The 288,358-nt window shown below is 44.5% G+C and overlaps 6 protein-coding genes across 30 annotated transcripts in view; 1 reads left to right on the top strand and 5 right to left on the bottom strand.

The window, feature by feature from the left end:
- Positions 1 to 66,853: 66,853 nt before the first annotated feature.
- On the top strand, positions 66,854 to 79,542 carry PITX1 (paired like homeodomain 1). Its single transcript, XM_082379708.1, has 4 exons — positions 66,854 to 67,522; positions 73,188 to 73,424; positions 75,758 to 75,990; positions 78,018 to 79,542. The coding sequence occupies exons 2-4, from the start codon at positions 73,256 to 73,258 to the stop codon at positions 78,558 to 78,560; spliced, it is 945 nt and encodes a 314-aa protein (XP_082235834.1). The 5' UTR covers positions 66,854 to 67,522; positions 73,188 to 73,255; the 3' UTR covers positions 78,561 to 79,542.
- Positions 79,543 to 80,760: 1,218 nt separating this feature from the next.
- Positions 80,761 to 139,212, bottom strand: CATSPER3 (cation channel sperm associated 3). 3 transcript variants are annotated; one of them, XM_082381421.1, is made up of 9 exons: positions 137,853 to 139,212; positions 133,925 to 136,239; positions 132,106 to 132,259; positions 112,117 to 112,356; positions 98,383 to 98,565; positions 97,535 to 97,675; positions 97,050 to 97,169; positions 96,022 to 96,179; positions 80,761 to 95,176 (listed from the first exon to the last, which is right to left on the bottom strand). In XM_082381421.1, exons 2-9 carry the CDS (start codon positions 134,023 to 134,025, stop codon positions 95,071 to 95,073), a joined length of 1,203 nt encoding a protein of 400 aa, XP_082237547.1. In that variant the 5' UTR covers positions 134,026 to 136,239; positions 137,853 to 139,212; the 3' UTR covers positions 80,761 to 95,070. The 3 variants fall into 3 exon arrangements, 2 of the variants coding, with proteins under 2 accessions (XP_082237547.1, XP_082237546.1); XR_014241723.1 differs by lacking the exons at positions 133,925 to 136,239; positions 137,853 to 139,212 and having other exon boundaries at positions 93,696 to 93,716; positions 95,002 to 95,176; positions 112,117 to 112,324; positions 132,106 to 133,919; XM_082381420.1 differs by lacking the exons at positions 133,925 to 136,239; positions 137,853 to 139,212 and having other exon boundaries at positions 112,117 to 112,324; positions 132,106 to 133,919.
- Positions 139,213 to 139,311: 99 nt separating this feature from the next.
- Positions 139,312 to 188,375, bottom strand: PCBD2 (pterin-4 alpha-carbinolamine dehydratase 2). Of its 2 annotated transcripts, none has more exons than XM_082381425.1 (4): positions 187,037 to 188,375; positions 183,915 to 184,046; positions 140,755 to 140,835; positions 139,312 to 139,570 (listed from the first exon to the last, which is right to left on the bottom strand). In XM_082381425.1, exons 1-4 carry the CDS (start codon positions 187,085 to 187,087, stop codon positions 139,475 to 139,477), a joined length of 360 nt encoding a protein of 119 aa, XP_082237551.1. In that variant the 5' UTR covers positions 187,088 to 188,375; the 3' UTR covers positions 139,312 to 139,474. The 2 variants fall into 2 exon arrangements, with proteins under 2 accessions (XP_082237551.1, XP_082237550.1); XM_082381424.1 differs by lacking the exon at positions 187,037 to 188,375 and adding an exon at positions 186,816 to 187,030.
- Positions 188,376 to 190,490: 2,115 nt separating this feature from the next.
- On the bottom strand, positions 190,491 to 213,122 carry TXNDC15 (thioredoxin domain containing 15). 2 transcript variants are annotated; one of them, XM_082381413.1, is made up of 5 exons: positions 212,633 to 213,122; positions 204,179 to 204,666; positions 194,985 to 195,148; positions 192,909 to 193,039; positions 190,491 to 191,231 (listed from the first exon to the last, which is right to left on the bottom strand). In XM_082381413.1, exons 1-5 carry the CDS (start codon positions 213,105 to 213,107, stop codon positions 191,035 to 191,037), a joined length of 1,455 nt encoding a protein of 484 aa, XP_082237539.1. In that variant the 5' UTR covers positions 213,108 to 213,122; the 3' UTR covers positions 190,491 to 191,034. The 2 variants fall into 2 exon arrangements, with proteins under 2 accessions (XP_082237539.1, XP_082237540.1); XM_082381414.1 differs by having other exon boundaries at positions 204,179 to 204,610; positions 212,590 to 212,805.
- Positions 213,123 to 234,316: 21,194 nt separating this feature from the next.
- On the bottom strand, positions 234,317 to 254,047 carry LOC309622809 (UPF0461 protein C5orf24). Of its 16 annotated transcripts, none has more exons than XR_014241143.1 (5): positions 244,693 to 245,038; positions 236,661 to 238,875; positions 236,033 to 236,078; positions 235,449 to 235,494; positions 234,317 to 234,530 (listed from the first exon to the last, which is right to left on the bottom strand). XR_014241143.1 is itself a non-coding variant. In XM_082379012.1 (4 exons), exons 2-3 carry the CDS (start codon positions 238,870 to 238,872, stop codon positions 236,694 to 236,696), a joined length of 468 nt encoding a protein of 155 aa, XP_082235138.1. In that variant the 5' UTR covers positions 238,873 to 238,875; positions 244,693 to 245,038; the 3' UTR covers positions 234,317 to 236,078; positions 236,661 to 236,693. The 16 variants fall into 16 exon arrangements, 7 of the variants coding, with proteins under 7 accessions (XP_082235138.1, XP_082235139.1, XP_082235140.1 ...); XR_014241145.1 differs by having other exon boundaries at positions 234,317 to 235,771; positions 236,661 to 236,734; positions 238,446 to 238,875; XR_014241146.1 differs by lacking the exon at positions 236,033 to 236,078 and having other exon boundaries at positions 236,661 to 236,734; positions 238,446 to 238,875.
- DDX46 (DEAD-box helicase 46) overlaps positions 245,790 to 288,358 on the bottom strand; it is a 63,874-nt gene continuing 21,305 nt past the window's right edge. For 2 of the 6 annotated variants that reach the window (XM_082378908.1, XM_082378910.1), the window contains 11 exons: positions 286,493 to 286,575; positions 280,410 to 280,574; positions 279,381 to 279,543; positions 269,891 to 270,084; positions 268,120 to 268,257; positions 267,656 to 267,805; positions 264,648 to 264,824; positions 262,268 to 262,486; positions 261,740 to 261,884; positions 255,315 to 255,388; positions 251,028 to 254,134 (listed from right to left, as the gene is read on the bottom strand). In XM_082378908.1, the coding sequence (XP_082235034.1) occupies positions 254,087 to 254,134; positions 255,315 to 255,388; positions 261,740 to 261,884; positions 262,268 to 262,486; positions 264,648 to 264,824; positions 267,656 to 267,805; positions 268,120 to 268,257; positions 269,891 to 270,084; positions 279,381 to 279,543; positions 280,410 to 280,574; positions 286,493 to 286,575 (1,556 nt within the window). In that variant the 3' untranslated portion in view covers positions 251,028 to 254,086. Of the gene's footprint in view, positions 246,814 to 246,905; positions 248,179 to 249,722; positions 249,841 to 251,027; positions 254,135 to 255,314; positions 255,389 to 261,739; positions 261,885 to 262,267; positions 262,487 to 264,647; positions 264,825 to 267,655; positions 267,806 to 268,119; positions 268,258 to 269,890; positions 270,085 to 279,380; positions 279,544 to 280,409; positions 280,575 to 286,492; positions 286,576 to 288,358 lie in introns of those variants that run through there. The other 4 variants (XR_014241127.1, XR_014241126.1, XR_014241128.1 and 1 more) reach the window with 4 other exon arrangements.

Here is a 288,358-nt window from a genome sequence, read left to right as displayed (position 1 = left end):
GCAAGGCCTCAGAGTTCCGGAACAGAGGAAAAGCAGATGAGAGAGAGAGGAAGCTAGAACAAACAAGAGGCACCATGAGAGCGGCCAGGTGCCAAGCTCCCCCAACCCCACCTACAAAAAGAAGAGCTTCGAGCACTTAGTTAGTGCCTACTGCATACCACGTGCTTTCCATGCTTCATCTCATTCCACCCCCTACGAGCCTCTGAGATAGGAACTATTATCATTCCCATTTGACAGAATCATTTGACAACTATGATTGCTCACCATGTGTCGGGCACTGGATGAGACAGCTGGGACTCAGAGAGAATCGGTGAGGTGCCCAAGGTCCCGCTTCAAGATGGAGAACAACCTCACATACCAATGGCATTTGTGGGAAGAACCCCACAAATATTCCACTTTTTCTTTCTGGCCTTGGCATGCCTCACCGCAGAGGCTGCCTTTTTGATGGCGTATTCTAGGAAGCACGGATTACGTACAAGGAAATCCAGCTGTCTGGCCTCAGCTGGCCTCCACGGCCAGCTGCGTCTGGGCCGGCAGCGGGGATGCTATCCTGCCACACAGCGCGGAGGGATCCACAGCAGGTCTCCCTGATGTGCAGCTGGGCCAGAAATGGTGGCACAGCCCCTGCAGGGCATTGCATATTAGGCACTGGCGGCTCCATAGGCCGGCTCATAGCCACAGCCTGGGGCCCTGTCAGCGGGCAAACCCAGCCCCAGCCCAGCATCCCTACAGGCTGAGGCAAGAGCAGCAAGCCCCGCCCCCTCAAAAATGGGAGCCTCCACACCCCTGCTCTGAAGGCCCTCCTCCTCCTCCTCCTGTCTATCCTCTCACCCTATCCCCAGGCAGCTCTGAGCCGTGGCCAGATGAAGCATCTTAGACCCTCTTCACAGAAGAGTCAACACCCAGAACAGCCGAGTGATGTGGACTCCCAAGTTTGGCAAGACCTCTAAGCCCAAACTTCTGCCACCACCAACACACAGCCCTTCCAAGAGTAAAAACGCTGACTTTGGAGTCAGAACGCCCGGGTGCAAATCCTGCTCTGACCTTAACCTCTCTGAGAGTCAGTTTCCTCACTTGTAAAATGAGGATACTAATGGGGCAGGTAGGGCTGAGTCAGCCAAACAGACTCAGAGAGGAGCTGACTGCAACAGGCGAGGAAGGAAATAGGGACTAAGCACGTGGAGGGTTGGACCTGCCAACGAGGCATGGTATTGGCACACACTCGGTGCCCCATCAGCATTGGTAGGTGTCTAAGAGAGGTCCCAAAGGGGTGAGGATGACGCCAGGGAACAGAAAGGTATGGGGCAGGCTACCAGCAAGCTTGAGCACCCACCCAAAACATGTGAGAGGACAGGGGAGCCACCAAACATGCAAAGAGCAACGTCCAGCCCTGTGGCACCCCCAGCTCAGTGGGGCCTCCCTGCCGCAGACAGTTGCCCAACCTGTCCCCGCAGGGCCTTGACTCCTACCCTGAGGTTTATTTCCAAAACCCCAAGGCATGATCTGGCTCCCAGTCAAGGAAGGCCCTTGACCTCTGCCCTCCTTGGCCAGTTCTGGCCTCCAGGCCATAGCACAGGTCCAGCAGGTGTCTCCACGTACCGGAGTCACCTCTGCCCAGCTCAAGGACAAACTCCTGCCGCCACCCTCGTGGGACACTTCTGTGCACTCCAGGCCCTGCTCTGGGGTCCCACAGCCTTGAGGCAGCGTGGGGAGTGGAGTGGAGGTGAGGACACGGTGGGGAACAGGGATCCCGCTGATCACGAGAACTCTTGGGGACCTGGGATCCTCAACATACACACCCAAGTAAGACTCCCACACCCCGGTCAGGAGTCAGGGTTAGGCCCCTCGAGGTGGCTCGACAGCCTGGGTCCACAGGGGTGTGACACTGGGGAACAACCCAGAGGAGATGAAAGCTACTTCTCCCTGCCTGTGAATCCTCTACCCGGCATGGTCCCGAGCTGAGCCATGCAGGAAATGCCACAGTCCTGTCCCAGGTTCAAGTTCAAAGTCCGGCACTTGCCAGCTGTCGGGGAAGCCCTGGGCCACAGCTTCCTCACCTGTGAAATTGGAGGGAGGGGTGCTCAGGGGAGTGAGGAGCTGAAGGGAGCTTCTGGTGGGGTCCCTTCTGCACTCGAGTCCTCTTACCGCCTAGAGACTTCCTGGGGGCAGAAATCCCCAGGACACCGAGTGTCACACCGAATGGTCCCAGAGCGAGGGCAGTTCCCCTTTGTAGGGTAAACAAGAGTCAAACCAAAGACCCTTATGGGATCCCTAACGGTGGGAGCCAAGTGCGGTGAGATTCCTGGGCAGGAAGGAGACCCATGGCTCCCTCTAGGATGAGGGCTGGGGTGGGGTGGGGAAGCATCTCTACCCTGTGCCCCCAAGACAGGTTCCCACTTTGACTAAATTCCCTTTGGGGAGGCAATGACCCCTCGCCCCTGGGTCACAGCAAACACAGCTGCACCAGCCAGGACCGACTTCCCCAGCCTGCAAAGCGGGGCCGACCTGCCACAGAGCAGGCGCGCTGCCCGCAGCTCCACTCGTGTGGGCACAGCTCCGCAGCTGGACGGCTTCTTGACAGTTATTGGCAGGGCCCCCGCTACCGGAGGATGAGCTGGGGGAGGGGAAGCAGGAAGAAAAGCTAATTTTGTTTCCCGGGGAGAACCGATTGCTGCTGACAGCTGTCCATAGGAAAGCGGAGGCACGTGCCCAAGTAATCTAAACTCGAGCGGCCCAGGTCTCCCCTCAACCCAGAAATGAGCTTGTTAGAAGAGCCTGGATCCCGGCCGTTTCCCTTGACAGCCTCCTTCCCCTAATACACGCAGCAAATTGGCAACCTGTCCTCAGGCATTTGCATCCCGCGTCCCTGGAGGGAGATATCTCTATTATTCTGTTTTGGATAAAGGAGGCCGTTTGAGATGACAGGTAGCAAACGCCTCTTTAATAAAGCACGCAAGCAAGCGGCCAAAGAGAGCCAGGCTGTGGAGAGGGACTTGACAAATAGGTAGATTTGCAACTCAGGAGCATTAGCAGGGCCAGCAGGAGCAGTGAGCAAGGGAATGTTGGGGCTGTGAGAGAAATCACCCCTTGTTATTCTGATTTAACCGTCTCACTGCTGGAGCCCCCGTCTGCCCTCTCCCAAAGGCAGACTCAGGAAACTACACGGTCTGGCCCAGGACTGCAAGCCGCAGCTTGGTTCTCTGAGCTCGTCACCAGCATCGTGGGTCAAAACTTCCCAATCAGTCTGCAAATCTTTCAAGAATGGTCCCTGCCCTTCCCTCATCTCCATCCCAGTCTGTGCTTTTTTTTTTTTTTTCAATAATCCCAATTTTAGGGGACTTCCCTGGTGGTTTAGTGGTTAAGACTCCGCACTTCCACTGCAGGGAGCGTGGGTTCAATCCCTGGTCAGGGAACTAAGATCCTGCATGCCCCGTGGCTCAGCCAAAAAAAAAAATAAGTATCCCGATTTAAAGAGAAATTAACATTTACTCAGCACTCACCATGTTTCTCCACCGTATTGCCCTAAGTCAGGGAAGCACGTTTGCCTCTTTCGTTTCATTTCCCTTGATGGAACTACTTACTCCATTGCACAAACAGCTTCGCCTCCACTTCTCCCTCCCTGGCCTCTAGCTTCTCCCCCAGCCTTAATCCAAGCCCCTAGCTTCTCCCCCTAGCCTTAATCCAATGGCGCTGGGTTTAAGAAGTTGGGTTCTATCCAGTGAGGAGCTGGCCAATGTATAACAGCCAGCTCTCCCAGAAAATAAGTAAATAAAAACCTGATTTGTAGTGTCTGTCAATTTCTATGGTGTAAATACTCACACTGGCCGATGTTAAGCTTCCAGCGGGATGTCACTGAACTCAGTTGGGCAGAAACAGGCCCAGCCGGCTGTGAGGCTTGTGCGAGCTGGCTCCAGCACCCCGCTGATGCGGCTCCCCCACAGGCTCAGCCCAAAGGAAACACTTGCAACCCTGAATTCGGTGAACACGCACGCGCACACGCACGCACACACACACACACACAGCCTCTTCCCCCAGCTCCAGTCATGCCACCCCTCTCACTGCTCCTGCCTGAGCGAAAAACAAGAAGGCTTTTCACCAGCGCCGCACCAAGGACTCTTCACCTCGGATGATTCAAATCACTGCTCCATCGCGTCAGAACACCTGTGTGATTGGGGCGCCTTTCATAACCACTCTGTGCCTTCGTTTCCACATCTATAAATAGGAATTGTAGCTCACGGGGAACGTGACGGTTAACTGAGGCAACGCGCGGTACAGTACCTGGCCCACGGCAGAGGCTCCGTGATGCTGGCGATCCTCCTCCCCATCGCCCACCAGACAAAGGCGTCTCTGATATAAACACAACGGGATGCTTCCTCTTCCTCACCCAGGGACTGGCCATGCTGCTCAGGGCTGCCTGCGCAGGACTGGGCGGTCGTCGGGTTCTTGGTGCAGTCGTGGTTGAGCCCAGAGTAGCGCCTTGAACTCCCACCTCTCTTCCTACCCCACCAGCTCTCCTGACGAGGCTCCAGCGTGGCTGCCCTCCACCTCCGTGGTGGCGGCACATTGGAATCACCTGCGGAGCTCGACCACCTATTGAAGCCAGGTCTCTTATCCACCCAAGATTCTGATTTAACAAATTCAGGGTGCTGACTCAGCATCAGAATTTTGTTAAATCTCTCCAGGTGATTCTCGTGTGCAGGCAAGACTGAGAACCACGTGAAGACTGATAAGCAGGGCTACTCAAAGTAGCAGCTGAGCACCAAGTGTGAGTGCTCAGCTTTTGTTCCAAGCAGGCTTGGCCTCAGAGCACATTTGAATGCATCCTTCCTGATGCCGGAAGTTCCCGGCCCAGAGAATTCCTGTGGTTGGAGTGACCCACAGAGACCATGTTACAGAAGGGATTCCAGCAACAAATGGGGCACAGGACTGGGCAGGCTGTAAGGGTTCCCTGACCTGGAATGCTGTGTCCCCCCGTGCCTGCCTCTAATGCCTGGACTCTTTCCTGCTCCAAGAACCAGCAAGGCTGTGGTCATGTGAAAAGCATTCTTGGGGGTTGTGTGTGCACAGCCAGCATGACTGTACACAGGGGCCTTGACCAAAAGCAGCACACACAATGTCTAGGTGGGTGGCCAAAACCCGAACTGCCCCCTGAAAAAAAAAAAAAAAGGGAGTGGAATTGCTGTTTCCCAACGTGTTTCTACAGAATGCTAGTTCTTTGGGCTATTCATCAGGATTAGGGACGGAGATGCTTAGATCAGATACATCTGAAGGAAGCTGGATTAGACAAAGCTAAATCCGTCTCTTTACTGTAGGACTTCTTGGAGTCTCGGTGGAATAATGAGCATAGGGCATCTCCAAGAGAAAAGAGGCAGTGCTTCCCAAACTTATTAGACCCTGGAAACTCTTCCCCATATAGTACCTCTCAGGACCAGCAATCCACAACACGTGTTTGGCAAAGGCTCAGGAAGACCCCATGCTAACAGGCCCCGCCATGACATCAGGCAGAAGGGAAGCCTGCCTGTCCCCGTCCTCACTAAAGGATGGTCACCAACAGGAGAAGCTGCTCTAGAAGCACAGGAGGAAGATCCTCAGCCCAGATTCACTCCAGATCCCACAAATAGGCTTGATGAGGCTTGGGCAAAAAGTGGATTATGTAAATACGTATTAGGGGACTTTTTAAACACAGGTTATTCACCCAATTAACTCTAATGGCCCCTCAGAGCTGAGAGTATTGTGTAAACACGTGGGGCTGAATGTGGCCTCAGCCCTAAGATTTCCTCAAAAGACGGGGTTTACGAGTCCCCCATAAGGGTTCCCTCTGGGCCCCAACTTGGCAGATAAGTTCATTGCCCGGAAGGGAATTCTTGCCCTAAATTTGAAAAGGGTAAGAGTAAAAAGAAGGATCCAGCCCCCTTTCGGCAAGTAGGGAACTCTCTGGGTACAGATTTTATATATATCTTCATTGGCCATAAGACATACATTATATGACACAGAACATCTGGTAGCCTCTGGTAGCCTAGCTCTTTCCCAATAATAGGAGAAATTGTAGATTTCTCTCCAGCAGCCACTTACATTCACATATTCTAAATGTTTCCCACTGGATACAACACAACCAGGAGGGCGGCCAAACCCAGGCCTGCCTCAGTGAGGCGATGGGAGACCCACCCCAGCTGGCCCTGCTGAGAGCAAGGAGGCCAGGCACACCAGCCCCAGCATGGAGCCCCCAGGAGGATCTGGGCCTCCTCCAGGAGATGAGGCCAGGGTCGACTCCCCAACATAGAGAGCCTTGGAGTCCAAGGGGATGTGTCCATGGTCAAGTCTGCTGACCGATGGTGGTTAGGGGCTAATTTTCTAATCCCAACCAGGAACAAGTCTTCTGAAATCTTCTGGGGCACTAAGGGGCCATGGGAGAGACCTAGAGTCTGAGGGCCCATCCCTGCTTCAGGGAGCTTACACATCTGGGGGGAAACAAGCTGAGGACTGATCTTCCCTTGGCCACCAACCTACTCTCCATACATACACACATCCGGTCAGAAGAGCCAGAAACGTGGGAGTCACTGTTTCCTCCCCTCCCTCGCTGCCCATGTCCTACCCAATGCCACACCTGCTAACCTGACCTCCAGAATATCTCCATGGCCACAGCCTCCACCCCACGAGCCACGTCTCTCCCTTGCCCATCCTCACTGGTCTCCCAGCTTCCTCTCTGGTCCTTCTCTGTCCATTTTTTGCTTTGGGGGATGCAAAAGTGACCAAGTCCCAGTTTGGCATAGAATCCTTCCTACTACTCTTAGGATAAATACCTCACACAGCTCATGACTAATTGGGTCCCACTCACCCTGTTGCCTCCCTCTGCCTAGAACTCTCTTCCCTCCTGTCTCCTCCAAGTTACCTCTCCCTTAGCCTCCAGCGTTCAGATCAAGTGTCGTTTCCCCCAGGAACTCAGTATGGGCTCTCACAACTCCTTGGTAGCAGATGACCAAACAAAAATTACTCCCAGTGCCCCGCACTTGGCCCACAGTGGTGTTCAGTAGCTATTTGTTGAATAAAAGGACTTTACTGAGACCAACAAGCAGGGGGACGAGGCATCTACAGGCCTAGCACTGAGAATGGTGGGAGAAGCAGGGAGAGAAGAAAGGGCAGGCACATGCTCCCTTGATTTAGCCCTCCCAGCAATGCTGTGAGGTCAGTGCTATTAAGCGTATAGTAAACAGGCCCAGGGAAGTAACATGCAGAGCCAGGAAGGTGAAGGCAGGATTTGAATCCACCTCTAGCTGACTCCAAAGCCCATGCTCTTTCCCCTACAGGCTTCTACTCAGGGCTCTGTTTAGGGTGCCCGGGGCTCATTCATACTGACGGTGGAGGAGGCCTGGAGGGTCCAAGCAGAGGAATCAGCATGAGCAGAGGCACGGTGGCGTGAGGCAGCCAGTGTGTCTGGGAATTGGGAGAGGGCAGCAGGGCTGAAGGAAGTTCTAGAGAGCATAGAACCAAGAGCCAGAGCAGTCTGCAGAGCTGGGTAAGGAGGCCACGACATGCCAGCCTGAGGAGCCTGGGTGTTATCCTGGATGACAGAGAGCATGACCTGAACTTCTCCCCCACGCAGGAGACAGTCACCAGCTGATTCAGCGTTGTAAGCAGGGGAGCCCCATTCAGACCTTTTATCAGATCAGCATCACATCATCAGGCCCAGCACAAAATGAATAAACAAATACATTACCGTTTTTGTTACAATACACTAATGAATGTATTATTGAATGAATAATACATTCATTCAATAATACATGAATGAATGAATGAATGAATGAATGAATGGCAAATACATTATACTTCTCTCTCAAAAAACGTGCTCTCAATTAGCAGTTAGTATCCCTTTAGGATCTGAGGGGAAATTTTCTCCTGCGCTCAGGACAGTCTTCTGAGAGCCCCCAGGACTGGCTAGGAGGAAGACTTGGGCCCAGAGAGAGTGTTTGAGAATGAACTACATCCCACCACCGCATTCCAAACTCCTCACCCCCCTGCGCTAGGAAGCTACCAGGTAGAGAGCAGTTAGGTTCTCCTGACTATGCTTCGTTTGAGGTGCACTCCCACACCCTCCCCTCTCACTTGCTGCCCAAATGCCCTTTTCCCACTTCACAGAAGACTAAAGCACTGCCAGACTTTTAACACCAGATCTGTATTATCACCCTAACCAGTAGATCTCAGCACGTCTCTTTGGTCCATCGTCACCACAGCTCTCTGTTGGATTACAACCTCCCGCAGGACTGAACAAGCCCGTTTCACGCCTTCGACTGGCAGCCAGCAAGTGCGGGTAAGTACCTAACACCCACTGAGGCCTGAAAGCATCTCCGTTTGTGTTTACATATTGGCTCATTCCCAATCCACCAGGCAACCAACATTTCCTGAGGGCCTACTATGTGCCAGACACTGATGAGAATACAAAATGGTGTGAAATACAAGATTACTGCCTCATTGGATCAACAAGATTTCATCTCATGAAAACTTATAACAACACAAGCTGTAAGGAAAAGTTCTAGAGAAACGGTGTCCCAGGGCAATTAGTGCTCCAGTACCATGTGAGTGACACAGAAGAACGCTATCAGCATTCAGAAGAGGGAGAGTGCCAGAACTCTGGATGAGGCTGGGGAGGGAAGACTTCACAGAAGAGCCAGAGAAAGATTTGAGCTGAGCCTTAAAGCCCAACCAGAGTTTTGATACGTGGATGAAAAGGAGACATCAGTACAGCTGGGCAGAGGGGCCAAGGCAAAAGCACTAAAGAGAGGACTGCCCAGGACTCTGATGGAGAATTGCACCCACAGACCCTGGACAAGGGACACTGTGATTTGGCCCAGACAGCACTGTGGGGACACAATCATTCCAAAGACTAACATCTCTGTGTACATGTTTGTATATGTGTGTGTGTGTGTGTGTGTGTGTGTGTGTGTGTGTGTGTGTGCCCATGCACACACTGCATCTCTGGCCAAGGTGATTATGCAGATCTGAAGCTGAGCCACTTCTCCCATGGGAAGCAGCCAGCAGGCAATACTTAGGGCATGGAAAGCACTACCAGGAGGTGCCAATCTCAACAGCGATGCTTACCAGGCTCTTGTACAACTCCCCTGGCGTCAGCCATGAAGACCATAGGATCAGGGAAGGCCTGACTGGGGCCCCCGCACACCACCCTACAGCACTTCTACAGGGTTTACCGAGGCCTATCTTCGGGGCCATCCCAGGGTTCCAGGAGGTGAGGCTGGGGTTTGACTTGACAGCTTCCTACCACTGTCCCTGAGAGCCAAGAGCTGTTCCAGCTGCAGTTCTTACTCACCAGGCCTCATCACAGGGTGTGGATTTCGGAATGTGCCCAAGATGCCCATGCAGGGGGACTTTGGGCAAGTTCTGTCCCTTCTCTGGGCATCAGCTTCTTGATCTAAACATGGCAGGGGTGGACTGTGTGACTTCTTAGGACCCCTCTAGTCTACAACTCTAAGATGCAAAGGAATCATGTAATTCCCCTCTGTTCAGCATTGCGCCGGAGTTCCCGTGGGCACCACTTGACCCACTTACTTCTACAAGGGAGACTGCCCGCCAGCTGTGTCTGCAGTGGAATCTTGTGTTTAACAGCTTGCAGGGGCGTGGGGCACGGGCACAGAGAATCCCATGACCATGCCAACAGGTCAGCTCTGTTATGACACTGGTTTGGGGATACAAGGTCAGTGAGCTGAGAGTCCCAGACCCGGCTCCCTCTAACCAGGCCTGGGTTTGGGACGAGCCTCCACTCCCCATGGCCTCCATTTTCAGTGATATGAAGTGAGGGCAGTGACCTTCCAGCTGCTATTCTCTAAGCTGCCTCTCCCACATGCCCCTAAGGGTGGGGAGTAGGGTCACCCGGGGCAGGACAGAGTGGTGGGAAGGGCCAGGCTTAGAGGCAAGCATTCCTCAGTCTGATTCCTAGCTGATCCACTTACTACCTTTTTGACCTTGTGTGGCTCATTTATCCTGCAAGCCTTGGCTACACTAGGAACATCGTACCTACACCCTGCAGGGTGTTGGGAAAGCTTGGAGATTAAGTATGTCAAGTACCTGAAACATAGCAGGAACTCAATGATTGGTAGTTATTATCAAAAGCACTTTTAAAACCAGGAATACAAGCAGACCAATGGAACAGGAGAAAACTCCATAAACAGACACAAGCACATATGGAAATTTAGTATATGATACAGGTAGTATTTCCACTTAGTGGAGTTGAAATGGATTATTTAGTAAATGGTGTCAGGACAACTGATTGCTAATTTTTGTTGGTGGCAAGGGAAGGCATAGTCAAATCCATACCTTTCTCCCTGAACTATTAACAAATTCTAGATGAAACAGAGATTCAGACGTAAATAATAAAATCTTATAAGTTCTAGAAGAAAACATGGGTGAATAGTTTTTAAATCTTGCAAGGGGGAGGGATGCCTTCTAAGCATGTTATGTGAAAAATTAAAAGTCATAAAGGAGAAAAGTTCAACCACATAAAAACCTAAAACTTCTAATTTAAAAAAAATGTATGGTTAAATAAGATGTTTTCAAGATATACAACAAACTTTTATGAACTGGTCTACTGAGTACCAGTTGCTGCATTTCTAACATTCAAAGAGCTCTCACCATTCAGTTCTTTAAAATGAGCCTCCAGTAGAAATATGAGCAAAGGACATGAATAAGCAATTTGTAAAAGAAGCCATAAAAGAGAATGAAATATTGCCATCTGCAGCAACATGGATGGACCTAGAGATTATCATACTAAGTGAAGTAAGTCAGACAAATAGTATATGATGTCACTTATGTGTGGAATCTAAAAATATAATACAAACCAACTTATTTACAAAACAGAAACAGACTCACAGACAGAGAAAACAAACTTATGGTTACCAAAGGGGAAAGGGGAGGGGGAGGGATAAATTAGGAGTATGAGATTCGCAGATACACACTACTATATATAAAATAGGGGCTTCCCTGGTGGCGCAGTGGTTGAGAGTCTGCCTGCCAATGCAGGGGACACGGGTTCGAGTCCTGGTCTGGGAAGATCCCACATGCCGCGGAGCAACTAGGCCCGTGAGCCACAATTACTGAGCCTGCGCGTCTGGAGCCTGTGCTCCGCAACAAGAGAGGCCGCGATAGTGAGAGGCCTGCACACCGCGATGAAGAGTGGCCCCCACTTGCCGCAACTAGAGAAAGCCCTTGCACAGAAACGGAGACCCAACACAGCCATAAATAAATAAATAAATAAATAAATAAAATTTTAAAAAAAAATCCATGGACTCCCATATGCGTATGTAATAATCCACGAGCTCATTCTATAAAATAGATAACCAGTAAGGATTTACTATATAGCACAGGGAACTATGTTCAATATCTTGTAATAACCTATAATGGAAAAGAATCTGAAGCTGTACACGTGAACTAACACAATATTGTAAATCAACTATAGCTAAATTTTAAAAAAAAAAGAAATTCAAAACAGCCACTAAGAATCAAATAAATGCAAATAGGCACAATGTATAATTTTTCTACTTCCATATAGGCAAAAAATGAAAACACGAACAAAACTGAGGTTGTCTGGGGTGTCGGGAAACACCTTCTCATGCAGTATGAGTGTCCTTTGAGAGGGACAATTTGGCATCATGTAACAACATAATAAATGTACATAGCCTTTGGCCCTACAAAGACATAGACCTACAAAGATGTTCCTTGAAGTTTGTTTATAATAAAGAAAAATTGGAAACAGCAACCTAAATATACATGAAGGGAAGACTAGCCACGTTAAGTTGTGATAGTCACAGAACACTCTGTAACTATGTAAACCAGCCAGAGAGCTGGAAAGCTCTAGGCTCCATCAGCAAATGTCACAAGAGTGGCAGCAAGATGCCATCTGGGAGGTGCGGATGCGGTTGAGCACGGCCCTTGGAAAACAATGGAATGGCTCCACCTTGCCCACTGTGTGAGGGACGGGGTGATATGGCTGGGGTTCTGAGGACCAATCCAGAGAAGAGGCTGCACACACCCAGAGGAGATGACCTTCATGCTCTGGGATGGAGGGCAGGGGGCTTGTGAATCACACCCTGGCCACCTCCCCTCCCCAGGGTGGGGAGGGGAGAGGGTGGCTATACTGTGATTTCCTCCAACATCTCGGGCAGGAAGGCCCCCCATGTTAACAGGTGGGCACGGAGGCCCCAGCATCTGGGTGGAGATATGATAGCTCAGGAGCCAGGCCAACCCCTGGGCAGAGTTTTCCGTCCAGGACCCACACGCTGGTCCCAACACATGCAGGGTCCACCTGCTAGATTGGCCACGCCTAAGATTTAGAGGCCTCCTCGGCCCAGGCTTCGGTTCAGAATCCACCCCCTATGTGCACATGGACATGGGTCACGAGGCATCAAAACTAAGGGCCCCATGCAGGTCAGGGAGAAGGCAGGCAAGAAGGCAGGCAAGAAGTACCCAGGGCATAGGAGAATCTGATAAGGCAATTTGAGAGATCAGATCAACTAGCCCAGAGGTTCTCAGGTCTTCCCTGAAGAAGGTCTTAGCATAGAGATCTCTGCTCAAACAAAGGTTAAAATGGAACCCCAGGTAGAAGAGACCCATGCCCACCCCCAAGGAGGCAGCTGCATGGGCAGGAAGGCTCAGGGGCCGAGGGCTGTGTGCCAGCTCTGTGCTTGCTCCTCTCTGAGAGGAGATGAGGAGGAGAGAGTCCTGCCCTCCAGAAGCACACGGCCAGGTGGGGAGAAGGGACTCCACAGAGGCAGGTCAGAGGGGCAGGCACTCACATCGGCCAGCTGAAGGTCAGAGTGGTGCCTGGGACAGGGGCTGCAGACAGTTCAGGAAGGTCTGAAGGTCCAATCTGGGAAACAGGTAAAGTCAACCTTGGAATCCAGGGAAGAAACACCCATAGGACAAGCCCAAAAAGAGGTCCCTGCCAAGAGGTGTCTGAGTCTGTTCTGGCCAGAACATGAGCGGTGATGGGAGAGAGTGTGTGAAACGGAGCAGGGACAGAACTGGGGAGCCGCCAAGAACTCAAGGAGATAATCATTTAGTAATTTTGCTCTGCCTGGTGAAAGCCAGGGCTGGAACACGGTGGGTCACTCAGCCCACGCTCCCGTGGCAGCCTCTGCACCCTCCAGCCTTCCCTCCCCAGGAGGCAGCACCAGGTAGGATCCTGTGGGGCTGGGCTCTCGGCAAACAGGAGGAAAGGAGGTCAACAGTCACAGGGCTCGCGCTTGGGGCCGTCCCCAGGCAGAGGAGGCTGAGGCTGCAGGAGCACCGTAAGACCTGGCCGCAGATGATGGGAAACCTCTGAAGAGCTTTACCCAGGCCTGGCCTGACGTTGACCAGGTGAGGCCAGAGGATGAGTTAGAGGAAGTGGAAGAGGCTTTACAGAGAGATCACAGGGGTAGAGGAGCCGTGGTGAGGCCAGACCCAGGCGGGGGCCGTGGCCATGGAGAGGAGATAAAGAATCAAGAAATATTTCAGAAGCAGAATGGGTGGCAGCAACCTCCACCCAGGCTGGAAACCTGGACATTTCTTGTCTCTTTCTCATGCCCTTGGCCTAATTAACCCCCATGAGGGTACTGTCCGTGGAAGAGGCAGCAGAGCTGGAAAGAGGGTGTGGACAAAGACCGTCAGCCTGAGTGTGGGGTTGGGGGGCACCAGCTACCTGGCAGGACACACACTGCAGTGGCTGGTCATGTCCTGGACTACGTCTTCCTCAATGCCACATCCCCTGCTGAGTGCCAAGCACGTGATGGCACACGGTAGGAGCTCAGCCTGACTCGTTCCTGTCAGGAGTGGTGGTCAGGGCAAAGATGGCATCTAGTGAGAGAACTGGGTGTCATCAGCAAACAACGGCAGTGCCTAAGCTTTCTGAGCACTGACCTGCTGTTGGGCAGTGTTCAAGGAGCTTTATAGAGATTAGCTCAGTCGGTCCTCATAACCACCCTAGAAGAAAGCACCATTATCATCCCCAGTTTACAGGTGAGGAAACTATGTCTCAGAGAAGTTGAGTGACTTGTTAAAGGTCACACAGCTTGGAAATTTTAGAGCCAGGACTGGCCCCAGGCAGACTGGTCCCTCTTAACCACAATGCTGTGAAAATAGGCCAAGAGGAAACAGGAGAGGGCACAGAGGGAGAAAAGAAAAGGACCAAGGACAGAGCCCAGGGCAATAGCCATGAACCAGGAGCAGCCAGAAGAGCAAAGCCACCAGCGAGGAGGAAAAAGGAGCAGGAGGAAGTCAGGAGCACTGCCTGGCAGGGTGAGCGCTCAGTAGGTGCTCGAGTGAGTCAATGAACTAATGAGTAAGTGATGGCTAAGGAATGGAGGTGATGCAGACACCAAGAAGCAGACAGTTGCAGGAAAGAGAGTGGGTGCCCCGCCGCAGAGAGGCCAGAAGGGCCCCAGATTTAAAATTGATGAGAAGCTGTCACCACAGCCTGTCCCAGCCCACAGGGCTTGGTGTTCAGTCTGGGGATGGCTGGGCCACAGAAGGCCTCAATCTGCTCTGCATGCCTGAAAAACAGTGCTTTCTCTCCCTGCATGGGGACTCTTGCTCTATGCCAAGTTCTTTCAAGTATGGAAAGGATTTGCTCCCCAAACAGTTCGCAGCTATTTCTAAAGCTCACCCTGAAAAATGTTGCCTATTTATAACCAGAAATCACTCCATAACCGAACTGGACAAAGAAGAGTGGCAATTCCATATTGTCTTTGATTTTGTTTTAAATAAGAACTCAGAATTGCGTCCTTGACCACATCCAAGTTACTCCTTTTCCCCATATATGGCCGGATCCACTGATTGCCAGGACAAGCCATGTTTTCCTTATTAAGCAATATACAAAGTTAGCAAACAGAGCCCGCTCACTGCCCCACATCCCAATCCCAACTGTCATCACTGGAGCAAGGGCCTGACCAGGCTGAGAGCATCAGGGGGTCCCAGCAGCAGCAGGCCACAGACCAGAACACTGGACTGGGGGTCGGGGAGCCGGTCCCAGTCTAGCCACCACTGACCCAGGCTCTGGGTATCAACAGCAGTAATGCCTACTGGGTGCCAAGCTCTGAAAAAAGTGATGCTGAATCCTGATAACAAAGCCTAAGGTGTGAGTATTATTATTCCATCATACAGAGGAGCGGAGTGAGGCATAGAGAGGCCACATGATCTGTTCAAGGTCATCCAGCTGGGATGGCAGAGGTGGAGAAGGACCCATTTCTGTCTGATTTCATAGCCCATTTTCCTTTCAGTTCCCCATGGGTCATCTCTCCTCTCTAGGCTTTGGTTTACCTCTCTGTACCTGAGATGGCTGATAAAATGATTTCTTAACCCCCTCCAACTCTCACATCAGCACTTGTTCTGTTACAGGGTATCAGAACCTTCCAACGTACCCTCTGGTCAGGGTCCGGAATAGACGAAGAGTAACGGGTGTGTGGAGCCACAGCCCCCTGCAGAGTCCTGAGGCAGCAGTGTAGAGCAGCATGGGACCTCTGCCGCCCATCTGGAACTGAGGACAGTCTCATTCCTCCCTGCTCAGTGCCTCTTGGTTCCCAGGATTTTCCCAGCCCTTCAAGGCCTCCCCCTCCAGGAGCCATTCTGCCCTGCAGAGCCCACAGCATGTCCACGGCCTGCTGTCTGGCCCTCACAAGCCTGCCTTTGACTCCCAGACCTCTGGAATTTGACACCTAGAACATACAGAGCTGAAGAAATGACTGTGGGATTGGATGGAGGGGTCTGAAAGCTCCATCCTCCCAAGTGGACGAATCCAGTGTGGCCCTGAAACAGAAGGGACTCATGCCCCACTAGGCATCTTTGGAAAGTGCAAGATTGGGGCTGCCTTCTCTGGGTCATGGCTCCTCCTCAGAACCTCCTGGGTGGACAACTGGTTAAACCTGTGGGCTGCGCCAGACCAGGTTTCTGGATGTGAATCTCTGGGGGTGGGCATCCAACCTGCATGCTTCACCAGCACCCCGGATTTTACGATGGCATCACTGTCGGAGGACAATGCCTGCTGGTTTCTCCCCTGCCCCTCCTACCTCACATCTTTGGTCCCACCTCCCGCCTCTTCCTCCCCTGTATACGTGAGCCCAAGACATGCAGCCCCCGTAAAATGTGGGGGTCCCCATAAAACACCACACAACTGTGACTTTTCCTTTATAAGTGGCATTTTTTTAGTGTTTTTCACATTAATCTGACAATAATAAACATAAGAATAAACCTGCACTTCAAGATGCTTTTCAAACTCCCAGGAACTACAGCATCTTAATCCACATGGGTTAAAAAGTTAAACTTTTTAGCTCCCACTTTCTTGGGGACCCACCTTCTTTACCTTGCCTTCTGGTTCTGCAGGGGTTACTATCAGTGGATCAGTTCAATGAATCAATTAAATATCAGTTAAGTGAATACACGAATGAATACCTAACCTTTAAGAAGCCAGTCTCAAGCAGTTGATCTGTTTCACATTGGTAAAATTTTTTAAAGATTAGCAAATGTTCTAAGAAATGACTGTTACTCTTGGATTGCAGAAGTGTTTTGTTTTGTTTTGTTTTAAAGATTTATTGATTGAGTGAGTGAGTGAGTGATTGCTATGTTGGGTCTTCGTTTCTGTGCGAGGGCTTTCTCTAGTTGCGGCAAGCGGGGGCCACTCTTCATCGCGGTGCGCGGGCCTCTCACTATCGTGGCCTCTCTTGTTGCGGAGCACAGGCTCCAGATGAGCAGGCTCAGTAATTGTGGCTCACGGGCCTAGTTGCTCTGCGGCATGTGGGATCTTTCCAGACCAGGGCTCGAACCCGTGTCCCCTGCATTGGCAGGCAGACTCTCAACCACTGCGCCACCAGGGAAGCCCCTTGCAGAAGTGTTTTAATCCATGACGACAGTTTGTCTTGTATCATAACCTGACATCCTTTTTCCAACCAGGCACTGACCAGGTGCAGTGGCTTTCTAAAGACACCTCATCTCACCCTGCAACCAGATACCCTTGACCCACTACAGTTCAAAACTATTTCATAGAGGTCAGCTCCCTGGATCCCGTCACCACTCAGATTACATCAGGCATCCTGTCCTTTCTTGTTTTGAGTTAGAACAAAGTGTTCATCATTTTAATTGGTAGGTATGTATTTTTTGTAAAAATTTCAAATGATACAAAAGTGTCTAAAGTAAAACAGGGAAGCCTGATCCCAGCCTGGGTAGATGGGGTGACACCCTCTCCTCTTCTCGGGAGACCCCATAGTCTGCAACACTCTGCTGGCTCCTTTGAAGTCACTGGGTACAGCTCCCACAATTTCATTCCATCTGTGATTCCTGAGACCCAGGCAGGGGTCACCAGGTGCTGGGGGCCCTCACTCTCCTCAACACCAAAACATCTCTGCCTGGCCCCCCACTGTCACTTCTCTCCACTCCAAACTATCTTCCCTATGGTGCCTGATCACCTTTCTTTAACTTTTTTATGTTGACTTATCAAAATTAGCAACACACCTCACTGCTCAATACCAGCAAGTGTTCTCCATCCCCAGAGGGAGTTCTTCCATTACCTCAAGATCCAGACCCTGACTACTTTTCCAGACATAGTCTCCTATCTCACTTCCATGCATCAGCTGAACACCTACACACCCTCTACACGCCCCTACTCTCCTGTCTTCTTAAATTTGCTCAAGGCTGTCCCACCTGGAAGTCTTCTCTACCCCAACTTCATGGGACCAAACCCCTTCCTCATATGCCATGACTCAACCCATAGGCTCCTTCCTCCATGAAGCCCTGCCCGATGCTCCCAGCTAGAATCCATGGTCAATTGCTCCCTTTCTGACCTGTATAATACCATGAGGAGCCATTCCTCCCATGTCTCCACTCCTCAGGTAGACCATGAACCTCACGGGGTCAGAGACCAGATCTTATGCCCTTGACTCCTCCGTAGACCCTGGCAGCAACAAGGACTTTAGCTGTCTGTTAGACTCACAAATAAACAAAGAACTAAAGGACATTGTGTGGACGGATGGAGCATGAAGTCACTTGAATTGCAAGATACATGCAGCTGAGGAACAGTACGAAAGATGCAAAATGTGCAGGTGCTAAAAATCACAATTCCAACGGAAGGTGGAAATGTTCAGGCTTTCAAGACATGTGCCCTGAGAAACAGCATCCTGGGCAAGGGCAGCAATCCGAGCAAAGTCGGAGGCAAGAAGTAGCAGAAAATGAAGGTGGGGAGCCAGGTCACATTCAGAGGGAACTAAGCTCAAGAAAGAAGTTTGAAGTCAGACTACTGACAGTTTAGAGCCATCAAATTGGATACTGGGGTGATGACTTATGGGTTGAGTTGGAAAAGAATACATCTCACCTTCTCACATTAGCTCAAGACTTTCTCTCTGCCTGAAATGACCTTCTCTACTTTATCTTCTCAGGATCAAACCTTCCCATCCTCTAGGTTCACAAGCCACCTTCTCCATGAGACCAGAGACTGAAAATCAAAACACAAAATCTCACCATCAGAAGAATCCAAATATCAGGAAAAGTGTCCGATAAGAAGGTTCTAATAGAGGTTCACTGGTTTTTCTCAGTATGGAAAGATAACATTACTCAACTTAATTCAACAATATTTGTCGACATGCAGCATGTGACAGATGCTGTTCCCCATAACCCCGGGATACAGAGTCTGGCCAAATGAACACATATTTACACTTACTAACACAGAGTGTGGGTGCACCATAAAATAAAGAGGGGAGTAAGAGAAGACTGCCTTATGAAATGACAGTCAAGGGCAAAAGGATTCAATTCACATTAATTTTATTTATTCATTTGAGAAACATACGAATAACCAATACATGCCAGGCATTAAATGCCCAGAAATTGGCCATGCAGAGAGGAGTGAGGTAGAGGGATGGGAACATTCTAGGTAAAAGAAACAGAATCTCCAAAGAGGTCAAAGATAAGAGTCACAGGATCAGGTCCAGCTGCCAAGGAGGTTCAGCCTGATCAGAGAAAGTGGAGATTTGTGAGAGATGATGAAGGCTTGAACTAGAGCAGTGGCAGTGGCTCAGGGGGGAGAGAAGTAGACACATTTGGGAGAAAGTATAGAGGCAGAGTCTGTAGACCTGGGTTATGGATGCAGAGAGAGGAAACCACAAGCATCCTAAGCAAACCTGACCCTGGGGCTAGATTTCCTGAGACAGCTGTGCTCATGCATCTGACTCCACTATGTACATGGCCAAGTCAGGGGCCCTGGCTGGTTGCCCAGGATAAGGCCACAGACCAAGATTATTGATCCCCCTACAGCTCCCCCTGTGGGCTGGGTCCTCACCATCAATGTGGACTCTCCAGCTGTCACTGCTGAAGATCAGGACAAAATGAGTCTAAAATCTTAGCCCAGAGTCCCATCCAAGAGACTCAATAGAACATGCTATCCTGGTATCACATGGCCAGTTTCTGTACCTCTGAATACCAAATGCATGCATTCCCTACCAAAAGCAGGAGCCAAGTCCAGACTGCCCACAGACTGGCAAGGACAAGGGGCTGGCAGTGGGGGATAGCTAAGTTGGAACATACCCTGTAGGGCCCAAGAACACCATCCATACCTAAATAGCTCAAATTGGGTTTGGCATGTACTGAATTTCAGTTTGTATGCCAAGGTTCTGGTCCCCCAGGGACACTGGTATAATTAGGCAACCCACGGGCTGGTGGTCAGAGCATAATCCCCAAGAAAATGAGTCTGTCACACAATCCGGTCAGGAGACAGAGTGTAGGGGCTGACACAACTCTTCTCCCATCAGCCAATGCCCAGAGCCTCCAGGATCAGCGGGCATCCATGAGGAGAGCCCAACCCCGCACGGCAAAATTCATCTTTCCGGGACAAGCTGCACTTTGCACCTTCTTGCTACTCCCTCCTCTGCCCCCAGCCCCCTTCACCCTAATTTGCATGCAAAAGCCCCCACTACACACAGGTACACACAGGCGCCCACACAGACGCATCCCAAGTAGACATCAGTGAGCTATGTCCACACCCTGGTCAGGACCACACTTTCCCCAGGCTGGGCTGGTCCAGGGCACCTTGAGAGCGACAGCTTAGGGGGCAGAACCAGAGGTGAGCAGACCCATGATGGTGGACCCCAGGCCGGTGACGCTCTCAGTTCTTTCCCCAGCCCAGAAGTCTCCACTAGCCCCAGACTCCTCCATCCAAAGGCCTACTGGGTGGCCCTGAGGAACCTCAAGCCCAGCTCACCCAAATGGAACTCAACATTTTCCCCTGCACACCTGCTCCTCCAGCAGGACTGCCCAGCTCCAGGGGTGGCTCCTCCTCACCCGTGTTGTCAAGCAAGAAGCTTGAGGGAGTCAAGCTCACGTCCCCTCCTTTTCCCTCCCCCTCAGCATCCACTCCATCAGCAAGTCGTGCTGATTCCGCCTCCAGTTCTGTCCCTCCCACCTGCTGCCACTGCCTACCGCCAGGATGACCACAGCAGCTTCCTACCTGGTCCCTCCCTCCAGACCCTTCTCCTTCCCCACAGCGGCCAGGGCGCTCTTCTTAAAGTGCAGATCTTCCCCTGTCAGGTCCGTAACCAAATGCCCGTGCAGGTAAAGCCCTCTGTGTGACTCACCGGTTCTCCCCCTGCCCACCTCTCCCAGCGCCCACCGCCACCCCTCTCCTGGGCCCTCCCTCGCACCGCCCCCCCCCCGGCGGTGCTGCCCTTCCATCCATTCAGCAGTGCGGACCACCCCTGCTCACCACACATTTGCACATGCCGTTCCCCCCACCTTGATCTCACTTCCTGGCCCCTCCGCTGGGCTTGCCATGAGGACTAGTTTGTGCAGGAAGCCTTCCCCGGCCAGCACTGCTCCATGCCAAGCCCTGTGCCCCCAACAGCCCTGAGGGTCCCACTTCCTTCTCTCCATCTCCTCCCTGCACCACCCAGCGCCAGAGGGAACATTCCATCACAGACAAGTCTACTGGACAGCGCTGCCCTGGACCATTAGCCCCACAAGGGCAGGGACGGAGTCTGTCCTGCCCCTCACTGCCACCCAGTGCCTGGAAGACAGTGGGAAGCTCCATGTGGGCTGAACAGGTGAGGGGGCGGCCGAGAGGGAAAGAAGCAGAGGCAGGCAAGTGGGCGAGGCCCATCTCCCGTGTGTAAGGGCTGCGCTTTAATGGACAAGGGCCTTCCACTTGGGGGCTGCCCATCGGGGGAAGACATCCCATCTAGAGAAGAACCACAGGGCTGGTACAGCAAAGGGAAGGCGTCCCCACCAGGGACAGGAATGCTCTTCAGCTGGCCCATCCCAGAGTACCAAGCACACAGTGCCCGTCTTCCCTCCCAGTCCAATCCAGGAGGGCAATCTCTCACATGGAGGGCAATCCCCTCCAAACCCTCCCAGTGAGAGGGAGGCTGCACCCACCCTACCCGGCCTTTCTCCCTGTCAGGCTAGGCAGGAGGGCCAGGCTCCGCCGCGGAGGGTCAATGCTTCGTGGCTAGACCCCCAACCCCGAGCCAGCCAGACCTGGCCTTCAGGCCTGCCCAGGGCTTCACACTCCGGATCTCTGGACTCCTCTTGCTCCCTGGGTTCCACTCAAATTCCTGAGGTCTGAATGTTCCTTGAGTCTGTCAGGACACAGGTCAGTGATGGGGAGCTGAGAGAGGAAACACAAGTCACAGACCCATCCTCCCCCCACCAGCCAGACTCCAGCGCCCTACTCCAGAGCTGCCACACCTGAGGGGTCCTCCGACGACCAGGGGCAGCCCCGCCCTGGCCCCGAGACCTGGGGTGGGCCGGAGGGGCACGGACAGCCCAACAGTCGAGGGGCAAGGTGCCAGCTCCAGTTACCACAGTGTCGTTAAAAGTCAACTGTCTCCCAGGGAGGTGGTTACACGGCTGTTTGCTTTATAATAATTTGTTAAACTGAACATTTTCTATATGTGTTGCATTTCACAATTTCTTAAAGGTTAAAAAAAGAAAAGAAAAGGTAACCGTCTTTGTGGAATGTAAACCCTGGCAAATGCCAAACCTCAGACCGGTGCCAGAATCACCACCCAGGACTTGGCTGCTCACCGGGCCCTGTGCAGAGCAGCCCCATGAGTCAAGCAGCCCAGAGGGTCACGCTGCCCCTGGGACCTGTCAGCGGCAGGCCTGTGCTGATGGGGGACAAGGCTGTGCCCATCTCCAATTAAGTGCTTTTGTGGGGGGGAGAGGGGAGAACCTGGGGAGGGCACACTGCTCTCTGGACCACCCCCCACCCCACCCACCAGCACTGTGCCTCTTCCCACCGCCACACAGCCTGCCGGTCTCTGGACCCCGGGAACCCACGACGTCCAGGTAGCAAAACTGGGGATGAACCGGGATCTGAGGACTTCCTTCAGAAGAGAAAATAAAACACCACACAGAAAGCAAGCAGTTCACACAATGGCCACGACACACAGAAAGGCTCAGCCTCACTCTTCAAAGAAATGCAAATCAAAGCAGCAATAAGATACCCTTTTCACCCAACCTATTGGCAACAGTTAAAGGGTGATAAGACAGGAGCAGGTAAAGAGGCAAGGAAAAAAGTCCCTCACTTACCTAGGAGCAGAGTATAAATTGCACATGCCTCTGGAGGGCAATCTGGCACTATCTGCCAGTATCTTATCAGTGCATGTCCATTTGGCAATTCATTTCAAGGAAATACCTAAGGAGACAAAAACACAGGCATGCAAAGATTTGGGTACACTGAAAATCAGAGCAGCTCTCTTTACAGTAACAAAAAATTGGAAACATTCTAACTGTCCATTAATAACGGCCTGGATTTATAAGTTATAGTATAACAGAACACGATGCAGCTTGGTAAAGAGAAAGCAGTAGCTCCTAATTTATGAGTGAAAGATGTCCAAGATCTAGTAAGGGGGGGAGGAAGGACGGGTTACAGAATAGTACAGTATAGCATGGTTTCACGTATATGTGAAGTGTGTGTGTGTGTTTATACATGTGAGTATTTTGGCATACACACGCGCATAATTCACAAAGGCAAAACTATTGGAAGGATAAATACTTGAGCAGCTATGGATGGAGAAGGCAGACTATGAGGGAGTTTCGGTGACTTTGGATTGCTTTAAATTTTTATAACAATTATGCATTATCAAAGAGGTAGTAACGATATCCCATTCCAATAAAGAACTACGTAAGAAAAAAACAGGCCTACACCCCCGTGGACAGGAAGAACAAGAGAAGAAACGACAGCAACAAAATTCTGGAAACTAGAAAGCAGATGGATGAGAGGAACTGACTTCACAGACCTAAGTAAACTAAATCCTACGTCAGCAGTGAAGAAAGCCAAAAAGCTAACTGATGTTCACTCTAGAATTATACAAAGCCTTAGGAATTAGAGGCACCAGGGGCCTGTGAAAGGTAAGGCTGAGTGCAGGACGGCTGGCTGAAAGCCCTTATAACCCGCTTTTGGGTGTACAGATCCCCTCTCCAACTCCCTGCAGCCAGGTTACTGCACTCTCCTTGCTGGCAGAAGATGGGGGGATTCTTTTCTGTGAAGGGTTTAGCACAGGGACTCTGGCTTAGGGACACCAAGCACGGGTGAGAGCAGGAATACCATACCAAAAACCGAGGAATTAAATGACAGTTTACACTCTGAATGCTGAGACCCCTTCCCTTCTTCCCCCATCAGATTCCCAGAATGCTGGGAGCCTGGCAGACATCCTCAAAGCTGCAGAATGGAGGTGGCTTCCCTGGGTCATCCCTCTAGCTCTAGAGAAAAGAGTCAGAAGTCCTACAAAAGGACTGTTGTTCTGTGAACAACACATGTACACAGCTTCCAACTCGCTTTTTAGTGAGTATGAGTGGACAGGCAAGGATTATGAGACATGAGAGGAAATTCTCTGCTATCAAAGATAGAGGACAGGGACTTCCCTGGTGGTGCAGTGGTTAAGAATCCGCCTGCCAATGCAGGGGACACCGGTTCGAGCCCTGGTCCAGGAAGATCCCACATGCCGCAGAGCAACTAAGCCCGTGAGCCACAACTACTGAGCCTGCACTCTAGAGTCCGCAAGCCACAACTACTGAGCCCACATGCCACAACTACTGAAGCCCACGCGCCTAGAGCCCGTGCTCTGCAACAAGAGAAGCCACCACAATGAGAAGCCCGTGCACTGCAACAAAGAGTAGCCCCCACTCGCTGCAACTAGAGAAAGCCCGTGCACAGCAACAAAGACCCAATGCAGCCATAAATAAATAAATAAATAAATTTATTTATTTAAATAAAAAAAGTTCCTAGAAGCTTCTAGAGAGGAAATAGCAACAGGTTTCACACGAAAGATGTGGAGCACCAAAATGGCATCAGAATTTTCAACAGCAACTTCAGAAGCTAAAAGGCAATGGGCAAAGCCTTCAGAATTCTTAAGGAAAATTATTTCCAAATTAGAGTTCTATACCCAGCCAAACTATCAAGCTAAGTGTGAAGGGAAAATAAAGAGTTTGTAACATGTACAAGGTTTAAAAAACCTTACCTCCACCACACACTTTATCAGGAAGCCACAGAGACTGTGCTCTGCCAAAGGCATGGGATACGAGAGACAGGAAATCCTACTTAGAAGAGAAGTGCAACCAATTCCCATGGTGATGGTGAAGGAAAAGCTCAGGATGTATACCAAACACAGAGGAGAGCCAGTCCAGACCACGGCAAGTCAGAAGGCTCCAGGGGAGACTTTCTCAGGGAGATGAACCTCGTAAAATACTCATGTGTCTGAATATACTAAGGAGATTTACATAACTAGGGTATAGTGTACAGACAAAATAGTGATGAATGCATAGAAAATTACACAAATAAAAACAACAATTTTTAATTGTGGTTAAACACAAAACATTGTGTAGCCAAAGGAAAATACTCATAGTTTCATATGACATAGGCCAAATAGTGTAAACACTGAATGCTGATCTATCAAACATACAATGTAACTCTCCTGGGAGCATGTGGGGCACTATAAGAGGACATGTGTGTAACACGTGAACAAGAAGTATAAATGCTCGCCTTCCACGGTGAGAAGTCAATAGACAAAGCTTAAAACTGAAAAAAGTTAAAGTAGCAATACAAACATGTTTGGTAGAGTTACAGAAGTCAATACCCAAAAAAATCAGATAAAAGGTTGAAATTGGCTGTCCCTAGGAAGTGGAAATGAGGATAGATGAGTATGTAGGGTAAGGGGAGCTTCTTTTTCATAACAAGTGTTGTGTAAGTATTTAATTCATGTTGAACTTCAGTAACAAATGAAAACTAAATTTAAAAAGCAAAAACAAATTCCACCACCACCACCAAAAAAGGAAAAGAAGGACAGAGAAAGCAGCGAGCTTGCCACTGTTGACAGCTCAGACGCCTAGCCATGCCAGGCTGTGGAACAAGTAGAGGGTAAAGAAGCAAGTCATGGGCAGTAGGACCCAGGAGACAGGGACTGAATTCCGAGTGGCTGGATCAGCAAAGGCTTCTGAAAAGCAGGTGATCAATCATTTCTAGTAGAGAGTTAACATGCTCCAGAATTTTTCTATTCATTTCAGAGACCATTCAAAATATTACACCATTTGCAACATTGTTTGAAAAAATGAAAAGTTGGAAACATCCCAGTGTTCATCAATAAAGGACTTAAATAAATTGTAAGCCATGCATACAGCGAAACACAAAACAGGTATGTGCAAGGAGGTGGAGCTTTGTGTGCAGATGATGTAGAAAGATGCCCAAGGTGTTACCAAATGAATGCAGAACAATATGTGTCATATGAGTCCATTCGTGTAAATAACAAGTATATATAATATATCCTAGAAAAAATGTTGAACTTTATTCAGCCAGCTACTGACAATGGTTGTTTCTGGGAGAGAGACCAAGGCAACTTACACTTTCTATATTACATTCATTTGTTCTTCAAGTATTTATTGAACACCTAAATATGTTATGTACTCTATTGTTTGGACTTTTTATACTGAGTATCAGCAGAAAAAAAACAAAGATTTAGAAATAAGAAAAAATAAATACTAAAATAATTCGAACTTGTTTTCATTTTTAGAAATAAAATATCATCCAGAGAATATAGGAGAGTGTGTGGCCCAGTCAACACGGGCTAGGGAGGGACCACTCCAGAAAGCTGGGAGCCTGTGAGTGGATCCCACTCCCTGCTTCCTGAGCTGGGAACCTTGGCCACAGTCGCTGGCAGGCTGTGCTGGCCCTGAAGTGTCTGTCCCGTTGGGAGCAGGACTCTATCTCCCTGGCACCACGTGACTGCACCCCAGAGGCCCACTTTGGAACGCTTGGCTGGGACCTGGAGAGGGACCTAGCTGGCCTGGACCTAGTGAGGCTGGGGTGATGGTCACCACTGCAGTTAAGTGGGGGAGTTCTGTCCCTTGCCTGGGACCTGTCCTTTGCAGCCTGCATGAGGCCCAAGCATCCTTCCGGTCTTGACTAACAGAGCTCCCCTGGTGGTGGGGTTCCAGACTCCTAATAGGCATAAGCTGGGGACCCACCGGTCCTCAGCAGCGTGCAGTGACCGAAGGAGCACAGGCTCTGGGCTCCGCTGCCAACTAGCTGTGTGACTCTGGGAAAGTCCGTGACCACTCTAAACCTCTGTGAACGAAGATAATAACGTCCTCATGGCAGGCCTTCCAGAAGGAGTCATTGGAATAAGCCATGTTAAGTAGCCAGCACAGTGCCCGGTGCCTGGTAGGCGCTCAGCAAAGCCCTATCCTGTTTTCAGAAAGGGGTCCTAAGACTTGCCCACCACAAGGTAGCTCATGTCCCCACCCCCCTTCAAAACGAGCCAAAGCTAAAGTGATCCTGGGGCCTCAGGCACCAGGGGAGGGGGGAGGCCGGGGAGGTGATTGGAGGAGCTGACAACTTGAAAGAATGACAACGTTGGGTAAAAACACAACACCAGAAGGCACCTCACCAGAAAGGCACAGGGCTGTTACCAGGACGACCTTCCAAAGGCAGAGGCAAACCACAGGCTTACATGTAGAAGTGGGGACCATTCCTTGGACTGCACAAGGTGACCCTTCCTGTCAGGAAGGCAGGACGAAGCATTCACAAGATGTTTGCTCCGCAACCCTGAGAGGTAGATATCATTATCCCCATTTTGCAGATAAGGAAACTGACGTTCAATGTACCCAAGCTACCCAGTTAGCAAATGAATTTAGCCTTTAAAAAAAAAAAAAAAGTTTGCTCTGAAGCACTATCTCCGCTATAAGGAGGACGTCATGCTAATAACGGAGGAATACAAATCAATGTATTAATATTAAATGCCTTCTTTTTTACCTAATAAATAGACATTTTTTAAATTGATAATCCACAGTTAGTGAAAGATGTTGGGAAACAGACATTCTTAGACTCTGCTGATAAGAGTGTAAACAGATAGAGCCTTTCTGGAAAATGATTAGCAATACATGTGACGATTTCAAACATGCGCATTGATTTAGCAACAGCTGTAAAAATTATAAATGGGCATAGCTCTCCAACGCAGCAATTCTACTTCTAGCATTTCTCCTACAGTTATACTTGCACAACTAAACCAAGACATAAGGATGTTCACTGAGGCATGCTCTGTAATAAAAAAAAAAAAAAGTCCATTGATAAGAGACTGATACAGCTATGCCATGAAGCTGCCGTGCTGATGTCATGCTGTGAAGTTGCCCAGGACACATTATTAAGTAGAACAATCACTGTTCATGCTGTTATAAAAGTAATTAATCAATTTATATTAAAAAGGATACCACATACACACACAAGGATACCTAGAAACTGTTAACAGTGGTTATTTTTAGAGAGCAGAGGTTGAGGGTCTTCAAGTTTTCACTCTATTCCTTCTTGCACTCTTTAAACTTTTCACTCATAAAAAAATAAATATAAATAAATAAATAAATAAAAATAAATAAAAGCACTCATATGATTTAACTCAGAAAACCCACTTCTAAGAATTTATCTCAACAACAAAAAAAATGTGCCTTGCGCTCAACAAATATTTGTTGAATAATAAATGTAAGCAGAGTCTTAACCATCCTTAGCCATAAGGATGTTCACTCATGTTGAGAACACAAACGTAAAAGCAGCCTATACATATCCATCCACAAAATACGGTTCCAACCAATGAGAGGATGGTCTGCAGCCCTAGAGAAGATGTTCAAGAATATCCAATGGCAGTCACAAACATTCACAATTAAATAAGAGGAAAATCCAGGTTACAAAATGTCATGTAGTTAGCACGATCTCATCTTATATACCAAGGTGGTGCGATCACTAAAAATTTTTCTCTCTCTGAATTTTCTAACTTTCCACAATAATCATATACTGCTTTTTAATAAGGAAAAAATCAGTTTTTTCTTACACATAAATGATAAATTTAGTACAAAGGCTTGGATGAGATGCTTGCCTCTGTATAAAACTAATGGTTTCCATAATCTCAGTAGTGATAAAAAGACTCAGTCATGGGACTTCCCTGGTGGTCCAGTGGTTAAGAATCAGCCTTCCAATGCAGGGGATGTGGGTTCAATCCCTGGTCAGGGAACTAAGATCCCACATGCTGCGGGGCAACTAAGCCTGTGAGCCACAACTACTGAGCTCGCGCCTCAACTAGAGCCCACATGCCGCAAACTACAGAGCCCACGCGCTCTGGAGCCCGCGCCACAACTAGAGAAGAGAAAACCCGCACGCCACAACTAGAGAGAAGCCCACGCACTGCAACGAAAGATCCCACGTGCCGCAACTAAGACCCGACACAGCCAAAAATAAAAAAATAAAAATAAATAAATAATACTGAATTTGCCTGTCTGTAAGATGCTTATTGTTATCTAACAAAAACCTGAGGCTCTATAAATCACTCAGTCTGCTTCTGAACTAAGACAGCTTAAGGAATTTCCTGAACAAGGTAAAATAAAGCAATAATATATCATGGATTTATTAAAAAAAAAAGACTCAGTTGTGGAATGCAGTCAGATTTGAATTACTATAAGCATGTTCCAAAGCACCAAGGGACGAGATGATGCCCTAGCTTTGACAAAAGGGCTTGCCCACACATGGATGTGTTCTCAAAATAACAGGTTCCGCATCTCAGGAGTCCCTCTCTCTCTGCCCCTGGGTCTCCAGGAGGCCAGTAGGGCAGAGGGCCACGTGCCAGGCCAGGAAGGTGGCAGCAGGGGCATGGCCCTGAAATGCCCTGGACCAGGATTCCAGGCCAGTCCTGCTCTGGCAGGCCGGGAGACCTTGCAAGGGTCACATCCCCTCTCCAACTCTGTTACCTTTACACGTGACAATAACTCCTGCCCTGCCTACCTTACAATAGGCAGATGGAAGGAGCATATGAGAGGCCTACTACGTGCCAGGCACTGGGGGAGTGTTGTGTGAGCGTGAGTTTATTCCCTGTGGATTCCACGCCCGACTCACGGAGCCAAGACAGACAGCTGGAGATGATCCCAGGAATGCACCGAGGTGGGTTTCCAGCCCAGCCCCACCCTGCACCCATCCCCCCACCACCACCTCTCAGAGCACGCAGCCACACACACCTGCTGTCCCCTCCCTGACACGTCTTTCAAGGAAGTCAGTGTCCCAGAGAAAAGCAAACCTCTTGGGTAGCTGCTGGAAGCAACAGTAGCCTTACTGTCCCAGTTATAAGAATCCCTTTGCAAAGAAAGTTTTGACAAAGAGAAAGGCAAAGAGAAAAGGGGGGTTATGACAACAGAAGGGCAGAGCAAACCATTTCAAGTCCTGACACAGGCAAACTGGTTCTTAAAGTCACCTGTCTCTAAACAGGAACGCAAGGCCCTGTCCTGTCACGCCACACAGCTGGGGCACTGTGCGTTGCCAACTGACTTATATAAGCTCGTGAAAACCCCATTCATTTGAGTTCCCTGTTTGCGCAAATAGTGTCAGGGGTGCATCCGAGAACCCTGGCCATCCATCAACGCCGCTGCATTTCCCGGGCTGGCGCTGATTCACCTGGGCCCGAACCCTCACTGTGTACACCCCACCCGAGCTGTGCATCCTGCAGGCAGCTTCTGTCACCACGAGACCTTTCAGACTGCTGGTGCCTCTTTCCCATTTATCAGGCCCACAATAGCTGTATTAATGCAGACGAAACCCTTAGCATTCAGAGGGAGAGGAAAAGGGCCCCAATGACTGATAGGATGTGTTGGGTGTTTATTCTGATCAATCGGCCCAACCAAAGCCTGGTGGTTCAGAAACCAATCCTCTGCCAGCATGTCTGCCCTGGAGAGAAGAGAGCCAAGGGTCTTGAGATACCCTTGCAGGAAGCACCCATGCCAGTCCAGAGCAAGAACCTCAAAGTGGGAGAAGGCTGGGGGCCTTAACTCTGCTCCGTGGGTACATAGGGTAGTGAGACCCTAAGAACCCAGGGTCAGCAGCTCCCAGCTAGCTTCAAGCTGCCCCCCTGGTGAATGTGAGGCTCAGGGAGGCTGGCTCAAAACCTCTCAGAGACTCCCATGTCCACACCTAGGGTCAACCACACCCACAGAAGACCTAGTCTGTCCCGATCAATGCCAAGTCATTTACTGAACCCTCAAACAGAAATTCTTCTCTAGAAGCCCATTTAAAAAAGAAAAATACACACATATTCATTTGCAGCCTCAGAGCACAAGTCCCATGGGGCAAGAAGGGTGCAACTGCACACGCACACCGTAGCCAGGATTCAAGGGTATGATTTACAGCTGTGTGATCCGATGCCTTGGACCTACAGAGCAACAAACAACAGGCAAGCCCCATTTGCATCCCTGAAAATGAGTTATATTTACTCAGTTACATATCTGACATGAGCTCAGATGAGCAGACAGTACAACACAATCTACTATGATACTTATAAAATTAATGCTTTAAATTCTCAGCCTATATTGATCTTTGCTATCTATGTACATAAATAAATACAGACATATTTAGACATACATGACTACAGTACAAACTCTGGCTGAGGTTTACGTTAGACAACTGATACTAACACCACCCAAAGAGGCTGGGAAGTGTTAAACAAAAATCTGCAGCGTGGTTCTCACTAAAGCAGCACCCTTAAAAATCAACAGCTGTTGCTTCTGCGATTCCTGGGCAACAAGACCTGGAAGGTCCACTTGGTGAACACAGGCACTTCGGTCCTTTCTCTTTCCCTCCAAAGGAAGTATTTTCCACGGGACCTTGGACCCTAACCACAAATGCGTATCCATGCTGCACGTCTCATTCTGACAGGGAAGACTTAAAGTAAGCCCAATTATTCTTAAGGATGTTCATTCTTATTTATTAAGCATTTATACGATCTAAATACTGTTCCAAGGGCTGGAGAAGCAGCAGTGAACAGACAGAACAGGCAGGTGCTTAACCTCACAGAGCTCACATTCTAATAAGGAATTTTGCTTTTGCTGATGTGTTTTTTAATCAAGGTGGCAAAGTCCTTTTAACTTCACACTTTTGTCAAGAGTCTGATTTTTCTCAAATACTTAAACCTTGTTTCCAATCAATATACCTATTAAAAAAGCCACATGACCCTGAATTTGGTTCTATAATGAGAAAAGTGACCCATGAATTCTAACACTGGGTCCTATCTTCTGTCTCTGTGTTACCCCAGGCAGGTCAGATGTCAGTCTATGTTCAACATTTCTGAATTCCTACCATGCAGCCGTGGGAAAACTTTGAGTGTCAGACCACCCACCAAGAATCCAGAGAGGTCTCAAGACATCTAGCAAGTCCTGAGATGTTTCGGTGATGCCCTCAAAAACGTTGTACCAGGAGTTAAAACTGTCTCTTAGAAAAACACATCCCTGGATAAAGAGAACTCATTTTATGGGTTCTAATTGTGGGTTCTAGAGTATATTCCAAAAGGGGAAACAAGAAAGGAGTGCCGTGCTCTCCTGGGCATGTGTCACCAGCAGGAGATCTGATCTGGCAGAGCCCAGTGGAGGCTCCAAATGCAGGGCAGCTCTGACACTCAAGGACAAAAGTCAACCAGTTCAGCAGGGATGGGGGCAGGCTACACACCTGGCCCTCCTGTGGGGCGCAGGTGGAGGAGAGGCAATTGGAGGGCAGAGCAGGTAACTGCCTCCCTGCTGGCTTTGGCTCCCAGTCCTTCAGCCCCTCACCTGCCTGACTTCCGGGGGACATCCCTGCTCATCCATGAAAGTGTCAGCCTCTTGCTCCCTCAGAAAACCAGGTGGAGATGGAGCTTTTCAGACTTTTAATCGTTCTTGGGTTCAGCTCCCAAGAACCCAGGGACAGGAGGCCCAGCAGAGTTTGCTCAGAACTGAGATAATGTATTTTCTAACCAAAAAACACATCTCAGCTAGTTACTGCCTCATTCACTTTTCTAGAGCGGTTATAATTATAGTATTTGTTTCATAATTGCAGCCTACTTGCACATACAAAATCCCTGAATCTTAAAGTAAATTACAGCTCTCTTTTTGATTTAACAGCCATTGTGCTGCTAGTTTACAAAGAGGAGGTGATCCCTCCAGTTATTATTATAATAATAAGCCTAAGGTGAGCAAAGCTTGAGTTTTCAGCAGGTGACGTGACTTATTAGTACAAAAGAGAATTATCAAAAATGATTTTATTGAACAGCTTAATTACAGATTTCTCAATTCTCGGCTCAAGGGCCGGCGAGAACAACATTTGATCTGCCCTTTTTCTGGCTTGCTGCTGACCTCGGCGTGCATGATGAGGAAATCCACCCTGACTGTGGTCAGTGTCCCTTGCAGGGCATTTGGTATAATGATTTAACCTGGTGACACTAACTTTTCAATTCCTGTTTAAAGAGGGCTCTGGACTTCTCTGGAGAAAAGAGTGCATGACACACGAGGTTATTCTTTGTCTGGGGCCTATCAAGGAACGTGTGATGGGCTGGGCCTTGGACACTGGTGCTAAGGCAAGCAGAGAGGACAGACATGCGGCAGGGGCCGGGGCAGCAGGACTCGGACAGGCAGGAAGGCCGCAGGCTGCAGGTTGAAACCTCGTTTTCGACGTGCCTTTCACCTCTGAGTGAGGCCAGAAGCTGACACAGCTGTCAGAGCCCAGACGAGAGTGTCTGAAATGACTCCGTGCTGCTATGCAGGGCAGAGGGACTGACAGAGTCACTCCCATCCTGTGAGATGTTTGAGCCAGGTGTGCCCAACAAAAGACCACACCACCGCGCATCTACCTGCGGCGCCCGTGTTTGCTCACCGCCAGGGGGAGGGGCCTCCAGGCCTATGGGGAGTTCACAAATGTCTCTTCACTCCAGGCTACCCGGAAAACAAAACCTTACCTTCTGAGACAGGCACCTCCTTTCCTGCTGGGGGCTGCTAAGAAAGTCTCCAGCCCCAGATCCCTGCGGGCATTCCCAGATAGCGATGCTCTCAGACAAAGGTGAACTCAGGTCCCGCCAGAAGGAAAGCCCCGCACAAGGCCGGAAGCAGAAGCGTGGGTCTTCCCTCCACCTCAGACCCCTGCACCATGGCCCCTGCCTGCCTGCCAAGTCCAAGGCCATTCATCCGACAGCCTTCGACCCAAAACACCTCTTTGCAGAGGCTCCCAATCAGGAGGCCCACTTCCCAGCGCTGGGAGTACAGATGTAACTGACAGGTTGTCATCCCTAGAGATGAGCCCCTTCTATGCCCCAGACTCCAAGCCAGAAGCTGGTGACACACAGAAGGAGAAAGTGGTCTGAGTTCCTGCCCTCAGGAGCTTGTGGTCCAGGGTGGGCTGGAGTTACCCTGCTACTCACTGCCAGTAACATGATCTTAGCCAAGCCCCTTCACCCTGAGCCTCAGCCCTTATCTGGAGAGGTGGACAGAACTATTCTGTTGAATGATGAGATATTGATCAAATGTCTCCAGATGCCACCCATGGGAGGCAGCCTGGCATGTGGTTAAGAGGACAGTAGTCATGGGTTTGGATCCCAGCTCCAGTCCTTACTAGCTGTACCACTGTGGGCAAGTTAGAGACCTCACGCCTGTTTCCCTATGTGCCAAATGGAGATAAGAAGAGTACCTGCCTCCCGGGGGTGATGTGAGAAGTAAACATCTGTCAAACGCTGAGAACAGTGCCTGGCACAGAGCTGACGTTTATGGAGTGCTTATGATCGTTATTGTTGCAACTGTCACTTGTTCTTACAATCACATGACAAACTCGGGATCCAACAGTGAAGACGAGACAGTCCTTGTCACCTAGAGGGGGGAACCGCCCACTTAGGCTTTGCACTGGGTCCTTGAGAGCCCAGGGGAGGGGCCCGATCCAGACTTAGTGGGGATCAGAGAAAGCCCTGGGAGGAAGAGACACCCCAGTTGAGACCTGAAGGCCAGGTAGGTGATAACCAGCCCAGGTCAAGGACCGGAGATGGGAAGGCAGTCCAGGCAGAGGGAATGGCGTGTGCAAAGGTGCAGAGGTCTGAGGAGCTGGTGAGGGGCGTGTAAGTTGAGGCACTCTCGCCGGACCCCTGTGAGGATGAGGACAATCTGCCCACCAAAGGACACTGAGAACTTGGCCCCTATACAAGTGCAGGGATTATCTCGTTTGCTTTTCATTAAACCCCAAAATAAACATCTAGAAACAAGTGCTTACTGAGGCCCAAGGCAGCTCTGGGCTGGGTCCCATGGGGCACACAAACTGAATTAGACCCTCCGCCTGGCTCAGGAATCCCAGAGTCCCCGCCCAGACTATGGGACTCGGGCAGAGCCTGCCTGCTTCAGCCAAGGTGTTCACGGCTGCGGGCCCAGAGCTCAGGGGGCTCCCTGGCGAGGCCGGCCCTCTGCCTGGACAGCTCTTCCCTGCCACACACACAGCTGCCCACTGTGGCTGTGTCGCCTGGCACAGGGGCCGGCTGCGCCATAAGCAGGAGCACCAGCTGCACCTGTAAGGGTCCAGCTGCTCTCTGTGGGACTGAGGTTCGCGTTCATACTTTTAAAGCACAGTTAGTTTCTAGTCTAAAGCCTTTCTCGGAATAGGTGAACTGTCCTCCTGCACCTGGTTTTGTAAGAGGCAGGCAGCCAGGGGACAGGACAGGAGAGCTGGGCCTGGTTACTCGAGGATCTCAGGGCACAGAGGTGTAGAGACCGTGCAAGGGTCTCTGCTTGGGCCTTTGTCAGTGGGGCCGCGCCGACAGCCATCCTGGAGCTCGGCTCCATGGGGCTCGGGGAACCAGGATAAGCCAGGTAAGGATGTTGCTCAGCCCTGCCTTGTGGAGACCATCTGGCAACTGACAGCCCACCTCCCAATCCTGGACCACTGTTTCCTTACTATGTGATCTGAGGCATGTCACTTACCCTCTCTGTGCCTCAGCCGCCTCGCCTGATAGCCCCTACCTCAAGATGTTGTCTGAGGATTAAAATAAGGAACATCGAGAGCCCAGGAGGTCCTGGCACAGTCTGGCTCTCAGTAATGTTAGCTGTTACTACTCCAGTACTCCTCAGGGGGTGAAATGCCAGTGGAGAATGTCATGGGCCCCCCAAGCAGCACTGCTTATCTGCCCCCACTCCAGGCACACTCAGGAACCAATAGAAACAACCATGAACGTGTCTCGCTTATTGGTGGGATAGCTCTGGGAGGAAAACATTTCATTCAAATTTTATGGACACTTTATTTAAGAGACTTGAGCCAGGCAGACCATCCCTCAAGTCTATTCTAAAATCTAAGGCAAGTAAGACAGTAGGAAATGTGGAGTGTAATGCACGTGACAACTAATATTCATCCAGAACCAAGTCCAGGAGCCGGGGGAGCTGTTCTTGGTGCCCCGTGCACACGCACAGTACCCAGGCTCCCCGTGTACGATCGACCCCTGGGATTCACCATGACAGGGGCTTGATGGGCTCTTCCCCCGTGATATGCTGTGATCGTGAGTCCAATGCTCTACTCCCTCTGCGCCTGCCTCTGGGAAGAAAGGAGTCCCCTCCACAAAGCCCCAAACAGAGAGGCTCAGCCAGGGCAGGGTCACTTCTGGGAACCACCCCATGGTCACCAGAGAGCCCGCCTCCCCAGGATGCACTTCCTCACATCCCCAGCGCCCTGGCAGGAGCTCTGCCCCTGCTCTGCCCCTGCTCTGCCTTCCTTCTTCCCCTTGGACCGCTGCAGCCCACCCCACAGGCCAGCCCAACCTGCTCGTGCATGGGAGAATTCATACATCTCCCCCAGCGATGACCCCCCAACCTGGGCTCCCACACCCCCCTCCCCAGGGCAGATCCACACGTCCATCGCGGAGGTCGCCCCCAGCAGGTGGGCCACGGCCCCTCCCAGCACCCGGGAGCAGGCACGACTCAGCGCGGCCGGCCAGGCCGCTGAACCGCCCCAGAGCCCACACCTTGTAATTAGTCCGTGGGCCTGGGCCGGGGACAAAGGACTGGAAAAGCCAGCAAATGGGATACGTGCGTTAAAACTGGCTCTCCGTGCCAAGTGTGCGACTTAATTACATAGCCCAGGTACTCTCTTCTCTTGTGAACTCTCATGTCAGCCTGTGACGACACAAAAGAAGGATTAAAGACTGCCTGACACAGGCCAGCGAGGCCAAGTCTGCGTCCTGAAAGTGGAGGCCGCCACAAGCCACACCCAGGGCCGGGAGGAGCGCCCCTCCAGAGGCCCCCACGAGAAGAGGTGGCCAGGTACGCGGCAGCCAGGACCTGCGAGAAATTCTGAGTCTACTGCGCAACGCCTCGCAACGAGGAAGGCCGTCTAGTACCAAGAAGAAGCCGGACCTCCAGACGGTCCCAGCACCTGCCATCCTCTTGCCTACTCAAGCCTTCTTACACGGTGGCCACCGTCCCAGAAGGCAGTCACACACCTCACGTTACCACCTTCTCTGCAGCAAAGGCCCGCTCACCTGGGCAGAGTAAGCCACCTGGCTGAGATGGCGGAGGCAGAGCCAGGCGTGGTGAACCAAAGGGGTCTCATCTGGGCCTCTGCCTGAGACCACAACCTGATGGGGGTGCCTCTCACCCTAAAGCCAATCATCCCCACCCCCGCCCCTGTCATGGCCCTCCCAAACCACAACTGGAAAAACCCATGATCACCTCCTCAAGATACCGGGCAGCGAGCCTCAGAGAATCCCAGGGCAAGCCCCAGCACTGCTTCTGCTAAGGTGTGCGCCGGCCCCGGGGAAGGGCAGCTGGCAAAGGCTATGGTTACTATGGACCAGGTATTCTGTTTGGGCAATTTCACCCCAATGCTCTAGAATGCCCCCCAATCCCATCCCACGTGCGTAGAGGGAAAGACAGGGATCCCAGCTTCCCAGGATCTGGCCTAGTTTGGCAGTTAAGATTCATGGCCAAGACTCACAGTACTAGAAGCACAATTTCTCCGACTGAAATGGGTGGTTCCAAAGGTGTGGGCTAGCAGAGGGGAGGGAGCAAAACAGGACAGACGAGTCAAGGAAGGGTCTGCCAAGGGGAAGGGTCTCCCAGCTTTGCCCCTGCCCTGCCATGAAGAAGCAGATTAGGCCGGGAAGATGCAGGGTCTGACACACGTCCCATCCACCCTGTCCTGCAGCCCCTACAAACCTGGGGTCCTGCACACCCACCGGCCTCAAGGATGGACAGCAGCACAACCTGGACTGCAGCCCTGAGCAAGGGGCCTCTGGACCAGTGGCAGGGGAGCACCCCCATGTTGAGGGGGCCCAGACCCCTCAGCCCCTAAGCCCTACTTGAGGCCCTCGCCATGCCGCCTTTGATGTGCCCGCCAACCCAGCAGCCCTGAGACCCTCTGCATTCCTGGCCCTGCTGAGGTCCCAGCACTGCACCTGTACCATCTGTCCCGGTGGTCAGTGCCTGGTGGGTGCCCCCAGCCAGACCCCCTCAGGCTGTGATGGGCACACCAAGCCCAAGGGGCAGACACTCACCAGGACTACACAGCCAGCACTTCTCACTGCCCCAGTGTCTACACAGCTAGCCCTGCTGGTGGACACCACAGCAGGGAGGGGAGCTCTGGGCTGGCAACCTGTTGCCTGGGGTCCAGGCCATGCTGAGAGCCAAGGAAACACCGGAAACACCAAATTAGCTCCATCCGTTGGAGAGCATGGCAAAGCATCATTCCACCTGTTGTAACAACAGCAATAAAATAACGTCCTCAGGGCCTCAGTTTCCTCACCTGTGAAATGGTCACAGCTGTAAGCCCCACCTCAAAGGTAAAGGAAGAGACAGTGCGGGGGAGTGACAGCACACCGCTCAGAATACACGTGCGGCTCTCCCTCTGGGGCTCCTTCTTTTTAGTAGGCTCTGATTCTCATGGATGTGTGTCCAGCCTGTGGCTAAGATTAAGTACCCAAATTTGGGAACAACTTACTGTTTCTGTAGATTTAGAGCAGAGTTAAGGAAGTTCCTATAACATCCCTTTCATCACTGGCTTTCCAATTTGCTTTCCTGGGTGGCAAGGAAAAGGTAGAGCATCAAAGGAGTAGGGATGGTGGGAGGCTTGGCCACGCCTGGGAAGGGCGGAGCACCGGGGAAAATAGCCCTGAAGCTGCACTTCCTGGAGTGGGGCAGCCTCCACCTCACCGGCAAACAGGCAAGCAGCCCTGTGATAAGGAGTCTGGTCTAGGCTCAGAGCACCTGGCTTCAAATTTCAGTCCCACGGCCTTCCCTGCTACAAGTTACCAAACCTCCCTGCCTCAGTGTTCACATCTCTAAAATGGGAATCACAATAGCACCTGCCTCTCCGAGTTGCATGTGTGTAAAGGGAGAGTGTGTAAAGACTGTGGCATAGAGCCTGGCTCATGCCCAGCCCAGTGCATGCTGGCTGTCACAAAGCCTCCCCATCCCACCATCCCCACTCTACCCACAGAAGGGCCTGTGCTGGGACAGCCAGCCTTCACGGGGCGGCCACAGGGAGGCTGGCGCTCTGCAGTCCTCTTTCCACCCCACCCCTGGGCCTAGGGGCGTAGCCCCACTGTCAGGTGTGGTTGAAGGTGCTGTCTCCACTCTTCACTACCCCACTCCCAATCCTAACCAATCCCCGCACAGGGCTCTTTTGAGGGTTAGGACAGGCAGAGACAGGGAAGTCAGGGAAAACAGGGACGAAACCCAGTCACAAGTGAGAGTCCTAGAATTGTCCCTGTCCAAATGGTAGCAGGTCCAGGGTTCTGGGGGACCTCAACAGAAGGGGCCAAGGCCGGTGGGAAAAGAATCCACAGTCCCAAGGTGGGGTTGTCCTGAGTTAGAGCAGCATCCAAGCACGTCCCTGAGTCCCTCTGCCCAGCCAGGAAGCAGCTGTCCTAAAGGAAAGGTCCTCAGTTTCCCAGCAGAAGACTCTACCCTAAACAGACCCCAGAAACAGTCATACCCCAGGCCTCAGTTTCCTCATCTACAAAATGGGGCAACAGCCACTCTTTATCCCCTCCCCCAGGGCAGTAGATCACATCAAAGGAGGTGACAAGTAGCAAAGACCTTGAGACCCACCCGGTCAGCATCCCGACTACAGGGCCATTTCTCTGCAGCCACTGGTGGCCTGGTCACCAACTGAGGCCAGGCCCCCTGAGCAGAGCTGCAGGAGTGAAGGCTCCAGTCCTGCCCCAGCTCTTCAAGCAGCGCAGAATGGACGCAGGAGCCCAGCAGAGAAACTGGGGTGAGAAGGAGAGTGACCAGCCACCCAGAGCATTCAGAGCCAAGGCTCAGCAGGCACTGGGAGTGATGGTGAGGCCACAGCCGTGCTCAGAAACAACCCTCAGGCCCCAGTGGCCAGCCTCTTGAGGATGACCCTGGACCATGTGGTTCCTCCACCTGATGGGACAAGAGCAAACATGAGACACACTTCTAAAGTGAATTCAAAGAAAATTCTAATCTGTTTCCACTCTGAAGACCATTTTTTAAGAGGACGTCCATGCTATATGGTCCTCACCAAATTGCTGACATGAGCATCTTCACTGTGCCACAACTATTTATTGAGTGCTCGCTGTGTGCCAGGAGCACATCATTTCATTTAGCTAGCACTAGAAGGCAGGTATTAGTATTACCCTCATTTTACAAAGAAAGAAGACAAGGCTCAGAGAGGTGAAGTGAATTACCCTGAGTCACACAGCCAAGAAGTGGCAACGCCCTGACTCCAGAGTCTGTAGCAAGGCCACCAAGGCCACCTGGACCACCTAGGCCAGCCCTTCCCTCACTGTAGCCATGAGGACCAGAAGGGCAAAGGGCCCTCAGCAGGTGAGTGGGCGAGACAGACGGTAGGTTAGCATGAGCTGAGATCCAAGCACAAGCCTTAAAACAAAACAGATTGAGATCTATATTTTAAGTCCGCCACCTACTAGCTCTCCATTTCCTCCTCTCTAAAGTGGAGATGCTCTCGTCCCAAGCTCTTGTGGGGCTGTTGTGAGGTTTAGAACAGCTTACAGGCCTAGCATGTGTCAGTGTGCAGTAAATGCGGGGTCTCACCACTACTCAGAAACCTCTCTCCGACTACCCTGCCTCGTACCCAAGCAACAGTGGGCTCTCAGGGAGGCGGGGCACCTCCGAGAGGCAGCACCAGTCCATCTGTGCTCCATCAGGCCAGTGAGCCACCTGTCTTTCTCTCAGTCCCCATCGTGCAGCTGTGTGCCCCTAAACATGCCCGGAATTCACCAAACACCACAGACGTCATTTAACAAAGCTGCAAACACACATTTGTCAGAACTCCCTGGATCTAATTTTCCCAACAACCAGAAGAGGGAAGGAGCAAGGCAAACAATCACCATCTCTCCGAGATCCAAGGTGTCTTGACTTGTGCGCGTTGGTAGCACAGCGGCGAGCATAGCTCCGAGCAAAGCTGCCTTCCAAAGCGTCTTGAGTTGTGGAAGCAGCTTTGACCCCAAACAGTGGTGACTTCAGGGACGTCACTGCCCTCTGTAGCTTGTGGCTCCCTTTTTAGAACAACGGTGGCTGGGCTGGGATAGGACATGAGAGTCCAAGGGCTTCAGGCCTGTCCAGCGCAGAGAAAGGCAGAGCTGTCCAACTGAAATACAACACAGGCCACCAGTACAAGCCACATATGTAATTTTACATTTCCTACTAGCCACGTTTTAAAAAAAAAGTAAAAAGAAACATGTGAAATTAAATTTAATAATATATCTCATTTAACCCAAGATACAGAGCATACCAAGTCAACATATAATCAATATTTTTAAATTATTAATGAGATATTTTAGAGCATTTTTTTCACACCAAGTATTTGGAAGTCTGGGTATGTCTCACTGTACATCTCAACCTGGACCAGCTACATCTCAAGTGCCCAGCGGCCATCACGTGGCTAGTGGCTACTGAACCAGATAGTGCTGGTCTGACAGAAGCAGCAGGCATCCTCCTCCTTACACCTAATTTTCCAAGTTTAAAACTGTGAATGCCTTGCTCTCTATTAAGAATAATTATAATTATCGAGCATAAGGATACTAATTATGGTCTTTTATTGGGTCCTTCCTATGACCAGGCAAATGCCTCACAATAATCATGTGAGATAGGATTTTACAAAGGAGAAAACTGAGGCACAGAGAGGGCAAGTCATCTGCCCAAGCTCACACAGCTACTAGGTGGTAGAAATGGGATTGGAACCCAGGCAGTCTGAACCCAGAGCCCTTGCTCCTAATCGCTGCTCTACACTGCCTTCTCAGCCCCACCCTTTCCGCCTATCCCTTTGGCTACATCTCAAACTGTCTAGGAGGGCAGGGAGGTGCCAGGAGAACAGCTTTAACTGGCTCCCTTCCTCCTCCTCTCAGCTGCCCAGACTGCCACAGCCCAACCTAGGACCCAGGCTCCACTGCAGCCCACTCTCACCCACCACCACCTGGAGAGTTGGCAGGCTCAGCCCAGGGAGGAGCGACTTCATTCACAGGCTGGTAAAGGGGGTAATTAAACACCCGGCCCACGCCCCCAGCCCCCAGGACCAGGAAACCCAGCCATTTCATCGCCCTGCTGCCAGCCAACAGGCTCAGAGGAATGCCACACAGAATTCGGCAGTGGGCAGAGCAGGGCAAAATCCCCCTTTATAGAGTTATTTTTGCTGTGGAATTTTCACTGGCCTGTAAAATATTTTTATATTTATTACATGTTTAATGGGAACTCCTAGAATCAACAGGGTGTAAATAATGAAAACTAGGACAGTAAAGGTCCCAATAAACCTCGCAACAGCCCTTTGATGCTCCCTGGGAGCTCCAGTTTCTCCTTCCTCCCCAGACCCCATCCTCTGGCTCCGGAGCAAGCCCAGAAGCCCGGGGACGCTCAGCAAGCCCATCTTTGGCTCCCAGAAGTTAGGCTCACCTGTCAGCAGGGAGGGCTATGCCACTGGTAGAACCCACTGAACATGCTAAGCGAGAAAGGGCCTATTATGCACTCGGCCAACGCCAGCGCTCATGGGATCTTGGCCAAGAGAAGACTTGATGAGGGCTTCTTCCTCCCCCACCCCGCGGCCTCTGACAGCTCTCCCAGTCCTGGGTCCCGACGCCAGCCCCGACGGTACAGACTCATGATGGACCATCGTGTTCCCAAGGCCACAGCATCCCGAGGTCTCACTGGGGAACCACAAGTCTTAGGAGAAAGTGTTCCATACACAAACCCTGACCTCCATGGCTCTGCGGCACCCTGGCCCAGTGTGCCCACGAAAGCTCCCAGTGCCCCTGTCAGCACCCCACTGCCCACATCCCCCTGACACCATGCACAGGACAAAGCCAAGGGGAAGCAGGACCTTACTTCTGTCCCAGGCAGGAGCACAGAGGCACAGAGAAGGGAAGAAACAAACCCAGAGAGTGGGTACCAGTCAGTGGCAGAGCCAAGCTTAGCCTCAGGGCTAGAGACCCCATGGTCAGGGAATGAGACTCAGCCTGAGGCTCTGCCCTCCCCAGGCAGGAGCTGTTCTCTCCACACGTCAACAGCAGCCACCCTACCTCTGCCTACCAGGGACCCCGATGAATGGGGACTCCAGCCCTGACAACCCAACCCTCTCCATCCTGGGTCACCACAATGAATGCTGAGCCCAAACCTTCCTCTCCAGAGCCAAGCCCTGCGACCTGCTGCTTCCTCCTCACATGTGCCCTTCACACACCTGAACACAGGTAAGCATCCTTTCCCCAGATCCCAGAGCATTCCCATACGGCGAGGTGCCCATCTCCTCACGGCACCAGGCTGCCCAGGCCTCTTACAATGAGGCACCACCCCCAGGAGGACCCGCTGTCCCCTCAACCAATCAGGACACTGAACGTCTATCCATGCGTTTAGAGGTGGCCTTCAGAGATGTTGATTAAGCAACCATAAAATGTGACACAAGTTGACACCAGCTTTGTAGCCAGAATCTCTGCTGCTGAGTCTACTCTGTCCCACGGTGGACAGAATTCAAAAACTGATCTCCTGAACCTAAACACAGCACTTCACACTTCTCCCAGGTAAAGTCCTGCTCGCTAGCTGTGGCCCCAGGGTGCCCACCCGGCCTCCTCAGCACCCATGTGGTCGAGCGCTGCCCCTTCCCAGCCCAGCAGCCTCACCGGCCCATCAACAAGGCCACACAAGCTGCCCGGCCCCGCTCAGACACTCCCAGCCACACTCGACCCAATGACATCCACGCGTCGGCCCCACCGCGAGGCCATGGGGACCTACGGGGGAGGAATCCCCGCAGGGCCACCGACAGACAAGCTGGAGGGCGAAGGGCACGCACCCAGTAGCTCCTCAGACACAAGTCAGGTTGCAGCGGCTCCTCCCCGGGGACAGGTCAGGCGGTGCTCCCGTCTGCAGCGGCTACACCAACAGGAGATTCTTGTCTCTCAACCCCTATAATTATAGTCCCTGGTGTTCGGTTAACACCCGTGTCATTGCAGGGTGTTGGAACAAGCCGACTCTGAGCGAGAAAAATTAAACAAGAGCATTTGACGAGTGGCCCGTCCCCTGCGGCACCACACTGAGCCAGGCCAAGGGGGACGTGGCTGGGCCTCGCGGGGCCACCTGGAAGGAGCCCTCACTCAGGGCAGGAGGCAGGAGTCTGCGGTAAGGAGGACAACGACCTGTTTGCGAGAAGAGGTCCCACAAGGGCCCTGGACGGGGGGAGGCTGGGCAGGCCATTGGATGTCTGCTCCCTGAGACTCCCTCATCCGGTGCAGCAGCCGGACGGCAGATGGGCAGATGCAGGGCGCAGCGAGGCACCCTCTGGGAGAGGCCTGAGCAGGTGGAGAAACGCAGCAGCCCGCTTCCTCCCGCTCCTACGGTGAGCCTCCAGCGCCTCCCCCCCTCCTGAGGAAGCAGGCCACGGAGACAATGCGGGTCGTGGGGGTCTGTGCCCAGGGCCTTCTCCAGCCCCACCGTCTCAGCCCAACTCAGCTTTCCCAGACCCCGGGGAGCTGCAACTCAAGACGTCGGCATTGAGCCCCACGTGCAGGGACTGCCACGGGGACTTCATCCCTGCCGCCCAGTCCCCAGCAGGCTTCAACACCAAGCACTCGACCTCCAGCCCCTGCCCCGCGAAAGCTCACAATCTGCCAACAAACAGTAATTTGTTGCGCTCGCGCACTGGAGCACCCTGCCGCAGACACAGGGTCTGCAGCGCTCTCCCCACCAGCCACTCAGCCCCGCAATTCCCATGGTCCCCAGGTCTCCCCCCATGGGACCAAACTCAGGCCTCACACTGAGGACCAGAGACACGGCCGACTGAGCTAGAACACTGACAACGCTCCCCACTGATCCGTTGCCTTCCCCACGTAAGCACTTTGTAGCCACTCTCGCTCTCGTGATCCCCACCTAACAGTTGCTATAACCGTCCCATTTTACAAGTGAGAAAACCAAGGAGGCCCTAAGAGGTTAAGTGACTTGTCTGAAGTGGTAGATCCAGGATTTAAACCCAAGTCTGATCATCTCTAAATCCCAGAGGACATCTGAAGGCAGTCTGGGCTCTTTACAAAAGGCAATTCAGGGAGACCCCCCGGAGAAGTCTCCCTGAGCTCCCAGGTCCCAGTGCAGGCCCCAGCTGCTTGCTCACCCTCCTCCCGTGCTAAGCCGTGGGGGGCGTGAGGATGAGCTCCCCCCACATCCCGCTCAAAGAGAGGCACTGAACAGACTTTGGCTTCCCAGCCCCGGCCATGAGAGAGAACACATGTTTCCTGTGTTCCTTCTCTCCTTGGGCTCTCCCCACATGCTGGAGATATTATTATTATTTATTATTTGCTGAGTGCTGACAGCGTGCTGAGCCTCAGGCCTGGGAGCCCAGGCCCTGCCAACACGGCTTACAGTCAGACAGCCTGCATGACACGGTTCCTCGGCCACCAAGATACACACCCAGCTGCCGGGGCTGGCTGCTGGGGACCCAGCCTCCGAGACCCTCCTTTCCTGTCCTCAGCCGCAGCAGCCCATGCCCCTGGGCCTCTCACACATCCCAGGAGGACGACATCTTTAGTCTGGGCAGCCAGACATTCCAGGGGCTGGGCCTCCAACCCCACGAGGCTGGGGGAGGATTTGCTCAGGGCTGGGCTGGGGCAGACCCAGGAGAAAGCCCTGCCGGCAGGGCCTCCTGGGCTCAGCCCGTACTCACGCCTGCTGGTAGCTGTGGCAGATTCTAAAAACGCAAGATGGCCATGGCATGGCACCAGCCCCTTCTCTCCTGAGCGCCCAGCTCACTCTCACCTTCTTCCTCAGAAGAGAGGACTAGAGGCCAGAGTGAGCTTCCAGGGACAGGGAGAACCCCAGGGCCCTGTCCTAGAAGCAGGGCCAGGACTAGGGGGAGGTGAGTGAGGCCCAAACTTTTAGGGGCACAAAATGTAAGCGGGTCCCAAAAAACTCAGCAATCAAGATTAACAATGTTTCCATGCAATATTTTTCATTTAGTTGTTTTTCTGGGGTTTTTATCTTGTTCCTTCATCTGGTACATAGTCCTCTGCCTTTTCATTTTGTCTATCTTTCTGTGAACGTGGTCTTCGTTCCACAGGCTGCAGAACTGTAGTTCTTGCTTCTGCTGTCTGCCCTCTGGTGGATGAGGCTATCTAAGAGGCTTGTGCAAGCTTCCTGATGGGAGGGACTTGTGGTGGGTAGAGCTGGGTGTTGCTGGTGGGCAGAGCTCGGTAACACTTTAAACCACTTGTCTGATAATGGGTGGGGCTGGGTTCCCTCCCTGTTGGTTGTTTGGCCTGAGGCGACCCAGCACTGGAGCCTACCTGGGTCTTTGGTGGGGCTAATGGCGGATTCCGGGAGGGCTCACACCAAGGAGTACTCCCCAGAACTTCTGCTGCCAGTGTCCTTGTCCTCCCGGTGAGCCACAGCTGCCCCCCTGCCTCTGCAGGAGACCCTCCAACACTAGCAGGAAGGTCTGGTTCAGTCTCCTATAGAGTCACTGCTCCTTCCCCCTGGGTCCTGATGTGTACACTACTTTGTGTGTGTTCCCTCCAAGAGTGGAGTCTCTGTTTCCCCCAGTCTTGTCAAAGTCCTGCAATCAAATCCTGCTAGTCTTCAAAGTCTGATTCTCTGGGAATCCCTCCTTTCATTGCTGGACCCCCAGGTTGGGAAGCCTGACGTGGGGCTCAGAACCTTCACTCCAGTGGATGGAATTCTGTGGTGTAAGTGTTCTCCAGTTTGTGAGTCACCCACCCAGCAGTTATGGGATTTGATTTCATTGTGATTGCGCCCATCCTACCGTCTCACTGTGGCTTCTCCTTTGTCTTTGGATGTGGGGTATCTTTTTTGGTGAGTTCCAGTGTCTTCCTGTCAATGATTGTTCAGTTAGTTGTGATTCTGGTGCTCTCACAAGAGGGAGTGAGCACACGTCCTTCTACTCCACCATCTTGAACCAATCTCCTCCATGCAATGTTTTTAAAAATCAAAATTAAGGTCAAGAAAAAAATAATTAAGGCCAAAATCCATGATGAATACCAATATTCTAAGTAAATACAAGATCAGTACTGCTGATTTTTCCTTTGCCTTAGGTTCCAATATGGCTCAACATGACATTGCTAAGAAGGCCACTTGGACTGGGGTTGTCGGGGGGGGTGGGAGGTGGCTCCCCCAGCCCATCCTCTGCACTGGAGGAATCTCCGTCACCCCTTAGCAATGTCTCCCCGAGTGAGGACTCACAGAGAAGGTCATCGTCCATCCCTGAGGGCCTTCCTGGAGAAAGAAGTATCCAGAGGTCAATGCAGCCTATCGGTATCTAGGGGTGGGATAAGGAGAAGATGTACCTTGGAGCACCTATGCTTCTCTCCCACTCAGATATGGGTGCCCAGCCTCATGCATCTGGAAGGACCACGCGTGAACCAGCCATTGGCCCTGCCCTGGGCAGCTGGGGGGACCCACCCACATTCCCCCATCGTTATTCCGGACACCCTGGCCTCATTCCAGGCCTTTCTTTCCCCTCAGCTGAATCATTCTTTTACTCATTTCTTTCACAAGGGTCATGTTCACGGTCTCAGGGCCAGACCCCAGGCTGGCCTCAGAGATGAAGCAGTCCTGCTCCACCTTCAGAAGCTCACAGTCAGATGCAGGAGGGGAAGACAAGCTCAGGCCTTGAGGCCACAGCGAGGGGGGCATGGGAGCCACCTAACCCAGCCAGAAGCAGCGGAGGGCAGGCAAGGGGGCAGGGAGGCCCTCCAGGAGGCTAACCGGGGACAAGCAGGTTTTCACCAGTTTGGGGTGAGGGTAGGATGGAAGGGAGAGGGGGTTCCAGAAGCAAGAGGGAGCCTGGCACGTTTAGGGAACTGCAGGTACCAGGGTCCAGGCATGGGGGAGGCAGGTGAGGCATAGTAAGGTGGCCACCTGAGAAGAGGCTTCTCCACACCCGTTTCTGGTTAGCAGAGTTTCCATGGTTGCAAGTCTTGTGGGGACCTCCACCTTGGAAGCCAAAGAGAAACCCACGCTCCTTTGTTTCTGGCTATGGAGATCCCTGGGACTCTGTGATGGGCACAGTGATGAACCCCTCCCACCCCGCCACCTGCCCCAAAGGTGCCCATATCCTAATCCCCAGAACTTTCCATTATGTAAGTTACATGGCAAAGGGGGGTTTCTGCAAATGTGATTAAGTTCAACAGTCTTGAAATGGGGAAATTAGCCTGGATTGCCTGGTGGGACCCAATCTAATGACACCAGTCCTTAAAAGTGGGGAGCATCTCCCTGCTGTGGTGAGAGAGAAGAGTGATGATGAAAGGACTGTCAGAGAAATGCAATGTTGCTGGCTTTGAAGGTGGAGGAAGGGGCCATGAGCCAAGAAATGCAAGCAGCCTCTGGAAGCTGGAAAAGGCAGGAAAACAGACTGTCCCCTAGAGCCTCCAGATGGAGCACAGCCCTGCCAACACCTTGATCTTAACACAGTGAGACCCTGTCAGCCTCTGACTTACAGACTGTAAGATGATAAATTTGTGTTGCTTTAAGCCCCTGAATCTCTTGTAATGTATTACAGCAACAATAGAAAACTAATACTGCCCCAGAGCCCTCAGCCGCCCTGCCCTTCCGCCTCCTCATGCTTCTCGACAGAAGGGCCTCCCCATGGGAAGCTGCTGAAAGAGCTCAGCTCTGTGGCTGCTGCAGCCTCTGCTCTCTGAGTAAGCACCTAAGTCTATGCTTCGAGCAGTCCAAGCCCACAGGTAGCCCCGGCCTCCCACCCCTTCCCCAGGGGCCCCGACAGGCCCGTGCTCCACAGCAGAACCTTCTCCCATCAGCCAGCTCAGTCTCCTCGTATCTGGCATGGGCCCGGGCCCAGTCATCCTTCCACAGGGGTCTGGACCACCCAGCCTCTCATCGTGGGCACAGTTAATCTCACATCACCCTGCCACGTGCATCTTCCTGAAACAGCAATTTCAACACCTCACTGCCCTGCTGCAAGACTTTCTCTAGCTCCCCAAGGCCTACAGCAGTGACATGCAAACTGTGTTTCCCAGAACCCTGAGGTCCCTGGGGAGGGGGAGGGGGACGGCCTGAAGGGCAGGTGAATGGGGATCAGAAATGCCCCCAGCTGTTCTACAGTCGCGTACAAGCAAGAGTTCACTTTAACAAAGGGGTCTTCATATAGAGAAGAAGTGTAAATATGGTGGCATGCAGGAAAAAGTCACAAACCAGTGACAAAACTCAGCACAGAGTCCCCTCCCCTCACACCTCACCTCCCCCAGCAGCATCAGTACTTTTGCATCTATACGTGTGATTGTGGGAATCACATCTGTCCCCCTCTATAGACTGTGAGCTCCATGACAGCGGGGACCAGGTCAGTTTTGTTCCCACCTCGGAACCCCAGAATCAAACATGATGACCGGCACTTTTGAATGGATAATTGAATGACTGAATACTTCCTACCTACCTACACACACACACACACACACACACACACACACACAGTAGCCCCAGATCACCTCCTTAGCCTCTCAGCACACTGCCCATAGCACACCTCTGAGATCCACACTTTCTAGGGCCCCTCGACACCCACACTGGAAGTGTTTGGGGCAGGAGTGGAGTGAAGAGGCTCTCACTCATCTCCTCTCCTCAGATCCTGCCCAGCTCAGGGCTGGACCTGTCCGAGGTGCTAGCAACACCTACCAGCCATCGGCCACCAAAGCCAATGAATGGGGTTGGGTGCAGGTCAGGGGCTCCCCAGTGTCTGTGTGTCTGTAAGCCCTTTCTCAGCTTCCTCTCTGTTCTCTGCTGCCTGCCTATCTGACTGCTGTCAAAGCATTCTCTTTCAGCCCACAGGTTCAGCTCAGGGTAAGGGATCCAAATACAGTAGCACAAGCATGGGGCCACAGGCATTTACAACAGAAAGGTCTCCCCTAGGTCCCCACACCTACCCAGCACCATCCTGGGCAAAGGATCCCCCATGAGCTCAGAGCTGCTTGCACCCTCTAAGCCACTGTGAGGGGCACTGAGGAAAGCACTGGGCAGAGGTGGGGGGCTCGTGTGGGTTTGGTCTAAGTGTCCGAGGCTCCTACCCTCATCTTTCCACGCTCCCATTCAACAGACATCTATCAAACACCTACTATGCACCAGGCATTCTCTGTCCAGCCCCTGGCACAGTGCCCATGCACAGTAGGCACTCAATTCTACTGCCTGCTGCAGCAGTTGCTCCCAAGAAAACTTCCCTGGGCCAGGAAGCTGCATCTGGGCATCCTGACAACCAGCTCAACTCAAGCCTTCACATGCATGTGTGTCTTTATGCGGCAGCAAGAGGCTCCAAGGTCCTGGGAGATACCATCAGAGAGACACTCGGATCTGTGTAGTGTGCAGTGATTCACAGCCGGAGACATCCCTCCCCAGGCTACCGCTGAATTATCAGCACCACCATCTTCAATTACGAGGCTTGTCACTCATCTCCAGCCATCAGAAGGAAGTGAGTGAGGAGATTAATGTCTTTTTAAAAACTGCTTTCATCCCTTAAAAGGATTCCTCCACAGATGCCATTTACAATTCTAAGAGGAAAAGCTTCCCACCCCCTCAGTCATCTTTGATCATATTGCCTCTCCCAAGGCCTTCTCAGGGTCGTGAGGCCACGCAGGAAGCAAGCATGTAGAGCTTGAGAGCCTGTCTGCATAGGTTCAAATCCTAGCTTGGCTGCTTACTGGCTGTATGACCCTGAACGAGTGATTTACCTTTCCCATGCCTCAGTTTCCTCATCTGTAAGATGAAGGGGTAACCACACCTATCTCTCAGACTGTGGGAGGATTCAATGGGCTAATACATGGTAAGCACTCAGTACAGTGCCTGGTACATGGTACATGCTTGGTAAGTATAAGCTGACACTATTTGCTTTCATTATTCCATATCCTTACAACTCCAGGGAATAGATCCTCCCACTTGCTTTGTTGGCATTCACTAATGGCTTTTCTCTGTATGACAATACTCAACAGCTATTTACAGAGAATTAAGCCTTGTGCCAGGAATACAAAGGAAAGTTACCAAGGCCCAGTGGGAAAAGCAGATACAACACTCTAAGAAAATGAAACACAAGACATCATCATCAGTGGAGAAAGAGTGACCTGGGAAATCATGCTGGTACAGGTATATCAGACGATAAGACGTTTGGGCTTTGAGGGTTGAATAGGAGTTTATCAGTTGAATCTTACCCTGTCCGAAGCAGGTGTTCCATAAATAGCTAGCGCTTAAATGAGGCAGAGTAGGCATTGGGCATTCCAGCCCAAGGGAACTGAGGATTTACAGTGTGTTCAAGGATAGAGAAGTGACAGGACATAGTTTAGCCAGAGCAGGAAGTTTACAAGCAGAAAAATAAGTTGAGGCCAAGTTGGGGAAAGGTCTTGAATGCCATACTCAGGGGTCTTGGCTTTATTCCAGGCTCTACAGGGCCATGTCAGAGGAGAAGTGACAAATCAGAGCTGGGTTTAGAAAAATGGCTTGATTTGCAAAGCAGGTGACACAAGACTGAAGACAGCAGACCAGGGAGGAGGTCATGGAAGCCCTGTCTTCACTCATCAACTGAGCCCTGCTCTCCATTTGCCCTTGAACTTTCTTCCTGGTAGAGATGTTCTCAAGTTCACACCCCCAGAGACCCCACACTCCCAGCTATTCTAGTTAAGGACACGGCGCCCACAGCTGCCTGCTATCAGAAGGGGCCCTCAGCCAAGACCTTCTGGGGAAATGTTCACGTCTCCATGCAACTCCCCAGCTGACAGATGGAACTGGCTGAGAGACGAGTTTTAGCCATACATTGGAAAAACCTATGGCAGGCTGGCTTCTGGAATTCCAGAGAACTGACTTTTCAGCACTTAGGGCCTGTGGCTCTTACTTCTCCCTCCCCCCTCCTAGGTGCCCCCTTCCTTTCCACTCAGCCCAGCTTATCCTGGCTAGTACATTTCTTCCTAAATGCAGGTTGTGATATTCTGCGTCACGGACACTTGAGAACCCTCCACGGATCAAGCTGTGTGCTCCTACCTCACCAGCCTGGCAGAGGTGCTGCCAGCACTGCCAAGACCATCCTGACCATCTGCCTGGAGGCTGGGCCACACTTAGGCAGCTGCCCCAGCAGACACTAAAATTAGGTGACCCATCAGACCCAGGACATGGTGATCACGGGCAGGCTACCAAAGCTGCCCAGAGGGTCACTCCTCCCAGCCCAGGACCCGAGGCAGGGCAGAACAAGGGCAGCCCAGTGTCCTTTTACACCCAGGGAAACTGAGGCCTGGAGAAGAGCAGGAATCACTGAAGGGGTGAGAACTTGGATTTTTGTTTATTCCTTTAGGAATTGTCCTTGAGGATGAAAAGTAATACATACCCCTAGTAGAAATTTAAAATATATTCCATGAAGAGATGAGAATTTGAAAACCACAATCCCATCACCTGAGCTAACTTCCACTTATTCTAATATATCTCCCTCCTTCTTTGCAGACTGTTTTACACAACAGAAAACACAATTTACAGCTTATAAAATGTTCCCTTCCTCTACCTAGAATCATTCTGACAAATCATTAAAAATTCTTCACATGCATCAATTTGAATCAATGTACAGTATTCCATTTTATTAATATGCCAAAGAAATCCCCTATCGTTGAAGTTATTTCCCCTTTTGCGCTATTATAAAAAAACACTGCAGTAAACACCTAGGCACATGAATCTTTGTCCACATCTATGCTGATCTCCTCAGGGTGGATTGCCAGCAGTGGAATGAATGGGTCACAAGAGAAGCATATGTTCAGGCTCTTGATACAGACTGCCTGCTCCTTTCCAAAACGCCTCCCCACACATTCCTCTGCCAGCTCTGGCCACAGCTCCTTCCATCCACAGTTTGCTCATTCCTGGGATCATTTCTCTCCAAGGAAGTTTGTGTCTGTAACGCTTGCTTGTCTAACACTGCAGACAAAAGTGTCTGTTCAGTGCAACACTTAGCGGCAGTTCCTTTTTCCTAAACTAACCACAGCATCCAGGAGACACAGGAAGTAATCAAGGACCCAGGGACTCAGAGTAGCTACTCCTGTGTATGTGGGCCTTAAATTAGGGGTCAAAGTGAAACCCGTTGATCTGGTCCTTCCAAACAGCCCCAGCAACCTCTCCTACCCCAGCTCACCCCGCTGCACACACCCAGGAAACAATTCTCTTCAGTGATGCTGTCCATCCCCAACAAGGTTAACTGATGACCCAAATTATGACACCAGACCTAAGACAGCAACCCATAAAGCAACTTGGCCAAGAATCAAATTGCCTTTGCATTTCCCAGCAGAGAAACTAAACTCCAGGCTCAGTGTAAATAGGCTGTCTCTGGTCCGACGTCAGCCTCACTGCTGGCAAGTTATGGATGGCACTGCCGTATCACCCGTCATAAATACAGTCCCTTGGTTAAACAAAGCCGACAGTTTTGTGTCAATAACCTTTGAACCACTCAAGCCCAGTGTCAATTGTATTTGTCTTCCAGCTGAGGTTTACTCTAGACTGTTTGCTAAATCAGGCTCATCTGTGGAGATAATTCAAATATATTACAGGCACCAGGCAGACACAAGGGCCCCTACCTCTGCTCCCGGAACTCCCCCAGGCCTCACAAGGGTCTCCACCGCGGCAGCCTACATGCTGCCCATTCCCCTAAACACTCAGCAAGTCTCACCAGGAAAGAACAAGAAACAAGGGGAAAGAAGAGACACTGAGGCCAGGATTAGAACCCTGGCACTGCCGCCAGCCCTCTGTGCCACCCCAGCAAAGTGACCCAAGCACGGGAAGCCTCTGTTTTCTCCTGAACGAGGGGAGTACCTAGTCTCCTGAAACATGGAGTCCCTATTTTCAGAGGACTGCTCATGTATCAAATCAGGCCACATGAAGGAATCAGCTCTGGACAGTGATAACCCAGGAAGAGCAGAGATGCAGACTCAGCTCCCAGTGCCGTACAAGAGATGGACGAGCAGAGAGCAAAACCCTCCAAGTGCTGCTGTGTTGAGGAGCAACAACGCGGAGACACCCTGACCTGACTGGGGCGGGCGTGGGTTCCAAACAGATATGACATAATACACAGCTACCTTTTCACAGAAAGGGATACAGCACAGAGACAGCCCAGCTCTGGCCAAGGCGGGGGCAGTTACCCTGGCCACCTGAGGCTGGGCTAATTTGTGCAATTAGCCTGCTGCATGCCAAGCCCTGGGCTGCCGCCAGGGAGACAGGAACTCAGACGAGATTCGTGCTCCCACCGCCAAGGCTCCCCTCACACCCCCTCGGACCACCCCCACCTACCTACCCACCCACCCACCTACCCACCCAACCACCTACCTACCTTCAACAGCTGGGGGCCTCTCAGCCATGACCCAGGGTCTTCACTGCCTTTCACCATCTGGGGGGCTTCACCCAAGCCCACTCGCAAGCCCCCCAGTGGCAGGAACCCAAACACCCCCAGTGAGGAAGGGGAAAAGGCTTAGGAGACTACCTCTGCTTCGCCTCAGGGCTATGAAGCTGGGGGCTTGACAGGAGGTTAGGACGGGAGGACTGGGGTGTTAAGGGCTCTGTTTTAATGACCATGAACCTCTCTGGAAAATGAATGAGAAGAAACTCAACAAGGAAACCCCTGTGCGAAATGGAAGGGGCAAAGAGAGAACACAGCTGTGTTGTGGTTAACAGAGCTCCAGGCAAGCCAGTCACCCAGCACCGATCTGTAAAATGGGAATTATGCTCTCTGCCCAAAGAGTCACTGCCAAGATCAAAGTGGGGGCCATCGAAGCCTTCTGCGTCTTGAAACACGTCCATAAGCAGAAGGGACGATGGCTGCTGTGGTTAGAAGGCTGTGCTTCCCCTACATCGACGAGGAGGCAGAGACCCACATCCCGCTCCTGGCTCCACCTCCAACTGCTCTGAGACCCCAGGGAAGTGCCACCCCTCCCTGGGCCTCACTGGAATCAGGAGGGACTTATACAAGGCAGTCTCTAAAGTCCCTTCAGCTCTGATGCCATAGGACAGATTCTGTGATGGGGGTCGACTACCGAGACCAGCCCAAGGCAAGGTGCCCCTTCCCAGAGGTCAGCTCGACCCCTCCCCCATCAATTTGATGGGAGTCACAGAGGAGGTGTTGGCAGAACCAGGGTCAAAGACGTCACCGTCACTCACCTTTGGGAGCCTCACCCCTATCCGGGGATGCGGGGACCCCTCGGGCTTCCACGTCTCATCTCTGCCGTCCCCTGGGAGAAGGGAGTGCCGGGACCATCCCTTTACCACCTGGAGGAATAGAAAGAGCAAAGCGGCAGCGTCTGTGCGGAGCGGGCAAGGCAGGAGACATTTATAAATGACCCTCTTAGATGTTTACGAGACACCTTCTGAGAGAAAGCAGAGGAGGAGAAATAAACTTGAAGTAGGGAAACCTGGTTGGTGTCTGAGATGAGCTTTGATAAGCCAGCTGCGCCAGCGTTTCTTCTGCTTTTATGGCTACCTTTACGGCCCTGTGTTTGGGACCCTTTATCAGGGGCCGGAAGGAGACAGCGAGCAAGATCCAAGACAAAAAGCCTTCCCTGGCAACTCCACGAGCAGATCCCACCTCCTCTGGAGATCAAGATAACCCCAGTGTGCCTCCCAATCCAGGCAGCTGTGCCCCAGACGCACAGATCTGGGGTGGACAAGGAATTCCTGAGCACGGCAGTACATTTGCAGAGCCAGGCCCTTGGGCAGCCCCGACTGTGCTGCAGCCACACGACAACAGTGCTGGGACTGGGGTCCTCCTGAGACCACTAGGTAGCCCCATCAGGACACTCTGGATCCCTTATCCCAAAACCCACTGACATCAGGAGGGGTGTCTTGGGGTTCCTCCTCCAGCATAACCTGGTGCTTCCTGCTGGGCCTGGGGCTAGGACAGCTTCCCAGACTCACACCCAGGTTGAGGCTGGGGATCTACCATTCTCACCCCCCTGAACTTTCCAGCATTATGTAATGGTTAACAATATGGGGTAGAGAAGGACTCTTCCGTCAAGCAACCAGTTCTGAATCCCAGCTCCTCCCCTTGCTACCTGGGGCGGTAACTCCCTCTGGGCCTTGGTTTTCTCATCCGTTAAATGGTCGGTGCAATCAGTCCCTAACCTTGCAGAACGGGACACACAGAAGGGGCTCAGCAGATAGGAACAGTCTTCAAATTGGGTGCCTGGACGTCCCAGCAGCAAAAGTAGTCAAGATGCCAGTGTTCACGGCTCATCTTCCTAGACTGGCCATGCTCTGGAAGCCTGAAACCTTCCTGTCAGCCTCACCTGAATGATGGTGGCCCAAGCCCCGGCCCCACACGTATGGCAAACCTTACTGGGCTCCTAACATGAGCCACTGTGCTTGGGGGTAGGGGACAGTGTTACAGAAATGGAGAAAGATATAGTCCTGACGCCCAGGGAGTCCACAGTCTGTGGCCAAAAATAAGCCTACAGATTCAGGATATGCGAAGTGCAAAACTCGGAGATGGTGCCAAGGGAGCAGGACAGTAGATAACAAGCATGGTCGGGGAGGGGGCCTGGAGGAGCTACTCAGAAGATGGGTCTCTGGGCTGGGCCTGAAGGAGTGAGTAGGAGTTTGCCAAGAGAAAGAGAAGGAGAAGGAAACCATTCCCTAGTCAATTAATGGCTGGTAATTCGTAGCAGGTGAGCCCCATGGAGGGGAGGCAGCAGGCCCAGGCAGCAGAGGGTAAGAGGAAACAGTGGACCAGCCTCCACTTAGAAGAGCCTTGAATGGCGGCTGGGCAGCCCCAGCCTAGTGCTAAAGGTGCCAAAGCTGCGGCCCAGGGCAGGTAAAGGGTGTGGGCCAGGTAACAACATCAGTTTAGACTGCTTTGGGGGAACCACTCTTGGGCCACAGCCGAGGACGACAGGGAGAATAGGGTCTTGGAGGAGAATGAACAAGAAAGCAGGTGACGAGGGCACAGCAGGGGGATGCCCAGGAATCTGGCTCACTCAGAGCTGCCCCCGTGGAACCAGAGAGCCTGCCCTCCTGTAGAGCCACGTGGCCTGACCACTGCGCCCACCGCAGACCTGCTTCTCAAAGGCATCCAAGAGATCAGAGCCAGGTGCCCGAACGCAGCCCTGGCATCTCCAGAGCCCCGCTGGTGCCACAGCCACCCCAGGCCTGGAGGCAGTCACCCGCTGCTGGGCAACCCAGGCCCCTCACGGCACAGACACCCAACATGTGCCTCTCCTCTTCTCAGACGACACCCAGGCCCTCGCTTCCGAGGTACTTTGGAGGCAAAACTACATGCTTTTTCCTCCCTGCTCCCAGCTCAGCCCAGCTGCACCAGGCTCCCCTAAGACTGTGCATGCAGCCACCGGAGGCCTGTGGGTCCATCAGCCACAGCCCTGGCTGGGCTCCAGCATGGTTCAGAGCGCACTCCTAGTTCCCTGGCCCAGCAACTCATCTCCCCGTCCAACGCCCTGGACCCTCGCCCTCCATCCTTTCCAAGGGTCCCCCAACAGCTATGTGCTCTGCGGGGACATACCCTCCATCCACCCCCAAGCAGAACCCCAACCTGGCTTCTTTTTTTAAAACATTATATTTTGGAATAATACAGATTCACAGGAAGTTGCCCAGATAATACAGACAGGCCTGTGAGCCCCTCCCCGTTTCCCCCATGGTTGCATCTTACATTACTATAGTACAACACCAACCCTAGGAAACTAACACTGCTATAAAGCATGTGTAGTTCTCATTTTCTCACATGTGTAGATTCATGAAATCACCACCAAAATCAAGATACTGAACAGTTCCATCAGCCCAATCTTTGAGACGGCTTTTTTTTTTAATTTAAAGTACATACGATAAAACTTTTTTAAAAAACCAAATCAGGGTGGGGAATGGAGACTGAAGTCAAGAGATTTAGCATCAGACGCACTAGTCAAACAGTCCACACTGGAGCAAAGAGGCAGGTGGGGTAAAACGAACCTTGTTTCCCTCTTCCCACTCTCCTGCCACACCCAGGGTCGCCAGAGAGTGGAGGGAGAAACAGAAGCGTGAAAGGGCAGCGAGGAACCCAGACACATGGACCCAGAACCCCGCTCCAGAAAGGCCAGGGCCCTACATTTCTCCATGCCCCCAACAGGGTGAGCCACCAGCCTTCAGTGAACCAAGGCAGCTCCCCTACCACCTGCAGCCCAGCTACCACCCAAGTCCCTTCTTCCCCTCCTTGAAGGCTGAAAGGGGCTTCTCCATTGCCTCACCATTGCCACAGAGGGACCCCTGGCCAGGTGGGGGCCCCACAGGTTGCTGAATGAAGGAGCATATATGACCCTGGTGAGTCCCTTCCCCTCTTAGGCCCTGAGGCCCCCGGCCCCAACCCCAAAGTAAGGTAGAAGCACAGCCAGGGAAGTTTGGATGATAACTCTGGGTGGGCCTGTGAAAGGACCCAGGAAGGGGGTCAGCGTCTAAATTTCATCCACCAGGCCTCCCGGCCACCTCTCCCCTTCCTGAGGGCCCCTGGAGCGGGCTCCTTGGAGAATGTTGGGTACAGGGGCTACAGACTCAATGGGCGTGGAGAGACAGAGGGAGGCACTGGGAGCTCAGGCCAGCCCTCTGGTGTGGGGCCCAGGGATCCAGGGCCCAGGGATCCAGATCCCAGGGATCCAGGGCCCAGGGATCCAGATCCCAGGGATACAGGGTGCAGGGATCGAGGGCCCAGGGATCCAGGGTCCAGGGATCCAGGGTCCAGGGATCCAGGGCCCGGGGATCCAGAGCCCAGGGATCCAAGGCCTGGGGATCGAGGGCCTGGGGATCCAGAGCCCAGGGATCCAGAGCTGCATCCACTCAGAAAGGAGCTCAGCCCTGCGAAGTCAGCCAGATCACTGGAATGAAGGCAGGGATTTGGCCTCCCCCCACCACAATTCCAGCACCTCCTTCCCCAGCCCAGAGGAGAAAGCCAGGGCCCTCTGTAGTCCACCTCCCACCCCTCACCCAGACCTGCCTCAACTGTCTCTTGCCCCCTGCCCACCATCCTAGAGCAGAGCCCTGCTCTGGCCTCTTCCCAGCTCAGTCACCCTCAGGGGCTCCCCCTTCCCCTGGGGGATCCCCTGTGCTGACATTCAGAGCCCAGATGGCCTCTGCAGCCCAGTTCCCATCACAGCCCCGTAAGCACTCAGGCTCGGCCACCCTCAACTAAACTGAACTTAACAGCTTCCCAAACGCTCCCCACATCCCCTGCCTGCGTGTGTTCACCTATCCTGTCCACTTGCCCATACAGCTTCCCCATCTGCTCTGGAGGAAATCTTGCCCATGTCTCAAGAGCCAGTATAAAAATTAGCTCCTCTAGAGAGCCTTCTCCGATCTGCAGGCCCGCTCTACTTCACCTGTCGGCCACAGTGACCCAGGGGTGCGGGGCTGGCCAAGTATAAAGATCCCATAGTAAGGTGAGGAACCTGAGGCCCAAGTAGGGGAAGTGTCTTGCCTGGCCGCCCTGTACCTCTTTGCTTCTGCCCTCCTCCTTTGAAGACTGTGAGCAGAGAGAGGGAGGTCACCTTGCACGCTCCTGGAAGGGGGGAGGGGGCTGGACCCCCTCCAGCCTGGGTATATCCAAGTATCACGAGCTCCCAGAGTCTAGTGCCAGACCAGCTCTGCCTCCTTGGAAGCCCTACCACTGTTGACTATAGCCAAACTTCCTGGTTCCTAGAGGAAGAGGGACCTTGAGATGTGCCAGTCACACTGACCTCCCAGCCTACCCAGGCCCTCTCAGATGACCCAGCACCTAGGGGTTCCCAGGGAGATGCAGCTCATGGGGCAAGAAGGCTGCCACCAGCATGGTCCAGGCCCCGGCCAACCGGTCCAAAGCGTGAGAGAATGGAGGTCTCCTTCGGCAGAGAGCACAGCCGGGACAAGGTCCCATGGAGCCTTCAGGCTGGACTGCTCCTCCTTCCTCACTATTTATGGCCCTCTGGAGGCTGCTTTCCCCTTTGTTCTGCCAAACAAGCTCACTCCTGACTTCCAAGTCAGCCAGGGACTTGGCAAACATTTGTCAAGACTCGTCCCTCACTTTGTGTTTGTCTCCGCGGCAGGGATCTGGGCTCTGTGCGCAGACAAGCGTCACCCCTGGGGCTCGGCGGGGGTCCCCACGTTCTGCAGCCCCGAGGCCCCAGCTGCAGGCATAGCGGGATGGAGTCTCTCCATCCACCGGAAGTCCAGCCTCGTGCCACCCTGCCTGAAATGTCACCCCATCCTCAGTCTCACGCGTGCCCCCCAGGGCAAGAACCCCATGCGGGCCCTGTCAGTCAGACAGTCACACCTAGTGGCAGTGAGTTTGAGGTGTCTGGGAGAGGGGAGAAGGGGGAGCCTGTGCGGACTCAAGGTTTGTGTTGAGGGGGCTGAGTGTGAGCCAGAACCCAACACAAGGAGAGGGAAGGAGAGGCAGCAGCTGCTGCCACCGGCTTACCACCTCCACGTGTCCTGAACTCAGGATGGTGCCACCCAGCCAGCCGAGGTCAGTGTGCCCTGATCAAAGCCGCCAGCTGGGCAGGCAGCCTCCAAAAAGGCAGGTACTCTGCAGAGATGCCAGCCTCAGATTTCATAGTCAATGCCAGGGAGCAGACAGATGGAGGCCTGTGCCGGATGGAGGGCCCAGAGGGCAGAGATGTTCTGAGCGGACTGAGTCTCTAGGCCTCAGTTTCCCTATACGCACAGTGCGAACCCCGAGGGAGAGAGTTCATCAGCCTGGAGCCACACAGGAAGCTGCCTCAGACCCCACAGCGCAGGGCAGGACAGAGGGGGAGGCCCAGGGGACAGAGAGTCCAGGGCCCAGGCCCACATCCTTCACCTCTCTAGGCCTGCACTTGTTTGATTCCTGGGGATGGAAACAGTGCCTGCTTTACAGATTTGCTCTGAGAACAAAAGGAGCTCATGCACAGAAAGATGTTGGCAAAGGCCCGGCACACACCTGGGCCTTAATCCACAGGAGCTGGTGTTATTGTTACTATCACTCGCCATCTTGGGCAAGTCGCTGAGCCTCTTCCAAGTTCTCCTCTCCCTCATCTATAAAGCGGGCTGACAGCTGGTTGTGATGAGGAAACGCCCTGATACAAAGAGCCACACACAGGCCTAGCATCCAGCTGGTGTTAAAAAAGCAGCAGGCCCTCTACGCGAATCCAGTAGGTATTTAATTGGTGCTTGCTGACTTGAATCACAAACAGCGAACAGGAAATTTTAAAGGAGCGAGGAACAGCTGACCCACGGAGGTTCTTCCATCAGGATGGAAGGCCACACCTCGGCACCCCCAGGGTCCAGGACCCTTGGAGACGGGCTGGACAGCCTCGTGGAGAGGCTCCTTACTCTGCAGCTTGCAAACTGTGGCCCAGGGAGCCCTGGGGCTCCTCGGGGTGCCTGTAGGGCCAGAAAGGAATGTGGGGGGAGGGCAGATGAGCCCACTTCTACACCTACCCTCAATCAGAGCAGCACTGCATTCATCTATTTAGGAGTCCTGGTAAAGTTTCATCTGAAAAATGTACCCTTCTGCTAGAAGTAATTCAACTTCTTGTTTTTCACATGAAGAAAATAAAGCCCAGAGAGTCCCAAGGGGCCAGGAACCCAGCACCCTGCAGCTGTGGAGGCCCTTTTTGGTAGCTCTTTATGCTGCTCCTCGTGGCAGATGGGGCAAGAGGGATATAGGGGGCTGTGCCCCTTCCTCAGGTGGATAAGAACATCCAGGCTGAGCCTGCCCTTCGCTAGCTTTGTCATGGCCCTGCCCCTACCCCAGCTCCAGGGCAAACTCCTGCTACACCCACACCTCAGTGGGAAGTTCACTTTCTCCAGGAAGCCTGCCCTGACCCCTAGGTTAGGTTTGCTGCCCCTGTTCTATCTCCCACAGCCCCTAACCTGCCCCACTTCTAAAGATGCATTCATCTTTAGATCCAATCCCTCATGAAGGATTGCACCAAGATTGTCTATGTCTGTGACCCCTGAGTCCCCGGCACCCCAAACAGTGCCAGCACATGGAGTGGGTGCTATTGAAATTGCCTGATGAATTGCCTGTTCACAAACGGAATGGTGTACAACCTCCACTGTCCTAATCTGTAAAATGGGTGAATACCACCTCCCACAATGAGAATAATGACCGGTAAGTCAAGGTCTCAAACAGCAGAAGTCTTTCTCCTGCTGCCCTGGGCGGTTCTGAGGGCAGGCAGCCAGGCATTATCACCAGGTTCCTCTGCCATGGCAGAGGTTCACCTCAATGAGCAGAGGCCTGGGCTGGCCATGCTGGGTCCCTTACCAAGACCTCAGGGCACCTCACCCATCAGAGGTGCCTGCCAGGCCAGCACGCACCTTCTCAGCACTAATATTTACATAGGATTTGCAGAGGGGGGAAACACAAAATGCTTCAAAGCACTCCACAGGGGAGAAGGGACCACAAAGCCCTGGGGATCCAGCAGGGGCCCCTGTAGCCAGCCCTGAGCTGACTCCAGGACCTACCAAGGGCTGCTCCTGATGAGCTCATGAGCCTGTGGCTGAGGCCAGGCCCTGCACATGTGGCCATCCCTACGCATCCCAGCCCTGCTAGGCAGTAACTCATGGCATCTCCCATTGAACGGCTGAGAAAGTGAGGCTCACAACGATAAGGGGCCAGAACTGCGATTCCCACCCACTCCGCCTCCAGATGAGCCTTGAGTGCCGAGGAGGACCTGGGCCAAAAGTGAGCACACAGGATATCTCAAGTCCCCAGGTTCTAACCCACTCAGCCCTGGAAGTGGGGCTGGAGTGCTGGGGGGCATAGCTTAGAGAGAAGAATTAGAGGTGCAGGTCCCCAAACAACCATCACAACTCTGCACCAAAACACACTCCCATCTCCCCGCAGGGCAGTCAGCCTGAGGAGCCCGGGGAAAACGGCAGTCACTTTGCAGCCACCAGCTCTATGCATCCAAGGTTCCCATCTGAGGGGGGGCAGCCCCGCAACACTGAGGAAGCATCAATATTTCATGGGCAGCTCCCTCCTGGCCTCCAATCGTGTTTTCAATTGTCATGAAACAATTCAGAATTTCCAACTCAGGGCTAATAGGTTGCCCTCAGCCAGTCAGCCAGAGGAGGCAGGGGTAATTATTTTAAAAGCTTCCAACAGGGCTGCTCACTGCGCTGGTTCCCCAGATTGTCTGTTTGCGGCAGTGGCTGTGCCCCTTCGGGCCCTGAATGCCCTGTGTCCCCAGCACTCAGCAGCAGACACCTGGAAGGCTCCTGAAGCACAAGCCACAGAGCCTGTGAGGATGAGGGACACAGACCAGGCCTACAGAAGGGTAAACGGAGGCCCTCTAAAGGGCAGCTCCAGAAAGCAGGGGCCTCAACTTCTCACCTTCATATTTCCCAAGCCAAGCTGTAGCCTCCTGTGCTCCAGGCAGATGGATAGACTGATGGACCAAGAAAGAGACGGACGAAGTGGCCGAGTGAATGCTATTGCAGTATTCTGCTCCTATATCACCTCCTCAGATCCATCCTCCACTACCCAGAGGGAGTGATCTTTCTAATATCAATCTGACCAGATCTCTCACTGTTTAAACCCTTCACCTGCTCCTGTTTGCCTTCAGGAGAACATCCCATCCTCCTAACAAGGATTGTGAAGCCCTGTGGTATCTGCTTCCCACTTAATTCTCCAACTTCCTCTTCCCCCATTCTATGCCTTACCACCTGTTCCAGTGCTAGTCCACAGTGGGAGGGGAGAGGGGGAGAACTGTTCCAGGCAAACTCAAAGCCTGTATGTCATCCAGGGCCCTTCAACACCAGGCAAATTTCCTCTCCAGCACTGTGCTCCAAATATGGTTATGGGTGGCTGTATCTGCCTCCTTGGCTCAACCCAAATGAGCAGGAGATATCAGCCTTTGTGTGTCTGCAATCACAGGTACAGAATATGTGATCTCTAAACTTCTGCTGACTTGACAGAGGCCTGTCCAGGAAGTTTCCAGACCAGGGCTCTTTCCATTATTCCATATAAATGCTGATAGGTCTGCAATGAAAAAAGTACTTGAGATGCCCAAATGGTTTCTATTTTTGCTTTGGCTGCCAGGAAGCTCAAAGTGCAATATAATAATGCTCAACGTAATTAATATCTTACCTGATCCTAGGGGTTCCTCTCTACCTTTAGAGCCTCTAATTCCCTCCTCACAGATGAAAAAGGGAGTACAAATAGATGCCCTTCCTTGATCTAATGATCCATCCCTATATGTGAGTCAGTAGACTCTGAGCCTGCCCTCAGACTTTCTGGTAGTCCTCTACCTCTCCCCATAGATGAATGCAGGAACAATCCTGATGGACTTCAGACTCTCAACAAAGCCAGTGCCTCCCCACTACATTGGAGTGAACTTCTTACCAACACCATCAGCAGCCCTCTGAGAACCTTCACAGGGCAGGGACTTCTTTGGGAACTAACCCATTCCCCTCCACTTGCACCTCAGAGGACTTGTTGCAGGACAGCAGCCAGTATTTTGGAGGGAGTACGATGAGGAGTCCCTAACATGGTGGTGCTCCCTGTCCCATCCTTCTGGGGTGGAGCCTGTGACCCTAGCCTGGCCAGCCACAGCCCTGAGCCACTCTTCTCCACAAATTGATTGGTTCAGCAGTGAGCATGCAAGCTGCACCCAGCCAATCAGCATAGCCAAATTCCTTTGCCCCCCCCCCCAGGGAGGGTCCTGTGGTTGGCAAGAGAGGCTCAGCCCTGCTCTCAAGGAGCTTACAGGTGGTAGGGGCAATAGGTTTTAATCAATCATTACATAAATACTGATTTCAATACTATTGAAATAAGAGCTATGAAGGGAAAGGACATGCTCCCTGCTTTTACTAGATATTGAAATAAGAAATACCACTTGAAGAATCGTTATGCCTTTCTGCATAACTGTGGCAGAAGACATTTGCCCATTATGCTTAGTATGAATTCATGTGACAAATTCAGCTCAGAGTTTTGTACTACGGAGAAAAACTCCGGACTAGAAGAAGCATGTCAGTTTGGAAGGAAAGACAAAGCAAATGCATCAGACAATTCTGCTGACCTTTTTTGGTTAGGTGCCCGGAAGCTCAAAGCTAAACTGATACTAAGGTACAAGGACTGTGTCACTTCTGTTCCTGGTAGATCCAACTCTAACCTTCCTCTCTCTGATGCCTGATTCCTCTGCCTTTAAAGTAGAAATGTGTATGCCCCCAAGATGTCAAAATCTAAAGGGAAAATGTGAAAAATTCTTTTTGGAAGAAGTGAAAATATGATCATAAAAAGCATTTTTGACCTACTCCAGTTCACCAAGAACTTCTAGGCTTTCAGGCCCTGATCCCACACCACCCCACCCGACCTGCCTGCTCAGCTTCCCTGATCCAAAACTTCCAAGCAGCTAAGCAGGGGATGAGTAGCAGGTCTACTAAATCAGAGAATGAGCCTCCTCTTGCCTGATTCAACCAACGTGACCACCCTGGGGAAAGAAGGAAACAAAAATGAGAGCAAACTCTTTTAAAGAGCAAAGCTACCCGGCAGGTATCACCACTTTGAGCCTGCTGCCCACCCCTACACCAGGCCACACCCCTCACCTCCACCATCTCCTAGATTTATCAATGAAGTGAAAACTCTTATTATTCTCCCATTTCACAGGTAGGGAAGCTGAAGCTGGGAGATGTTACGTGATTTGCCCAAGGCCACACAGTTAGTAAAAGACAGACAAGACTCCAGCTCTGACCATCGGGTCTCAGAGGCAGCTTTTTGACACCACAGGCTCCGCCTGGGAACAAGGACTTACAGAGAATCACATTCATGGGCCCAATCACCACTGAGAACAAAACGCAGAAAATCACTGTTGTGCAGGAGGAGAAAGGTTTGATTTCCCAGCGCAAGCACCAGAGTGAATGCCACCGCAGCTAGACAAACGTCTGGCCCTCCATACGTAGTAAGGGCCCAGCGGTTACATTTATGCCCAAAGATGCCCAGGCGCCCAGGGTGTGGGAGGAGGCTGCCTGAGACAAGGTCGGTAGCATCTCAGGTTAGCAGCCCACGGGCCCAGACTGGCCAACAAACCAGTTTCACACATAAAACAGCCAAACTCGTGGCAGCGGGAGAAGCAGAGGTTAGAATTCCTGAAGGGCAGGGTCCAAGCCGCGAGATTGTGTTCCAAGTCTGAAATCGGGGGTGTCAGGAACTCAGCTCTTCACCCTTACGATCCTGTGTGCACCAAGCCCCACACACCCACCAAAGAGGTGTTCCCGCTGTTGAGGGTTGAGGGGAGGCTGTGGATTCCCGCAACAGCAGGACAGGGTGCAGGGGCCGCCTTGAGGGCCCGAGTGCCGCGGCCTCTGCGAGCCTTGGTCCGGCAGGCTTCCAGCTTTGGGTGTTAGGAGGGCGTCCGGGGTCTCCGCGTTGCCGGCCGGGTAGCCTTGGAAGCGAGGACCAGAGGGTGCCAGGGCGGGCGCAGGGGGCCGTGGCCTCTCCCGCAGCAGCTCTCGGAGAGAACCAGGCAGGGAGGCACCGCCGGTGACGGCACCTCATGAAACATCGATGCCCGGCCGCTGCACTGCCATCTCCCGGCACCTTGAGCCAAAGCGGCAGCCCTGAGTCCCTTGGCCGTCGGGGGCAGGCTCAGGTGCTCCTGTCCCCGGGGGTAGTCCCAGACTGACTGCCCGCCAGACCCTGTGTCCCATCCCATGGCCCCAGCAGCAGCAGGCTCAGACTGGGCACTTGGGGGAAGCAGGAGCCTGTTTGTCCAATTGGTTTCCGGCACAAGGCTTCACGCGGGATATCTGGCCATGGGTGAAGAACCCAGTCGTCTGCGGATGGAACCCAGCTCCCCTCAGTCCGGCCCATCTCCCAGTAGCCACCAGCCAGGGATAGCCACCAACCAGGCCACATAGGTTGAGTCCTCCCCTGTGGAAAGGCCAAGCAGGACGACTGCTGGAGGGTGTGCAGGCAAGGGGCTGGACAAGGGGCCTCAGAAGTCTGTCCTCGTGGGGTCGGTCTCTCCTTTCCTCAACAGCCCAACCCCTGAGGAGGAAGGGGTGGGGGGAGAATCCTCCAAGCAGAGCAGATCGGGAGGTTGTCCCTCCCTAGTAACCCCCCCCCCCATACACAGAGAAACTCTAGAGTCTGTCCTCAACCTCCCTTGGCTGCCAAGCTCTGCGCAGCGGACTCCCCCTGTCAATATGCAAGCGCAGCTCCCTCCCGCAGGCTGAGCAGAAAGGAGGAAAGGTCGACTCTCACAACCCCGGCTCAACCGTCACCTAGCGGGACGTGGGGAAACTCCGACCAGACCCCGACTAAACCGAGATCGGGCTCAGCCCCTCACGTGTCAGGTGGGAAACTGAGCCCGGGGAGAGAAAGCCTACGGGGGCCAGGCCGGGACTCGCAGAGACTTCGTCCGCAAGCGGCCAGGCCCCGCCTCGGCGTGCGCAGTCCCGGGGCGCGCTCAACGGCCTAGGGCCCGGGCCACGAGCCGCGCAGACCCCTGCCTGCGCCCCGAGGGAGGCCGGGATCCCTAGCCGGCGTGACTGCTCGCCGTCCCCTCCGCGCTGGTCCCGGCGAGAGCCTCGCTTCCCCTCCCCCCTTCCCGCCTCCCCAGCTAGTGTCCCCGCCTTCCCCGCGGGCCACGGGCGGCGGCGGCTGGGCAGCGGGAGGAGCGGGCCGAGCAGCGGCAGCCGCGTCCTTGCACGCTGGGATGTAGCGAACCAGAAGGGGCCGAAGCTGCGCGCAGAGCCGGAGACGCAGCTGGATCCGGGGCCCTAGCCAGAGTCGAAACCTAAGCCAGAGTCCGTGGCGAGCGAGCCCGGAGCCGAGGAGCCGCACGCGCCGCGCAGCCCGGGTCAGGTAAGAGTCTTTGGGCTAGGGGTGCTGGGTCCCCGCAGTGTTGGGGCGCAAGGAGGTGGTGGTCGAGTTGCGCGCTGCTTGCTCCGGGAGTAGGTGGGGTCCAGCCGGTGGCACGGGACTGAGCACATCGCGAAGGCCAGGCGCCATCAAGGCAGCTCCAGGAGTTCGTTCCTGCGCCCAGCGCACAATCACAACTGCCATCGTCGGGCGCTACCTCACCTAACCGGTGGACCCACGCCACGCTTTAGCCCTGGGCACCCTAAGAGGGCAAGAGTTTCGGGGGTGCGGGCCCCAGCCCTGCGAAGGGCACAGCCCTGGACGCCCTTCGCAGCCCCTCGTGGTGGCGCGGACCGCTGGGGACCTCTGGGAGAAAGGGCAAGCGAGAGGGCCGCCCGCCGCTTCCCGCAGCACCCAGGAATGGGGGCCCCAGAACGAGCGGAAGCGCTGGCCCCTCTGCACGCGCGGGGACTTCGGCCTTAGCTTCGCGTCAAGAGGGTATTTTTCCTAAACGAAACCGCTTCATTCGTTCGTTCGTTCGTTCATTCGGGCAGCTGTGCCGCAGCAAAGCAACAGACGTCGGCCGGAGCCCCGGCTGTCTTCGCCGCGCACCCCGACGTCCCGCCGCAGTGCTTGGAGGCGCCCCCAGCCCAAAGCGGCCTGCCGGAGCCGCCACCGGTCAGGCTTTTCCTTACCTGAGAGAAACCCCAAATGCTCTTTGCAAAATCCAATAAAGACATTCCCGCAGCTTCTCCAGGGTTTGGTTGTTGACTCTGGGTTCCGGAGCACACAGCCGCTTCTCTAGAACCGGGTCTCGGAATTCTGAAATTGACCAGCCTCCTAAACCTCAGCCGATTCCACCGTGGTTAAGCGAGGGCCTGGTGGCCGGGATCGCAGAAATGGGAACCCCAGGCCGGAATCCTGGTTCCAAGGTTTTCCGATTTAGGAATTCCCTTAATCAAAATATTTGAATCCACTTTTCTGAGAAACTAAGGCTCAGGCATTCTCTTGGCAGCCCAGTGGCCTCTGACAGCCACCAGGGCCAGAGGGAGGCAACCGCAGGTTGCTGTCCACTCGGCAGAGGCTACAGGTCTAGGGTAATGACAAAAGCTACAGGCAGCAGGGGCAGCACAGGAGGGGTCTTGCTGGCCTCCTGCCTTTTCCTCAGACTGCTTTGGAACTCCTCACCTTTGCTCAGAAAAGGAAAAGAAGTGGACTGGGGCATACAGACCCGGCTGCCTGGACGCTAGGATGTAGAGGTGGCTTTTGTTGACCTTCAGGCCAGGTTCAGGGTGCCCTTCTATCAGGAAAGCAGCTGCTGGAAAGAGGAGGCTATGTACAGCAGAAGCTGACCCTCTGCTTCCCAGTTGTGTGACCAGCCATTGCCACTTTCCTAGCCTTCTCTTCCCCTGGCTCAGCCATTCTCAGGAACTATACAGCGACCAGTGGGCTCCGGTGAGCCACGAGCCTGGAGAGCGATGGGCCCTACCAGCTGCTTACGGAGAGTTCTGAGTTTCATGCTCCCATCAGCACCCCACTCAGCCATACTGCCTGAATACATCTCAGCTCTTCCCACCAGGACAGGCTGGGGAACCCCGACTGAAAGGAAGTCACAGGCTGGGGACCTAAAAGCCTAAAGGATCCAGTGAGATCATTCCCAGCCCCTACCTGAGCACCCCTTTTCCCATCACTCAGAGATTGCTTGCAGTCAAAGAAACAAGAGTTTTTACTGGGGAGGGGGTGTTAGATCTGGCAGAGGAGGTAGGTGGTCCGGGCTGCACTCCCAAAACTGGGTTTTCTAGTTTGAACTTCTCCACAGCCTAAGAGGCTTAGGGCTGGAATGTCCCAGAGAGTCATGGATGGCCCCTGGGGCAAGCCATGGCACATTCCTTTCCTTCTAAAATCCCTTGATTCTGGTGCAAAGATTAGGACAAGGTACCCCTGTGAGTGGGTGGAAGGATGCCCTCCATGAGGACCCTCCAACCACCCTTCCCAAATAAAATTACTAAGCCATTCTTGGGCACAGAGTCTGTTTTCTGTAAGCCCAGTCTCAGGAAGAGTCCCTATGGTGATTATTTCAACCCGACAACAGCCCAGGCTTCTCTGCTGAGCCCAGCCAGGACTCTAAGCCCCAAATTTCCTGAAAGTCACAGAATCATTGCTAGCTCTGTGTGGCCTGGAGGGATGGGGCACATGGCTCCAGCTCCAGTAAGCCCCCTTCCCTTCTCTCCTCATGTCACATCATCAGGTGAGGTGGAGGCTGAAGCAGCAGTCAGGGATCGCTGTGTCCCATGTCAGACATGGGAACTGGCACACAGTGCAGGTCAAGCCTTTTCGAAGGTCAGACAGCAAAGCCAGGGGAACATTGAACCCCTGCTCTTATTCCTGAAAGACAGCTGCCTCCTGTCTCGTGTGTGTGTGTGTGTGTGTGTGTGTGTGTGTGTGTGTGTGTGTGGCGTGTGATATGAGTGTGCAAGAAGCCCCTACTCTGCCTGGGATAGCAGCCAGCGGAGCGAGTGGCTGAGGAAGAAAAGAGAGAGCCCAGGTCCCTTCTCCAGCCAACACCCAGAATCAGGCCAGGGCCTCCTCTAGATCAATCACTTCCTCACCCCTGCTCATTCAGCACTGCCCAGGTCTAGCAGAAAAGACTCCCCTGGGCAGCCCCCACTAGTCTCAGCCCCTCTCTAGGGCTCAGGGCCCCTGGGATATTGAGCTTCACCGGCAATAGTCTGAGCACCTTTCCATCCACACAGCAGGCATTAAGATTTCCAAACATAGGGATTATTGTGACTGCCTGGAGCACTGCCAGAGGCTTGGATCCAGAGGGGCACACAGCAGGTGCTCAATCACTGCATTAAATGCATTAACAGTGAGATACAAGCCCCTCAGACTGAATAGCTAGAGCTGCAGAGTCACAAAACAGTCCCCATCCATGGAAGGCCTCTTTAGCCCCTTTGGGGAGTGGGGGCCTGTGACCCTCAGCCTCTGGATGCCCGTAGGCAGACCATTCATTCCATGTCCCCCTCCAGAGGGGCACTGTGTTTCCCACCTTGGCCCGACACTTGGTGGGCTTAGAACACACCCCTGTCAGCCAGATTTTGCGCCAAATAGCATCAGTGTTCTGGGACCCAGAGGCCTGGCTGTGTGTACACATATGTGACTGTACTCGGCAGTCCCCTGTGTGGGCGCAGTATGTGTGTGTCTGTGTGTGCACAGCACACCTGTATGGGTATGCAGTACGTATGAGTACGTGCATGCTTTTGTGACCTGTCTATATCCAGGCAGCCTGGGGGGCACACTGTCCAGTCGGGGTAAGGTGGCTAAACGGAAGACGGAGTGTGAAGGGGCACTCCCTGGCACGCTGCAGCACCTGAATACCTCCTTGAAAGGAGGTATCTGCTGCTTCAGGAGATTCAGCTAAAAAATGTGGTAAAAGATGGGGCTGAGGGCAAATGCTAGGCGACCATACCCCCCATGTACCCCTCCCACCATCCCCCTACACACCAAGTCTGTTTTCACCCTGGGGGTCTCAACTTGGAGAAACTTCCCTTTCGGAGGAAAAGGCTGGAGTTACTGAGGCCCTCCCCCAACCCAAACTCCTGGGATGCATCCTCCCTCTGGCCCCAGCCTCAGACCTTGGCCCCTGTGGCCTCAGGCACCCAGTGAGAGTGGGCCAACCCTAAGGAACTGTGCTTTTTCCCCAGGGTCCAGAGCTGGGGGCCTTGGGCTGAGGCCAAGGGAGCAAGAGGCAGGCCTGGTTCCACCCTGCCCACGCCCCTGCCCTCATAATCCTTACCAAGGAGCTCAGCCTGGGGCGGGGGTGCCTTCCTCTGATAGGGAGCCAGGTGAGGGCAGGGACTGAAGAGGGTCCCAGACCCTGACAGCCTGCACAGTCAGTCCCAAACAGAGACCCCAGGAGGACATGAGAATGCACTAGGCCCTAGGGTGAGGTACTGGGCCTGGAGATTACTACAGTGCTTCACCCCCAGGCCGCTGTCCTGCCCAGTGTTGCTTCTGTCTGGTGGAGCAGACAGATGAGGGGCAGAGGGCAGCCTGGGGTCCAGCTGTGGCTAGAGGAACAGGTCAGGGTCGCACCCTACCACCCGAGCTGTCACCTATTTGCTCAGGACTCTGATGTCTCAAGACCAGTTAACAATTGTTAAGCAAAATCCTTCAGCAAACTTTACTGAAGTAGGAGGATTCAACGAGGGACTCATTCTTAGGGGTGGGAAGGGGAATGTCTTTGCCTGTGCTCATAGAGTGCCCACTGGTGCCGCAGCTTAGCTACCACTGTGTAGGACAGAAGCTCAAAGACCATCCTAGGCTTCCTGGGCTGCTGGCCTAGGCTTGAAAACTGCAGTCACCTGGCCTGCCAGGCCTGTGCCTGAAGCTCTGGGAAGCCAAAGTGAGGCCCCAGGCCCTGCGAACGTGTCCTGAACGGGGCAGCGCCCCATCCTGTGGCAGCCAAGGCCGGGCCTGGCGGATTTGGCCAGACCATTGAAGGTGCAAAACAAGGGGAGACAGCCCTACTGAAGAGGCTCTGGGGCCTGGCAGGGCTCTTGGGGTCTCCTGCTGCACTCGCCAGCGGCCTGGAGCCAACAGAAACGCTTCATCTGATTAGAAGCCATCAGTTCTATCCCAATCCCAGAAAATTGACTGCGGTGCAGAGGGGGAGGCCTGAGAAGCAGCCTTGGGGGAGAGGGTCCAAGCTAATTAGGAGGCAGCATCCGGGGGCCCATTAGAGCGCAGGCTGCTGTCACTCAGCCTGGCTCAGGTCCCGGGAGAAGAGGCCGGGTAAGGAGGGGCCACGGCCCCTCGACGAGGACGCTGCTGGGAGCTGCCAGAACGAGCCCCGGGCTCTGCCCCCACCCTGGCGCTGGCTCGCAGGCGCCCGGTCGGTGCGATCCTCCTTGGTGAACATTCACTCATCCTGGGCTGTTCTTGCCGGGGGCTCGGGACTTCGAGGCGGCCCAGACAGGAGTTGATTCTGAGCGAAACAAGTCATTTCGGGCTTGAGGTGGGCATGAGTCGCGCGGGACTTGCAGGCCAGATGCGTTTCTTTTGTGCGGCCGCGGGAGAACTCAGTGTGTCACCGGGGAAGGAGGGTGAGGCGCGGCGAGGCCGCGGGAGGGGGGAGGCGGCGGGAAGGTGGCTGCAGAGGGGGAGGGCGCGGGCGAGGCAGTGAGGGAGGGAGGGAGGGAGGGCGGCAGAGAGGGCGCGGCGGCGCGGGCGGCTCGGGGCTGGATTCCGCCCGCGCTCCCTTGCTCGCTCGCTCGTTCGTTCGCTCCCTCCTTCCCTCCCAGCCCCCTCCCTCCCTCCCAGCCCCCTCCCACCCAGGCCCACCCCACCCACCACCCCTGGCGCAGGGACTGCTGGAACCTGGCGTGCGCGCTGTCGCTTTAAGACAGACTCTGCCGGCGCCGTCCGGAGCCTTAGAAACCGGCCCCGGATCGGGAGCCGGAACCGGGGCCGGGCGGGCGGCTGAGGCCCGAGCGGCGGGAGGGCAGCGCGGAGCGCGAAGCCGGGCTCCCGGTCGCGGGAAACCGCTGCCGCTGCCGCCCGCCTGGCCCCGCAGCCCCGGGCGGTCCATGGGGCGGGCGCGGCGTCGTTGCGGGCGCGGGCAGCCCTGGGGGGCGGCCGCTTAGGCGCTGCGCTCTTGTCCTCGCAGGTCGCAGCCAGGGCAGCCGGGCGCGCCCAGCTCCGGCCGCCGGAGCGCCCGCCGCGGTCCCCGCCTCCATGGACGCCTTCAAGGGGGGCATGAGCCTGGAGCGGCTGCCGGAGGGGCTCCGGCCGCCGCCGCCGCCGCCGCACGACATGGGGCCCGCCTTCCACCTAGCCCGCGCCGCCGACCCCCGCGAGCCGCTCGAGAACTCCGCCAGCGAGTCGTCCGACACGGAGCTGCCAGGTAAGCGCGGCTCCCCGCGAGGCGCGCACGGAGCCTACCCGGGTGCAGGGCGCGGGGAGCCGGGAGCAGGGCCTGGCGCCCGCGCCGCACAGTCACGCTCGCTCTACGCCCCAGGAAGCCTCAGGACCTTTCCTTTTCCCATTCTCCACCTGACGTTGAACGCGGACAAGTAGGCGCTTTATGAAGCGGAAATATAGTGCTTTTCGAAGGCACTTCCACGCGGTGCCCACGCGCCAAGTGACCTGCAGATGCACGAACCTACAACCGGAGGGTCGGAATGACAGCCCCTCTTGATCGGGAGCAAATAGAACGGGGAGAAAAGTTAGGCTTGGGCAAATGGTTGTCGAAGGGCCGCTTGGACCGAAGGAGAGGAGCAGATCAGAAAGGAATGGGCGGCGGGCGAGAGAAAGTGCCCAGAGAGAGGGAGTACAGACACCCCGACAGACTGTGGGCGACTGACTGAGAGGGAGAGACCTAAGAGAAGGTGGCGGGAAAAGTCGGAAAAGCAAACTGGGGGGGAAGAAAAACAACCTTAAGTAAAGGGAAAAGAGAGGACAGCGAGGGCGAGTGGGCCAAGAGGGGCGACCCGGCTCCGGTTAGGACCCCCTAAAAGAAGGATCCCTGCCCCACGTGCTCCGCCGGAGCCCGGAGCCGCCAGGCCGCGGGTCCAGGGCTCCGACTCTGCTCGGCCAAGTCTCCTTCCGCGCTGCCTTTTTGCCCGAGCTCAAGCTTTTTTCCCTGCGCCAGCTACTGGGCCGGCGGGTGGGCGGCGCGGGCAGTGATGAGGCCAGTACCCGGCCCTGCCCGGGGTCCGGGGTCTCCGAACGGCTCCCGCGCTCGCGGTCCTAGTTCGGCGCCGCCGCCGAGCTCCCCACTCCCACGGCCGTGGGCGCCTCTTCTGCGTTCATTTCTTAATCCACCGCTGAGTGTTTCTCTACGAGTTTTTAATCTCTATTTATTTCTGTTTTGCATCCCTAAGTGACTTTCTCTGAGAGGTTCTGTTTGCTTGGTTAAAAAAAAACAATCAACGCTGGACGGTACTTCTGTTTTCAAAAGTTTTAACCGTGGCCTTTGGTTGTTTTTTATTTTTTAAACCCAGAGAAATACATAGTCATAGATTGCTTTAAAAACCCAAGTCTATGAGAATAAATTTTTAAAATTAACTGTATTTTTCGTTATAGAAAGAATTGCTATACTAGATATATTTCTCTCTAATTTAAAATATCTACATGCAACATTATTCTTCGGGAGATTTTAAAAAGTCAATCCAAAATGGCGCTTTTCTCCGGGATTTTCTCAAAATCCATTTACAGTGATGTTATTTGGGGAATTTAAGTTATCTAACTATAGTGTTGTATTTCCCTGGGATTTAAAAATTATCTCTAGAAGGGCATTATCGGGAAGGGGTTAAAAAAAATCTATCTACAACAGTATATTGATTTTTTTTAAATCCCAGATAAATAAATGCCTGTGTCTGCCTGGAGTTTATACACTTAACAGCACTGTATTTAGTTAGGGGTGTGTTTGCACGGAGGTTTCTGGCTTCTTAATTTGCATTTGCTGTGTTTCTACCTGCCTATTTTTAAGAATTTGTGACCCTTTCTATGTTTTTAGGCATAGAGCTGTGAGCTTTTCTGGGCTTCTGTGTTTTGTTTTTAAATTCTTTTTCTTTATGTTTCAATGTTTCTATAACTGCATGTTGTTTGTGTAGCTTCAAAGAGAGAGAGGCTAGAGCCCCCAGGTCACCTAGACAGAGTCTGTGGGTCTGGGCTGCCTGGCTGCCGCCAGAGGGATTTTCTGTGCCTTGGGACTTGAGGCCTGGAGCTAAGGCCGAGAACCCGGCTGTGTTGTGCCTGCCCGGTGGGGCTCCCACACGGCCCTGGGGAGAAGAAATTGGAGGGGCTGCAGGCCACTGCCTGGCTCTTGCTCCACCCACCCCCCAGCTTCAGGCTAGAAAGATTTGATCCTAGTTCAGAAAAGCAGAGATCCCCTCTGATTTAGAACCCCAAGAGCCCTAAAAAATGTACATTTTCGGGTGACATCAACAGCAGAGCTCCAGCATGAGCCGAGCTGTGAGAGCAGGCCCTGTGCAGCTAGGAACCTAGGCCCACGTCTCCGACTCCTGGGCTCTTCTCCCAGACGAGCCTGTTCAGAGGTGACTACTGCCTACCCTACCCGGCACAGGCGGGCTTTTTCCAATGGGTACAATTCCAGGGCCCCTGGCGGGAGGGCGGGCCCCACCAGGGCTGACCACGGGCGCTTCGGTGGAGCCGGGATGGGGTGCAAAAGGGCATAAGCCCGAGGTGACCGGCGCCCCGTCCTGCCTGCTTCAGAGAAGGAGCGCAGCGGGGAACCCAAGGGGCCCGAGGACAGCAGTGCGGGCGGCGCAGGCTGCGGCGGTGTTGAGGACCCCGCCAAGAAAAAGAAGCAGCGGCGGCAACGCACGCACTTCACAAGCCAGCAATTGCAAGAGCTGGAGGCCACGTTCCAGAGGAACCGCTACCCGGACATGAGCATGCGGGAGGAGATCGCCGTGTGGACCAACCTCACCGAGCCACGCGTGAGGGTGAGCGCGGGGTGCGCGCCTAAGGGGACCCGCGCAGAAGGCTGCCAGCCGGCCCAGCGCAGCCCTTGAAAGCTTAGACCTGCGCTCAGACTATCACTCTTTCCCACACTCAGACCTGCTCCCTCCCTCCACCGGAGGCGATTCCACCTTAGGCCTCGGTCTACCCAGCTGCTGCAGAGCCGTTCGGTGCTAGCACCCCCCGGCTGCTGCCGCCTCGGATGCCTCTGACCCGCATCCTACCTGACCCTCGGGCTCTACCGCAGCCCCCGCCCAAAGACCTGTGTCCCCGAGGGACGTTCCCCTGCCCTGCAGAGCCCAGAACCCGCTCCGCTGTTACCCCCTAAACTGAGCAGAGGATTCCCCGCCGCTGGGGACCTCCGAGCGGCTGGCGCCTTCCCGTGAAAACGAAAGGGAAAGGCAGATCCTGCCTGGCAGCCTGAGAGAGGCCTTTTAAGAGCGTAGGCTTGGGGGGGGGGGGTCTCAGAACTTCCTAGGGCAGTGGTCCCACCCGCACGCTGCTTCTCCAAAATCTCAGGATATTCTCCACCTGACTCTTTCTCAGCCATTCGGCCAGTCTGTAGCTGAACCCTTTCCCTAATGCCCTTTCCCGTAGGGCTGGGTTCAGGTGAGGAGGGGGGCAGCTCTGGTGGATGAGTGAGCCTCAGGCCGAATCCCTTTGGAGATGTAAGGTCTCCAACTCAAGACAGGACTGCACCCTCCCTCTTCTCACCCCTTGGTTCCCAGTGAAAACATGGCTTTCCTGCCAGAGCAGCAAGAGAATCACTTCTTCTCTGGGTACTGCAAATATTTAATCAGATATTGGGAGCACGTTCCAAGCTAAACCAAAGTCCCACCTGGGCCACAGACTCCCTGCTATAACCCCAGCTCTCACCCCTCCCCAGTCAGGCTGGCCAGCCCAGTGGGATAGAGAGTGAAGACAGCACTCAGTAATCCTGAACTCACTAATCCTGCCTGGGGTTTACGGTGGTACAGGTGGGGTGGGGGTGGAATCAGGCAATGTTAGTGCTGGGGATGGAGAAGGCTGAGATGCAGGGGTCCAGCAAGAGAGGTCGGGATACAGCCCGGGGCTGGTGGAGGGCTGCAGAGGGCAAAGGATTGGGACTAGATGAGGATCAGCAAGCACTGGGAGTTGGGAAAGAAGAGGTTCTCACTGAATTTTGTGAGGAAAAGTGAAGGAGGAGAGTAGAGAGAGACTAGTAAGAAGTGAAAGGAAATTAAATATTTGCAGAAAAACATATTTGGCATATATTTAGGTAGCAGGAAAGAAATTAAATATTTAAGGGAGAAGCAAAAGGATCAAGTATTTGAGAAAACTAAAGAATCAACCATTTAAGAGAAACAGTGAAGGTCAGATATCTGGAAAGAAGAAAAAAACTAAATATTTGCAGAAGAATCAAAAGGATCAAAAAGGGGGGATAATGAAGAAAAATGGACTGTTTGAGGGAGAAGAAAGTGGTTCAGATAGTGGGGTGGACGGAACGAAAATAAACATTTGAGGCAGAAATGATAATATTAAATATTACCAATAAAGATGGAAACAGACTATCTGAGGAATGAAAAATAGACTGAAGAATGAGAGGAGTCGCAAGGTCCTATTTTTCAGGAAAGAAAACTACCTTTTGTATTCGAGGAAGAAGAAAATGGATGGAGTATTTAGGAGATAGATGGGGAACCGTTTGCGGGAGAAGGCAGAAGATGAACTGGTTGAGAGAGGAAGAAAGAAAACAAATATTTGTTAAAAAAAATTAAAAAGAGGATCCGTATTAGGAGAAGAAACCGGATTTAATTGGGGGAAGAGGATAAAGATCAGAAAAAGGAAAAGACTAATATTTTCTGGAGACAGGAACGGAACCATTATGGAGAGAAGGCAGGGGTGGAAATATCGAAGAAAAGAAACGGTATTCGAAGAGAAGGAAGCGGGCGGAGGCCTCGGGGTGGGGCGGGGGAGGTGGAGGCGTCTTCCCGCCCTCGGCAGCCCTGACCCTTCTCCTGTCCCCCTCCCCTAGGTCTGGTTCAAGAACCGGAGAGCCAAGTGGCGGAAGCGCGAGCGTAACCAGCAGCTGGACCTGTGCAAGGGCGGCTACGTGCCGCAGTTCAGCGGCTTGGTGCAGCCCTACGAGGACGTGTACGCCGCTGGCTACTCCTACAACAACTGGGCCGCTAAGAGCCTGGCACCAGCGCCGCTCTCCACCAAGAGCTTCACCTTCTTCAACTCCATGAGCCCGCTGTCGTCGCAGTCCATGTTCTCGGCCCCCAGCTCCATCTCCTCCATGACCATGCCGTCGAGCATGGGCCCGGGCGCTGTGCCCGGCATGCCCAACTCGGGCCTCAACAACATCAACAACCTCACCGGCTCCTCGCTTAACTCGGCCATGTCACCGGGCGCCTGCCCGTACGGCACACCCGCCTCGCCCTACAGCGTCTACCGGGACACGTGCAACTCGAGCCTAGCCAGCCTGCGGCTCAAGTCAAAGCAGCACTCGTCGTTCGGCTACGGCGGCCTGCAGGGCCCGGCCTCGGGCCTCAATGCGTGCCAGTACAACAGCTGACCGCCCAGCCGGGCCACGCGGGCCGGCGGCCGGCACAGCGCCGGGGCCGGGACCGGGTCGGGTGCGGGCGCGGAGGACCTGGCGCCTGCGCGGCCCCCTGCTCCCCACCTCCCCACCTCCGGCTTGGTTTTGTGTTTGCTTTCCTGGACCCCACTCTGCCCTCCAAAACGAGACAAAGCAAAAAGACGTCGGAGAAAAGTGCCGCGAAAAAACGGATGAGTTGCAATTTTCCTCGGGATGGCGCGGGTGGTGCGTGCTCGCTCGCCCGCTCGCTCGGGGCCCGGTGGGCCACTCTCCGGAGGGGACGCGGCGCGGGAGGCGAGCGCCGAGGCCGGCGGCCCGGAGGAGACGCCCCGTAGCCCGCGTTCCCGCCTGCGAACTGGAGCGCGGAACCCCGGCAACCCTGGGCCCCGGCCAGGTGCGAACCAAGACGCCCCCTCCGAGCTGGGCCCGGCCGAGCATACCTTAGCTCGATTCGGATCCAAGTTGGAGCGGGCGTTGGGCCAGGGATGACGGTACCCAGTCCAGGGTCGGGATCTCGCCGTGGAGCCGTACTAATGGCCCCGGCGCGCCTCGAAGAGCCCTTGCCTGCCCCGCGCCCCGGAGGCTTACTTTAAGGCCAAGGAGCCGCAGCTGGCGGTGCGGACGAGGCGGGAGCATGCGGAGTGCTCGTCTCGGAGCATCCCAGCCCCCAAGCTTCGCCGCAAGCCCAGGCCCTCTCCTCAGCTCCCGGCTAGAAGGTGGCCCGCCTGTCCGGCGAGGAGCCGCCTCCTCACCGCCCGCCGTGCAAGAGTCGAGCCGGGAGAGCTCGGGGAGCGGCCAGGGCCCCACGCCGTGCCCACTTTGCACACCCGCTCTCCGGCCCGCGCCCCTGTTTACAGCGTCCTTGTGTATGTCGGACTGACTGTATAGAATTATAAATCTGTCTATATCGACTTGTCCATGTACATCTATTAAAACCATAGTACGAGCGTGCTAACCACTGCCGAGCCCTGACTGCTTCATTCGGTCTTGGAGGGAAGGCGGGTAGAAAGGGAACTGCACCCCCGTGGGCCCTGCAAGTAGGAGAGAAGAGCCGAGGCCGACCCCGCCAGAGGACCCTACCCCCACTTGCCCACCACCATTCCAGACCAGTTCAACCCGGCTCCCTTGAGGGCGCAGCCCGGCGCTCCGAGCTCCCTTTGCGCGCGCGCGCGCACAGGCGCGCGCCCGATACTCATCGGCGGTGCGGCTCAGCCCCCCGGCGCCGCGCGCGGGCCGCTCTAGCCTGGACCACCCGCCCTACCCGACCGCCGGATTCTGCAGGCTCTTCCCAGACTGGGTCTTCAGTGACCCTCCAGGCTTTTAGGGTGCTTCGCGGCCTTTGTCTGCTGGGAGCTTGGCGGTGGGAGCCGCTGAGAGCCTCTTTAGACCTGGGGTTGCCTGTTCTCCTATAGGCCCGGTGCCCCCACCTTGAGCCCTGCTCTGGCTGTTCCAGGAGGACTAAGGGTGCTGGATCCGCCAGAGTCGAGCCAGGGCCTCCACATCGAAATCCCACCCAGGGGCGTATGACTGTTCCGGTGGAAGTGTCCATCACACAGAACTCACTTCTCACTTACTTTCCATGCCAACTTATCGGTTGCTTCCGCCGCCGCCGCCACCCTCCCCCGACTTTTGGAAACTACTGAACAATACCAGCCTGTAAACTGCCTGTAAATTCTGCTTCCCTTAAGTAAGTCACTTCTAATGGCAAAACAAAATGTCTGCAGCTGTAGCGGGGGAGGAAGGAGGGGTTGGTATTCTGCTTTAGAATCACCTTGTGATTGTCACTGCCCCGGAGCTGGACCCAGGCAAGCCCTAGATGGGAGTGGGGCACAGCCATGGGCTTAGTCATGAGCTAATAGATGGAGAACCCTATGCACACATGCCTAAACTGGGTCAACACTGCCTCTGAGGTCAGGAGTGTTGTCCCTATTATACAGATGATGGAACCAAGGCTCCATCACACCATGCACTGGGCCAAGGTCACACGGATTCCAAAGCCAGGCATCTTTCCACTGGTCTTCTCACCTTCAGATGAGGAGTGAGGGGTCCTTGCTGGAGGATGGCTCAGCCTGATGCTGTAGGACTTGGAGTGAAGGGTTCTGAGAAGGACAGGGCCAGATACACAGGCTGGAGGAGGGAGGAGGGGGGAGGGAAGGTTGGGGCAGGGGGCTGGAGCCAGACCACCCCTCCTCCAACGGCTGCAGTCCAGAGCTCCGACCCCTCACTCTCTGGAAACATAAACACAATCACATCTGGACTCAGAGTGCCTCCCCCAGCCTCACACATCTGCCAAGGCCAGGGGGCCCTGGTCTCAGCTGAGAGCAGGAGGCAGGGGAGACCTAGAAGGAGGTGGGACTGGAGAGAAGTGGGAGGCAGAGAGGCCTCTCTGAAAGTCAGGCCCGGTCTCAGGTGAGAGGAGGGCCGAAGAGGAGCTCTGGTAGAGACTTAGTGTGGAGGTGGGGCCACAGGCCAAACAGCTGCAGCCAGGAGGAAAGGCAGAAGCAGTGCAGAATGACCCCATCATCCATCAAGGACCACAGCCAACAAGGTGAGTGTAGGACCCAGCCTTGGGCCCCCCCATCTATTCTGTGCCTGCAGACAGTACCCAGCCCTCCCTAGCTACACCAACTGCAGGGTCATCTCTGGAGGGGGGATGAGGAACACACGGGGTTCTGAAAGTCACGTCCTCTGAGAAAAGGCAGAAAGTCCTAGTCCTGCTCTGCCCGAAGAAGACTGGGGAGGCTTCATATACTGTGCTCCTGCCCTTGGTGCTGGGGATGGAGAAGTGGGAAACAGACACAGTCCCTGCTCTCATGGACAAGTAAACAAACACGTATAATTACAAACTGGGCTGAGTGCTTTTGAAGAAAAAGAACATGGTGTTGTGAGTAAGAAAAAATGAAAGTCCTGCTTCAAACAGGATAGTCAGGCAAGGCTGTTCAGGGGGAGGTGGCGCCATCTCCGTCTTCAGTGGCAAGCGGTATCATATACTGAGCCCATTCGGGGTCCAGGGCCCTCTGCTAAGGGCACGCTTCTCATAGATGAGCCCCTTTTACCTGCACTGCAGCCCTATGAGAACGATCCTCATTATCCCCTTTCCCTGATGAGGCCCCTGAGGCTTAAAGAAGCCACACAGCAGGATTCAAACCCAGTCACTCCCCACTCTCTACCTTCCGCAGTGGGCTGCCCCATGCCAAGCACCATGGGCAACATGGCAGGGGAGCGTGTCTGACCTTGAAGAGATCATAATTTCTGCTGGCCACACAGGACTGGCCCGCAGGAAATAGAAAAGCAGATTTGTTCTTACTTGGTACTGACAAAGTGACCCCTAAAGGGCTGCTGCAGATTTAGAGGGGCCATGAATTAGGGACAAGAGGGCAAGAGGCTGGTGCCCAGCACTGGTTTGAAGGCACTGTGGGCACCAAAGGAGAATGGGGTGAGCCACTGTGTGCAACCCCTGTAGTGCCTGGTCATTGAGGGAGAGGAGCCGAGTCACCTCCCCTAGCTTTATGGCCCTCCCTCTGGGCCACCAGAGTCACCTGGAGGGGGAGGGGGAAATCACAGCTGGAAAAGCTGCCTTGCAGAGGGGCATTGCCTGGGGAGTCCAAGCCCTAGAGGTGGCTCTGGGTGGCCCTTCAGCTCCACATGCCTCAGCCTGCTGCTGCCCCATGAAATAGCAGTGGGACCTCAGTCACCAAGAGGGCCAGTCTGGGAAATGAGAGTGAGGGTGGTTTTCTGCCCAGGGACCTCCCCATTTCCTGGGCCAGTTACTTGGCTCAGGCATCCACAGGAACTTTTGCTGTGGTCTTTGAGAGCGAGAGTTTGAGTTCTGGCGCTACTTCTGAGTTGCCCTGGACAAGAGGCTTAATTAAGGTCTCTGAGCCTGTTTCCTCTTCAGTAAAAGGGAATAACAACAGTCACTTCACACAGCTGTCTAAAGGATTAAATGGGATAATGCACATAAAGTGCTGGCACATAGTAAGTGATCAGTAAATTGTTATTGATGTTGGAATTGTTATTGTTGATGTTATTATTATTAAAGTGAGATGTCTTGCCTCTCCTCCTGAGGGCCCTGTCCCCCACTTTCCACATTAATAGGGCATCTCTTAAGATTCTCAACAGGTCATTTCTGAAAATGTCATTTGGGGCCCAACTTGGATTTCCCTCCAGCTTTGCTGGGTGCCATGAATGTGAGTCATGATTGACAGTCCTGCTGATTTCCCCACCTGCCTTACCTTCCCCACTTCATCCCACCCCTGGAACCATCCTAGACTTGGGCCCCCAGTAACCCAGCCTAGGGCCCTCTGTAACTCTCCTGATGGGAATCACATTGGTGTTGGGCTAGGGAGTGGGGGTGGTGAGGGAGAAAATTATAATTCGTGTCCAGGCTGGACTCAGCTGTGCTCTGGGAGAGAGAAAAAGGGCCCCAGGCCCCAGGATTTGCCTTTGCCAAGCTCCTTCGGCTAGGTGGGAGAGGAACGGAGGACACAGGTGACAGCTGGGACTGAGGAAGCCCTCGGTGTGGGCAGCAGAATGAGGTGGGCAGGCGGGGACACAGAGAAGCTTCCTGGTGAAGGCAGGGCCCTGGAATATCAACCATGAAATCCAAACTCCTGTCTCGTTCAGTGTTACGAGCTTCTCGTTTCCTAGATGGGCGCTTCCAGTCTGCCTCCCAGGCTTCCTCTCAGCCCTTGACGGTCTGCCTCCTTGCCCCTCTCCCCACAGGAACCCCAGTCTTCACACTCCTGCGTTGCCTTCGCAGGGCCCTGGGCCTTGCCTCCCAACTGGCTGTGTAACCCAGAGCCGGTGCCCACTGATCGAGAGGCTGCAGGGCACCCAGGAGACACAGTGCCAGCGCTCAGCCAGGTTGGGGAGCCTGCGATCCCGTGAATCAGGACGCTGCCGAGGAGCAGGTCAGGGTGCAGGAAGCTGCATTTGGAGCAGGGTGGAGGCAGAGGGCAGGATGGCCTTCGTGGCAGATGAAAGCTTCTCTGGGTGATCGGTCACGTGGTCGCACACCTCACTATGCGCCGTCCCCTGCTGTGCGCTGTACGTGTTTTATCTATCTTGTGAGCCTCGTTTTCTAGATGAGGAAGCTAAGGCTCGGGGTGTCATGTGACCTGTCCAAAGGCACGCAGCTTTAGAGCCTTGGATCCCAGCCTGTCTGACTGCAGGCAGAGCCTGTGGCTTAACTTCTGTGGGCACGGCCTCCCGCAGGCAGGGTTGCTGCAGCCCCCGAGAGCCAGGATGTAGCGGCAAACAGGTGTGGACGGCAATGTGTGGAGAGTGTCTGCACACAGTCGGTGCTCAGTAACGATCTGCTGAATAAAAGAAGTGAAGGGCTGCCTTCCTTTATACCTCACTCCACAAGACATATCCTGGCCTTCCTCCCTCTCCCCACTCCTTTCTCTCTTCTCTTGTTTCTTTCCCTCCTCCTCTCACTCCCTCCCTCCCCCCGTCTCAGCACAGGCAGCTTCTGGCGCTGCTTTTAAAAGTGTATCTGAACAACAACAACAACAACAATTCAAAAATGGGCAAAGGACTTTGAACAGACATTTCCCCAAAGAAGACAAATGGCCAATAAACACACGAAAAGATGCTCAACATCACTAGTCGTTAGGGAAATGCAAATCAAAACCACAATGAGATACCACTACACATCCATTACGACGGCTCTTACCAAAAAAGCAGAAAATAACAAGTGTTGGTAAGGATGTGGAGAAATTAGAACCTTTGTGCATTGCTGGTAGGAATGCAAAATGGTGCCACTGTGGAAAACAGTATGGTGATTCCCTAAAAAAAATAAACATAGAATTACTATATGATCCAGAAATTCCACTTCTGGGTACATACCGAAAAGAAACAAAAGCAGGGACTCAAACACATATTTGTACACCCATGTTCATAGCAGAATTATTGACAATAGCCTAAAGGTAGGAGCAACCCATGCCCATCAACAGATGAATAAACAAAATGTGGTATGTACATACAATGGAGTACTATTCAGCCTTGAAACAGAAGGAAATTCTGACAGACCCTACTACATGGATGAACCTTGAAGACATTATGCTAAATGAAATAGGCCAGACACAAAAGGACAAACATTGTATGATTGCACTTATATGAGGTACCTGGAATAGGCAAACTCATACAGACAGAAAGTAGGATGGTGGTTGCCAGGGGCAGGGAGGAGAGGGGAATGGGGAGTTAGTGTTTAATGGGTATAGAGCTTCATTTTGGGATGATGAAAAGGTTCTGGAGATGGATGGTGGTGATGGTTGCACAACAATATGAATGTGCTCAATGTCACTGAACTGTGCACTTTAAAAAAGGTTAAAATGGTAAATTTCATGTTATGTGCATTTTGTCACACTTTAAAAAAAAAAAAGTATATCTGTGTCTATGCCTCTACCTTATCCAGAGAGGCATTCAGAGACTGGTGCCCAGGACTCCTGGGGGCTGAACCCACTACCAGAGCTGGTGTGGTGCTTGCTGGAAAACCTTTCCTTGCCGCCCTCTTCAACTGGTACCCTTTGAGGCCCCAGTTACAGCTGAACCCCCTTGTGGCCCTCACCCATCCTCCATCCCTCTGTGCAGCATAGCAGTGGGACCCCATTAAGGACACGTCCCCTACTATGTGTCTACTATATGGCCAAGAGAAAGTAAATGGGGCCGATGACTTCTCTATAAGTTTAGCATAAAATTAAATAATAGGTTTGCCATTGCCTTTTTTTAAAAACTGAGCTTCTTTGTCAAAACACTAAACAAGGCAAGCTACAGAACATTATATAAGCACGGTACCATTTTTATTTTTACACATGTACAGAGAAATTACTGGATGTGTTAACAAAGTGTTAACACCAGCTACCTTTGGGTGGTGGGAAATAAGGGATTTTTTTTTTTTTCATTTTTCCTTTCCATGTTTTTTGCACTAAGCATGTATTACTTTTGTCATGATGGAATGAAACATCAAATATTATTTTAAAAATGCAAAGAACTGTGATCTGTAGGACAGGGAGTGGCCTTCTGCCTACAGGTCCCTGTCCTCACCCCAGAGGGGTCAGTCATCACCTCCCTGGGATAATGTGTCAACCCCCAGGATTCAGCCTCACGCTGGGGGCAGGCCAGTGTGACAGGTGGTGTCAAGTAAACCTTTACAGATTTGTATAAAAGTGAAATTTTTGTTTTCAAATACTTTCTTCTTTAAACAGATGCCAAATTAGTAGGTGCCAAGAGGAGTGTTCAGAGAGAAGAAGAATTTGTAATGATCTTGTATATTGCAAAGCAGAGAGAACTCAGTTTAAAAACGGCTCTCCTAAGCCGTAAGGGCGCCCATCCCTGTCCCATTTGTCCCCTCGCTGCATCCCCCAGCCCCACCCTCCTAATCCTCCAACTCAGCAACCTATTTACACTCTTACCTTGCTTTCACACACACACGTGCACCCACACGCATGCACACACACATTGTGTGTGCCTGCCAGCCAGCATGATCATGGAATCTTTATTAAAGAGGTCCAAATTACCAAGGTTTTACTGCACTACTAAAAATAGTCATGCTTACTTAGCCTGTTTAATAAGCACACCATTTCTGATTTTTCTGCCTGAGTAAACTGAAACATCATTCCAGAAATACGTTTTTACTGAAACAAGAAAGCTTGATTTTTCCTTCCCTGTTCATACACTCTTCTCCCTCTTTCCCCTTCTGCCTCCTCTCTCCATCCCCTGTGTCCCCCTCAGCTCCCCACCCTTCTCTTTTTGAAATTTCAAAACATAGAGGGGAAAGTAACAGTAATTTGGACTTGGCTTTTACGCAAAATGGACCAATTTTTTTAAGTGTTGGTAATTTGTCCCGAAAATGGATATAGGGAGTTGGGCTGGAAAAGCTTTGAAGAATGGGGTTTTATGAGTGGAAAATGAGGCCTGAGTGTGCGGGAATGTGAGCTTCACCTCCCTCTGTGCCTGGGACAGTGCGGCACATGTGATAATCAGAGCTGAGAGCACCATTACCGCCATTATCACATTATATTATTAGTATTCGTCAGAATCAGACAAAGCACATTAACCCATTTAATTGAACAAAGAGCTTAACGCCCCAGTGACTTCACGGAAAGTGCTTGGAAAACCCTCCAAGACACTGCAGCCACAAAGCAGCCGGCCACTTTGCCGCTTGCCAGGCGGTGGCGGGGCCAGCAAGGGTTTCCCCAAACCGTTCCCGCTGTGGCCTCGCTGGGAACTTTCCAGGACACACTAGAATGGATGCTGATCCCCACCCTTACTGCAGCCTTTTCATGCACACACCTCTCTCTTCCTCTGGGTAGACATGATCTAATAAAGGCTATATTTGGACAAAACACACACACACACACACACACACACACACACACACACACACACACAAGACAGTGTGGCCAAGGACCCCCCCCTCCATCTCCCAAACTAGCACTCCTGCTGAGTCTCGGAAGCTGGTCCTGAGTACAGGCACACACAGTTCATGGCTTCTCCTGAGCTTGGTGCCCACGCCTCTAAAGCTTCTTGCTTCTTCCTCAGTCTCTGCTGAGGCCACCCCCTGGCAGCCCCCCAGGCTCACAGAGACTGGCCCAGCCCATCAAGGCAAGGATACCCACTGAGCCTAGGCTGGGGGAGGTGCCCGAGAGAGGCCAGGGCCCCTCTGGATTCTAGCCCCTGGGCTGGGCTCCTCCCTGGGGTCTGGCTGTCCCTTCCCAGAGCCCGAGTTTCCTCTTCTGTCAGCGGGCACTGGGTCTGCCTGCTTGCCTCTTGGGGTTTGCTGTCAGGCTTTGAAGAGACCATGGACGTGAACAGTATGTAAGGCTTTCAGGTGTGCTGTTGCTTCAGAGGCACAAAATTGTCCTTTATCATCTCACTGACCTCCTGCTGCTAGAGAATCTCTGAGTGGGAAAGCTCTTCCTTGGTCAACATGCCCAGCCTCCTCCCCTCCAGATTCCCCCACAGTGCCCCTGCCAGCTGGCCCACAGGGAAATATCTCGCTTTATGTCACTGGGGACAGTGGCACTCCCAAGGCCTCAGCAGGGATGCTGCACTGCCCCAGATCCTCCACTGGGTCAGGAGCTACCACTTGAGTGAGATGGCATCACCCTCCCACCCTGAAATCCACTTCCACTGGGTCTGGGGCAGCAAGGCACAAGAAGGCCCCACGACAGGCCCAGCCCTGCCAACCTCTGGGGGGATGAGAACCAGAGACAAGTAGGTCACAGAGGTTAAGAGTGTGGGCTCTGGAGTGAGACAGAGCCTGGGTTCTACTCAGAGCCGTACCACTTACTGCCACATAACCTCTCTAAGCCTCAGTTTCCTCATCTGTACAATGGGGATAAATGTGAAAAGCTATGTGCAATGTTTGGCACTGTGCCTGTGACATGATAGGCTCAAAATAACTCCTGGGTCTCTGCTGCCTGCTTTCTTCCTCCCCCATCAGGACTCTAATGCTGGCAGATGTCAGCCCATCCATCACTGGCATCCAGGTGTTACAGCATAACCTCTCAGTCCACGGCCCTCCTCCTGGTTCTAGAGGAATTATGATCTGATTTAAGGTCAGGTATGAAAGTTCAAGGGTGAGAGTATGAAAAAGGAGATATCAAGGCTAACCGGAGCAATCTGGGAAGGCTTCCTGTTAGAGGGAGCCTAATGCTGAGTCTTGAAGGACAGGTAGATGGGAATGGGTGTGCAGGAGTGGAGGTGAGAATGAGCTGGGCAAAGGGGAGCCCTGGAAGACATGGGGAGAGGAAGGGGGAGACAGAATAGAGAAGCCTTAAATGCCAGGTGAGGGGGAGCAGGCCATTCTCAGAGAGGAAGCAAGAATCAAATCTGGCCAGGTCACTGCCCTGCTTCAAAATTGCCAAGCTGCGGTACTCAGCATCATGCTCAATGTACTTCCCCAATCTCCCCCCCACCTCGCCCATACTGCAGGCTGTGGCCACACCAGCTTCGCAGCTCCCACCCTCTTTCTTTTGTGCCTGTGGTTCCTTCTGCCTGGAATGCCCTTCCACCTACCACCGGCACAGCTGTGCATGCACATGCATGCACACACACGCACACACACCCACGCACACTGCTTACCTTTTTTTTTTTTTTTTTTTTGGCCACACCGTGCAGCATGCAGGATCTTAGTTCCCGACCAGGGATCGAATGCGGGCCCCGGTAGTGAAAGTGCGGAGTCCTAACCACTGACCCGCCAGGGAATTCCCAGCATTTTTTTCAAGATGAAAATTGTGTTGTTTCTCCTGATTATAAAATACATATTGATTCTTAAGATTCAAAAAGTTCAGAAAAGTGTGAGGACAAAGTCAAGACCACCAAACCACTACTAATATGATTATCCTTCCAGACATCGCTCAGCACACACACGTGCATGTACACATATGCTACATACACTCACTCAGTGTTACATAAAGGACGTCAGATCACATGTTGCTTTAGAAGCCACTTTTTCAATCATATAATATCAAGAACATCTATTCTTATCAACAAATCACTCTTTTAGGGGCCACATGTATGGACTCATACTAATTCAACCAGTCGCCTCACCAGTGGGCATTAGGTAATTCCTTGATTTCTTTTGCTGTGTTTCTATCACAACAGGCCACAGTAAACATCTTTATCCCTGCATCTCTGTGCATTTGTCATTTGGCTCTTCAGGATAATTTCATAAGCAGAACTGTTGGGCCATAGGAACACATGCATAAAATCTAATCCATATTGCTTTCTGAAAAAGCCACACCTGTTTGCACTGCCAAAGTGAACGGTGGTGCCATCTCCATACCCTGGCCAATACTAGGTTTCGTCTATCGTCCTTGCCACCTGAAAGAGAATATCTCACTGCCACTGTGTGTGTGGTTTTATTTATTTCTCACTTTCTTTTTTTTAAAATACAAATGGTGTCACGTATGTACAGTTCTGCACCTGGCTTTTTCCACCTGACACTTCTTTCACACCTTTTCCACTTGCTTATTCAAAAATCAGGTAAAAAGTCACTGAATCAGGTCAAGAACCTCCCAAAGTACCCCCTCTGATGCCCACAGCTTCTCCTCTTGCTGCTGAGGTATCAGTGGGTACAGGAGCAGGCAGGGGGCCAGAAAGGATGGAATACAGCATCCCCACCTAGGAAGCCAGCCTCCTGGGCAGCAATGACGAGGCTGGCTTATCCTGCCTGCTGAGCTCACGCCTGCTCAGCACATCCCAGCGGCCGGCCAAGCCTCCCTGTGGGCCTGCTTGACTGAAACCCAGGGAAGGGTGACTTCTAAGCCAAACCCCTCTTCTGCCCAGGCTATAATTTCCTGATTAAGTGCCACACACTGATTGCTTCCTGCTGCCCTTTCCATCTCCGGGGCTCCCAGGGCTCCTGAGCCAGGAGCCGCTGGACCAGCAGACTTCAGAGCTTCCACCAGGCAGCAAGAAAGTGCCAGGAAACTGGCTAAATGAGACCCGTTTGAGGGACCACCTTCCCTCCTCCCAGAGGCAGGCCCTGCTCAGGAGGGAATTAGGGTTTGATTTTTAAGGTTCAAAAAATAGCTTTGATAAGAAGGAACAAGGTTGCTGTGAGACAGTAGAGCAGAGGGGGACATGTGTGGTCTGCATTCAAATACTAACTGCCCTCCAGTGATGATCTTGCCAAGTTACAATCCCTCTGAGCGCCACTTGCCCACCTATAAGATGAGGATAACAATTCCCTAGAGGACGTTGCACCGTATTATAGCAGGGCAGTTAGAGCCAGACACGCTTGGTTCTTCCCCCTTAGTTATACAGCCTTGGGTAGGTTACATTGCCTCTTCGAACCTCAGTTTTGCCACCTGTTTAATGGGGATAATGAAAGTACCTAAGTGTTGTTATGAGATTCAAATCATATATGTCAAAGTGTCTTAAACAGAACTACTGATAAAACAGAAGGTGGTATTTTCCACAGCCAAAGAGAACAGGCCATACCTTTGGAGCCTCAGCCTGACCTCTGCTTGGACTCCTCCTTCGCTGGCCCAGCAGCATGTTTTGAAGAGTCTTTTCATCTCATGCCCCAATCCCAGGCATCAAGACCCCAGTGGGTAAGGAGGGAGTCAAGGGGCAGCTGTGCTCTCAGGACACTGAGCTCTGGGCAGTGGGGTGCCTCTGCTGTGAAAGGTCATTGCCCCATCACCAGTTTACAAAAGTTGGGGTCAACCTCCAGTTTCCTCAGAGTTTTCGAGCAGACTCTTCATCCCCTTCTGGCCTCTTCCACACTTCCTTTTGAGACCTCAGTTTCATTTTGTAAAATGCCAGTCACATTTGGTGCCACCACCCTCAGGGGTACTTCACCTAGATGCCTCAGATCACAGCTGGAGGCTCAGTCAGTGGTTCGTAAAGCCCTCTAAACATATCCCAATTTTAGCCTAAGAGGTCCTTATTACACACAGCCATCTTTACGTCACCCAAACATGATGCAGACCCCACATGGTTGAATCTCTTCATAGGGCTCCATTTTTAAAAGACACAGTTCAGGCCTTCCCTGGTGGCGCAGTGGTTAAGAATCCGTCTGCCAATGCAGGGGACACGGGTTCGAGCCCTGGTCCGGGAAGATCCCACATGCCGCGGAGCAACTAAGCCCGTGTGCCACAACTACTGAGCCCGTGTGCCACAACAACTGAAGCCCGCGTGCCTAGAGCCTGTGCTCCGCAACAAGAGAAGCCACCGCAACAAGAGAAGCCACCGCAATGAGAAGCCCGCACACCGCAATGAAGATTAGCCCCCGCTCACTGCAACTAGAGAGAGCCCTTGCGCAGCAACAAAGACCCAACACAGCCAAAAATAAATTAATTAATTAATTTTTAAAAATAAAAACAAATAAATAAAAGACACAGTTCAGCAACCAAAAATCATCCCTAAATAATTCCCATCATTATTTGCCTCTCTCAAGGAATATCCAGTTGTCACCCTACAAGGATACTTGCTGTCTCCATTTGTCCCCTTTCCATTCTCACCCTCCAGCTGGGTCGGAGCCTCTGTCCAAAGTCTCTGACTCCCAGCCTTGGCTTTTACTTCCTTCCTCCTCCATGTCCCGGCTCCTATCGTGTAGGTCCAATGAGCCTTGCCCATTACCCTGCTTCTCCACAGTGAAGGAGGAGCCAGGAGCCAACCGAGAAAGCACAGATGCTCCCCTTTCCTTCCAGCTCTCCAGCCCTGCCTCCCCCATCCCCCTAGGCCTGCATCACACCAAGCCTCAAGTGAAATCAGAGCTAGAACTCGGGGAAGGTGCGGCAGGCATGTGGCTGACCAAGCACAGACGAAATTCTTGGTGCAGAGCGTGGGGAAGAGTGGGGTGCTCGTGTGTTGGTAACTCTCACCCCATCACACTGAGCTCCTTTCTCCTAATTTCCCAACCCCTGTGACTAGAATCAGCAACAATTACCTCTCCTTTCTGAGTAGCCTAGTTAGGAATTCAGACCCGTCTTCTCCTGACCTGGTGAAGGGCGGTTCGTTTTACAAGGTGTCCTGTCTCACCCACATTTGGGGAAAACATCAAGATGTGCAGTTTCCAGCGTCTCAGTATTGGATTTTTAGGGACTGTTGGACTGAAGAGGAGCACTTATATTCTCAGTCCTGCCTGGATTTCCATATTATAGAGACTGCTTCCTGCTGGTGGAATCAACAAGCAGTTTAAAAAAAAAAAAAAATCCAGCCACCTTCCAAACACCCCTAGCCTTGGATTCCATATCCTTCTTACAAGAGCTGGGGGAGAGGCTGGGTGTGACCAGAAGACTCAGACCCAGGTCCTGGGTATCCCACTGCCGCCCCAAACCACCCAGCTGGCAGGACGGAGATGGGCGAGCCATTTGGGGACAGCTCTGCTGGATCCTGGCGCTGGGGGGAGGAGGAGGAGGGTCCTGCTTTCCACAGCCAGGCCTGGGCAAGCAGAGCCACTTCTGCCCCAAGCAAATCAATTGAAAGCCTTGGCCAAGCCTGTTTGAGTTGGTGAGAGCCCAAGTGGGAATTCCAATCTGCCAGTGTTTGCTCTGCAGGCAAAGAGAGCCAAACAGAAATGCTGCTCTGGGACTTTACACCAAATATCCAGTGGCTTGTTCTGCCAGCAGCGCTGAGCCAGCCCTCTGCACATCACCCTCTCCCAGCTCCCTGCTCTGTGAAAGCCTTCTGCTTGTGCCCTTAAAGGAAGCTTGCCCTCCCACACCACAGCCCCACAGCCCGTGCCTGGGCTTCCCTGCTGGGACCAGGCCCTGCAGGTGCAACCGGCCATCCCGTACCAGCTCCACCTGGACACGCATTCCCCCCACCCCCAGGTTCCTGATCTCTGCTTCCTGCTCTCAGCTCCATGCTTGCACCTCTCCCGCCCCCCCGCCCCGGCCATCTTGTCACTGGCCCAGACCCTCTCAGCCCCTGATCAGGACAGCCCACTGCAGCTGGCCTGACAGCAGAGGCAGAGCTGACAGCCAGAAAGCACGAACCATAGTTGACTATGTCTTTCTTTTTTTTACACTGTCACATGTATTTTATTTGATCTTTATAGCTGAACAGTTTTATCAGTTTTATCAGCCCATTTCTCAGACGAAATAGCTGAGGTTTCAAAAGACCAGACACCTTGCCCGAGGTCACCTGATTAAGGAATCCAAGTCTCCTGACTCTAAAACCATGGTACTCACTAACTTGCCTCCCTGCAGAAATTTTTAAATCTTTTGTTCACTCCCAGAGGCCTAGGGCAATTCCCACGATTCCTAGTGACAGCAGGCGGAGGTGGAGGTGTTTCCGCATTCCCCCATGCAACACTGGCACATCCAGTGTGGGCAGTTGGCAACGTCTGCTTTATCCCAGCCCTGAATCGGAGCCACTGCCTGAGGCCTGCATCCTGGGCTGACTGGGCTGCACCCATCAGAGTCCCCCCGGAAGCCCCCAGCCAAGAGTCACCCCCTTCACAGTTAGGTACTGGGTGTACACCCCGCTTACTTCAGGGCCATCTCCCAGGGCACTGGCACAAAGTTCTCTCCACCCGAGGAAGGAGCGAGGCCTGACGCCCTGCCCTCAGAGGGCTCCCCCACTGCATGGCGATGGGTCTCACGCTCCAGAGCAATCCTTCTGGGCACCGTTTCACACAGTTCTCAGTTTGGTCCTGAGTGTGATCATCTGCAAATGGAAATGATCTGAGTATCTTACAAGACACATGCTCTCTGCATTCAAACAATTATTGTCACTTCCTCAGGGAAATTTTCTCTCCTCTGTTCTGGCCGGATGACTGTCTCCCCTAGATAACCGTGGGCACCAAGAGGGCCAGGACGAGACTGTGGCTTTCTCGTCACAGAACCCCCAGCACCCTGCACAGCTCAGGAAATAGTAGTCGGGTGAATGAAACCATGAGTAACAGCTTCCACCAGCCCTTGTCCTCTGGCTTCAGGGGTGCCATCATCCAGGCCTGGAGACCACGGGGCCCCCATGGGACCCTTGTCCAGCCATTCTCAATTCTACGTGTTTTCTACTGAACTGACTCCCCAGGGTGGGCCTGGGCACCCAGCTACAGATGCTGGTTTCCCACCCCAGCTGGAGTGCCACCCCAGAACTCATTTCTCCTCTAAGAATAGGGCACCACCAAGGTGACAGGCCTCAAGAACACTCCCCAGAAATGGGAGCAGAGGGGGCACTGCCGGGCCTCTGGTCTGGCCAGTCGGGAGCAACAGGTGCCAGCCACCCTGCCCCACCTGGGCCTTCAGATGGCTCCATGATGGCTGGACTGGGGTGGTGCCAGGACCTTGCCAAATGTGGCAGTCATTTGGCCAGGGATGACACAGAAAATGGCACCTTTCGAGTAAAGAGTTCTAACTAACTTAAGGGGAGGGAGCAGCCCAAAGCGCCCAATGCTGCCACTCCTGTGGCCCCTGCATGAGGTGCCCCCCTGAGCTGCATGCCACACAACAGTATCCTTCCAGTCACGGCTGCACCCCTGGGGTACCACCATCACTGCGAGCCTGGGAGAAGCAGAGTAGAACTCCAAAGAGGGGCCTCCAGGGCTCTGGGTGCACAGAGAGAGCTGTAGCTCTGCCAGGTGTGGGCACGCCCACAAAGATGAGCGCAGCAGAGCTTCCAGGATCACAGGGCCACACCAGCTCAAAGGAGCCACGCACCCTTATGGGGCCGCTGGAAGCCCTTCTCGGTCCGGGGTCCTCAGGTGGCCTTCCCAGGAACCCGGTGGGTCCTTGATGCTGAGGTCAAAGGAGGAGAGAGCCAGTGTGGACCCTAGGTGTGTCTTCTGGTCAGGGTGGGCCTTGAGCCTCTCTCTCCCCACTCCCTACTTCCAAGGTCTGGCTGTGTCACGTGAGGGGGTAATCAGACTTCATGGGCATCTACTCAGGCCCAGTTCCCAAAGGTGGAGAAATGCCATGATCACAGCAGCCGTGAAGAGGCCAACTCAGAAAACCTGTGTTTAATTGGCGGGACAGGGTGTCACAGCCTGCGAGGCCCTCAGTGCCTGGGTGCCCACGTCCAGCTACTTCTCCTCGACCTTCTCCAAGGACTGGGACTGCTTCTTCTGGGGCAAGTCTTCAAGCATCAGGCTCAGCACGTGCACGATCTCGTAGTACAGCTCCTGAAGCCTGGAAATGGAGGCGGAGAGGAGGCCTGAGCTCACGAAGGGGGTCCATGCCACCCTGGCCCTGCCCACGGCACTCTTGCACCTGCACGTTCACCACTCCTGGTAGGTGTGGGGTCAGGGAAGAGCAAGGACTTCGGAGCCACATAGGGCTGGGCTGGAAGCCCGGCTGTGCCACCCTACCTGTGGCCCCAGGAGTAAAGTCATTTCACCACATGTGTCAGGTGGGAGGCAACAGACTCCTGGGCTCGGAGTGAGGTGAGCACGTGGAGGTGCCCAGACGCTGCCTGATCCACGCTTGGGCCAACACTGGGCATTCCTAGATGCCCTCCTTTTAGTTCCTCCTGTCTACGAAGCCCTCAAGGCAGCTTTTGTTGAGAAACCAGGCTAATCGTGCTCCTCCCCTTCCTGCAAGTAATGGCCAGAATGACCCCAGCTAACTCACACTGAGCACAGCCCTGGACCAGGCCAAGCTCAGAGCTTCACACACATTGCTTCCATAGAGTCAGCCCCTCCTGTGCCAGGTAGGAAAGGGACAAAGATTTTGCCAGAGTCACACAGCACCAAGCCAGGAGCTGCAGCTTCTGACTTGCCAGCCAGCGGTGTTCTCTCGGCCCTCCGAAAAGTGCTTGGTGAGGAGGGTCTTGGAGAGTCAGAGGAGCCAGTATTTAAAAACAGGTCAGGGTGGGCTGGGGAGGGCCAGTGGGCAGAGCCTCCCCCAGCCACAGGCCCGTCCGCACAGCAGCCCAGCCCCTGCGCACCGCCAGGAAGGGCCTCGCCCTACCCACCCTGCACATCAGCCATTGCCCCCCTGGGCCTGGGGCCGGGGTCAGCGGGGCTGGGACTGACTTGTAGATGGTAGCATCCTGGTTGTCCAGAGTGGACAAGTAGACATCAATGAAGGGTAGGCTCGTGCCAAAATCATCCAAGACCATGGGGTCAGTGTGCCGCAGGGTCTTCTTAAACTTCTCCACCAGCTCAGTGAAACTTTTGTGGTCAACGTTCTTCTGGAGAGGGAAGCATAAAGAGAGCAAGGATGAGGAGGTGGTGACCGGACTGCACAGGGACCTGGGGACCCTCCATGTGGGGCCCAGGCAGAGGCCTGAGTCCAATCACAGTTCACCCCAACCCCTTCTGGGCCTGGGCCCCCCAACTGAGGTCACCTGGTGAGCCACCATCCCTGACGTGAGGACAGGTGACACGGGACGGAATCGGTGAGAGCCGGAGCGTGGCTCAGCATTTCACCCTGTTCTGGACAAACCTGGGGCACACCAAGACAGGCGGGTGTCTCCACCTCAGAGAGGAGGCTGAGGAGGGAGGCACCGGCCACTTGGGGGAGAAAGGGGCAGCATGCTGTTCAGGACCCGGCCGAGCACCCCGGCAGCTCAGAGCACCTCGGCTGAAAAGAGAGGACTCTCCTCCAGCCCCTCACAGTTGCATCATGCTTGACAGAAAATCTCCAGCCCACCGTGCTCATTCTTGTTCCAGTTTAGAAAAACTGAGGTTAGTAACACCTGTCAGGGCCTCCGTGGCTTCGCCCACTCAGCGGACGGGGACCAAGCCTGCCTGGCGCCCAGCGAGTCCTCAGGAACAAGAGAGCTCCAGGCAAAAGGCCCAACAATGGAGTTTTGCCCATGAAGGAGGGAAATATTATAATCACAACACTCAACACTTGAAGAGGTCCAGAGAAATACAAAAATGCAGAGAATAACATCTGACTCTGAAAAGTACAGGGGGGGTGAGTAGCTGACTTACCAAATGCCACAGATGCCTAAGGCCACCCGCCCTCCACGCAGGCCCCAAGGCCCATCTTCCTGACCATTCCTTCAGCCCTGACTGTCCCTCTGCTTGTCCGCCGGCCCGTGGAGACCACCTACCTGTGTCTGCATCAGCTTGCTGACCTCCTCCTGTTGCCGCTTCAAAATCACATGCTTCTCTTCCATGAGTGTCATGTGTCTCTCTAGCATCAGCTCCCGCTCAAACTTTTTGACAGAGTCCTAGAGGGTGGGAGGATGGAGGTAAGATGTGGGCTCTCAGTGCGCACCACTCCCGTCTTCCTTCTTCCCCAGTCTCCCGCTGCTGCTCAGGCCCCTCAGCAGGAGGATTCCCTCACAGGCCAGCCCCCAGCTCAAGCTGCCAACTGTAGCTGCAGTGACTTCCCAAGCACCTATCCTGCAGGCCACTATCATGAGCGAGGGAAAATGCAGGGCTCAGGGAAAAGAGTCAGGGTGGGGTAGAGAGGCACGCACCTGGTCACCCCCCCTCCACTTCGGGAGGGAGATAGTTCAGTGTCCTCCCTTGAGACTTGGCCCATCCACCTGCCACACTTACCACTCCCCCATCCTTACAAGCACCACCTCACCTCAGTGTGAATGATCATCACACCCACGAACATGCTGAGGAAGACGAAGGAGGCAAGCAAGATGAAGATGATGGTGAACGAACGGCTCAGAATAAAATTCCGGGCATCCAGCTGCTGCTGCAGGTCTGTCCAGCCATCGACCTGCTCAGGCAAGGCAGAGTATGCTGAGCGCCGAGGCCCAGAGCGGCAGGCCTCCTCTCACCTACCGTGGGGAGCCCCAGCCCCACCGAGGAGCAGGCCGGCTTCCTTCCACATCAGCCCTGCAACACCCCCTAATCCTCTGACTCCAGGGCATACATGCTGGCCTGGAGCTGCATGGCACCACTGGGTGGGGACACTTCTGATCAAGGTACCCTAAGGGCTCTCCTCCAAAAGGCCTTCCATCCTTCCCCAAAAGACAATGCTTCTCTGCCAGGCCCTCCTTTGGAAAGACCCCAATCTTTCCAGAGTCCAGCAGAATCTAGACTTTGAGACTTGGGCTTTGCAGGCTTCTTCTGGGTGGATTTGTGACAGCCTGTTCCCAAAAAGGCTATATGACATGGGTTTCCCTTCTAAATTAAACTTAATCTGAATGAATTATCTTTTGAAAACTTTTTGAAAGTTTTACACCCCCGTGGGACAAATAAGAATGCTCTAGGGAGTCACAAGACTAGAGATAGTGATGAACTCCTGGCCAGGGCACTGGCCTATCCTTAGTCCTAGGAGGCCAGCCCCCAGCTTCCTCAGCCCAGCTAAGTGTCTGAACACGGGAAAGGCTCCAAGGGAGGCCCAGCAGGTCCACACGCTCACACCAGCTGCCAGTCCCTTCTCAAGTCCCCTGCCCCTACCACTGTTCCCAAACACGGTACCGTGGCCAAGCTGAAGAGGGTAAAGAAGGCCATAGCCAGGTTCCCCCAGTTATTCAGGTCAGCCCTCTCTGGAACTCCAAATAGGCAGAAGCCCAGGACAGCGAAGATGTACATCAGGACGAAGAGCAGGATGAGCACAGAGGCCACGGTGTAGGCTGTCTGCCCCACAGCGGTGATGAGCGTCTGCAAGGCAGAGGCACTGGGGCTAGGCCAGGCTGCAAGGCTGGGTTGGACTCAGAGGACAGAGGTCCAGCCTGTCCCAACACCAGCTGCCCCAGCATCCAGTGCCTTGCCTGGCACATGGCAGATGCTCCATAAATGGTTGGATGAATGAATGAGTGAATGAATGGGTACTGTGCCCAGACTGAGGGCTGGACAAACCTAACAGTGGTTCACCAATGCCTGGCCTCCACGCTCAGTTACCCATGGGTGGATCGCCCATGGTGCCCCAGGTCTCGTGTAGTCTCCCCATCAGCACCACTAAGCACTCCACTTGAACCCCAGCCTGCCTTTGTGGTCATCCTAAGGTGTCCTGTCCTGCTCCTCAGCTGAGGGCCAGCCCTGAATGCTCTTCCAGGCCGAGGAGGAGTACGGGAACTACCCTGGGAGTGGGAATGAAGAAGGCTGAGAGGAATAGGACTTCTCAATTTTTCTGGGCCCTATTTCACAGGCAGGTCTCCATCTTGTGACCTCAGTCTTCCCCCATGAGATGGGTGTTTGCCTTATCTCCCATGCCTCATCGTTCATTCTCCATGCCCTGGAGTCTTGCATATACATGTTCAGCTACCTTGATACTGTCACAGATACCATGTCAAGGTAGGAAGATGTTCCCATTTCAAGATGCAGGATCAGAGGCTCAAAGAAGCAAAATGCCTTGGTCACAGTCACACTCCGATAGAACGGCAGAGCTGGAACACATTCTCCAGCCCCTTGCCTTGTGCCACCACAGTCAACCACAAAAGCCCCTCCTTCAAAGCCAAGATACTATTTATTGACTTAGCAGTAGGAAAGGAGGTACTGGTGGAGCTGGGACACAGGACAGTGAAGTTTTGACAGTCTGGGGTAAAGTGCAAAACAGAGAGACAACCCAGGAGCACTGGGGCTGCCCTGTATGTGGACCACTTTGGCAGCTGCCTGCAGGGGTGAATGCACACCCGACGCCCCCCCTCCCCTCCTTGGGGGAAGAAAAATCAGTGTTTAGGGATTAATTCCAAAAGAACTGAGCTGTAAAAAATTGCCTCCAATCCTGCAAGAGAGACAGAACTTCTTTCCCAAGACTGCTAAGACTGAAGAGGTAAGAACTCATGAAAAATGCTGCAATGGGACGCAGTCTGCAGGTGAGGTCTTCAGGATGGGGAGGGGCAGGGCCACGTGGAAGAACCTGAGGTACCTTGGAAGGATGAGGGAGAGGCCCCGGCTGGGTCTCCCACTTCCAGGCTAGTGCACAGGCCCAGTGCCACCTGAGGTCAAAGCCAAGCAGCCTCGGAAACAGCTGTGCAGAAAAAGTCACGCTCTCCAGAAGCCTGTGTGGGACTGACTCCTGACTGTTGGTCTTGGCCATGTTCTTCAAGCAACATCCAGACAGGCCCCATTATTCTGCAGTCTAGAAGGTTCAGAAATCTAGTCCCAGGAATGAGCCTCCAAGGTGGGAGAGCCGAGTCCAGGATGTTGGACCACCAGAGAACTCCCAGCCCCGTGGAATATTAATTGGTGAGAACTCTCCAAGAGGTCTCCACCCCAACACTAAGACCCGACTCCATCCAAGGGCCAGCAAGCTCCAGTGCTGGACGCCTCATGCCAAACAACTGGCAAGACAGGAACACAACCCCACCCATTAGCAGTCAGGCAGCCTAAAGTCATACTAAGCTCACAGACACCCCAAAACACACCACCAGGTGCAGCACTGCCCATCAGAGGGACAAGATACAGCCCCACCCACCAGAACACAGGCACCAGTCGCCCCCACCAGGAAGCCTACACAAGTCACTGGACCAACCTCACCCACTGGGGGCAGACAACAGAAGTAAGAGGAACTATGATCCTGCAGCCTGCATAAAGGATACTCCAAACACAGTAAGTTAAACAAAATGAGAAGACAGAGAAATATGCAGCAGATGAAGAGCAAGGTAAAAACCCACAAGACCAAACAAATGAAGAGGAGACAGGCAGTCTATCTGAAAAAGAATTCAGAGTAATGATAGTAAAGATGATCCAAAGTCTTGGAAATAGAATGGAGAAAATACAATAAATGTTTAACAAGGAGCTAGAAGAACTAAAGAGCAAACAAACAGTGATGAACAACACAATAACAGAAATTAAAAATACTCTAGAAGGAATCAATAGCAGAATAACTGAGACAGAAGAACGGATAAGTGAGCTGGAAGATAAAATGGTGGAAATAACTGCCATGGGGCAGAATAAAGAAAAAAGAATGAAAAGAATTGAGGACAGTCTCAGAGACCTCTGGGACAACATTAAATGCACCAACATTCGAAGTATAGGGGTCCAAGAAGAAGAAGAGAAAAAGAAAGGGTCTGAGAAAATATTTGAAGTGATTATAGTCAAAAACTTCCCTAACATGGGAAAGGAAAGAGTCAATCAAATCCAGGAAGCGCAGAGAGTCCCTTACAGGATAAACCCAAGGAGAAACATGCTGAGACACATATTAATCAAACTGTCAAAAATTAAATACAAAGAAAAAATATTAAAGCAGCAAGGGAAAAGCAGCAGATAACATACAAGGGAATCCCCATAAGGTTATCAGATGATTTTTCAGCAGAAACTCTGCAGGCCAGAAGGGAATGGCAGGATATATTTAAAATGATGAAGGGGAGAAACCTACAACCAAGATTACTCTACCCAGCAAGGATCTCATTCAGATTCGACGGAGAAATTAAAACCTTTACAGACAAGCAAAAGCTAAGAGAATTCAGCACCACAAAACCAGCTCTACGGCAAACGCTAAAGGAACTTCTCTAAGCAGGAAACACAAGAGAAGAAAAGGACCTACAAAAACAAACTTGAAACAGTTAAGAAAATGGTAATAGGGACATACATATCGATAATTACCTTAAATGTGAATGGACTAAATGCTCCAACCAAAACACACAGACTGGCTGAATGGATACAAAAACAAGACCCGTTTATATGCTGTCTACAGAAGACCCACTTCAGACCAAGGGACACATACAGACTGAAAGTGAGGGGATGGAAAAAGATATTCCATACAAATGGAAATCAAAAGAAAGCTGGAGTAGCAATACTCATATCAGACAAAATAGACTTTAAAAAAAACACTCTTACAAGAGACAAGGAAGGACACTACATAATGATCAAGGGATCAATCCAAGAAGAAGATATAACAATTGTAAATCTTTATGCACCCAACATAGGAGCACCTCAATACATAAGGCAAATGCTAAGAGCCATAAAAGTGGAAATCAACAGTAACACAATAATAGCAGGGGACTTCAACACCCCACTTACACCAATAGACAGATCATCCAAACAGAAAATAAATAAGGAAACAAAAGCTTTAAATGACACATTAGATCAGATGGACTTAATTGATATTTATAGGACATTCCATCCAGAAACAATAGAATACACTTTCTTCTCAAGTGCACATGGAACGTTCTCCAGGATAGATCACATCTTGGGTCACAAATCAAGCCTCGGTAAATTTAAGAAAATTGAAATTGTATCAAGCATCTTTTCCAACCACAACGCTATGAGACTAGATATCAATTACAGTGAAAGAAACTGTAAAAAATACAAACACATGGAGGTTAAACAGCACGCTACTAAATAACCCAGAGATCACTGAAGAAATCAAACAGGAAATCAAAAACTACCTAGAAACAAATGACAATGAAAACACAATGACTCAAAACCTATGGGATGCAGCAAAAGCAGTTCTAAGAGGGAAGTTGACAGCAATACAATCCTACCTCAAGAAACAAGAGGGACTTCCCTGGTGGCACAGTGGTTAAGAATGTGCCTGCCAATGCAGGGGACACGAGTTCAATCCCTGGTCCGGGAAGATCCCACATGCCACGGAGCAACTAAGTCCCTGTGCCACGGAAGCCACAACTACTAAGCCCTCGTGCCACAACTACTGAAGCCCGTGTACCTAGATACAGCCCATGCTCCACAACAAGAGAAGCCACTGCCATGAGAAGCCCGTGCACGGCAATGAAGAGTAGCCCCTGCTCACCGCAACTAGAGAAAGCCCACATGCAGCAACGAAGACCCAACGGAGCCAAAAAAAAAAGGAAAGAAAAAGAAACAAGAAAAATCTCAAATAAACAACATAACCTTACACCTAAAGCAATTAGAGAAAGAAGAACAAAAAAAAAAAAACCCAAAGCTAGCAGAAGGAAAGAAATCAAAGAGATCAGATCAGAAATAAATGAAAAAGAAATGAAGGAAACAATAGTAAAGATTAATAAAACTAAAAGCTGGTTCTTTGGAAGATAAACAAAATGGATAAACCATTAGCCAGACTCATCAGGAAAAAAAGAGAGAAGACTCAAGTCAAAAGAATTAGAAATGAAAAAGAAGTAACAACTGACACTGCAGAAATACAAAGGAACATGAGAGACTACTATAAGCAACTATATGCCAGTAAAATGGACAACCTGGAAGAAATGGACAAATTCTTAGAAAAGTACAACCTTCCAAGACTGAATCAGGAAGAAATAGAAAATATGAACAGACCAATCATGAGCACTGAAATTGAAACTGTGATTAAAAATCCTCCAACAAACAAAAGCCCAGGGCCAGATGGCTTCACAGGTGAATTCTATCAAGCATTTAGAGACGAGCTAACACATATCCTTCTAAAACTCTTCCAAAACATAGCAGAGGGAGGAACACTCCCAAACTCATTCTATGAGGTCACCATCACCCTGATACCAAAACCAGACAGAGACACTACAAAAAAAGAAAATTAAAGACCAATATCACTGATGAATATAGATGCAAAAATCCTCAATAAAATACTAGCAAACAGAATCCAACAATACATTAAAACGATCATACACCATGATCAAGTGGGATTTATCCCAGAGATGCAAGGATTCTTCAATATATGCAAGTCAATCAATGTGATACACCATATTAACAAATTGAAGAATAAAAATCATATGATCATCTCAATAGATGCAGAAAAAGCTTTTGACAAAATTCAACACCCATTTATGATAAAAACTCTCCAAAAAGTGGGCATAGAGGGAACCTATCTCAACATAAGAAAGGCCATATACGACAAACCCACAGCAAATATCATTCTCAATGGTGAAAAACTGAAAGCATTTCCTCTAAGATCAGGAAAAGAGAAGGATGTCCACTCTCACCACTATTATTCAACATAGTTTGGAAGTCCTAGCCACGGCAATCAGAGAAGAAAAAGCAGTAAAAGGAATACAAATTGGAAAAGAAGAAGTAAAACTGTCACTGTTTGCAGATGACATGATACTATACATAGAGAATCCTAACAAAGACACCAGAAAACTACTAGAGCTAATCAATGAATTTGGTAAAGTTGCAGGATACAAAATTAATGCACAGAAATCTCTGGCATTCCTATACACTGACAACGAAAGATCAGAAAGAGAAATTAAGGAAACAACCCATTCACCATTGCAACAAAAAGAATAAAATATCTAGGAAAAAACCTACCTAAGGAGGTAAAAGACCTGTACTCAGAAACCTATAAGACACTGATGAAAGAAATCAAAAATGACACAAACAGATGGAGAGATATACCATGTTCTTAGATTGGAAGAATCAATATTGTGAAAATGACTATAATACCCAATCTACAGATTTAATGCAATCCCTATCAAATCACCCATGGTATTTTTTACAGAACCAGAAAAAAAATCTTAAAATTTGTATGGAGACACAAAACATCCCGAACAGCCAAAGCAATCTTGAGGGGAAAAAAAAACGGAACTGGAAGAATCAGACTCCCTGATTTCAGACTATACTACAAAGCTACAGTAATCAAGACAATATGGTACTGGCACAAAAACAGAAATATAGATCAATGGAATAGGATAGAAAGCCCAGAGATAAACCCACATACCTATGGTCAACTAATCTATGACAAGGAGGAAAGGATATACAATGGAGAAAAGACACTCTCTTCAATAAGTGGTGCTGGGAAAACTGGACAGCTACATGTAAAAGAGTGAAATTAGAACACTCTCTAACACCATGCACAAAAATAAACTCAAATGGATTAAAGACATAAATGTAAGACTGGGCATTATAAAACTCTTAGAGGAAAACATAGGAAGAACACTCTTTGACATAAATCACAGCAAGATCTTTTTTTGACCCACCTCTAGAGCAATGGAAATAAAAACAAAAGTAAACAAATGGGACCTAATGAAACTTAAAAGCTTTTGCACAGCAAAGGAAACTATAAACAAGACGAAAAGACAACCCTCAGAGTGGGAGAAAATATTTGCAAATGAATCAACGGACAAAAGATTAATCTCTAAAATATATAAACAGCTCATGCAGCTCAATATTAAAAAAAAAAAACAACCCAATCAAAAAGTGGGCAGAAGACCTAAATAGACATCTCTCCAAAGAAGACATACAGATGGCCAAGAGGCACATGAAAAGCCGCTCAACATCACTACTTATTAGAGAAATGCAAATCAAAACTACAATGAGGTATCACCTCACACCAGTCAGAATGGGCATCATCATAAAATCTACAAACAACAAATGCTGGAGAGGGTGTGGAGAAAAGGGAACCCTCTTGCACTGTTGGTGGGAATGTAAATTGGTACAGCCACTATGGAGAATAGTATGGAGGTTCCTTTAAAAACTAAAAATAGAACTACCATATGACCCAGCAATCCCACTACTGGGCATATACCCTAAGAAAACCATAATTCAAAAAGTCACATGCACCCCAATGTTCATTGCAGCACTATTTACAATAGCCAGGTCATGGAAGCCACCTAAATGCCCATCGACAGACGAATGGATAAAGAAGATGTGGTACGTATATACAATGGAATATTACTCAGTCATAGAAAGGAACGAAACTGGGTCATTTGTAGAGATGTGGATGGACCTAGAGACTGTCATACAGAGTGAAGTAAGTCACAAAGAGAAAAACAAATATTGTATATTAATGCATATATGTGGAATCTAGAAAAATGGTATAGATGCACCAGTTTGCAAGGCAGATAGAGACACAGATGTAGAGAACAAATGTATGGACACCAAGGGGGGAAAATGGGGGGGCGGTGGTGGTGGGATGAATTGGGAGATTGGGATTGACATATATAAACTAATATATATAAAACATAACTAATAAGAACCTGCTGTATAAAAATAAATAAATAAAGCAAAATTTTTTAAAAAACTAAAAATAGAACTACCATATGACCCAGCAATCCCACTACTGGGCATATACCCTGAGAAAACCATATTTCAAACAGAGTCATGTACCACAATGTTCATTGCAGCTCTATTTACAATAACCAGGACATGGAAGCAACCTAAGTGTCCATCGACAGATGAATGGATAAAAAGGATGTGGCACATATATACAATGGAATATTACTCAGCCGTAAAAAGAAACAAAATTGAGTTATTTGTAGTGAGGTGGATGGACCTAGAGTCTGTCATACAGAGTGAAGTAAGTCAGAAAGAGAAAAACAAATACCGTATGCTAACACATATATATGGAATCTAAAAAAAGAAAAAGGTTCTGATGAACCTAGGGGCAGGACAGGAATAAAGACGCAGACGGAGAGAATGGACTTGAGGACATGGTGGGGGAAGGGTAAGCTGGGACGAATTGAGGGAGTGGCATGGACATATATACACTACCAAACGTAAAATAGCTAGCTAGTGGGAAGCAGCCACATAGCACAGGGAGATCAGCTCGGTGCTTTGTGACCACCTAGAGGGGTGGGATAGGGAGGGTGGGAGGGAGACACAAGAGGGAGGAGATATGGGGATATATGCATATGTATAGCTGATTCACTTTGTTATAAAGCAGAAACTAACACACCACTGTAAAGCAATTATACTCTAATAAAGATGTTAAAAAAATAAATAAAAATGAAAGATACATGTACCACACTGTTCATTGCAGCACTATTTACAATAGCCAGGACATGGAACCAACCTAAATGCCCATCGACAGATGAATGGATAAAGAAGATGTGGCACATATATACAATGGAATATTACTCAGCCATAAAAAGGAATGAAATTGAGTTATTTGTAATGAGGTGGATGGACCTAGAGTCTGTCATACAGAGTGAAGTAAGTCAGAAAGAGAAAAACAAATACCGTATGCTAACGCACATATATGGAACTAAAAAACGGTATTGATGAACCTAGTGGCAGGGCAGGAATAAAGACACAGATGTAGAGAATGGACTTGAGGACACAGCGGGGGAAAGGGAAGCTGGGATGAAGTGAGAGAGTAGCATTGACATATATACACTACCAAATGTAAAGTGGATGGCTAGTGGGAAGCAGCCGCATAGCACAGGGAGATCAGCTCGGTGCTTTGTGACCACCTAGAGGGGTGGGATAGGGAGGGTGGGAGGGAGACTCAAGAAGGAGGGGATATGGGGGTATATGTATACATATAGGTGATTCACTTTGTTGTGCAGCAGAAACTAACACAACAGTGTAAAGTAATTATACTCCATTAAAGATATAAAAATACATAAATAAATAAAGTTACTATTAAAAAAAAAAAAAGAAAGCCCAGAGATAAACTCACGCACATATGGTCACCTTATCTTTGACAAAGGAGGCAAGAATATACAGTGGAGAAAAGACAGTCTCTTCAATAAGTGGTGCAGGAAAACTGGACAGCTACATGTAAAAGAATGAAATTAGAACACTTCCTAACACCATACACAAAAGTAAAGTCAAAATGAATTAAGGACCTAAATGTAAGGCCAGACACTATAAAACTCTTAGGGGAAAACATTGGCAGAACACTCTATTACATAAATCACAGCAAGATCCTTTGTGACCCACCTCCTAGAGTAATGGAAATAAAAACAAAAATAAACAAATGGGACCTAATGAAACTTAAAAGCTTTTGCACAGCAAAGGAAACCATAAATAAGACAAAAAGACAACCCTCAGAATGGGAGAAAATATTTGGAAACGAAGCAACTGACAAAGGATTAATCTCCAAAATATACAAGCAGTTCATGCAGCTCAATATCAAAAAAACAAACAACCCAATGCAAAAATGGGCAGAAGACCTAAATAGACATTTCTCCAAAGAAGACATACAGGTGGCCAACAAACACATGAAAAGATGCTCAACATCATTAATCATTAGAGAAATGCAAATCAAAACTACAATGAGGTATCACCTCACACCAGTCAGAATGGCCATCATCAAAAAATCTAGGAACAATAAATGCTGGAGAGGGTGTGGAGAAAAGGGAACCCTCCTGCACTGTTGGTGGGAATGTAAATTGATACAGCCACTATGGAGAACAGTATGGACGTTCCTTAAAAAACTAAAAATAGAATTACCATATGACCCAGCAATCCCACTACTGGGCATATACCCTAAGAAAACCATAATTCAAAAAGACACATGCACCCCAATGTTCATTGCAGCACTATTTACAATAGCCAGGACATGGAACCAACCTAAATGTCCATCAACAGATGAATGGATAAAGAAGATGTGGCACATATATACAATGGAATATTACTCAGCCATAAAAAGGAATGAAATTGAGTTATTTGTAGTGAGGTGGATGGACTTAGAGACTGTCATACAGAGTGAAGTAACTCAGAAAGAGTAGAACAAATACTGTATGCTAAAGCATATATTTGGAATCTAGAAAAATGGTACTGATGAACCTAGTGGCAGGGCAGGAATAAAGACGGAGATGTAGAGAATGGACTTGAGGACACAGTGGGGGAAAGGGAGGCTGGGATGTAGTGAGAGAGTGGCATGGACATATATATACTACCAAATGTATAATAGATAGCTAGTGGGAAGCAGCTGCATAGCATAGGGAGATCAGCTCAGTGCTTTGTGACCACCTAGAGGGGTGGGATAGGGAGGGTGGGAGGGAGGCTCAAGAGGGAGGGGATATGGGGATATATTTATTCATATAGCTGATTCGCTTTGTTGTACAGCAGAAACTAACACAACATTGTAAAGCAGTTATACTCTAATAAAGATGTATAAAAAAAAAAGAAATCTAGTCCCATGGATGTTTACCCAGATCCCCATAGGCTGGTAGCTCCTTCCCTGAGCAAGTTCTGCACTTTCTAGGCCTACAGCCTGGCCCCCTGTAGGTGCCTGATTCTGAATTCCCAAATTCTTTGGGGAAGCAACTCCTAGCCCCCAGTTCAGCTGTCCTGGGCTCTGAATCAAGCTAGAGCTGCCCTCCTGGCCTTGAGGCATTCTGGGCATGGAGAGGACCTCTTGTCAGGGCAGGTACTTGGGCCCTGCCGCTCTGATGGGTGGCAACTGATGCACCCCAAAGAGCAGCAGGCAGGGAGGGAGGCGAGGCTGATGTTCTCACTGCAGCCCAGTGTCTGAAGGTGGTTCTTCAGGCTGAAATGCAGATGAACAAGGACAGTGTGGCCCTTCGTTGCCCAGCTAACAGAGCTTCTCTGTGTGCAAAACAGCAAAGAACTATTTCCTCATGGTGCAGGTTTATTGCCATGAGGTGGAAGGCAGAATGTCATTTTAATTCATCAGGGAACAGGAGTCAAGAATGTGCCAGAGTGCCAGCTCTGGGCACTGAGCTGCAGCTCTGTTAGAGCCTCATCTAGACCTCAATGAATATAAATCAGCACAGAGGTGCAAGGCCCCACCGTTGGCACCTCCAGCTTCCCTGGCCAGCTGGCCAGGCTGGTGTACAGAGGGCATGTAATCCAGAGTCACTTTTGGGGTCCAGTGACATCCCAAAACCCATAGAAGAGCTACAACCCGTGGGTCTGATGGTTCCCCAGGGAACAACTTTTGGATACAAGGCTCTGCTTAATGACAGAAAGACCTTGAGGTCAAACATGGACTGTATGTGTATGAACATGCTGTGTCTGCGTGCCCATGGGTGTCTGCATGACCACATGGGCCAAAGGCCAAGCAGAGGCCTTCGGTCACCAAGCAAGCCAGGCTGAGCTCTGGGATAGGCCTTGGCCAGTGGGGAGGGCTGTGTGCCCTTCACTGGATCCCTGGGCTGTCCCTGCCGGGCGCCAAGACCCAGGCACCTCCAGGCCTTCCCCTCTGACCAGGCTGCCACCACACAATGCACTCAGCAGGCGGCTCGTGCCCTCAGCCTCACAAGGGACAATCTGGGTCACTGCCCCTCCCCCCACTCCCCAAGATGGAAGCCCCTCTTGCCACCAGTCCTTTCTGCTTCCTCCTCCCTGTATAGCCCTGGACTTCCTTTCCCTCAGCCCACCACCATCACCACCTTCCTCTCATGACTCCCGCAGGTCTCCGGCACCTTCATTCCACAGTGATCTCTCTCCTGGCCTTCCCTGTAAAGCGTCTCTTGCCTGAGGACATTGCTCCGCAGCAGCCCTCTAGAGGGAGGCTGCCCATCCCCCACTCACCTGAATCAGGAGGTCATCCCCTACTTTATCCTCGGAGCCCCAGCCTCCATGGGCAAAGGCCCTGCCTCTGGGCAGGGCCAACCTTCCACCTTCCCACGCCCTGTTGCATCTCGGAACGGCTCCACCCTACCCTGCTGTCATCCTGGGGGCCTTCAGCATCTCTGTGGACACCCACCAACCCCCAGGCCTCTTCGTCCCTTGACTTCCTCATCTCCAGCGACCCTTGAATCACTTTAGGCCCCTGCTCCCTTGGTGCCCCATACCCGAAAAAATGGCTACAGCCCCCAATGTCTGATTACTCCCTCACTCCGAGGTGCCCGTCACCTGGCATTCACCTCCCAGAGAGCTCCAGTCTTCTTTCCTGTCCACCTGCTTTACTCTCATCCCTCCCTGACATAGACTCCATAGCCCAGCACCTCAAACACTCCCTTCCCCACTTCTAGGACACATTATAGGGTCTGCCTCTAGCCCACGAACAAGGGGAGTCACTCTCAAGTGTAAAAGGAGTGGTGCCATGATTCCAGGTGCACTTTAGAGATTCCTCCAGCTGCTGAGGCATTTCTGCTCCAGGGCTCTCAGTCGTGTGGGAAGCCATAGCAGGAACCCATGGAAAGGTGAATGGTGATGGAGAAACAATGATGGCTGTTGGAGTGAAAAGATGTGAACAAGCCAAGAACTATCTAGGAGGCCAAGCTATAGGACTTTGAGAGAGAGAGCTCAAAGCCGACACTCAAATTTATGACTTGGCAGTTGACTTGACAGGAGGCACCCATCACCAACAGACAAAATACAGGAGGAGGAGCCAGGTCTTGGGATTTGAGGGTGGGGGTGGGAGGAGAGTGAAGACTTCCAGCTTAGACACGTTGAGTTTGAGGAGTATGTGAGCTATCCAGGAAGCAGTTAGGTCTGAAGTTCAAAGAAAGAGGCGTGGGCAGGTGAAGACCCCCGAAAAGTGCAAAAGGTCACCCAAAGAGAATACAGAGTGAGAAGAGAAGAGAACTCAGGACACAGTCCTGAGAAAACCACACTCATGGGCAAGGCAAAGAAAACACGCACCTGAGAAGTTATGCCTAAGAGGCTGGAGGGAAACCAAGAGAAAGCGGTGACAGGAGGTTGCTGGCAACCTCAGAGGGGCTAGTTACTGGGGAGAGGAGGGAGGAAGCCCGGACACAAATGACAGGTAAGGAAGAGGGACTGGGAGAACAGACACCCCTTCCAGGAGCCTTGCCGTGAAGAGGAGCAGGAGGATGGGACCATGCTGTTTGGGAGGGGACGCACACAGGTACGTGACCACATGAGAACAAGACCTGAATGGACGGGGTCTGCAGGAGGGGGAGCTCTTTAACATGCGCTTATTCTCCACTCAGGCCTGGGGCTCCCTTGGGCTCCCATGGGCTCCCTGAGTGTCGGACCTAAGCCCTAGACAGACAGACACCAGGCTGGGCTAGGGGCAACCTCTCAGCAGAACAGGCTGACACACCCTAACTTGTCGAATAGGTCCAAACCAGCCCCTTCCTGGAGAAGCACGGGTACTGACCAGAGCCAGGGCAAACACACCATGTCCAGGATGAATACCTGAGGGCATGTTTGGGGCACCTCTGAGGTTTGTTCTGAAACCTCTGAGCCAAGTAAAGACTGGCCACCCTCTGCCCTCTCAGCAGGAGCAGCACTTCCAGAGTTGCCTGAACAAGTCATGAGACCCTTCCCATCAAGAGAAGCAGCAGATTTTTCAATCGTTCGGGGAAAGCAGTGAGTGGCCGAAGCCACCAAAAAGCTGGAGACTCCTGGGCATGTAGTCCAAAGGGTCTGGACCATAAGAAAATCAGTCACTTTGCAACATGGGAGAGAGGAAAAGATCAGATGGTCTTGAGTCAGACACACCTTTCGAAGCTCAGCTCCAGCATCTAACTGCTGAGTGACCTTGGGTCTCAATTTCTTCATCTGTAAAATGGAGCTAGTACCTTTCCTAGAATCGTTTTAAGATTAAATGAGATAACACAGGTAAACATCAACCTGCCACACAAGAGGACTCAGTCACTGCATGAGAGTAGCAGAATTATCATTCCATCAGGGGCTGATGGGCAGACTGGCCCTATCACCTGCACTCCCAGAACCACGGCATCCCATGTCACTCACCCGGATGCCGCGGCTATAGGTGACAAGCTTGAGAATGCGCAGGGACTGTACGCCATCGGCGATGTTGAGGTAGGGGTAGTGCTTGCCCTTGATCTTGCGGAGACTGTAGGGGATGAAGATGATGATGATAATGATCACATCTAGCAGGTTGTAGCCATCCTTCCAGTAGTTGATGGGGTCCACGTAGAGCTTCATGCAGAACTCGGAGCTATAGATGGACACAAAGATGAGCTCTGAGACCTAAAGGGGTGGTAAGGGTGAGAGGGTCAGACCAAGCTGTAGACCTTCCCCCTGCCTGGGCCACCCTATCAGGTGTGTGTGTTGGCGGGGCGAGGGTGGGAGCGGGTGCTCCTAAGTCAGCCACAAGACAGAGAAACCCAGGCAGAGTCCCTGGCACACAGTGGACACAATGTGCCTGATTCCCTTCTCTTTCTGTGTCTTGCCTATCCTGTGGTCCTGAGCTTAGGGCTGGGTTTGACTCAGATAGCTTGGGAATGACTGACTGACCGATGGACAGAATGACTATTGAGGCCCGGTGGGAGGTGCATGTCAGGCAACCTGGATTTCCAAAGAGAAGATCCCAAGAGCCTTCTGGCCAACCTGAATACCCAGACTTTTGGGAAAGGAGATGAACTACTCACACATCTACTTTATTTACTCTATTATCACACATACTTAAAATCAGTTAATTAATCTACTTCTGAAGAACATTCTGGTTTTTTTTTCCACTTTTATACTTTATGAAACAATCTTATTCAAATTCTTCTCATGCATCTACAACTCCAGTGGCTTTGATTTTACCAAAAGGTACTTTTTGAGTCATCTAAGTTTTTCCTTATAATCAGTGAATTCATTCAGTGAGGAAGCTTTGATTAAGCATCTACCACATGCCAAGCAAGCACTGTTTCAGGCACAGGGAAATGAGACAGTCAATGAGACAGTCTCATTTTTTTTTTTTAGAAGTTACTTTTTTTTTATTGGGAAACCAATGTAACAAACCCAAACTTATTGAAAATGAAAATCAGTAACTAAGACTCTGCAGGCCCCATCCCCAACCAGCACCAAGGCATCTATTTGGCCTAACCCCAGTTTCTCTAGTCCCCAAAAGAACAACCATGTGAAGAACCCGGGGTCAACCTCAGGGCACACACTGCAACTCCCTCTACCCCACCCTCAACTGACACACACACCCCGGATCAGCAGGCTGGGTCTAGGCCCAAGGAGGGAATAGCGAGGTTTTCTGGGTGGCAGGGAATCACGCCCCAACCTGCTCAAAATCCCAAGTTAGGAAAGGAAGACAGAAGGAAGACTGGCTTGCCCACCCACTCCCTCCCCCCAGTCCCCCCAGACAACAGGCTCACATCCCTGATCGGTAACACTGTGATTCTGAGGTGTCAGTAGGGCTCCCAGTGGCTTCACCAGATTACTGCAAAGGGCCCAGGGGAGGGGGCAGGCATTTACCCTGCCACCTGTTCAGTGTTAGCCAGCCAAGCTGCTGCCCTCAGCTTGTGCTGTGGCCCCTCTCCCCCGCAGACACCCACGGCTGGGGACCAGGCATCCTGCCAGAGAGAAATGAGTCCAGGAGGCCCTTGCTTCCCCAGCCAGGGAGGAAGGATGGCCTGGGAAGCCTGGGACGGCCACACCAGCTTCCTGGCTTCCAAGAAGCTCTTGGGGTGTCGTATCTGCCCGACGCCGACGGCTACGAGAATGAGGGTCTGCAGGATAGATCACCACAGCACGCCGAGGAAGCTGACAGTCTAGTAGGGGAGACGGAAATGAATGTTTAGACAAATACATACATAACATCAGACAGGAAGGAAAGTGAAACAGCCAAAGGGGAGAGAGGGGCTGGCCAGGGTGCGGAGGGGCCGGCATGGCAGCTACTTTAGAAAAGGTGCTGAGTGGAGGCCTTGCTAAAGCCAGGGATGGAGCCATGATAAAAACTGGGAGATTACTCCCCAATGGCAAGTACAAGGACCCTAAGGGGAGAAAGGAACAGCAAAGCCAGCGTGGCAGAACAGAAACGGGTGAGCAGAGCAGGAGATGCAGTTGGAGGGGCGGGCCATGTAGGGAGGGCCTTGTAGGCCTGGTGAGGGCTGTGAACTTTAACCTCAGCCTTGGAGGAGTTTGAGCAAGGGAGTGATGTGAACTGATTTACATTTTTAAGAGATCTCCGTGGAAAAGAGACCGTGGGGGAACTGGCAGGAATAGCAACTGGGAGGCAAGTTAGGGAGGAGGTGATAGATAGTAGAAGAATCATCATCCAGGCAAGAGACGAGGTTAGATTGTATTGGAGTGGGGGACAGTGTGGAGCTGAAGAGAAGAGGACAGATCCCGGAAGTATTTTGAGGGCAGTAATGACAGGACTTGCTGATGGACTCAGGGATGCACAGAGTAGAGAGAAGGCAAGGAAGACTCTAGTGCTTCACACAGAGCAACTGGGTAAACGCCGATACCTTTAACTGAGATGAGTTTGGGGTGGGGTGAAGGGGGGCTAGAGAGAGTTTCTATTTCCATTTCTAGAGGGAAATAGAAAAGTTTTTGAGATACACCACCTTTTAAATATGTCAGATGCTGTCACTGGAAATTGTAACTCAAAGCCACAACTGTCCATTTGGAAAACACGTATACTTATATTTGTGGTCTCCACATGGCAACCATTTACATACACTTTTATGTTTGTTAACTACAATGAAACATTTAATATACACAAAAAGGTATAAAGAATAATATAATGAACAACCATATACCACCACCCAGCTTAAGAAATAAAATATTACCATTACAGGCAGAGCCTCGCATTGATCAGATCCCCTTCCCTTCCCACAAAAGTAATCCTATTTTAAATCTTCAGTAGGTCTTGCTAGTGTATTTTATACTTTTACCACATACGTATCCCTAAAAGTACACAGTATGGTTTTGCATTTTTTATACACTACATAAATTGCATATACATTACAGTTTTCTTTGGGTGATTTTTTTCATTTAAAATTATAAGATTCATCCATGTTGATATATGTAAACCTAGTTTAGTGTTTCACCACTATTTAGCAATTCCACTTATGAAAATACTATGATTTCTTTATCCAGTTACCCACTGAGTGATATTTCGCTTCTTTGTAATTTTTTACTACTGCAAAGAGTATAAAAGTACAAAAAGTTTGAGTCAGGCTGCAGGGCCATTTGAAAAGCGGACTTAAGGTCCTTTGCCCCTGGGCCCTCTTCCCAGCCAGATTGTGGGCAAGATGGCTGGGTGTGCAGCATCCTCGAACCCATGAGCAGATCCTCTGTGCCCCTAGGGACTCCAGCCCCTGCCACAGCAGATTCTGAGCACCCCTTGGGCTCCCAGGTGCTGGGCCGCCAGCACCAACTTCTGGAGCACCCAAAATGGAATTCTCCTGTTTGCTAAGATTCTATTGTGCCTGGTGATTCTGATCTGCCTCGATTGCTGATTGATGATGATCTTTGCTGCTATATTCTTTATCATCCATGTGTGTTACCTGCACACCGAGACATAGGCTATCAACTGGCCTTGGAGTGATTTCTTCCAAAACCACATAGTGGTCATCCTCTACCTGATCACCTCAATCGTTGTCCTTGTTGAGAGAAGAAACCACTCCAAAATCATCACAGGAGTACTGCGTCTAATCGCTGGGTGCCTACGTGGCCATGATGCCCGCGTTACCTTCCCCTTGAGGCGGCAGACACAGCTGCCCCACTAACCCTGCAGATTGCCAGCTGTAGTTGAACTCCCTTCATTTCTCTCTGAAACCTGCAAATAACACCTCCATCAAAATAACCCCCTGCCCTTACAACACTCCCAACCAACTCGTAGCCCCATGTTTTACTGTACACATGGGTAGTTTTTCTCTGTTACGCACCTAGGAGTGGAATTACCTGGTTGTAGAATATGAGCATCTTCAGCTTCACTGGATATTGCCAAATTGTTTTCTGAAGCTATGGTACTAACTTACTTTAATATCAACAATGCTCCTTTTTTTTTTTTTTAGCATTTTTAAAAAAATATTTATTTTATTTTTGGCTGTGTTGGGTCTTCGTTTCTGTGCGAGGGCTTTCTCTAGTTGCGGCAAGCGGGGGCCACTCTTCATCGCGGTGCACAGGCCTCTCACTATCTCGGCCTCTCTTGTTGCGGAGCACAGGCTCCAGATGCGCAGGCTCAGTAGTTGTGGCTCACGGGCCTAGTTGCTCTGTGGCATGTGGGATCTTCCCAGACCACAGCTCGAACCCGTGTCCCCTGCATTGGCAGGCAGATTCTCAACCGCTGCGCCACCAGGAAAGCCCCTCCTTTTTTTTTTTAATTTCTATTGGAGTATAGTTGTTTCGCAATGTTATGTTAGTTTCTGCTGTACAGCAAAGTGAATCAGTTATACGTATACATATATCCCCTCTTTTTTAGATTTCCTTCCCATTTAGGTCACCACAGAGCATTGAGTAGAGTTCCCTGTGCTATACATTAGGTTCTCATTAGTTATCTATTTTATACATAGTAGTATATATATATGTCTATCCCAATCTCCCAATTCATCCCACCCCCACCCCTCCCCGCCTTGGTATCCATAAGTTTGTTCTCTACATCTGTGTCTCTATTTCTGCTTTGCAAATAAGTTCATCTGTACCATTTTTCTAGATTCCACATGTAAGCGATATTATACAATATTTGTTTTTCTCTTTCTGACTTACTTCTGAACAATGCTTTATTTTTTTTTTAACATCCTTACCAATACTTCCTACAGTTGGACTTCTTAATTTTTGTCAATCTGATGAATATGAAATGGTATCTTATTTTTCATTTTGTCATTTCTCTAATTATTAATGAAGTTGGGCATCTTTTTATATGTTTAAATTGTAAATTGCCTGTTCCTAATCTGTTGCCAAATTTTCTGCTAGATTGTTTTGTCTTTTTCTTATTGATTTGGAAGACAATATATCACATACTTTGAATCCTAATCCTTTACCTGTTATATGTGTTTCAAATAGCATCTCCTACACTGATTTATCTTTTCACCTCTTTAATGATCTTTTGATGAATAGAAATTTAAAGTTTTAACGGAATCAAATTAACCAAACTTTTTCTCCATGGCTTATGTATTTCGTACCTTAAGATACCTTTCCCTCCTGAGATCATATAAATCTATATTTTCTTCTAAAAATTTTAAAGTTTCACTTTTCAAGTTAGGTCTTTTAGCTGTGTATGCTGGAAGGTAAATATCCAATTGTGTTTTTTCTCTCCACATGTACTGTTTAATGAAGAATTTATCTTCCACCACTCATTTGCAGTGCCATCTGACAGGGGCCAGGTTTTCATACAAGCCAGGTCTGTTTCTGAGCACTCTATCCTGTTCCATTGGTCTATTTGTCTATCCACGCATCATCACCCTGCTTTAATTACTGCAGCATTATAGGAAGTCTTATTACCTGGTAAGTCAAGACTTCTCCCCTTTTCACTTTCAAAACCATCTTGGTTTTTTATATTTCATTCTTTTATCTAAATTTTAGCATCAGCTTTTGGCGACCCATAAAAAAATCCTGCCAGACTTCTTATTGGAATTTTATTGATATAATAGCTTAATTAGGGAAGACTGCATCTTGAAGAAACTAAGCCTTTCTATGCATGATCTGATATACCCTTCCATTTCTTTGTCTTCTTTAATGACCTTTATAGATTTTTTCCTCCTTAAAAATCACACAAAACTTTAATTAGCTTTGCCTCTAAGTACTTTCTGTATTTTTTTTTTTTTAATAAATAAATTTATTTATTTATTTATTTTTGGCTGTGTTGGGTCTTCGTTTCTGTGCAAGGGCTTTCTCCAGTTGCGGTGCGCGGGCCTCTCACTGTCGCGGCCTCTCTTGTTGCGGAGCACAGGCTCCAGATGTGCAGGCTCAGTAGTTGTGGCTCACGGGCTTAGTTGCTCCGCGGCATGTGGGATCTTCCCAGACCAGGGCTCGAACCCGTGTCCCCTGCATTGGCAGGCAGATTCTCAACCACTGCGCCACCAGGGAAGCCCTACTTTCTGTATTTTATTAGAAGTGCTATCATTTTTGTTGCTGACATATTAAATATATTTTATTTATTAATCATTTATTAACTTCATTAATTGTATTAACTTTATTAATAATTCTTCCAGATTCTTTTGGGATTTCTATACAGAAATCATAACACCTGTGAATAATGACAGTCTTTTAAAACTTTGTTTCTAATCCTTAATGTTTTTTATTCCTTTTCCTTGTATTATACATTGGCTAAGACGCTAATACAAATCTTGTCAGTAATAACTGGACTACACCTTTAAAGGGAATACTGTTACAGTTTCACCACTGAGTGTGAATTTTGATGTAGGTTTTTCATAGGTACTCTTAATCACTTAAAACAAATCCTTTCTACTCCTAGTTTGCTAAATTTTTATCATGAAAGATATTCATGATAAACTTTTTTCTACATCTCTTAAAGTGATTTTATTGGGGTTTTTACTCTTAATATTTTAAGCTGGTTAATAAAATTTCTAGATTTTTCTAACATTCACATTCCTGGAAAACCCCAACTTGGCAATGCTATATTACTTTCCTCATATATTTTTTTAAATTCAGTTTCCTAATATTCTGTTTGGGATTTTTATGCCCAAGCTCATGACACTTGGTGTAATTTTCCTTTTTCATATGGTCATTGTCTAGTTTTGTTTTGGCATGACGGATATACAGTTGTCCCTTGGTATTCCCAGAGGATTGGTTCCAGGACTCCCCTCCCATGGATAACAAAATCCAAGGATGCTCAAGTCCCTCATATAAAAAGGCACAGTATTTGTATATAACCTATGCACATCCTCCCCACGTACTTTAAAACATCTCTAGATTACTTATAGTACTATACTTGACCTTAGCCAAAAGGCCGAGAAGCGATCTAGATTACATATAGTAATCTAATACTAATACAACATAAATGCTATCTAAATAGTGGTAAGTACAATGTAAATTCTATGTAAATAGTTGCCAGGCAAGCGGCAAATTCAAATTTTGCTTTTTGAAATTTTCTGTAACTTTTTTTCTTAGAATACTTTTGATCCCTGGTTGGTTGAATCCACGGATTTGGAAACCACGATACATAGGGCCAACAGTACTGGCTTAACAAAATGAACTGTCTGTGGGCGGGGCAGATATGCTCATTTATCTAATCACTAAAAGCATTTTATATGTTTGGAATTATATCTTCCATGAACGTAAAACCATCTGGTTCAAGTGAGTTTATTTTTGTTTTAGGAGATGGAAAATTTTCACTACTAATCCAATGCTTTATAAACACTAAAGGACATATATGAACACATATTTTTTCAAGTATTTCCTTTTTTATTGAGAGTTTTATAATTTTTTTCTATAAAATTATCTTATTTCAGCTAGGTTTTCAAATTTATTGCCATAAAATTATTAGATTTCTGACATCTATTGTAAATAGTGGTAAACGCAATTTCTCATTTTAATCCCTAACATGATTCAGGGCTTGACTGACAACTTATCATGATTGTCTCATCAATAAAGTTATTTTATAATTATTTTCTATGATCTAACTTTTGGCTTTGTTGATCTGTTTGTGTTGAATCTTTGTTTTCCATTTCATTAATTTTTGCTCTTACCTATTTCCTTTTTTCTACTTTCCTTTTTTTTTCCAATACTTTTCCTTCCTTTTTCTCCCTTTGGATTTTATTCTGTTGCTCTTTTCCAACAGGTCAGCTCAATAATTTTTAAAATTGAGATATAATTCATGTACCATAAAATTCATCATTTTAAAGTGTAGAATTCAGTGGGGAGGGGGTTCATTTTGAGTATTTATTATCTTTAGGTTTTGATTGTGGTAAAATATACATACCATGAAATTGATAATTTTAAAGCATTTTTAGGTATACAACTAATTCAGTGGTATTAAGTACATTCACATTATTATGCAATTATCCCCACTATCCACTCCAAGAACTATTTCACCATCCTAAACAAAAACTCTGTATCTAATAAACAATAATTCCCATTCTCCTCTCTAGCCACCTCATAGTAAACTCTATTCTACTTTCTGTATGAATTTGCCTATTCTAGGTACTTCATATAAGTGCAACCATATAATTTTTGCCCTTTGTGTGTCTAGTTTATATATCACTCAGCATGATGCTTTCAAGGTTCACCCACATTGTAGCATGTATCACAATTGCTTTCCTTTTTAGGGCTGAATAATATTCCATTTTATGAATATACCACATCTTCTTTATCCATTCACTGGTTGATGGATACATGGGTTGCTCCCACCTTTTGGCTATTGAGAATAACACTCCTATGAACATTGGTGTGCAACTATCTGTATGAGTCCCTGTTTTCAATTTTTGGGGGTATACACCTGGAAGTGGAATTGCTGGATCATATGGTAATTCTATGATTAACTTTTTGAGGAAATACCAAACTAGTTTCTATAGTGGCTGCATGATATCACATTCCAATCAGCAATGCACAAGGGTTCTAATTTCTCCACATTCTCATCAACACCTGTTATTTTCCATTTTATGGGGGGAGGGGTTTTGTTTGTTTTTATACTAGCTGTCCTAATGGGTGTGAAGTTGTATCTCATTGTGGTTTTGATTTGCATTTCCAATTCTAATGACTAGTGATGTTGAACATCTTTTCATGCGCTTACTGGTCATTTGTATATCTGCTTTGGAGAAATGCCTATTCAAGTCCTTTGCCTGTTTTTGAATTGGGTTTTTGTTGTTGTTGTTGTTGAGTTGTGGAAATTCTTTATATATTCTAGATATTAATCCCTTACCAGATATATAATTTGCAAATATTTTCTCCTATTCTGTGGGTCATATGTTTACTCTCTTGATTGTATCCTTAGATTCACAAATGTTTTTAATTTTGATGAAGTCCAATTTATCTATTTTTTCTTTTGTTTCCTGTGCTTTTGATGTCATATCTAAGAATCCATTGCCAAATCCAAGGTCATAAAGATTTACCCCTATGTTTTCTTCTAAGAGTTTCTTCTAGCTTATATATTTTGGATTTTGATCCATTTTCAGTTAATTTTTGTGTGTGTGTACCTGCATTGGGTCTTTGTTGCTGCACGTGGGCTTTCTCTAGTTGCGGCAAGTGGGGGCTACTCTTTGTTGCAGTGTGAGGGCTTCTCATTGCAGTGGCTTCTCTTGTTGTGGAGCACGGGCTCCAGGCATGCAGGCTTCAGTAGATGTGGCATGTGGGCTCAGTAGTTGTGGCTTGCGGGCTCTAGAGAGCAGGCTCTGTAGTTGTGGTGCAAGGGCTTACTTGCTCCACAACATGTGGGATCTTCCTGGACCAGGGATCGAACCTGTGTCCCCTGCATTGGCAGGCAGATTCTTAACCACTGCACCACTAGGGAAGCCCCAAGTTAATTTTTATATATAGTGTGAGGCAGGGGTCTAACTTTACTCTTTTGCATGTGGATATCAAGTTGTCCTACCACCATTTGATGAAAAGATTATTTTTCTCCCCCTGAAAAGTCTTGGCACCCTTGTCAAAAGTCAATTGGCCATAGATATTTGGATTTATTTCTAGAATCTCAATTCTATTCCATAGGTCTATGTCTGTCCTTATGTGAGTACCACACTCTTTTCATTATTGTATCTTTGTAGTAAGTTTTGAAGTCAGAAAGTGCAAGTCCTCCAATTTTGTTCTTCATTTTCAATGTTGTCTTGGCTATTCACATTCATATGAATTTAAGGATCTGCTTTTCAATTTCTTTTTGTAAAGGCTGTTGAAATTTTGATAGGGATTGAATTGAATTTGTAGATCACTTTGGATAGTCCTCTTAACAAGTTTTGTAATCCATGAATATAGGATGTCTTTCCATTTATTTAGGTCTTATTTAATTTCTTTCAGCAAAGTTGTATAATTTTCAGTATATACATCTCTCATCTCCTTGGCTAAATTTATTCCTAGGTATTTTATTATTTTGAATGCTATTATAAATGGAATTTTCTTAATTTCCTTTTCAGATTGTTCATATTAGTGTATAGAAATACAACTAATTTTTGTTGTTAATCTTGTATCCTGCAACTGTGCTGAATTCATTTAATAGCTCTAATAGTTGAGTTTGTATATGTGTGCATTCTTTAGGATTTTCTATATATAAGATCAAGTCATCTACAAATAAAGATAATTTCAGTTCTTCCTTTCCAATTTGGATAACTTTTAGCTCTTTTTCTTGCCTAAATGCTCTGGCTAGAACTTCCAGTACAATGTTGAATAATGATGAAAGCAGGCATCTGTCTTGTTCCTGATCTTAGGGGAAAGATTTTCAGTCTTCCACCATTGAGTATGATGTTAGTTATGGATTTCTTCATAATTACCCATTATCAGGTCAAGAAATTTTCCTTCTATTTCTAGTTCAAATTGTTTGTTTGGTTGGTTTTTTAATCATGAAAGGGTGTTGGATTTTGCCAAATGCTTTTTCAGCATCTACTGAGATAATTATATCAATTGTTTCCTTCATCCTATTGATGTATTACATTCATTGACTTTTTCTATGTTGAACCACCCTTGCATTCCTGGGATAAATCCCACTTGGTCATGGTGTATAATCTTTTTAAGCATGCTGCTGGGTTCAGATGTAAGTATCTCAAGTATTATTGCACCTATATTCATAGGGGATGTTGGTCTCTAGTTTTCTTGTGATGTCTTTGGCTTTGGTCTCAGGGTAATGTTGGCCTCACGGAATGAATTCAGAAATATTCCCTCCTTTTCTATTTTTGGAAGAGTTTGAGAAGGATTGGCGTTCATTCTTTTTTAAATGCAGAGTAAAATTAACTAGTGAAGACGTCTGGTCCTGTGCATTGCTTTGTTGGGAGGTTTTTTTGATTAGTGATTCTATCTCTTTATTTATAGGTCTGTTTCAGTATGTCTGTTTTCTGTTTCTTCTTGAGTCAGTTTGGTAGTTGGTATGTTTCCAGGATTTTGTCCATTTCATCTAGGTTATCTAATTTGTTGGTGTACAAAGTGTTCATAGTATTCTGCTATAAAACTTTTCTTTTCTATAAGGTCATTTGTAATGTCCCAACTTTCATTTCTGTTATTAGTAATTTAAGTCTTCTTTTTCTTAGTCAATCTAGCTAAAGGCTTATGAATTTTGTTGATCTTTTCAAAGAACTGAATTTTTATTTTATTGACTTTCCTCTATTATTTCTCTATTTTGTTTCTCACTCTAATCTTTTTCGTTTCCTTTCTTCTGCTAGTTTTGGGTATAGTTTGCTCCTCTTTTTCTAGTTCCTTAAGGTGTAAAATTAGGTTATTAATTTGAGATCTTTCTTCTTTTCTAATGCAGGCATTTACGGGTATAAATATCACTCTGAGCACTGCTTCTGTTGCAACCTGTAAGTTTCATTATGTTGTATTTTCATGTTCATTTGTCTTAAAGTATTTTCTAAATTCCTTTGTGATTTCTTCTTTGACCTATTGGTTATTTAAGAATGTGTTGTTTAAATTCCATATATTTGGAAATTTTCCAGTTTTCCTGCTGTTGCTGATTTTTAGTTTTACTCCATAGTTGTCAGAAAAAATACTCTGTATGATTTCAATATTTTTTAATTTACTGAGACTTGTTTTGTTGCCTAACATATGGTCTATCCTGTAGAATGCTCCATAGGTACTTGAGAAAAACTATTATATCTTATTGATGAACTGACCCTATTGTCAATACATAATGTCCTTCTTTGTCTCTTGTAACATTTTACTTTAATGTCTATTTTGTCTGATATGAGTATACCCAACCCAGCTCTCTTTTGGTTTCTATTTGCATGGAATACCTTCTTGTATTTTTCACTTTCAACCTATTTGTATCTGGATCTCAAGTGAATCTCTTGTAGACAGAATATACTTGGATTTTTTTAAGAATCAATTCTGTCTTAATTGGACAGTTTAATTCATTTACATTTAAAGTAATTACTGATAAGGAAGAAACTACTTCTGCCATTTTGCTATTTATTTAATATATGTCACATCTTTTTTGTTCCTCAGCTCCTCCATTACTGCTTTCTTTGGTGTTTTGGGGGTTTTTTTTTTTTTGTAGTGTACCACTATGATTCTTTTCTCATTTCTATTTCTGCATTTTTAAGTTATTTTCTTGGTGGTTATCCTTGAGATTACATTCAACCTCTTAAATGTACAATAATCCATTTTTAACTAATACAACCTTAGCTTCAATAGTATATTAACAATTCTGTTCCTACACAGCTCCATCCCCCTCTTCATGTTTCTGTTGTCACAAAATACATCTGAATACACTGAGTGCCCATTAACTATCTATAATTATTGTTTTATGCATTCATATTTTAAACCATACAAAGAAAGGAGTTACGAACCCAAAATACAATACTGGCTTTTATATTCACCTATGTAGTTACATTTATCAGTGTTCTTTATTTTGTCATAGGGCTTAAGTTACTATCTAGTTTCATTTCCACCTAAAGGACTATCTTTAGCATTTCTTGTAGCACAGGTCTACCAGAAGCAAACTCCCTCAGCTTTTGTTTATCTGGAAATATCTTAATTTCTTCGTCATTTTTTGAAGGATAGTTTTGCTGGATATAGAATTCTTGGTTGACAATATTTTTCTTTCAGTACTTTAAATATGTCATTTCACTGCCACTGTCCTCACAGTTTCTGAGGAGAAATCAGCTGTTAATCTTCTGGAGGATTCCTTGTATGTAACAAGTTGCTTCTCTCTTGCTGCTTTCAGGATTCTGTCTTTGTCTTTGACTTTTGACAGCTTGATTATAATGTGTCTCAGTGTGGATCTCTTTGTTTCTCCTTCTTGGAATTCACTGAGATTCTTGGATGTATATATTCTTTATCAAATTTGCAAGGTTTTGGGCCATTATTTCATCAAATATTCGTTCTTCCTCTTTCTCTCTCTCCTCTCCTTCTGGAATGCGTGTGTATGTTGATATGCTTGATGGCGTCCCTCAAGTTTCTTAGACTCTGTTCATTTTTCATCATTCTTTTTTCTTTCTGCTCCTCAGGCTGAGTAAGTCCAACTGATTTGTCTTCAAGTTCCCTGATTATTTCACTGATTATTTCTTCTGGCTGCTCAAATCTGCTCTTGAACCCTCTAGTGAATTTTTTAATTATTATATTTTCAGCTCCAGAATTTGTTTCATTCCTTTTTATAATTTCTATTTACTGACATACTCTATTTCCTGAAACACTGTTCTCCTGGTTACCTTTCGCTCTTTGCCTGTGGTTTCCTTTAGGTCTCTGAGCATATTTTACATAGTTGACTTTAAGTCTCTGTCTAGTAATTCCAATGTCTGTGGTTCCTCAGGGACAGTTTCTGTTCATTTCTCCTGTGTAAAAGCCATCCTTTCTTGTTTCTTTGCATGCTTCATAATATTTTTTTGAAAACTGTACATTTTGAATTGTACAATGTGGTAACTCTGGAAATTAAATTCTTCCCTCTCCTCAGGGTTTGTCTTTGTTGCTTTTTGTGGATAGTAGCTGTTTGTTTAGTGACTTGTCTAAACAATTTTTGTAAAGACTGTATTCTTTGTAATGCATGGTCTCTGAAGTCTCTTCTTCTGTAGTTTCTGGTCAGCTAGTAAACAGAGATTTTCTTAAATGCCTCAGGCAAAAAGAGGGAAGGGAGGGAAGGAGAAAGAAGAAAGAAAGTAAGGAAGGAAAGAAGGAAGGAAGAGAAAAGGAGAGAGGAAGGGAGGGAGAAGAAAAACTCTCCTGGTCTTTGCAGATGGGCTCTGTGTTGAGGAATTCCTTTAGTGCTAAGCCAGGCCACTTACAACTGTACGTTAGCATTCACTTTGGCCTTGTGCTGAGCCTAAAGATCAGTCACAGTGAAAGCTTGGGATGTTCTCAGTTATTTCCTAAGCATGTGTCTTGTCCTGTGAATGTATGGCATACATGGGAGTTTTTCAATGTCCTCTTTTTCCAAAGAATCTCTCTCCCTGGATTTTCCTCTCAGGCTTTCAGCATATCTATTTTTTGCCTCGAGTGTTATTTTTTTGCTCCAGGTGGCAGTGGGTCATTCATTTGTCTTTCAGTGGTTTTGAGAAATACCCTCTGCATAGCCACCTTTCTGTCCTGAGAAAGTTCCAGATTATCCAAAACAAAGAGAATAGCTTTGGATCAGTCCTTCAGTCAGCCCTCAGATAGGTCAAAACAGACAAACAATTGTTTAAGAACAAAGTCTGCTCTGTTGTTTCTGGTCCCACATGGGGAACACAGGCTGCCATCTTCAGAACCATCACCATGCTGAGGAGGGGTGTGGGCCAAAGACAAGTAAAAATGCTACAAAGTTTTCCTACCTTTTTTAAGTTGCACCTTTCTTGATTCAGTGTTCACTCAGTTACTATAAACCTTTGGCTATTTTCCAGAGTTCTGACAGTTTTGCCCCCTTTTTAGGTGTTTCTGTGGACTGATGGCCTCTTGGAGCTACCTACTGTGCATTTTCACTGACATCACTCCTCTCCAGTTTTTCTTTTTTTCCTCTCCATTTTTGAAGGACAGTTTTTTCTAGGTATTGAATTCTTGTTTGACAGTCTTTCTTTCAGCACTTTGAATATGACATCCCTTGCCTTCTGGCCCCTGTGGTTTCGGATGAGAAATCAGCTATTCCTTTTATTGAGGATCCCTTTTATGTAATGAATCACTTCTCTATTGATGGTCTCAAATTCTCCCTTTGTCTTTGTCTTTCAACAAATTGTTTATAGTGTGTCTAGGTGGATCTCTGAGTTTATCCTACTAGGAGTTTGTTGATCTTCTTGCATGTGCAGATTAATATTTTTCATAAAACCTGGGGAGTTTTTGGCCATTATTTCTTCACATATTCTTTCTACCCTTTCTCTCCTCTCCTTCTGTGACACCTATTGCATGCATGTTTGTATGCTTGATGGTGTTTCATGGTTCTCTGCTCATTTTTATTTATTCATTTTACTTTCTGTTCCTCACACTGGAAATCTCAATTGACCTATCTTTCTGTTCTTTAATTCTTTCTACCACTAGCTCAAATCTGCTGTTGAAGTCCTCTCGTGAATTCTTCATTTCAATTATTGTACTTTTCAACTACAGGATTTTTGTTTGGCTCTTTTTAATAATTTCTCTTTACTCATATTCTCTATTTGGTGAGACACTGCTCTCATACTTTCCTTTAGTTCTTTAGATTTGGGGGGTTTTTTTTCAGTTCTTTGAACATATTTATAACAGCTGGTTTGAAATCCTAAGTCCAACAGATGGGCTTCCTTACAACATTTGTAAAATAGTGTTATTAATACACACCTTCCAGGGTGGCTGTTGAGATCATTGAAAATAACATGTATGAAAGCCCCTGGCTAACTATAAAACTGAGAAGTTATTAAGACTCTTAGGGATCCCAATGAAGGTACCAGGAAAGTACTGAGAAGGCCCTGATCTGTCACTTCTAACTAATCTTAAGATTCTTTGCAAGCAGCAAATGAAGGCTAAGGCAGACTTGTAAACTGCTGAGGCATTAAATACATGCCTTGGCAAAGGCTGGGAGACTTATTCGTTCCAGGCATTTAAGGAATACTCTGTTCAATCATTAGCAGACCATCAAGCTAACTGAGCAGAGACTTTGGTGGCCACACATGACAAAGAATATACACTTTATCAAATTAGTTCAGGAAAGTCACTTTAAAAAAGAGGCTTCCCTGGTGGCGCAGTGGTTGAGAATCTGCCTGCCAATGCAGGGGACACAGGTTCAAGCCCTGGTCTGGGAAGATCCCACGTGCCGTGGAGCAACTAAGCCCGTGAGCCACAACTACTTAGCCTGCACGTCTGGAGCCTGTGCTCCGCAACAAGAGAGGCTGCAATAGTGAGAGGCCCGCGCACCGCGATGAAGAGTGGCCCCCGCTTGCCACAACTAGAGAAAGCCCTCGCACAGAAACGAAGACCCAACACAACCAAAAATAAATTAATTAATTAAAAAAAAAATGGAATGGCAACAACGATAAAACCCTAGGGAGGGGGGAGTATCTGGTTTCCAGAGTTTCCAGTCTTATGTGATTTAAAGTGTCCAATTTTCAACCCCCCAAAAAAGAAATCATGAGACATGCAGAGAAACAAGAATGTATGGTCTTTACACAAGAAAAAAAGCTATCAATAGAAACTTTTCTTGACTTGCAGAATTTCCCAGTCTGGATCGTGCTGACTGCACACTCATGTTCCTCTGTCCTCTATTTCCTGAAAATAGGCAGCTGGATGAAAAGCCTTGATCAGATTCAGGTTTGATCTTTTTGGCAAGATTATAGGTTCCGGGACTTCCCTGGTGGCACAGTGGTTAAGAATCCGCCTGCCAATGCAGGGGACATGGGTTTGAGCCCTGGTCTGGGAAGATCCCACATGCCGCAGAGTAACTAAGCCCATGCGCCAACTACTGAGTCTGCGCTCTAGAGCCCACAGGCCACAACTACTGAGCCCACGTGCTGCAACAATTGAAGCCTGCATGCCTAGAGCCTGTGCTCCGCAACAAGAGAAGCCACCACAATGAGAAGCCCATGCACCGCAACGAACAGTAGCCCCTGCTCGCCACAACTAGAGAAAGCCCGTGTGCACCAATGAAGACCCAACGCAGCCAAAAATAAAATAAATTAAAAAAAAAAAGATTATAGGTTCTGTTCTTTCATAGGAGGCATATAATGTCTGGTTGTCTCTTTTTATGAGGGAAGCAGTCACTAATGGTCAAAATGCCTAAGTCCTATAATTCACTGGGGGTTGAAAAATTGTGATATTCTATCATTTCTTTTTCATTTATTAACTGGGATATTTCTATAAAGACATGTTTCCCCTTACCTACTATGTGGTTACTCAGTAATACAGTTCATATAAGAAAGGTCAGTAATACTTGATTTTTTCCCTTAATTTAACAGTTTTTGAGATAAAGTATTAGGTCCTTGTCACCATCCAAAAGTGACCTGTTAGCTTTTTTAGTATAATTATAAACTTACGGATTATTTGATGAATTTCAAAATCCAATGTAATTATTATCCTTATTGAGCTCAAAGTGTCCCATCTTTGGCCAGTAGGAGCCTCTTCAAGTTGTCCCCTGAGCCCTTTTGACATGACCCCAGTAATCTTTGATAGCTTCCTTGCTATGTGTACGACAAGATATTCCTAGCTCATCTGGTATATTTTCTGCCCTAGACCTGCAATCAGCCATTTCTCTAAGAATCCCTAGTTTCTTTTAGTGAGAAATGGTATTTCAACATCACATTATGGGACTTCCCTGGTGGTGCAGTGGTTAAGAATCCGTCTGCCAATGCAGGGGACACAGGTTCGATCCCTGGTCCGGAAAGATCCCACATGCCACGGAGCAACTAAGCCCGTGTGCCACTACTGAGCCCATGCTCTGCAACTACTGAAGCCAACGCGCCTAGAGCCCGTGCTCTGCAGTAAGAGAAGCCACCGCAATGAGAAGCCCGCGTACCTCAAAGAAGTGTAGCCCCCACTCGACACAACTACAGAAAGCCCGCACGCAGCAACGAAGACCCAACGCAGCCAAAAATTAATTAATTAATTAATTTTAAAAACAATCACATTATGGGCACTAAGGATGCACAATTGTTAAGTTGGTCATTGTTCTAGGTTTTTCAATGGATAAAGGTAAAATACTTTATATTGATACTTCCAATTTAAATGCAGAACTACAGTGCTTTCACTTAATTTTGTCTATATTACATCCATATCTCCTTTTTGCCATGAGTAACCTGGTTCTCAATAACACAGAGGATAACAGAATTAAACTGTCCCATAATATCCTTGTGTTACACACACAACAGTCTCAGAATAATACTACTAATAGCATCACCACAAAGCTGATTTCCGAAAATGGTTAAAAATTTTTTTGGCATTGACTCTCCCCATTCTTACCCATTTTTAATCAATACTATATCTTCATTGTCAGAGGATATATTCATTAGGTGCTACATTATCTCCTTGTTCACCCATAATTATGATTAGTTCTATAAATAATCATATTTTTTAATGTCCATTGCCAGTCCTAATGTTGATACTTCTTTAGTCATTTTGGTTGGCTGAAATTATTCTTTACTAGATTCCTAAGGAAGGGCTCATGGGAACAATATTAGCCAAGCTTTTTAACATTGATGATAGGTTGTCTATGTCCTTTATACTTGAAAGTCAGTTTTGCTGGATCTAGAATTCTTGGTTCACATTTTCTTTCCTGAAGTATCTTAAATGTTTTACTCCATTTTCTTTTAGCATAAAGCATTACTATAGCAAAGTGTGATAATAATTAATTTTCTTTTCCTTATAAGCCACTTTGACTAGATGCTTACAATTTCCTCCACACCTCTTTCCTTTGAAGTCCAATAATTTTATTAGAATATGTTCTGGTGTTTGTTGTATAAGTCCATATTCTCAATATGCAACTTTCAAAATATAGTTTCAATTCTTTCATTTCAGGTAACTTTTCTTAGATTTTAGATTTTTTTTTTTTTGGCTATGTTGGTCTTAGTTGCGGCATGCGGGCTTCTCTCTAGTTGTGGCATGCGGGCTCCAGGGCACATGGGTTCTGTAGTTTGCAGCATACAGGCTCTCTCGTTGAGGTGCACGAGCTCAGTAGTTGTGGTGCACAGGCTTAGTTGCGCTGTGGCATGTGGGATCTTAGTTCCCTGACCAGGGATAAAACCCACGTCCACTGCATTGGAAGGTGGATTCTTTACCACTGGACCACCAGGGAAGTCCCTAGATTTTAGTGTTTATTCTGTTCCTTTACTTTGTTTCTGTTTCTGTTTCAAATTCAGGGACTCCTATTATCCTTAAGTTGGGTCATTTTTCCCCAATCTTCAATTTTCATCATTTTCTCTTGAATCCTTTTTATCTCTTCATTTCTTACTGATTTTTAAGAATTTCCCCCACTTAATCTTATATTTCTCTTAAGCTATTATCTGCTGTATCTAATTGTTCTTAGTCTAATTCAGTCTTCATTTTTGAAATGAGTTTCTTTTATTTCTAATTCTTTCCTGAAATTTGTCACCTCACTCTTTTCTTTCCTATCTAACATCATTTTCTTAAAACATTTACCTTGTTCTGAAATAATACGGTACAGTTTTTATCTGTTTTGTGAACATGTCTTTGTGGTGGGTTTTCATTATCTACAATGATATTATTTTCCACTTTACTCTCTTTTTCCTTATAATAATTTTGTATGGGATTTTACCTCAATCTTCTCCTATTGCACTTTTTTATGTTAAATTAATTTTCTTGGACTTTTAGGAGAAAATGTGATTCTAACTTCAAATATTCCCCCTTGATTTAAAATGTGGTAGCTTGATTTTTAAGGTTTCCTGGTGCTGTTCCCCTCTTCCAATTTTATCTGAACCTCTCTTCCTCCATCTTTGGGTCTCTAACCTGTTCAATTTTCATTCCACTCCCAATACTTCTCCTAAGTGTGGAGCACTGTCCTTGAAAAGAGCTGTGGAGAGTCAGTTTTAAAAGTTTATAGGGTCTGGACTGTTCTAGCCCCTTCATAAATTTCAGGAACCTCTTGTGCTATTCCAGTATTTGATTAGGCAACACCCTTCCTAATATCAACTGCTGTTCTCACATCAGCCCATCATACTTTCCAATGAATACTTACTGACTTCCCTCTGCTTCCTCTCCTACAGATGCTAATACTATGCAGTGTGGCTCTTGGTAAGGATCTCTTGTTAACTAGTTTTGATATAAATCCTGTCCATGGGTTTTTAGTTTTGCTATCTAGTTGCTCTGTTTTTTTAAGAGGGGATTCAGGGAGATTAAAAAACCATGTCACTGCTACTACTGCTGCCACCATCTTCCCAGATATTAGAGTATATTTTAATAGTCCTTAGAATCTTTCTACAGAAAAAACTTTTGAACAAAATGCCTTAAAAATCTTATAACATTTTCAGAAATAAAACAGGTAAAACAGAAGAAAATGGACCCATTCTGTCTGCTTACCTCAAAAAGTCTGAACAAGTTGTATCTTGTTTTATAATCAGTCCACAAGACCATAAAAAAGGCATTCGTTGAGACGGTGCTAATCATAATTATCTTAAAGAGACGACTCATTATAACTCTCTTCACAAATGCCTGACACTGAGTATCTTTCCTCCTGTCAAAAATTTGAATAAGAGGTATGATTATCTTATAGCTCTGTTGTAAGGTAATGCACAATGCACACTTTTTTTAGGGACTAGGGTCTGCTTTCCCCCTTCTGTGAATATAAGTCTACATATACTTTAAAATTGCAATGCAATGCTGACTAAATGACCACTGAAATATGTATGACGATTACTGGGTGGGTCTGTCCCCACTCAGTTACTAGAGAGGACTCACAGGTCCTCTCTAGACCTGTGAAAAAGAATGGTTACCACTCCATCTCAAGCAAAACAAAGCACCATCTTCATTTACTCATTCAACAAATTTTTATTAAGTGACTACTGTTCAACTCACTCATTTATTCATTCAACAAGTTTTTATTGAATGACTACTACATGCCAGGCAATACAGTAGGCACTTGGGATACAGGTAAGCAAAATTAAATATTGTCAGTCTAGTAGGGAAAACTGCTAATCAAATAATCAGCCATACAAGTGCTTACAAATCAATTATAAAAAACTGACCACCCTAAGAAAAAATGGGCAAACACACAGTCAACTCATTAAAGAAATATAATGGCATGAAGTTCCCTCCAAAATGTTCAGTAGCACTACTAATCGGGGAGGTACAAATTAAGTAAAACCAGTAATTTTGCTTATAAAATTAGCAAAGGCTTAAATGTGGTAACATTTAGTGCTGGCAAGAGTGTAGTGCGACGGAGCAGTCTCGTCAACTGCCAGGGGAATGTAAATTGACCAACTTTTCTGAAAAGCCTTAGTTCTGTTTGTATCCTCACACCCAAGGAATCTACCCCAAGAGAACACAATCTGAAATGCAAACAGTGACTTTAGCCAAACATGTTTATCCCAGCAATATCTGCTGTGAGAATTTGGAAACAATTTAAAAGTCTAACCAAAAAAAGACAGGTTAAGTACATCATGGCATATCCATTTCATGGAATATTATACAGACACTACAACATGTCTATGCATTTTTCATGATTTAGAAAAATGTTTATGATCCACTGGATAGCAAAACAGAAACAAAGCAAGATAAAAATTCTCTACTCAAAATTATCCCAACTGTGCAAAATAGGTAGAAAAAAATTCAGCATGAAGTATGCCAAAATGTTGATTGTGTCTGCCTACGGATAGTGAGGTTATATAGGTAATTCTTTTTCCTGTTTATTTATATTTATCTGTGCTTTCCAATTTTTCTCAGAGAGTATGTATTACTTTTTCCCCATTATATGTAACAAATGAACCCAGTCTCATGCAGTAAAAAAATATAGATTTATATACTTTTATAACCTATTAAAAACAAGATATATAATTTTCATTATCTGATTTGAAATCAGGTCTATTACCCCAAAATAAGGCTTCAAATTATCTAACATAGTAGCCAATAAAAAAGGACAAAATGGAGTCAAACTAGTCATTCAGCCTACAGGTCAAATAAGAGTGTGACTAAATGTTTGATTAACCAGCCAATTGTGATATGAAAGCAGAGGAAACAACTGTTTGGCTGAGATTTCACCAGCCTCACCAGTTGGAGAAATCAGATTATCCAGGACGAGCCCCTCAGTCTGGGAAGTGGATGAGTGCCTGTGGGAAGAGGCTACGAGACCCAACACTGCCATTTGCACACTTAACAAGCAAGAGAAATAAAGAGTATTTACTGAAATTTCCATAACGTCTCATAGAACAGCAGCGACACGTTCTCTAACGGTGAGCTAGAAATGACTCTTGTGTGGTTCTGGTGATAAAAGTGTTGAGACATTTTCCAAATTTTCAATTTTTATTCCTTGCTTTTACCATCCAACAGAAAATCTCTGCTTAGGAATCTCCTCAGCATCTAGATTCCAAGAGGCCTCAGAGAAGGGTCCACAGAGGGCACCGTTGCTTTATGAAGTCACTCTTGGACATTCTGGTATGTTACTAGCCGGCAGGCCCCTGGAGGGGAGAGCTCCCCATTGGTCTACCCACAGATCCTCTCTTGCCAAGGAGACCGAGCACCTCTGTTCAGCAAAAGAGTCACGAGCACCCTGCAACTGTGACGCTCCGGGCTAAAGCTGAGAGACAGGCCAGACAAAAGCCCCTCCTTCAGGAAGTGCTCCCAACTGACAGACAGAGGCCATTAATAATGTGTTAGAACAGGTTAAGAGTCATGGAAGAGGGGAAAGCAAAATTCTCTGGGCTTCTAAGAGCAAGAGCACACAGCCAGGGCACAGCACTGGAGACACCTGGAAGGACAAGGAAAGATTTTGATGGTTTTGGGGCTAGAACACAAGAAACAGGAGGAGCAGAGGTTATCCATGCCCAGCACTGGCTAATTGGGGACACAGAATGTGCACATATGAACCACCTAAAGAGAGTGTAAGGGACGAGCCTTGGGGTAGAGATGTTTTAGGTACAAGAGCAATAGGGATTTTTGCTCTGCTCAATTCTTGGGATTAATATATTCTCTCGTTCTCCTTCTCCTAGCCCCTTTGACTTCCAAGGCAAATCAAGACAGAGGCTTCTGGGTAGCCCTGTGTTGAATTAAATGTTTAGTTGGCCAAATTGGTCAAATTCCTGGAAACTTAATCCCTTGGGCCATAATAAAAGGAGGTAACCACCTCACCACCTCCACTGCCCCAAGGTGTTCTGAAACAAGTGTATATGACCATCTCACACAGAAAAATACTCTTGTAGGCAAGCGGTATACTGAACTGGGAAATAACATCTTATCAATCTCTCCACTTAAAATCATCAACAGCAAAGCTTTAACACTTTGATTAATGTCCCCAGGCTTCAAACCTTGGCCTCACCGTCTTATTCTATATTCTCTCCCTCAGGGATCAAGCTCCTCCTACTGCCTCCTTTGGTCATATGACCCCTGATGCCTTCTGGGCTCCTGCCCACACCCTGACAGTGGCCTACTGGAGCAGCTGCTCAGAGAGAGCCTGAATCAGTTCTCCATCTCTGTTTCCACCCGCCCCAGTTCATCAGTGTGCCTAATCCCGCCGGGCCATATAGGAGGCCCTCGGTAAATGTGTGCTGTGTGAATATGCCTCAGGGATCCTTATGCTCACTCAAGTAGCTGAGCCTAGTGGGATTCTATTTCCAGGAATCCCAAGGATACACTACTATGCTTCTGCTCCTTAAGCTCCAAAGCACACTTCTGGGGAGAAATGAAGAAGAGATTAAGAATGTAAAAAATTATTTCACGATGCTTGGAGGGGTGAGGAAAGATGGCTAGCTGGAAGCAGTCAAGAAGAGACCAGTTGTTCTTGGTGTACAGTATCAGCACAGCCAACCACAGCTGAATGTTTTCTTTTTTTTTTAATTAATTAATTTATGTATTTATTTTTGGCTGCGTTGGGTCTTCATTGGTGCATGCGGGCTTTCTCTAGTTGTGGCGAGCAGGGGCTACTCTTAGTTGCAACGCGCAGGCTTCTCATTGCGGTGGCTTCTCTTGTTGCGGAGCACGGGCTCTAGGTGTTCAGTAGTTGTGGCACGTGGGCTCAGTAGTTGTAGCTCATGGGCTCAGTAGTTGTGGCTCGCAGGCTCTAGAGCACAGGCTCAGTAGTTGTGGTGCACGGGCTTAGCTGCTCTGTGGCATGTGGGATCTTCCCAGACCAGGGCTCGAACCCGTGTCCCCTGCATTGGCAGGCAGATTCTTAACCACTGCGCCACCAGGGGAGCCCCTGAATGTGTTTTCTGAAGTCACTGATGAAGAAATCTAGTCTGAGACTGGAACTTCAGCTGATGAGTGGACTCAGAGGTAACCAGCTTATCCAGGCCTACTGAAATCACCCGTATCTTCTCGTGGATAGGTGGGCGGGACAGGCACCCTGGATGAGAAGCTAAAGGGCCACCTCTTCTGCCCTTTTAGCAGCAACTCACACTCTCCCTGACTTGGGCAGCACCACCTCAGCCGCACACAGTCAGTAGGCACGGCAGCTTGGTGACTCAAGTCTTCTGACCAAGAGTCATTCCTAGTTACATGTAACTAGAATTGAAACACAAAGCTCACATATTATATCCAAACCCTATTACAGCTCTTGCTGTTTGGCAGAAATTTTACAAAACTGAAAGTTATAGAGTTCAACTAGTATATTTTTAAACTCTGGATTAGAACGTACACAGACTGCTCCACATTAACACTAGTAGTCCAATACCTCAGCACACTACCAAAGGTCAGGTGTGTGTCCATATGCAACATACATGTTGCTGCTTTTTGTCTCAAGCAAAAACATAAAGAATCATGCTTATTCTATTTATCTGAAGATTTCCTAAATTCTATCAACGTCAGAGAGTAACCACAATTTTCAGAACTTTCACTAACTTCATTTTAGAAAAGGACACTGTCAAATGTGCTGCCCTGATTTATTATCTATGGAGGTCATGCAAAGGGTCATAGGTCATATCTATTTAAACCTCCTCTACTCCAGTGATCATTTAAAAGGAAAATGGAGGGAACCCAAAGCTTGCCACATCAGAGAAACCACTGTCATCACAAAGATTTGGAACAGAAGAAAAGTTGGGGCCTCCAACTTTGGCAATGTCTCTTTTAAGTTGAAATGTCAGGTACTCAGAGCAAGTCTGGGGATTTATCCTGTTGGAATTTACCACAAGGAGTACTACCACAGACTTCTGATATGGGATCTTTGATTCTCTAAAGTTCATGAGTTCCAGCAGATGCAACACCCCTTAACATGGACCTTATGTCAAATCCTCACATAGATGCTAATTAGTAGCTACATTCTCAGGTCCTGACAACTGCAATTATTAGCTGTACCCTGCTCTCTCCACTGTGCCATACACAGTACAGGTTAATAGTTTCTAAGCCTCTCAGACTTACATTCAAAATAGGGGGAAAGGTTTCCATTCAAGGTACAGTGAAACAATTTAAGTGACACCACAAGGGAGCAAACAAACAAATCCAGAAGGTGGAATATTCTACAGGACTCGGTTTTTACAGTAAGTCAATGATATGGAGAGAAAGAGGGAATTGAGGGCAGGAGGCTTGCTCGCTCTAGATTGAAAGCTTAAAGAGACACAACAACCAGATGTGATGGGTGGACTTCGTGTGGATCACTGATTAGAACAAAATTACTGTCCAAAGACATTCTTGACCTTCAGAACAATTTGATTTGGTATTAGGTGATACCAAGAAATCATAGTTTATTTTGTTTGGTGTGATAATGGCATTCTGGTTTCTATAAGAAAATGACCATATTTTCTAGAGATGTTTACTGGAGGATGTAGGGGTAAAATGACATGCTATCTGGGATTTGCTTTTAAATACTTTAGCAAAGAAAAAGGAAATGGGAGATTATATGATGTAACTGGCAAGATCTTGGTAACTGTTAAATCTGGGTGATCAGTACATAAGGGTTGAATGCCCTATTTACTCTATTTTAAAATATGTCTACATTTTTTTCATGTTGAAAAATTCATGTAGAAAAATTTGAAGCACTGGGCTAGAAATCTTTGGTAATAAAATGTATAAAAGCTCCCAAATCTATAATATGGGAAGAAGTTTATAAAAACACATGGCTTTGCTTTTTCCTCTTTTTTTAAAAAATGTTATTTAATTAATTTATTTATTTATTTACTTACTTATTTACTTTTGGCTGCATCGGATCTTCATTGCTGTGCGCAGGCTTTCTCTAGTTGTAGTGAGCAGGGGCGACTCTCTGTTGCAATGCAAGGGCTTCTCATTGCGGTGGCCTTCCCGTTGCAGAGCACAGGCTCTAGTCGCGTGGGCTTCAGTAGTTGCAGTGCGTGGGCTCAGTAGTTGCAGCACGCGGGCTCTAGAGCACAGGCTCAGTAGTTGTGGTGCACGGGCTTAGTTGCTCCGCGGCATGTGGGATCTTCCAGGACCAGGGATCGAACCCGTGTCCCCTGCATTGGCAGGTAGATTCTTAACCACTGCGCCACCAGGGAAAGTCCCTGCCTTTTCCTCTTAAAAATTTCAAAGAAGTACAACTTCTAGTGTCCAGGCTCTGGATCTCCCAGCAGCCACAGAGTCTGGGGTGACTCTTCTCTCTCTTTCCCCCACCCCCCGTGTACACTCCACACCCGCAGGGCAAAATGACTATACCTGCCAGGCCAACAGAACCAGCCAAAAACTGGCTTCAGAGAGCTCAGCCTCCTTATCATATTCCCATATGGCTTCTCAGACTAGGGGTCAGGGTTGGTGGGGAGTGGGGAGGATGAGAAGCTTTGCTTGTTGTAACACAGAGTGATTTTTCTGGCCTCTGATGTAAGGCAGGGTATAAAGATGATCCTTGTTAAATCCTACTACTATAAGGCATGTTCCTTGGATAGATACATACACATTCTTTTAATCTACATTTTAATCTCATTAATAACTACCTTCCTGAGTTCCTTCAAAGAACAGTTACTGCAATTTTTAAATAATAGCTTACTTTATATTCTATTTTACTCATGTCAGTGACACATGGAGTAAACAGAGCTCATTACTGGATAATACCCAAGTAGCTTCTAGCTCAGTGGCTACATACCCTCAGTTCAGGGGTCACAACATGCAAATGATGGGAAAAAATGACCCTTGGTTCCTCCTTCCCTCAGTATGTCAAATAATGACCTGGCAAGTTGGTCACTGTGACAGTGAATCCTTTTATTGTCTCACCTTACTGGAAGCCTTGGACAAGACACTTGTCTTCTTCTTTCTCCCTGTCTGAAAAGGAAGGATAAAACACTAGACAGCTCACCCAGTTTTTGAGATCTCTGTAAATTAAGTAACTACTTAAGTAGTAACAACAGCTAAAATCCAAATCAACTTTAGCATCATAAGAATCGTTACATACAGTTAAACCCTTCACCTATAGAGTTCATCATTCTTTTTCTACCTTACAACTGCTCTCCAACACAATGCATTTCTAAAGTCACCATAATCACTTGAATTTCTGGGTTATAAAAATGTGTGAATGCTCCCCCATACCCATTTCTGGTCTTTAAAAATGTTATTTCTCTTTTTTAATATTATTAATAGAATTACCCGGGTTGATTTACCTTATATATGTGATTAGATATAATGAAAAGTACCTCAGGCTCAAGTTTAAATCATTTTTATTTAAGCACTGATTTTACAAAATGTGATCGTTCAAAAGGTGAACTAAATTTACAGCTTAATTTGTTCATGTGTTGATAAACTGCCTTCAAAATACATTGGAGCTAGATGTGTATATAAGATTTTACATGCGTTTTGGAAGAAATCACACAGAAGCAGCTGCTTTTTCAATAAACTTCGCCAGTTTCACATCTCTTTTGGTCAGTCCTCCGCAGTCATGCGATGTGAGAGTTATCTGAACCTAAGAAAGAGAGAAGCAGCTTTGAAAAACCTTGAGTTGCAATTCATGATGCTCTCCTTTGGTAGTTCAGAAATCAATCTATTACTCAATATTTATCTTTGAGAATTGAGGAGATTAAATGATTTAGAAAATACTACATTATGAATAAGCAATGCATTTCCAAAACCCAGTAAACTCCAGCAGCCTCCTAGGGATAAAAAAGTTCTCTCATAAGAAGGGCAAATGAGCTATCAGAATCTCAAATCTTGACTCTTGGGGAAAAAAAAAAAAGAGAGAGAGAGAGAGATACTGAGGTACCACTTTAACTCCCATTACTTTAATTACACCAGCTATTTTCAGGCCACTGAGAAAAACTAAGCTATCAAATGTAATATCTTAGCAACCATGTTAAAAAAAAGCCCATTTCCAAATTAGGGAAGGGGGGTGGGGTGGAGGAACAGACTGTTGCCTCTTGACAAATCAATTAAAAAGCAAAAACAAAATTATGGGCAAAGAGAGGCAACTAGGAAATAAAAGTTTATGCTGGTACCTGTATGCTCTGAATTATTCCAATTAAATCACAAAAATGTGAAATTTTCTTTTTTCAAAGAGGACTTTCAAAGAGATAATAGAAACCTCACAGAAATGTAGATGATAAGAAATTCCACATGGCATGATCACCAAGACAAGGACACTTTTTGGGCAAATGTGATTCTTCTCACTGTGCCCCCCTTAAAACTACTTGATGAAGTCTTTTCAGTCTGCTCTTTCTCTTAAGAAGGTCAGTTCCCACTGAGAATAGAGAATTTAATAAATAGTTCTTGAGCAAATTTATTAAATAAGGCCATATCTTTCTTATTTGCTACCATCTCTTTCAATAATTTACCTTAAGAGGGTTTAAAAATTTATCTACATGACAGATATTCAAGTTTAATTCAGGAGTCTAATTTGACCCAACTTTTCCATACTAGTGTCTGTAGAAGGTAAGCATGAAAATAAAGAACTTAGTCACTGTTGTCTTGAGTAGATCTGAACATTTTTTTACTAATTTGCAGTAATACACAGGGATTCTGAGAGAAAGAATAAGAGAATATTTTCCTAAGCACAATGACACTTAGCTGCACAGGATCACAAGCAAGAAAGGAAGAAAGAAGTTTCTTAAACTCCAGAATTATGGTGATTCCAAAATCAGGCAATTCAGTTACCTTGTTGTACACATTGAACCACTCCGGGTGATGATTCATCTTCTCTGCTTGTAGGGCAACTCGGGACATAAAGCCAAAAGCCTGCATAAGATGAAGTCGAAAGTGATGACTGACAGTGCCCCCTGCCCTGGACCTGAGAGAGATACCAGAGCAACCCGACCAGAAAAGACATGGCTAGAATCCTTAGGGAAGCCTGGAGAATCAAATATGAAAGCGAATGTTCTCCACAGAGCTGGGGAAGCAGTGTAGCAAGACTGTGACCTGCTGCTGGATGGTGAAAAACAATCAGGCTCAAATAAACAAACCGGGAAATTGGTCTCACCCAGTGACCTGTCTGGGCTGTTTAATTTTCCTCAGGACGAGACTCTCCAAAAGAAGGAATAATTTCCCTTTAATTCAGTGTCCTGGATCTCACTACCTGGCCCCAAATCTTAGAAGTCACTTTTCTTGCAGCACTGCTCCTTTTGTTTTTAGTGACTGGGTTGCTAACTAAGGCATAGACCACAAAGACTATGGGAAAATGTCTTGTGAGTGTGTCTTAAGTCAAAGCTCCGGTAGAAATGAACAACCATCCCATCCCCCAGGCAGGACAGAAGGGGATGAGAGACTGTTTTCATTGACATCCAGAGTGTAACAGAAAAGATGGGCTTGCCCACTCAGGGTCTTCTTGCTACTGCCCAGCGCTGCCATTTCGAGGAGAAAGCACTCCGCCTCGGGGCAGAGGGCTGCAGAGCCAGCCACAGGCATAAGTGGGGGCCTGTAGGGCACTGTCTTCATACCACAGGGAAAGTGCAAACCTAATTTTGTTAAGCAGAAGGCAAACTTGTCCTGAGAGGAAAAAAAACATTTTTTTTGCTTGCTTTCAAATTTTTATGAGGGTAATTGCAAACAGTAGGAGAGTTTGTCTCTTTCGTGTCCAGAAGGCAGAAATACTTGGTAAGACTCTAAGGAAGTGGTACATTAATTACAAAGTTACAGTGGAATTCACAGGCATTACCCATTACAGCCATATAAATAAATATTTAACTTCTTTACCCCTATCCAGAAAAACCAATCTGATGTTAGTTGGGCTATGTTTTTTGGATCACCAAATGACATAAGAGTGCATTTCCAAGTTAAAAGAAATATGGAAGACGCCATTTTCAAACAATTCTGTCATTCATAATGGTTCCTATCTCAGAATCGCTTTTATTCAGGATAAAGATTTCCATTTTGACACTTAATGCCTGAAGGTCTTCCCTATTAGGGAAAGGAAGGAAGTTCAAGAAAAATCCATTTAACTATGTATGGAATTATCAGTAGGAAAACAATATTCACTCTCCCACCCCTTCTCATTTCATAATTTGATTCTCTATGTGAGGGGAAGGAACAAGTCAAATGAGAAAGTTTGTTTTAAATATTCAAACACAGAGTTAACCTGTATTAAATTATTTGAGAATTTTTACCCTGTTTGCCTATAATGCCTTATTCTCGTTTAGTTTTAGAAGATTTACAATTTCATCACCACCCTGAGAGACATTAAAGACATGGATTTCTTTCTTTTTTTAAAAAAATATTTATTTATTTGGCTGCACAGGGTCTTTAGCTGTGGCACGTGGGATCTTTTAGTTGTGGCATGCGGGATCTTTAGTTGCGGCACACAGGATCTTTTAGTTGTGGCATGCAGTATCTTTAGTTGCAGCACGCGGGATCTTTTAGTTGCAGCATGTGGAATCTTTAGTTGCGGCATGCGGGCTCTTAGTTGCAGCATGCAGGATCTAGTTCCCTGACCACAGACTGAACCCAGGCTCCCTGCATTGGGAATGTGGAGTTTTAACCACTGGACCACCAGGGAAGTCCCAAGGACATGGATTTCTGAGCCAGGGATTCAAATCCCAATTCTACTACTCAACTGTCATGTGATTTAACTCTGAGCCTCAATTTTCTTATCAATAAAATGGTGATAATAATAAAAAGGTCATGTAATTATTTTTATTAAAAAAAAAAGAGAGAGATGGGGATATAAGAACACTTAGCACAGCACCTGGCACAGAATGCACATACTGCTACCACTACTGCTTCTGGCCAAACTACATACCGTAAACCTCACAAAACAATGGTAAATGAAAAGCCCTCCCACAGACTTGAGAATCTAAGATTCCAGTTGCTTTCTCTCAGAAGAATGGCTCTCTCCTTTTCCCATGTGCCATAAACAGAGACTGACACACATATACTAGACAAAGAGATAATATACTGTGGAATAACACCTTGATGCAGACTGATTGGGGAAAACAGCTGAATAACAAGAAATCAGGTGCACTGTCTAAGTTCTTAAGCCCTGTAGCCACAATTTCTTTGAACCAAGCTATCCTAAAAGGTCCAAAGTGATGCTCAGAATTCTTTAACATTGCCCAAGAGCCAAATGGATCTACTGAGTGGATGATCTGAACATGATCAGAAGTGCTCCTCAAATCTCTGACCACCAGCATGCTATCAGTATAGTAGTAAAATCTATTCCATCACAAATATGACTTAAAAGAGAACATCCATATCCTAAGAGGTACATTGATCAAAGAAAAAGCATCTACCCTATCTACATACAATGTTAAAACATAAAAAGTACATCCAAACACCCTCCAAGTTTGTATTTTCCTCAGTTTTGCATATTTCCCTTCAACTGTCACCTAATATTTACATTTAATAAAATATCAAAAAGCCTGATAAACCATTTACACAGGATCCTAATTCTTCCTTAGGGAAAGAATACTCTATCTGTTGTGGGAGCAAAAAGATAATTCCAAATCCTTCTTCCATATAACAGAACAAATTAATCCTCCAAACATTTAATTTTTTAAATAAATTTATTTATTTAATTTATTTTATTATTATTATTTTTTGGCTGTGTTGTGTCTTCGTTGCTGCACGCAGGCTTTCCCTAGTTGTGGCGAGCGGGGGCTACCCTTTGTTGTTGTGCGCGGGCTTCTCATTGAGGTGGCTTCTCTTGTTGCAGAGCACAGGCTCTAGGTGCGCAGGCTTCAGTAGTTGTGGCACACAGGCTCGGTAATTGTGTCTCGCATGCTCTAGAGCGCAGGTTCAGTAGTTGTGGCGCATGGGTTTAGTTGCTCCGCAGCATGTGGGATCTTCCCGGACCAGGGCTCGAACCTGTGTCCCCTGCATTGGCAGGCGAATTCTTAACCACTGCACCACCAGGGAAGCCCCAAACATTTATTTCTAAATCCACAAATTAACAACATCCATAACAGTACACATTCAAATTAAAGTAAAAGAATTTCTGCAAGGCAGTTAGATGAGTAGGTAGGAGAGGAAAAAAGCAAAACCTCAAAGGGGAATTTTGATTATATGGACTACAATAAAGAAGGAATATGACTAAACAGCAAACTTGGCAGACAGTGAAAAGCATCTGTCCCTTCTTTCAAAGATTTATTTTTATAGCCCTAGCTACTTGTTACCAGGATGCCAGTTGGAATCTAAAAGCCTTGAGCTAGCTAAAAGTACAGGCTTTCTAAACCATTCCATCAAAGAAATCTGCTAACAGCCCAAGGCAAAATAGATACCAGCAACCCAGTAAGAAGCTTAGAGAACAGGACTGAGAAAATGGACAAATGAAGTAGAAATCAACACGAGTTTAAAATAATTAGAAAATAATAAATACAGAAAACGAAATACATCTAACATACAGATAATTGTTGTCAATAAGAGAACAACTTTAAAAAAAAAAAAAAACAGAAGAAAGAAAAAAACTGGACATGTAACTCAAGAAAAATTTCCAGAAACAAAAGATTTAAGTCTATAGATTGTAAGAATTCAGCCATGTCTACACATTCTAGTGAAGTCAGTGAACTATGAAGATAAAAAAATTCTTTTGGCATCTAGTCAAATAAAATCAACTCACCTATAATGTTGAAAAGAATCTGGCTGACTTCAAACTTCCACATATCAACATTCAACATACAAGTTAGAGGAGCAATGCCTATAAAGACTTTAGAAAATGAAAGTGTGAAGAATTTTATACCCATAGACTTCCCTGGTGGTTCAGTGGTTAAGAATCCGCCTGCCAATGCAGGGGACACAGGTTCGAGCCCTGGTCCGGGAAGATCCCACATGCAGCGGAGCAACTAAGCCCGTGCACCACAACTACTGAGCCTGTGCTCTAGAGCCCGTGTTCCACAACTACTGAAGCCCGCATGCCTAGAGCCAATGCTCTGCAACAAGAGAAGCCACTGCAGTGAGAAGCCTGCGCACCGCAACGAAGAGTAGCCCCCGCTTGCCGCAACTAGAGAAAGCCCGCGCATAGCAACGAAGACCCAATGCAGCCAAAAATAAATAAATAAATAATTTTTTTTAAAAAGAATTTTATACCCAGCTAAACTGTTGTTCAAAATTAATGCAAGAGACATATGTTTTTTAAATGCAGTAACTCAGGGAATAATTTCCATTCACCCTTCTTGAGGAAATTTTTATTAAAGGATGAAATATAAGTAACTGAGATGAATGCGGAAACTATACCAAAGGTATTGACAGTGAGTAATAAATTCACTCAGCTCTAGAAATGCATTTTAAACAACTGTGGGGATTATAGTTACAGAATAAAATGTAAATGTTATAAACTATTAAAAGGGTTAAAGATAATAGAAATAGGGAAGGTAGATGAAAGTTAAAAAAAAATCTTTAAAAGCTGAAAGATCAAGTGTTAAAGATATACTTATATTTAAAAGTATAAAACATAAGCACTAGAACTAAAAAACAATATGAACTAAAATTTTAGTTCCTAAATGGAAAGTAGGAAAAAGTAGAAGTGTAATTTTGATATTGCTTAGCGGGGAGACCACTATCTAAAGAAATGCTAGCTAAATGCTATCTAAAGAAATGGAGGGGGACTTCCCTGGTGGTCCAGTGGTTAAGGCTCCGCGCTTGCAATGCAAGGGGCATAGGTTTGATCCCTGGTCAGGGAACTAAGATCCCACATGCTGTGCAGTAAGGCCAAATGAATAAATAAATAAATAAAATAACATTTAAAAAAAAAAAAGAAATGGACGATTACATTTGCTAGGTAAAACTATACGTTTAATAGTATCCACAAGAAGAACAAAATTTAGAAGAAAACAAGCACAAAACAACTTAATTCACAATTAAGTAAAGGAAAACACAATTAAAATGCAACAAAAAACCCCCCACAATCCGTATAATGATTTAAGATAAGGGAGAAAAGAGTATATTGGTTCTGTCATGTTTTATAAGACCAAACATCTTTCCAATCAATAAATGTAAAGAGCCTAAATCCAACCAGTTAAAAGAAGAGAGAACGTTACAATGGATCACAAAGCAAAACTCAACCACTAGAAATAAAAGGACATTGGCAAATGTAATTTCTTTTAAGAAATCATAAGGGTAATTTAAATTATAAAGTATATCCACAATGAGGATGAAGACTGAATAACTGTGAATATCTATATTGCAATAACATAGCATCAGAATCAATGAGACATAAATGACAGGGCTCATGGGCCAAAGAGAAATATTTGTAGATGGAGACTTTAATTCACATCTCTTAAGCCACGGCAGATTAAGTGAATAAAAGTAAGGATACGGACTACTTAAAAACATAATTTAAAAGGTAGATGTAATTGATGTATTTTAAACTCTAAAACTTGAGACTATAGCTTTTAAAATATATTTCGAACATGCACAGAAACCGAATATATGTTACCCCACAGAGAAAATCTTAATAATCAAAAAGTAGAAATAGTACTGATAACATTCTCCAATAAAATTAAAAACAAAACTAGGACACTAATGTAGCAAAAAGTACTACCTGAAGAAATTTTAAATCCTTCTTTTAAAACTCTTGGGTCAATGTTCATTGCAGCACTATTTACAATAGCCAGGACATGGAACCTACCTAAACATCCATCGACAGGTGAATGGATAAAGAAGATGTGACATACATATACAATGGAATATTACTCAGCCATAAAAAGAAGCAAAACTGAGTTATTTGTAGTGAGGTGGATGGACCTAGAGTCTATCATACAGAGTGAAGTAAGTCAGAAAGAGAAAAACATATACCGTATGCTAACGTATACATATGGAATCTTAAAAAAAAAAAAATGGTACTGATGAACCTAGTTGCAGGGCAGGAATAAAGAGGCAGACATAGAGAATGGACTTGAAGACATGGGGTGGGAGGGCGAAGCTGGGGCGAAGTGAGAGTAGCATCGACATATATACACTACCAAATGTAAAATAGTTGGCTGGTGGGAAGCAGCAGCATGGCACAGGGAGATTGGCTCCGTGCTTTGCATTGACCTAGAGGGGTGGGATAGGGAGGATGGGAGGGAAGCTCAAGAGGGAGGGGATATGGGGCATGTGTATGCATATGGCTGATTCGCTTTGTTGTGCAACAGAAACTAACACAGTATTGTGAAGCAATTATACTCCAATAAAGATCTATTAAAAAAAAAATTTTTTTAATTAAAGTAGCTGAAAAAAATCAGAAAAACAAAACAAAACAAAAGAAAAAAAAGAAAAACTCAGGTCAAAAAAGAAATCAATACTAAATAGAAAATAATTATTATTAATTATTATTTCTATTATTTAATAGAAATTAGTAATGTAAGCATTACATATGGATACATCTAAAGCAATAATCAGAGTAAACTTCTTTTTTTTTTTTTTTTTTTTAAATTTTTTTTTTTTTTTATTTATTTATTTTTAGCTGTGTTGGGTCTTCGTTTCTGTGTGAGGGCTTTCTCTAGTTGTGGCAAGTGGGGGGGCCACTCTTCATTGCGGTGCGCGGGCCTTTCAGTGTCGCGGCCTCTCTTGTTGCGGAGCACGGGCTCCAGACGCGCAGGCTCAGCAGCTGTGGCTCACGGGCCTAGTTGCTCCGCGGCATGTGGGATCTTCCCAGACCAGGGCTCGAACCCGTGTCCCCTGCATTGGCAGGCAGATTCTCAACCACTGCGCCACCAGGGAAGCCCCAACTTCTTTAAATACTTAAATTATCTTAAATTAATGAACTTTAAAGAATTAAAATAAATTAATTAAATATCCAATCAAGAAAGTAGATAAATAACAAGAAAATAAATTTAGAGAGGAGAGCAGGAATGAATATAAATAAAGGGAAAAGCAAATGTAAATTAATTAGGAAAGAGAAAAAAATGGTATAACTACTGAATCCAGAAGCTGTATCTGGAAGAATTATATAATAGAAAATTGGCTGCTTCCTATAAAAACAAACAAACAGAAAGATAGGGAGAGAAAGTACAGATAAACAAAACAGGAAATGAGAATGGGGAAGAAACTACAGTTACAAGAGAAATTTTAAAACATACAATAAATGAATTTTGAACAAATACAAAGTGTATACAAATAAATTTTAAAACATAGGTAAGATAGTTCTCTGAGAAATAAAAATTATCAAAACTGACCCTAGAAGAGAAATAAATCTAAATAATTAAATAACTGTAAAAGAGAAATGTGTCTAAGAGTGACACCAAAAAGTAACAGTTCCCAATCATTTCACAGAGGAATTCTACCAAACCTATATGGAACAGTTAACTCTAATACTGATTAAACTGTTCCAGAGCAAAGAAAACGAAGGATATTTCCAAATTATTTTTATAAACTATCATAACATTGTCTCCAAATTCTCACAGAGATGGCATATAGTAATGAAACTACAGATTGATCCCATATTAATTGAAATCCTAATAAACAGAACTTTGCAGTACACTGAAAGAACAAACACAATGACCAAATAGGATATATTTTAAGAATGCAAGGATGGTTCAATATTAGGGAATTATTAATATAATTTACCATATTAATAAATCAAAAGAGAAAAATCATATATGACTTCCATAAATTCTGAGAAGATATTTGATAAATTCAGTATTTATTATGTATTAAAGTTCTTAATGAAATAAGAATATATGGGCCCCTCCTTAAATGACAGTTCAAAAGGCAACATCTTTCTTAATGGGGAAACACTGGAAGAATTCCCATTGAAGTCAAGAATAAAAGAAGCCAAAAAAATGTCAATAGCCTTCTTATAAACACAATGAATTAGAAAATACACTGGAAGAAAAGTTCCCATCTAAAATGGCACCAAAAATTATCTAGGAGTAACCTTAATAAGAAATGCATAAATTCTACATGCAAAAAACTTTAAACCACTACTAAAAACTAGGTGGTGGCGCAGTGGTTAAGAATCCTCCTGCCATTGCAGGGGACACGGGTTTGAGCCCTGGTCCGGGAAGATCCCACATGCCACGGAGCAACTGAGCCTGTGCGCCACAACTAGAGCCTGCGCTCTAGAGCCCGTGAGTCACAACTACTCAGCCCACGTGCCACAACTACTGAAGCCCGTGCACCTGGAGCCCGTGCTCCACAACAAAAGAAGCCACCACAATGAGAAGCCCGTGCACCGCAACGAAGGGTAGCCCCCACTCACCACAACTAGAGAAAGCCTGCGCACAGCAACGAAGACCTAACGCAGCCAAAAATAAATAAAAATAAATAAATAAATTTTTAAAAAATAGATAAATCTTACTACACTAAATTTTTTTCTGTGTGACAATAAAAGTCAACAAATTAAAAGACAACAAACTGTATTTGCAGTATACATTTCCTTAGCATATCAAGAGATCTTATACAAATTAATAAGAAAAAGACCAAACACCCAATTTTTTCTAAGTGGGCAAAGGACATAATAGATAACAGAGAAAAGAAATCAAATGGTTCTTAAACATAAAAACTGCTCCATCTCATATGTAAGAGGAGTACAAATTAAAATAAGTTATATGTCAATTTTATCTCAATAAATCGGGGTGGAGGGAACTAAGTTAAACCTATCAGTTTGGCAAAGATCAAAAAGTTTGATAATATTCTGTTAGTGAAGATACAGGAGAAAAGGCACTCTCATATTTTTGGTGAAAATAAATTGATATAATAATCACTATGGAAGAGAATACAACAACATTTATCAAAATTAAAAATGCCTATGCCCTTAGGAAAAAATATATTACGTCTTTCAGCCAAGCAATTCCACTTCTAGGAATTTGTCCTGCAGACATACTCACACATAAATTCTAAGAATGGTCACTGCAGCACAGCCTGTACAGCGACAGTCTCGAAAGAGCCAAATGTCCATCGATAGAGAGCTGATTAAAATGTATTATGGTACATTTATTCACTGGAATACTATGTAGCCATTAAGAAGAAAGAGAAAACTCTTTATCCTCTGACTAGAAATACCTCCGAGATATATTACTAAACGGGAAAAAATGCATAACAATAGTCTATAAATTGTATAAAAAGAAAAGAAAAGAAAGTATGTGCATTAATATCTCTGGAATGATATATAAGGATCTGGGAATAGTGAATGATGGGGGGTGGAGAGGGAGAACTGGGTGGTTGAGAATCAGGAACAGGAAGAGGCTTACTATACTCCTTGGTACCTTTTGACTTTTGAACCAATATATACATGATCTACTTTAAAAGTTAGTCAGCTTGGGAAAAAATGAAGAAGCCATGCAAATGAAGGTCTCACTGTAAAGGGAGCTGGGATCCTGCGATGTATGTAACCTGGTTCATATTAAAATATTTTGGCTCACATTAACTTCTTAACATATGCCTACCTGTTTAGGTGGGTTTTTAGTGCCAATTTATAGCATAGTTTGTCTATGAGCCATGTTCTGTTGAGCCACGGCCATTTCAAACAAACATATGTCCAACAAATAGCATATAATGGCTGATAATGGTTTCAGTCTTTCCTCTATTGCAAATTACAAACGTTTTATGAACAAGTCCATGAATGCATGATGAAGTATGACTTTTTAAGTCACTCTGCCATTTTATGGAATGTAAGCATTACAATCACAGTAAATTGGGCCAATGAAGTTTGTCATTTGGAAATCTCCAAACCATCAGCAATTAAAAGATTTTTCCATGAACCCCAAATCAAGTATTCTTTGGGAAGTTTAATTTTTCTTAAAGTTCCTTTTGTTTCAGTTTATTCCATGAAAATATGAAAGACTATCAGATGCACAAAACCGAAACAAAAATCCTGTATTGATCTGTGAAATGTTTAACAGCACCCTGAATTTAAAACGCAGCTTCAGTCCAAATAACATGATTTATTAAAGTTCTAAGACTTAACTTCTAGCACATATTTACAATATGAATCTGTCATTACTCAGAGCAATTCTCTTTGATATGTTCTTTAAATCAGCTGCCTTTTATATTTTGATTATAGACTATTTTAATTATGCACTAAAAAAGAACATATCTCCCACTAAGAAAATGAGCACCAGCAACTCCAAAGTAATTTCCCCAGTACAATCTCCATTAAGCCTCTAAATACTTCCTTTACTAATTCAATGAATTAGAACTCTATTGTTTATGAATCACCTTTATGTTTGTAGGCCTATAACCCTTCTTTTATAAAATACAATTGCTATGGAAGGAAACGATATTTATGTCTGATTAGAAATGAAAACACTATTACATAAATCAGTTTGGGCATTTCTTCACGTCTTGAAACATGATCGGCAATTTAGTCTAATTGGTGATCAAGGAAACTATCTTGTGATCAATTAAAGTAATTACCAAATTCCGGCAACACAACCTACCTTAATTTCAGCTAGAGTCTGCACTTCTTCAACTTTAATTAAAAATAATGAAAATTATTAAGCAAAATGCACAGCAAGATCATTGCCAAGCACGCACATGTCACAGGACAGGACCTTCCCTTGGTGTTGGTGACTGATCAATCACATAAACACTGCTTGGTGCACCAAGGAAAGGCATTCTTTGCCCCCAGAATATGATTACATGTCTCACGATGACTTTCTCTGAAAAACACTCAACTGTTCTAGCCACTGCAAAGGGAACATCAGATCTTAATCTGCAGGCAACAGACGAATATTCTCAACTTGCAACACGAGAAATGTGAGGAGCAGATCCAACCAAAGATGTGTTTGATCATGCTTTTTTTCTCCAAACTGTCACTGGTATTTTGACACAGTGGTCAATTGCAGAGGCTTTAGGGTCAGAGACCTAGGTTCAAGTCCTGGCTCTGCTATTCACTAGCTATGTGACCTCAGAGACATTGCTTAACATTTGAAATGAGTCTCAGTTTCCTCATATGTTTAAAGGGGATAATTCATGTAACAAACTTTACAGTATGCCAGGCATTCTATTAGGCACTCAGTTAATGCTAGTGTTTATTATCATCAACAACACTTTAACATTATAGTGTCTATGGCCTGGAAAGGAAGAATTCCTTTCCAAACCCAGTACAAGAACAATAGGAAGGCCAAAGAAATCCACCTTTGCAAGGCTGAGAAAACCAGAAACATATTTAGAACGGTTTCTCGATGTATCCTCAGAAGAAGATTTCCAGTGGAACTGGCAATCTCTCAGTGAGCTTCTTAGCCAAACAGGTGACTCACATCTCCTTGAGAAGCCAAACTAAAGGCCTTGCCTGCAGACCATCCCCTAGGCAGTCCGGTGTGTGTGTGTCTGGGCAGACAACCCCCGCCGATCCAGGGCCCCTAGGCTACCTGCCTTCTACGCGCTCTACTGCAGAGCCCAACATTTCCAACAACTCAGGCCAAGAATACCCAACTCTGAAGCTAAAACTGGCTTCCCCAGGCACTTGAGACAATGTCCACAAGCTACTGAAAGAGCAGCCCGCTCTTCTGTGCCTTAGGCTGAATTAGTGCCCCCTCAGTTGTGGCAATAAGTACACCACCTGTGAGATAGCACACTCACTTCTAAACGTTACTTTCAAAAGCTGTACTCACAGAACCATAATATTTTAGAGCCGTTAAAATAAGTTCCTAAGTCACCATTTTTTTTTGCAATAATCATAATATCCTAATTAGGCCACTTTGAAAAATAAGGCAGCTCTTTTAGCTAATTACATGGTACTACCCTCAATGTATACTGTTAAATGAAAAAGCAAGGTGCAAAACAGTTTTCTTTGCAGAATCAGGATTTATAATTACATTAGTAAACTCCTCCTGAATTCCTAGGGAGACTACTGTTTGATAAAGGTCTACTACTATGAATCCACTCTTCTCAAGGCAGCAGAGTTAAGCAACATAAACACCTGTACACACAATTTTACCTAAGAGTCCTTCATTTTTGTTCCATTTTCAGTGAAACTTCTCTAACTAGATAAGTTTCACACAGCTTTCTGTGCCAAAAAGACGTTCTGACCAAGATGACCACAAGCTGAGAATACCTCTTCCCTGAAAAGACACCACTCATTTCCGAATTCCTCTGCGCATATATTTAAATTACATTTCCCCATATCATGATCAGCTACTACTGGGCAGACCAACAGCTAAATCTGATTAGCTCTTTCTAGAATTTCTCACAATCCTTTAGTTTTGCTCTCTTGGAATCAGCACATTTCACCAGCTTTCTATCCATCCTTTCCCCCTAAAGCGGACCAAAACAATGGTTTCAAAATCACCCGAGAGGAATCCACCAGAGAAGCCATTAACACTGATTTCCCTAATGTCAAAATAACTTCTGATGCCTCACTGTTCACTGCTGCTATTCATTATTGCCAATCAGTTGCCTCAGAAAAGTCCTGTTGGAGGTTTTCTTTCCTAATCTGCTGATAATCCATATTTATTAGCTTTCAGGAGTCTTACGGGGGAGAGGTATGGCAAAGACTACCAAGGTTTTTTGTTTGTTTTGTTTTAGCAACCCTGTAAGAATCACAATTTACACTCCTTCATATTGTGATCATTATAAAATTTATAAAAATTCAAATTTATATAGAAAAATATCCCTAGGCTTCAACTTCATGCATCCAAACCACTACGATATATGGAGTATCTGGCCAAATACATTTTTTTTAATGGAATAAAAAAATGGAATAATATGCAAAATGGCAGTCTACTCCCTATCTTTTCTTCTTTATAATCAACTGGTTCCTTTTAAGAGATGCAACTAGTACTTACACTATATAATTCCAGTTTATATCTGACGGGAAACTGCCTTGCCTTATTATATATATAAGGTTGTATATGCACCTAATTTTAAAAAGAGAAAGAGAGAAAAGACAAAATGGTTTCTTTCTGCCCAAACTGGGATGTGTTATATTAAACTGAAAGTCAAGATCCGGTAACAATAACCAAAAGGGTGGAGGAAGAAAACAAGGGCTCAGGGCAAAAAGAACACCCACTCCCCTACCATCTGGGCGTGGGGACACTCAAAAAGCATTTTAAAGAAACAAAGCAGTATCTGATCTGGCTTAATGGTACAGTAAATACATTTTCTACAAGCGGTACACATTTTGTAAAACAGTCTCGTTCCACTTCACAAAATATCCGATGGTATAAAAAGGTCTGCACATTGGTGAATTCATACTTATCCTTTCTTTTACTTATTTTTAAACAAGAATCAAGTCTCCTTGTAAGAGTTTTTAGGTACAGTTTTAGCAACATTTGCCAATATCTTCTGTAGGAAAAATACATCACCCAAATATTCAAGCCCCATCAGACATCCTGATCATTCCACAGAGGACATCCAGTGACAGACGGCTGCAATGCATCACTGGAAGAAAACAGCCTGCCAGACCCGCTTCTCGGAAAACGATGCCAATGCAGAAGAAGCCCGCTGTGGAAACACACCATCCCATAAGTCGTCTGTATTTATTTGTTTCAAAGTGCACACACAGGCTATGAACTTGGAAAGGTCCCTGAACCTGTCAGTCTTCAGACACTGAGCTGAAGCAAACCACAAATATATTCCGAATTTATCCTCAATCTGTTATGATGAGGCTTAAGGAGAGCTCTCTTCCTACCCTTACTGATTGAAACTAGGTACTTTTTTGGTTTTGTGTTCTAAACAGTATTACTAAAGAATTAAAAGAAAAATATCAGGGCTTGAGGCACAAAGAGAGTAAAAAAAGCTTAGCACTTACCCTATTTTTGGTATCAAAAGATCACAAGGTCTGGTGGGGGGTGTCATCGTATCCCGAAAAGTTCTAATCCCAGCTCTGCCTCATTCTATGGCCTTAAGCAAATCCTAAATCTGTCTCACTTCTCCCAGCCTTTGTAAATCGGAGGCTCTACTACTTCTTAAGTTCACTGTAGGTGTACGGAGGTCTCATAAGAACACGCAGAGTGCTTTGCACAAAAAATGTGCTACTGTGGAACACTGAAAAGGTTCCAATTTGCTTGAATCCTACACAAAGTAATTTTACTCCATTTTTTTAATCTAGAAAATTTGCTCTGTGTAGCCAAATAAATTTAGATGCATCCTGAATACAAATGAAAAACTCTCTGTGTTTAAAATTTACAAATAACTCTAATAACTGAGAAGCCAGTAATGAATAGAGGAAACATTTAAAAGAATAAATGGTTACTTAAATCAATTCTTTTTGTAATATTCTTACATAAATTACCTTAACTTCAGCTGTTGATCAAGTAGGGTTTTGGGGTTTGGGTGGTTTTTTTGCTTTTTTTAAAATAACTCACAAAATCCTGAAAGAAAAAAAAACGGTTTGTTTTCCTTGGCGTATGTAAATGGGAAAGTTTTTCTCCTCCTTAGAGCAGGCTCCCATACGGTTCCACCACAGAGCAGTTGCCTTCTCTGTGCAGGTGAGGGCTGACGGGCAGGCAGCACACAGCAAAGCTCCATCTCCGCACCAAGACCTGCACAGCTCACTTACAATCCCATCAGAGGAAAAGAACACAACTAGCTCTAAAACACTAGGACAAAGAAAGCATACAGATCCTGATGGAGTGAGAGTGCTTTGCCATTTGATGCAACTGCGAAAGAGAAATTCTTCCCTTTTGCTTTTATAAGTTTATTATTTCATACCTATGCAAATCATACTTTATATATTAGGCAATAATATTTGAGAAATACTCAAGTCAAATTAAAGGCTTCAATAGCCTTGCCAAAAGCACTGTGATTTTCCTATAAAAAAATTATTCCAATTTGTTGATCTTACATAGGATGAAACATACTGTAACAATCTTCATAATTTATGTCCTGTTGGGACACAATGATTTAAAGTAACATAATACAGAGCTGCATCATGGCTAATCTAAACCACCTGACCAGATAAACACCAGCTTCCCTTCTCTCTTCAGCAAGGGCATTTCTGTTTATTGTCATATCATTTCCTCATTCTAGGAACATGCAGAATAAATGCAGCCAACCTGCATTTCAGTGGGAGGCTGAGCTGGCCTTTCCCATGTCAGGAGGTTTGTGCGCACACAGGTACCAGTACAATGTCAAGGGCTTACAAGACAGAAAACAATCCAAGAATTCCACCCTCAAAATCATTTACAGTGAAGCAAATATGGATTCATCCAGTACAATCTGGACCAGGTGTGGTGTTATAAACCACAATCTTTGGGCTTTTTTTTTTTTTTATAATGTCACTGAAGAGGTAATTTTTTAAAACAAATTATGGGGCTTACTATGAGCCAAATTTTTATAAATGCTTCAATCATGCCTCTTGCCATGCTCACAGGCACTCATGATCTGATTAACCAAACTGAAATGCCCAAAATAACCAACATATTTTGGGGAGGAGGAATCTTGATAGAAGAGAAAGACAAAGAACCCATATACGGCACTAACCATGGCCATTTCTGGTACACAACTGCACAGGCAGATTTCAAATTGTGAGGTTTCTCCAGGGTCCAAATCCCTTCACCCTCCTCCCATATGCAAACCTTACTGGGCAGAGGGAGGTTTTCAGGGGGACTTAAGGGAAGGTTTAAAGTTTCAATCGTGAAAGAAAAAGTGCAGGAACACATGTGCATTCAGCAGATAACAATTCACTGAAAATATTTTAAATCAAAACAAAACGCCTGTCTGACCAAATTTTTATAAACTTGGTTGGGGAAGAGGAAAACAAACAATTGTATAAGGGTGGTTTCAAATATTGCTTTCTGCTATTACTGAGAATTTTCAAAGCTTTTCATGCTCCATTGGAAACAGCTCTGCTTCACAAGCTGTTCTGGTTGGTCCAGCCAAAGAAATCGTCTGATACACTTTATTATAAGTTTATCGATTTGCTTACCCAGGCAAATATATTTAATTATCTTTGCCAATGAAGACCAGTGTAAAATAGGATTCCTCCACTGAAAGCAATGAGATTACTTAAACACAAGTGGATGAGACAGAACTAGCAGATACTAGGCAACTGCATCCCAACCCCAGCTCCACTGAAGTCCACACTACAACATCCTAACTCAAGTCCACCAGTCCCTGAATGCGCAGAAGCTAAGCCAACTTGACTAGCACCATTTTTCAGTCTCACCCGTATCTGCAGAGGAAAGGAGACAGCAAGTAGTTACATTTCCATCACAATCTGGAGCTTTTTTGATTTGCGAAATTAAAGGGAAAATACCATTTTGGAATATCCTTTTTCAGGCAATAGACATAAAATAACTTAGGTTTGAACACTATTGCACATTTATAAAAATTTAAGGTAATAAATTACAAATCTGCAGTATCATGGGTGACATTCCAAGTAAGTGCTATCAACAGTGAATTGTGGTAAAAAGTAGATCTTTTCTGCCCTAAAGTACTCACTACCTGGACTGAGGCCCCACTTGCACTCCATCTTTGCACCTTATGTACACCCTTGCAGATTTCCAGAACCACTTCAAAATCAGCTCATGCTGCTCTGAAGTCACAAGGGCTTAGGTCACCATGTCACTGGCTTCATGCATGGACGGGGGTTCTCTAAGGACAAAGAGCCTTGTCACTGGGCTACTATGTGACTGTCCCCAAGCCCTGACCTTTGCACAATCCTGAACCTTAATTTTTTATTAATCTGTATACCAGAAGGTTATCCCAGCAATTCCATTTTTAGATCTATACCTTAAGGACACTCTCACACCTGTCCACAAGGAAATATAAGGATGCATGTTACAAAACTTACTGTAGTAATGAACATCAGAAAGAACAAATACCCATCAATAGGGAAATAGATCAACTGTGGGTAACTTATTTAATTTTTAAATTGATTTGCAGAGGAAAAGAACATTTTAAAAACACACTTAAAAAAATTTAAAAAATTTAAAAAACTAAAAAAAACAAAACACATCTACTGTAAGAGAAGCATACAATGAGATGTAAAGACTATCAGTCCAAGAATCCAAAACCTGGGTTCTAGACCCAGACCTTGAGCAAGCTACATGTCTCGGCTAGGTTGAGATTCCCATCTGGACATAGGGAGATGATGTGAACCAACTGCATAGCACAGTGCCCTCACACACACAGTCAAGTTCAATGAAAAAGAATATTAGCTAATAAGAATAGCAGCAGCATACAATGGAATAACTACACAGCCATAAAAAATAATGAAATAATGCCATGTGCAGCAACAACATGGATGGACCTAGAGATTATCATACTAAGTGAAGTAAGTCAGAAAGAGAAAAACAAATACTGTATGCTATCACTTATATGTGGAATCTAAAATATGACACAAATAATAATAAAATAAAATATGTCACAAAGGAACTTATCTACGAAACAGAAACGGAGTCACAGACATAAAGAACAGACTTGTGCTCACCAAGGAGGAAGGGGGGTGGGGGAAGGATGGAATGGGAGTTTGGGGTGAGCAGATGCAAACTATTATATAGAGGATGGATACACGACAAGGTCCTACTGTATAGCACAGGGAACCATATTCAATATCCTGTGATAAACCATAATGGAAAAAAATATGAAAAAGAGTACACATATATGTATAACTGAATCACTTTGCTGTATAGCCAAAATTAACACAACAATGTAAACAACTATACTTCAATAAATTTTTAAATGATAACAATAATAATAATAATAGCACCACCTAATAACCACAAGGAACAATTTACCTCTGATTACTTCCTGATTATTTCAGCATTAACCATAAATTGTTTTATCATTTACTTGGATACACCTGAGTAGACTCCTTTCTGATTAAGTAGCACCCTCTGAACATAATTAATTCTTGCTGATTATGTATGGATCATAGTCTATCGCAGGGGCTGAAATACCACTGATTCTCACTGTTCCATTCTGGATAAAGAAGGAAAGGGGAAAACCCAAAGGGCATTTAAAAAAACAACCACTCCAGGCCAGGCATTCACACAACCCCGCAAACAGGCTGACCCTTCCTGTTTTGCAGAGGAGAGAACTGAGGCTCCAAGATGAGTCAACCACCTAACAAAAAGTGAGGCTGGGATTCGAATTCAAGCATGCCCAACTCCAAAGCCTCCGTGTGGGTTCAGGACAAATCTCTCATGTCAGATTATACTTTTTCCATTTCTTCCTTTTACCTAAAAGCTAATTATAGCAAAACTAAGTTTCCTGTAATTTTTATTCTAAAAACTTAATTACAAGAGAAAAATAAAGCATTATAGAAGGTTTAGAGAAAGAAGTAAAAAACTATTATATATTTTGTTTTTATTTTTTCCCTGTGCCCTTTTTCCCACAACTGTCATGATAATATTCTTTTATACTGTGGATCCTGAACCATCTTATTACATTAAAACATCCTACCCATTTTCCATGTGGCTCCATGGTCTTCTTTACTTATTTTTAGAAGCTGCATAGAATGGATAACTTTCTCTTATAGAAACTATTTCACGTAAATAGTTCAATCATGTAGAAGAGAGACATGTATACAAATACGTCTTTTTAAGCCAAGCCTTCTGAACATAGATTCTTTTTTTTAACTGAAGTACAGTTTATTTATGTTTCACGTGTACAGCAAAGTGATTCAGTTGTGTGTATATATATATATTCTTTTTCAGATTCTTTTCCATTATAGGTTATTACAAGATATTGAAAAGATTCTTTGAATTCTCTAACAATGCACATTGTGGAATTTCAGAGGTAAAACTGAGGAACAACTGTATAACTGGGGGTTTATGGAACAAATGAGAAGCCTTTTTTTAAATCCTTTTTTTCAAAGTCCAGTGAGAACAGTAGACTGCATAATAAAGTCTTCTTTAACTGAGCGCTTATTAAAGCAACCGATTAGTTCAGGTATTAACTGTCTGCTGTGCCAAAACCATGACAACTGAAACTGTTAGAACAAATACTCCACCCACCAAACTGGAAACGGCAGGGTCATCAAATCCTCCAGTGTGCAGGCAGTGTGCCCTGTGGAAAGATCCCCAGAGTAGCCTTCTCTGGGACCTGAGTTCTTATCCTCAAATATTTCTCCCAGCCACATGTGACTGTGGGCACACCACCCAACTTTCTTTTTTTCCCTTTTTTTTTTTTTTTGGCCGCGCAACGCAGCTTATGAGATCTTAGTTTCCCAACCAGGGATCGAACCCGGGCCCCCAGCAGTGAGAGCACGGAGCACTACCTGCTGGTGGGAAATTCCCACCACCCAACTTTCACACTGAGCTCCCCAATTTGCCCAGGAGAAGACTACTCACTGAGGGGCAGAGAGAAGGCCCAGGAGTCAGGATACAAAAGAGCTCTGTTTTCGTCTTTAGTGCCTAGAGAACAGAGTACTGCTCTGAAATGACCTGCATCTTAAGTTTTCAAAATTATGATATTGGTTGAGTTTCATAATGAAGTCAAAGTCTCCATTACCCTCTTGGTTTGCCTAATCTCCCTCAAGCACCCAGTGAAAACTTGGGGCCATGCCTACCCTGGTTTCTGAGATGTATTCTTCATGGAAACCTTGAGAGTTATGGCCAGTTGCAAATCCCGGGTTATAATAAAACAAAAAATATGCTGATCTGTAAATATGGGGAGTGGGCATGAGGTCAGAAATAAACAGGGGGTGGTTCTGAAAGAAAGGCACAATCCAGAGAGCCATGTTTCACGAGACCAACAGGGTCGGAACTGGCAGGGACTGTAGCCCAAATCCCCAAGGCTCAGAAAAACATGCCTTACAATTTTTAGTTTGAATTTGTTTTCTTTACAAAAAAAGGTGTGCTGCTTTAACTTTAAATCTCTCTGGACTCATGCAGTATGATATGGAAAAGTGCCCGAAAAGTCCTGTGATACAGAAAGACCCAGAAGGGAAAGTGAGAACTCCCACCTTGGATAGTTACTCCTCCCTCTCAGCCCTGGCCTCCTCACTTGGGAGGAAGAGGGTAGACCAGTGATGGCAGGGCTCCTCCCACTGTGTGATGACGACCAGCATAAGGAGATAAGTGCTGTGTTCCCTGGTGATTAAAAAAAAACAAAAAGGATTCTTCTCATTGCACGGACTGGGGTTTTCCTAAGCCAGCAACCATATTGTTTAGGAAGTGAGAGTTTGTTTCTTCGTGGTAGTTGGGAAAGAACCTAGAGTTCTCTGTCTGGCATAAATGACCTATTTGGGACCTCAGAAGTGTTTTTACAAGCTCCAGTAGAACTTTAAGGTAGTTAAGTGTCCAATTTATCTTTCAGTTTCATATATTGTGAGAGCAGACCCCAAGTCACAAATGTCTGTCTCAGCCTTTCACAGAGAGCACTTTTGAACCACCTTATGTGTTTGTTTCCTTCTTTAGATGCATCAGAGGTTTTAGGCCTAGAGATCGTGTCTTCACATGATAGATGCTGCACAGGATTTAAGTGGTCTCTGCGTTTTGGCACAGACTGGGGCGCTCTGCATCACCCTTTCTCCTGACTGCCTCAGATTTTGGTAAAACCCCTGTCAAAAATGATGAAGGTTCCTACGACCCAGAAGATGCCCCTTACATATTACACAGGCATTAACAGGTTATGGATACAAGGTTCTAAAAATTCCAGAATCTCAAAAAACAAACAGAAACAAAATCCAAAACCTGAATATAAGAAAATCATGACTACATTAATATAAGCATGTAATAAAGTTAGAAATTCTATCTGGCCACCTTCTTATTGTGTACCACTTTCTAAGAAGGCAGGGCCATACTGAATAATGACAACTAAAAGACACACATATGCCTTTTTTAGAAGGTTCAAGGTTGGTGTTTTCTCTCAAAATTCAATACTATTCAGTATTTTCTTCCACTATATTTCCTTTAAACATCAAATATGGTCAGGTATATTCCAAATAAGATTTTTTTTTAAAGACTAAAAGGATACTTATAATAATGGATTTAAGAAAAATCTGCTCACAAATCCGACAATAGAGAAAATGAAGGTTAAATTATTATAGCCAGCATTTATATCATTCCATTTAAATAAAGTTTTTTGATTTTAGAAGTAGAGGTAGGCTCTATTTTATTTTAAAAATTTCAAAAATTAACGCTAAATAAAGAGGTTTTTTTTCTTTTTGGTGCAACACCTTTCTTTTGCCACTTATAATTTTATGAGTTAGTAATAAATGACTTTGGTTACAGCAAAACAAATGGGAAATGGTTTGGGTTTTGATGCAATTTTTTAAAAGCTCATAATAAGTTCCTTCACAGCACTCTAAATATATATTTTTTAAAGTAATTAAAATTTCCAAACATAATGTTTGAATTTCAGACAGAATTCAAGTATTCCTAACTTGACAGCCTCCTAACTCTATTCCTTCCCCCTCTCCGCCCCACACTACCTCAGCTCAGCACCACTTCCCAGCCTCCACTCTCACACAGAAGCAAGTCAAAGGTTAATTTCCATTCTAAGTCAAACTCTAATCCAAACTCTAATCCTGTGCTCCCAAAGTACCCCACCCAATACACAAAACTATCATGCAGTCTTCTCCAAAGTGGGAAGTTCGTAAAAGGGTGACAACACTTGACAAATAGTGAAAATCAGCTATAAAACTCAAAAATTCCACAGATACCCACACCATACTATAGACATAAAATGGTTAGTCAGCGAAAAAACTACTTCAGTATATCTCTACTGCCATTTCTTTGTGAGGAAATGACTTTTAAAAGCTAGTCAAAGAACCATGAGAGGTAAGGCTAACAGAGCCACTGCTGGTTTCACTTCTGGCACCCAGAGTCTATGGCAGCAGTGATGGATCCCGAAACATGCGTGACGATCAACACTGAAAGGTAGCAACATCGTAGGCATGAAGACTCCAGGAACTGCAGACCAGAATCAAAACCTCGAACCCCACACTCACAGAGCTAAAACGTTTCCTCATGTGAGGAAGAGAACTACCACTAACAATTTTTGGAAATAATATTTGAATCTTGGCTCAACTGGATAATTTTGTTCTGCACCAAAACCAATTCCATTCAAATTCCCAAAGTCTATGAGCAGATTCGTACTAATTTCAAGACATAGTTTCCTTCCAAACCCAATGAAATGAAAGGCAGAAACCAGCAAACGAAAAAAAAAAAAAAATTAAATAACATATATAAGATGGCTTGCCATTTTATGAAAAACAAATGAAGAATTACACTCACATCACACTGATAAACTGAGAGGCTGCCAGTGGTTTTCAGGGCAGATGTAACATTTTAACAAATGTGATTGTTTGTGAACGAAATAATTCTGATCAAAAACTTAATTGCAGCCAAAGTGAGCCCTGGGCTGTGTCACCATAATCCATTTTGACAGGAAGCAGTGAGTGGAGATTCCTACTGTGAACGGAGCACATGTGAAAGGTCAGCTTTGGCCTGGAACTTCAAAACCGTTAACGTGTAAAACAGTGTGCATTAGAGCCCGGAACGGCTAACCACTGGATTAGCGGATGTCCGCTGTGTGGGTCTGATGTGCTTTTGGCAGGTAATGGTTAATTTGTAAATAGGCAATGTATTGTAACTTTCTTCCTTGCCTCTTCCCAACATTTACCAGCAGAACCCATTCTTAATTAGAGTTCCAGAATATTACAATGTTAGGCTTATAACACGGCCTCATTATAAGAAAGTCCTTGTTTTTGAAATAAAACTTATTTTTAATAATTTAGTGAAGGAAAAGTTACATGTATTTTTAAAATGTTTGTTGATATAATGAATGAAAAAATTTTTCATGTAAAATGAATACATTTGTTCACCAATAGCAACTGTATTATAAAAGCCAAAATTTGCCAAATGAGAATTTCATTACAAGAAATGTATAATTTACTCACATATTATAATATGAAAAACTAACTACACAATACTACTTTGCATGGCTTAAAACAAAATTCTAAATAAAAATGCAGTTAATACCAGCTTTCATTTTTCAATGAAACTTATGAAAGAACCAAGCTAAATACTGCCTTATAAGCCAATGCATGCAAAAGTGCTTTATACAAATTTAGTGTTATAAAATTGGTTCATTTGGCTTTAAATAAGTCATTTCTCCCATATCTAAACCACTTGAGGTAATATGGCATTAACGAGTGATAAAAGCTGGCACTGTGCACTTCCATGATTATTTCAGGATTTAACTCATTTCTGAGTTGAGGGGAAATAATACTTCTCTCTGAAAATAAGCAGATCTTCTACAATAAGTTTTACTTCTATTCTCAAAATCAGCCTTCTAAGGTTGCATCTCTGGCCACTGGACAGACGCAGCTCCTGGGCCCTTTGCAGACTAAATACAGAAATCTTGAAGGGGGCTACATGGCAAGGGTAGCCTCATTGCCAGCAACCTCATGATTCCTATCCCCTCCAGAGTGTGCACTGACACCTTCAGAAACAAAGTCACATGTGCTACTGACTGCAACGGAAGGCTGAGGAGAAAAAAGAATCAAGGTCGGCAAAACAAGTTACCAATTTCTTACGTTTCTGCTTTCCATACAGGATCTGAAAACAAAACCTTCAGCATATTTGGAAGATTCAGAATCTCCCTAACAGTCTGCTTCTGAAAGTATGGAATGTACACATTTACCAACCACCTTCCTGGTCTCTAAGCCCTGGGACACAGCCCCTGACCTTTAAGGAGCTTACAGCGCGGTAGGAGAGGGCAGATAATCGGCCATGAAGACCTGGCGAGAAGTAAAGGAGGTAGAGGGGAAGCAAGCAAGAGAGGCTGTGTGAGCAAGTGGTGCTGGGCATGTCCGTCTTCTATTTTCACCCCTCTTTTCCACAGATGCAATAGCAAGCCAGATTCACCAGTAGAGCACCTAATTTCCCATAGGAGCTAAATTTATCCAAGGTACACGAATAAAGAAGAGATGTGTAATTCACCAAAAACATATTTTAGAAGGTTCCAAATTGGTCAGTAAGGTATTTTCTTATACTGTTAAGTGACTGATTACACCTGGTAACACTAAGTGTATATAATTTTAGCTTCACTCCTAATCACTTTTTCCATCACCACCACCTTTTCAGCATAATAATTCTTGGCCACCATTCCACTTCCTTCGTGAGGCTCAGGCTCAAAGAAGCTTACGAACTTCCCTCCAGAAAGATTACCGACAGAGTGGGAAGTGCCCCACACTGAGGTCCAACTTAAAATGGGCATGCCCACTCAGGGTTAGGGACCCTGTGCTGAGGTGCATGTGCCCCACCCTCAGTGCCAACACTTAGGATTCTCTCACTCAGGAGCAAGATTATGGCTAAGGCAATTACAACTACTGATCACGAAAGAGATGCTGCTATTTCTTAATTGGTTTATATTTGTTTACATGTCTTAAAAACAGATGTCCAGAAGGTTGAACTTATACTTTAATTCAGTTCTGGACTGTGAGCTAAGTTTTCACAAATACAAAGAAATATGTTGTTACCGGTTTCTTTTTAAGGACCCATGTTCTAATGGGAGGACACTGAAGAAATTCATCACTCAATTCTTATTTGTAGGAGCAGATTCTCTGTAACCTGTAAATTATTTTGATTTACGGTGAATCATTATTGTATTCATAAATGCTGAAGAGCTGGTGAACAACATGATATAATGACACCCCAAAATAATTTTATAACTGCAGGTGTGCAAATCATAACATGTGGGAGATGACTCAAAGGATAATGGGGAATAAAACAGTTTAGGAAGGGTCACATAAAGAAGGGAAAGGAGCGAGGGCACGTACCGCAACTTTCCAAGATGTCTTTAAAACCAAACTACTCGTTTAAAGGCAGACGCAGTGGAGCAGTCAGGCATGGGCAGCAGAGTCAACAGTTACGTTTAAACAAGCAAAGGCAAAATGCTCCATAATTTACAACAACCCAATCACACTGCTCATTCTTTTGAGGTTAAATGCTACTGACATAAGCTACACCTGAATCCAATCAGTGCAGAGCCGTTGAGAAGATTCACACGAAAGGACTAAATTTGTCACAAATGGGTTGGTTTCCGATCTTAATGTAGCCAAGTTGCTTTACTCTGACCTCTATTGAACAAATCAACTTAATGGGCACTAGGAGTGCTATAAAACTTAACAATGGAGTGATTTTTAACTTTTAAAATATAGTTATGAAGCAAAATGTTGGATAGCTTCTACAATACTGGAAATCAAATTAAATCTAGATGTTTTTTAACAGTCTTGACAGATATAATCCTAGTTACCATGTAAATTTATGGTAAGCTGCTGTGATATTAGCCACAGGTGCTACTTTTAATATATGAGCCGCATCTGGCGGGGAATAGAATTTCTCAGAGGACTGAAAATGACCTCACTATCAGACAATGGAAGGGAAAAATCAAGACCACTGTGGCATATAAAAAGCTGAAGATGTGGTCCACAACTAAATATTTCACATAAAATTCATTTTAACTCTGCAGTTGTAGGTTAAAAGATATTATGCTTTCAATATTTAAGAGGCGTAGATATACTTCAACCAAACAGCCAAAAGATTAAGAATGGAAGTCAGTTATGAATACCCTGGCTACGTATATAATACTAGTTGTCCATCCTTTGATCAGTGTCGGGAAAAATGATGCACTAAGACTTGAAAAGAGAGTTCCTTCGTGGTTCCCAAGCACAAAACATGATTAGATACCACCAAGCTCACCAAACCAAGATGTAACAATTACTGACCTCTAAGCAGCAACTCTCCAGCGCCTGGCCAACATCACTGGTTGGGTTTTTAAAGTTCTTTGGAGCCATTCATCACGCCCAAGAAAACATTCTCATGAGGTGAAATTTTTAAAAAATCATTACAAGTAGTCACCATTCTAAGTCTGAGAACCAGCAATATCACCACAGACAAATACAAAGAGAAAAACACAAGTTTCTCTTACCGACCCAATTCAAAAATAAAAAGAAGAATATGTATAAAATATACGATTGTTTCCTTTTAAGAAACCCTTTCTGAACCACTCAAAACCCATCACTTGCTAGAGAACTGGCAAGTGTGGAAATGTGATAGAGGATTTACAAAGATGGAATTTCCTATGAAATAACTCTTCCCAAATTAAACAAGCCTTCGTTATCTGAAAAAAATCTCTAAAAGAGAAATATTTCTATGAAAATATTCCCTACACCATTGCCCTAAGCTGTGAGAATGGTAGCTACAAAGCCCTATAACATAACATTTTCCTTCTGACCTTCTCAAGTAACTTGAAGGGCTTGATTTTTTAGCTTCAACAGATCAATTCAATCTAGATGATGATTTCTATTTACTTTAACAAGTAATTGGATCTATGCCTGATCTCAATGGGCATCAAGATCCTGAGTGTCTCTAGCAAGAAGAACCTGGTATGATTCCCTGATACTTTTGTGATCAATGGACGGCATTTATACGGAGCATTTAGAAAAGGTAGGCTCACAGAGTCTCATCTGTGGTTAGTTATGATAGAAAGGCACTGGTTAAATTAAATATGGCCTTTCCTTTCAGTGGAATACTCTATATATCCCACCATTAAAAATCATGAAGTAAAATACTTTACTGACAGGGAAAAATGGTCACCATACATAAAGTGAGAAAAAGCAACTGAGCAAAAAAGCATCTACAATATGACTCCAAATATATATACAAACGTATGTACATACATACATACTCACAAAATACACATTCACACATACTGCTTTTTAAGTGGGCAGAAGGTATATTTTTCTTCTTTGTACTTTTCTGTGTCTTCCTAATTATAAAACATACTATGCAGTCAGAAAAAAAAAAAAATGTATTTATTAACAAGCTAAACAGACCACACAAACGAAACAGGGTGCTATCATTCCCGTAAGAGAGAGAGGCCTGGCTGATCTCTGTGGGGTATGAGTAATCCATAAACGTTAAGCCCTTCTACGTAAAGCTTGCAGCTTTAAACAAGTAGGAAGATGGAAGAGACTCATTCTCAAGCTTACACAACAGAATCACAGTTTAAGACATTTAGAATTACAATGGCCCTCTCTTCTACACACCTGTATCCACAACTGTATGGTCAGTTGCTCAGAAAGCTGGGGTCTCTCAGTGCAGAAGTTCATCTTCTCTACACCGAGTTCTAATTTGCCAAGTTAAGTTTTTAGCTACTCTTTGCAGACCTTTTATCTGGAAGAGACCTCCCCCTCCAGGTAGAAGTTGACCTCCAATCTGTAACTGACTTAGGACGAATAACTGATCAATCAAGTATTATAAACTAATGCTTTCAGGGCAGGGCATGGGAACCATGTAGCAATTTACAGGTCAAGTTCCTATCAGTAGCTGGCTATCCTTTTCTTCAAAATATGCAAAGAACACATTGCCTCTTTTAAGCCCTCCAAAATAAACACTGTTTCCTAAATAGAACAAAGAAACAGACTCAATTTTGAACAGCAGAGTTGTTCATTCAAAGGTCTAGGACATTCCTAAATAGAACAGCAATCCATATCCTGAATTACCCCACAACCCTTCAAAATATAGACTTGGGTTAGAGAAGGGCTGTGGCCTTAGAGTAAGTGGGAAGCCTGGCCTTGGAAGGACGGCGCCTCACTGCTTCATCTGTACGTTTGAGCAGGTTCCTTCTTACCATTAGTAACCTGGGCTTCCTAATACCCAACCCTGCAAGGCTGCTGGAAAGCTTCAATGAAACCACCTACATTATTTCCCAGGTCACCCAACAATGAGCTACTAACTCCTGGAAAACACTCATTAGTTCATAAAATACTTTGTGACTCTCCAAACTATCAGAAAGAAAACTGACTTGGCTGCATTTCTGGTAAATAATGCAACATTAAAGAGTTACCTGTATTACAGGTATGACCTTAAAAACCTGTATTACAGAGTGACCTTAAGGCAACATTTTTACATCAAAAACTTTTTAAATAATTCCTTAAAAAATGTATCAAATAAACTTTTAAAACTTTTCTATCTGGAACGCCACCAAGTTATGATTTAAAAAAAAAGAAAGAAAAGAAAAGAAAAAGAAAAGAAAATCAGCCAAGAGGGCTGGACCAGTGGTCCCAGAAAAGGAAAGGAATCTGACATTAAAAGAACTGTCGTGAAGCAAAAATGAGTGCCTAATGGGTAACAGGTAGAAGGCCTGCAGCAGCGTGACGCTCTGAGGAGTCCTGGCAGAACCCGCCGCGGTCCCTCAGGACACCGAGATTTACAAAAGACTGGGTGTGGGTGGTCGAAGCTGTGGAGCCACAATACCGAGTAAGTGCCAACCTCAGCCTCTCCTTGTTGGAGGTGATTTACTAGCAATGCCACAAGTGGCCCATTTCTTTCTCCGACACTTCAAAACTGCCTGCAGAACAGAGGCACAATCAATGCTGTTCTTCTGGGAAGGGTGCCACGGCCCTAAAGATCATCCCATCATACATAACAACTTAGCAGCCAAGTAAGTTGGTCACTGTTAGGAAACATCTGTGTTTAAGGAGTAAGGAAACGAGAGAGAGGAGAAGTCCCTGGTGAGAAAGGGTTTTAGGCAGTGACCTGTAGGAGACAAAAGCGCTATGCTCCCCTGGGGCTAAGGGCGCTGACTAGGATCACCTATGTGAGCCCAATCAAGGGGCTTCGTGTATTCAAATTACCTAGGTAACACTGGGAGGGCACTGTAGGAGAGGTACACAAGCACAACCCAAGTCTTCGCCCTCAAGGCACTTATATGTTAGATGCAGAGAGACAAAAGTAAGTAGTCACATTCCTCTGTTGCATGATTTAAGCTGCACTTACATCCTAATTCCGCCACTGGTTCACTGTCAACTTCACCACTGGGCCTCAATAGCCTCATCCGTCCTAGCGCTAATGTTCACAGGTTTAATATCAAAACAAGGCTGAAAGAAAACCACAAACAAATAGGATAATGCAAGGGCTGAATTACAAACAGAAAGAACAGACAAGAGACTAATGTCTGTGGCTACAAAGATCTATGTAAGGCACATGATCTCCACTTCCTCTCCAGTCCGCCCTGCACCCCCATCCCACACAAACCATCCTTCCTATGGCCACTGATGACCTCCATGTTGCTTAATGCGTGATCACCTTTTGGTACTCATCTTACTTGGAGTGTCAGCAGAACTGATTCCTCTCTCCCTTTTTTGAAAAAATTTATTTATTTAATTTGTTTATTTTTGGCTGCATTGGATTTTCATTGCTGTGCACGGGCTTTCTCTAGTTGCAGCGAGCGGGGGCTACCCTTTCGTTGCAGAGTGCAGGCTTCTCATTGCAGTGGCTTCTCTTGTTGCAGAGCACAGGCTCTAGGCTCGCAGGCTTCAGTAGTTGTGGCACGCGGGCTCAGTAGTTGTGGCTCATGGGCTCTAGAGCACAGGCTAAGTAGTTGTGGCACATGGGCTTAGTTGTTCCGCGGCATGTGGGATCTTCCCAGACCAGGGCTCGAACCCGTGTCCCCTGCATTGGGAGGCAGATTCTTAACCACCGCGCCACCAGGGAAGCCCCCTCTCTCCCTTTTAAAACATCATCTTCTTCTGGATTCTGTGTACAACACTGGCCTGATTTTCTTCCTATTTCACTATAAAGTCTTTCTCAGTCTTCTGCCAACACTTCCTCGTCTGTCCAACCCCTAAATGGACTGAGTTCTGAGCCCTCTTCTCTTCTCACACTATAATTTCTGCCTGGGTAACCTCATCTATTACATTGGCTTGGTTCCATACACACCTATGTCTCCCCAATTATCTACAACCCAGACACAAAACTACCTTCTTAGGGTTGACACTGGGATGTCTCATAGCAACGCACACGTAACAATATCCATACCAGAAACCTTGATCCCTGCACACCAATCCTGTTCCTTTCCCACACCTCCCCAGCTCAGTAAATGTCCCTTCCAACCACCCAGTTCCTCAGGTCCTAAACCTGGAAGTCATACTTAACACTCCCTGCTCTTCTTCCTCACCACCCATCACCACTCCTCCCTTGTAGAGAAACTTGGGTTTTCTCTTGATATTTTTATTCCCTGTAAGTGTTATGTGTGGCATCATTGGTTCCTGCTCATATAAACTACTAAAAGCAGCTCCAACCTCTATACCTCTCTGCTTCCCCTCTGTCACTATCCAGTCCAGAATCTCCTGCTGTGTCCACCTAGTGATGATGTCTCACCTGGATGAATGCAACAGCCTCCTTACTATTCTCCTCATGTGATTTTTTGCCCCCTCCCACCTCCACTTCATCCTCTAAGTCCTCAAACAGCCTGCCCACTTCCCATAACACCATGGCCTCACCCCTCCTGTCCTCTTCCTGTCACCTTTCTGGGCCGCCATATTGGTGCATGTGAATGTCCTGGCTGATGCTCTCAAGAACATCAATGATGCCAAAGAGATGCAAACACCAGCTTCTTACTAGACTGTGCTCCAAAGTCATCGTCCAGTTTCTAACAGTAATAACGAAGAATGGTTACACTGGCGAATTTGAAATCACTGATGACCACAGAGCTGGGAAAACTGTTGTGAACCTCATGGGCAGGTTAAACAAGTGTGGAGTGATCAGTCCCAGATTTGATGTGCAACTCAAAGATCTAAAAAAATGGCAGATTGCCCATTTGGTTTCATTATACTGACAACCTCAGCTGGCATCATGGACAGAGAAGCAGCAAAACAAAACACAGGAAAGAAAATCCCGGGATTCTTTTCCTAGGGATGTAGTACACACGTGCAAATGAAATGCCTCAATGGACAAAGGAAATAAAAGAAAAAGAAAATGCATCAGCTGATCAGTTCCTTAGAGAGGCCTTCCCTGACAGCTCTCCTCCAGCTGCACTCAGTTTTCCCACGTTCTCTCTCTCAGCTGTCTCTTCTGCTGCAGAGGCAGTATCCACACTGGCAAGTGGAAGGGGTTGCCTGGATCAAATCCCAGCTCCACTGTGGGGCCCTGGGCAAGTCACTTAATCTAAACTTCAGTACCCTTATCTGTAAAATGAGGTAAATATCCTCTTCAAGACAGGGTTTTGTGAGGATTAAATGAATAAATACATGTAAAGTCCTTACAACATAGTGCCTGGCCCAAAGTTGGAGTGTTCATTAAGCATTAGCTATTAGGATGTTTCTTCATGGCACTTACCGTAACTGGCAATTATATATGCATTATTTTCTTTGCTTATGCTCTCCCTCCCCTACTATACTATAAGTGTTAGCTCCAGTTCCAGTATGGCCACTAATGTTTTTGCCCCCCTGTCCTTGGCTTCCCCACTTCTTCAGTGAAAGGGACGACTAGCTGACCTCTCAGGTACCTTACAGTTCTAATCTCTAACAGACTAAAGAGGCCTCTTACAGAGAAGTAATGAGAGGTAAGGTTAGAGACTGTGGGCAGCTTTGAAAACCTCTGAGAAGATGATGTCTTGTAAGACGTAACAGAAAGGAACTGGGATTTTCTGAGCAGAGACCAACTTGGTCACAGTAAAACAGCATGCAGGCCAATGAAGGCAGAGAGGGCCTAGAAGTAAAAAGCCATGAGGAAGCTCCTACCGGAGCGCTAGGGGGAGGAGAGGTGCACCCAGACCAAGCACAGTCCCTGACCAGCTCCTGGTGACTGATCACCAAGATAATTCCTCAGTTTCACGTCTGGGTGCTTTAGAGAATGGTGGTCCTGCTGACACAAACAAGTTTCTTTTAGGAAACTTTCTTGTAGGAAAGACAGAAAGACAAGAGTTTGCTTTCAGATACCTTAAAGCTGAGGCAATGCTGAACGAGGGAGAGAGCACCACAAGGACCCTCCATGCCAATCTTTAGCCCAGCTCACTGAACCAATCTTAGGGCCCTCACTTCCCCCACACATTACAAATAAGACGTGCCCTCTTTCTCCCTGTCCCTGACCACCTGCTGACCCCTCCCCCGTAGCTCCTTCCTTCAAAAAAACCTATCAGACCTATCAAAACTCCCCCTCTCCAGGCAGACTTCCTGGATTGCACCTTTCAGCTTCTTAGTATTTCAGATTTTAGTGCCCAGTTAGCATGACAATTTTAAAAATCAACTATCAGGACTTCCCTGGTGGTCCAGCAGGTAAGACTCCGTGCTCTCAATTCAGGGGGCCCGGGTTTGATCCCTGGTCAGGGAACTAGATCCCGCATGCATGCCACAACTAAGAAGTCCGCATGCCACAAGTAAAGATCCCGCATGCCGCAACTAAGACCCGGCACAACCGAAATAAATAAATAAATAGATAAATATTTTTAAAAATCAACTATCAATATCTTATACAAGGCAGATGTTCCACCTCCCCAAGAAAACTGGGAATTCTTCTGGGCGGGAACGGAATCAGTTGCTTCTTTTGCATCTTCCTCCTTCCACGCCTTGGGCCCAGAGCAGTGCCAGCCCCTCAGTGGTTGCTGGCTCAAGAACCTCACTACGCTCTCTGATCCTGACAGAGCCAGGCCCTCTGGCTCTCAATGGGGAGACCACGTGGCTCCCAGCCCAGCCCCGACTGGGTCTGCTCCAGGCACCTGGTGCATGTCCATGGCCAGTGCTGCAGTGGCGAGGACAGGGCATTTGAAGTCAGTTTGATGAATGATATGGTAGAAGGCCACAATCCTGCCTTACTGGCTGAGAGCACAGGAGCAAACTGATTCATTAGTGGCATTTGCTGTTTTGATAAGACTGATTTTAACGATACAATTAAATGACGTCTGATCAACAGTGATACCCGGGTTGCTCCCGCACAAGCACAGCTTTGTTTGTCCTAGCTGGTGAACAGCCCCTTTCTCAGGGAAGTATTGTCAAACCCATCTAAGGCCGAAAAGAAATCCAACAAGCAGTCCTTGGAAAACAAGATATCTCCCAGAAGAAATCAAAAAATAAACAAAAACACCTTTCTATATCACAGTAGGATCTAAAAATGTTGCTGTGGGAACCAGAGATGAGTCTGGCGCCTACTAACTGTGACATGACCCCGTGTGACCACAGCAAGTCCATGATCACAGTCTGGTTCAGTGTCCTTCTGTAAAATTCAGAGGACTAATTTTAGTGAATTAGTTAGAATGGCCCATTCCAGCCTGGATCAGAAGGGCAATATGATGGTAAATTATCTGCAAAACAGGGAAGAGGATGCATTGCTTTGTTTTGTTTAAAAGGATGTAGAGAAAAGAGCAACACACAGAGAGCTCAGAGCCAGGGTGAGCTCTGGTAGGCCACGTGCCTCCTGAGGTGAGAAAGCCACTGGTCACCACCTGGCCACAGAAACGTGAGTGCAGCGTTGTAGCTGCTGCTCGAAAGAGCTGATAAAGAGTTGATAAAGCCTCTTCATCAGGCAACCAAGGTCCGTATTTCAAAACAGCTGAATGCAAGTTTCTATGTCATGGCCCTAATGCACCAAAACTCTATTGACAAAACTCTTGCTGTGCAAACCTAAACACTATTGATAATGGCTGTACTGAAACAATGGAGTGGCATACCAAAGAAAAACAGAAACAGAACAGAAAACAAGACCAAAATACTTTTAAGTGATTACTTAAGGTCTCCTTAAATTATTTTCCGTAATTATCGAGCCAGCAGTCCATTGTTATTAATTCATATTCAGCCTATTTAAGCGGTACCAGCAACGCAGGCTGAAAACAAATGCCTCAGTAATTTCCTAACTTTTGAGTGTTATTTTCTTGTCAGTTAAATTTAAAGCAGCCCATTTGTGACCACATTATACCAAGTTAATCTCATCTAAAGTGCTTCACAAACCCTAACAGCTACACTAAGGTTTTATACTAATGAAAGCAATTTACATAAATGAAATTTATGTCAATGCATTTCATGACAAATTTTTTATTTTATAATAATTATAGTACTTATATGATAACATCTGTTGATAGTCACAGTCTAAACCTGGCAAAGATTTAAATCCACAACATTTTCCATGCATCATGTACATTATCTGTGAAAAGCAATAAAAAAAAGTAATGAATGCATTAATCATACCAATATCATCTGCAAAGCATAAATCTGAAATACCTTTCACGTCAGCTCAAACTGCTTTTTATTTTTTACACACCTGATTTTACGCCATCTGTAAAAGGGCAAGACAAAGACTTTTGAGGAAATTATATTTCTTGGCTGTTTGACTTTTACAAAATACTCAGGCGAAGTTGTGTAAACAGAAGGTTTACTATACTACTAAGAAAAAACGATGCAGTTAAAAGTCCATTTTTATTAAAGGATGGTGTAATGACCACAGCATTTTCACATTGCAGTGTGGTGTCATATTTGCATTTTTTACACCTGTTTTACATTTCCCCTCATCTATCTATCACATGTGTTTTTACAAATACACATCAGCTCTAAACCTCTTCTATGACATAAACAGCAGAAGCAAGACTCCAAATGATAACATTTTAGGCTCTAATTTCCCTACCCTGGTGGATACCAAACCAGCGTCCCAGCCACCACCTGACAACATCAGCGTGTCCTGCCCGGGGCTCCCCGGGACTCCAGCAATAACTTCAAAGTGAAAACCAACATGAATACACCACGCAGATATTCTTACTAGCTTCCCAAATTTCAGGTAAAGTTTACTAAAAGGTAGTGTCTCTACTCTCTACACCAATGACAACTGTGAACACTTTCTCAGGTTTCTAGTTGGCTAAAAAAGCCCATCAGTGGGCACATGTTAAGAGCAAGCAACTGGTGTGATAATCAGACAAGTTTTCACTTTCCCTGGCTCCCAGACACACAGATAATAGCCTAAACTTTAAAAGCAAAATGACACTTTCTAACCTATATGATGCCAAAGCCTTAGGAGCACCCTCACTGAGAGTGTTTCTTTACCCTCACCAGGCAGTGAATATCCACTTTCAAGAGCGCTCAGATGTGACATTTATATTACTGAATTACTGACTCATAACTTAATGAACAATAAAAACTGAACTAATTCGTTCACAAGGAGAGTGCCTGAGACCTCCACCCATGTCCTGCGAGGATCGTTAAGATTTTCATTAACAGTTGTCTGTCTCCTGGTATCAACAAGCCTTTGACTTCACTAAGTGTTTCAGAATGTTAACCATAAGCCTATTATCAAATTCCTCAATAAAACATCTTTACAAAGTAAGTCAGCAACAGTAACTTTCAACTGCTCTACAGCAGGAGCTCCAGGCACAGGAATAGAAACCATTTTACAAACCCCAAACTCACATATGGTGGGTGTTACTGCTGCTAGACACACAGAACCCCACTCCTCCACCATCGTCACCACCACCGAGGCCATTCAGAAGCCCTCTCCCTACTCCAGCGCCAGAAATCTTTTAACAGCAGCAGTTACATTAACCAAAATGTGCTGAACAAGACATAGCACAAATAGAGCTTGGACCCTGCCCTGTGAGAGATACTCAACTTGGACAAGCTATTAGACTGAACCATATAAAAGAGCCATTTTTGTAGGTCAAATCTGGCTGAATATCAGCCAGTTCATAAGATTCCATCTAACAAAATCGAATACCCTGCAGGCAGGCCCCCCTAATAAAGCACAGACAGGGTACAGGAGCTCCTCCTGGAATGCAGAGAATTACAGTTCTTTCTCACAAAGCTCAGTCCCTCTCTCATGAATCAAACCTGCTCTCCATTACCAAGTGGAAACTCCTTATCTCCTCCACCCAGAACTCTTCATTCACCCAGAAGGTACCAAACTAGGTCAGCTGCCCCACCCCCACTCTTACCTATTCCTGATACTAAGTTTGTTTCTGCGCTGAACAGGGGTGGTCCAGTATCCAAGAATGAGAGACTGGGGACAGCCTTCCCAGGGGGCTGTGATGCCGCCTGGCCCACCTGGGCTCCTGCCCTGGAGGGCTCCACCTGCTGGCATCTGGAGTAGCTGTTGCCTGGGTTCAAAGCCTCATCTTCTAAACCTGCTTCCAAAGCATAAAATTTCCTCTGATTTTTTTTTTTTTTTTTTTAATTTTTGGCTGCTTTGGGTCTTCGTTGCTGCCCACAGGCTTTCTCTAGTTGCGGCGAGTGGGGGCTACTCTTTGTTGCGGTGCGCGGGCTTCTCACTGCAGTGGCTTCTCTTGTTGCAGAGCACGGGCTCTAGGCACGTGGGCTTCAGTAGTTGTGGCTTGCAGGCTCAGTAGTTGTGGCTCGCGGGCTCTAGAGTGCAGGCTCAGCAGTCGTGGCACAAGGGCTTAGTTGCTCCACGGCATGTGGGATCTTCCCAGACCAGGGCTCGAACCCGTGTCCCCTGCATTGGCAGGCGGATTCTTAACCACTGCGTCACCAGGGAAACCCATTTCCTCTGATTTTGTAAGCTTCCCACTTGTCCCCACATGACAATGCCTAACAAAATGTATCTTTATGGAAGGCTCACACCCACATTTCTAACTGACATTTTGTTCTTTCAACACTATCACCCTGCAGTTGCCAAACACCTAAGAATACGTTTACATGTCACTCAGAGACCTCTCCCTCCTTATGTCTACATGAACAGAAGAAAAGCAAAACTCCTTTACAAATGCCAACCCCACCCTAAGTCCAAGTACTCCAAGTGTCGCAACTTCCTGCCTCGGCCCTGGCACTGCCATGCTCGGAATACTCACGGAGTCTCACCATTACCTTTGCACCGCCACCGAGGAAAGACAGTGGGCTGACAGCAACCAAAACCCACGGCCACTGCATCCACCTACGCCATTAGGATCCCTCGGGAATTTTCACATTTATATTCGCTAAGTATTTGCGCCGATCTGAGCTATCAAATGCATGTGGACTCTTTGGAACTAACCATATCTTGGAATAAAACCTCTAAGAGGAAAAAAGTCCAAATATATTTTACTAGCTACTTCTTATGGTAAAACTTAGAATAACCCAAAGCTTTGAGAGGTAGCTTTTCCATCCAGGGTCAATGAAAAGGTTTCTAAAATGTATGGTTCAATTTCTATAGTAATAAAAGAAATGGATTCTAAAGCAAACTTATAATACCATTTCACACACGCTACATAAGCAAACCACTTAAAAACTCTAACACCCCGGACTTCCCAGGTGGTCCAATGGTTGAGATTCCGCGCTTCCACTGCAGGGGGCGCGGGTTCCATCCCTGGTCGGGGAACTAACATCCCACACGCTGCGAGGCACGGCCAAAAAAAAAAAAAACAGTAACACCCAACAAGTGTAATCTTACTCCTGAAGATTTACTGTAAGTAAAAAGACAAGACTATGTAAAGAACTGGAAAATGTTCTTACCCTATTGAGCAAACAAAACAGAACATTTTTTACCTATATATTCAGCAAAGACTAAAAAAAAATACATGCTAATACCCAGTGTGAAGTCTCATAGGGGAGATGGGGGTCATCAGCTCTGACCACAGCTCCCTCCAGCGTGTAAAGCTGAGGCCAGGAGAGGTGCTGTCACATGCAGCACAGTGGGCCTCCCCTAACTCCTGCTAAGGGCAGGGCTGCAGTGTGGGAGACATGGTCTTAGCAAGGCACACACACGCATGTGGAAATGCCTGCTCACGATAAAAAGCTACAGGTTCACAGGCTAGAGTGGACATCTTCTCATACCCATCTGGCATACACAGGGGACGGTACCTAGAAGATAAATTTCTAGATTCGTACAATGGGTATTGTTGGACAACGGGTATTTTAAAAGTTGATAGACATCACCCAATTGCTCTCCAAAAAGGTTATATTACTTGACACTCCGACCTCTTCACTCTCCATCTCCCACATCACGACTGCACTTCCCTCCTCACCAGCTGAGACTCCAGAGTCCAATGTTTTGACCCTCCCTTGCACACATCCTTAGTTTCCTTGCCCCCTGTTCCTCCACTGTACTCATCTGGCAAAGTTCAGCCCTTGTGAACAGCTCATACAACTCAATAACAAAGAAAACAAACAACCCATTCGAAAAATGGGCTGAAGACCTAAATAGACGTTTCTCCAAAGAAGACATACAGATGGCCAACAGGCACATGAAAAGATGCTCAACATCGTTACTTATTAGAGAAATGCAAATCAAAACTACAATGAGGTACCACCTCACACCAGTAAGAATGGCCACCATGATAAAGTCTACAAATAACAAATGCTGGAGAGGGTGTGGAGAAAACGAAACCTTCCTACACTGTTAGTGGGAATGTAAATTGGTGCAGCCACTATGGAAAACAGTTTGGAGGTTCCTCAGAAAAACTAAAAATAGAGTTGCCATATGATCCAGCAATCCCACTCCTGAGCAAATATCAGGACAAAACTATAATTCAAAAGGATACATGCATCCCCCGATGTTCATTGCAGCACTATTTACAATAGTCAAGACATGGAAACAACGTAAATGTCCCCTGACAGATGAATGGATAAAGAAGATGTGGTACATATCTACAATGGAATATTACTCAGCCATAAAAAAGAATGAAATAATGCCATTTGCAACAACGTGGATGGACCTAGAGATTATTATACTAAGTGAAGAAAGTCAGAAAGAGAAAGACAAATATCATATGCTATCACTTATATGTGGAATCTAAAATACAACATAAATGAACCTATCCACGAAACAGAAACAGACTCAGAGACATAGAGGACAGACTTGTGGTTGCCAAGGAAGAAGGGGGTGGGGGAGGGATAGACTGGGAGTTTGTGTTTAATAGACGCAAACTATTACATAGAAAGTAGATAAACAACAAGGTCCTACTGTACAGCACAGGGATATCCTGTGATAAACCATAATAGAAAAGAATTTGAAAAAGAATATGTATGTGTGTGTGTGCGCGTGCACGCGTGTATACAGCTGAATCACCATACAGCAGAAATTAACACAACATTGTAAATCAACTATACCTCAATAAAATAAATTAAAAAAAAAAAAAAAGTTCAGCCCTTGTTAAGCCCAACCCTGCACCTACTCCAAGCCTGTGCCCAAGCAGCTGAACATGGCTGGACAAAACACACAAGATCTTCACCTTAAATGTTCGCCCATAAATCTCCAGTGACACTGAGAACTGCCCAGCAACCGACCACATTTCACAGTTCCTTCACTGTCAGTCTCTAAGAGGACTATTTCATGCCTTTTCCTATTTTCCCAGATCTCCAACACTCCTCCCTCCCACCCCGACTCATTCTCAACTGATGACTTCACTAAAAAAAATAGAAGCAATCAGAAGAGAAAACTACCTCTTCTTCCCAAGACAAACGTGGCAACCTACCTGCATCTGTACACATACACTCAGCCTCTTTCCTATCACAATGGATGTACCGTGCCTGCACCTCCACCTGCCCTCTTTTGCCGATCCAGGACAATTATCCCCTCTGACGGCTCTCAAACTGTTATCCCCAGCCTGAACTCTGACCTCATATCACCAACTGCCGATCCAATATTGCCACTTGGGTGACTGGTAAGTATCTCAAACCTGACATGTCCAAAACGGAATTCTTAATTCCCTACCCTGCTCTCCACTCCACTTTCCCCAGCCAAGTAAATGGTACCAGTGGCACCACCCTTTACCCTACAGCTTGAACCAAAACCTTGGGATCATCCTTGACCCTCTCCTTCCCCCACATCCAATCTAACAGCAAGTCTGGACTGTTCTATCTTTAAAATAAATGGGAAATCCTGCGTTTCTCTCCACATTCCACTGCTTCCCCCATAGTCTCTCACCATCTCTTGCCTAGCCTATCACATGGCAACCTATACATTCTGCCTGCTGCCACTCTTGCCCTTCTACCATCTGTTCACAGCAGAACAGCCAGGGTGATCTTTTTAGAACAAAAACTGAATAATGGCACTTCCCTGCCTGAAATCCTCCAAGAGCTTTCCTTCACAGAATAAAATCCAACTCCTTGCACAAGGCTCCAGTGCTCTGGCCCCTCCCTCTCTTCGGCCTCTTCTCCTTTCTGTCCGCTCCAGAAACTGGCCCCCTGGCTCTTCCTCAATCACACCAAGATCACTCCTGCTCCAGGAATTTGGTACTTGCTGTCTCTCCACCAGAAATGCTCTTCCTTTGGTCTTCACATGCTCAGCTCCCTCACATTACACAGGTCTCAGATGTTCCCTCCCCAGAGAGGCCTTTCCAGCCCCCCCCATCTTAAATAGTGTGCTCACCCCTCTGTCACTCTCCATCCCAATATTCTACTTTATTCTCCCTCATGACTTAATCACTATGTGAAGTTATATTATTTGTTCATTTGTTTATTGTCTATCTTCTCTGCTAGAGAGGGAGCTACATGAGCTTAGAATAGTGCCTGGCACAGAGAAGGTGCTTAATAAATATCTGTTAATGAATATTACTTTTACAATAAAAATTAAACTACTTTAAAAAAATTTAATTGCCTGTACAATTGCCACATTGTGAATAAACTATACATATGGAGAAAGACTAGAAGAGAATAGGTAAAAAGATGGAAGTAGTTGCAATGGGAAAATTTTTATTTACACCATCCTATTTTAATGTTTTATATCATTGCTTTATAATTTTAAAAAATACCTTTTCTGTATTGAAAAATAAATGAAAGATAAGTGAGGATCCATCAGTGCCAGAGGGTCATCACTCTAAACATTAGTTGCGAAAAAGGGGAAAGCAGCCCTGACACCTGGGAGCTGGCCTGGACTACCACCTAGGCCTCCAAGTTGCTAGGAGCCAGCCGGGTACTCAAACCTAGGCCTTGGTGCTGAACAGCAACAGCAACATCAGACAAGGCCACTCTGTGACCATGAAGGATTAGGACAAAAATAAAACCACTCTTGTAATGATTATTGTAATCATGACAATAATGTAATGCGGAGTATCACAGATATCACTCTGCAATGATATCTCAACACAAACAAAACACGAACATTGTCCAAATCACAAAATACCAAACACCCGCCTCTCCTGGCTAACAAGTGACTGTTGCTTCTTTACCAGTTTCAGCTTTGGCCCCACTTTAGTCCATTCTCCCTCTAGGTAAGATTTATTAAAATAGTGAATCATAGAAGAGCCCATGTGCAGACAGCACCCAACCCAGAGCAAAGCTCTGATCCTTAAAGACTCCAAAATCACCAACACCAGCCCAAACCCGGTAGTAAGTCTTTCCAACACCGTCTTCCTGAGATGCCCCACAGTTCCCTATGATGTGCACCCTTCCTCACCGCAACAAGCAATAAGCCTAACTTGTTCAGCTATTGGTATGTTCCTGGTGGTCTTTGGCTGGTGGGCACTGACACTTGTCATGACATCAGTTGCCACTACAGGCCATTACATGCAGAAGTCATAGGAGCCTGGCTAGAAAACCAACCCCAGGATATAATATCAGTGCTGGTTCTCTGAATACATTCCCTGACATCAGCTGATTTTCTTGTCGTCTGCCTCTTTCTCCTAAAAGGTGAGTTGGGGGGGGGGGGAAGCCAAGAAAATTAAATGTCCTGGTGAATAACGTTACAATTAATCAAGGATACCCTGCACAGCTTCCCTTCCCCCCACCATTTCCGAAAGTACCCTGAACACAAGGTTAGAGTGGGGCTGGATGACTGACTCATGGGCAGAGTCTAAGGCAACACTACTCAAGTACTTTAAGCCACATGTTCAAGCCCAATAAATTAGCCCAGGCTTAAAGAATTTTAATAAGCTTGGAAAATGCTACCTAGAGCTTATGCACAAGCTTACTGTACCAATGGGATTCCCTGCCACCAGCCACAGAGTGCTAAGCCCCTGACAAGAGCCATTGAGCATGTGGCGCAGCAGGGACAAGGAGTCGGCTTGGTCCAGGTTTCCTCAGGAGCTGGAGACACAGCAGAAGGCTGGTAGCCAGATGGATGGAGACCAGAATAGGGCATGCAGCACAGTGGAGCCAACGGCATTTACTAGGAAAACATGTCAAGGTTTCTTTGGTGGAAATCTGGTCCTCACACACCCTTCCAGAAACGAGCAAACACTGTAATCAATGTCTGCATTTATCAAATGCTTGTTTGTACCCAGAACTGTGTTATGTACAACAGACAGTTATTTAAGCCAACAGGATCTCTGCCTTCTAGATGCTGACACCTAATATAAATAAAAACAATAAATCTGTCCAGAGGATTATCAAACTAACTGAACAATCATGGAATAGTCTAAAGCACTGACCTTATATAAATGCAATGGAGTAAGAACTGATGGGAGATGACTCTCTAAACAGGGTGGGGCCCTAATGGAACAGTTCCCCTGTTAAGGCTGAATATCCAAGGCAGGGACCAGCTTTTAAGAAAAGCTTCAGGACTTCCCTGGTGGCGCAGTGGTTAAGAATCCGCCTGCCAATGCAGGGGACACGGGTTCGAGCCCTGGTCCGGAAAGATCCCATAGGCCGCGGAGTAACTAAGCCCGTGCGCCACAGCTACTGAGCCTGCGCTCTAGAGCCTGCGAGCCACAACTACTTAAGCCCACGTGCCTAGAGCCCATGCTCTGCAACAAGAGAAGCCACTGCAATGAGAAGCCCGCACACCGCAACGAAGAGTAGCCCCCGCTCACCACAACTAGAGAAAGCCCACGCACAGCAACGAAGACCCAACACAGCCATAAATAAATAAATAAATAAATAAATTTATTAAAAAGAAAAAAGAAAGAAAGAAAAGCTTCAAGGGCTGGCTATTGGGCTTGGAGAAAATGAGCCAATCTGAGAAGAGGGTGCAGCTTGGGAGATGATTTAGAGACAGAAATGCAACTATAAGGAGAAAGAAAACTTGACAACCATCCAAGAAAAGTAGGGGAAATCAGTCAAGCAGGTGTATGTTTCTCAACCGTTTCTACTCATGTCCCCTTCTGATCAGTATAAAAAGCTCACACTCTCTGTTAATGTTATTCAAAATTTGAAAGGAAATTAAATATCCTAACCAACACCAAATCAGAGCAATAGTGGTTTCAGAATATGATTTTCCAAATCACACAAATCACCCTCTTCCCCTAGAGCTGAGAATCACCCAGTTGGGTGGTAGCAACTGTCAACAAGGAAGGAGTAACTATCACTGAATTCTTAAGGAAGAAAGGATTTGGATCTTGGATCCACAGGGCACCAGACAACCAGTAGTATTAGAAAGAGTTACAGTCTAAGGTGACAAAAATAGACCATGGCACAAGCAGGAATACGTAATAATTACCTGATTAAAATTTTTGAAAGAGAACTCTTTGTAGATGGCATCTCTCTCACTTAATTCCGACCATCCTGCTGCTTTAAGGTCAAGTATAACTCGGTTCCTCTCCTCTGCTGTCAACCAGTGAGCATCTGCTGACTATGAAAAGAACACATTTAATACCTGAAATGTAGAGGTTTGGTTAAATTCAAATAAATTTACTGCTCTTTACCTTATGTAGAGATGTGGAAAAAAGTCTTAAGGGCAACAACTTCTAACCATCTTTGATTCCTTTGTTCTCAAAATACAAAATTCTCAAAAAACAGACAAAAACAAGGCTAGCTCTGTACAGAATTAGCTGTCTCCATTGTATGTGGGTTTATCACCCCTTACATATGCCTCAAACTGTACAATTCAGCTTCTCTGGTTTATTACAGACACAGCTGAGATCAACCATTTGTCCATCTTACCAAAGATCATCACCAATGGCCAGCACTCCAGGACTTGGGAAACTGCGGCCAACACACCCACCCGAGGAAACCCTGCAAGTCCATCGGCAGAAACAGGATTGGAACCCAGGGCTCTAAACTCCTGGTCTGCTGCTCTTTGGATGGTCCCACAGCACCTTAGTAGCCTTCAGTCCTTACTCACATGAGTCTCAACTATCTGGGTTCACCATCCCCTTTCAATTGTAATGAAAACCAACCCTCAAAGAGGAAAAAACAAATGCACATTTACAGGGGATTTTGTATAATAACTTCTGGGTGTCCACAGACCCTCTGGACTACAGGTAAAAAGCCCCTGCTTTAGTGGAGTGAGTTTTCTCAGAAACACCGGTAAGACAAACTCCCTCAACTGTCTGGCCAGAGCACTGCCCAGTCGGAAGCACTTGTGCGCAACTGTCCACCTTGTTCCTACTCATCCTGGTGATGATATTCCCAAATCCGGAATTCTATTGGTTAACAGGCCCACACTTTCCATGCTATTTGTTTTTTAACTGAAAGAACTCTAAGCAGCATGACAGAAGATAAGGACACTCCAGGAGAAGTCAGAAGAGCTATGCTCTCGCTCTGGCATTAAGTGTCCACCAGTACCTCCTGCCTTCCCTATATGCAGGGTTACCATCGTCTCAGATGAGGGAGGGACTGGCACCCAGAAAGACTGAACTAATGTGAGGGCTCCTTATCAAAGGGCAACCGGGGGCTGAGCTGTATCCTCTGCCATGAAACTTCAACTCATTCCCACTTCAGAAATCCTACAACCCTTTATCACCGACATCAATGTAATTAAGAAGGCAAAGTAAGTAACCTTAAAGACAACTTATTCTACAAGGAGGACAAAAGGATGCTAATGAGCCAATTTTCTAGTTTCTCTTCCTTGCTAGGCCAGCTTCCCTTCCCTACAACTAACAAAAGAGAAAGTGAGAATACCTCTTAATTAAAGAAAAACATTTAAAGGCTTGTTATCAAAAACCATTTACTATTAAGAACCAATGTATCGATTAGCTTTACAATGACAGCTCTGAAAAATTTCACATAAAGACCTGCTACAGGAAATAAGCTAACATTTTTATTAAATAAATATTTTAACTCAACTCAAACTATTTTGGAATCACTGAGTAGCTGCAAAGAAAACTATGAACCATGTTGTGGGCAATGCCGCAGTCACCCGGAGTCTGTGGAGCACACGCTGAGCTGTTTTCCTCCGCCCTCTCCACCATCCACATCCCCAGCGAGGTCAATGTGTGCTCACCACAGATGTCTGCCTAGGAACAGGGACCGTGTTCAGGACTGTGAAATGGAGGCACTTCACCTACATAACACAAATGGTCCCCTTGGGGACATACCCTCTGCAGAACCCTTTGTGGTGGACTTTTTTTTTTTCCTGTGGGAGGTGTGGGGAGAGACAGGGGAAAGCATAGGATTTGGAGAGCAACCTTGATTCGAAGCCTAGCTTTGTTACTTTCAGCTGTGGGTGCTAAATTAATCACTTAGCCTCTCACTGAGTAGCAGCGTTCTACAGTGGGGATGTTACAATATCCACCTGCCCAGAGTTTTTAAAGGCTTAAAGAGATCTTAAGTGTGAAGGCACCCAGCAGGGAGCCTGGCACGTGGCAGCCACTCCAATCGCGGCTGCTCATTCATCCCTACCCAAACCCCATAATTTTACTTGATCACCAGCTCCCTAGACACAGGTATGCCTTGGGACACGCCTAGGTGACAGTAAGCACTCATCTTGCGTTCTCACCGTAAACTGCCAAATGGGCTCTGGCAAGCAATCTAAGAAAATGAAATGGTGAGTTTAATGCAGTACTTTCCCACTAGGTGGTGCTGCAAGTTAAAACTTTCCCTCGAGTTAACTTACCCCCCAATATGTTAACTTCTAAAGCGGGGAAACGGACAAGACGCCCCTCGGAAGAGGAAAGAATCAATGTGCAACCAAAAAAATAATTTATTGGTAATTCCTCAAAAAAATTAACACCAAGGCAAATGAGTTAATTCAACATTCAGTGCCCCGTTCACAGCAAGCGAGCCGAGACGGAGACGGTGTCTGCTCTCACCGAGCGCACAATCTAGAGGATCCAACGCCACCTTAATCACATAAAGAGTCCCTAACCGTGAAATATTTTCACAACTACTTTTCGTATTCACTTTTTTTTTTTTTTAACGAAAGTCGTCCTGGTTTGTTTTCCGGTTGGCAATTTCGTAGGCTACAACGAAATTCTAGGCCAAGGGAAAACTGTCAGATGCTGCGGCCACCCTTGTCTCAGACCAGCGCGTCGGGCAGGTGCCAGGTGCCCAAACGTGGCTACCCAAAGTCCGAGCCCGAAGGCCCGGCCCACTTCGGGGCCTGCCCCGGTCCCTCCGCCCCTCGGCCGGCACGCCGGGGCCTCGCCCTCCTCCCGCACCGCGAGCCCTCGGCACTCACCATGGCCGCGAGGCTCTGGCTCCTGCCCCGCAGCGCCGCGAACCAACGCCGCGTCGCCCCTCGCGCCCCCAGCGCCGCAGCCATAATCTCTGGCCGAGGGCTGCCCGGCGCGCTGCCTGCCCGCCCCTGCCGGGAGTCAGGGGCCGAGCGGGCAGCTCCCAGCCACGGCCCAGGACTTCCCGCACAACCCGGCCCCGCGCCGCGCAGGCCCAGACGCGGACCTGCCCCGGAAGGCCCCCAGGTGCTTCAATGGCCGGCGACGCTGCTGGCATCTAGGCGGACGCGCGGCAGGCCTCCGCAGGCCCAGATGCTGTCAGCCCCGGCTCTGCGGCCCATCCCCGTCATCCCCGCCCGGTGCCGGCTTTCCCGCCTGTGCGAGAGCGGTAGGCAGGCTGGCGAGGCGATGAGGATGGACCTCCGCTTCGCTCTCCAGTGTCCGGGCCTCGGGTTGTCGCCGACCGTCTGACCGCGCTGGGCTCCCTTCTGGGCGGTGGGGCGAACAGTCTGCGCAGGCAGGGGCAGGAACAGATGAGCTGCAGAGGGGCGGGGGGTGATTGGGGACCACTCCCCTCTGCTCGCGGTTGAGTGAACCATAGTGATCCACATAAGGGCCTTATAAGGCAGGGAGCCGCCGGTTGGAAAGTGAGCTCTGCTCTGTTATTTGCCCTGGGCAAACTGGCTCATCTGTCTTTGCCTAGATAAAATAATTTGGAAAACCTAGCTCATAGTGCTCTCTAAAAGGTAGCACACGTACGGTACACAGTTAGGCACCTCGGAGATACATGTGGACAGATTTAGATAAATTTTTTTTATATATTTATTTTTCGACAAAAGTAGTATTCTTTCTTTTTTATATTTGTATTAGTATTTTATTCTCTTATCATCATTCCTCCTTTTTTTGCCTTTTTTTCTTTTTGAGGTGTAATTCACATACCATAAAATTCACCCTTTAAAGTGTACAATTCAGTGGTTTTTAGTATATTCACTTGTATCTTTTTTTACTAAATAGTTTAAGCAAATTAATAATATAAGCAGTTTTGCAGAGGACATAGCAATACACTCAAGAATATTTTTTTAAAACGAGTCCATTTAAGTTCAACTTAGCAGTTGCTAGCATTTGGTTTTATTTCTCATGTGGACTTGGAAAAAATAAAACCTTTTTACCCAAAAGTCTAAAATTCAGACTTATGGCCCAACCCATCTTCTTCGCTTTTGCCCACTTGATGACAACTCAGCAGAGCAATCTTGCTGTAGACCTTCATCAGATGTCACTGGTCTCAAGGCATTTATCTAAGACATTCTAGTTTCCTTTGCCTGATGCCTTAGGTGGACAGAGACAAGGGTTGGAATTAGAAATTGTATTTCCAATATTTACTTTGGGTTTTTAGGATCATGAAAAATGCTATAGAAACTTGCTCATTAAAGTGAGAACTGAGAAATGAACTGGTAGTTGTGAGGTAACAAGTTGGAGACCCCTCATCATTTTCAGTAGTTTGCTTTCATCATTCTCCTTCCCTAACACCACTGTACCAGACTGTGGCATGTCAGCTGCAGTCATGAAAGCAGCAGCAGGATGCTAGTTAGGGCCCAGGGGAAGTGATGCCCACCAGTAGGGGCTGTGAATACCCTGCCCTCACATGTAGGTCTCTCAGCAGGATTTAAGTCCCTTAGCAAAGATTTACTGGCCACATCCTCTGTAATGGACACTGTTGAGAAAAGCAGTCTCCTGCTCACAGTCTTTCACATAAAAATAGGCCTTGGACCTGGAACACTTCCTTACCAAAAAAGAGCCCACACAGACTGTGCCAGGCTTATCAGCCTGTGAAGGTATCCTTCCCTCTTTCAGACTGAATGTGTGCTCCTTTGTTCTGCTTAAGCATGGATGTCAATGACCTTGGGGCACACAATGCTATGGCACTAGAGGGGTGCTCTTTAGACATAGGCTGGGGGTGAGGGACACCCATGAGCCACTCTGCACACTACTGTGACTGATCTTGCTGTCTCTAAGTGAATAAAAACACTTCCACCCAGTGCTTGACCATGTGGTTTTCCTTCGCAACTCTGATACCAAGAAGTCATGGACAGAAGTGTTTGGACTTATATCCCTGGTGGCTGGCATTGTGGTGATCCTTGCTGTCCTCCACGTACTTGCAGTCCCCTCCTGGCATTGGTTCCTGGGACACGGTGTTCTCGACAGACATGTTTGGCTTGGGGTGGTTTAGCTGGTCTTGGACCACTTCCTTCCCCCGTCTACTTCCCTTTCCCTCAACACAAGTGCTTCCCGGCTGACCCTCTACACTTGAACCCCCCCCTCCAGGGAGCAGCCCTGCTCCACATTTCCCTCCAGGGGAAGCTCTGTAGCTTGTCTGAGCTACGTGTCAGAAGCAAAGCCATGGATCTGCTGGTCATCCTGGGAGCCTTTCCTCACCCTCCAGACTAGAACAGGGCCCCATTACATATCAAACAATATGGAAATTCCTGTATCCTTGATAGGATAACTCCCACTCTTGGAATTTGCCCCCGAGGAAATAAGACTATATACACAACCATAAATCCAGCAAAAGAGGACAGGTTAGATAAGTAATGCTGAATCTATTCAAAGGCCTATTATGTAGCCACGGTTAGGAAAACTATTACCAACAGTGAAATATTTATCATCTGTTAAGCAAAAGAAGAAAAAAAAAGACACTATCATGACTACAAGTATGGGAAACACACATAAGAGAAAGACTGGAGTGATGGGCATACGATGGTTGCCTGAGCCATGGCAGAGAGGTAGGACTGGGTACCAACCCACATAGAGGCTCTGGAGTCAGAATGCTTAGGTTTGAAGCTGGGTTCCACCACTGGAAGCTGTATAACCAAGAGCAAGTTATTTAGGGCCTCATTTACTCATTTTAGAGTGGTGTCAATCTCAGAGGGCTATTGTACAGATAAATGAAACGGTGTATGTCAAGCACCTCAAACAGTAGCTGGCACACACAGTAATATTCAAATGTTGGTTATTATTATAAGACATGGAATAACTAGAGGTTTCTTTTCTTATACGTACAGATAAACATACACGTGAAGGTTCAAATCCCAGCTTCGTCAATGTACTGTGTATGTAACCTAGGTAAGTTATTTAACCTCAATATGCCTGTTTGCTCGTTTGTAAAATGGAAGTAATAATGGTACTGTTCTGAGCTATAGTCCCCTCCTGCCAGTGACTACCCCAGCCAGAGCTGTCCACAGCATGACACATAACATTGGAAACTCTCAACCAATGTTACACTCTGAGAAGGAGACTCATCTAAGGTTCTGTTTTCATAGAATTTAGGATGCCTTATGAACTATTCTATCTAAAGCTCTGGAAATGATCAGTATAAAAGTAGTTTATCATTATGTAGTCAGCTGTCATATCTGAATTTAAGGGATCTTTTAGAAACAGCTTTTCAAAAAGTTTATGTAAATTACATGTTATCTCTTTTCTACATGTATCCTAAACTAGACTAGAATCAACTTGTGGGCAACAACAGTACTTTATATTTCTTTTGACTCTCACTAAACCTAGCACAATTCCAAGAACATTTTAAGGTTTAATTAGTGCATGCTGATTAATATCTGCCTTACCCAGAAACAACTTCTTAAACCACTTCAAATGCTTTCAGTAAAATCAGAGATCATGAACACCAAGGTATTTGACTCTTTATTTTCCCATTGGTTGCTACTTGTAAGGGCACACTTATCGATCCTAATTATTCTTCCCATAAAAGAACACTTTCCTGCTTACTGACTCTGGGAGAGAAATGGCAAATGAACAGAAAACCAACTTTCTTAGACATATACAAGAAATTAAGTCTTCTAAAACTATAATCTGAAGTCCTATTTCTGCCTCTATATAGTAAGCATACTGTCATTCTACTCACTATTCCACCAGAATACATCTTCACATGTCAAACTGGATTACTCACTTAAGTACTGGGTAATGTTCAAGTAGTAAAAACAAGAATTTTTACTGAATGTTATGGAATATTTTTGTATTTGCTTATTATAATACTAGTTAGAAACAACAGTTTATAATTTTTTACACATTCAACAGTTCAACAAACACATGATTCTTTCAATCTGACTGAGGTTGTAAGTCAGCGCTTCACTGGAGAAAATGTATGAAATTGCGCATTAATTTCTGAAATGAAGGATTGAAATTCTTCTTTCCAACTCTCCTTTGAGTCTATCACTACTCCGCATGTTCCTGCTCTTGTCCTGGAATTAGCCATCGAATACTCTCAGTTCGAACGGTAGCATACATAATAAAACTAATTAAAAAGAATAAGGAAAATACAAGCAACCAGTCTACATTTTTTATCAAAGTGCTGGGAAGAGGACCTATTTGGTCAGCTTGAGTTACCACCACATTTTTCTTGGCTTCTATACCTGGAAGAGAAATCAGTTGTTTCAAATGAGATAGAAAACATACCCGCTACAGAATTTTCCTAAGTATTCTGCATGGTATGCAAAATGATATGCAGTCTTAAAATAAACACCACAGCTAGTATATCTGGGATGGGTTTCACTTGCCTGTCAGTGCCCTTCACCCTACCACATCAAAGAAGCAGGAATCCATTCAGCTGTTCAAAGCTAAAACACTAGAATTTCAGTGAACTCACCAGAAAGGTCTTAGTGCACTGTATGAGTTGTCTTTTGTTCTCTTTCAAGACCAATGTTCAACAACTAGTAAAGCTATTCTCAGGAGTCTACAGAATGTTTTCACAGGGTAAGTAATGCTAAATTCAAAATGCTTTTAAATAATTTACTGAAAGAATTGTTAGGGGACTTCCCTGGCAGTCCAGTGCTTAAGACTCCACGCTTCCACTGCAGGGTGCGGGTTCATTCCCTGGTCGAGGAACTAAGATCCCGCATGCCATGTGGCACAGCCAAAACAAAAAAAAAAAAGAGTTAAGCTGAGCTCATTTAAAAAAAAAAAAAAGAAGAAGAATTGTTAGAACAACTAACCACCACTGGGATCAGTGATTACCAAAGATGCTGTGACTCCTAGATTTCATTTGGTTCTAAGTTATCTGAGAGCACTGAGCAAAATGGCTCCCCCTGTCCATATCAATCTAAACGACAACCAGGGGTCCAGGACAAGACTTGGAATAACTAACTACCTGGTAAGAAGTCTTTGATTCCTATGAGGTAACTCAGTTCTTTGTTCTTCTGTGTTAGATATAAGTCATTACATGCAGCTAAGAATATATGGAAGGTATGTTATAATTTTTATTTACTTCCAGTGAATGTATTTCAGGAAGTAGAGGGGTGCTCATAACTGAGGCATTAAAGCTTTTGAGGAATGAATTTTCCAACAAAGGAAATTTCATCAATATACAGTGCTCAAAGTTTTACAGGATAAAAATAAGGCCCTATGTTTCGGCAAATATTAAGGAATTAAAACAGCATCTACAAATGAATTAATAAATAGAACTCTATACAGCAATAAACATGAATAAAACACAACCATACACAACAATGCAGATGAATCCCATAAACATAATGGTCAGTGAAATCAGCCAGACGTGGAAGGATCCATACTGTAGGTCACCATTAATATAAAGGTCAAAAACAAGGAACACTACACAATGGTGTTAGGAGTGAAGATGGTGGTTATCCTTGGGGAGGACAGGAGTGACAGTGCTGAAAGGGGACTGGTGATGTTCTCTTTCTGAGTACTGGTTACTCAGGGTGTTCACTCTGTGAAAATTCAATGCCACGTACACTAGTGATTGACACATATTTTTGTGTAAATATCATACTTAAATGAATAATGTATGTAAAACAGTATCTAGAGGTATATAGTATGTGAATTTTATCTCAATAAAGCTGTTATATTTTTTAAAGGTATCTGTAATCATATTAGTATTACCTATTCATGTTAAGCTTGCCACTGACTGGGAGCCATTTAACAGGATCTTAACATTTCATTAGAAAAGAAGTTTTATATCCCAAAGCCAATCTTGAATCCTTCACTTAAGGATAATACTGTAGCAGATGCGAACCCACAGAAGGCACATTCCTCCAGCAATAAAATGTCTTCTTCTACAGTGTTCTACATACCTGTCTGGTTAAAAATGAAGATTTTCAGCGTTTCCAATGTTCGGTCTGTATGATTAAATCTAGCCATTGGTTTAGCCCCTTGAAATAACAAGATGTTAGGAACAGCTACAGTGCCAAACCTCGTAGAAAGGCTACAAGAGAGAGAAGTCAGTCAGAAAACCTGAATTGACAGTGGGCTTCCTCACACAATTACCATATCAGAATGGATGGAAATAAATGAGAAAGGATCAGTTTCCTGTGGCCTATGGAGGCTTCTGATATTGAAACAATAGGCTTGTAGTTTCTCCTGACAGCCTTCCTCGTGGGTCATGGTTGGGGGCATTCGTGTTCTGTTCTGAGTTGCTTTCTATTACAACATGGAGCTGCCCATGACACAATTATTCCACTAGTTCTGTTTTTAACAGCCAAAATAGATCAGACCAGAAAATTCTAATTTATGAACAAAGCACACTATGTCAATTTACCTAACAGAAGAAATTTCAGACTCTGCAGAATGCCCATCTCCAACCCTCATAAAAGATTCAACTTAAGCATTTAGGTTAGTGAGTTGGTGCAAAGGAATCTACAACCTAACAAACACACCAGGAAGTTCACAATTAAGGCAGGACAATTCAGAAGTAATAGGACCTGAGCAGTCCTGTTTCACTTTTACAGAATACAGAGTAGTGGTATAAGCTCCAGAGTCAAAACGCTCAGGGTTCAAGCCTCAGTTCTGCCACTGAACCAGCTGTGTGACCTTTGGGCAGATTATTTAACCTTTTTAAGCCTTAGTTACCCCCAGAAGTAAAATGGTAATATCGTATGATCAGGATTTTTTCTTTTGTAAACATGCTGTAACATAAATATTAACATATGAGGCAAACACATGTCCCATGCCATACAGTAAGAGCGAGTATCCTCTATTCTCCATAATTGAGGCACCATACCAGGCACTGAGAAGGACGCATGGAGATGAAGAAGGAACAGAGGAGATGATAAAAGCCTGCAGGGATTGGGGGACATGGGGGTTAGCATCAGACCCATAACCAAACAGTACTGAGCAGGTGCTTGGAGCCAGCCCTGCTGGCTTGGGGGCAGTGAAGAGCCCAGTCAAAGCTGGACAATGACCTTGAATGTCCTTCCAATCAGTCTGTAACCTTCGGCCTGGCCACTGAGATCTTTCCCTGAAGGCTTTGTGGGAATTACTAATTTGTTGGGCAATTTCTTTCTTCATAAACAATTTCAGGTAAACACTGGCAGTTCCATTACCCACCCTGAAAATCAGTGCCTCATTTTCACCACCAACTTGACTATCTTCCAGACTTTCCAAATTTATTCATACACAACCTCCTTGTGACCTGCTAATAAGCAGCATCTGACTTAGAGGAGGAGGGGAGTACACAGTTTATAACCCCAGGCACAGTCACAGGGGAAATATACAACATCTGCACAAAGTTCTTCGTAACTTACCTTACTGAACATTCAGAAAAGACAAAACCCCACTGAACAATATGAAAGAATATAAAGCAAGGGTAAATGTATTTCAAAGGCCTAAAATAATTCGTCAAATTTATTGAATGTCTACTAAGAACACGCATGCAAGAATAAATGTAAGCATGAAGAAAGAAAAGGAAGGAGGGAAAGAAGGAAAGAAAAAAATAAAAAGGAAAGAAAGAAATCCTTAGTAGACATAAAACGGGTGCCGAGAGTTAGGCTGCCAGGGTGGGAACCTAAGCTGCAGATGAAAGTCACAAAGGAAGACCCTACTTAGGATGCTAATTTTGCTAATTCAGTCTGGCCCAGACCCTAAAACATCCTCTGCCCCCACCCCTGCCATCAGGCAGAGCCATCACTGAATTCCACCACGCAGAGAACAGTCTTTCTTCTCAAGGGGCCTCCAGAAAGTCTCCCTTGGGAATGTGACAATCCTCACTAGTCACACTTGTTTCTCCCTCCCTCGGTTCCATTTCAAAGCTCAAGCTCAAACCTACTTCCTCTGCTCCTAACTTAACTGATTACGACCTCCAAGTAACTGCAACCATCATCCAACAGGATGAGGCAGAAACTCCACTAAGAGAAGATACTAAGGCAAGATACCTGCTGTGCTGAGACGCATCCAGTGCCAAAAAGTGAAGAGCTGGAAACGCCCGGGGCAGAGAGTTAAAATGAGGAGCCAAACTGGCAGAAAATCGGCACCAAGGGGTGTAAAACAGGACTAGCGTGCAGTCACTACCGTTTGGGTTGAGAAAATCCATAAGGTCCTGTGGCAAAAGAAACAAAGTGTTAAAGTCAGCAGTACAGGATGTGTACTTTTTCTGGAAGGATACACAAGAAACAGGAACCACCGCTGCCGTCAAGGGAGAGGAGGTAGGGGCAGGGACGGGAGGGAGACAGTAGTACAGCTCCCGAAGAACCTTCTGGATTGGAACCATAGGGATCCATGGGTCAGCAGAAAAGTACTATCAAATGACATGTTATAAACTTTCCTCCAAGGTTTCTTTTTATTTTTTTTTATTGAAGTATATAGTTGATTTACAATGTTGTGTTCATTTCTTTTCCATTATGGTTTATCAGAGGATATTAAATACAGTTTCCTGTGCTATACAGCAGGACATTGTTGTTTATCTACTCTCTATGTGATAGTTTGCGTCTACTAATCACAAACTCCCAGTCTATCCCTCCCCCACCCCCTTCTTCCTTGGCAACCACAAGTCTGTCCTCTATGTCTGTGAGTCTGTTTCTGTTTCGTGGATAGGTTCATTTACGTTGTATTTTAGATTCCACATATAAGTGATAGCATATGATATTTGTCTTTCTCTTTCTGACTTACTTCACTTAGTCTAATAATCTCTAGGTCCATCTATATTGCTGCAAATGGCATTATTTCATTCTTTTTTATGGCTGAGTAATATTCCATTGTATATACGTACCACTTCTTCTTTATCCATTCCTCTGTCAGTGGACATTTAGGCTGTTTCCATGTCTTGACTATTGTGAATAGTGCTGCTATGAACATAGGGGTGCATGTATGTTCTTTTTTTTTTTTTGGCTGCACTATGCGGCATGCAGGATCTTAGTTCCCCAACCATGAATTGAACCTGCACCCCCTGCAGTGGAAGCACGGAGTCTTAACCACTGGACTGCCAGGGAAGTCCCAGCATGCATTTTTTTGAATTATAGTTTTGTCTGGATATATGCCCAGTAGTGGGATTGCTGGATCATATGGTAGTTCTATTTTTAGTTTTTTGAGGAACCTCCATACTGTCTCCATAGTGGCTGCACCAATTTACATTCCCACCAAGAGTGTAGGAGGGGTCTTCCTCTAGGCTTTCTTAATATTACTATAGAGCAATTTTAATATTTTTCATAATTCATCAACTCATATACTAAGTACTCACAGGGTACAGGCCACGGTCCCAACTTTGGAATTCTGCATCTCATACAATCTAACAACATTATTAAAGCACTGTGGTCTCAGGCCCAAACTATCATCTCAGCAGCTCCAAGTCTGTACTAAGCAGTCAGATCCATGTATTTGAGCAAAGGTTAGTTCAGTTTGAGGGTGCACCATCCATGCAACCACCAAAACTCAGACTGCTCAAACTGCTTTCTCCTGGTCATGTGTGTGACACCCATTAAAAGGCCACAGAGCTGAGGCACAGCATTCACCAGGCACTGAGGGGAGGGTGCAAGGCCAGTGCTGACACCTGCCTCGGAGGGGCACTCAACATACCATATGTACCCTCATTTAAAATAAGGAATCACACCTCTCAGAGCTAGGATTCTTCTCTTACATAAGCAGCCTGAATTCATTCTGCTCTCTGGCTTTAACAATCTTACAGAAAATGTCAGTCAGTATCCCAGTATTCTCTTTAGACTCACCATTTAGCCAACTAGCTGGAAAAGCATGGCTGGGCTGGACAAATTGGTCAGCTCTCAGTCCAGAGTAAACACTAGATTCACACTCTTTGGAGGAAAAAAAACTTTTCACCAATATAACATACTTCACGGAGGTATAGAACCAAGATGGTCGAGTACAAGGACGTGATCTCACTCCTTCTTGTGAGAACACCAGAATCACAACTAACTGCTGAACAATCATCGACAGGAAGACACTGGAACTCACCAAAAAAGATACCCCACATCCAAAGACAAAGGAGAAGCCACAATGAGACGGTAGGAGGGGCGCAATCACAGTAAAATCAAATCCCATAACTGCTGGGTGGGTGACTCACAAACTGGAGAACACTTATACCACAGAAGTCCACCCCCTGGAGTGAAGGCTCTGAGCCCCACGTCAGGCTTCCCAACCTGGGGGTCCAGCAGTGGGAGGAGGAATTCCTAGAGAATCAGGCTTTGAAGCCTAGCGGGATTTGACTACAGTACTCTGACAGGACTGGGGGAAACAGAAACTCCACTCTTGGAGGGCACACACAAAGTAGTGTGCACATCGGGACCCAGGGGAAGGAGCAGTGACCCAGTGAACCAGACCTACCTGCTAGTGTTGGAGGGTCTTGGGCAGAGGCGGGGGGTGGCTGTGGCTCACCATGGGGACAAGGACACTGGCAGCAGAAGTTCTGGGAAGTACTTCTTGGCGTGAGCCTTCCCAGAATCTGCCATTAGCCCCACCAAAGAGCAGGGTAGGCTCCAGTGTTGGGTCGCCTCAGGCCAAACAACCAACAGGGAGGGAACCCAGCCCCACACATAAGCAGACAAGCAGATTAAAGTTTTACTGAGCTGTGCCCACCAGAGCAACACCCAGCTCTACCCACCACCAGTCCCTCCCATCAGGAAACTTGCTCAAGCCTCTCAGCCTCATCCACCAGAGGGCAGACAGCAGAAGCAAGAAGAACTACAATCCTGCACCTTGTGGAACAAAAACCACATTCACAGAAAGACAGACAAGATGAAAAGGCAGAGGGCTATGTACCAGATGAAGGAACAAGATAAAACCCCAGAAAAACAACTAAATGAAGTGGAAATAGGCAACCTTCCAGAAAAAGAATTCAGAATAATGATAGTGAAGGTGATCCAGGACCTCGGAAAATGAATGGAAGCAAAGATCGAAAAGATGCAAGAAATGTTTAGCAAAGACCTAGAAGAATTAAAGAACAAACAAACAGAGATGAACAATACAATAACTAAAATGAAAACTACACTAGAAGGAATCAATAGCAGAATAACTGAGACAGAAGAACGGATAAGTGACCTGGAAGACAGAATGGTGGAATTCACTGCTGTGGAACAGAATAAAGAAAAAAGAATGAAAAGAAATGAAGACAGCCTAAGAGACCTCTGGGACAACATTAAATGCAACAACATTCGCATTACATGGGTCCTAGAAGGAGAAGAGAGAGAGAAAGGACCCGAGAAAATATTTGAAGAGATTATAGTTGAAAACTTCCCTAACATGGGAAAGGAAATAGCCACCCAAGTCCAGGAAGCGCAAAGACTCCCATATAGGATAAACCCAAGGAGAAACATGCCGAGACACATAGTAATCAAATTGGCAAAAATTAAAGACAAAGAAAAATTACTGAAAGCAGCAAGGGAAAAATGACAAATAACATACAAGGGAACTCCCATAAGGTTAACAGCTGATTTCTCAGCAGAAACTCTACAAGCCAGAAGGGAGTGGCCTGATATACTCAAAGTGATGAAAGGGAAGAAACTACAACCAAGATTACTCTACCCAGCAAGGATCTCATTCAGATTCAATGGAGAAATCAAAAGCTTTACAGACAAGCAAAAGCTAAGAGAATTCAGCACCACCAAACCAGCTCTACAACAAATGCTAAAGGAACTTCTCTAAGTGGGAAACACAAGAGAAGAAAAGGACCTACAAAAACAAACCCAAAACAATTAAGAAAATGGTCATAGGAACATACATATCGATAATTACCTTAAACGTGAATGGATTAAATGCTCCAACCAAAAGACAAAGGCTTGCTGAATGGATACAAAAACAAGACCCATATAAATGCTGTCTACAAGAGATCCACTTCAGACCTAGGGACACATACAGACCGAAAGTGAGGGGATGGAAAAAGGTACTTCCATGCAAATGTAAATCAAAAGAAAGCTGGAGTAGCAATACTCATATCAGATAAAATAGACTTTAAAGAATGCTACAAGAGACAAGGAGGGACACTACATAATGGTCAAGGGATCAATCCAAGAAGAAGATATAACAATTATAAATATATATGCACCCAACATAGGAGCACCTCAATACATAAGGCAACTGCTAACAGCTATAAAAGAGAAAATCGACAGTAACACAATAATAGTGGGGGACATTAACACCTCACTTACACCAATGGACAAATCATACAAAATGAAAATAAATACGGAAACAGAAGCTTTAAATGGCACAATAGACCAGATAGATTTAATTGATATTTATAGGACATTCCATCCAAAAACAGCAGATTACACTTTCTTCTCAAGTGCGCATGGAACATTCTCCAGGATAGATCACATCTTGGGTCACAAATCAAGCCTCAGTAAATTTAAGAAAATTGAAATCATATCAAGCATCTTTTCTGACCACAATGCTATGAGATTAGAAATGAATTACATGGAAAAAAAAGTAAAAAACACAAACACATGGAGGCTAAACAATACATTACTAAATAACCAAGAGATCACTGAAGAAATCAAAGAGGAAATCAAAAAATACCTAGCGACAAATGACAATGAAAACATGACGATCCAAAACCTATGGGATGCAGCAAAAGCAGTTCTAAGAGTGAAGTTTATAGCTATACAAGCCTACCTCAAGAAACAAGAAAAATCTCAAATAAACAATCTAACCTTACACCTAAAGGAACTAGAGAAAGAAGAACAAACAAAACCCAAAGTTAGCAAAAGGAAAGAAATCATAAAGATCAGAGCAAAAATAAATGAAATAGAAACAAAGAAAACAATAGCAAAGATCAATAAAACTAAAAGCTGTTTCTTTGAGAAGATAAACAAAATTGATAAACCATTAGCCAGACTCATCAAGAAAAAGAGGGAGAGGAGTCAAATCAATAAAATTAGAAATGAAAAAGGAGACGTTACAACAGACACCACAGATATACAAAGCATCCTAAGAGATTACTACAAGCAACTCTATGCCAATAAAATGGACAACCTGGAAGAAATGGACAAATTCTTAGAAAGGTATAACCTTCCAAGACTGAACTAGGAAGAAATAGAAAATATGAAGAGACCAATCACAAGTAATGAAATTGAAACTGATTAAAAATCTTCCAACAAACAAAAGTCCAGGACCTCACAGGTGAATTCCATCAAACATTTAGAGAAAAGCTAACACCTATCCTTCTCAAACTCTTCCAAAAAATTGCAGAGGAAGGAACACTCCCAAACTCATTCTATGAGGCCACCATCACCCTGACACCAAAACCAGACAAAGATACTACAAAAAAAGAAAATTACAGACCAATATCACTGATGAATATAGATGCAAAAATCCTCAACAAGATACTAGCAAACAGAATCCAACAACACATTAAAAGGATCATACACCATGATCAAGTGGGATTTCTCCCAGGGATGCAAGGATTCTTCAATATACACAAATCAATCAATGTGATACACCATCTTAACAAATTGAAGAAAAACCATATGATCATCTCAACAGATGCAGAAAAAGCTTTTGACAAAATTCAACACCCATTTATGATAAAAACTCTCCAGAAAGTGGGCACAGAGGGAACCTACCTCAACATAATAAAGTCCATATATGACAAACCCACAGCAAACATCATTCTCAGTGGTGAAAAACTGAAAGCATTTCCTCTAAGATGAGGAAAGGAGAAGGATGTCCACTCTCACCACTATTATTCAACATAGTTTTGGAAGACCTAGCCACGGCAATCAGAGAAGAAAAAGAAGTAAAAGGAATACAAATTGGAAAAGAAGAAGTAAAACTGTCACTGTTTGCAGATGACATGATACTATACATAGGGAATCCTAAAGATGCCACCAGAAAACTACTAGGGCTAATCAGTGAATTTGGTAAAGTTGCAGGATACAAAATTAATGCACAGAAATCTCTTGCATTCCTATACACTAATGATGAAAAATCTGAAAGAGAAATTAAGGAAACACTCCCATTTACCACTGCAACAAAGAGAATAAAATACCTAGGAATAAACCTACCTAGGGAGACAAAAGACCTGTATGCAGAAAACTACAAGACACTAATGAAAGAAATTAATGATACCTACAGATGGAGAGATATACCATGTTCTTGGATTGGAAGAATCAATATTGTGAAAATGACTCTACTACCCAAAGCAATCTACAGATTCAATGCAATCCCTATCAAATTACCAATGGCATTTTTTACGGAACTAGAACAAAAAATCCTAAAATTTGTATGGAGACACAAAAGACCCCGAATAGCCAAAGCAGTCTTGAGGGAAAAAAACCAAGCTGGAGGAATCAGACTCCCTGACTTCAGACTATATTACAAAGCTACGGTAATCAAGACAATATGGTACTGGCACAAAAACAGAAACAAAGATCAATGGAACAAGATAGAAAGCACAGAGATAAACCCACACACCTATGGGCAACTAATCTATGACAAAGGAGGCAAGGATATACAATGGAGAAAAGACGGTCTCTTCAATAAGTGGTGCTGGGAAAACTGGACAGTTACATGTAAAAGAATGAAATTAGAACACTCCCTAACACCATACACAAAAATAAACTCAAAATGGATTCGAGCCCTAAATGTAAGACCGGACACTATAAAACTCTTAGAGGAAAACATAGGAAGAACACTCTTTGACATAAATCACAGCAAGATCTTTTTTGATCCACCTCCTAGAGTAATGGAAATAAAAACAAAAATAAACAAATGGGACCTAATGAAACTTCAAAGCTTTTGCACAGCAAAGGAAACCATAAACAAGATGAAAAGACAACCCTCAGAATGGGGGAAAATATTTGCAAACGAATCAACGGACAAAGGATTAATCTCCAAAATATATAAACAGCTCAGGCAGCTCAATATTAAAAAAACAAACAACCGAATCCAAAAATGGGCAGAAGACCTAAATAGACATTTCTCCAAAGAAGAGAGACAGATGGCCAACAAGCACATGAAAAGCTGCTCAACATCACTAATTATTAGAGAAATGCAAATCAAAACTACAATGAGGTATCACCTCACACCAGTTAGAATGGGCATCATCAGGAAATCTACAAACAACAAATGCTGGAGAGGGTGTGGAAAAAAAGGAACCCTCTTGCACTGTTGGTGGGAATGTAAGTTGATACAGCCACTATGGAGAACAGTATGGAGGTTCCTTAAAAAACTAAAGATAGAATTACCATATGATCCAGCAATCCCACTACTGGGCATATACCCAGAGAAAACCATAATTCAAAAAGGCACATGTGGGCTTCCCTGGTGGCGCAGTGGTTGAGAATCTGCCTGCCAATGCAGGGGACACGGGTTCGAGCCCTGGTCTGGGAAGATCCCACATGCCACGGAGCAACTGGGCCCGTGAGCCACAATTACTGAGCCTGCGCGTCTGGAGCCTGTGCTCCGCAACAAGAGAGGCCGTGATGGTGAGAGGCCCGCGCACCGCGATGAAGAGTGGTCCCCACTTGCCGCAACTAGAGAAAGCCCTCACACAGAAACGAAGACTCGACACAGTCATAAATAAATAAATAAAAGAACGTGAATTCCGTTAAAAAAAAAAGCAAAACTGGGCTATTCATTTAAAAAAAAAAAAAAAAAAAAAAAAAAAAGGCACATGCACCCCAATGTTCACTGCAGCACTATTTACAATAGCCAGGTCATGGAAGCAACCTAAATGCCCATCGACAGACGAATGGATAAAGAAGATGTGGTACATATATACAATGGAATATTACTCAGCCATAAAAAGGAATGAAATTGGGTCGTTTGTTGCAACGTGGATAGATCTAGAGACTGTCATACAGAGTGAAGTGAGTCACAAAGAGAAAACCAAATATTGTATATTAACACATATATGTGGAACCCAGAAAAATGGTACAGATGAACCAGTTTGCAGGGCAGAAATTGAGACACAGATGTAGAGAACAAACGTATGGACACCAAGGGGGGAAGTGGCGGGGGCCGGGGGTGGTGGTGGTGGTGTGATGAATTGGGCGATTGGGATTGACATGTATACACTGATGTGTATAAAACTGATGACTAATAAGAACCTGCTGTATAAAAAAAATTTTAAAAATAAAACAAACAAAAAAAAAACCATACTTCGCAACCTAAGTGTCCATCGACAGATGAATGTATAAAGAAGATGTGGCACATATATACAATGGAATATTACTCAGCCATAAAAAGAAATGAAAGTGAGTTATTTGTAGTGAGGTGGATGGACCTAGAGTCTGTCATACAGAGTGAAGTAAGTCAGAAAGAGAAAAACAAATACCATATGCTAACTCATATATATGGAATCTAAAAAAAAAAAAAATGGTTCTGAAGAACCTAGGGGCAGGACAGGAATAAAGATGCAGACATAGAGAATGGACTTGAGGACACGGGAGGGGGAAGGGTAAGCTGGGACGAAGTGAGAGAGTAACACTGACATATATACACTACCAAATGTATAACAGATAGCTAGTGGGAAGCAGCCGCATAGCACAGGGAGATCAGCTCAGTGCTTTGTGACCACCTAGAGGGGTGGGATAGGGAAAGAGGGAGGGAGGGAGACACAAGAGGGAGGGGACATGGGGATATATGTATATGTATAGCTGATTCACTTTGTTATACAGCAGAAACTAACACAACATTGTAAAGCAATTATACTCCAGTAAAGATGTTAAAAAAAAAAAAAAAATATATATATATATGTATAAAACATACTTCTCAGGGAGATGACTAGTCTAAACAATGCTAAATTACAATTTTAGTAATTCAGATATTTTATTTTTATGCCTCCATAACAAATACCTCATTTAGAAGAAGAAGAATGTTATGATTCTGATACCAAGCACCTATCTGTCCACTGGGATTTTTATCATGAGACTTGGTGGTGAGATTAACCCAAGGCTGACTAGGTTTAGGCCGCCTAAAAAGCATATTCGACACTAGTTATATCTCCTCCTTTTCCTACAAACATCACAGAAAGCCAGGTGAATTTTCACTGATGCAGCCATTAAATGCTATCCCACTTACAATATGATAAAGATTATGACTCCCCATTTGAAAGCTGATAGAGTATTAAATCGTAAAATCAATGTGCAGAAAAGGAGAAAAGCACTAAATACTTTTGTCTTACCTGTGACATATTTAAAATTTTCAGAGTGAAATTTTCTAATCCCGTCACATTCCTCTCCTCACAGTTCACCTTCGGGGATTTCAGACTTTCGGTGGTGTTGGCGTCCTCTGTCGGGGGCGGGTCAGATTCCACCACTTCGGGCTCTGCGTAGTACTCCTCTTCTCTCTCCGGGAAGCTGGCTCCAGCGCTGTCCAGAGAGAAGAGGCTCTCCCGGGGGTTGCACCTCGAGTCCTCCTCCCCTCCAGCCCTGCAGGTGCCGCCGCCGGGCTCTGGGCTCAGTTTGTCCTCGGCTTCCCCAGGAATCACAGACAACATTACCATGTGTTCACCATCAGCGTCCAGCCCCAGCACTGCCTCGGCCTCTTCTGCAGACAGGTCCTGGCCCACTGGGTCACGGGAAGGCACCTCCTCACTCGTGTACCCAGCCCCCACCTGGAATGGGTAAGCAGGCTGCTCCTCTGACCATAAGTGACCTCTTTTCTCTGCAACTAAAACATGCCACTATGTTCACAGTCACATCTAACTTCAAAATAAATGAATCCCAAAGAATTACAGTTCTCAAATATGAAATTTTCCCCTCCAGAGTAAAAAGTTACCTTCCCATTAAACTATCACAGAGCCACCCATCATTCTCCAGGTCATGAAGAAGATCACAAGGAGATACGAGATTAATGAATGCCAAGAAGTGGACAAACACATAGCTTCATGCAAAACCTGCTGCTTGCCATGCGGATTACAAGCAAAAACATTCCACTGCAGACATCCAATTAGGAAAATATAATACAAACACTTTAACAATTTAGTTTCTTTGATGAGACTATCCAAGAAAATAATGATGGCTTTATGGAAGACTCTACCGTGGCAAAGCATCTTTGCACCCATTATAACAGCTCTGTGAGATGGGCAGCACAAGGGTTATCATCCCGACTTAACAGATGAGGTACAGAGAGGTTCAGTGTAATGCCCAACGGCACACAGCCAGTAAGCAGCAGAGGCAGGTCTAAGAGCGAAGTCTTCTGACTGCTACTCCAGAGCGGGCCTTACCCTCCCCACATGATACCTCAGAGGGCTGCTGGGCCACACTGCCCGAAGAATGCTACTAGAGCCAGCTCCTTCCCGAGGTGGCCTCTACAGCTGACCTCTGCTCTCCTGCCTGCTGCCCTTGGGCTACTGCCCTCAGGAGTGCTAAAGGTGCACCAAGCAGAGCAGGGGCAGCAGCAGGGAGAAGAGGAGGAGGATTTTCCTCTCACTTTGGAGCCACTAAATGCGGCTTGGGCCAAAAGTTCAGGTAAGGGGAGAGTCCTGGACAGTCTCATACATCCATCCAGCAAGCTCCACTCAGCTCTGTACAATGACTCCTGCCCTCCACCTCTCATGATCTCAATGACAGCCGCCAGACTCCAAGCCAGGCACTGACCAGGGGAAACGAATGAGCCCAGCTGCACTCAGACAAGCCCACCATATGGCTGGAGAGCCACCAGCTGTATAATGAGCTCTGCCTGCAAACAGCATGTCTAGCAGAGTGTGAATGACCAACTGGCTTCAAAGCTGGGGAGGGATCTGGGAACTTCCTAAGGTATGCACATTTGTATAACATCTCAAAGAATATCTCCATAGATGTTTGCAGGTTCATTCAGCAATTCAAAAACACTCTCTGGGAATTTGCTTCAGGCCAAGTGGAATAACAGGAACCAGATTTACTCTCCCTCCTGAAACGACCCAAAAAACAGCCAAATATGTGAAACAACAGTTTCAGGAGACTAGCAATGAGACAAGGAAGGACAGTGAACAGGAAGCAAATGAGAAGAGCCCTACAAATGCTCTAGCTTACTGCCTGAGAGAGTTCCTACCCTGTCTCAGGGAGGGCCCAGCTGACTTCTCGAGTTGAGATGGAACTGAGGGTTCAGAAAGACCAAGAAGCTAGAGTTTGCAGGACAGAATACTGGAGATGGGAGAGCTGCAGAAAGAGGACTCTGGAGATCCGTGGAGGGGGCCCCGCCTTGAGTATACTGGTCCGCACATGCCTGTAAGTGAACTACCCCAAGCCAGGGAAAGAACCACTCAAAGGGATTAGAGGTAACAGTACCCAACAGCCACAGAAAGCTGGGAATAGTACCTGTCCCCACCCACTAGCCTGGGAAACCTCCTAAGTCACAGGGCACTGGGGAGAGTACGCGGAAGGGACTTGCCTCAGCAGTGGGGCCCAATTAACCCTAAAGTAAATACAGCTCTGCTTCCATCTAGCAAACCTTAAAAGTGAGAATCAAACTGTGTTCAAGTAACTTAACTGTATCCCAGAACAAAGCTCAAGAATATTTATAGGAATACTAAAATATCTAGCACTCAACCAGGTAAAATTTACTTCTGGCATCCAATCAAAGATTACCAGGCATGCAAAGAAGCAGGGAAATTCTCATTATCTATAATGAGAATAATCAACCAAACCTGACCCAGAACTTGTACAGATGTCAGAATTATTAGATGAGGCTATCAAAACAGCAATAACTGCATTACATATGTTTAAAAAGTTAAGTAGATATAGAGAACATAACATACAAAAAAAGACCCAAATCAAAATGCATATCAAAACCACAATGAGATATCACCTCACACATGTTAGAATGGCTATTATCAAAAAGACAAGAAATGACAAATGTTGGTATGCATGCGGACAAAGGGGAACCCTTGTGCACTATCAGTGAGAACGTAAATTGGTGCAGCCACTAAGGAAAACAGTATGGAAGTTCCTCAAAAAATAAAAAACAGAACTACCATATGATCCAGCAATTCCACTTCTGGGCATTTATCCAAAGAAAATGAAAACACTCACCTGAAAAGGTACATGCACCCCCATGTTCACTGCAGCATTATTTACAAAAGCCAAGACATGGAAGCAATTGATAGATGCATAGATAAAGAAAATGTGAGATATATATACATATATTTGTATATGTATATGTGTGTGTATATATATATATGTATATGTATTATGTGTATATATATGTATATGTATATATAAAAAGAATATTATTCAGCCATTTAAAAACAAGAAATCTTGCCATTTGCGACAAGATGTACAGACCTTGAGGGCATTATGCTAAGTGAAATAAATCAGAGAAAGACAAATACTGTATTATCTCACTTAAATGTAGAATCTAAAAACCAACAAACAACAACAAAAAACCCACAAGCTCATACAGAAAACAGTTTGGTGGTTGACAGAGGTGGTGGGTAGGGGGTGGGCAAAATGGGTGAAGATGGTCAAAAAGTACAAACTTCCAGTTATAAAATAAGTAAGTCATGGGGACAGAATGCACAGAATGGTAACTATAGTTAATTATACTATACTGTATATTTGAAAGTTGCTAAGAGAGTAGTAAACCTTAAAAGGTCTCATCCAAAGAAAAAAATTGTATAACTGTGTGTGATGGTGGATTTTAACCAGACTTATTGTGGTGATCATTTTACAATATATATATATATCGAATGATTATGCTGTACAACTGAAACTACTATAATGTTATATATCAACTATATCTCAATAATAATTTTTTAAAAGACCCAAATTATACTTCTAGCAATGAAAATTACAAGGTCTGAGATGAAAACTGCACTGGATGGGATTCATAGCAGATTAGACATTACAGAAGAAAAGAGTAGTTAACTTAAGGCATAGCAATAGAACCAATACAAAATGAAATACACAATGAAAAAAAGAATCTCCCCCCAAATTAAGAGTGACAGTGAGCTGTGGGACAATTTCAAGTGGTCTCATGTACAGATAATTGGAGTACCCAAAAGAGAGAAGTAAATGGGGGAAAACAGAAAAAGTAATTGAAGAAACAATAACCAAAACCTTTACAAACCTGATGAAAACTATAAATCCATAGATCCAAGAAACTCAACAAACTACACCAAGATACATCATAATCAAACTGATCAAAACCAGTGACAAAGAAAAAATCTTAAAAGCAGCCGGAGAAAAAAGACATGCTATGTATAGAGGAACAAAGACAAGGATGACAGCAGATTTCTCATTGGAAACTGCAAGCAAGAAGAGCAGCATCTTTAAAGTACTGAAAGGAAAAAAACTATAAACCTAGAATTCTATACCCAGCAAAAATATCTTTCAAAAACAAAGGCAAAATAAATACGTTTTCAGACATACAGAAGCTGAAACAATTCATAACCAGCAGACCTACATGACAAGAATCTGAAATGAACTTATTCAGGCAATAGAAAAATGATACCAGATGGAAATGTGGATCCACACAAAAGAATGAATAGCATCAGAAATGGTAACTACATAAATAAATATATACAATTCTTTCTGAAAGTCTAGCTCTGAAGGGGAAAAGAAAGACCCAGTAGTTGTTATGGGCAGGCAGGGGACTAAGGGAAATTTTCGTTTTGGTTTTTAGGACACAGGAGAAATTTAAGGATATATAAAGCTCATGGGAAAGTGAGTAAGCAGGGAGAGGTGACAACACAGGTTAGAGAGGGCAGAGTACAGGGCTTGAGAAGCAAGGTAGGTCCTTGACAGAAGAGGGTCAAGCACTTCTTTGCCTATGACCTAGAGAAGGGGCTGGGTGCCTGGGCAAGGAGCTCTGTCAATGGGGTGCGGATGGCAGTCTTTCTGTAGCCTTTGGTTGATAAACATGTACTGCTTGTATAATCATAAGTAAAAACAAACAAACATGTTTACTAGATCATCCTTAAGTCAGAGCAGGAAATGAAGCCAGAGAGGCTAAAAGTCTGGAGAAGAACAAAGGGTGCCAGATTTGGGAACCAACTCTACTCCCAAATGCACCAGCTCTGCAGAGATCTTCTCTCTCTGAACCTAATCAACATTCTAGGTCCTCTAAAGTAAATGGAGAATGCCAATATCCTAAAAGAATCTCAAGAGAAAAAAATGAGGGCACAAAATAGAGTCTGGTCCTTCTGATCCCCTTCATGTAAAACTGGATAGATGTCCCTTACAGAAAATCAAAAGGAAGTCTGAGTGATGCAGAGAGCTAGAATTTTGAGTCAGGAGTGTTGTTTTTCCCTCCTGTGAAGATATTTAAGTAGAGAGGACAAATTAGGAACAAAAAAAAAAAATTCTCACACCCTCAGGTACCATTTTTATCATTTAAGCATTGGGAAGAAAGGAAACATTGAATTATTCCACTCTAAGAAATGACCTACCGTGTGAGAGCCATTGAACCCTCCCATGGTAATGCGCCTTTTAAAAGAGATTGCTTCGCAATGTCAATAATCTGATTATAGTTTGAGCCATGCATAAAGTGGAAATTATTGCACTCCTGGCAGCAAGGAATATGTTTGGAGAACAGGGGCGAGGGCACCACTCCAACTCTTGCCAAGGAGCCCTAGCCTGGGTCAGCTCCTTCGTACCCTTCCAGTTGTTCTCAAAAGACTCTCTACCAGCCACAGGTTTTTTTCCAGAATGGCTTCTGTGGCAGGGGAGCCGACTGGGGAGGACCAAAATCAGCTGGGGGTTAGAGGGGCAGCAACCCGTACTTTCCATAGGAAATTTTCAGTGTGTGCATCTAACAAATGGAGAAACTACCACTGAAAGGCAGACATTCATAGGGCTACCATGCAGATTAAATGAGAAAAGACGTATATGGTCCCTGGCACATGGTAAGCACTCCATAAATGGCTACAGTGATGGTGATGATGATGATAATGGTTATGACTGATGTTTACAATTCAAAGAGATGGACGGGAACCACAACCAGGTCCTATTAATTCCTCTGCTAAATACGCTCTGGATCCATCCACTTCTCCCAACCCACTCACACCCCTCAGCCCAGGCCACAGTCATCTCTCACTTGGACAACTGCTGCAACCACCAAAATGATCTTCCTGGTTGGCCCTCTACCCCCTCTCCAAACCCTTCTCCTCACAGCATCCAAGTGAAACTGAAAGTCAAAGGCAAATGTGATCATGTCACTCCCCTGCTAAAACACTTTCAGTGGCTTCCCCCTACGCTGTGAATGAATCCATGCTCTGTAGCATGACTACCAGGCCCCAGGTGATAAAGCCTCTGTCCATACTCCCAACAGGTGCCACTAGACATTTCTGGTCCCTGATCACTCACACCCTCCTCCCCATACCTCAGAACTGTCCTGAGGGCTGTTTCTCTGCCAGGAGCCCTCCCTCCACTCCCTCTCTTCTTCTGGCTAATCTGACACATCCTTCAGATCTCACCCTAAACTTCACTTCTGTGAACTTCACCCTCCTAGACCCTCATACCAGAAGGGTCTCCCATTACAGCATTCCATAATGCCCTGGGGCTCTCCTTGAAGCATTTTCCACTCTTGTGGAAAATTTACTTAATTATTTGTGGTCATTTAATGCCTGCCTTCCCCATCAGACAGGAGGGTGGACGTATTTCTCTGCTTGCTCTCCACTGCACCCAGAGTGCCTAACAGAGCATATGGCATATGACGGGTGCTCAGTCAGAATCTGCTAGTTGACTGTCTAGTGAAGACAGGTGTGGGGTGTTGAAGTCCAGGATTGGCACCCGTTCCTTGACACCTGGACAGCACTGCCACCTCCAGTTGCTAATTTGCCAGTGGTATCCTCTGCAGAATAAAAGCCTTGGATTTTCAGCCACCCCCAAAAGGAACCAGCTGGTGAAGCTTCCTCAGTCCTCACACCATTCATGGCCTGGCCATGATGACCAGTGACCCACCCCATGGCTGGTGTTATCCTCAGGTCTGTATGACGTGACCCTCCCTGCCAGGTAGGCTCACTGACTGCCGAATCAGCCAGGGTTCTGCCAGGAAACAGCACACGCAACTTGGACAATTGGAGGAGAACTTAATAAAGGTACCTCCAACATGTGAGCTGGGTGTAGAGAAACCAAAAGCAATGGTAAGGAATCCCAAGGTCAATAACAGCAGAGGGGGAGCCAGTTACCACTCATAGACCTTAAGAGTCCAGAGGCAGAAGCCTTGAAACAGAGAGGACAGCCTTCTAGAAGCCCTAACTTTCAGTGGAGGGACACAGCCAACCTGTGATATCCCCAAGGGAGGGAGCTGAGAGAATCAATACCCTGACCTCACTCTCCCTTCATGCCAACACAACAGAAGCCAGAAGACAGAAGAGCCAGTTGTTTATTCCATACCGGACAGCTACTCAGGGCACAGAGCAGGGTGGAGAAGGCTGAAGAATGATCTGAGAGACAAACAGAAGATATCCAGCACATGCTGTCCCCTCTCTGAGGCTGGTGGTTAAGTGTAGCGACAGAGAAATGTAGTACAGAGGTTTGACTGTGAGGTCAGGCAGACAGAGGCTTGAATTGTAGCTTCTCAACTTCTGCTGTTGGACCTTGGTAAAAGACTTAGGGGATGCTGAGTCTCAGTTTACTCATCCATCAAATGGGGACAATAACAACATACATTTCATAAGCATTTAAAGACTAAATAAGATGATGCTCAAAAAGCACTAAGCACACTGCCTGGCACATAATGAGTGTTTTCGTTACTTTTCATTACTCAGCAAGCCGGCTCCCCTGCCTCTTTCCAGGACACGGCAGGGAAAGGAAAGATCTGTGTACTCCTGTTAAGTTTTGAATGACAAGAAAGGCCAAAGGGTCTGGACTTTAATAGGGCTCTGCGGAGTGGGGCAAAGAAGCAATGGGAGTAAGGCCTCCACTCCTGGGCCCAGCCATGCCTCCAGGTGGCTGCCTTCCCCACGGAGGGACCCTGAGAGCATGCTCTGGCAAGCAGCAAGTTACCCTGGGAGTCTGCTGTGTTTTTCTCATCTGTCCTTCACAAGCACCTGAGCAAAAGTGACCTTCTTAGGAAAGTGGTCCAGCAGGCTGCAAAGTAAAGCATGGGCTTTGCAGTCAGAGGTACAGGCTCTGCCAATTAGCAGAATCACAAACGTAGGCAGACTACTTAGCCTCTCTGAGCTCAGCATCTTCATCTGTAAAACACGGATACTCACGGAATCTATCTCATAGGATCGGTGGAAGGGCTAAATAAGATAATGATAGAAAGCACTATGCACAGTTCCTGGCTCCTAATAAGGGCACCCTAGAGGTCGGCTATTCGTTATGATGATTATCATTAATAATAAAGTGCTCAGCACATGGGGGTACGCCTCAGTAAGCGCTAATACACGGTTCCTCCCGACTGAGTCACCTGCTCAGGGGCCTGAACATGGCCCGGGCATCCCGCCCCGCCGTCCCCTACCCCGGACCGCGAGCGGGGACCACCGGGGGAAGGAGGTCGGGATAACACGGGGAGAGGCGCTCTAGGGGGCGCCAGGAAGAGGCGAGGCGCGCAGCGCGGGCCTTTGCGCAGGTAGAAGAGCGTCGCCCGGGGAGACAGCCACCTCGCCGGTCATTTCACGCACAGCCGCCCGCGCCGCCGCCCACGGCCCCAGCCCGCACTCACCCTCCTGGCCGCGGGCGGGAGGCCCCAGCACCCACAGCAGTACCTGCCACCAGCCAAGGAGCCGCATGGTGCACGGCGGGCAGCGGCCCCACCACCCAGGCCGAAGGGCAACCGGCGCCCAGCGACGCGAGTCGCGCTCCTTGCCGGCGGAAGGCTTGGGGAGGAGAGCCCGGGAGCGCGGGCGCGGCCCCGCGCCGCCATCTTAGCAGCTGGCAGCTGCCGCGGGCGCCATCTTGGAGCCGGGCGGCCGCCTCTGGTCTGTGGCCTGTGCCGTGGGGCTCGGGGCTGTTTGGGAGCCAAGCGCCCGCCATCTCAGGTCTTTTCGAAGTTTCCTGACCCTCAGGTCCTGGGCGGGGTTCCGGCAGAGGCCCGTTGCCGTCTTTCTTCACCCGGCAATCGGGGCCGGGCGGCCGGCAGCACACCCTGCGCCCGCCCAGCGCTTCGTTCCCGGGCCAGAAAGGCCTGGAAGCGTCCTCCTGGAGTGCCCCATCCAGGGTCAGATCCCTTTCCTCACCCATATTATCCTTACCAGGTTGCCAGATAAAACACAGGATGCACAGTTAAATTTGAATTTCACATAAACAACGAATAATTTTTACTATAAGAGACCGACCGAGGCTAGGCTGCGGTAGTTTTGCTATAGTAAATTTTCTAGTGGTTCCAGGAGGATCTGACACAGTGGACAACATGGGTGGAAGAGCCCACATTCTTGATCACTACATTCATCTTTTGGCCAACAACCTCCCTCTCCCCCAAAAGTGTAGTAGCAAATATTTTCTTCTTTAAATTATTCTCTCCCATACCCTCCATACTGGTTTTGAAGGTCATGATAAAGCCAATGGGACAGAGGATTAAGCGGATTTAGGCTTAATGAAAAGGAGGCTGATTTGACTCATCTGGACACTCCAACGTGGATGCTCTGTGGTTACAACTCCTTCCTTTTTGTTATGTCCTTTTCCCTCTCTGTGTTTTAGTTGTTTGTTTGGACAGATGCACTTACAGATGTTAGACTTGTTGCCTTTCGATAAATACTATATATACAATCTCTGATGGAAACTCAATAAATACAGCCAACAGGATAGAATGCGAATTTGACTGTCTCGCCACCAGGTGGCACATGCACTTATTTGTAGTGAGAAAATTGCATTCAGGTTTGAAACTTTGATTTTACTTTCGTTTCTAGGGGGTAAAAAAGTTGACATCATCCTCTTCCTTTGGCTGAGATGAACGCTATACACCAACACCACACAGCCTGGGGATTGTTCATACAAGAATCTGATAATAATTGGAATTGTTCTTCACAGCTACACACCTGCACTCCTGGTGTTTTGTCCCCCTTGATAGGTTTGCCTAAATTTTTTTAATCTATTGAGTCATGAGGACCTCTTTGTCTCTCTCCCTCCCTCTCTCTCATCAACAGACAAGTATTTACTTTCATTTAGATCACTGTGGCAAAGTGTATTTTCCAAAGCTTGCCACAAAAATATTCCCCATCCCACATGCTGCTGTGCAATGTAATTTTGCCACTGCCCCATCAATAGGTAGAATCTAATTCCCCTCCCCTTGAATCTGGGTGGTCCTGTGATTCACATATAACCAAGAGAATGTGGCAGTGTATGAAATGATCCTGTATGACTTCTGAGGCTACACAGCTTTATCCTTTTTTGCTGGAAGGTTTGCACAGGCGTTCTGAGCCACTAATAAGTAGATGGACTGTCCTGAGGCTGTATGCTCTGAGGAAGTTCAAACTAGCTTGCATAGGGAAGCCGTGACACTTCAAGCAGAGAGATGCCCACCATCACCAGCTGAGCCTGGCCCCATTCTATTGCAGCTTTGGCAACCATTGGACTACTACTGCCTGAGAGACCATAGCCAGAGATGCACAGCTTGAGCTCTTTCCAAATCCCTGACCCACAGAAACAGAAATTTTAAAAATGTCATTTTAAAAATGGTTCTGAAGAACCTAGGGGCAGGACAGGAATAAAGATGCAGACGTAGAGAATGGACTTGAGGACAAAGGGAGGGGGAAGGGTAAGCTGGGACGAAGTGAGAGAGTGGCATGGACTTATATATACTACCAAATGTAAAACAGATAGCTAGTGGGAAGCAGCCGCATAGCACAGGGAGATCAGCTTGGTGCTTTGTGTCCACCTAGAGGGGTGGGATAGGGAGGGTGGGAGGGAGATGCAGGAGAGAAGGGGATACAGGGGTATGTGTATACGTATGGCTGATTCACTTTGTTATAAAGCAGAAGTTAATGCACCACTGTAGAGCAATTATACTCCAATAAAGATGTTGAAAAAAAATTGTTATTTTAAGTCACTAAGTTTTTGGTGATTTTTTAAATAGAATAGATAACTGGATTGTGTTATTTTGTAATGTAATACCTTTAATCTGAAGAGGCTATTTAATTAATTTAATAAATCAATACTTTGGGCATGTATTCACATAGTTATTCTTCCAAGCTCCTTTCCTGTCTTTATCATTTTAATTTTGTATTTTGATGGACTTAAGATGACCCAATGTACTCATTATTATTTCATCAATACTGGATATGCTTTGTAGTTATAACAAAAGCAGATTAAACTAAGCTCCTTCAATAATTAAGTAGCCTCCCAAGATATTTAAGAGACTTGTGTCCTGAAGCACAAGGTAGATCAGGCAATGTATAGTAGTTAAGAAAACTCTAAAAAAAAAAAAAAAAATCACAGGCCATACCCTAAGTTTCATTCCTAATCAAAACCATGCTTTACTTTGATGTACATGAGATGCTACCTGGCATAATCACAAGTATAAACCTCAACTGTAAAAAAAGGAGACCTCTGCATTTCTTTTTTTTTTTTTAATGTTTTCTTTTTTTTTTTAATTTATTTATTTTATTTATTTATTTTTGGCTGCATTGGGTCTTCGTTGCTGTGCGCGGGCTTTCTCTAGCTGCAGAGAGCGGGGGCTACTCTTCATTGCGGTGCACGGGCTTCTCATTGCGGTGGCTTCTCTTGTTGCGGAGCACGGGCTCTAGAGCACAGGCTCAGTAGTTGTGGTGCACGGGCTTAGTTGCTCCGCAGCATGTGGGATCTTCCTGGACCAGGGCTCGAACCCCTGTCCCCTGCATTGGCAGGCAGATTCTTAACCACTGCTCCACCAGGGAAGCCCCAACCTCTGCATTTCTGATCTGGGTATTAAGCCCTTGGCATTTATGATTTCACTCAGATGGCTTTCTCCCAGAGATATCATTCTTATTTGACTCATTAGGAAACTAAAGCCAGAGAAAATGGGTCAGTGTCACATAGGGAGTTTCTGACAGAGCTGAAGCTAGAAAATCAATCTGAATTCAAAATTTTTACACTGATATACAACCAGTAACCCATTTCAAATGTTATCACACTGTTAACCAATACTTCATAATAGCTTGTGTAATAAATATTAGATTTAACTAAATTGATTGTGTTTAAAAGCTAATGAGAAGGATCCTACTGAGAGAGGTTTCAGATACAGGAGAGAGGATAATTTCTGAGGAAAAAGTACGGTGGGATCCAAAGAGGGATAAACTAGAGACAGTAAGAGGAAGATTTCCTCCATTGTAATAGGAGGAAAGGATGAATGCAGATAAGCTATTTTCTGTGTCAAGAAGAAAGGTGGTCTGCTGAGAGAGAGCATGTGGTAATCTAAGTATCTAAGGAGAGTGGAGAGTGGAAATCTGAAATAACCTAAATAAAGAACGGCATGAGAGCTGACTAAGGATACTGCTAAGATAGTGCTGGGGATCCAGCTGTGGTTGCAAAGCAGGAATTTATAGTGGCAAATGGCAGTTAAGCATTTTTCTCCAATAGCATTTAGCAGCCCTGGAGTAAAAGGGAGCCAGAATTAGCCCAGAGTTAGTGTTTTGCCAGGCTTGCACGATGGAAAGTCCGCGGCGGGGGTTAGGGGGGAGTTAGTTGAAGATAATGATAGTTGCTAATGTCCTTATCGGTATAGTTGTGTCTTAACATCAGTTTGAAAGGGAAATCTTATGAGTTGGTTATTCCTTAGGTACGTGAGTACTTAGTATAACCTAACAATCACGTACAATCAGTGTATTGATTATCTAGTGTTGCATAACAAATTACCCAAAACTTTGTCTTAAAATAGTAATAATCATTTATTATCTCACACCATTTATGTGGGTAAGGAATTCAGAAATGTCTTACTTGGGTGGTTCTAGCTCAGGATCTCTCATGCGATTGCAATCGAGATGTTGGCTTGGGCTGCAGTTATTTGTAGGTTTGACTGGGGCTGGAAGATCTGCTTCCAAGATGGCAAGTTGACACTGACTGTTGGTAGGATGGCTCAGTTCTTAACCATGTGGATCTCTCCATAGGAGAGTTTCTATGTTCTAATTATATGACAGATGGCTTCCCCCAGACAAAGTGATCCAAGGGAGCAATGCTAAATGCAGTCTATTATGTCCTAGACTCAAAAATCACACATCGGGACTTCCCTGGTGGCTCAGTGGTTAAGAATCTGCCTGCCAATGCAGGGAACATGGGTTCGATCCCTGGTCCAGGAAGATCCCACATGCCACAGAGCAACTAATCCCATGTGCCACAACTACTGAGCCCGCGAGCCACAACTACTGAGCCCGCATCCCACAACTACTGAAGCCCATGTGCCTAGAGCCTGTGCTCCGCAACGAGAGAAGCCACTGCAATGAGAAGCCCGTGCGCCACAACTAGAGAAAGCCCGCAAACAGCAACAAAGACCCAACGCAGCCAAAAATAAATAAATAAATAAATAAAATAAATTTTGAAAAAGAAATCACACATCATCATTTCTGCAATATCCTATTGGCTATACATTTTACCATGTACAATGTAGGAGGGGACAACACAAGGACATAAATACCGGGAGGTGAGGATCACTAGGAGCCATATGGGAGGCTGGCTTACCACAACTGAGTAATAAGATGTGAATACCTATAGTATTAATACTTGATGATGTTATAATAAGAAGAAAATAACATAAAAAATACTTATCCAAGCCATTACCTAATGGTCAATTACCTACTTACCTAATATGTTCTTCCTCCCCTTTTCAGTTCATTGAATCTGATTTTTTTGAGATGTACTTGAGCTTACAACAGATTTGAGAAGTTCTGTTTAGGAAATGCCAAATCCTCAAGCAACAAAGAAATCCATAAATTATGATTCAATTTACTGTGTTTGATAGTATACCCAACACAGCATTTAGAGATACTGATTCACTAATCCCACCTTCAAAATATTAAAACTGACATAAAAATGGTGACTATAAAAAAGGACAGGGAGTTCCCTGGTGGTCCAAGGGTTAGGACTCAGGACTTTCACTACCATGGCCTGGGGTTCAATCCCTGGTCGGGGAACTAAGATTCCACAAGCCCCATGGCATGGCCAAAAAAACCCAAAAGGACAATAGGCTATATATCTTTTGTTTTAAAAACTATCACATGCTTTCTAGCACATGCTAGAATACTCTTTGACATAAATTATAGCAATATTTTTTTGGGTCTATCTCTTAAAGCAAAGGAAATAAAAGCAAAATAAACAAGTGGGGCTAATCAGACTTAAAAGCTTTTGCAGAGCAAAGGAAATCATCAACAACCAACTGAATGGGAGAAAATATTTGCGTATGATATGACTGATAAGGAATTAATATCCAAAATATATAAACAGCTCATAGAACTCAACATCAAGAAACAAACAACCCAATTAAAAAATGAGCAGAAGACATGAATAGACATTTCAGAGAAGACATACTGATGACCAACAGGCACATGAAAAGATGCTCAATGTCATTAATCATCAGAGAATTGCAAATTAAAACTACAATGAGATATCACCTCACACCTGACAGGATGGCTGTCATCAAAAAGACCACAAATAACAAATGTTGGCAAGCATATGGAGAAAAGAGAACTCTCATACACTGTTGGTGGGAACGTAAACTGGAACAACCGCTGTGGAAAACAGTATGTTTCCCAAAAAACTAAAAACAGAACTACCATATGACCCAGCACTTCCACTCCTGGGTATATATCTGAAAAAAACAAAAACACTAATTTGAAAAGATACATGCACCTCAATGTTTACAGCAGCATTATTTACAGTTGCCAAGATATGGAAGCAGCCTAAGTGTCCATCAGCAGACGAATGGATAAAGAAGATGTGGTGTATATATGTACAATGGAATAATACTCAGCCATAAAAAAGAATTTTTGCCATTTGCAACAACATGGATGGACTTGGAGGGTATTATGGTAAGTGAAATATGTCATACAGAGAAAGACAAATACTGTATAATATCACTTATAAGTGGAATCTAAAAAATAATACAAACTAGTGAATATAACAAAAAGGAAACAGATTCACAGATATAGAGAACAAACTAGTGGTTATCAGTGGGGAGAGGGAAGGGGGAGGGGCACGACAGGGGTAGGGCATTAAGAGGGCATAATACAAACTATTATGTATAAAATAAACAAGTTACAAGGATATATTGTACAATACAGGGAAGATAGCCAATATTTTATAACTATAAATGGAATATAACCTTTAAAAATTGTGAATTACTGTGTTGTACACCTGTAACTTATATAATGCTGTACATCAACTATATCTCAATCTTTTAACAAGTAAACAAAAAAAACAGTACATGCAATTCTTAAGAAGGAAAATAAAATCATTCAAGTCTTGGAAGTATCCTTACAGTCAAGTCTTCCAAGCAAGAATAACTGTGCAGGGACTACCCTGGTGGTCCAGTGGCTAGGACTCTGAGCTCCCAATGCAGGGGGCCCAGGTTCAATCCCTGGTCAGGGAATTAGATCCCACATGCCACAACTAAGATCCAGCATGCCACAACTAAAGATCCCACATACCGCAACTAAAAAAGATCCCAGAGACTTCCCTGGTGGCGCAGTGGTTAAGAATCCGCCTGCCAATGCAGGGGACACGGGTTCGAGCCCTGGTCCGGGAAGATCCCACATGCTGCAGTGCAACTAAGCCCATGCGCCACAACTACTGAGCCTGCGCTCTAGAACTCGCGAGCCACAACTACTGAAGCCCGCATGCCTAGAGCCTGTGCTCCGCAACAAGAGAAGCCACCGCAATAAGAAGCCCGCGCACCACAATGAAGAGTAGTCCCCACTCGCTACAACTAGAGAAAGACCGCATGCAGCAATGAAGACCCAATGCAGCCAAAAAGAAATAAATAAAATAAAATAAATAAATTTATTTTAAAAAAAAAAAAGATCCCAGGTGCCGCAACTAAAAAAGATCCCTCATGCCGCAACTAAGACCTGGCACTGCCAAATAAATAAATATTAAAAAATATAATAATAACTGTGCAGAGAATTCCCTGGCGGTCCAGTGGTTGGGACTCCGCGCTTTCACTGCTGAGGGCGCGGGTTCGATCACTGGTTGGGGAACTAAGATCCCACAAGCCGCAAGTCGCAGCCAAAGGAAAAAAAAAAGAACAACTGTGCATCAATTGATGTTCCTCTTCTTTCTCTTGTCCATTCCCCACTCCAGATAACCTTCAGATAATGTGAAAGTTAAAGGAATATCTTGTGATACTGCCTGATGTTCTGCTAATACAGATAACAAAATGCCCAAATCAATGGGCATGTTTTACAAATTTGAAAATTCAACATCTGCTTTCATTTTATTAAGATACTTTCATGTTAAAAGACCTTTTAGAATGTATAACAAAAGTTAAAATTATCATACTAAAATATGTCAGGTGACGGGTTAAGTATTTTAGTTTGGTTATATATCCCATATAATTCTTGCAATATCTCTGGCATAGACATTATATACATTTTTTTAAATGAAGAAAATAAAAGAGTAAGTAATTTGCCTAAGGTCCCACGTTAAATGGCAGAGCTTGAATTTGAACCCGAAACTAAACTCTGTCAGTATGCCAAATTGCCCAAATGCATTAGTAAGTCCCCTACATATGAAGGAGTTCCATTCCGAGAGCACGTTCGTAAGTCCGATTTGTTCCTAAGTCCAACAAATTAGCCTAGGTACTCAACTAACACAATCGGCTGTGTAGTACTGCACTGTAATAGGTTTATAATAATTTTCACACAAATAATACACAAAAAACAAACACAAAAAATACAGAAAACATTTTTAATCTTACAGTACAGTACCTTGACAAGTACAGTAATACAGTACAACAGCTGGCACACATGGCCTGGCATCGAGGGAACAGGCAAGAAGAGTTACTGACTGGAGGAGGGAGAGGAGGTGGGAGACGGTAGAGCTGAAGGATCGTCAGCAATGCGAGACAGAGGGCCAGCTGCAATTTCACTCACACCTGACGCTGATGGCACAGGTTCTGGTTCCTTGCTAGATTCAATTCTATCTACCCTCTTGAAAAACCGATCCAGCGATGTCTGGTTAGTACTGTACCAGCTACATCACCGCTGCTTTTACGCTTGCTTCCGGACATCCCGGGCTTGAAATAAAGATACTGTACTACTGTACTCTATATAGTACTGTACAGTATACGAAAACACAACCACTTGTAGAGGACGCACGCGTGTGACAATGTACACCAGACATGTGTACTAATTAAGTGATTCAACATGTGAACCCACGTTTGCTTCGTTGAAAGTTCGCAACTTGAAGGTTCGTATGTAGGGGACTTACTGTATTCTCATTTAATTCTCACTACAAACCCATCTCTGAGGCTTAGAAAGATTAAGCAACAACCTGAGAAAGGTCATAAACTACTGAGTGGCTGTGCAGGGACTCAAATCCAGGTCCATCTCTGAATCCAATGTGTTTTGCTATAAACATAGAAATTAAAAGTAACACATATTATAAATATCAAATTAGGAATATGAAACAAATAATTTACTGAAATAGGCAGTGAGTGCCCTAGAACAACATTTTACCAGTAGTCAATATATCTATTCCAAATCAGGGTTCAAACTTTTCACAAACGCCAGATCAATAATATCTAACTTCATATAAGCTAACTGCAACAAAAGTATTACTTTGTCAAATGCCATGAAGAGAACAGATCTTTATTCAAATACCTCTGCTCTCATTGGGAAGCTGCTGTGTGGGGTGCTATGCAGGGGTGAAGGGGAGAGAGAAAAAGGTTTAGAGGATGCTTTACAAGAGCAGGAAACTGGCCATTGGTAAGACATCCGTGTGCAGAGGAGGACTATAATTTGAAAACAAAGGTAATATGTTTAGCCATATTTCATTCACACTTTTAAAGTCTGCTCAAAGGGATACCCAAGAATCTGAAGTTTACTTGGAACAGATCTCAGGCCAGATGTTGTACTTCAAACTAGTGCCTTTTTTTTCCTCTTTGCTTTCCTTCCTCATCCCACCTTTCTTTAAATATCCTCTGTTTATAAAAATCTTTTTAAAGATAATAGTGTCATTGTAAGGATTCTTTCAAACAGTTTAAATATTTTGTAAAATAGCAATTCTAGAAAATAAAGAAAATTCTTCTAAAACCCATACACCCTAAAATTCAAAGTAGAGCACATTGCTTCCCTAAACTGCCTTGCTAAGTCAAAAGACGCTTTTTTGTGAGTCTGGGACATCTTATACAAAAATGCAAGGAAGCAGACAAAGAATACTAGGGCTATGCCAAAATGATTGAGGAGCCAAACTGGCTCCTACAAGCCAAAGATGGAACAATTTGAGCATAAAAATGAATAATTTCAATAGAAGGAGATATATCATATATGTTAGAATCCATGAGTTCATATTGAAAAATATTTTTAAACCTTTAATGAACCAAAATTATGTCAGTGATTCTCAGTTTCTGTTTGAAAGTAGAGAAATAATGATTATTTGACTGGTTTCCGTATCATTTCATGAACTAGGTGTTCTCACCTACACTATCAGCCAGGTTAGGTCCTGCTGTCTCTTGAGTGAGGCTCATTTAGGTGAAAGCAGCCAACCTATACTGAGAATGTGGGGCTCAGAAGTCTCCAGCACCCTCAGCTAGTGACCAGTGAAGACAGCATGCTCACTCTCTGTTGCTGAAAATGGAATGAAGGAACTTTTAGGATTTAATAACTCCTTTAAAGAGAAACACCTGTATCCATGCCTGGACCAGAGTTCACACTTCAATACTGATCTGCAAATGAGTATGGTTTTTTGGTTTGTTTTTGTTTTTTTTGTTTTTAATTGAAGTGTAGTTGATTTACAATATATGTTAGTTTAAGGTGTATAACATAGGGATTCAACATTTTATAGATTATACTCCATTTAAAGTTGTTACAGGACTTCCCTCGCGGTCCAGTGGTTAGGGCTCCATGCTTCCACTGCAGGGGGCACGGATTCGATCCCTGGTCAGGGAACTAAAATCCCGCATGCTACACAGTGCAGCCAAAAAATTAAAATAAAATAAAATAAAATAAAATAAAGTTATTACAAACAAAGGCAGAACACTCTGACGTAAATCACAGCAAGATCTTTTTTGATCCACCTACTGGAGTAATGAAAATAAAAATAAACAAATGGGACCTAATTAAATGTAAAAGCTTTTGCACAGCAAAGGAAACCATAAACAAAACAAAAAGACAACCCACAGAATGGGAGAAAGTATTTGCAAATGAAGTGACCGACAAGGGATTAATTTCCAAAATATACAAACAGCTCATGCAGCTCAATATAAAAAAAAAACAAACAACCCAATCCAAAAATTGGCAGAGGATCTAAATAGACATTTCTCTAAAGAAGAGAGACAGATGGGCAAAAAGCACATGAAAAGATGCTCAACGTCACTAATTACTAGAGAAATGCAAATCAAAACTGCAATGAGGTATCACCTCACACCAGTCACAACGGCCATCATCAAAAAATCTACAAACAATAAATGCTGGAGAGGGTGTGGAGAAAAGGGATCCCTTCTACACTGTTGGTGGGAATGTAAATTGATACAGCCACTATGGAGAACAGTATGGAGGTTCCTTAAAAGACTAAAAGTAGAACTACCATATGACCCAGCAATCCCACTCCTGGGCATATACCTAGAGAAAACCATAATTCGAAAAAATACATGCACACCAATGTTCATTGCAGAACTATTTACAATAGCCAGGATATGGAAGCAACCTAAATGTCCATCAACTGAGGAATGGATAAAGAAGATGTGGTACGTATATACAGTGGAATATTACTCAGTCATAAAGAGAACAAAATAATGCCATTTGCAGCAATGTGGATGGACTTTGAGATTGTCATACTGAGTGAAGTATGTCAGACACAGAAAGACAAATATCACATGATATCGCTTATATGTGGAATCTAAAAAAAAAGGGTACAACTGAACTTATTTACAAAACAGAAGTAGAGTCACGGATGTAGAAAACAAACTCATGGTTACCAGGGGATAAGGGGAGGGATGGCGGGGAGGATAATTTGGGAGACTGGGATTGACACATACACACTACTATATGTAAAACGGGTAACTAATAAGAACCTGCTGTATAGCACAGGGAACTCTATTCAATACTCTGTAATGGCCTATATGGGAAAAGAATCTAAAAAAAAAAAAAAAAGAGTGGATATATGTATATGTATAACTGATTCACCTTGCTGTACACCTGAAACTAACACAACATTGTAAATGAAATATACTCCAATAAAAATTTTTTAAAAATAAAGTTATTACAAAATAATGGCTATATTTCCATGTGCTATACAATATACCCTTGTTTATTTATTTTATACATAGTAGTTTGTATCTCTTAACCCTATACCCTTATTTGCCTCTCCCGCCTTCCCTCTCCCCACTGGTAAAAAAGAAATTTTAACCACCTAATCACCTTTGGAAGATGCTAGAGAACTAACTCATTATTCTGAAAACTGATGGGTAAAAGGAAAGAATTAGGTGTTTATGTGTCCTTCCCACACAAAGTTTATTTCAGGGTAACCAAATATTTGACAAGGGGAAGCTTATTTGTATAGAAGTATTTGAGCCAATTAAAGAAACAATAGAATTTTAAATTGCCATTTAGCAGCCCCTAATGAAATAATGAAGCTAGGCCATCATCAAAGGCTACTATGATGGTTAATTTTACGTGTCAACTTGCCTGGGCTAAGGGATGCCCAGAGAGCAGGTAAAACATTATTTCTGGGTGTGGCTGCAAGGGTGTCTCTGGACGAGATTAGCATTTGACTAGGTAGACTGAGAAAAGATCACCCTCACCAGTGCAGGTGGGCATCGTCCAGTCTGTTGAGGATTTGAATAGAAGAAAGTGGTAGAAATAGGGCAAATTTTCTTTTTAACTTGAGCTGGGACATCCATTTTTTCTTGTCCTCAGACATTGGCGCTCCTGGTTTTCAGGTCTTTGGACTTGGAGCAGGACTTGCATCATTGGCCCCCCGATTCTTGAGCCTTTGGACTGGGACTAAAACCCCTGGCTCCCTGGTTTTCAGGCCTTTAGAATCAGACTGAATTACACCACCAGCTTCCTGGTTCTCTAGCTTGCAGATGGCAGATCATGGAACTTCTTGGCCTCCTTAATCTCATAAGCCAATTCCTGTAATATATCTTTATCTATCTATCTATCTATAGCTATTAAAACCATTAAGTGAAAAGCTGAAGAGGAATTTTTAAATGGATGAATCAGGCTAAGAACACTTTAATATCACCATAAAAGACAATCAGTTATTATGGACAAACTAATATGATGAAATAGGAAGTGCAAAACACTACCTAAGATGGACAAAAAATCAACATGGAATCTCATCACACCTCTAGAGCTCACTACCAATTTACAGAAAATACAGGAGTTAGAGAACTTCAAATAACACCATGGGAGGGACTTCCTGGGTGGCACAGTGGTTAGGAATCCGCCTGCCAATGCAGGGGACACGGGTTTGATCCCTGGTCCTGGAAGCTCCCACATGCCGTGGAGCAACTAAGCCCATGCACCACAACTACTTAGCCTGCGCTCTAGAGCCCATGAGCCACAACTACTGAGCCCACACGCTGCAACTACTGAAGCCCACATGCCTAGAGCCCATGCTCCGCAACAAGAGAAGCCACCGCAATGAGAAGCCCGCCCACTGCAACAAAGAGGAGCCCCCGCTCGCCGCAACTAGAGAAAGCCCGCACGCAGTAACGAAGACCCAATACAACCAAAAAATAAATAAATTTTTTTTTAAAATAATAAATAAATAAATAACACCATGAAAATGCAATCAACAAAATTCAGAATTTGGGGGGAAATGACCTAGTTTCTTCAACAAATAAATTACAAGAGGGGAAAAAGAGAAATGGAATCCATAAGAGAGACTTAAGAGACACAGAGATTGAATGCAGTTGGGCACCTTGTTTGGATGGTAGTTCTAACACTTATGTGAAAAAAATTATTAAGAAAATATTAGCAAACAAAATCCAGCAATATATAAAAGGAATTATAAACCATGGGTCCCAGGAATACAAAAATGGTTTAACACCCAAAAAAATCTATTAATGTAATATACCATATTGAACTATTTGTTCAATAATGTAGAATAAACCACATGATCAATTGATGCAGAAAAAGCATTTACAAAATTCCACACCCAATCATGATTTAAAAAAAAACTTTCAAAAAACTAGGAACAAAGGGAACTTCCTCTTAAAAATATCTACCATAAACATACAGCTAACATTACACTTAACGACGAAAGACTGAATGTTTTCCTGCTAACAACAGGAATAAGGCAATGATGTCCACTCTATTTCTATTCAACACCGTACTGAAGGTTCTAGCCAGTGCAGTAAGCAATGATAAGAAATTAAAGGTGTAGAGTTTGGAAAGAAAGAACAACTGTCCTTATTCAGGGATGGCATGATTTTGTATGCAGAAAATCCTATGGAAACTCCCCAGAAAACTACCAGAAATGCTATGTAAGTTTAGCAAGGTTGCCAGATACAAGATCAATATACAAAATGGACTGTATTTCTGCATACGAGCAACAAACAATACTTAAAGTGAAATAAAGAAAACAATTCCATTTATAATATCATCAAAAATAATAAAATATTGGGACTTCCCTGGTGGTCCAGCGGTTAAGACTCCGCGCTCCCAATGCAGGGGGTCCGGGATTTGATCCCTGGTCAGGGAACTAGATCCCGCATGCTGCAACTAAGAGCCCGCGTGCTGCAACTAAAAAAGAAAGGATCCCGCATGCCACCACTAAGGATCCCGCGTGCTGCAACTAAGACCCAGCGCAGCCAAATAAATAAATAAATAAATATTTTTTTAAAAAATAATAAAATATCTAGGAATAAATTTAACAAAATAAGTGGAAGTTTTATACACTGAAATCTATAAAACACTGCTGAGAGAAATCAAGGAACACCTAAGCCAATGGAGAGATATACCATGTTCTTAAATTGGAATATTGTTATGATGGCACATCTTTCCAAATTAATCTATAGATACAATATAATCCCTAACAAAATAATGGGGATTTGTAGAAACTGACAATTGTATCCTAAAATCTATAAGGAAACATAAAGACCAAAATAGCCAAAACAATTTTAAGGAAGAAAAACAAAAGTACGAAGACTTACACTACCTGATTTCAAAACTTATTATAAAACTATATAAATCAAGGAAGTGTAGTACTGGCATAAGTACTAGCATATAAATCAATGGGATAGACAAGAAAGGCCAGATATAAACTTATACATTTATGGTCAATTGATTCTCAATAAACATGCCAAAGTAATTCAGTGGGGGAAAGGATAGTCTTACGGTGCTGGAATAATTGGTTAGACATACAAAATACAATGAACTGTACACTTACAATGGGTGAATTTTTTGATATGTAAATTATACTTCAATAAAGAGACAGCAATTAAATAATTTTTTCTTACAATTATCGGAAAATTAGGACAATTTTTTTGTTTTTGTCCACACCGTATAGCTTGCGGGATCTTAGTTCCCTGACCAGGGATTGAACCGGGGTCCCCGGCAGTGGAAGCGCTGAGTCCTAACCAATGGGCCGCTAGGGAATTCCGAAATTAGGACAATTTTAACACTGTCTGGATACTTGGTGATATCTAGGAATTATTATTTTTCAAAGTGTAATAATGGTATCATGCTTATGTGTTTTAGAAAGTCTTTAGTTTTAGATTTATGTATTGACATATTTTAGGATGACATGATATGATTTGGAGAATTTGCTTCAAAATAATTGAGGGGGAAAGAGAGTGGGTAGGGATATAGATTAAAAAACAAAAGACAGGTCTTGAATTTTTAATTACTAAAGCTTGGTGATGGCCACATGGAGGGTCATTATACTCTTATTTTTACTAAGTTTTGTGAAAGTTTGTAATTTCCAAAATTAAACAGAATTTTTACAAAGACTTCTTCTGTATGTGCTGTTTTTGTTACAGTCCTACAGTTACTCCAAAAAAATCATGATCAGTTTCAGTCATCAGCCACTCTGCACCTGGCATATTGAGGGTGCATAACACTTTGCAGTTGTTATTTGTTTCTTCATGTGACAGAGGGAGCACAACAGCCACAGAAGTAGCTCCCAACATGATCTAAAAGTCAGAGTCATCACGATTTATGAATGATCTCTTATCTGATACTTCTTTTCTTAATTTACTTTTTATTGAAGTATAGTTGATGTACAATGTTGTGTTAGTTTCTAGTGTATAGCAAAGTAATTCAGTTATACATATACACTTTTTCATATTCTTTTCCATTATGGTTTGTTACAGGATTATCTGATACTTCTGAGCTTATAAGAGAATAAGCACAATAACCAGTTTTTCTGTGGAAATTCATCTAAAAACAAGCCTAAAGCTTAGGACTAAGCAGATGGGCTGGAGTTTCACTGGCTCTGTGCTAAAATTAATTAGCTAGTTTGAGAGATAAAGCATGTTAAAATATCAATTCAGAACAAATAAAAATTGCATTACATGGTTTAAGTTCTACATATTAAGGCATCTGTTTTCTAGTATGCGTTCCTAGAGGTTAGGGACTTGTGTCTTGTTCAGTATGTGAGCTGCTACATTGTACAGGAGATGCTCAACAGTTACTAAGGTTGTTGAATTTATTAGGTCAGTTGAAAGTTCGGGAAAATTACCAATTAAAGTGGGGTTTTTTTACCTAAAATATAATAAACTATTTTCAGAAGTGGTCCCCACATCTGTTAGAATAGCTATTATCAAAAAGACAAGAAATAACAAGCATTGGAGAGGATGTGGAGAAAAGGGAACACTTGTGCACTGTCAGTGGGAATGTAAACTGCTGCAGCCACTGTGGAAAACAGTATGGAGGTTCCTCAAAAAATTAAAAATAGAACTACCACGTGATCTCGTAATTCCACTCTGGCTATTTATCCAAAGAAAGTGAAAACATTAACATGAAAAGATATATGCACTCCCATGTTCACTGCCGCATTATTTACAATGGCCAAGATATGGAAACAACCTAAGAGTCCACTGACAGAAGAATGGATAAAGAAAACATGGCATATAGAAATAGAAATCTATATATCATGTTTATCTATACACCGAAATATTATTCAGTCATAAAATAGAATAAAATCTTGCCATTTGCGACAACATGGATGGACCCTTAGGGTATTAAGCTGAGTGAAATAAGTCAGACAGAGAAAGACAAATACTGTAAGATCTCACTTTTACGTGGAACCTAAGAAACAAAAATCAAAACCAAGCTTACAGAGAACAGACTGGTGTGCGACAGATTGGTAGGGGGTGGGGTGTGGGCTAAAGGGGTGAGTGGAGTCAAAAGGTACCAACTTCCAGTTATAAAATAAATAAGTCACGGGGATGTAATGTGCAGCATGGTGAACATAGTTAATAATATTATGTTGCATATTTGAAAGTTGCTAGATTTTAAAAAAGTTCTCATCACAAGAAAAAAAGAATTCTGCAACTATGGATGATGATGGATGTTAACTAGACTTACTGTGATCATTTCACAATATATACAAATAGCAAATCAGTATGTTGTACACCTGAAACTAATATGTTAAAAAAAAAAAGAGTAGCTCCTTTTGGCCCCACACCCTCCACCAGCAATTAAAAACAGTATTTACTTTCATTTACAAAGGGATAGATCTTGAGCTATACCAGGAGAAATATAACCCCTCGATATAGGCAGGGGCATCTTAATCTGTCGTATGTATTTGGCTTGGATATACTCTATCTAACCAACTCCCCCTACCATGTGTGCATATGCATGCACACACTCACATGCTCCCTAGCCTACTTAATACTATGTCACCACTCATTGACTCCTCTCTTTCCATTACTGACACCAAGTTCTATTAACTACCTATTTCAGATCAGTCTGTCCACTTCTCTCTTCCTCACTGCCTGATCTTAATCTGAATATCTCAACTCAAATGAGACTTTACCACTGTGCCTGCCTCTGATTTTCCTCCTCCAAGCCAACCTAAACTACAACTGCGAGTGTCATTCCCTTATTTAAAACCTTCCAATGGCTTGCCATTGTCCTCAAAAGGAAACAGAAACTCTTTAAATTGATTTTCAGGGCTCTTCTATGATCTGGTCCATTTCATCTCCACTTCTCAACCCTTGTTCACCACCACCACTTACCATACACAATAATTTGTTTAAAGAATTTCATATACACAATTCTTCCAGGTCTGTATATGTGTATGTTGTTTTTCCTGTCCCTAATACTCTCCCCCTCCTCCACACACCAATCCATCTTTCAGCTCCCAGCTTAAACGTCATTTTGAGCACTCTCATAGCCCACCTCATTTACCCCAGAAACAGTATTCATCATGTTGTATAATTTTCTGATTACTTGTCCAAATCTTTCATTAGACTACAAACCAGTAGTCTAGTGCACCCAGAAGAGTGTTTGGCTCAACGATGGTATGCAAATATTCAGTAAATTAACAATTTTTTTTAAATGACACCTAATAATCACTTAAATTAGCTTCAGAACCCTCAATTTGGTTTCATGTAACCTGTAGGATTTTGCTTCTTCATTCTACCCCAACTTCAGCCCACAATCCTTACTCACCTATAGAGATGTGGTAGAGATTGCCACTAAAATCCATTCTCTCCTTGCGTAACTAGACCTGGCTGCCCAAGTAGAGACTACACTTCCCAGTGCCTCTTGCAGCTATATGTATTCATGTGACCAACCTACTGTCAAAAGAATGTGAGAAGTTATATAACTTATTTACTTAAAACGGCTTAGACTTCCAAAGCCCATCAATTCAGGGGCTAAAATGAAAACAACTGAGTAATCTCAGAAGCCATATTTTGAAAACAGCAAAGTCAGTTAGAGCCCAGGTCCTTGAAAGACTGCATGGAGGACAGCACAGGACACTTAAGTGGTGAGAAATGTGCTAGCCCTATCAGAGCCATCACATTTTGGGGTCTCTTTGTTACACCTATAACTACTATAAGGCCTAATACACAGGATACAGAAAGGCAGGTGAAATGAGAGACTTCAGATTTTCAGAAAAACTACATAGACCGAATAAAATAAAGATTAAAATTTCCAATATCAAAAACAGATTACGAACCAAGAGTCATATAAACATAGAAACCAGTAATTTTTGAAACTAGTTAAAAATATCTTCCTTAATGAGAAAGAATTGATATGTTGGGACTTCCCTGGTGGCGCAGTGGTTAAGAATCCGTCTGCCAATGCAGGGGACACGGGTTCAAGCTCTGGTCCGGGAAGATCCCACATGCCGCAGAGCAACTAAGCCCGTGCCCCACAACTACTGAGGCCGCACTCTAGAGCCCGCAAGCCACAACTACTGAGCCCACGTGCCACAACTACTGAAGCTCACGTGCTTAGAGCTCATGCTCCGCAACAAGAGAAGCCACCGCAATGAGAAGCCCGTGCACCACAACAAAGAGCGGCTCCCACTCACTGCAACTAGAGAAAGCCCGGGCGCGGCAACAAAGACCCAACGCAGCCAAAAATAAATAAATAAGTGTGTGTGTGTGTGTGTGTGTGTGTACACACACACACACATACACACACATATATATATAAAGAATTGATATGTTATCTGAGGCAAATTAACAAAATCAGCAGGTAAAAACAATACGAAAGAGACAAGGAAAAAGAACTTACATGTCTGTGGTGCCCATAGGTCATGTGCAGCTATAAGTCAGCAACTAGGGTGACTGCCATTCTACATGCAACTTCTTATCCCAAGAAAATCTAGCCCAAGGATAATGCGACAAATGATAGACAACAGATCACAAACCAACTTCAGAGGTCACAGACCAGCACCAGGCAGCTCAAAGACAAAATGGGCAGATTCTGTACTTAAAAAACATGCCCTGCTCATATGGAAATAAATGCCTAACAGAATGAAGATTTTGAAAGATTTCTGAAGACTTAAAAACTTTAAAGATTTTATGGGGGACTTCCCTCGTGGTCCAGTGGTTAAGAATCCGCCTTCCAATGCAGGGGAAGCAGGTTCAATCCCTGGTCGGGGAACTAAGATCCCACATGCTGTGGAACAACTAAGCCCGTGCACTGCAGCTACTGAGCCTGTGGCACTACAACTAGAGAGAAGTCCACGCGCTGCAGCAAAGAGCCCGCACGCTGCATTGAAAGATCCAGTATGCCGCAACGAAGATCCTGGGTGCCGCAACTAAGACCCAATGCAGCGAAATAAATTAAAAAAAAAAAAATCTTTAAAGATTTTGAGAGTAATGAGAAAAATGACCGAGAAAACTTAAAAAAAAAAGGCTCTGTCACCCTCCTTACAAAGAAGCTACTTCAAGATCCCTTAGGTTCTCAGAAAAGAATGGCCACTGGCAAGGAGACAAAACAAATGTATTAGAATTCCATGGCCACATTTATCTATTTCAGGGCCAGCACAAAAATACCTACTAAAAGCAGAACCTCTTTTTAAAATTTTTCCAATGGTGAGTAGAAGCTTAAGAGCCCCAGTTTTTCATGGGTTCAGATGCTGACTTTTACCACTTACTGGGTGTCATGACTCTGGGTAAATTATTTAACCTCTCTGGGGTTCAAGTTTTCTTACCAGTAAAGGGATATCCCAACTCCTTTGACACCATTCAATAAAACTGCAATGGTTTAACAAAATAAATCATGTAAAGTATTTATTTATGGCAAGCACTGTACTAAGAAGCCATTATTACTGTACCTGTTTATACTTTCACTCCAATGGGGTTTGTACTTTGTTTTTTAGATAACATTTATAGTTGACACTGATTTTGAAGCAGTTACAAGTTTCCTTTAAGTTAGGAACCTAACTTAAACCTGAGTTTAAGACTCAACTACTGAGCCTGCACTCTAGAGCCTGCGAGTCACAACTACTGAGCCCGCATGCCACAACTACTGAAACCTGTGCGTCTAGAGCCTGTGCTCCGCAACAAGAGGCCACCGCAATGAGAGGCCCGCGTGCCACAATGAAGAGTAGCCCCCGCTCACCGCAACTAGACAGAAAGCCCATGCGCAGCAACGAAGACCCAATGCAGCCAATAAATAAATAATAAAACTACTAAAAAAAGAAAAAAAAAAAGCCATCACTAGACTTCCCTGGTGGTCCAGTGGTTAAGATTCTGCACTTCCACTGCAGGGAGTGTGGGTTCCATCCCTGGTCAGTGAAGTTCCACATGCCATGTGGTGTGGCCAGAAAAAAAAAAACCCCAAAACCATCACTTGCTCAGGTTTTGAAATTCAATTTCAAATTGTATTTGCTGTTTCCTACTCCAATTTATCCTTCTAGATAAGGGGGGTCAGCAAACTTTTCTGTAAGGAAAGGAATAATCAGTAAATATTTTAGGCTTTGCAGAACTTATGTCACAACTACTCAAGTCTGCCATTGTAGTGCAAAAGCAGCCAGAGACAATATATAAACAAATGGGAATGGCTAATCCAATAAAACTACAAAAACAGGCAGTGGGTCTTAGTTTGCCAACCTCTGTTCCAGATGATATGCAGGATTCAGAGAAAATGGAAAAGGTAATTAGATATTCGAATAATTAGGAGAAAGTGTTTTTCTTTTTATATCTCCAGTATTTGACAGTTACAAAATATGCACATGCTGCTATCCCTAAGGTTAACACTAAAAAAGTTAGCCACGTTTAATATCTAAACTTTTCAAACTAAAAGGATCAATCACATTTAAATTTAAGCCTTTAGGGCTTCCCTGGTGGCGCAGTGGTTAAGAATCCGCCTGCCAATGCAGGGGACACAGATTCAAGCCCTGGTCCAGGAAGATCCCACATGCTGTGGAGCAACTAAGCCTGTGAGCCACAACTACTGAGCCCACGTGCCACAACTACTGAAGCCCGTGTGCCTAGAGCCCATGCTCCACAACAAGAGAAGCCACCACAATGAGAAGCCCGCGCACTGCAACGAAGAGCAGCCCCCACTCGCCGCAACTAGAGAAAGCTCGTGCGTAGCAACAAAGACCCAATGCAGCCAAAAATAAATAAATAAATTTATTAAAAAATAATAATAATTTAAGCCTTTAGTAGAACCATTAGCCTGAAGTATCTTAATAATTGGAAGAAAATGAGATTCATTTATAAGTTAGAAGTTTAAATTACAAATATATAAATAATTACTATTTTGAGAAAAACAAGTAGAGAGAGGCAGATTTCAGAAAGCACAACCCAAGGAAAATACAAGACCACCAATCATGAAAGAGGTTTTACCATTTACAATTACCCTACTTGGAAAATACTTTGCTAAGAAATAAAGCAGTAAACATAGTTGGTTTTAAAGTAATGACTTTATTAATAAATATACATCCATATGGTGATGTAGATACAAATCATGAACACTACTCCATTCCCATACACATAATTGCACACGAGTAGCTCAAGTTCATGGACATAAAAACATACACAGTATCTATTCAGACTTTTTACAGCAGAGAACAGCGTGCTTATATCAGTTAACTGGTAATTATTTTCTCCATAATTACCTGTGGAAAAAGGAAGCTGTGAAACTCAAAGAATCAAAGTGGTCTGATTACTATAAATCACACACTTGATTTACTATAGCATTAAATTTTCCAAAAATTAAATACATTATTTGTGAGAGCACAGATTTATCTACTTGGGAGTAGGGGGGAAAAGCAAAGGAAAGATTTAGATACATCCTAGAGTTTAATAGCATATAGTTAAGCTATAATAAAAACAAAAACATAATAGCATCAAAATATCTTATGTTCAAGGGAAAAAACGTTTTGAACTGTTGTGAATTCTTATATTGATATTTTACTATAAAGGGATCATGAAATTTTACTGCATATATAGACAATGACTGGCAGAGTAGCAGTTATTGTCAATATCCCCTGAATTGTTCTTTTAAAGCTTCTTAGAATATAAAAGAGAAACTTTTTTTTTCTTTAGCTCATACACTGGTTTTTCTTACATTGGATGAATCACCTTTAACCTAATAAATGGATCCAGATAATTTTTTTCCCTCAATTCAAAGAAACGCTATTCTTATTCCATGAAAATATACACGTAAATTCACACAAACATTAGTTTGGAATGAATATTACTTTTACTACTTTAACAGATGTTTCTTTTAAAAAGTAAATAAAAAATATAAAGAATTTTTTAGTCTAACTGAAATACTGATTTTTAAAACATCCCCAAATATTAAAAATTGATCACTTATTTTCTTCCAATACACTGTGCTAGCATTTTTTTAAATATCCAGTGCAAAACTCCAAAGATAGTATCAAAATCATCCCACGCTAAAGATTAGTTATGCAAGGTTATAGCTGTCAAAAAATGAAAGTTTCTTCTGTATTAGCTCCTAATTTGTTAATATAAGAATAAATAAGGCATGTTAAAATATTTTTTAAAGAAAAAAGTAAAAGCAAACTTACTTGAAGAGCAGATCATTTTCTGACCAAAGTTTTAATATAGTGAAACCTATTTTGTGAAGAACAGAATTACACAATATAAGATTACTAATTTACCTTTCAAGGAACAATCATACAGTGGGAGGAAAAGGCCAGTTTTCCCCAACTGATTATATTAAAGTATAGGCAATTGTTTAACATGCTATTTCAGTGTTTATCATGACAAGAGACAGTGTTACAAAAGATGCACAATGTAGTCTTTATAGAGAAGTAAAAATATTTTGTATTTTAAGACTTCATTCATGTTATCATTTAGATGTCTTTCTCTTCACCATGGCACCAACAAACTGTTCACAAGGAGAAAAGGAAGTGGAATCAGGAGATGCTCATCAACATACAGATCTAATACTCCAGGTAACAACTCACATGAACACAGAAAATTCAGCTTTTTAAATGATGTTATCCATTCACAAAAGTAGCCATTCGCCCCCCTTTTTTTCCTGGGACATAGCTCCTGATGTTAATAAACACTGTTATGAACATACTTCCTTTAGTTGATTTCACCATTTCATTAACTTGTATATAAGATTCATTATACATTAACACACCTGCTTTATCTTCTGACACACAGCACAGCACCACTGAGTAGATGTGCTGGAGGATGGAGAAAGGGGGAGGGGAATGAATGTAGAAAAAGGCAGGGAGAAAAAGCATGTATAATAAAATCAGGAAAGCAAATAAACTGAAAGGGAAATGTCAAATGGGCGTACTACAAAACACAACCTGCAACCAAACCCTTGACAATGATATATATAATTCCATGGAAGAACATTTAATTAAACAACTGTTTTCAGGAATTCAAAACAGGATTTCTAAGCAGCCAACTGCTGAACATCATCTTGAGAAACAACTAAATGACAGATACATAATAAAAGTGGATGGATGAACATATGACAGATACATAATAAAAGTGGATGGATGAACATATGAATAAAGATGTAAGCATCTGTGTGTGTCAGAAGTTATACTGTTCTAAGTAAATTATTTTAAAAGTTTTATATTTTAAGCTTCTGCAAGAAGAAACTCTTGTAGCAATTGAGCTCCCAGAATGTTACAACTGATTATGTAGTCATCCAACACTGTTCTCTATGCTTTGTGCAACGCTAAAATTGTTGAGGTCACTGTCTTAGATGCCAGTGCACACACAGTCCCCACATACAATGCAACACCTCTTACTGTAAAGAGCAGCATAAAGTCCAGCTCATTGTGTCAGGCATCACTGGAACACCTGAAGGCTTGCTGCTTTTTTCCTGATAAAAAAGGTATGAAACATGACATCCATTTGCAGTCAGAGTCTGCAGTAACTGAGAGCAAGCCCAAACACAGTATGTGCCCTTTTAAAATTTTAATTATTTTAAAAGTTTTGGAGTCTTGCAAATCTACATTATAATCTCAAAGGCATTTAAGCTCACAAATACATACATTGTAAAGTTCAGTGGAATTTTTTTTTCCAAATCCGAAGTTTATAATAGTTTATTTTATTTAGAACAAACTCAGAATAAATAAAATGTATATTAACAAAGAATATTACTTTCAGAAAGAGGGAAGAGAGATATCCTCCTGTCCCTTCTATACGTATCTACCTAATACGTTTTTTTCTTTCCTATCTATTTTGCTTCTAAAGCAAACACTGTCAGAAAAAAATTTATTTTGAACGAAGTGGTCTCACTAGAGCCACCAAGAGATTTTTAATTAAACTAACCAACATATTTCTTACATGTTTCATGCATAGATGGATTCCTATATACTTTTTAATATTTGGGTTCTGACAGTCAGAAAACTACATTTTGTTTATACCAGTTTTACGGTCTACCATTCAATTTTTGTCCTTTGGTAGATACAGACCTGAAACCACAGTAACTGCTAATGCAATGGGACAATTTATCAGAAAAAACTAAAAAATATTCTTAATAAATGAACATTAATAAGTGTTTTAAGCACAATGCTTTAAAACTAAGTATATGAAAGACAAAATGTAGTAACTACAGCAACATGCAGACCTTAAGAATATTTCTTTTCCTATTATATTAAATATGCTATTCTCAGAATGCACTGTAGTCAATATTTCACCAAAAATGTAATGTGCAGTTTTTATTAAAAAGTTTATTTTTTTTGTAAATATGAATTGTTTGTAGTGTTTGGTATACATGCTCTTAGGCAATTAAAAAATACACAACCTAACATGGCTGAAAGGCAAACACTGAAGAATTTTTAAAGGAATAATAGTTAAATCAATTAATGCCATGTAGAGCAATAAATAGGAAGCTGCTTAAACCTAGAACATTAAAAATAAGATTTTTAACATATGAAATCTAAATAAATGCCAAAGCATACAAATATGTGTCTTGTCTCATGAACATGTTACAAAAAACCTCACAGCCACTACCTCAAGTAATCCTGAATCATTAGTTTGCTTTGTTCCATCAGTTAAAAATACCTTCGACATTATCTTTATTATATTGTAAGCTTACTTCACAAACTAATAGGTATAATGGTTTCAGTTGTTTAGCACATGAAGCATCTATTTAGAATGACCCAAAAGTAGTAATGAGACACAACCATAACTCTAAAGGAAAAGCAAAAATGATTTAGATAGGTGTTACACTTGAACCTATGTACAAATACAATACCACTGCTATGCCCTGAGTGCATCTGTCAGCATATGACAGTTTCTGAGCAAAAGCAGGAAAAAAAAAAATCAAATGGGAAAACAAATTTGGAAAGCCCAGGCCATAAAATCATGTATGTCAAAATAAAACCAAGAAGCTTTGGGATTATTCACAATCTTCCTTCTAAACCTGGCCCTCCTTTCCTGCCTCATTCACTCATTGGGTGGCTTGATTTCGCTGCTGGTTTCCTCTACGCCATGAACTGCTCTACCATGCATCATAGGGTAAGGAAAAGCAGCAGTCCCACAGCCATAACCAAGATCGGCAAGACGGGATAGAGCTTTAATGCTACCTGGAGGTCTCCCTGGGCTGACTTTGTATCCCGCAGCTTTAGTTGTACCCAAAGGTCTGCCTGGACTTGTCTTAAATCCAGCCGCTTTGGTGGTTCCCAGGGGTCTGCCCGTGCTGGTCCGGTATCCTGCTGATTTGGTGGTTCCTGAAGGCCGGCCACGCTTACCAGATCGGTTGAGATTTTTCTTTTTCTTTAGTTCATCTTTTATCTCTATGCTTCTGCCACTTGTAGTCTGCAAGTGTGTTTCATTTAATGGGTCTTGCCTCTGACAAGCCATTGGTTTGTGGCTGACTGTGTGGCTGTATTTGTTTTGCTGGGAGGAATATATGTCAAACTGATCAGCAGCTCTCATGGCATCTTCACTGAGGCAGGAAGGTTTGCCAGGCCCACAAAAAGCTGGATTACTGCTGGCAACGGGATGCATCATTTTCTACCAAAAATAAAAGACAAATATGCATAAATACACATATACAAATATATATCTGTATGACAGCATTTAGTGGGAAAACAGTCTGTCTTCCAACAACTATGCAGGCTCTCTAAAATTAGCTGACAGGCAGGACTCCAGACCACTTATAAACAAACACACATCAGCAGATTCAGATACTTTTTTTTTTCTCAATTTAATCACTGGCAGGCACAAATGCCATGCAAGATAACTCTAGTACTGATTTTGTCGTTATAATGTTCTTTACTTAGGAATTAGAAAAGTGTGTACATGAAATGTTACATTTTGTAGGCTCTTTTCTTCTAGACTACTAAATCCTAAAAAGATAATAATAAAGACAAGCATTGTTATTAACATGATTCTTTTTTTTTTCTTTCTTAAGTTTCCCTAGCATTCTTAGAATGTCTTCCTTGAGCCTTTCATTATATTTCCCACATGTATACTTCTGATCTGGCCAGTTTTCACAAGGTGGACACTTCCTTATCATTATCTTCATTTATTATTTATACAGAATCCTGAGTGTATGTTACACTTTACAAAAGATAGAATGTACCAAGGAAAGAACACAATCTGTTGGCCAAAGGTACTGACTCCCTTTAAACTATTCTATCCAAACAGGAGGTAATAACAACATAAAGGGTAAACAAAGGTTTCCATTAGCTAAAATAAGTGAACATTTATACAAACTACAGAGACTTATACTACAAAAATATGTGTAACAATCATAATAAAATACTTTCTATTTTTTTTTTTTAATTTATTTATGGCTGTGTTGGGTCTTCGTTTCTGTGTGAGGGCTTTCTCTAGTTGCGGCAAGTGGGGGCCACTCTTCATCGCAGTGCGCGGGCCTCTCACTATCGCGGCCTCTCTTGTTGCGGGGCACAGGCTCCAGACGCGCAGGCTCAGTAGTTGTGGCTCACGGGCTCAGTTGCTCCGCGGCATGTGGGATCTTCCCAGACCAGGGCTCGAACCCGTGTCCCCTGCATTGGCAGGCAGATTCTCAACCACTGCGCCACCAGGGAAGCCCCACTTTCTATTTTTAAAGTGTGGTTATCAAGACAAAAAGTTGAACGTGCAACACTGCTTTCTCCCTTGACCATAAATAATGATGTGGATCTTCTTCCCTTACAAGAGCTCTGTGGCTTTTAACAAACAGTCCAAACTCTCTATCTGTGAAGACATCCCTGTGAATTGTTTCTCAATTTAGCCATATCATTTAGACACACAGAAAATGAGAGTCTATACAGACTACAGTATTATATTTCAATAAGGTAAAAAACAAAAAAAACAAAAAAACCACATGGGTTCCAATTCATATTTCGAAAGAGTCACAAATGTATACAAAGGTCCAGCCCCAAGTTGTTAGACGTTCACCTGCACCTTTCATAAATGTAAAATTGTACCAAAACCTCAGTTATGAAAATAGTTACTCCCAGAGGCTAAGAATAGATAATCAATGTGAGCCAAAACCACTGCAAATTTATTTCAGTTATAAAGGTAAAAGGAAATGAAGTCAAAGAACTGAATTCAGTTACATTACTAAATATTTGCTGAGAATCAACAGATATAGAGCCACTGGCCAGCTAGCTTAAAGTCTTAACTATGAAGGAAAAACATTTACAATGAGAAGCTACTTGTTTATAGCAGAAGCCTTATAGACTTGAAAACATAAAACAAGAGTGAGCTAAACACAAATATTAAATGGAGTGATTCATCACTTATTCCCCAAGGATAGAGAATGAGTTTATTATCACTTCATTTGCTCAAATCCTAATTTCAGATGAGAAATAAGAAGAGATCATCAAGATGTGTTCCAAGTGTAATGATATTAGCTGAGAGTTTTTTGAGATTTTTCTATGTGCCAGGTAATAAGTTTGGCACTTTGCACATTATCTGACTTAATCATCACTACAATTCAACTCTATGGGGAACATACTGTTAGCTCTGTTTTACAGAAACTGAGGCAGGAACTTTAAGCAACTTGCCAGGGTCACACATTAGGAAATGGTAAAGCCAAATACAAATTCAGATAATCTGACTTCAGAACCAGCCGGGGTTCTCAACAGCACCACTATCATTTGAATCAGATAATTCTTTAGGGTGGGGGCGGGTGGAGGATGGGGTTGTCCTGTGCATTTTAAGATGCTTAGCAGCATCCCTGGCGTCTACCCACTCCACCCTCTTGATGTCAGTAGCTACACCCTCCTCTTTACCCTCCCAATCTGTGACAACCAAAATATTCTCCAGACATTGCCAAATATTCCTTGGGGGGCAAAATCTGCCACCTATCATGAGAATCACTCAGCTATACTAAAATGAAAACAGAAAACTCAATTTCAAATACTCCTGTTGGTCTTCCCTGGTGGCACAGTGGTTAAGAATTCACCTGCCAATGCAGGGGACACGGGTTCGAGCCCTGGCCCGGGAAGATCCCACATGCCGCGGAGCAACTAAGCCCGTGCGCCACAACTACTGAGCCTGCGCTCTAGAGCCCGTGAGCCACAACTACTGAAGCCCACGTGCCTAGAGTTCGTGCTCCGCAAGAAGAGAAGCCACCGCAATGAGAAGCCTGTGCACCGCAGCGAAGAGTAGCCCCCGCTCGCTGCAACTAGAGAAAGCCCGCGCACAGCAACAAAGACCTAACTCAGCCAAAAATAAATAAATAAATAAATTTATAAAAAAATAAAACACTCCTATTGAAGTTTTTATTCACCTCTTAAGCTCCTACCTCTCCAAATATCCATAAAATTCGTTGATAACTTCTCCAAATAATCATAAAACCGTTCTGTTGATAACCTCTCCAAATATCCACAGAACCTTTCTACTGATAACATCTACAACATCTAACTCAAATAGATTTGTTTTCCAAATTGAAGAAAAGCCAGCGTTGGGATTTGTGAAGGGACCAACCACATTCCTCTCCCCTACAAGTTATAAACTAACTGAGAAATATACACAGGAATTAGATAGGAATCAAAATACTAGTTTATTGCCAATAAAACTAGACTAGAGACCACATGCAAATATGAAGAGAAACACATTCAAACCTTTGAGCAGATTATAAGAGAAAAAGTGATCACTTTTTCTTTCAGCCGTGCCCTGAGGCTTGGACCACACAGTGAAAGTGCCAAGAGTCTTAACCACTGGACTGTCAAGGAATTCCCAAAGTGATCCCTTTTTCAATTTTATTATTCAGAAATCACCCTGCTGGAAAGCTCTAGTATAAAGAGATAGAAAGGTACCAGTTCTCTTCCACAAGTAGCACTGCCAGTAAAGGGAGAAAATGTTTTTTCCTATAATCTGTTTCAATGGTTTATAGCTCATGCCTTTTAAGTTCCTATCACTAACTTACCAAAACCTTCCCTCTGGACCTTACTTCCTTTAACTTCATTTTCTCTTAATATATCAGAACATTCACCATCTATTATCACCCAGGATATACAGTCTCAGCTTACATTATGTTACGCTTTCAGAAGCAGATTCTGCCATATATCCTTTACTCAGACAACCAACACTGAAGAAAAACACACCACTTAAACAGTAGACCTGCAATTAAAAAAAAAAAAAATCTACCCATCTTCAACTACTTTAATCTTCTCCAGGAATTTATGAATTTGGTTTGTATTATGTTAATTAACTTCTGACACTGCTCACATTTATTGAGGGCCAACTCCATGCAAAACACTATTCTAAGCATCAGGACACAAAATAGACAGGATTAAAGCTGTTAATCCCAGGGAAGACAGTAAAATACTGACTTAAAGAACATTTCTAAAGGGCAAGTCTTTCTATATGTTCTATATTTTCCTTCCCTGCTACCACCAAGAAATCAGTACAGTATTCTGCTTACTCAATTACTGATTAAAAAGCTGGACAAAAAATTTACTATGACTGTTACTCATGTAAATAGTTAACTAAAGGGGCTTCCCTGGTGGCTCAGTGGTTAAGAATCTGCCTGCCAATGCAGCAGACATGGGTTCGAGCCCTGGTCCAGGAAGATCCCACATGCCACGGAGCAACTAATCCCGTGCGCCACAACTACTGAGCCCGTACTCTAGAGCCGGTGTGCCACAAATACTGAAGCCCACGCGCCTAGAGCCCGTGCTCCGCAACAAGAGAAGTCACTGCAATGAGAAGCCCGCACACAGCAACGAAGAGTAGCCCCCGCTCGCCGCAACTAGAGAAAGCCCGCACGCAGCAACAAAGACCCAACACAGCCAAAAATAAATAAATAAGTAAATTTATTTTTTTAAAAAAAAGTTAACTGAAACAAGAAACAGAGCTAAAACCAATCCCTTTCTACTTTCAGGTGTCAACTTTTTAAGATGGGAGTCAGCACCATTAGATCCTTGTGTGCATAACCATCATACATAAACACACGCGCACACACAGGCAGGCGCATGCAGAATTTGTATGTTTGTATGCAGTATGTGCATATACAAGCATTAATCCTACATTTAATAACACCTCCCTGGTTCCACCTCAGGGCTCGCCAGCTAACTGTTCTTTCTTGAAAGACGCTTCCCATACTATAGTACAGAGTTCATTGAAAGCATGCAGGCCACATTTCTCAATAGAGTCAGAATGAATACTACATTTCTAGAAAGTTTGGGCTGAACGAAATCCAAGAATACAGAACTAGCAAAGGTTAATAATCTTTTAAAATAGTTCACTAAATATAAGGGAATCAACTAAGAGCTTTGATATATTTTAACTATGCCTAAATTAGAATTCTTAAAGCATATGCTAAAACTTGCCATCCCTGAAGCTGTTTTACTCTGTGTTTAACCACTGAAGTCTTTCCGTGAGCTGTTCTTTCCGAAATAATTCCTTTTCCTTCTCCTGAATGTGGCAGTCATCACTATCAACATAAAGAACTATAACTATTTTTAGTAACTTCACAACGCATTCATTTTTAAACATGGAGAAAATCTTCCTTTCAAGAAAACCAAGTTCTGCTCTCTTCCGAGGGGCGAACACCACATAATTCTCAGAGGTTATTTCAGGTCATTTGACTTGTAACAACTAGCTAAAATCATATGCGATTTTATAATCCTAAATGAAAGTCCATTGGTGATCGACCTCAATCACTCAGAAAGTCTATTCAGCAAAGGCTAAAACAAATGCCAGTAGCGACGCATCCTGCCCCACCACGGAAAGTTCTGATACTAGGAGAGAACATAAATAACGGTCTTCTTTGTCTTCTTTCTACTCTTTAATTGTGCCTCCACGGCGCAGTTTCCCCAGTGCCGGAATCCTTATTTGACAAGAGGCGTTTAAAAATGCATTACCTGTTGTGCCCGAAAGCGATTATTAATGTATCAGCAATAAGAACTTTGCAGAAAATACACGCCCACACTAGAGAGAGTGTTGTGAACCCTCTCCGATAATCATAACTGATAGCCCGCTGTCGTGCACCGGAGTTCTGCAAGCTGGTCAAGTCCACAGGCCACTCCATCTAGAAGTCCATCTCGAAGCCGGCAAGCATTAATTTAAAGTGATGGCGGGGAGAACTGAGGATTCTGACCTCGCAAAGAAAAGAAAGGGTGACCCCTCCCCCCGCCGCAGGAGGAATTTCCCCCAAATAATGGCTTCAAGCCCGGAGAAGAGCAGGCTACGACCGGGGCCCCTCCTCTTGCTCTGGGCTAGGCCAGAGCCCCTTCTCAGGCGCGGGTCGGAGACCTCTTCTCACCAGCTGGCTAGGCCCTCATTCTGGCCCCCTCCTTGCCTTCTCCACGAGCACTCGCCGCCCCGACTCTGCTCCCGGCCAGTCTGACAAACCCCCGCGCGCCCACCTACCTCAGCCGCCAGAAGCCCGGCCCCTCAGCGCGCCCAGGGGCTGCCCATCGGCTGGGAACCTCACGCTGGCGCCGCTCTCTTTCCAGCCCGGCGCCTCTACACTGCGCGGAGAGCCCAAGACAGAGGGAAAAGCAGGCAGGGCGGCGGCAGCGGCGAAGCGGACGCTGGTTCCCAGCTCCGACCTCAGCCACCGCTCACAGCGCAGCACCGGACCGAGCAGGAAGAGGCCACCACAGCCCCGTGGAGCAAGAAGCGGCGTGCGCGAGCTCGCGAGTACCGCGCACGCACACGCACACGCACGTCGCGAGATCCAATCTCCCGCCGACGACCAGCACGCAAGCCTGGGGAGAGTAGCCCAGGGAGCCGGGCTGCGCTTGCGCGGCACGGGGACGACAGGAGGTGGGGCTTATGAAGGAGCTACTTAGGCTCTGGTGCAGATCGCGCGCCCAAAGGGAAAATAACTTCCTAACGTGGATTTTTCAACCCAATTCTGTGATGCTGGATCTACTACCGACCCCATTTTTCAGATTACAGGACTACTAAATGGTGGAGTCAGGATTTGAACCCAGCATTCTTGTTCCAGAAACTGTGCTTTTAATCACCGTTGGCAAAAAGATTTATTAATCCTTTATTGTGCTAGCTGCTGCCCAAAGAATATTAAAAGGATTCAGCCTCTCACTTTTAGTTACTTACGAATGGGTGGGGTGAGATCTCCACCTGCAAATAAAATGGGGAATATTCAAATAACATGAGGTGTTTGGGCCCTCAGTCCTAGCACCATGTAATAATGAAAAGCCTCATTTTGTGAAGCTAATATTAAAAGTTTAACAAGTTTTTATATCCATGACCTCCTCTGAATTACCATATTCTTCATTCCACCATCACAGGAAGGGATGGGACAAGAATTAGCTTGCTTACAAAATCTCCCCTTTTATGTAGCTGTTGCGAGATTTCTGGCATATGGGTCACCCCATACAAGCCACTTAGCAGAAGGGATTAGTTTCCCCGGGTCTTCGGTCCGTTAGTTCTAAAATGTCAGAAAGGAGAGGATCCAGAATTAGGAAGGCTGCCGAGAGGAATATACTTTTTAAAAAAAAAAATAAAGCATGGTTGTTTTATTTTAAATTTTTAAACTTTTTTTTTTCCGGCCAGGCTCTGCTGCTTGCCAGATCCTAGTTCCCAGCCCCAGCAGTGAAAGCGCAGAGTCCTAACCACTGGACCGCCAGGGGATTCCCAGGAAGACACTTCTTTGACAGCATGAAGAGGCCGGAGGCAGGTGCTTATCCCTTTTGCCCATGCAATGAAGACTGTTTGAGGAGATAATTCTTAACACTGAATTGCACCATGAGCACAGCATTTGGCCCAGTGATGCCGTCAGCAGGAAATAAAGAGCAACAACTTTTCTGGGTGAGTACACAAGCCAGGAGGCAAACCAAATACAGTACATAGACCAAGCAAGCTCAATCATTTTCTGGCAAGCAGGGTTTTGTAAAATGATTCTAAGTATCATTCTAATTACTCCTATAGAATACTAGAAAACAGGACTGATCATACTAGTATTGTTCATATATAAAAGGAGAATACCAATATAGAAAACAGCTAAAATATGTACACAGATTTTAGGGGATATTAAGTAGCCTTCCAAAAAACTTTTTGAAAACAAGTTTTCTCTAAGGAAGGTTTCTTTTTTATTCTTGAAGGGAAATGTGAGAATGCACTGCTGTGCTGCCATACCATGACTATTCCAGATCCGTAACTTTAAACTTTCAACTGAAATGGCATTTGTACATAAAACCACTTAAGAAAAAAACTTTTGTGAATTCCCTGGTGGTCCAGTGGTTAGGACTCCCCACTTTCACCGCCAAGGGCCCAGGGTTCAATCCCTGGTCGGGGAACTAAGATCCCCGCAAGCTGCAAGGTGCGGCCAAAAAAAAACTTTCACACTAATAAGGTCAAATGATTTGCAGGCCCAATGGGGAAGTAGCCAGAGTAATAGAGGAAGTCAGACATTCCCGGGTTTGAATGTCTTTCTGCCATTCACCTCCTATGGTACCTCGGACAAGTCACTGCTTTTTCCAGAAGTTTCCATATGTGTGAAATGAAGATGTCTTTCTTGTAGGGCTGTGAAATAAAATGAGCTAATAGGTAAAGAAAGATGTGGATTTAAATCCTCAGTCTACCACTTACTAGCTGTGTGACTATGGACAAGTAACTAGTTAATTCAACATATTTATTGAATTCAAAGTACAAGCGATGCAGGACAGACAAGGTCCCTAACATCAGGAAGTTTACATTCTGGTGCGGTAGGCAAAAACTCAAATACATAATCAAAATACAGTGTTAAATGATCTGGTGTTTTCGGATAATTATCTCAGGTTGGTCTTCATGAGGTGCTATAGTGCACGTAACACGGGTAGATAAATGGATATGCTTTTTCAAGAGCATATCCATTTATCATCACTTCATTTGCAAAAAGAGCACACTTTTAATTAAGTGTCACACTATTTGACTTACCTCCAAACATATCTTCTTCAAAAGCATATACCTGTGAAATACGATTTGGACTCAATTCGACATTTTTCATTCCTTCTCCAAAAGCCTCAGCCTGGCCCAGAGTAGGCCAGATAATATAGACAAACCACTAGTTAATAAGACTTTTGCATGATAAGCGGTGATTGTATACATGTGAAAGGAAGGCCATAACAGGAATATTCGACTAGAGTGGGAAACTGGCTGCCTCTAAAGACCTTTCAATTAAGGCAACAAGTGTTCTTAAATGCTATTCATTTGAACTGAAAGATATCCATAGGAAGAATGAATCTCACTTTCTAGATTTTAGTTTATCAGTAGCCACTGACTGTCCTTGCTAGATATACAGCTTATAGCAATATTGAAAGATACAGCAATATTGAAAGATAGCCTAAGAAAATGCACTCCCATTCACCCATTGTAATAAGAGTACTAATAGTTATTGAATGCTTACCATATGCCAGGCAGTTTTTATATGCTTTAATGCTTTACATGTATTATTTCATCTTATCCTCACAAAAACAGATAGGTATTATCTCTATTTTATGTATGAAAAAAGTGAGACATTTTAAAGCATTTAAGCAACTTGCCTAAGGTTGTCCAAGTATCACCCAATATGTGAATTTATTTATAATTATGTATATGAACTGTTATTCTAAACTGTAATAATACTATACATGATATATCATGTAACAACATATTATAAAATCTACTCAAAAAATTTAAAGGATGAGATTTAATGTGGACTTTTTTTTTTTTTTTGGCTGTGTCGGGTCTTAGTTGCGGCACACAGGCTCTTCGTTGCAGCGCTCAGGCTTCTCTCTTGTTGTGGCGTGCAGGTTTTCTCTTCTCTAGTTGCGGCGCGCAGGTTCCAGAGCGCGTAGGCTCTGTAGTTTGCGGCCCGTGGGCTCGGTAGCTGTGGTGCGTGGGCTTAGCTGCCCCACGGCATGTGGGAACCTAAAAGATGAGATTTTAAAGAAGAAATACAAATAGAGGATCCAGTGTTTTCTCCCTTTTTCTAATGGCTTACTATACATGTGCCCCACTTTGAAGACCACTGCTTTAGATGATAGGCAGTCAAAATCCAAGAACAAAACAAAGTGAAGATTATCAGTGGCTTTCAAACTTGAATATGTATCACAGAATTAGTACCATCCCAAACACACTTATAATAGCAACTCTAGACTGTAAAAAGTTACAGGGGAACTTGTGCTCTCTTTAAAGACATCCACTCCCCTGTTCTTTCCATGGAGCTTTCCAAATCTGAGACTTGGGCCGTGGGCTGACTTGGGGGACGGGGAGGACTCTTTTTCAAAAGTCTACAGTAGAGTTCTAGGAATCTCAGCTCCCAGAAGCCTCCCTCAGGCAAAGGCATGGAAAGAAAGTATTACCTTCGATATTACCTTGCACTGGCTGGACACAGGCACCTGAGAGCCTCCTAGGAATTTAGGAATAAAGGCCAAGGACACTTTAACACCCAAGGCTGCTAGAACTGCTGGGAGTTGACAGGCTGCAAAAAAATCCACCTACTACCAAGTGCCAAGTTGAAATGACATGCTTTTTCTGTGGTCATAGAGCACATTTTTCATACTGAATCCTCACATTTTCTTTATTCTATAATAGGCAAAATTGTGAAAAGGGACTAATACTCAAAACATGAACTATCACGTATTTCCATTTGTTAAAGATAATTAGGATTTTCTTAAATTCTGAAACTCTATAGCTTTTACAGTAATCATAATGGTATCTGAGAGAGTAACTGAGTTCCAGTTTTCCAAAGGGGTTAAAACTTTTATTTCACATTTTTACCCCTCTAAAAGAACAAGGCTAACACAAATATAGAATTTTTAAAGGCTTGAGCTTCAAAATCATGAACTTCTATAAGCTTATGCCATATTTGGAAGAGAACAAGGTCAAGAAAAATAATCAAAAGTAAATTCCTCACTCGTCATGTGATTTGATGGTATGCACTTACATACCAGTTTGGCCATAAAGCCCCAGAAAGGTGAGACCACTGATATTGTTGGGATATTGCAAAGAATTCATTTGCTTACCCTTTTTCTTCATGTCTCTACTTGGACTCCTGCTCAAGTAAAATTATAAGTTGATACAGAAAAAAAAGGACCTTCAAATATCTGCAGTTGGTAATACACCAGGGAATCTTTACCTAGTGATGGAAATGTAGCCACCTTTAGCTCCAGAGAGCTGGCCTGAGAACACAGCATATGTTTCACTAAGCAACATGTGAGATGTTGCTATACTCCAAGTCAAATGCCTCACTCCAGTGAGATTTTATTAAGGTTTAATGGTGGTTACAACACCTAAACTGAATAAAACGTTAAGATATCCCCTCTACCTATCCACACACATTCATCCGTTCTCTTTCTGTCTTTGTATTTACATACACACCTTTTTTAAAGATTAACTTCAGCTTTTTATGCCAGAAGCAGAAGGCATAAGAAAATGTCAATAGATTCCAATTCTTACATAAAACTATGTACCACAATGTGAAGAACTGGTAGCTCCAGACTCAGTTCTAAGAGGAAGAGTATTCTCATTGACCACATTGGGCTAGCCACTCAGAATTCACGCCTGCTACATGAACTTAGCATCCATCATCTAAAAAGGACCAGAATGGGGCATTTTACTATACAAAATATAGTTTTTTACCCTGGACTTCAACTACCATTTTCCCCCCAGCTCCTTTTTATTTTTAAATTTTTTTAAACATCTTTATTGGAGTATAACTGCTTTACAATGTTGTGTTAGTTTCTGCTGTATAACAAAGTGAATCAGCTATATGTATACATATACCCCCATATCCCCTCCTCCCTCTTGCGCCTCCCTCCCACCCTCCCTATCCCACCCCTCTAGGTGGTCACAAAGCACCGACCTGATCTCCCTGTGCTATGCAGCTGCTTCCCACTAGCTATCTGTTTTACATTTGGTAGTATATATATGTCAGTGCTCCTCTCACTTCGTCCCAGCTTACCCTTCCCCCTCCCCGTGTCCTCAAGTCCATTCTCTACATCTGTGTCTTTATTCCTGTCCTGCCCCTAGGTTCATCAGAACCATTTCTTTTTTAGAGTCCATATATATATGTTAGCATACAGTATGTTTTTCTTTTTCTGACTTACTTCCCTCTTTATGACAGACTCGAGGTCCATCCTCCTCCCTACAAATAACTCAATTTCATTCCTTTTTATGGCTGAGTAATATTCCATTGTATATATGTGCCACACCTTCTTTTTCCATTCATCCATCAATGGACACTTGGGTTGGTTCCATGTCCTGGCTATTGTAAATAGTGCTGCAATGAACACTGGGGTACATGTCTTTTTTTTTTTTTTTTTTTTAAAGATAGCAGTCATCTTTTCTTTTTTAAATTTATTTATTTATTTATTTTTGGCTGTGTTGGGTCTTCGTTTCTGTGCGAGGGCTTTCTCTAGTTGCGGCAAGCGGGGGCCACTCTTCATCGCGGTGCGCGGGCCTCTGTCACGGCCTCTCGTTACGGAGCACAGGCTCCAGACGCGCAGGCTCAGTAGTTGTGGCTCACGGGCCCAGCTGCTCCGCGGCATGTGGGATCTTCCCAGACCAGGGCTCGAACCCGTGTCCCCTGCATTGGCAGGCGGATTCTCAACCACTGCGCCACCAGGGAAGCCCACATGTCTCTTTTTGAATTATGGTTTTCTCAGGGTATATGCCCAGTAGTGGGATTGCTGGGTCATATGGTAGTTCTATTTTTGGTTTTTTAAGGAACCTCCATACTGTTCTCCATAGTGGCTGTATTAATTTACATTCCCACCAACAGTGCAAGAGAGTTCCCTTTTCTCCACACCCTCTCCAGCATTTATTGTTTGTAGATTTTTTTTTTTTAATTTCTTTATTTTTTGGCTGCGTTGGGTTTTTGTTGCTGGGCACAGGCTTTCTCTAGTTGTGGCGAGCAGGGGCTACTCTTCGTTGCGGCTCGCGGGTTTCTCACTGCGGTGGCTTCTCTTGTTGCAAAGCATGGGCTCTAGGCACGTGGGCTTCAGTAGTTGTGGCACATGGGCTCAGTAGTTGTGGCTTGCGGGCTCTAGAGAGCAGGCTCAGTAGTTATGGCGCACAGGCTTAGTTGCTCCACGGCATTCGGGATCTCCCTGGACCAGGGCTCAAACCCATGTCCCCTGCATTGGCAGGCAGAGTCTTAACCACTGCGCCACCAGGGAAGTCCCTGTAGATTTTTTGATGATGGCCATTCTGACCGGTGTGAGGTGATACCTCATTGTGGTTTGATTTGCATTTCTCTAATGATTAGTGATGTTGAGCGTCCTTTCATGTGTTTGTTGGCAATCTGCATATCTTCTTTGGAGAAATGTCTATTTAGGTCTTCCGCCCATTTTTGGATTGGGTTGTTTTTTTTGATATTGACCCCCAGCTCTTATCTTAAACAAGTGCTATGTTATCTGCCACTAAAGGACTTTAGCTGACGGTTTTATAAAGCAAAGCAAGGCATCATAGGAAAAAGAGCTCACACACAGACAAGTTATAACTTTGGAGGCTCTGCTCTCTAGCATTTGATTCTTAAGGTGCTGATGAATTATTTAGAAGTGGGCTCCACAGCTGGCCTCATAGGATTTATAAATCCCAGGTACTCAAGAGCTGGTTCTGCTCAAACAAAAACTTCTTTGCACATAGGGGCTGCCTCCCTCAAAAGAAGGACTGCAGTCACAGGTATACTGTGACTACCAGTTCAATACCATGTGCATACCAACAAGGCTAGTAAGGTATGAAATATATCAGATAATAAACGGTCTAAAAGGAGTTGGAGAGAATCTAGCCATTATCATTTCATTCTATACTTCCATTTTCTAAGAATGAGTGTCACTGTGATAAAACACCAACTGGCACATGAACCCATTATTTCACCTACAGCCTATCTTATGCCAAATACAAACACCATCAAAGACTAAGAGCCTTCTTCAGGAAGATATTTTTGGATAGAACTATATATTTTGTGTTGCTAGAATTTTTTAATAAAGATACAGAGAGTATAATACCTCTCTCACATGCCTAGCAATGTAAACAAAATTAGATAAACAGCAGAAAACATTTCAGCAAAGATAATTTTAGGAAAACTCAGACTAAATTAACTTTATTTTATAAGGAATTTAGAAAACATGAGCAAATACTGATATTGCATTAAAAAAACAAATTAACCTGTACGTCATTCAAATCTCAAAAATCAAAGAGTGTGACACTAAAAAAATGTAATAACAGAGAAATGTGCTTCATTTTAACAAAATACTATCAGTGGCTTATTACAACTAGATATACAAACATAAAGGTAATAATGCTAAAACGATGTAAAACTCTGAATCTCCAAGTGATAGAGCAGGCTGAAGGGAGCACCAATTGCCATCAATGTGGGGCTGTAACATATTCTATCAAAAGAAACAAACTATCACTAGGTAACAAAAATAAGGATATAAATAAAATGGGGGGAGGGGGGAGGAGCCCAAGATGCCTGAAATCTTATAGTAAATGGTTTATTTGGTTCTGTTGTTACCTGTGTTGTGTCTGTCTTCTTCCTCTAAGAAAAAAAGAGGATATGCGAGGGATCCAAGAATATTTCCAAGTTATACCTTAGATTTTCATAAAGGATAACTTTATATTGAAGAAATCATGATTGATACTCCTTGTCACTTTAACCACCTAACGTACTATTAAAATAATTTAACAGCTATAATATTCTTTGTTTTTTTTCTCTTTTAAAAACTCTAAGTCAAGAATACTCAAAGGAACTTCTGTATCTTTTAATTTAAGAAATACATCTATTTAATTCCTGAAAATTTTATTTTTTCAAGGAGTGACAACAATATGAAGTTCTAATACACCAGGAGTCTTGAAAAAAATTAGGTGATCCAATTATAACAATTTAAATTAGAATATTCAGGAAATATATCTGAAGGCTCAAAAATATAATTTATGATTCTTTGTGAACTAAATTTCACTGAGAAATGCTTAAAGTCTAAGTTTAAAATGTGAGTGCCATTATGCTTTTTTTAAGAAAGAAAATTCACAACCTACTCAATAATCCTGAAGAAAAATCAGATTGGTATGGTGTTTGCATGTACAGATGCATAAACGAACACTTTCAGGGGGAAAAAAACAATCATATTAATATTTATAGGCTACAAATCACTTTCTTTTAAGGAAGATTAGAAAAGAGTTAGTAGCTAGGCACAGAGCCAGAGGTTGTGAGGGGAACCTAAAAGGAGTAAATACTAAAACTCTTAGCAGTGTAAAAGAATGCAAAAAATTCTTATACTACAAATTTTTAATTTTACAAAACCAAAAACCAGTCCAACTATGGCCCATACATGATAATAAAAATTGAAACAAAAACTGTGAGCCCATTTTGTAAAAATTCTGTTATAATATTCTCAAATCTAGTTCATATTGTTCCACTGAGTCAAGTAAGATTTAAGCTCAAGGTGGTCACAAAATTAGAGAACTTTACCTTTTCTGAGGAGATTATCACAATTTCACTGCAAGAAGATAAGGTGAATAGCCCCTTAACGACTTACATGCTTTATTTCCTTCAATGGAAAGTCCAAATATTTTAATTTTCTTACGCTTCTGGAATATTATCCAGATTTACATTAAAGGGCACTTTAATGAAAACTTTAAATATAGTTTGATAATTCTGGGGATACTTACTGAAAGAAGATTCGTTAGCAAATACTGGTTTCTTGTATTTAAAAAATAAAAATCAGCAAGACAGAATTTCAAAAATCTTAACTTAAAATACACTGTAAACTGTAGACAACAATTGCCACATGTATCACAGACCAGCACAGGTAAAAAGTTTTTTCCAGATGTTTTATAAGACTTTGTATCTTCCTTTATTTGTTGGTTGGTATGAATTTTGCTACAAGAGAAAATAAAAGGCATATGATCAGTAAAAGGGAGGAAAAAAAAAGAAATATGTTAAGTAATTTCCTTTACAAACTTATAAAACTATCAGATATTTAAAATAAAAAATATTACTATTATATTGAGGAAGAAAGAACTATTCAACAACCATCTCCCTGTGTTCACTCGACTGCTCCTTAACAACGGTTCTGAACCAACTTAATGGTGGTGACATTCTTTTTCTATCACTCCTTGGTGAAAGTCACTTGATTTATACGTTGTTTTTATTCTTCCCTCTTGTTTTGTGTACCTTCTATTCTTTAAATTTTTTATCCACCCGAAAGAATGTTCTGTAAGGGAAATTTGAGAAAAGCCCTCAAAAACACATTCTTAGAGAAAGGATAAAGTTTCCTTTCAAAGGGTCCTCATCCCAATGTGCACATTATAGGGAGAGTTTACAGGGATGTGTCTGCTTCCTTTGGAAAGGTGGTCTATAAAAGGCCGCTTTATCCAAAAATTAAGTCCTCATCTAAGTTTAAAAACACTCAAAACACCTAAGTTTAAAAACACTGGCAAAAATGTAGAGAAACTGGAATTTTCATACACTGCTGAAGGTAATGTAAACTGGTATAACTACTCTGCTAAACTACACATATCCTATAACTAGCAATTCTACTCCAAGGTATATACTCAAGAAAAAAATATACTAACGTGTACCAAACAGACGTGGAAGAATGTTCATAGAAGCATTATTCATAAAACCAAAAACTAAAATGACCTCAAAGTCTAAAACATAAATTAACTGTGGTATATTCACATGCTTAAATACTATACTATTTAATACTATTGATTTCCTCAAAGTAATGTTGAGTGAAAGAGATGAGATATAAAAGAGTACACAGCATTTGATTCCACTTATATGGAGTTCAAAAATAGGCGAAACTAATCTGCAATGTTGAAAGTCAGAATAATGTTACATTTGGGAGCAATGAATAGTGACAAGGAGGGGCATGAGCAGGGCTTCTGGGATACTGGTGATGTTCTGTATTTCTTCAACTGGGTAGTGATCACATCAGTGTGCTTATTTTGTGAAAATTCATCAAACTATATGTATATCATTTGTCTACTTTTCTTATTTACATTATAGTTCAATAAAACATTTGTTAAATAAATAAGTCCTTGAGGTTTTCACTCACCAGCCGGATCAGTTCTTCTTTTATAAGCCTGGTGATTTCTGCCTTTGCTTTCTGCACAGCCAGTTCATTGGCACCTGGTGAGTGAGTGGAGAACATTATTTGTATTACTAGAATTATGCTGGATGTTTATCTACTTCATAGAGATCGGTAGGTGACTTTCAGCAACATTGTACTACTTGCCAAGATAGTCTTTCAATACCTGGTGGAACATCATCTACATTGTATCATGGCTGCTTATTATTATGATTACTTTTAGAGTTTCAAATGTAGCCAGTGAGGTTAGTGTTAAGAGTGTTAAGGTTAGTGAGGTACTAGTGTTACAAGTTCTTGTTATGTTGGTATGCAAAGAAAAGATAATTCGCAATTTGTCCAGAAGAGAAGAAAAAGTAAAAGGAAAATATAACTTCCTCGGTTCATTTATTTAGCAAATATTTATTGGATGTTTATTATGCTCTTTAAAGTCAGCAAATGTTTTGGAAAAGTGTCACCTGAGCAAAGTCTTAAAAGATGAATGGAGGACTAGCCAAGTTGGAGGAGGAGAGATGACATGAAAAGTATTTTACAAAGGGAATCATGTGTGTAATGGTACAGATTAAGAAAGTCATGCTTAACTACTGAAAAGTAAGAGAAGTACAGCATGGTTGAAAAATTTTTTAAAGTGTGTGAAAGAACACAGCAAGATAGCCAAGTAGATGAGGTAGGCTGGAGACATCTGTATAGTTATAAATTCAAGAAACATTAAGCACCCACCATGTATGCTATACTATAAGAGATTCATTATACAAAGTACTCATTCATCTCTTTATGATCTTGTAGGCTACTAGAAAAACAAACTTGTAAAGATATTACAGCAAGATGAGTAGGTAGTAAGTCATCTACCAGAGCAACTTTTATTTTATTTTTAAATAAAATTTTATTTATTTGTTTTTCACTGCATTGGGTCTTCATTGCTGCGCGCAGGCTTTCTCTAGCTGTGGCAAGCGGGGGCTACTCTTCATTGCAGTGCGCAGGCTTCTCATTGTGGTGGCTTCTCTTGTTGCAGGGCACAGGCTCTAGGTGCGCGGGCTTCAGTAGTTGTGGCACGCGGGCTCAGTAGTTGTGGCTCGCGGGCTCTAGAGTGCAGGCTCGGTAGTTGTGGCACATGGGCTTAGTTGCTCTACAGCATGTGGGATCTTCCCAGACCAGGTCTCGAACCCGTGTCCCCTGCACTGGCAGGCGGAGTCTTAACCACTGCGCCACCAGGGAAGTCCCCAGAGCAACTTTTAAGTATCACTTCTTCCAAGAATCTTTCCCTAACTTCTCCAGGTGGGGTTAAGTGTTTTCTCCCTCAGGGCTCTCACAGGATTGTGTTCATACCATCATTAAACCACATTTTTTTTTTTTTGGCCACACGTGTGGCATGCGGAATCTTAGTTCCCTGAGAAGGAATTGAACCCCTGCCCCCAGCAGTGGAAGCGTGGAGTCTTAACCACTGGACCGCCAGGGAAGTCCCTGAAAGCACATTTTTAAGGCAGAATGGACAAGACGTTTTTTTCTGACTAGATGTGAACAGTGAAGAAGAGGAACAAAGATGCTAAGAGTTGAGTACCAAGTAAAGAAAATAACAGGTAATAAAGGAGATATTGAATCCAAGACGAAGAACAGGTGCTACTATTAGCAGTGATAGTGGATGAAATTCGATTCTGAGACCGTTGTGGCTGAGGTGCTCAGGGGACACCAAGTTGGAAATTTCAGTAAGGCCAATGGAAACAAGGAGCAGAAGTAGAGGAGAGATGGAGATTAGAGAGCCATCAAGGGTAAGTGTGGAGGGATTTGAAGCCAGGGGACAATGCCAGGAAGTAGGTACATCTAGAGAGGTAACACGGTGCACACCTATAAAAGGAATAGAGCTGGACCAAAGAAGTAGACTAGAGATTAAGGACTAGGAGTGAAATGTCAAAGAATAAAAGAAGAACTGGGGTTGTAGAGAACTATGTTTTTATCATTTAAAAAAAAAAAAATTTTTTTTTTTTGGTTGCCCCACATGGCATGTGGAACTTCCCTGACCAGAGATCGAACCCATGTCCCCTGCAGTAGAAGCTCGAAGTCTTAACCACTGAACCACCAGGGAAGTCCTGTTTTTATCATTTTATATAAGAAAATCAAATAAGGAAAACAATTCACAAGAAATGGGAAAATTTCCCCCCATATTAGATATGCTAACTTTTTCAAACCCATAGAGAGGAGAGGAGAGGAGAGGAAAGGAGGAAGGGAGGAGTGGGAGGGAGAAGAGGAAAAGAAACGGGAGGGGGGAGGGGAGGAGGAGGAAGTGGAGAAAGAAGAGGAGGAGAAGAAGGAGGAAGAAAAAGAAACAGTTTAACAACAGGAAGGAAAGGGCCATGAGTATGGCTGTGAAGTCATAGCAACATATCTAATTTAACTCCTACACCTCGACCAGCCACTGACCACAACATTTTAAAGCTGTGGGTGCTGGAAGGGAAGAGAGGTGGATGAATGTGAAGCCAAGGGTATAATCAAGAGCCAAGCCAGAATGAAAATTATTAAAAAAATGAAATTCAGGAGGAAAATGTGCTACTTGGCATGAGTTGATGTGTAGCCTGTTGACATTCTCTGCTGTTTTAAAAAGAAGGAAAATGATACTCCCACCCAGCTCCAAGTGAAGAGCAATTTTCCTGCGTTAGTTAGAGCCTGACCATTTGGACCAGTTTAAATTTTTGACTGACACAGCTTCTTTAGGTAATAGGTTACATATGTTTATAAGCTGTCATGAAAAAGTGGCATTTCCTTTCATTGGTCCCAAAACAACTCTGGCTGCTTTTAAGGGATTCTCCACTAGTAAAAACAGAGGGTCACAAAACAGGCTATAAATTATACAGGCTGGCTAGGCACGTACGTCCTTCCTGTTCTCCTTCGCGCTGCCGGGAGCTGCTGAGCCACACAGAGCCTCTAAGCAGCCAGGCAGTGGGGTCCCTCCAATTACAGAACTAGAAACAGATGACACTAGGCTCCTTCCAACACCTGTTTTCATCCTATTAGTGTTCAGTTGATTTGGTTGGAGTTTCAAAAACTAAAAGATCCTTTAAATCTAATCATCTATGAAAATTCTCAAAGCTTTACGTCATTTTAATTACCAATCTCCAGCTCTTATTTAGCATATTTATGTCGCCAGAATTCTCAAGATTCATTTCTGACAAGGTTATCTTTTTACTGGGGGAGAAAAACCTTGCTTAGATTATAAAAATTAGATGTTACTTCCTAAGTACAAGTTGACAGTGGAAAGAAGCACCCAGAACCATTTTAGGTGGATAGAAAAGTCAGCAGAAGCTGTGGGCTTCTCATTTCACTTCACTTGGTAGTACAGGAGATGTGTTCTGATAAAGTTATATACAAATTAAACCTGGCATACATTAATTATACTACACTAAATAAGTATAATTACCTTTAAATTAATAAATTATATATGGGATCCTTTTTCAAAGCAAACAATCATCTCTGATTTACCTCTTTAAAAGGCAGTCATTTAAAATACTGGTTTTGAAATCTTAGAGATAGTCAGAATAAACTACAGTTATGTTATTGCAAAAAATAATAATAAAAATAAAATACAATACTGGTTTTGCTTAAATGACACCTATGACATTCAAGCTGAATATACAAGGATGACTCCATGTTTACCAAAGGTTTTATCATCAGATTCTACTGAATGACATCCTGTATGGCCTAATGAACACAGTAGTAAGGGAAAGCTGTCCAGTTCCAAGTGCAGAAAGATGTCAGTGTAATTTTCTCTCCTTGAACGCTGAGGTGCCAGCAACCCACATTTTACCTCACAATAAGGAACAGTGTCACATGATTCAGAAACACACTGAGTCACTGGCAGAGCAAAAGTCTTTCAGGATACATAAAAGGGTGCCATTTAAAAACCTGGTTTGAAATAGATATGATCCAGGTTCTCAAAGTCACAATCACAAATAAAAAAATACGACTTGCCTAGTTCTGGACCCACATTCTTTGCACACCATTTAACATATGTATGAATCTTACTGTACTGTAAAGGTAGAATTTCAATAATATGGAAAACATAAAGGCTATATTTGAGTTTTACCTTTGCCACAATTCATCATTATTCATTTTAAAAAGTCCAAAAGTGAGAGTGATATCAGTGAAAATGGCACAAGAGGGAACTTCAAAAGCCTGTCCCTCCACAAAAGCAGTGAATAAACTTGCAAAAACTGTTAAAATCAATTTTATCAGAACTCAGAAACTAATAAAAACCTTACATCAACCAGGCAAACCCTTATTAAAGGAGGAAAAAACAAAAACAAAAACCCAGCTCAATCCTGGTAACAAAACTTTTCTGTTTTTTAACTTACTCTGATCCTATCAAGCATTTTGACCAGGAAACAACTTCTACTTAGGGTAAATGGGATGCACACTGCACGTGCATTTCTCTTCTTGTAGTCTTTATGTTAAGAAGTCACACAAAAACAATTTGAGGTCACCAGTTAAAAGTAAAGTAAATAGGCACAGTACTAACTTACTTTCACATCTGTGAAATTCTCTTTGTTTTGGCCAGGAAAGAATCAAACCCTAAAAATAAGTCCTCATATATATTTAAATCATTTTTAGTTTATATTTATTTCAGTAAGGAACTTACCTACAGTTATAAAGTCTTCACAACAATCAAAGGAATGCCAAAATATAACAAGAAAATACTAACTAGTGATAAACCTTATTTACGATATACTTTCAGTTTATACTTCCATTGATCTTTCCAGCAACAAACTTAAGAGCTGAGCTAGCCAATTCAGTAGCCATCAGCTACGTGGCTATTTAGATTTAAGTTAATAAAAATTAAATTAAATTTAAAATTTCTTGGTCACACTGGCCATATTTCAAGTGCTCCATAGCCATCAGAGTTTTTATTGGACAGTGCGGCTTTAGAGAGATCACATGGATATGCCTGTCAAATAATATTTTGTGTGCAGAACAGAAGTGGCTCTAGAGCATGATCAGATGCATTATTCAGAAAATTTATCAAGTGCCTACCATGTGTCAGACACTGGGAATACAGCAGATGATAAAGTCACTGCATTCACAGAGCTCTAGTAGGGGAGACAGAAACAAGTAAAAATATACTATAATTTCTATGTAATGAGTACTGTGAAGAAAAACAAAGCAAGTAAAGAGCTACAGAGTGGTGAAATGAGATCAAGTAAGGCTTCCTTGTTAGAAGTGATGTGTATAACTCGAAGGACTAGACTGGTGTTTAAGATTATACAAGGTGTGGGAGAGCTCCTTTGCAGCCAACTAAGCCATTTAAGCAGTAGGTATGCAGACTCTGGATTTACATGACACACGGAGTAAAACCTCTTCACAGCTCCAACACCAGTGTTCAAAAAATATTTAGTTCATTAAATAGAAGAAATGGATCTGTGGCTGGTTTATGCTTAAAAATCTATTATAAAAATGTTCAAATTAAATATAAATGAAGGGAGACAAGTTATCTACCATGCAGTAGATAACAAAGTAGGAAAAAAATCAAACTGGAAACTGTCTTTTGAATTCATTCATGAATGTATAAAATAAGGTTTAAAAACACACTTGATCACTCTTAGATAACGCATTACTTATACCCTTTGAGGGACTTCCTTGGTGGCGCAGTGGTTAAGAATCCGCCTGCCAATGCAGGGGACATGGGTTCGAGCCCTGGTCCGGGAAGATCCCACATGTTGCAGAGCAACTAAGCCCGTGCACCACAACTACTGAGGCCTGTGCTCTACAACCCGCGTGCTGCAACTACTGAAGCCTACCCGCCTAGAGCCCATGCTCCACAACAAGAGAAGCCACCGCAATGAGAAGCCTGCACACCGCAACAAAGAGTAGCCCCCGATGGCCACAACTAGAGAAAGCCCGAGCACAGCAACGAAGACCCAACTCAGCCAAAAATAAAAAAGTAAATATACCCTGTGAGTTATGGTATTAATTGTCCTATTCTATTTTTTAAAAAGGTATGTATGAACTTTTAGGCATAAAATCAGAGGCAATATTTGCTTGGATAAACAAGCATTAAGTGGACTATTATATATAGTTGATTTACTTTCTAACCTAAACTTTGGCCTGAACGTTCTACTTACTGGAAGCATAAACAGACCAGTCCCGAAAATACACGTTTTCTTATAGAGTGATTTTCAATTTGACCAAATCGTCAAAACTGAAAGAGTCCCAAACACAGATCATTCACCTCTATATATGTACTAAACTTCTAAATAAAGACCACAATGATAGATGAAACTATTTTTTTTCTTATAGGTGTTCCTCATTTTCAGTCCTCTCTAGAACTGACCTCATATTCTTTCTGTGTCTATTACATCTATATCAACTGTGATCTAACTCAAGATTGAAACAGAACGAACAGTACATACTTTCAATTGCCAAGTAAATTTTCCGCTCTCCTTCCTTGGGTTCTTTGCCAGGTGGGAAGTATGTTCCTCTGATTGTAATTGCAGCTTCAGAATATTCACTGATTCTCTGCAGAGCTTCCTTAGAGGTAACTTTCCACCTAGCAGTCTATGAAATAAAGAGTGGGGGGACAATTATACTCCAATAAAGATGTTAAAAAAATAAATAAATAAATAAAATAAAAAAGAGTGGGGGGGAAAATCACTTTACAACAGAATAAAGAAACCTGATGTACTGACAAAGAATAGGTTAACTAAATCATATTATGGTCAATATTGAGATTATAATTAACACCTACATCATAAATTCATTTAGATTCTAATGTAACTAGAACATAATCATAAAAATGGAATTTCTAGTGTTGTCTCCCCATCTAGATAAAAAGTAAAGCAGCCATTTAAATGTTCATGGGTTTTAAACAAGGCATTTTCGCTCCTAAAAAAGGAGTTTCTACTCTACAATAAAAAAAAAAGTTTAAATCTGTTACTTGCCTGTGGGAAGTCATTGATCTCTAATTCTTCTTCATATCTCTTAAAAGATTCATTCTGTCCACCATCCTGTCTCTCCTCTTCTTGTTTCTCCAAAGGCACATAATTAAGCTTGGCATTGATCTTTTCAGCAAGTTGCTCTGCAATGGTTTTTGCAGAGACAGTGGGAGCCAGGATGGTGCCACCTCTGAGAATTGCATTGGTGGCCTGCTGCATCACATCCTGCAGTTAAAGAAGACCTACAGTCAAATCTCAAATGAGGGCAGAGACAAGACCAAAGATCCCACCACAAAGTATTCTCTGGAAAGCTACTAACTAAAAGCATCTTTCTAATGTAGAGTACTACCCCTAAGTGCAATTTAACAGCATATATTTATAACAGACAGTTTAATATATCTCCCTTACTTGATGAGAAAACAAGAATATTCAATTCTACATTAAAAATTCTACTGAATCTTAGATAATTAGGTAACTCTTGATATCAAATATAGTATAATATTTCTAAAATCATTTACATACTTTGTGGCTACTAGGAGTTTCCTCTGAATCAGAATCTTTGCCCACTACCACCACTGAGCTCTTCCTCCCTCCACGGACCAACCCAACATTCTATAAATTACAGTAAATGACTTTACTCAACACATTTTTTTAAATTTGAACTTAATTTTACTATGTGCCTAATGCAGAGATAATTCTTCTGTGGGTAATACACGACCCACACCTCAAGCTCTTCCAACAACAGCGAAAAGTTAGAGCCATTTGCTTTCACAATAAAGAGTTATTAGTAGCAATAATCCAAGACAATATTAGGTGAGGTGCTGTGTCCGTTGTCAGAAGAGGCACAGGCTTGAGTATAGTAAACACTTCATAGTAACTCACTGGCTAAATAAAACAGATGCAGAGACCCAAGGCTCTAAACCTTGATTGTGGCTGCCTCACTGGGTCAGCCCACTGGCCTCTAGCTTGGTCATCCCACTTGGACAATACCGACCTGAACCTATACAGGCTACTGGACACAGGGCCCTGCAGGTCCCCAAACTCTCAAAATCTTAAAAATACTGTCAAAATTAACAAATTGTTCTTTAGGAATGCTATGAAAATTTAACCTTAGTTAAAAATTAAGTTAACCAAAATGCTGGAGAGGGTGTGGAGAAAAGGGAACCCTCCTACACTGTTGGTGCGAATGTAAACTGGTGCAGCAACTATGGAGAACAGTATGGAGGTTCCTCAAAAAACTAAAAGTAGAGTTGCCATATGATCCAGCAATCCCACTCCTGGGAATATATCTGGACAAAACTATAATTCAAAAAGATACATGCACCCTTATGTTCATAGCAGCACTATTTACAATAGCCAAGACATGGAAACAACCTAAATGTCCAGGAATGGATAAAGAAGATATGGTATGTGTATACAAACACACACACACACGTACATATATGTACATATATACATACACACAATGGAATACTACTCAGCCATAAAAAAGAATGAAATAATGCCATTTGCAGCAACATGATGAACCTAGAGATTATCATACTAAGCAAAGTAAGTCAGGAAGAGAAAGACAAATACCATATGATATTACTTATATGTGGAATCTAAAATATGACACAAATGAACCTATCTACAAAACAGAAACAGATTCAGACATAGAGAACAGACTTGTTTGTGGTTGCCAAGGGGGAGGGGGGTGGGGGAGGGATGGATTGGGAGTTTGGGATTAGCAGATGCAAACTATTATATAGAGAATGGGTAAAGAAGGTCCTACAGAGGGAACTATATTCAATATCCTGTAATAAACCATAATGGAAAAGAGTAAGAATATATATATATGTACAACTGAATCACTTTGCTGTACAGCAAAAACTATCACAACACTATAAATCAACTATATTTCAAAAAAAAAAAAAATTAAGTTAACCAAAAAACTCCCAAGAGAAACAAGGCAAGTGAAATATTTAACACATTTTCCCACTGTCTAAACCCATGTTAGTTTCAGTTATGTAACTGGATATTCGTACTTCCAAGGCATTGTTTGTGTGCCCAATAACCCACCTAATATAAACAGAAAAGAAAGAAAAGAGAGTTATTTCTTTAGGATTTTGGTAAGATCAATCAGAATACTACTTTATAAAATTATCCATGGTTAACATGCTTAACAGTTAGGCCTTCCAGAATAGGCATTAAGACCTCAGTTAACCACACTAGAGAAATCACCCAAATATAATAATTGAAGAATTCTGTATTGAGAATAATGTTAAATGCTTACTACCTCAATGTCTAAAATAACTTCTTGTTCACTTGTGCTGACATAATTCCTGAAAAGCATTTAAATCAAAGAACTTCCAAGAAGTACTAAGACTTGGAACAAATTACTTAATACCTGAGACTCAATGCCCAAATTCTTCTGAGCATTGATTCTAAGAGCCAATCTCTTTGCAATTTCTAACTTCTCAGCATTTCCTGCAGTTGGAGCAGGAACACTAGATGTTCCAGGAGCAGCCATATCCTTCACTCTCTTCTTTGAATTAAACATGCTTTCAATTTGCTCATCAATCTAAACAAGAAGAAAAAGGATTAGTAAAAATCTAATTAAAAATACCAATTTATAGAGGGAGAAGAGGAGGGGACGGGGAAAGGAAAGGGAGGAGAGGGGAGAGAGGGAGGGAGGAAGGAAGGAAAGAAAGAAACAGATACAAGGCTGCAAGAACCACTTCAGCAGACTCCTGAGTGGTACAGATACATCCCAATTCAGTAAATGAAGAACATGTGCTGTCAAGACAGAGCAGACAACTTGATGCAGCTGAGCTGCTCCAGGGCCACGGCCTTAAGGCCACATTACATACACTGCAATGAAAGAGGCTGGACGAAGGGCAATAACTCAAGACCAGTGGACATCTAAAAATACAGTCAGTGGTTCACAGGGGAAATGCTGCAACAGGGTTCCTAAAATTCTTCCCAACTCCAAAAATGCAATTGGATTTACCAAAAAACTGGGTAAGAGAATCAGGAAAAAAAGCCTTTATTGTTTTTTTCCTTCAAGGAAGGAAAGAAATGAAGGTTGGTTTCCCCATCAAAGCAAGAGCAATGCTGAAAATTAGGCTAATATTTTAAATCTCAAATGAGGAGCAAGCTTTTTTCAGGGTTTAAAATTAATTAGGTTAATTTAGAAAGACCTTTTACTGAAATGGAAACAGACAACTTATCTTCTTTTTAAAATATTTGTTATCTAATAAGGGGTTTGAGTTACCAACTACTTTTAAACTAACATTTAATTAACCCTTTTAAATTAAACAGCATACATGGCGTTAAAATCCAAAACAAATGCATAAATCAGGAATGGGGAAGGTATATGGAGCTAGTTGACAGGGGTAACTGTACTTTTAACTTTATTCACTTTAGTATTGCTCTATTTTTTTACAAAACTTATATAATATTTTAACAAGAAGGAAAAAAATCAACATATTTCATTATGAGATTTTTTTTTAAATGTTTAAGTAACATAAAAAAACTGAGGTGGTTTTAAAAACAAAGCCACATATTATTTAATACTCTTCCCTCCAAGAGGTGGAGCCTCTCCTTAAATGTGGGCTGGACTTAGTGACTTGTTTCTAACAGACAAAAAAAAGTGGAAAAGCCAGTATGTAACCTCAGAGACTAGTCATAAAAGGTACTAAGGCTTTCCTCTTTGCTCTCTCTTGGATCACTCATTCTGGGGCAGCCAGCTGCCACGCTGTAAGGACACAAATGCAAAGTGAAGAACAGAGGCATACTCCCAACATTAAAGTGACTAAGCCATCTTGGAAGAAGATGGTCCTGCATCAGTGAAGCCTTCAGATAACTGCAACCTGGGACAACAGCTTGACTGCAACCTCATGAGACCCTAAGTAAGAACTACTTGGCTAAACTGCTCCTGATTTCCTAACCCTCAGGAATCATGAGATAATAAATGTTTATTGTTTTAACCTACTAAGTTTTGGATTGATTTGTTACATGGTAACAAATAACTAAAATATTGACTTAATTGAATTTTAAGCCAGTATGGTATGCTAGTAAGAAATGGCCTAGAGTTAATAGGAGACCCTGGTTCTGGTCCTGGCTGTGCTTAACAGCCAGTGTGGTCATTTCCTGAAATGACAAGATCAGATTGAATTCCTGATTTCCTAAATTGTGTTCTGAGCTAAGGTTTAACCGGGTATGTTTCAAAAACAAAAAAAAAGTTCTATGATCAAATATCAAATATGTTGGAAGATTTCTGGGTCAAATAAAGTTAAATAAGATTATTTTATTAATGACTTTTCACATCCTTTGACAGGATACCACTAATAGTGGTATATATTAGGCAGATTTTCCAAAATTATTTTATAATGAAAACATCTAAAGCTCAAGCTCCTGGGATTAGGGCTCCAAAGAATACTCTGTGAAACCCTTAACTTGCTGAGTCCTCAGGGTCCCTTTTCACTGGGTTACAAATAATTCCGTAAGCTAAGAACATGGGCTTTGAAGTAAGAACAGAACGGGTATAGATCCCAGCTCCTCCCCATAACAGCTATGCAAATCTGAAAAGGTTATTATTTCTTCCTAAGCCTCGGTCTCAATTATAAAATGGGAATACTCTGAGTATCCACTCATCTGGCTATTGTGAGGAAGTAAATGAAACAATCCCTGTAAAGCCCTTTGCACAGGACATGGCACTTAGTAGCACTCAATAAATGCTGACTATTATTATTAATAAGGATATTGTATAACAATTAAATTGTAAAAGATTAAAAAACAATATTAGTACCAATGATGTTAAAGATACAAGGAGCCAGGCACTCTTATATAACACTACTGTGAGTGCAAATTGGTACTCACCTTGCAGGAGAACAATCTGACAACGTTTTAAGACCAAATTAGATATACCCTTTGGCCTAGCAAATTCCATTTATACATTCATCCTCAAGACTTAATGCGACGAATGTGCAAGGTTTAATGTTCAAGAATGAGCGACGAAGTAAAGTATATTCCAAATAAAGAATATATGGAAACAAACATGTTTGTTTCCATATATTCAAAAATAGGGATTTGATTCATTAAACTGTGGAACATCCATATAATGAAATATGTAACCAAAGAATAGCATAAGAGTGAATTTACTAAAAGGGAAGATTTCAACATAGGACTATTGTAAAGAAGATTATAAAGCAGTATGATCTCATTTTTATGAAAATACAGAAATACAGGCATATGTGAATACGTCTGTATACACAGAAAAAAACTGAGAAGGGTACATAACGAAAAGTTTCCAGTAACTTGCTAACTAAACAAGCCTATGGTAAAACCTCCAGTACAAAAGGAATAACTGCTTCAACTGGTAAGAATAAGGCTTAGAACAACAATACTTACATCAACTGCAGCATCCTCATCATCTGAATCTTGAAGACCAAGAGCAGCTTTTTGTAACTTCTTTCTCTCATTTGCCAAAGCTTGTTCTGTTTCATCAAACTTGAATCCCTTACCAGAGAACCCACTACTCTTTTTAATTATTTTCCCTTCCTTTCAAGGAAAAACAAGAAAGTTAATTTCATAATAAAAAACTTTAATGTTCAGGAATTTATGGCAATTAAATATTTTTCAAGGCGGTGTATGACAATGTAACAAAAACATTTCATCTAGCATGTGAGAAAAAAGAACTCTATGTAGACTACAAAAAATACTAAGTTGAAGCAAAAGGGAGCATTTTGTTTTCACTCCTTTCCCTTCCTCTCTAAAGAGATAAATGAAAATAATCCTATCAAGATTTACAGGTATTAAATATTCAAGATTTAGAACACAATGACTTGCATAAAAATGAGAGTTAAAAAACTCACAGCTTTCTGTTGATCTTTGAAATCACTCCAAAGTTTCTCTAGATCAGGTGGCACTGCAGTCCCTGACAATTCAAGGGCTTTAATTATGTCACCAGCATACCGAGCCTGATCTTCTGTGATGAAAGTATAGGCGTAGCCCTAGTGAATGATGAAAAAGTGGTACTATTAAACACTAACAAGATGAATCCTCCTTAGATCACAAATAAGATAAAATCTGAGTCACCTAATATACCCTCTTTAAGATGACTCCATTACTAAAGAATTTCAAAGCCCACAAAAGAGTCCTACTAAATTCTTTAATGGTTGAAAGTGAAATACCTAAGTTTAATATTTAAAAATAAGCAAAACCAGAAAATTTCTAATCTCTTTATGCATAAAGGGAAATACATGTGATTTTTACATAAATGCACAACTCCACTGTCATAAGTATTAACTTTAATATACCTTATTTCTCCCTTTTTGCTTGCATTCCCTTCCTCCACTACCTACTGCATCTCTCTACCCCAGCTAACCTGTATTAACGTCCTAGAATACAGCTTCCCATATTTTTTAAAGACCAATTAAAAGATATAAAAGCATACACACATGTATATCTGGTATGTTTTTAACATATACAAAAATGAAGTCAGCTACATCACTTCCCTGGGATTCTCTAAAGCCTAAGGGTGCAGGTGTCCCCAGCAGCTCTTTGGTTCAGGCAAGAGAAAGACTGGAGTTGTAAGTAGAGGAACAGCAAACTACAATTAGATTGCCATCTTCACAAAAAGCTCTACCCTACCAGTGAACTGCTATAAATTTTAAAACATGATTTAATATTTTATTTCAGGAGTACCTAGTTACCAGATTTGACCCATGGCCTACTTTTATACGACCCATGAACTAAAAGTGGTATTACATTTTTTAGGGTTGTGTATATACACACACACACACACACACACACACACACGATGTGACAGAGACTGTGTGTGGCCCAAAAAGGCTACAATTTTAACTACCTGGCCCTTTACACAAAAAATTTCCCAAATCCACAGAATAACTCAGGTTAAAAGAATAAATGCCATCACTACTTATTAGCTATGTAAATTTGGCAAGTAACAATGTCAGTGTGCCTCAACTTTTCTCATCTGTTAAAAGGGGTACTATTATCCACCTCAAAAGGAATTTGTGAGAATAAAATGAGATGATATATGTAAAGCACTCAGAACAGTGGTGGGCATTTAATAAATACTCCATAAATATAACCTATTAATATTATTATTTCTTCAGTATGTAGAAATGTCCATGGTTGTAATATCAAATATATCACCATCAGTGCTTCCAACAATGGAATATTCTGCTGCCTTCAAAAAGAATGAGTTAGAACTATATACTTAACAGAATACAGATAAGTCAAAAAAGCAAATAATATTCATGTGTATGGGGGGGTGAGAACAGGGGTGATAGGTGTGGGCTGAGTGTATTTCATGACCCCTTATTTTAAAAAAAAGCAATGAAAGATCTTGAACTATATGCATGTATGTATATACAGAAATTTTTAGGTGGGGAAAAATACCTTTTGGGGACACAAATGGTTAACACTATCTGCCTACAGAGAACAGCACTTAAGACATGTATATGTATATAAATGATGAACATCAACTATTCCCCATACTCTGATGATGAAGGATTTTCAGAATGTCCCCATAACTCCTATTATCTCCTCTTTATAATCATAAAGAAACACTTGTATTTTAACATAATAGAAATCAACTTTAAAAGCAATTATTTTTACTTTGTTGCCTGCTCTTCCAGTCCGTCCTGCTCTGTGCACATAATCCTCATAATGGTTGGGGCAGCTATAATTTACTACAAGAATCAGATGTTTCACATCTAGGCCTCGGGCAGCAACAGACGTAGCAACAAGAAGTTTGCAGGTCCCATTCTTAAAATCATTTATGATGCTATCTCTGTCATACTGATCAATGCCTGCAAGTAAATTAAAGAGTTGTAAAACCACATATTCAAATTAAATTTTCCATTTCCTCTGACATTCAGACAAAGAAGTTAAACACGGGGTAAAGAACAAATCCAACTTATATTGACCACATGTCCAACAACTACCATATAGAAAGTAAAAGACTTGGGGGGGGGGGGTTGGTGAGGAGTGATAAATTAGGAGTTTGGGATTAAAATATACACACTACTATATATAAAATAGATAACCAACAAGGATCTACAGTATAGCATAGGAAACTATACTCAACATCTTATAATAACCTATAATTGAAAAGAAACTAAAAGAGAATAGATATAATATATAACTGAATCATTTTGCTGTGCACCTGAAACACAACACTGTAAATCAACTACATTTCAATACAAAATTTAAAAAAAAAAAAAAAAAGACTAAGGAAATTTAATGGCAAGATCAAAAGTTACTGCTATTTATGAATTCCAAATCTGCCCTGTTTTGCCCCCTTTCTTATATATAAGGCTTATCACTCCAGAAGCCCAACCTCAGAATCACTAACCTATATCTCTTATGGGGGCAAATGGGAAAAAGGCAGGTACATTCAGCCTATATTGACAGGATTCAGATCTTTCTAATTCTCTCATAGGTTATTTAGAGCCTTGCTACTCACAGTTTTGTCCCAAGGACCAGGAGCAGCATCACATGAGAGCTTGTTAGAAATGCACAATCTCAGATCCTACCCCAAACTACTGAGTCAGATTCTGCATTTTAACAAGATCCATAGGTGATTACATATGCACATTAAAGTTTATGGTGCACTGCTTAAAAAGTACCCAACTGGATCTCTCTTAAAATTTGTTACTCAAAGAGCCTCAGGATGAGTGACAAAGCAGAGCATAAAATACCAAAATGTTCTTTTACAAAATGTCCAGGCCACAAATATACTTTATGATGGGGTACCTGGGAATCTCTAGTAATCAGAGAAGGGAATGGGATAAATTCTCAAACCTTGAAATTCATTTTTGCAGCAAGAGATATTCTAACATTCCGTATAAAACCTGTGTTTAACATATACAGAACATTTAGCATCTAAATATTTATCAATATTAATTTATATTACCTGAAGTTTTAAATGTACTCTTCAAAGATTGAATTATGGAAAATATTTGGATCTTATCTCAAGGAAACTAGGATCCAACACTGTACCCAAAAACCTCATAAGAAAAATCAGTGGAATCAGTAACAATATACATTAAGTTTATAATTTAAAAATACCACAACTTTTACTGTAGACTGAGGTATCCTGACACATGTGCAGTAGAGTTAGTAGTTAATGGCAGCAACCATTAACCCTCTTCCTTTTTAACATGACCTCAATTTTGTTATCCACCCAACACATGGTCACATATATCAAACCAGAGATGAGCCTAATTCTCAGTCTCAGGAGGTGAGTAATGATTAGTGTAAACTAGCCCTTCTCAAACTTTCTGTGCTCAGGTTGTCTGTGCACTCTTAAAATTAATAAGAACCAGACCCAGAGAGCTTTAGTTTATCTAGGTCATCTCTATCAATATTTAATGTATTAGAAACTAGAACTGAGGAAAATTTTAAATATTTATTAACTTTTTAAAAAATAATAAAACAATTACATGCTAAAAAAATATATTTTTGTGAAGTAACTTTTCCAAAACAATAAAAATAAGGTGCTTCACATTTTTGCAAATCTCTTTGATGTCTGGCTTAATAGAAGATAGTTGGAGTCTCATATCTTCTGCATTCAATCTGTTGCAATTTAACACGCTGTGCAACCTCTAGAAAGCTACACTACATATACACTGATGAAAGAATGAAAGTGAAAAAGGCAAATAACTTGGCGGGGTTATTATGGAAATATTTTTGACCTCATGAAACCCCTGAAAATCTCAGAAACCTCAGGGGTGCAAGGATAATACATTAAGAACCATTTGTCATTCCCTTGTCTTTGAATGAATTAGGCATAAGCATGTGAAGCAATTCTGACCAAAAAGATGAAGTACAGACAGGGGATTATGGGGAAAAATTTCCTTACATATATAAAAAAATACACATTTACATCAAGGTAGGGGAAATCTTACAGACTAACCCTCCTGTGGGTAACAACTATGAATTCTGGACAAAATATAAAAAACTAACTACCTGAAGGCACCAGAGAGTGACTAAAAGAAGGCAGAAACTGGAAGGGAGTTGACACCTGGAAGAATGCAATGGCACTGGTTGAGTTTACAGGATTTTACTTCTTTATTTTAAACTTTCTGTTTGGGAGCGGGCCCTGAGCAGCCCAGGTAGGGAAGTCAAAACCTGAACAGAAACAGTCTTACTGACAAGAAGAAACAAGAAGAAAGCATTCAGGATAAACTCAGGACCAGAAAAGAGGGGATAAATCCCAGAAAGAACAACAGAGCAGGCACGTCCAACAGTGCATAAAAACATTGTCCAAGGACTTCCCTGGTGGCGCAGTGGTTAAGAATCTGCCTGCCAATGTAGGGGACATGGGTTCGAGCCCAGGTCCGGGAAGATCCCACATGCCGCGGAGCAAATAAGTCCATGCACCACAACTACTGATGCCCATGCGCCCTAGAGCCCACGCACCGCAACTACTGAGCCCACATGCCGCAAGTACTGAAGCTCATGCATCTAGAACCCGTGCTGCGCAACAAGAGAAGCCTCCGCACTGCAACAAAGCCCCCGCTCACTGCAACTAGAGAAAGCCTGGGTGCAGAAACGAGGAAGGGAGGGAGGGAGGAAGGAATAAAATTAAAAACAAAAAAAAACGCTGCCCAAATATCTGACACCTAAACTATACACACATGCGGCAGAATCCAAGTAGCCCAGCTCTGGCTGAAAGAAATTATTAGAAATTTCAGAGGCTGCCCATTACAAGAAAGGCAGTTTCAAATATGGGTCCAGCCAAGTTAATGCCCTATTTAAAAAAAAAAAAAAAAAAAAAAAACTTAAATAAAACATAATTCAGACTCTACAAGGTATCATTCACAAATGCCAGTATACAAACCAAAATTACTAGACAAAGAAACAGAAAACTATAAAACAAAATCAAAAGAAAAGATAATAGAAACTGACTTCAGATGACCAAGACATTATAATTAATAGTCAAAGATTTTAAAGCAACTATTATAATTGTGATCAAGGAAAAAAGCTTTTAAATGCTTATAATGAATGGCTAGGAAATTTAATTAGAGAATCAGTAAAATATAAAAGAGAGCCAACTGGAAATTCTAGAACTAAAAAAAATACAATAATTGAATTTAAAAATTCACTGAATGGGCTTATTATTAGCAGATAAGAGATGACCAAAAACACACAGTGAACTTGAAGACAGAGTCAAAGAAATTATTCAGTCTTAGAGAGAAAAAAGATTGAAAAACAAAGACTGAACATACCATCAGTGATATGTGAGACAGAATCAAAAGGCTTAACATACACACAATTGGAGTCCCAAAAAGAGAGAAGAAAATAAGGCAGTAAAACAATCAATCAATCAATAAATCAAGAAATAACAGTCAAGGGACTTCCCTGGTGGCGCAGTGGATAAGACTCCACACTCCCAGTGCAGGGGGCCCAGGTTCGATCCCTGTTAAGGGAACTAGATCCCACACGCATGCCGCGACTAACAGTTTGCATGCCACAACTAAGGAGCCTGCCTTCCGCAACTAAGACCTGGTGCAACCAAATTAATTAATTAAGTAATTAATTTTTTTAAAAAAGAAATAACAGCCAAGAATTTCCCAAATTAGATGCAAGACATAAATTTACAGATTCTAGAAGGCGGTAAACCCCAAGGAGAATGAATACAAAGAAAATCATATCTAAATCAACTTACCATACGACCCAGCTATCCCATTCCTGGTTATCTACCCTTGAGAAATGAAATGTTCACACAAAAATCTGGACTTACATATTTAATAGCAGCTCTATTCATAATTGTCTAAAACTGGAAACAACCCAAATGTCCTTCAACAGATAAAGAAATACACAAACAGTGGTACATCCACACAAAATATACTATTAGATAATAAAAAGAAATGAACAATGCAACAACTTGAATGGATCTCAAAGCCATCACGCTGAGTGAAAAAAAAGCCAACTGCAAAAAGCTGTATAATGTATGACTGCATTTATAAACATTCTTATAAGAGCACATCAGTGGTTTCAAGGAGCTATGTACAAGAGGAAAGAGAACCTTAGAGTTACTCTGCATAGGGATAGGACAAGGGAGTTTTGTGGGGTGAGGGAACTAGTCTGTATCCTGATTATGGTGAATCCTTTGGGATGGTTAAAACAGTCAAAAAACTGGAAGTAGCCTAGGTGACCAACAGAAATGACTAAACAAACTATGATATATTTATACACTGGAGTATTACTCAGCAATAAAAGGGAAGAGCTGTTACATCCAACATGGATGAAAACTCAAAAATATATGCAGAGTCAAAGATACCTGATACAAAACAGTCCATAATGTATGGTTCCATTTATCTGAAATTCTAAAACAGGTAAAGTTGGGAAAAAAATGTAAGAAGTGGGGGCAGGGACTGAGGGAAATTTCTGAGGTTACATCTTAACAGAGGTTTGGGTTTCACAACTTACATGCATTTGTCAAAACTCATCAAATGGTACACTCAGAATCTGTATATTTCACTATAGTTTACTTACAGATTTTTTATTTAAAAAAATTTTTAACTAGTGTTAATCATGTGCACACTGAAGTGAAATGTGCTGATGCTGCAACGTATTCTGAAATGTATCAAAAAACTAAGAAAGGGCTTCCCTGGTGGCGCAGTGGTTAAGAATCTCCCTGCCAATGCAGGGGACACAGGTTCCAGCCCTGGTCTGGGAAGATCCCACATGCCACGGAGCAACTAAGCCCGTGTGCCACAACTACTGAGCTTGCGCTCTAGAGCCTGCAAGCCACAACTACTGAAGGCCGCGCGCCAAGAGCCTGTGCTCCACAACAAGAGAGGCCACCGCAATGAGAAGCCCGCGCACCACAACGAAGAGTAGCCCCAGCTCGCTGCAACTAGAGAAAGCCCACGCGCAGCAACAAAGACCCAACGCAGCCAAAAATAAATAAATAAAAAGAAAGAAATTTATTTTTTAAAAAAACTATGAAAAATTGAGGAGTGGGTAAAAGGACAGATGGCTAATGATGTGACAGATAAATGTAACAAAATGTTAATTGTAGAATCTAGTATTAGATATTCAAGGGTGTTCACGATATAGTTTTCTCAGATTTTCTGTGTTTGAAAATTTTGGTAATAAAAATGAGGGGGAAGAAAAGCCATAGATATATGGAAAACAGTCTTCCTCCTCTGGACGTTGTCAGATCTGGAAGTGATGACTGAGCCTGCAGAAGGCTTTTTGCTGCCATAAAGAAAGCTTAGCTTAATAACTAAGTTATTATGCTCAAGATGGCAGTATAGAAACTACAATATGGTAACACTGAGCTACTGCTGAGTGAAGCAATCCTGGAATCGTTTTCCGTTTTTTTTTCTTCTTTGGATGCACCGTGCAGCATGCGGCCTCTTAGTTCCCCAACCAGGGATTGAACCCAGGCCCCCCGCAGTGGAAGCACGGAGTCTTAACCACTGGACCGCCAGGGAAGTCCCCTGGAATCGTTCGACCATGGGATTTCATGTTTTGTAAAATAGTAAATATTCCTCATGATTTACAGCAGCTGAGTTCATATTTTCTGTTACTTGCAGAGAACCAAAAGAAAAAGTAACTGATATTAATAGTACATGTCAAAAGTCTCATTGAAGCATTTTGCCCTATTTTAAAATGTCTCTGTTTTCATATATCATAAACACCTGAAAGTAGAAACCATTGTGCTACTTTCCTAATTTCAGCAATATTTACCATATTAAATGCAGGTTGCGTCTTTAAGGAATTTTAAAATTCTTCATTATTAGTGCAAAAATGAAGAAATGGATGACTGACAGAATAGAAATTATAGCCATGGTTTAATGACAGTATTTTCAGATTTCTTCTGTCATTTTTTTTTTTTTCATACTCTACAATCCCCAGAATCCCCTCTTTTTTTTTTTTAATTTTTATTTATTTATTTTATTTATTTATGGCTGTGTTGGGTCTTCGTTCTGTGCGCGGGCTTCCTCTAGTTGCGGCAAGCGGGGGCCACTCTTCATCGCGGTGCGCGGGCCTCTCACTATCGCGGCCTCTCTTGTTGCGGAGCACAGGCTCCAGACGCGCAGGCTCAGTAATTGTGGCTCACGGGCCTAGTTGCTCCGCGGCACGTGGGATCCTCCCAGACCAGGGCTCGAACCCGTGTCCCCTGCATTAGCAGGCAGATTCTCAACCACTGCGCCACCAGGGAAGCCCTTCTTTCATTTTTTAACCCAGTTTAGAGGAAAGTTTAGAGGAATGCAGGTATGTGATAAATCAAAAATATAGTATTAAGAACAATATGCTCTCCATATATTTTGTTCATAAACTACAATTACCTGGCCTTTGTGCTCTAACAAAAAAGTCAAGCAACTGTGGAATGCTCTAATTGTTGAACTGAGAAAATTGTCTCAGGTTAACAAAACCAGGAGTGGGCAGAACACATCCACTCTCCAACCTCCTGCCTCCCTTTCTCCCTCCACTAGACCTGAAGACTAGAGAACTACAGGTGGCTCTGGAAGTGGCAGCACTCAGAGTGTCTCTGAGCTTCCTTCTCACTATTCAGAAGAGTAAGCAGGAATAAACAGCTATTATTCCATTAAGCGATAGGTTCTGCAAATCAGCCTGACTGCCCCTTTACGGAGGTCAATCTTAGAAGAACAGAAATACCATAATCTCCATCCTACAAATGAACAAGTCCAGGATTTTCTGTCATTTGGTCACAATCCAGAGTGAGCAGCATTTTGCAGCTGCAATAATCCTAGCAGGAAGAATGGACTAAATGTTTTGTAGTTTGTATTCTTTTTTCTTCTAAAGGGGCACAAAATTGTATGCATTTCAGACATACTAACACCCACACTTCTCACAACTAATGCCATTACATTATGTATTATGCATGAAATGCACATTAATTACATGTGCACATTAGGAATTTCATGGTTACACCTTTAAAAAAAATAATTCTTCAAAAGCCCTACATAATTTCATGCTGCGGAGCAACTAAGCCTGTGCACCACAACTACTGAGCCTGCGCTCTAGAGGCCGCGAGCCACAACTGCTGAGTCCACGTGCCACAACTACTGAAGCCCGGGCATGTAGAGCCCGTGCTCCACAACAAGAGAAGCCACTGCAATGAGAAGCCCGTGCACCACAACGAAGCGTAGCCCCCACTCACCACAACTGGAGAAAGCCCGCACGCAGCAATGAAGACCCAACACAGCCAAAAATAAATAAATAAATAAATAAATTTAGCTTTAAAAAAATGTAACTCACAACTTTAAAAATAAATAAATGAAAAGGAAAACACAACGAGTCATTTTCAAACATTAAAAGTTAACCAAATACATATCCTCAAAGCCCTTTTAATTGCATTCCACATGAAGCCTTGTGTGGTAGATTGTATTTTCCAAAGACAGCAGCAAAAGCATGTCCTATCCCACATGCTCTTCTGCATATCGAATGACATATTCCCATAAGGCGGTGGAGTCTATGCCTCCATTCCTTTGAATGTGGGCCAGTCTAGTGACTATTTTGACCTATAGAATATGGTGGAAATAAAATTTCCACCACTTCCCATTATCCTCCTTAACTGTCTTGGCAGCTTCTGGTTCTTGCCTTCTGGCCAAGCAGCCTCACAGAGAGGCTCACAAGTGAAAGAGTCAGGACTCGTGGCCAACAGCCTGACTGAGCTCTCAGTCAAGAGCCAGTACCAACTTGTCAGCTGCCTAAGTAAGGCAAATTGGAAATGGATCCCTAACCCCAACTGAGCCATCCAAGTAGACAGAGCATGAAAGAAAGACTAGTTATGTGTGCTAAGAGCTACACAAATTGCAGATTCATTAAAAAAGAAAAAAAAAATACGACTGTTGCCACTAAATTTGGGGGTGGTTTGTCACAAAGCCATATTGCCAGAACACTTGGTTAGTGAGTTTAATTCAAACTGTCTCTGTTCCATATGTTTAGTGTTCTAAGTCCCACATATATATAACAATGGCGATATTACACAGAAATTAATTAAAGCTCTAATGTGAATCATAATAAAAACCTCTAGGTAGCATGGTACAATGGAAAGAATAGAACATAAATCAAAAATTTTAAGTTCATAGAAACCAAGCCTATCGATCTGCACCTGAGTGACCAGCTGAGTTGGCCTCTGGAGACTGTGGATAAGCCAACCTTGCCTAGACAACCGAGTGAGAGGTACCCCGGTGGTTAGTGATTTCCTCCTGCCTCCTCACACAGTACCTGGGATTCTCATGACAGCAGTGACTGGTGAGGGACTTGACCAAGGGAGCCCCCCTCATCTCCCTCCAGTAGCGGTTAAGCTCATGGAGCGTGGACCCACCCAGGGTGGGTTCCAGTTCTGGCTCCACCATTTCTGTGTCACCCTGGCAAAGTTTCTTAACCTCACTATGCCTCGGTTCCATCTTGAGATAAAAATATCTTAAAAGACAATAATGGTACGTACAGCATAGGGCTGTTTTGGGGATTAAATGAGTTATACTAAAGCACTGAGGCATTTCCTGGCACGTGGAAAGCGCTCTAAGGCAACTGCAGTTCTTTGATGTCTCAGTCTGTTTTTAGTTTGCGGATTCGGGAAAGTCATCAGAAACCATGTCCCTCCTCTGTTTCAGAAACTCCAAAGGCTCCCTTTGATTACAGCAGGGGCTCCGAAGTGATGGTGGAGGGTGAGGGGGTGGTGGGGGGAGAGGTAACATAGGGTGTGTGTGATATGATACGTTGGGGGAGTGGGAAGAAAATACTAGAATATTTCTAATTTTTGTGTTTTTTAATTTCTTGTTTGTGTGTTAATGTTTATAAAGAGCATATTACATTAGTTGTACATATAAATAACTTGTAAATAAATATTGGGGGTTTGGGCTGAAAAAAAAATTTTTAAGTTCAATTCCTCCTTAGCTGATTAATGGTTATAGAATTTGATCAAACCAATGTGTTGTTGTCTTATTTTCTTTAACGCTAAGATGAAATAAAATAATGCTTACCCCCCCACAGAACTGTTGTGAATGAAAACTGACATGGATGACATAAAATTTACTGCTAAATTAGAGACAAAGGAAGTACACAGCACAGTGCTTGGCTAAGTTAAGTACTTAACAGAGACTTCATTAAACATTACCTCCATGAAGAGACATGCAAGGGTAAGAAGCTCTCATTAAATCTTTCAGAAGACCATCAGCATGTTCCTGCTTATCCACAAATATAATGACAGATCCTGATTCTTGATAATGGCCTAGAAGTTCAAGTAGCTTCAAGAATTTCTTTTCTTCTTCAATCACAATCTGAAAACAACACATTGTACCAAGTTAATGGAGTAAAAATCCAAATACATTTCATGAACAAAAATATTCATTTTATTTGTGGCAAATATATAAACAACAAACATCTTCCTATAACTTTAGGAAGGGGTAGGAAAATGTTGATTTTAATTGATAAACCACTAAGACCAAAAGAAAAATTGTAACTTTTCAGAGACTAAGAGGCTTACAAATGCGGACAGATGATCATCTGTTCTCTCTCTGACTCTTAACTTCACATCCTATTAACCAAAGAATAACATAGGTATGTGACATTTTATCACCAGCCCACCACTTCTGGTGAAAAAAACTAAAAGAGCATTTAAACACAGTTCCATGGAAGAGCAAATTCAAATATATTTGGTAGGGCTTCCCTGGTGGCACAGTGGTTAAGAATCTGCCTGCCAATGCAGCGGACACGGGTTCAAGCCCTGGTCCAGGAAGATCCCACATGCTGTGGAGCAACTAAGCCCGTGTACCACAACTACTGAGCCTGCGCTCTAGAGCACGTGAGCCACAACTACTGAAGCCTGCGCACCTAGAGCCCGTGCTCCACGAGAGAAACCACCACAATGAGAAGCCCACGCACCGCAACGAAGAGTAGCCCCCACTCACCACAACTAGAGAAAGCCTGCACGCAGCAATGAAGACCCAATGCAGAAATAAATGAATAAGTAAATAAAAATTTTAAAAAAAATATATATATATATATTTGGTAAAATGTTAAAGGCTGCAGTTGATGTGTACTATTTAATTTTAGTAATTATCTGCCTACATCACAACGATTCCAAAAGGATGACACAGTGCCTAAACATACAGGGAACTGGGGGTTTCCTAAGGACTGTACCCACCACTTGTTGCTCCACATCTGAGCAAACCACACTTCTGCCTCCAACCTGCACTTCAATGGGTTTACTCAGGATTCTGCGAGCCAAGGCCTCCATAGCTCTGGGGAAAGTAGCTGAAAACATAACTGTCTGTCGGTCAGGACGAACATTATCCACAATGCGCATGACCTGAGAAAACATTACAAATAAGCATGGTGAGGGTAGTCTCCAAAAATTGTAGGACAGTAAAACCAAGTAGAAGGAACTTTTAAGAACATCTATTCAGTGACTTTTAAATGTGTTACCTTAGAATATTATAATTGATTTTACCCTAAAATTTGCCCCTCTCATAGTTTCCCCCTCTCAAGAAATGGCAACTCTAGTCATTTTGGTTTATGCCAAAAATCTAGGAGCCAACTGTAACTACTCTCTCTCTTACTCATCTCACACCCAATCCATCAACAAATTCAGTAGTCTTGATCTTCAAACTAAACCTACAGTGCAACTATTCCTCACTGCTATTTCTGTTTTCCTTCATTTATTCAACACATTTTTACTGAGCAACCATTATGTGCCAGGCATTGTTCTAAGTGCTTGGAATATGCAATAAAAATAGAGAAAAACTTGTCTTAATAGAGCTTATATTCTAATGAGGATGGATAAACAAATATATTATGTTACAAATGGTGATAAGAGCTACAGGAAAACAAAGAACAATGATGGTGGACATACTGTTGAGGGAGTGGGATTCAGGTACCAATTAACTACCTCAGTGTCTAAAGAGCCCTGGAGGAATCAGGGAGTTCTAGGATTCTTATGGCATAAACAAGAAAAAAAAGACATAATGAATAAATTATTAATGATGGTTTCAAGAGAGACAGGGGTGAGTGGTTGGAAACTGTAAAGGGTAAAGGTCTTGCCAGGAATACACAGGACCACATTTTTACTCCAATCAAAGATGATGTGATATCTGTGAAAGGGGCTGCCCTACCCAAGGCATGTGGAAATCCTGGGCTCCTGGTCCAAACCTCAACCATCTCTCATCTGGATTATTTCAATTGTCTCCTACCAGGTTTTCCTGCCTTTACTCCTGTCCAATCTGAAATCTATTCTCCACCCAGCAGCCAAAATGATGGCTTTAAAACTTATGCCAGTATTTTCAGTTAAAAATGTTTCAGTGTTGACCACACACACTTACTTCTCTTCCCTTGAAAAACCCTGTAAAATGTAACAATACAGGGATTGTTTTAAAAAATTACACAGGGCTTCCCTGGTGGCGCAGTGGTTGAGAATCTGCCTGCCAAAGCAGGGGACACGGGTTCGAGCCCTGGTCTGGGAAGATCCCACATGCCGCGGAGCAACTAAGCCCGTGTGCCACAACTACTGAGCCTGAGCGTCTGGAGCCTGTGCTCCGCAACAAGAGAGGCCACGATAGTGAGAGGCCCACGCACTGCGATGAAGAGTGGCCCCCGCTTGCCACAACTAGAGAAAGCCCTCGCACAGAAACGAAGACCCAACACAGCCAAAAATAAATAAATAAATTAAAAAAAAAAATTACACAAACCAACAAAGACAAAGAAAATAAGACAGGACATGATAGCAACAACATTTTGATTAAGTGGTACCTGACTTAGCAGACCAAAGAAAACTAAATCCTAAAATGGGAATGAACTAGACTTTCAAGAAGTGGCTTCTCTTACACCCTATCCTGTTTCTCTTCTTCAGGAGGATTGCTCTTTACCACTTGATCTTTACATAAATTTCAGAGTTAAGTTTTCTTTAATATTTTCCAGTGAAGTTTCACAGTTTTCTCCAGATACATATTACACATCTTTGTCAAGTTTATTTTTTCAAGCTTTTGTTAATTATATGATTTCTGAAGAACATTTTCTAACTTACTGGGAAAAGAACTGAAAATGACTTTTCTTTACTGACTTTGTGTCCAGAAATTTTACTATTCTCTTTATCAATTCTAATAATTTATCTGTAGATTATTTTGAGTCTTCTACAAAGATAGTCATATCATCTGCAGATAACACTTGTTTCTTCCTTTCTAAATATTATACCTTTTTCTTGCTTACTGTGCTAGGACCTCCAGCAAAGTGTTGAGTGAGTGTTCACTACTTAATTTTCTTTCTTATGTTAAAAGCTTCAAAGTTGCACCATTAGGTGTAAGGTTTGCTATAGACTTATTCTGGTAGCTCCCTACTAGTCCTAGTGTGCTGAATTTTTAAACCATCAGTGAAATTTTATCAAATGCTTTTCTATATTATTTGAGATAATAGTATGGTTTTTCCCTCTATTCTGGTAACAGGGTGGATTACATTACTTGATTTTTCTAATGTTAAACCAGCCGTGCATCCAAAGGATACTAACTTCGATATGATTAATTATCTATTTTAAACATTGCTATATTTGGTTCCTTAATATATTTTTTAGGGGTTTTGCATCATTGTACATAAAACTGTAACATAACGTTTGATTTCTGTATCAATATTATATTGGCCTATAAAATGGAATAGCTACTATGGAAAAGTTTGGCAGTTTCTTAGAAAGTTAAACATAAATTACCATACAATCAGGAATTCTACTCCTAGGTAATCTATTCAAAATATACGAAGACGTATGTCCATACACAGACTTGTATACAAATGTTCCTAGCAGCATTATTCCTAATCATGGAAATAATCCAAATGTTCATCAGCTGGCTAACGGAGAAACAAAATATGACATATATTCATATGATGGAATATTAATTACTCAGCAATTAAAGGAATAAAGTACTGACAAATGCTAGGACACAAATGAAGCTCAAACACATATCATAAGTGAAATAAATACAAGCTAGATGTATACTGTATGATTCTCCACCCCCCTCCACCCCCCACAGCACGGCTTGCGGGATCTTAGTTCCCTGACCAGGGACTGAACCCGGACTATGGCAGTGAAAGCACTGAGTCCTAACCACTGGACCACTAGGGAACTCCCTGTATGATTCCATTTATATAAAATGTGCAGAAAAGGCAAATCTTTTAAGACAGAAAGCAAATTAGTGGCTGCCTCGGGCTGAGGTGGAAACAGGAAATGAATGCAGACAGGCATAAGACATTTTTCTGGTGAAAGAAATCTTCTAAAACTGAATTGTGGTGATGGCTGAACAAACCTGTATGTGTACTAAAACCCATTTTATTACACACTTTAATAAAGTGAGTTCTATGGTATATAATTAGACCTTAACAGAGCTCTTTTAAAAGTAAAAGATTACAATGACCTTATAAATTGATGAGTATTCCCTCTTTTTTATACTTTGAAATAAAGTATGATTAGGAACATAATTATTTACTCCTTGAATGTCTGGTAAAACTTGGTAGTAAAAAATAGTCAGGAACTGGTGTTTTCCTTGTAGGAAAATTAAAAGTTGATTTCTTTAACAAATGTAAGACTATTTTAGTGTTCTTGAATCTGTTTAACCTAAAGCTTTGAAATGTACTGGCAAACACAGAAAAAAAAAAAAAAAGCAAGAAGGGAGAAAGAGACTATGCAAGGAGATGAAAATTTCAAAAAACTATCAATATCCAGGGAAACTTAAGAAATTTCTGTATCTACGAGACAAGAACAGGATGCCATTTAAAATAAAAATTCACAGAAAATAAAAGAACATTTAGAAATTAAAACTATGAAAGCAGAATTTAAAAATTCAACAGAAAGGTTGAAAGCTTAAGAGTTTAGGAAATCTCCTAGTACGGCAAAATGATAGAGATGCAAAATACTTAAGAAAAATTAAGAAAATTAAAGGATGAGTCCAAAAGGTCCAACATTCAAATAGTAAGAGTTCCAGAAAACAAAGAGAAAGAAATTATCAAAAAGTAATTCAAGAAAATTTCTCAAAACGGAAGGATTTGAGTTTCTAGATGGAAAGAACCCACCAAGTAGTCAGGACACTAGTTGAAGAAAACAAACCTAAATGACATAGAACATTAGGATAAAGATCCAAAAAGTTTCAAGACAAAAAGTACAAATTAAATACAAAAGGTTAATAACTGAGTAACACTGAATTTCTCAAGGAAACCAATGGAGGGACTTCCCTGGTGGTCCAGTGGCTAAGACTCCACACTCCCAATGCAGCGGGCCCGGGTTCAATCCCTGGTCAGGGAACTAGATCCCACATGCCACAACTAAAGATCCCACATGCCACAACTAAAGATCCCGTATGCTAAAACTAAGACCCAGCGCAGCCAAATAAATAAATAAATAAATAAATATTTTTTTTTAAAAGAAAGAAAAAGAAGAAAGAAAACCAATGGAGACAAAAAGAAATTCTGAGGGAAAATAATCCTCACCTCATATCTGGCTAAATGTCAAATAAATGTGAGGGTAGACCAAAGACTTTCCAGACATGCAAAGACTCAAAGAATGTACTTCCAAGCACTTTCTACTGAAAAAGCAGTCCATAAACAAAGGAATATACCAAGAAAAAGCCATGAGATCAATTTCTGGTTAAAAATGAAAGATTGAACACATGCATCTATTTTTACACCCCCCAGAATGACAAAACATTATAGAAAGGAGATTTTTTAAAATTCACAATGATATGTGTCAAAACAAAAGCAACTAATTAGGACAGAGTTTTGGTGAGGGGGCATGAAAATGTTCGGATATTGGATAGTGGTGATGGTTGTAAAGTTCCAGGAATACAATAAAAACCACTGAACTGACTGGGAAAGGGCACCTAGCTCCATATTCCACCTGATTTCTTCAACTCCCTCTACTCTCTTTCTACAAATGGACCTGCTGCCTCTACTAGAACACAAAGATAAAAAGCATATTCAATATCTCCCTCCTACAAAGTAACCTGTTTAATCTCCCCAAAATGCTTATCCAGTCCTTTTTCACATTACGCTCAGATCAAGCTCCCTATAGCTTCCCCACTATCCCAGTCCAACTTGTTGGAACCCAAAGGATAAATTTAATGCTTCTTTCAAGTGATAGACTTTATTCAAAGAGTTAAAGGATGCTACCAAATCCCCTACTTCAAGCTAAATATTCCTCATTCCTTTAACTGTTTCTCACATGGCTCAAGTATTAGTCCTTATAAATATAAATAGTCCTGTTTATTCTTATATGCTCCTCTGTATCTCATTTAGAATGTGGTCCCTAAATCTAAACACAATACATGCACTATCATATGACAGGTAATACATATTTGGAGAATACATGAATAAACAGAAAAGAATGAACACTTTAACCATATCCCTTTCCAATATTCCATTTCTATTACTGCAGTTTGTGATTTAAAAGCATTTTTTTGGCATCCATAGCACACTGACAACTCATACAGCTCCTCTTGCTAAGAAAACTTTCTACCACCTTTTTAAAAAATTAATTAATTAATTAATTAACTTATTTATTTATTTATTTACTTATTGACTGGTAGATTGATTGATTGCTGAGCCGGGTCTTAGTTGTGGCATGCCGGCTCTTAGTTGCAGCATGCATGTGGGATCTAGTTCCCCAACCAGGGATCGAACCTGGGCACCATGCATTGGAAGCATGGAGTCTTACCCACTGGACCGCCAGGGAAGTCCCTCTACCACCTTTTAACATGTTTTTCTTTAGGCTTTTTTTTTTTTGTAGCCTTTAGGCTTTTATCACTAAAATTTTGTATTGAAGGAAACTGCACATATGAAGAATATAAAATCTAAGCTAGACAAATGCTTTGGGCCTTAGTTTTTACATTTGGAGAATGTAAACAACCTGTGCTATCTAGATCATGAGGTAGTGAAAAGCATGAATTAAAGCAATTTATTTGGAAGTACAATGAAAACTATAAAATATGAAAGCTTAAGTTTCTATTAGGACTCCACTTCTAATTTTACCAATGATGGTTTTAGATGGCTTAGGAAAGCCTGCACAAATACCTCCTGAACAAGTTTAATGAAGAATCCAAAACATAAATATCTATTTCAATTCCCTACGTCCTCAATCCACTGTATGACCACACAACAGAAATGTGTGTGAGAATTTCAGAAACCATACAAATATTTCATGCTCATGGCAGTTACAAGGTTTACTTTATAGTTCAAAACACTAAGAAATTTAATAAATACCTGTGGTTCAAAACCCATGTCAAACATTCTGTCTGCTTCATCTAAAACAACATAAGTCACTCTTCGAAGATTTGTAACCCGACCTAACATGAGGAAAAAAAATAAAGACAAAAAGAAAACTAAAAATCAGTCACAATTCATTTTATGACTACCAAAATCTTTAAAAAACTGTAAAGGGAACTAAAATGCCTGACTTAACAGAGGGGTGAGTTAGGTATCTTTAAACAGTGAAAAGAAATTTTGGTTTACAATATCTTAATCTACTGGCAAATACTTTCTGACAATGGGTATATGAGGCCCTTTATTTTGTCAAACTCGTCTCTTGCATACCATCATAGGGCCTGAAGAACCTGTAAAATTCAGAAAACAGCCCTCTCCAAAACACATCATAAAACTAAGACTGAGATGGAGCATCGAGCCACATCAGCCATTATCTCACAGCATCACCTAGGAAAAAACATATTAGAGATTACAGCGTATGTGTGGAAAGCAAGTTCCAGTGCTAACTACTTCAGACGCAGAAAACCTCTCTTTACAATACTTTATGTAGTACATAACCTACTTATATACAGTTAGAAGCTTCTAACGGGCATTTCAAAACATAAATAAGAAGCTATTCAATATCACTAGGTAACTAACATATTACACAAAAATTTTAAAAATCAATGTATTACATAGATACATTTTTCTATACAAAGATATAAATCCTATTTTACACAGTGCTCCCACTGGTTTAAATAAATGCAACTGGCTTCTTAGCCAGAAAAAACTAAATACATAGACAGGAAACCCTTTCTAAAGGATTAACACAAGCATTTCTATCAATTGTTGATTCAATCACCTGGCAAAAACATGTATAAAACAGTTATTAAATATAAACCAAAAGGACAGATAAAGGGAAAAGATAAAATTAATGAAGATGAATTTCAGGAGGAGACAACCAATGCAGCATTGAGAAAAAACACGGAATTATTTCATCAGCATTCAACCCAAAACTTTTCATATGCTATACAAGCACAATGACTTATCAATACCAATGTCACTTTACCAACTTCATGTAGAATTAGAATTAAGTGTACACAGAAATCCAAGCAAAATGTTATTAGAAACATGCATTACTCAAAGTTTTAAATACTCTACGATATATATACACTGAATACTACAATGGAAACCTTTGAAAGCATTTTCTTCAAAAAACAGAAATGTGCCAAAATAAATGCTTTCTAATATTTAAGTATTCCATACTAACATGTGCAGCCCCAATTAGTTTTGCAGGTTTGGGAACAGCATTAAATTACCTACCTTTGATGGTTTAAGTCTCGGAAGCCCAGTTCTATAAATCTTGAAGGGCCTTTCTCCACAGAAGTTAAATAATGTCAACAGTTTAGTAACAGTTTTGATAGGGAATAATTTAACAAAGCACAATATTTGAGCTAAAAACATGCAAATTTACAAAAGATAAATTTTCTTGAAGCTGCAAGATCTTAACTTATCTAGTATTGTAAGAGTGTACTAGCTCCTATGGAGAAAAAGTCTAAATTGTACAATTAAAAAAATATAGTCTCCCACCCTGTTAAAAGCAAAGCTAGGCCAAAACTGAATTAAGAATCCACGTTAAGTGCTTTAAAAAAAAAAAAAAAAAAAAAAATCAGATGGAGTAGTTGTGAAAAAAATTTTTTTAATTAAATTGCAAAAATATTATGAATACTTGCAACAAAAGCTTGTTACAATACAAATTTCAAGATATTACAGCTTCAAGAAGAAATGTAGAAACCCTTTGGTGGTTTCTTGTTTCTTGTATCTGCTTTAAAAAAATGTACAGAATTCAAAAAGGAGAAAAGAGAACAAAAAAACAAACAACAACAA

Source organism: Balaenoptera borealis (genome assembly GCF_965194805.1).
Source record: "Balaenoptera borealis genome assembly, chromosome: 2".
NCBI lineage: Eukaryota > Metazoa > Chordata > Mammalia > Artiodactyla > Balaenopteridae > Balaenoptera > Balaenoptera borealis.
Note: the sequence above shows the minus strand (reverse complement) of the source record. Positions and strands in the feature narration are given on the sequence as shown.

Bases quoted from the DNA above. Each gene is read 5' to 3' on its own strand.
- PITX1 (XM_082379708.1), top strand. From the start codon at position 73,256: ATGGACGCCTTCAAGGGGGGCATGAGCCTGGAGCGGCTGCCGGAGGGG. The intron at 73,425-75,757 runs GTAAGCGCGGCT...TGCCTGCTTCAG, and splicing joins GTCCGACACGGAGCTGCCAG to AGAAGGAGCGCAGCGGGGAA. The intron at 75,991-78,017 runs GTGAGCGCGGGG...CCCCTCCCCTAG, and splicing joins TCACCGAGCCACGCGTGAGG to GTCTGGTTCAAGAACCGGAG.
- CATSPER3 (XM_082381421.1), bottom strand. From the start codon at position 134,025: ATGTCTCAACACTTTTATCACCAGAACCACACAAGAGTCATTTCTAGC. The intron at 97,676-98,382 runs GTACCGTGTTTG...TTGCCTGAGCAG, and splicing joins CCCTCTTCAGCTTGGCCACG to GTCGATGGCTGGACAGACCT. The intron at 96,180-97,049 runs GTAGGTGGTCTC...TTCCCTCTCCAG, and splicing joins GCAAGCTGATGCAGACACAG to AAGAACGTTGACCACAAAAG.
- PCBD2 (XM_082381424.1), bottom strand. From the start codon at position 186,899: ATGGCTGCGGCGCTGGGGGCGCGAGGGGCGACGCGGCGTTGGTTCGCG. The intron at 140,836-183,914 runs GTAATTATTACG...CATCTTATGCAG, and splicing joins CTTTCAAAAATTTTAATCAG to GCTTTTGGCTTTATGTCCCG. The intron at 139,571-140,754 runs GTAACTGAATTG...TCTCTTTCTTAG, and splicing joins GGTTCAATGTGTACAACAAG to GTTCAGATAACTCTCACATC.
- TXNDC15 (XM_082381413.1), bottom strand. From the start codon at position 213,107: ATGGGTGAGGAAAGGGATCTGACCCTGGATGGGGCACTCCAGGAGGAC. The intron at 193,040-194,984 runs GTATCTTGCCTT...TCTCTCTTGTAG, and splicing joins GATGCGTCTCAGCACAGCAG to CCTTTCTACGAGGTTTGGCA. The intron at 191,232-192,908 runs GTATGTAGAACA...TTTCTCTTCCAG, and splicing joins CTTCATTTTTAACCAGACAG to GTATAGAAGCCAAGAAAAAT.
- LOC309622809 (XM_082379016.1), bottom strand. From the start codon at position 238,872: ATGATGCATCCCGTTGCCAGCAGTAATCCAGCTTTTTGTGGGCCTGGC.